Source organism: Notamacropus eugenii, chromosome 6 (assembly GCF_028372415.1).
Source record: "Notamacropus eugenii isolate mMacEug1 chromosome 6, mMacEug1.pri_v2, whole genome shotgun sequence".
NCBI lineage: Eukaryota > Metazoa > Chordata > Mammalia > Diprotodontia > Macropodidae > Notamacropus > Notamacropus eugenii.
This window is the reverse complement of record NC_092877.1, coordinates 23,769,132-23,979,580: the sequence shown is the minus strand read 5'-3', so window position 1 is coordinate 23,979,580 and position 210,449 is coordinate 23,769,132. Positions and strand designations below refer to the sequence as shown.

At 39.7% G+C, this 210,449-nt stretch overlaps 1 protein-coding gene and 1 long non-coding RNA gene across 7 annotated transcripts; one reads left to right on the top strand and one right to left on the bottom strand.

Moving 5' to 3' along the window:
* Positions 1 to 28,264: 28,264 nt before the first annotated feature.
* Positions 28,265 to 42,227, bottom strand: LIN7C (lin-7 homolog C, crumbs cell polarity complex component). The gene is made up of 5 exons (XM_072619291.1): positions 42,057 to 42,227; positions 36,124 to 36,242; positions 35,767 to 35,838; positions 32,327 to 32,536; positions 28,265 to 31,810 (listed from the first exon to the last, which is right to left on the bottom strand). The coding sequence occupies exons 1-5, from the start codon at positions 42,091 to 42,093 to the stop codon at positions 31,655 to 31,657; spliced, it is 594 nt and encodes a 197-aa protein (XP_072475392.1). The 5' UTR covers positions 42,094 to 42,227; the 3' UTR covers positions 28,265 to 31,654.
* LOC140510549 (uncharacterized) lies at positions 41,565 to 173,547 on the top strand. Of its 6 annotated transcripts, XR_011969284.1 has the most exons (9): positions 41,573 to 41,706; positions 56,442 to 56,503; positions 112,318 to 112,589; positions 114,157 to 115,489; positions 132,651 to 132,806; positions 133,766 to 133,842; positions 145,650 to 145,769; positions 154,712 to 154,762; positions 171,897 to 173,547. It is a non-coding gene; the product is annotated as an uncharacterized lncRNA (long non-coding RNA). The 6 variants fall into 6 exon arrangements; XR_011969279.1 differs by lacking the exon at positions 56,442 to 56,503 and having other exon boundaries at positions 41,565 to 41,706; XR_011969282.1 differs by lacking the exon at positions 41,573 to 41,706 and having other exon boundaries at positions 55,183 to 56,503.
* Positions 173,548 to 210,449: the final 36,902 nt, after the last annotated feature.

The following is a 210,449-nucleotide window of genomic DNA, read 5'->3' as shown; positions in this document are numbered from 1 at the left end:
TGCGCCGAGCAGGAGGAGGCGGGCGGGGGCTTGAGGGGCGTGCCTCTTGGGTGTGAGTGACAAGGTAGTGGCGGGGGGCGGGGGGCGGGGAGGAGGCAAAAATCCCTGACTTGGCTGGATTTGTGGGGCAGGTTGAGGGACGAGGCTTTTAAAGATCTCCCTTCGCTGCCCCGACCCTCTCCACTGAGGTTGGAGCTGGCTGAATGGAGTGATTGAAAAGTAAAAAAGCCTGTCTCTTCTGCCCTCAGGTTGGAAGTGTCTCCTATCCCGATATAAAAAAACGGTTTAAAGGGACCCGGGTGACTGGGACTTGACAAAGAGATTCCCAAGTGGCTAAAAAGTCTACTTTTTTGCCTTTTTAGTCGACTACAAGAAGTCCCGAAGTCACATTTCATCTTGAATGTCACAGCGACATAACCAAGATCTCCCTTCACCTGGTATGCTTTTGGAACCCGAGGAGCTTGGTTGGAATTCCACTTCCCCTGCAGCCCACCTGGGTGACCTTGGGCAGATAGGGGAGGGTGGATTAGAACACGTCTAAAACTTCTTCCAGCCCTTAATCTATGTTCCTGAAATCTAGCTGCATTACATCATCATATACTATCTCGATATTTAAACTGCAGAGCAACCAATCAAGAAGCATTTATTAAGTACCTACTATGCACCAAATTATAACATGATGGAATTACCCCCATTTCCTTTTCACAGTCTTCTGATATACAGGAACCTTGAGGGCAAGGGACACTGGGAGAGTAAATGTTAGTGGGAGAGGAGGAAAAGCTACAAAACCATTCAACAAGCATTTATGAAGCAAGCCCCTACTATGTGCCAAGCATTATGCTAGGGGCTGCCAAAGGGGGAAAAAAATGAAGCAGCCCTGTCTTGGTGTCACTTAAATTCTACATAAATTCCCAGGATTCCAGTTTAGTTACCTCAGTTTTATAGTACTTTGTTTATTCTTCTTAAGTCTAAATTCAATATATTCCTTACCTTTAATTGGAGCTGAGGAAGAGAGAGGCAATTTCAGTTTAATTGCAGTGCCTGTCTTGGAGCTGTCTTCTCCCAGGGACGCTAACCTCTAACAGGAAAAGATACTGAAATCCAAAGTGACCTTATTCCTAATAACTCTGACCCTTTGCGAAACCAGGACATTATTAAAATCAGAGTACAAATATTTCTGCAAAATATTTCCTTTCTTCTTGCCTGTGGCCACACCCACCTATTAACACTGTTCCCTGAACACATCCCACCTTTCCTGAGTACTACACTTTTGCTCAAGGCCTCTCTAACCTAGAATGCCCTCTCCCCAGTCAATGACTATTAAAATCCTGCCCATCTTTCCAAGTCCAGTTCAAATGTAACTTGGTAGGTACTTATGGAAATTATTATATTCAAAATTTGTCCAAAGAGTAAGATTCCTAGAGGCAGGGACTTATTTCTTGTCTTTGAATCCAAGGGCCCAGAAGAGTGACAGGCACATAATGTGCACTCAGTTAAACGCTTGGAGAACTAAGTATTTTTCATAGTAGACTAATAGAATCTTAGGAAAACATTAAACCAGTCAGGAGAATGGATAAAGATGTGGTGGCCTCAAGTGAACATTTGCTCTTCAATCTTGTATCCAAATGTCTTATTCAAAAATAGTAAACAAAGGCTAGGAATATTTTCATATGGTACAAAACTGAGGTTCTGGATGTTAAGGACTTTCATTTTTGCCTTTGCATCCTCAGCACCTAGAACAGTTCCTGGCATATAGTAGGTGTTTTAATAGATGCATATTGATTACTCAAACAATTTTCAACATTTCATCTTTTATCTACAGTTGACAGAATCTCCTGACCAATCTAGTTTATATAGTATTGTCCAAGCCTCCCAGTGGAAGAAGGATACTATCCCATCCCTCCCCAACCCCCAAGAGGTTTAGTGGTACATATGGAGGGCACTGCATTTGGATCAAGAACACCAGGGCTGAAAACCTAGCTCTTGTTATTTACTATGTGTGTGACACTGAGCAAGTTTCTTAACCTCTCTGTGGCTCAGTTTCCTCATTTATAAAGAAAAGAGTGTTGAACTAGACATCTAAAGTCCTCCCTTCTACTAAATCCTACTTTGTCATTCTTTAAAGAAATGATTGTTTAGACTTCCTAAATTGACTGGTTATGGAGTAGGGGTTCTAAACTCTGGGTTTGTGAATTTTTAAAAATTTTTTGATAACTATTTAGATATAATTGATCTTCTTTGCATCCTATGTATTTCATTTTATGCCTTCAAAACATTATTCTGAGAAGGAATCCATAGGCTCCATTAGACTACCAAAGGGAACCACCACACACACAAAAAAAGGTTAAGAACTCCTGGCATAAGAAGTTTCTAAAATAGATTTAGAAAAGTTCAGAAGAATATAAATGATAAAAAGGATTCACACTTGCAACTAGGCCTTCAAAAAGTTGCTGCACTCAAATGTGACCCAAAAACCACCAAGCCCAAGAGATCAAGCCAAATCCTTTGTCATCACAGCAGTCCAATTAAGGACTACAAACGTGTTTCAGAGCACAAAGCCACAAGTCATTCTCTGAGCTAAATTGGTACTATTTCTTATAATTGTTCCATTGTTTATGTGTCTTTACTCTTCCCTCGAATTAAAGGTCGATTTGACAAATGGGATACCAGTTTTGGTTAAGGTGCCCTACAAACAGTGAGAATTACAGAGTTCTGATTATCAGGGTTCAGCCAAGAAAATAAGCACCAGGCCTGAAAGAAATCACTGACTGAAATAAATCAGGGTGGGTCTTTAAAAAGCAAAACCAACCAACAAAAACCAGGTAGCTAGCTGCCTTTATGGTCTCTTCTTATTAAATTTTCATGGAAGTCTGGAATGGGAAAGAGAATCTACACTCAGTTGCTTATGTTCTGGTAATATCCTTTAAGAGCCCTACATTAAAAAAAAAAATTACTCTGAAAGAGAGAGAAGGTTGAGGATTAGATTTACACGAAGATTAGAATAATGTGCCTTTTTTTTTAAGCTGGAGGAAATTTTGATAAGGCCTAGTGACTTTTGAAAATCATTTGAAGCATTATTGGAACAATTTAAAATTCTGCTCACTGTGGTAAGAACCAAAAACCTAGGGAAAACAGATGGGGGAAAGTGAAGAAGTATGGCAAGCAAAATGCTGAGGCTGGGTCAGTGAGAAGCTGTCTTGGGTGGGGTGCAAGGGAAGGCAAGAGGAAATTCAGGGCCCTTAGCTGTCTATCTTACTTGATTAGTCCTTCTGACTTAGGTACTAAATCCATTTGCTTCTAACCTTTGAAAGAGAGAGCACCTGGGCAGTACTCTCTAAATTTTAGTACCCTGAGGCTAGGTACAAACAGTTAATACTAAGCTACCTCAAAGACTAGAAGAGGACTTCTTTATGTGTAAGGTGGACAGAAGTGACAAGCAACAGGTGACCTGAGTACCACCTGAACCACAGTAAAATGTATGTGGGAGATGTTTAACAAAATAAATAAAAATACAATAGAACATAGATAATGTCAGTATGTGGTTTTCTAAATCAATATACAGGCTGCAGAATCCTTATGCATGATTTTGTGTCCCAATCACATTTCTATTTAAGTGTTAGAGGGTCTCATTCTAAGGGTTTTATTCTCAGATAGTCTAAGAAGCTATTATAGTCTTTAAGGAGATTCCTTATTCCTGGCTGGATGGTACAGTTAGGGTGGTGCAGTGGATAGAGCACCAGTGCAGGAGTCAGGAGGACCTGAGTTCAAATCTCACCTCAGATACTTGACACTCACTAGCTGTGTGACCTTGGGCAAGTCACTTAACCCCAATTGCCTCATCCTGGGTCATCTCCAGTCATCCTGATGAATATCTGGTCACTGGATTCAGATGGCTCTGGAGAAGTGAGGCTGGTGACTTGCACAGCCCTCCCTCACTCAAAACAAAGTCAAGCACAAGTTGTATCATAATTCCTCTGATGGCATGGTCTTCTTCAGCAACAAAGGACGAACACACACACACACACACACACACACACACACACACACACACACACACACACGTGAAAACAATGAAAACATCAACTGTTTAAGAGCAGACCTGGGCCTCCTTAGGTGATTGGACTTCACTCTTTGCACACTAGAACTATTTCTATGCTTGTTGCTTCCATAGAGACTATGAGAAATGGGGATTGAAGTTAGTCAAGCATTAGTCCCCAGACCTGTTACCTGAAGATGTAATCAGCATTAAAATGATGATGTTGAGAATGAAATTGAGCAGGATCTAGAGGAAGTGAATATCAGCAGGGATTCACACACCCACAGACTTTTCATTGGTAACCACATACAGTTAACTTTGATGATTATCTGGCCTCCCAAAGTTAGAGCTTCTACAGACACCAACAAACAATGAATATAGTCTTTTGTGATGCCCCCAGACTTGGAAACTTCCATTCAGTGAAGCAATAAGAACCTTGATTTAGGAAATCTGAGACATCTGTCTCCAAAGACTTGTTTTTAAAAAATCTGTATGCTGGTTCTTTCAAGTCAAATCAACAAGCATTTATTAAGCACCAACTATGTGACAGCCACTGTACAAAGCTCTGTGTGATCCTGGGCAAGTCTTAGTGATCACTCTTAGTGATCTAGAAGCTCTCTAAGACTGTGTTGCAGAGAAGGTGCCAGCCTACACTGGTAGAAGGAATTTTCTTACCTCTATCACTGAAATCACAAATCTAATCCTTAAAACTATAAAATTCACTAAGCAATGATTATTTCCAACACCCAAATCACAAAATTACAGACAAATTACAATGAAAATATCATTTCACCTTAAAATACACATTACAACCTGTCCCAGGCTTCTCACTTCCCTTTTCCCCATGAATATGGGCAGAATGTGGAAATGGAGTCAGCAGTATGCTGCTCCTCAGAACCAGTTTATAATATAATAATATAATATAATAATTTATAATATTTTATTTATTGCTGGTAGGAGGAAGTATGACCCCAATGTCACTGCTGTGTCAAGTCTAACAAAAAAAAAAACAGAAAAGGCTCCCTGGCCCCCACCAGCTCCATGTTTCAGGAGGAGATTGGGAAACTTGCACTTTTCTGTAGATCTTTTACAACCTTCAGTGACCCTAACTTGGGTTATGACCAGAGGTTGAGACTCACCTGGGACAAAACTATGTTCAGAAGGGGTTTCCTTTTGATCTCTCTTTCTAAGCTTACATTCTTATTATCATCATTATTAATTCTCTTGTTATTTCTTTTCATTGCTTAACAAAAACTAAGCCTTCCCATTCTAGGTAACCCAGGATGTATGAAACCATGGTAAATGCAAACTATATGTCTCTACTAAGAACCCACTTTAAAAACTCCACATTAGGAACTAGGTAAGGTGTGTAACTAAAAAAAAAAAAATGTGTTTGGAAAGCTAGAGGTCATTTCAGATGGAAACAGGTTATAATCAAGAGTCAAGAAAAAATAGGGGACAGGGCCCCAGGAGCGAAGTCTGGGCCTCTTTGAATTCACTTGAACTAAAATATCGAAGAAAACATTGGCCTTGTGAAAAATGGTAAATACTAGAGGTGCTGTGGAAAGACAGGCATAGTGTTGCACTGTTGGCAAAGCTAGGAATTGGTGCAACTCTTCTGGGAAACAGTTTAGAATTAGGTGTTTTGTTTTTTTTAAAAAACAGCTACTAAACCATATATACTCTTTCAGTAATGTCACTGCTGTTGTTTAATTTTTTTCATGTTAGTCTTGTCTAACTCTTTAGTTAGACTCTTTGTGATCCCATTTTGTTATGTTCTGGGTTTTGTTTTCTTTTTTGGCAAAAATACTGGAGTAGTTTTATATTTCCTTCTCTGGCTTATTTTACAGATGAGGTAAACAGGGTTAAATGACTTGGCCAGGGACAAACAGCTAACTAGCATCTTAGATCAGATTTGATATCGTTACTAAACATTAACTCTCAAAGAGATCAAAAACAATGGAAAATGTCCCACAGGAATAAAAACAAGCAAAAATTTATGGCAGTATTTTTTTTTCAGTAATAGAAAAGACCTGGAAGAAAAATGAATCCCCACCAACAGGAAAATGGCTTAGCAAGTCATGATATATAAATAAAAGGGAATATTCTCGCACTGCAAGAAACAACAAATAGGAAGAATTCAGAGAAACTCGAGGAAGGCTTGTGTGAATTTATGCAGACCAAAGCAAGCAGAACCAAGAAAACAATTTACAGAATGACCATTACAGAAAGGAAAACAGTGCTACACAACTTCATAATTGATCAGTGTAAGCACCAGTCATGACTTCTGATGACTCCTTGTGAAATATCTTTCCTGCCTCTGGGCAGAGACAAGTCATGGGCTATGAGTGTAGAATTAGGCATATATTTTTAGACATGACTAATATGTTCATTTGTTTTACCTGACTACATTTTGTTAGATAGTTGGGGCTAATGGTTGGGGCTGTGGAGGTGTCACTGGGAAATGACTGTAAACAAAAGAAATGAACATTCAATAAAACAATTTTTTCAACCAGAGGAACGTCTTGAAATTTCCTTTTGAATTGTGTCAGTCTTCAATAAATTTTAGAGTCAGAATCCTGAGCCCCAAAAAAATGGGGGAGAGGAGTAAGAAGAATGTGAGTTATCAATCAGTCCTGGAGTATGTTAGCACTATAACCCAAAGTGCTGAACATTTGTATTGATGAATTATATTCATTTAAAAGCAGAGCCAACCGTAAGGCTACAATTTGTCTAGCCAAGAATTTGGCATGGCCTACAGAGCTTCTCTGGGCATTGCTTTCCTGAAAATCCTAGAAACAAGTCTAGGAGGAAAGATCCAAGGAGAAACAGTAGAGGCTTTAAGATAGACTGCATAGAAGGAGTCCATGCTATTTCTTCTATTTGTTTAGACCAAGAGCTCCTTGGGAACAGGGACTGTCTTTTGTCTCTTTGTATCATAGTGCCTGACACATAGTAGGAGCTTAATAAATGTTTCTTTCCTTGGCCTAGCTTCCTAATACTTTCACAGAAAGAACAAACAAACCTACCTACCACCTTTTGAGATATTCCAAAACTGGTACAGTGGTCTGCTGAGTACTGCCGTAGCGTATTTCAACGTAGGAATAACTTTCAGCAAGCAATATATGACACCTAATGGCTACTGCATTAAAGTAATGCCCTGTGGATATGTAATATATTTTGAAGGTAATACTAATAGCCAACATTTACATAGTACCTTAGAGTTTGCAAAGTGGTGGATACATGTTATCTCATGTGATCCTCCCTGCAATGCCTCTGTGCTATTCTTATCCCCATTTTACAGATGAAGGGGCAAAGGCAAATGAGGGTTAACAGCTTGACAGGGGTCACACAGCTAGCGTCTGAGGCCAGATTTGATTGACACCACACATCTGTCTCACCCTCTAAGGTTCTGGGGGAATGGCTTTAGGTTTAACCATTCTGAGATATTTAAGATTGTATGATGCATCTTTAAAAAGTAGTGATGGTCACCAATGCATCTGAAAATTCCAAGATCACTTTCGAAGATAGGCAAAGAAAAAAATCAAGCATAGAGTTAGAGAATCTCAGAATTAAAAGGGCTTTCCTACTAGACAAAGGATCCCCTCCAATAATATACCTGATAAGCCATCATTCAGCCTTCGCTCAAATCCCTTCACCGAGGCACTGACTCAGAATCTCTGGAGGGAGTCTATTCTACTTTGGGATAACTCATTCAAGGAATCAACAACAAACATTTATTTAGGGCCTACAATGTTCTTAGCACTAAGGTAAATGCTGGGAATAAAAATTCAAAAAGGAACACCGTCCCTGCCCTCAAGGAACTTAATTCTAATAATAATTTTTCTAATAAAAGGAAGCTGCAAGGGGTAGGGAGTGGGGGGACCTAGTGGTAGAGCTGGGAGAAGAGGAAAGGACGGCTGGCCTGGGGACTTTTTTAAGTGAGGGGGAGGGTGGGAATTTGTTCAGTCACACAGCTAATTAGCATCAGAGGTCAGGTGTAAACCTAGGGCCTCTGACTCCGGAGCTTCTACCAACAGCAAGGTGACGCTCTTGTTTGTCTTTCATTTTCCAAACAGAATCAATGACATCAAAAGGTGAAGTCTTGACTTGGGTTTAAGTGAGGCAGAGTTGCACAAAGTCATCATCCTCACTCTCTCTTTCAGTCATTAAAGTCCATTGACAAGACAAAAGTCAGGATAATTGGGGATGGCCCAGGATGAAGTGGATGATCTTAGCATATTCTATGCCTGACCAAGCTCTAAGTTTTCCACAGTGCCTGCTCCACTTGCCTTGATGGCCCTTGGAACATGTTCTCATCTGCACTCCACTGGGGGAAGTTTTCACATGCTTGGAGCAGACACTCCCCGAACTTACCAATAGGTTTGAGGCCTGTTGGTTACCCTCAACCTCAGAGTTTAGCCCATCTGCCCAGGTGATTTACCAATGTGTGGTGCTGGGCATGCTACAGCTTTTTGGTCCACAGACGAGAGGTGAGTGCCTGATGGACACCAAAGGTGGATGGGCAGCCCTGAAAAGGGCTCACACCAGAGGTGCTAGTCCTTTTTGAACACCCCATATATTGAGTTCAGGGGGAGACACTAGCAACTGAGGGAAATCAGGGAAGATTTCATATGGAAGAGAAAGTTCATATTTGGTGCTAAGGGGCAAAACTATGAACAATTATATAGAAGGTCCAGAGAAGCAAATTCAGTTTTGACATAAGAAAAACTTTCTGACAAGTTTTCATACTTCCTCCCTCAGCTCTGTTCATGACTGCAGACCCTACCACTATCCCTCATGTACCTTCTCACCCTGGAAGAGCCCTCCAGCCCTGCAGCCTACTCCTTCCACTGGTACTTTCTCTTACCCTACTCCCCTCCCCTCCTTCAGCTCCCTTTTATGGTAGTGTAAGTTCCATGAGGGCAGGGACTATCTATTTTTACCTTTCTGGGACTCAGTCAGATACAAGGCCTTGGAGTCACTTCCAGATCTGGTTCTATGGTGCTGTGAAGGCTTTATGATTTACAAGGTACTTTCCTCACAATCATCCAGGTTACATGGAAGTAGATAAGAATATTTTTATTTATAAAGTATTTATATTTTAAACATTAAGTTATAGCCTTCATTAAATCATAAGTCACTTTTCAATCACATCTGACTCTCTGTGAACCACATTTGGGGTTTTCTTGGCAAAGACACTGGAATAGCTTGCCATCTTCTTCTCCAGTTCATTTTACAGAAGAAGAAACTGAGGTAAAGAGAGTTAAGTGACTTGCCCAGGGTCACACAGCTATACATATCTGAGCCCAGAATGAACTCATTTTCCTGACTAAAGGCACAGTGGAGAGACCACTGTGCCACCTAGCTCCCCTCACATATATTTATAAAGTATTTTTATTTTTGGGTTTTACCAATGAGTCTATCAGTGCAGCAACTTTCATCATCCATACAGATCAACACCCTTTCTGTGGCTTTTAATCTTAGAAAATGTCCTGGGGTCACTGAGAGGTTTAAATGACTTGCTTGCAGATGTGTCAAAGGCTAGACTTAAACCCAGGTCTTCCTGAGTCCCAAAGCTGGCTCTCTGTCCTCTATGAAAAGCTTTTCCTTCAATTATTTTTATCCCTTATTTGCAGATGAGGAAACTGAGACTTGGAGAAACACATGATTTGCCTCCTCAATCTGTACAGCAAGGCAGCTGGACCATGTGATTTCTGAATTCCTTTTCAGCTCTCAAATTATATGAATTCGGCAAGTCTATAGATTCGAGTCATGTACTCTTGGGCTTCTGGTTGTTCTGCCAAACAAGACACTCCTTTCCGCTCCTGCTATTTTTTCTGGCTTTCCCTCATTGCCTGCAGTGATCTCCCTCTTCTGCTCCAGTTACTGACCTCGATGGCTTCCTTTAAGTCCCAGCTAAAATTCCACTTTCTATAGGAAGCCCCCCCCAACCCCTCCTTCTTCTAGTGCCATCTCTTATTTCCTGTTTATCTTGTATATGGCTTGTTTGTATATATTTATGTGCTTGTCATCTCCCTCATTTTTTATCTCTAACACTTAGCACTTGTGCTAGGCACACAGTAGGCACTATTAAGTTGCCATCAAGCAAGCCAACACAATTCTCTGAGTCTGTCCTTACCTCAAACAAGGCACTATATGCTAGATATCAACATATATACGTACGTACCCACATATATACATATATAGTTTTCATATACACACACATATTCACAGAAAGATGTTATGGGTTCCTGTTTCCTGTCCTCATTGGGCATTCAATTTAATTTTCTGGTATTTGTAAAATAGTGGTTAATCACCCGACTCAGTCATGTGTTGTTTCATTATCACAGGTACTTCCTGCCACCAATTCAGGACTCCTCTACATCTGAGTACAAAGTTGGATGAGTGGCAATGGCCAAAGAACCCCTGCTCATCACCCACCCAATAGCTGATCCTCAGGTTGGAAAAGGGAACAAAACACAATATGGTAATAGTCACAGTTTAACTAGCTCTTTAAGACTTCCAAAGCTCTTCACATATACTTTTTACTTGTGCCATTATTATCCCCACTTTACGGATGAAGAAACTGAGACTGAGAAAGATTCAGTAACTTGCCCACAGTTAACAACTTCCAAGTATCTGAAGCAGGATTTGAACTCAGGCCTTTCTGAGTTCAAATGCAGCACTCTTTCTACTCCACCACCTGGCTCCCTGTACATCAGTACAACTAAGCATGTCCATGGAGAATTCAGATCATAAGCTATAGATTCTAAATTCTATCTTATTTTCACATTCTCAGAATCAAGCACAGTATGTTCCATATAACTGGTGTTTAATAAACGCTTAGTGAAATGAAAAACCAAAAGAATAGAAAATTTATCTTAGGAAAGTATACAATATATTGATAGGATGAAGTGGGGAGGGGTAAGGAAAGAAAATTTCCTGATTTTTAGTCAATTTAAAATTCTTAAAATAGAGTTAGAATTTGTAAAAACAAAGGATTTTAAAATGAGACACGTGTTGGCAGAAACAACTAGAAGACTCTGGAAAATGCAGCGCTTTAGCAACACCTAGCGGTAATATGTGCAAAGGTAAAGAAAAGGGTCAGGCACTTTTAACACAAATTGTCCAATAAACAGGAGAGCAGTGAGTATTTTCATTTAAGGGTGTTAGGTAAAGAAGGACTTTTGTTTTACCAATGCTCTTCCTTACTAAGTAGCTTCTTTTAGAATACCATTATCAAAAGGCAATCAAATGTCCATGAATTATAAGGAACAACCTTGCTCCTACAGCAATAGTCATCATTTGATGAAGAAACACACAGCTCTCTTCACTCAGTAGGGAGGTAGGAGACTGGTCCCTTAGATGGGAAATATCTGAAATGTAAAAACAAAAGACCACAAGATTATTTTTTTCCTTTTTTTAAAAGTTTTGCCTGTGACAAAAACCCATAATTTCTTCTTTGGCAGGAGTTGAGAGGGAAGACAAAATAAATAGATATTTTTATTTCACTGAGGTTCTGGTCACAAACTCCTGGAGGGCTGTGAATGTTTCTTATTGTTAGGCTGAAATGCTGTTGCAGGCTTGTTTTATGTCTTGCTACTTACTGAAGCTATTGCCTCATTTACTTTCTTTGCTGCTGTTCTAGGATTTTCTAAGTAAAGAATCATGACACCTGCAAATAGGGATAGTTCTGTCTTCTCTTAGTGTATATTTATGCCTTTGGTTTCTTTCTCTTATAATCTCAAGCTTTTTGAAGTGTATGCCAAATAAAAACGGGGAAGAGGGCATCCTTGCTTTACTCCTGAATCTATTAGGAAAGGTTCTAGTGTTTCTCCATGGACTATCGATATTTCAGTTTTTCAGTTTCTTGCTCAGTGAACTCAAAATTCATTTCACTAAGTCAGTTAACTTCAATAAATCCAACTTTTCTTTTGTTCCAATTGTAGCTATAAGGGGAATGTGAGCCTATGCCATTGGCAATGGCCAACAGCTTTGGTCTACCCTATCAGATGTCCTTCATGCTTTTGAGTAGAAAGAGGTGGTATGTCTCCTTCCCTGCACACACCCACCCCTAGCCCCCTAAAAGACTCTATGTTGACACTGGAGATTGTAGAAAAGCATTGCCTGCCCTCTGAGAAAGAAAAGCAAAGAAATGAAAGGAATTACAGTTAATCCAACTCAGTAATGGGGGTAAAGGCTGATGACTGTCTGGTGAGGACAAATCGAGACTTTCCAGCTGCCTTTTGTGTAACCAACTAAAGAAGCTGGAGATGTAGTGACACTTTCCTGAAAAGGGGGGAGAAAACAGCAAGGAGTGGACACAGTTTCAGGGCAGTAGTAAGGTGAAGCTGCCAACTCTCAGGTGGAAAGGGTGGAACTTGAGGCAGCAGAGACAGGGCACCTGATGAGCACAGAGAAGGCAGAGAGATCAATGCAAAAGGGAACTCTAGACCCAAAGACCGCGAAAGCAACTGGAACTAAGAAGCAAGGAGGAGCAGAGCCACAGTATGAGGATGCAGATCTAGAGCTAGTATCTTGGTAGCTTGTAAAATGTTCAGGTTCAGGGAAGGCATGGGGTGGTGTGGTGGAATGCCAGCCAATCCTGAGTTTCTTTGCATTTAGGCGCAATGAGGAGAAGAACCTCAACCCTAGGGTGGTGCTCATAAGTAGGGAGTGACAGTTCACAGCCCTAGAGAAGTGGGATCCCATAACTGGAAGGGAGGTAGGGTGGGAAATTTTGTTGACTTCTTTATGGGCTCAGGTACAAGTATTCTTTGAATTCTTTGTTGCATTTTAATTTAAATTGTGTCTGATTAGGAGGATTTTTAAACAGTCCAAATTCATAATAATTTTGCCCTTGGCGGTGTTATAAAATGGCTATGATTATTCCTCTGGTGAGAGAGCAAGAACTCTCTATTAGACTGGGGAAGGAGGGAAAGGATTTGAGGGTCCAGTTCTGTGCTACCATATCCCATCCTTTCCTACTCATTCCCATAGCTGTTTTATACTGTAAACAAAAGGACACCAGGAAATATTAAGGAAATGGTCAGTCTCAGAGCTTTATGAAAAATAAGATTAGATCTATCAAATGTAGTCTTTAAAACAATGATATTTAAAAGGATTTAATTAGAAGTGGGTAACCATCACAATGAGCTGAAGTAAGGCATGGGTAAGAGTAATTTTTGTCAATTCTGAAAAAGATAACAAAAGAAAAACATGACAAATGTTGGAGGGGCTGTACAGTAATGAATTATTGCTGGAGCTACGAATTAGTCCAGCCATTCTGGAAAACAATTTGGAATTTTTCTCAGAAAAGTGCATACTGATTGACCCAGCTATACCATTACTAGGCCTCTACCCCCAAAGAAAAGAAAGAAGAAAACAATCTATATGTTTAAAAAAATTATACTAGTTATTTTCATGGTAGCCCAAAATTGGAGACTAAAGCACTGTCCTCGTATTGACGAAAACTAAACAAATTATGATATATGAATGTAATGTTATTATGCAATGAAAAATGATGTAATTTTTAGAGAAAACTGATACAGAGCAAACAGAAATAAGGACAATGTATACCATGTAACATTATAAGAAAAAAAGCTTTAAAAGGCTTTAGGATTCTTATCAATAAGCCATGAGTCTGAAAGAATGAAAATGAAATATACCATTCACTTGGTAAAAGAAATGTGATGAATTCAAGACGCAGAAAGAGACATATCCATGTCAGGATATGGCTAATGAGGAAAATTGTTTTGCTGGTTTGATAAATATTTATTGAGCAATTTCTTTTTGGGCTTTATTTTAAAAAACTGCTCAATAAGAATAGTGGGGATTGGGGATTGGGAGCAGGGAACACCTAAGTGGTACAGTGAATACAGCACTGGCTCTGGAATTAGGAAGATCTGAGTTCAAATCTAGCCTCAAACACTCAATACTTACTAGCCATGTGATCCAATCCTGATTGCCTTGCCAAATAAATAAATAAAGAAGAATAGTGGGAAGGACAGTTAAATTTAAAAAAAAAACAAACCTTGAAAAATAAAATTTTATGCATAAAATAAAATATACATGATTTTTTGTTTTAGTAAAAAAGACTGCCAATTTCTCTCTCAGAGATTCAGCCACCAGAGTAAGAGCCCATGATATAAAAAGAAAGAAAACTACCTATACACATAAACTTCTCTGCTTGTCTGCTTAGAGAGGGCCCATGAAGGCTTAGGTTTGAGGAAGAGAATTGCAGTTATTGCTACAACTGTGCTGTTGCTCCAGTGTCAAGAGAAGCCTGGCCACTTCTTTTCTTTTTCAGCTCTTGAGACCTTCTCAAAATTCCTGAGATCATGCCAGGAGAAGTAACTAACCCTGCCCTCCGGTCCTGATGTCACAGTAGATGTCCTCTCTTCTTAAAATGAGAAGAAATACAATTCCCAGGGTCTTTGCTGCAATCCTGATCCTAAGGGTTATCACATCTCAATTACCTATCTCTAGAAGAGAACTGGAAATGAGCCAAATTCACATTTTCCCAGGGCCTGAATCCTGGGGTGGGTCAAACACTAGCCACACAAATTATTTTCTAGTTGAATCTGGTCTATCAGTGGCAAGAGAAAAACTTATTTACACAAAAAGGATATACTTTTGAACACATAATCTACAAATGTTTTAAAAAAGGCTATTTCATGATTTTTAAAAAATTTTGATTTTACTATTTCTTTTAGTTAGTTTTTTGGTCAAGTTTCATTTTTAAACCTTTAAACCAGGGGTATCAAACTCACTTCTCAGCAGCCCAACCCACAATAAAATGTAATTAGGAAATATTTAACAAAATAAAAATTCAACATAATGTTAATTAATATCTGGTTTTCTAAGTCAATATGTAGACAGCAGGGCTCTTTATGTATGGTTTGTTATTCTTAGGCCATGTCTGATTCTTTGTGACCCCATTTAGGATTTTCTTGGCAAAGATACTGGAGTGGTTTGCCATTTCATTCTCCAGCTCACTTCACAGATAAGGAAACTGAGGCAAACAGGGTTAAGTGACTTGCCAGGGTCACACAGCTAGTTAAGTGTCAGAGCCTGGATTTGAACTATGAAACTTCCTAAACTCATGAAATCTTCCTAATTTCAGTCCTACTGCTGTATCTACTGTGCCACCTAGCTGCCCCCATTTCTATCTGAGTTTGACATCACTACTTTAATATAATAATTAATATATTTAATATATGTGTATATATGTATATGTATACATGTATAATATATATAATATAATAATATAACTTGCTTATTCTTTGTAATTTAAGGGATATGGAAGGCAGAACCCCTGCCCCCCACTTTAATACATATTTTAAAACATTTAAAAATTATCCTAGTCCGAAATTTTTGGGTTAATCTGAAATAAAACCTTTGTTAGCATTTCTTTTACTACTAATTCTGAAACAATATCCTGCTCTCCTCTTTCTGATCAGTCCCAGAAGGATTCCTTCCTTGAAGTGATTAGGGAAGTGACCAGACTACCACAAGAGACCCTTGAATGATCCACCTAACTTTCCCCAGAACCTCAAAAGGATTAGGGCAACAGCCACCTAAGAGAAAAATTAGTCTCTTTGATTACTTCTGTTAATGCAAGTTAAGGAGGTATTAGACTAGGTGGGAAAAAAAGAACCCTTGAAAGGAATGGTAAAAGAGATTGAATGGTTTCAGGCATCCTCTACACAAGATAAATTTTACAACCTTGATATAAAAAAGTATAGATGACTCAGCAGATTTCAGAACTATATTTCCCACTGAAACCCTTTTGATTATGAAATTTTAAAGGTTACCAAAATATCGGAACATTCTATTGCATTTCACTGTGGTATCATCTCAGTAGTACAAGCCTACACAAATTAAATCATCTTATGTGCATTTGATGCAGCTAATATCGACACTTTGATACTGATACTGATTTTTGTGTACCTGAACTGTGATTTCACACAGTTGTTAAGTGCCTAAAGCTGACCAAAAAAGGTCTTTCTGCATGGGAATCCACTATATTATGCACTATATATAATAACACTGTCTTCTGTCTCCAAAGCCAATTCTATTATACCACCACCTTGCATGTTTAGGAAACACTCCCTGTGAGCTGGGCTTTGGGGAAAGAGGGATGAAAAGGACAATCTCTGGCTTCAGGGAGGTTATGATCTAAATTAAAAGAGGTGTGGGGGGGTCATATCATATCTCTCTGAAACTTGCTATTGGAACAAGATGGACTCACAAGGGTGAAGAGTGAGGCCATTTGTTTTGTTATCAAGAACAAAGGATGGTAACTAGTACCTAAAATGGAAATAAATCACTTAAAATTTCAAGAACTTGTGATTATTGAATTTCACCAATACAGGCCCTCTCCTCATTGAAAAGGATCATAACTCCTATATGTCTTAGTGATGAGGTTTAGGGGTGCTGGGGACCCCAAAATACTCACACGCCAGGTCCTGCTAGAATGAATTCGACTCAAGAAAACAAAGTTTATTAAAGATTCGCCATCTTGGGTTGGTTCTTAAGGAGCCTAAGCTTGTGATGCTTGTATTCACAAGCGAACCAGACAGAATCTCAGCTAGACAGAGTCTGAGCTGGATTGAATCTGAGCACCTTCATGGAGGTGAGATGGAACTAAATACAGAAAAGACTATAGGAAGGATCTGGGGGTGGTCTGGTAGTCTAGGATTGGGAGGCGGGGTTTAGGGAGGGTCTTGAGGAGAAGTCCAAGGAGGGAATGACTGGTCAAAGGTTGGAAAGAGCTGGAGGCAATCAGGAGATATCAGACAATGGAGGGCTTGAGAGGGAAGACAGTGGGGCAATCCAGAGATCTTGACAGGGGCAGTATGGGAATGAGTACAGATCTTGATGGGAGTGGTCAGTAGCTTGGGGACCGGGGTTTTGATGAGATCAAGGGTGGATCAGAGACAGGAGCACAGTGATAATGAAAAGCCCATGGGCTTCCTGAGACCCCGGAACAAATGGGAAGATTTCATTTGAGTAAGAAAGACCAGATTAAGTGGGAAGATTCAAGGAACTCAAGGAGGCTCCCAGAGTCTGAACCCCATCATTAGTGCATCTCTGTAAATGACCGAGAAAACAATCACTTTTGCGATGAATCAGACTGCACTTTTTGAGGACAGTTCTTGGAAAATAGATATACTTTTCTCTGGTCATACTTTTCTCTGGGATCATAGATTCAGAGCTGGAAGGGTCCTCAGACATCTTTGAATTCAAACCCCTTAATCAACTTGATCAGGGTCAAACAGCTAGCAAGGGTCTGAGGCAGGATTCCTATCTGGGGCTTCCTGGTCTAGTATGCCAGGCATTCCACCTGAAGCCTTTCCAGTAGGGAAAAGTGTCTTGGCTTTTGAGACAAAGGACCTGAATTCAAGCTCCTTCTCTATTACTACTTGTGTAACCTTGGGGAAGTTACTTAACCTCTGGGCCTCAGTTTTCCCCTCTGTAAAGTGGAAGAAGACTTGATAACCTTTAAGGTCCCTGAAAGCTAAATATAGGAACTTGGGTCTAGCATTCATAGGCCTGTGAGCCTTATTTTCATCATTTATGTTCCTAATGACCTGCCGGTGGATTCCTTTAAAGTATTGTGAGAAATGATTATTTTTCTCTTGTATTTAATAACTAATCATTGTATTAGGACCAAAGTTTTTCTCCTTTTCTACTTCCTCATCCAGAAATTAACCAGTGTGGGAAATCTTTCTAGAAGACTTCCCCAGTCAGGATGGCTGAGATCTATCAAAGACAGTAAAAAAAATTCTAAGTTTAGGCTAATGGGCATATTCCTGCTTATTGTGTTTGTTCAGACAGGTCAGGGAAAATGTAGGTTCTCCCTTTTGTCAGGTGAGGGATGGGGCATTTGATTAATCACTTTGACAGAGATTTGGGTGACCCGAGTCATGTACTCTGAGACCCTCATTGTAATACAGCCCAGACTCTCATTTGACATTCATTTTCTCCTTAACTGTTAACCAATCACAGTTGATAGCCACCCTCAGGAACACCTACTGTTGGAAAAGCATATAAACTCTAAGCCCATCACCATTAGGGGACTTTGCTCTTTCCACCCCAATGTTATCCTTAGGTACTCTAGAGGGGTCCTTATTTGAATTCCTACTTCAACTCATGAGTTGGATCCCTAAAGGTACATTAGCTGTAACTTCTCCTTAGGGTTTTGAGGGTACTCCAGAGGGGATGGAATGTCTTTCTTTCTTATTAATTAATTGATTTGCAACATTCACTTTCACAAGATTTTCAGCTCCAAATTTTCTCCCCATGTCTCCCCTCTGCCCACCCCTACACAGTATGTGTTCTGATTACCTCTTCCCCCAATCTGTCCTCCCTTCTATCACACCTCTCCCTTCTCTTATCCCCTTCCCCTCTATTGTCTTATAGGACAAGATAGATTTCTATATCCCATTGCCTGTATGTTTTATTTCCAAGTTGCATGTAAAACAATTATTAGCATTCATTTTTAAAACTTGAGGTCCAACTGGAATGTCTTTCTAATACTATATGCTAGAGGCCCATTCTGGTGTGATTTCCTTAATATATACTCATTACAGTTTGCATCTCTCTTACATCATTGATACCCTCCAGTGATGAACACCCCCAGTATCATTTAACTTATCAGTGTCAATTTGCTTTTACAAAAGGATATTTATTGATTAGAAACAACAGTATAAAACATTCCCTTAAACCAGGGATACACTCTCCCCATACCACCCTCAGTCTCTAGGGTCAGTGGTCTCAACCTTAAAAGCTGTTGCTACATACAATTCATTCTATCAAATTCATTTCCAATTTTGACAAAGCCAAATGAACAGTTGCTCCCTTGTTTGTTAGATCCAGCATCTTTGACTTCAGGATAAATCTACTGCTTTGGACTATGCTGGTGGCCTGGGTTTAGCTGCCCCAAAACTCTGGCACAGACTCTAGCTCCCAGACTGATATTTCAAAGCTTACAAGGCTGTAGCCTAGTCCATTCCAACTACAATAATCCTTCAACTAACAACAAAAGAATAGATGCAACAGGGACAGAAGAACAGGGCCATATGGCCCTGGTTTCATGGTGGCCAGAGTGGGGAGATAGGCCATTAGTGCTCTTTCCACATGGAGGATTAGCACAGTTATTTCTTCCTCACTCAGTCACCCAAAAAAGAAAAAAGACCAAGGTCAAGGGCACATCATTAGAATCCTTTGAGGAAATTTGGTCTCAGCAGCCAATCAAAAAGTCTTTCTTCAGCACACATCAAATGGACAGGAAATAGCCATGGGATGACTGGCATGGCTCTGAAATCGAGAGCTAGGCCCCTTCCTTTCATGTCATCAGACAGTTCCAGAGGTATGCTCATTTAACCCATAGTCCTCATAGGTCAGTCCTCTATTACATAATCTATCGACACGAATTTATTAAATGCTATGTATTCCCCATTATGTGGTAAGTGCTGGAGGGTGGGGACTGTCTTGTGCCTCTTTTCCTAAATCCAGCACAGCACCTGGCACATAGTAGGGGTTTAATACTTATTGACGGTTTGATTGTGTCAGGCACTGTTAGGTGCTGGAGATACAAAGACAAAAAAATTAAAACTTTGTATTGTAGAAATAGAGACTGGACCTGTGATATAGGAAGGGGGAAATTTCTTCTACCAATGGAGATCTCTGTAACTTACGGTCCTAGAGAGTTGACGAGCACTGAGTAAGTGACTTTATTAACTAAGGGTGATAGATAGCTATCTCTACAAATCTCCCACTGAATGTATTTTTCAGCTCTCTTACACACTTTTGCATTATTTTTATACTTTAGAGTAACTTATTATATGTCACAAAACAATGTCACACAGTATGAGTGAATAAATAGTCTTATGTGTTATAATCAGGCTTGAACTCGGGTCTTCCTGGCTCTAAGGTCACCTCTGGATCCCTGGGCTTCTCAACTAGACACATAGACTAACCCCATACTTTTGTGTCTTAACCGTACTTTTTGCCATGAGGTATATTGTATAAATTACTTCAAAATATTTCTTAAAGTACTAAAAATCACAACAAACTTTTAACATAAATGAAGGTTTTTGAAACACAGAATGTTCTGCACTTAAAAATTCATGTCAAATAACAGATGTAGCCGTAGGCTCAAAGATAATTATGGAGCTTTTTTGCTAGCCATTAAATTATCTTAGGATATGTTTATTTACCAAAGTTTAAATAATCAAAATTAAAGGGTACCCTACCCCCACACTGTACCTTCTACTGAAGTGAGGGCCAAAGATAAATGCCAAAGATAAGGAGCATCTAAAGATTGTCATCTTAACTTGGGCAGAATTATATTATATTTCTCCTATTGGGCAGGAGAGTAGTCCTTTGTAGACTGAACAAACTGGAATTAAAAAAAAAAAACCCACAAAAAGCCAACCTCACTCCTGAAGATACGGGGGAATAGTTCTGGCAAGATTGTGAGCAATTTTAAGGTTGTTTCTAAAGTTAGGTAGTTTTCAAAATACACCCCTGAAGTTGATAAGAATTAAGAGCCCTGCTCTAGTTACCCAGACTTTGGCTTGGAACACTTAAGCTGTTTCTAAAAACACCTGCAGCGAAATCATAATACCAAAGAGACAAAAGACACAATGGGGACCTTTCTGAATTTCCCTTTGTTCTACATTAGCTGTAAGTTAAGCCACGAAGAGATTGCAAATGCTTCTCTGGCTGTATTTTCCTCTCCCTTCTACAGAAAGCATTAATAACATAACAAGGAATAGTTTATAATAGCGTAGTTGAACAACTGAGGTCAGGAAAGTCTTACCATGAAATGTATACTTTAAAAGATTATATAACCAAACAGTAGCTGTGCGTGTCTATTGGCTCAGGACTTGTAAGGTGAGAACGGTTGGGCTCCTTTCTCAGTGGAGCCCAGTAAATGACCATATCCTTTCCATTTTTATGGCTTCTCATGACGGTTTTAAACCAGAACCCAGAGAAGCTCATAGGACTGTAGATTCTTAGAGGCTGTTGGCTCTTAACACTTTTATTGCAAAGATGAAGAAACTGAGGCAGAGAGACAGCTAGTAATTGTCTCAGGAATAAAATATGGAATTCCTAACTATAAGTTCAACACTCTCATACCAGAAGGTATAACTCTAATAAAACATTTCTATAAACTTGTTACTCTTCTATCAATCCAGCCTTACGTGATACTGCTTGTCTCTGGTACTCTGTCTACCAGCCCAAGGTAATGACTCATTGCTTTCCATACTTGTTCAACACTTCCCTGTCTCTGAGGCCCTGGCCACCTTATTCACCTGGAATGCCCCCTGTTATCTAAAGATCAATTTGACTCCTAGGTCATCTCTTCCAGCTAACCTCCTGGCCCTGCTGGTCAGAAGAGAAATCTGCCTCCACGTACTGGTGCATGGGGTTCTTGGCTCTCTTGTAAACTGTCATACTATTCTGAAGTTTTAAAATAACTTATTATAAATGTAACTGTCACAAAATATGATTAAACAAAATGAAATATAAGATACCAAAATAAAATTTATTCACACTTCCATAAAAGAAAAAAGTTAAAGAATTTTTTTTGCTTTGTGCCCTTCTGACTTTTCTTCTATGTACTTACAAAGTTTTGTTATTTTTTATAGAGTTGTAGAGGAGGTCAATGCCTCCGTTTTCTTTGCTCTGTGTCTATGGTGTCAAATTCAAATGGAAATGGGCCACTGAACGATACATGATTCCTGCAGCAGCTGACTAATTTAATTTTATTATGTAACATTATGTACATCTTGTTGTACTTTTATTTATCGTGTTAAATATTTCCCAATCACATTTTAATCTGGGCACTTTGCATGTTTGCATGCAATTGAATTGTTTGTGAATTGCGTGTTTGACACTTCTGTCCTCTATCGCAGTGGGTCAAGATTTCAATATTTTTTGTATATATTTTTTTTCAGAGCAGTATTTCATTACTTGGAAAATTAGCAGCTCTTTTGGTGGTGACAAAAAATTGGAAATTGAGAGGATGCCCATCAATTGGAGAATGGCTGAACAAGTTGCGGTATGTGATTGTGATGGAATACTACTGTGCCATAAGAAATGAGCAGGATGATTTCATAAAAACTTGGGGCTTACATGAACTGATGCAAAGTGAAGTTAGAAGGACCAGGAAAACAGTGTATACAGTAAGAGCAATTTTATATGATGGTTAATTATGAATGACTTAGCTCTTCTCAGCAATACAATGATCCAAGACAATTCCAAAGGACTCATGATGAAAATACTATCCACCTCCAGATAAAGAATTGGAAAGGAATCTGAATGCAGATTGAAGCATACTATTTTTCACTTTTTTGTTTTTTTTTCCCCTTTGGGTCTGTGTCTCCTTTCACGACATGACTAATATGGTAATATTTTGTATGACTGAACATGTATAAATACCATCTCAGGAAGGGCAGAGGGATAGAAGCAAGAAAATTTGGAACTCAAAATTTAAAAAAAATGAATGTTAAAAATTATCTTTACATGTCATTGGGGAAAATAAAATATGATTCAAAAAAGAAAAATTACAATTTATCTAGATTTTTCCCAACCATTAGGATAGACTTTTCTAATTTTTGTTGTCACAAGTGAACCACCTATCAAGATTTTTGTTCTCATGGGTCTTTCTTTACAAAACATGTTAAGGTTATTGTTGTTAGATATTAGAATTGTTGTCCATCATATGCTCTGTAAAATATATGAAGTGTAGAGAACCCTTGTACCTTTGGGGGAATAGGGGAAGGTGCTGTTTCTGTGTGTGTGTTCATCCTTCGTTGCTGAAGAAGACCATGATATCAGAGAAATAATGACATGACTTGCACTTGACTTTGTTTTGAGCAAGGGAGGGCTGTGCAAGTCACCAGCCTCACTTCTCCTCCAGAGCCATCTGAATCCAGTGACCCAGTGTGCCACTGGGTTAGATACCATTTCTCCTAATAACACACTGTAAGTCATGTGATATTTTCCTGGGCCAGGGACGTGATTACCTGATTAGTCTATGCTCACACATGAAGCCACTGAGAAGTTAGTTACCACACAGCAGCTCAGAATTGAAAGAAATCTCCAAGATTATGGATTCTAACCCATCCTCAAGCAAAAATCCATCCTACACTATTCCCAACAAGTAGTTCCTTCTAGCTTTGGTTTGATAATCTTCCAGTGAAGAGGAATCCACTACCTTTCAAAGCAGCCCATTCTACTTTGGAATAGCTCTGTGACAGGTAAGAAATTTCTTCTTTAAGTCAAGCCTAAATTTATTCCTTTGCAACTTTCACCCATTGCTTCAAGTTTTTCTTTCTGGGGTCAAGCAATTTCAGTTTTCACTGAACAGTACTTCAAATAACCTGAAAAAAACTACCATGCCCCACCTAGGTCTTTTCCAGGCTAAATATCACCATTCTTCAAATTAGTGGTTAAGGTGAAGAGGTAGAGTTGCAACAACAAAAGCCCACAATAAAACAGGTTTACTGACTAGCTAAGAGACAGGCCTTTGCCACCAACCCCAAAGGATAAACTTCATTAAGGGCACATGGCCAGGGCAATTCTGCCTTGCCCAGACACCATTTTCTTTTCTAGGTAAAGCGGGAATAAAATGCTACTGGGCACTTGCAGGCAATTTTGGCAGCTCAGTTCAGCCTTGAGAAATGTCAGACTGGTAGGACAGGTTAGGAAATGGGGATGACATTCCTTATGGATTGGTAATTCTTTCAGGTGTACTGTTGATTACTGATGTTCCATAAAATATATGCAGGTTAGCACCTTCTCTGAAACTTACAGCCATAAAAAAGTTGCCTAGAACACTGAGAGAATAAGTGACTTGTGTAGATTGCCTACATATCAGAGGCAAGATCTGAACAGTTTCTCTTGAGCTAAGGTCAATTTTCTCTATTCCTTGAGCCATACTGTCTCTAGGGAGGAGGATGTATAATGTGGAATGTAAGGTAAAGGGGGACAAAGAAGGACAATAAGGAATACTTAAAAGTTTATCTTAAACCCTTTCTATTTTAAAACATGTTGCTAAGTATATTTCCCAGACTTTTAAAGTAAAATATCCTGAATTCAACAATTTTATAAATTTTGAGTTAAGTGGACCTTAGATATTATCTAGCTCGACCCATACCTGAGCTGGAAGCTTTTCTACATCCTTCACGAACTACTTACCCAAGTTCTGCTTGAAGAGGAAGTCATGGTCCCTCCTGAAGCAACCCATCATTCAGCTTTTGGACAGCTCTAATTGTTAAGTTCTTTCTTGTATAGAACTGAAATCTACCTCCCTTAACTTGTAGGCACTGCTCCTAGTTCTAATCCCCATGGTCAAGCAAAAACAAATCTAATTGCTCTCTCTATAACTGTATTCAAGCACGGGAAGGATTACAGTATAGTCCTCTAGGTCCTCAAATGCAGCTCTTTGACTGAATCCAAACTTCACAGAACAACTCCCCTTAATAACAGGGTTTGTTCTGTAAAACTTGGACTCAGTCAAAAGGCTACAACCAAGGAACTAGAAGGCCAAAGGTACCCCACCCCTGGACTGTACTGTTCCTCCTCCAACCACCCAATGAATTCCCTAAAATATGGTATCCAGAACTGTGATGTCAGATCTCATTGTGCCTTAGTCTGACCACTGAACAAACTGGATTCAATAAACACTGGATTTCCTGCAAAGTGAGGTATTGTACAGGTGCTCCCTACCAATTTGATGATCAGTACTCGTTGGTGAGTACTATAGATGTGGAAGACTGTACTCTTAACATTCAGAAATCATTTTGACTAAAATCCCTGTTTGACTTTTAACCAATAACTCTGAATTCTAAACTTTCATTTAACTAAGCACTAAAGATACTGTACAATTAGGAATTTAAATGTAGAAATCAACCTCAAATATGGGAGTAACCAATTTTAAGCAAAACCTGTATGAAATTAAAACTTACAAAACAAATCTAAGGCTATTATTTTGTTTTAAAATTTTACCAAAGGTTTCCTTTAAAGAGCAAACTTCTGATTACATGTAAAATCTTCATCTGATGTAAAAACTTCCAGGGACATATCTAATTCATCAATCAATAAACATTTACCATGTACCTACTCAGCACTGTATTAAGTATACTAAGTGCTGGGAATATGAAGACTTCCTTCAAGAGATTATAGCTCTCTTTACAAAAATAAAGATTGAGGACACATCTTACTTATTCAACTTGAACTCCTTAGTTTTAGAAATTAGGTTCATAAAAATAAAATGCCTAATTTTAGAAGAATGTCTCTATTAACTAAATTTTTACTTGCCTAAATGTGGGTTTGTTCCTTTTTATGGAGGAACAAGTGTTCTTGAGGACGGAATGCTGTATTTGAAGTCAAGAAAATATGGGTTCAAATCTTGCCTCAGACACTTATTAGCTGGGACCACAGGCAAATCACTTGTGTCTTGGTTTCCTCATTTCTAAAATGATGGATTTGGTCTCAGTGACTTCTTAAGGTCTTTTCAGTTTCAAATCTGACTCTGTGAAACTCTAAACCAAACCTCAAGAACTCAAATAGATGCTTATTAGCAAATATTTCAACAATCCAGGAATCTCTGGCTTCACCTTTACAGGAACTCCTGTCACTGATAAGGATTATGAGAACTCTAAGCCCTAGGAGTTAGCGTCTGTGAGATGTTTTACCTAAAAAAATTCACTAGCTGGTGGCTAACATTCTGGTGATAAGCCTTTTATCTGAATGAGCCTCATTTTGGAGAACAGACCATTTCTAAGTTTGAATCTGAAATTTTGCTGGTTTGGCAGGAAGCACCTATTAAGTGCCTACTGTGTGCTATGTACGGTACTAAGCACTTTACAAGTTTTATCTCATTTGAGCCTTGCAACCACCCAGCATGGCAGGTGCTATTACAATTCTCATTTTTACAGTTGAGGGAACTGAGGTAGACAGAGGTTAAAATGACTTGTCCAGGATCACACAGTTAACATCTGACTCAGGTTTAGAACCCAGGTCTTTCCAATATAAGGCCCAGCATGCCATCCACCATGCCACCTAGCTGCTTCAAGAACTTAGAGGTCATTCTACGTAATAATAAGCATAAGTGGGACTTTAGTGAGGGATTTAGAGCTAAAGGTATTAAAATCAAAACAAACAATGTCCTCACATGAAAAAGGTGAATTTAAATTTCTTTCAATTAATGGATCGTATTAAAATGTTCATGGTTGTTAAATTCATAATAAAAAACTTAAAAGATTCTGGGACTTGATTTGTAAATGTTTACAAATAAGTACTATTTGCGGGGAATCTAAAAGGAATTCAAGGATCTGATTTTAGAGTGAGATGTACTCCTTTCACTTAGAAAGACCGCAGCCCCTCTCACTGAATGACCATCAGCATTACCATTATCACCTGCTTTGTGGTTACCATTCCATTTAGCCTCCCTTTTGTGTTGTTCCCCCCCCCCCCCCCAGGATGTGAGCATCTTAAGAACAGTGGCATCTTGCTTTTTTATTTGTATCCCACATGCTAAGAATAGTGCTTTGCACAAAGCAAGCATTTATAAATTCTTTTACATTTATTCATTCACTGAATGGTTTTCAGGGGCTGCTGTGCCAGAAAAATTCATCTCCCCACAGCTGAACCCAGTGTCATTAGGTGGCTCCAACTTTTGCTAGACCAGGCCTCAGACAATAGTTTGTACCTGGGCCCGCACCTGAAACTTTTCAAACTTGGTAGGACCTACAAAACCTATGCTTGGTTAGCAGTCAGCTTCCTATAACAATCCCAGGATCAGGGCGGCAGAAGCTGAATTGGGAGAGCTATCAGAAGCCTTCCAGTTCAACCCATACCTGAAAAAGGAACCCTCATTACAGCACACCAGACAAGATCTCCAAGGAGAAAGAGCACACCACCTCCCAAGGCTGCCCATTCCTACCTTCCCTATTACTGAAGAGGGCAACACCATCCTGCCAGTCACTCAGGCTCACAACTTCGGAGTCATCCTGGATTCCTCTTTATCTCCTCTCCCATAGCCAAGCTGGTGCCAAGACTTGCCAATTTCACCTTTGCAACATCTCTCAGATTTGCCCCCTTCTCTCCTCTGACAGTGCCACCCCCTGCTTTGGTCCCTCAGCACCACACACCTGGACTACTGCATAACTACTGCTTCAAGTTTCTCTCCACTCAAATCCATTCTACATTCAGTCAATAAAGCTAAATAAAGCACAGGCTTGATCATGTCATCCCCCTACTCAATAAACTTCTGTGGTTCCTATCACCCTTAGGATCAAATATAACATGCTGTTTGGCATTTCAAGTCCTTTCCTACCTTTCCAGTCTTCTTAAACCTTATTCCCCCAACATCTATTCTTCAATCTTGTGACACTGCCCCCCTGCCCCCCCAGGTGTTTCAGAAGCAAGACACTCCATTTTTCAACTCCCAGCATTTTCTCTGGCTGTCTCTTCTCTCTCCCCCCCTCCACTCCCTAGCCATGTCTGGAATGCTTTCCCTCCTCTGCTCCAACTAAAGACCTCCCTGGCTTCCTTTAAGTCCTAACTAGAATCTCACCTTCTACAGGAAGCTTTCCCCAACCCCTCGTAATTCTGGTATCTTCCCTCTCTTATTTCCTACTTATCTTGTGTACAGCTTACTCTGCATAGATTTGTTCACACTTCATTTCCCCCATTAGATTGTAAGCTCCTTAAGAACTATCTTTTGCTTCTTTTTACAACCATAGTGCCTGGCAAACAGCAGGTGCTTAATACATGTTTACTGATTATCCTCAAGTCTTTTTTTCTCCAGGTTAGACATTTCCACTTATGCATCTATATATGTCCAGTAACCATCTCCTCACCAATCAGTTCCAGAATTTCTCTATGACTGGAATTTAAACTTATTGGCTTATAGTTTGCAGATTTTATTACATTTTTTAAAAATAATATAAAACCCTTTTCTTATCCTTCAGGATCGTTCAGCATCATTGCTGAGTGATTCTTTCAATATTTGAGGATGTAGTTCCTCTAGGACAGATGACCTGAGTACTCTTACTACCTTTATTTATCGTGAATATCAGCTTCCTGTCAGCCACTTCTGTTGTGTCCTTTCCAATGAAGCATTCTTCCCTTGATGGCTTTGGTGACGGGGAAGTGCAATCTGCCAAACTTTTTTGGCAGAATAAAAGACAACATAAAAAGTTTAAGTTAGAAAAGTCATAAACATACATTTATTCAGGAAATACAATTATTAAAGAGTAGCTGATGTTTCAAATGATTTTCCCACATTATAAAATATTCACAACATGTATTCTTTTTAAATCCATACCAAGTCATGCTCATATTCTAGTTAGTTAAGTCATCATCACCATCTTTTCTATTAAATGCTGCAATATCAATGTTAAATGTAAACAAAATACTTTGACAAAGCTGATCTGAAAAGATAGCAGAACAAAATAAAACCATGACGGGATCTTTTACACACATCTGGATCTTCAGGTTGCACACAACCAGACTACCATAATTTAGTGCTTATACTAATGATGAAAGACTCAAGTCATATAAAATTGTTTTGAAATTGTCAAAAAACATATTTCTCACTTGCATTCTTTTTGCTCTCCTAAACAATGAGCACTTTTTTTTTTTAAATATAAAGCTATTATTGGAATTTATGTTGAGAGAAAAAACACCCCTGGGTATATTTAAAATTTTAATATAGCCACTGGCAAGCTTTAGTAAAAAAGAAGGTAGGTCCTATTCACTTTCAGTTAAAGAATGGCTGCTAAATAACTTGAACAATCCCTAATCACTAATGATTTTTAAAAAATAAATGGCAAGTTGAAGAAGATAAATAATCACATTTACTATCAACTGTATTATTCTGAAATTCCAGTTACTAAGAATCCTCTGTACTTAGGGCCCTGAAACAAAGCAAAAAAAAAAAACCCTGCCTGCTCCTACTCCTTCACTCCTGCACACCCTCCATTAATGCCTCTGAAGAGTAAAAAGGAAATAAATTAAAAACTTTAGAGAAAAGCATCATCCTCCTTATTCATGAAGCCTACCCCGATTCCTCCAGTCATTGGGGATCTGTCCTTCCCTAAGTTACCTTTTATTTACTTTTCTGTGTAGATGCCCTATGCCCTATTAGAAGATCATGCTTTTGAAAGCTTGGACTATCTTACCTAGTGCCTGGCATTATACCTTGCACACAAATGGTAGGGAATTAATAAGCATTTTTTGAATTAAAATCAATCATGCTTTCATTGTGACACTGTGTTAAGTTTATTTAATTTATGGAGGAGTTCAAAGACTGAAGCTCCCTTTTGTTAATGTTCATATTAGATACCTTTGTACTTGATGTTACCTATGACTAACCACTGAGAGACCTAGGTTACACTGAGAAGACTGAATTTAATGAGAACAAAATGCTACTACTACTCATGCTTAGCAGCAACTCAAGTGAAACTACTGTACTTGGCTCCCTTTAAGCTATCTTTATTTTAAGAGTTACAAAAAGGTGCCAACCCATACAAAGAACAGATTGTGGATTATTGTAGAAGAAAAAAATAGCTTCCCCAACTTACTGAACTTCAACACCAAAAAAGATTAGACTTGGCTCTCAGAGTCGAAGCAGCTGAGCTGCTGAGCCAGGGAGCCATGATTGATAATGAAATGCTAACACCCCCTTAAAAACGACTGCAGCTGTAGCGGCACTGAACTAAGATTTCTCTAGGGTGTGCTTACCCTGCAATGCAAGGTACACAAGTTTAACGATAACATTATTGTTTTATTTGCACCAATACCTCTCCTTAATATATAAAACTCTACAACAAATATTCCTAATACTTTTCACTTAAATTAAAATACGTCCATAATTCTATACTATTTTGGTCTCAACATTTTAAAACATCAATTAATCCTGAAAAATATACAGTTTAACAACATGATCTTACCAATACAAGAAACATTTTGTAGTGGACTAGAGACATATTTAACCATGCAATCCAGTGCTCAATACCTAAATGATAAATAACAATGTTGTGATTTACTTCTTACTATAAAAACCACTGAAAACTGGAATAAGCTTTAAAGACTCACAGTGCTAACAAACATGCAGAAAAAGATATACATATATATGTATATATATTTTTAATTGTCCTTTAGAAATATTACAAAATGCCAACTTTTTACAATGGGTCAGATAATTATGCAAAGTTTTCTCACCTTAGTTCAACATAAATCTTCCTTTTAAAATTTGTCATTTATTAGATTAAGGGAAAAACCCTCCACATTATTTAATATAATCTTTGACTAAAGAGGAATATGTCTCCATTCTAATTTCAGCCTTTGAAAATTACATTACTGTCAAAGGTGTACTTATAGCTGCCTTTCAGAGAAACAGTGACATCCAGTGGACAAACGAATGAGGTATCCCCTAAAGTTTTCATCATTATATCTGAATCATGATCAGTGTTACATACATAATTCCATTTTGAAATTCTCTGCCAGAGCAAAGAATCTGCCACTTGGACACATTCTTGTGAATGAATTAATTAAAAATTAACTAACACTGTGAATACATACTCCTATCTTCCTTTCAATTAAAATCTTTATTCAAAACTATGTCAATAAAAGGTGTAACTCATCAGGCTAGTACGGCATTACTATTTTTCCTGTGTCTACTACTCCCTTCCCCTAAGAACACTGGCTCATCTCTACAAATGACAGGATTGCAACGTAATGAATTAACCTAAATAAAAATGAATGTTACTGTAAGGTAAGTGTGAACAAGATGAAGCTTGAAATAGCTTTTGTATTCTGAGATTTAAGAGATTTTGTTGAAAACAAATTAGGTAGAAAGAGATGTAAACAGGGATAGCACAATCAAATTACATCCTCTTGTCTCACTATTCAAACATAATCAAAGAATAACATTTCTTAGGAATGATTGCTTCAGTTTAAAAAATTAGCTTTTATAAATCACTATAAATAAATATTCATTGCATGTCTCAAATAATGGTAAAAAACCTCAAATGTCAGACTGAGTTAAAATCGCATAAATTATATATGTATTCATCAAATAGAGTGCTAATGTTAATATTCACTATGTAATATAGATTGTAATGAACTGTGATTTCTGATGGTATGCTTCATTTCTTGTAAAACTACAAAGAAATTTCACAGGTTAAAAAAATAGCAAAAAAGAGTCAAAGACTTGTTACCTTTAAATAAGCAAACAAAGCTTTTAAAAATTATGAATGTAAAAGTACATTTTAATATTTAAAAAGCATTTTAAAAGTCTATAACAACTTTATGACAAAAACTGCATTTGAAAAAGGTTTGTAAAAAGAGCTGGACAGAATTGCCCTCATTGCTTTTTACTTTTTCTTGTCAGAAAAAAAGGGAAAGCTTCTCTGTAACCATGAATGATGTTAAAACAGATGTTTATAAAATGGTAAATAGTATCTTATGAGAATTTTTTTATACAATCCCGGTCAGTGCAGCCCTCAGTAAGTCCTAAGTAAAAGTGTTTTAGCTAAATGCAAAATGGAATACCAAGTTTATTAATAATGGGGTGTGTCCAGTACATTATGTCTGTTGTCTGCGTTTTGCTGACCTCATTTTTTCAAACCTTGACTCCATCTCTTCTAAGACCTTAGGTGTATATCGCACGACTAATTTAACTTTTCCTTGTGCTGCTTTTAGCAGTTCCACAGCTTTTTCATGGTGCTCTCCTTCAACACTCTAAAAAAAAAAAAAAGAATAAAGCCATTAGCAGGAAATTCCAAAACAATTTTTTTAAAAGCCTAAAACATTTAATAGCTTCAATGCCATTATTTTACCCACGATTTTCATCAGGGTGAAATATTTTGCTCAACAACATTCTCAATCTTGGTATGCACATTTAATTCCCAATAACAATGGTTAAGTACCTTATTATCTTCCCAAGTCAGAGATCAAACATGCAATCTGTTTCATAATTTCTGTTTCTGTATCTGGCTAGGACATACTGTTCAGTTTAATGTTTCTCCTACGCATTCAAAAATAAAATCAGACCTGACAGAATTATACTTACCACTGCTAATTTACACTGCTAAAAAAGTGTTTTCACTTATGGACCACTAGTTTTCTAATCTTCAAATTATATTGTGAAATTTCTTTGCATTTTCCTCAAAATTAATCCTAAATTTCAATGAACAACCACACACCCTCATGTGGTCACAACCCATCATTGCAACTATAAAGAAAGCTCATTCCTACCACTCCATTAACAGACAGGAGTTGATCTCCACGTTTTAGTCCCCCGTGTCTATCAGCTATACCACCAGGAATGATCCGAGAAATGTAGATAGGAGAGTTTTGTTCTTTGCCTCCCATAATATTGAATCCAAGTCCCTCTTCGGTTTTGGGTAATTCAACAACTCGAGGATGAGAATGTCCTTCACTGGCAGCAAAGGCAGCAACAGTAGCCTGCAAAAAGGATACTTTGACTCTTAACCATACATATGTATAAAAGTCTAATATTAGCTTGGTTAGACACAGACCCATGAGGGGCATCTTCTTTGATGCTAAATGGACTACTTTTTTTTTTTGCTATTCTGTAACAAAGTTTAAAATCAACCAGCACATGCCAGCTAGCAGTTTAGTGATCAAAGCTCTAGGGATAGTAGATACCTGCTAAAGAGGAAGGCTACTGGAAAGAGTGTGCTGCTGGATGGGACAATCACTGTTGAATTTTAACCACCCTCCCCCCCATAAGTATACTTGTGTGGCAGTTTAGAGTACTAGATTTTAAGTCAGGAAGATCTGGGTTTGAATTTTATTGCTGACATGTACTAGCTATGATAAATGACCATGAGCAAGTCATTTAACTTCTGTCAACCTCAGTTTCCTTACTTGTCATGGGATGAGGGTAGACATGTGATTTCATCAATGTAAGGAACTTTCAGGTGAGGAAGCTCTTACCAATGCTGGTTAACACCTTCACTGCAACTTACAGTCTTAAGAGTGTTGCAAGAAAGTGTTGTAAGAAAGGGCACTGAGAGTGTTAAAGACTCGTCCAGGGTCAGAAGTAGACCTTGAACTCAGGTTTTCTTGACTTACGGGTTGTCTAACTACTACCACACACTGCCTTTCAATGGGGAAAATCCCTGTAGCACTCATCTACCTCATTTTTCTAGGCTCAAATGAAACAAAATGCTCTGCAAATCTTAGAAGTGACACCTAGAAGTTTATCATTTACGAAGTACTTTCCTCTAGATAGTCATGAGCTCAAAGATGAGGTCACCTGCCCAAGCTTATGAGTTTCAGAGCTGAGACCTGAAACAGGTTTTCCAGTTCCAGTTATGTTATTTCCACTATGCTATATGATCTTTTTGGAATATTTGATGCAGTCCCCCCCAAGGGTAGGAGTTTCTTTATGTTGTCTATCTCCAATATATACCAAATACATGATAATTAAAGTGAATATTATCAGGTACTTCCTTACTGTGTTTGTTATTGGACTACTACACAGCCATTAATCCCTGAGCTACCACTGGAATTGAAAGAAGGGATTTTATCAGTAAGATGATGGTTAATATATGTCTCTAAACATTAAAGCTAAAATTATAGACTCTACTGTCCTTTTATATATTACTCTAATAGTTTTTCAAGTGAACATGAAAAGGCAGAACTGTACTATTTGAGGGAGAATGAAATCTAACTATAGACACACACAAGCATCTGCATATACAAACGTATGAAACGGCAGCAATGAGAGTCAAGAGAGATGCTATGGCCAATTAAACAACAATTATTTAATTGTAGGGAAGCTAGGTGCTACAGTGGATAGAATGTGGGGTTTGGGGGTAGAAGACTCATCTTCCTCAAATCTGGCCTTGACACGCACTAGCTGTGTGACCCTGGGCAAGTCACTTAACCCAGTTTACCATGACAATAAATACATATAAAATATATGCAGGGTAAGTTTAAATACAAGGTGGTTTGTGAGTAGGATGCAAGGAGTTGGACGGATCAGATAATGGCTCCATGAAGATGGTGCTTGAGCTGAATCTTCAAGAACAACGACTCTGAGGGGGACCTCTGAGAGAGAAGTAAGAAGGAAATTGTTTCCATGCACACATTACAGCTAGTTGTACTGTTTGTGGATTGAAAAATGTGGGAGGGAAAGTAATATACAACACAGTTAGATAAATAGTTTGGGGCTAGGTTGTATAGGGCTTTAAAAGCTAAACAGAGCTGAAATATGATCCTAGAGGAAGCAGCCACAAGAACTGACTGAGTAGGGAAAAAAATGTGGTTAGATCTGATCTTAAGGAAAATTATTTTGGAAGCTGTGTATATGAGGCACTGAAGACGTGGAAGATTTGGGGAGACTCAAGGGGAGGGAGGGGGAGATGAAAAGGCTTGCTGCAATAATCTAGGTGAGGTGATAGGGCCCTGATCATAGGCGTTGGCTGTGTGGGTGAAGAGAAGGGAGTCAGACAGAAGGAGAAGTTGTCAAAGTAGAAACAGCAAGATTTGGTATAGGATATGTGGGGTCAGGAATATTGAGTACAGGATGATGCTGAAAAAATGAATCTGAAACACAAGAAGGATGGTGCTATCTTTGAAAGAAACAGGAAAGTTTTAGAAGAGGGGAGGATTTAGGAGGGGAAAGTAATGACTTCAGTTTTAGGTAGACTGAATGTAAGATTGTTTCTAGGATATCTAATGTGAAATGTCAAAGAGAAACAACTGGTGATCCAAGACTGAAACCACTGGGAGGGACTGGGGCTGAAAAACTAACTTTATAGTTAGCGGTAGAGATATAAACCTATCTCTCTGTCTATATAGCTACACACATATACATATACATATACACACATACACATACACACACACACCCAAACACACATATCTGGGAGTCACTACATAGAGATGAGAGTTAAATACATGAGATCTTCTGCAATGTTACAAAGAGACTATAGAATTGGAAGATTCTGTAACCTTACAGAAGAGACTAAAGGGGGAGAAGAAGGTCCCTAACAGAAAACTGGGAAACACAATTAGGGGATATTAAAGGGATTGATGAGTCAGCAAAGAAGACTGAGGAGTGGCTTAGTCAGACAGGAGACAAACCAGAAGAGAGTAGGGTCATGAAAATCCACAGAGGAGAGGGTACCCAGCAGAAAAAGGTGATCAATAGTGTCTATTACAGATCACTGGTAACTTTAGACAGAACAGTTTCAGTTAAATGATGAGGATGGAAGTGAAACTGGAAAGGGCTAAGGAATGGAGAGAAGTAGAGGCAGCAAAGGTAGAAAATTTTTTTCAAGGAATTTGGTTGAGAAAGGGAAGAGTTACAGGACAAATGCTTGAGGGGATGATGGGGTGTAAAAGAAGTTTTGTTTTTTTCAGGATAGAAAACGTTGGCATGCATGTTTGAAGAGAATATGGAAGAAAAAAATTAAAAGGAAGATATTCAAAAGAGAGAAAGCTGATTGAAGTTGTAATTTTCTGGAGAGAATGAGATCAAATGCAAATGTAGAGGTTTTGGTCAGGAGAAATGTAGAGGTTTTGCTATGTCACCTGCCCTCTCCCACTCTGAAAAAAATGTTTCAATATATCCCCTTTTTATTACAGTTGTATCATTTCCTTATTTTAAACTCTAGTTTTTGTGACATAATATAGCACTTTTGGTAACTAAAACCTTTTACCTTGGCAGTAGCATTAGCTCTCACTTCAGGACTACTGCTGATATCCACAGTTTCATAAACGTGTTCATATACCTGAAAACCAAAAGTCATTGGGGGTAATTTTTACTTAATTTTAGAACATTTTAAACACTTACATTTAATTATACATGTTAATCTAGTTTTGTGTATAGTCAGGCATCTTTATCAAATTATTTTACATTGCAATTTTTCATAAATCAAATTCCTTGTTGTTGTTTCACTTTATTTAGAAAGTTAAATATATGATGAAAATATTGTCTTACAAGAGTAACTAATTAGTTCATGCTTTCAATCACAATAAATTATCACTGACAAGGTATTTTAGTCAAATGTTCTCACCTCTCTTACAGCATTGCAGAACTCACTTTGAAGGACTCTTTGCAAAGCCTGAAGTTTTTGTGGTGGTACTTCCCCACTCCTTTGTAGTTTTTCTAATAATTCAATAGCTCTACAAATATCTGCAGGTAAAAACAAATATAAACACATATTCCTTGAATAATTTCTCTAAATGTATACTTAACAATTTTATGAATTAAGATACTAGGGTGTATCAACAGAAATCAACTAATAACTGATATCTATAGAGCACTTTAATAACATTTGCAAAGCATTTTAGATACATTAACTCATTTGAGGCTCACAACAACCCTGTGAGGTAGATATCATTATGCCTATTTTACAGATATGGACATCAAGGTTCAGAAATGTTAAAGGAGTTGCCCACAGTTACAAGAGATAGTAAACAGGGGAGATAGAATTTGGATTCCAGTATTTCTGATTCCAAATCTAGCACCATATCCAACATGCTACACTGTCTCTTGTTAGATTGAGAAGATAAAAAGTGGGAAGGGATGCTACTGAAAAGATTAGGAAAAAATGTTGATTTTTTAAAAATCCACCTGATAACACAAGTATATCATCTGGAAATATAGCACCTGTGAGACAAGATAAAATGAACAATTCTGATTATATCAAATGCAGCTAAGATTAGAAGAGTAGTGGTAACCAGGGAAAAAAGGCTTTGTAATAAGTTTCTCTGATAAAGGTTATAGTTTCCATATATAGAAATAACCAATTCAAATTTATAGTAAGAACCATTCCCCAGCTGATAAATGGTCAAATGATACAAAGGCAATAATCAAGGGAAGAAATCCAAGCTATCTAGTCATATGAAAATATGCTTCAAATCACTACTAATTCGAGAAATGTAAATTAAGGTAACTCACTTTATACCCATCATATTGGCCAAGTTGTTGAAAAAGAAAAATGACACATGTTGGAAGGGCTGTGGGAAAAGCAATACCCTGACACATTATTGATAGAGCTATAAAAATTGTTAGTCATCTTGGAAAGCAATTTTGAATTATGCCTTAAAAGTTAACAAACTGTGCAAACTCTTTGCCCTGTGGTTACAACCACTAGACCTAAACCCCAAAGAGAATGAAGGTAGAAGAAAATATCTTTCATACACACACACACACACACACACACTTATAGCTGCTCTACTATGGTGGCAAAGAATTGAAAACTAAGGGAGTTATCCATCAATGGAGGAATGCTGAACTGAAAAAATTACAGTATATGAATGTGATGGAATATTATTATGCTGTAGGACGATAAAAAGGACAGTTTCAGAGGAACCTGGGAAGACTTATATGAACATCATAATGTAGAATAAATGGAACAGTGCCAGAACAACTTATACAAAACCAGCACTGCTAAAGCAAACAATTTTAAAGACTTAAGAACTCTCAACACAATGGATCAACCATGATTCCAGAAGACTCATGAAGGATTGTACCCACTTCCTGACACATAGGTGATGGACTAAACATACAGAATGAGACACATTTTTAGATAATGTTTTGCATAACTATACATATTTGTTAAAAAGTATTTTTCCCCCCTTAGAGGTTGGGTTGGGGAAAGTGAAGGTGGGAGAAAAAATAAATGCTTTTTAATTAGGAAAATAGCTTTTTCCTAGGAAAATCTCTCATAGGGATTTAGCATAGGTATATGACAATAGTGTTTCAAAGAACTTTACAGCATATCAAGAACAAATTTCTTTTTTGAACAATGAAATTAGTCAACAGAGACCTGTACGGTATAACAAGTTGGAGAATTAGAAAGGAAGCATAAATTACTTTCCTTTCCCCAGGAAATAAGAGAATTAAGTGAGGAAATTCAATTAAAACACATTCTCAGGTGAATATATGTGCTGCACTTGCTTTACAAAATGAATACATCAACAGGACACGTTTTCTGAGTTATTTTGACAATTATAGTGGTAAATTTGCATTGACTGACCAATTTCACTTACAAACCGTTTATAAGATGGCTACTTGAGGCAAATGGAAAAGGATTATGGGGCTGCTTACATAAACATATTGTTTGGCATAAATGGAGGTGGCCCCTATGGAAATGTGTTTAAGTGCATCATAACATTTTAAATGTTTAATAATCTAAACAAGAAATATTTTGGATACTTTCCTCTCTACTTGGATAGTTCTCCATCTAAATTTCATCAAGTAGGGATGAATAATGTCCATTGAACCTAATGTGCCTTCTGCTGGTAGTAGGAGACGGAAGGTCCAAAGGCATTTCCCCCTCTCAGTTGAGGGACTAGGGCAGAGGGCACAGAGAAAAGAGTGCTGAGTTTGGAGTTAAAAGGTTTCAACATGAATCCTGACTTGGCTATTTATCGCCTGTGTGACAATGGGCAACACCTCTTGAGTCCTCAGTAACTGGTTTCTATAATGAAGGGTTGGATTACAAGGCCTCTAAGGTTTGTTGCAGCTCTGCATCTACAATCCCATGATTCTAAGTCATGAATTTGCTATTACTCCTTTCACTTCACTACTGGGGGATTTCCTTTGTAGGGTTAGCAAGGATTTCTTTGTGTTTCCAGCTGGAATGCAGCCATGTATGCACTGTATGCGAATGTTAGAGACAAAAAGACAGATCAAAATTTTATACCTAAACTTTAGAGGATTAAAAACTGAATTTGGGCTAATCAAATTTAATGGCAGTAAGACCCCTTTCATCCCAGTTTTCTTAGCAATAAACTATTATCCAGGATGGCTGATAAATGGGGATTTCTGATTATTCAAGTATTGTAGTTAAGAGTTTAATATTTGGTGCATATATTAACCAAGTATTAGAATACAATAAAATATACTACACTAAAACTACAGTGAACATGACTTGAGCATGCATTATTTGCAGAACTGAATCTGTTTTGATGATTGAGAATGCACTTCAGACTACTGAAGGGCTCAAGTCATCATTATGAACATCAGTTATCTTTGTACTTTACATGGGCAGAAAATCAGCTAAAAGAATTATGTTTAACAAAACGCCAAATAACAGTTTATTGTCATGTGATTTTCTTGTCATGATAAATTGCTATCACTAATAATTCATTCAGTTATAGCTTTTATCATTCTACTATCATTTGAAACAAAGAAACAGAGAAAAAATTGAAATAGGAGAAAGTCATCACTACCAAAAACAGATGCTAGAGGTGATGCTGCATGCAATTATTCTGTCCAGTACTTAAAAATACAAAAGAACACTCATTGTCAACATGTAAGAATTCTAAAACTAGCTTTTAAGAAAAAAAAAACCTACTCCTATTTGACACCAAACAGATTTGTTTCCTAGCATAAAGCATAGTAGTTTGGTACTAAGGAGAGGGATGTTACAGCCTTGTGGTTTAAAAGTCTCCTGGAAAAATCGATATTTTAATTAATAGGCTGGTGATGTGTGAAGGGATAGATCTCTCTTTAGCCTCTAATGAAGCACACAGAATGCACTAAAAAGTATCTAAGTCATGAACACAAGAAGAATTAGAGATTAGGTGTTTGTCAGGAAGGGGAAGAGCAAAATATTTTTATATAGTATGGTGGGAACCAACAACTTCATTTATGTAGAAAACTCCTGAAACTCTTTACATCAAATTAGTTTGAGACCTTCTCTGCAACTGGTATTCTTAGAATTTTCTGGGGCAATGACTTGCTCAGGGTCACAAAGCCGGTATATATCAGAAGTGGGACTTGAATCCAGGTCTTCTGTGACACCTCTACTTTTTAAGCTATTAAACAACACCATAAAAATTTTACATGCTCATGGTGAATAAAGCTACTTAAAATTTTGGAAGTATAATTATAATCTGGAAGATAATTTTAATTCCTATTCTATTTTTATTACAAAAAAATGTTAATTTCTGTATTTTTGATGTTAATCATGTACTCCAACAACAGATAATCTAAACCAGAATTTTGACTAAATGTATTAAGAAAATTATGCTGAATGTAACAATATATAAGAATATTTTTAGGGTAGAAAAGAATTTTAAAATCCTCTCACACTATACAAGCAAGGGAAAATTCAATTTATTCACATAATCTCATTTCGTCTACACTCCTGAGCAACAATTTTTTCCTGTTGAGTCTGAAATCCTTAACCAACTCTGGTTTGGTGGTATGGGAGAAATAAGGCTACATAACAAGGAAGCTGGTCTTTGTTCTTTGAGAACTTAAACTCTACCCAAAGCTCAGATGAGTCATGTGGCCTCATTCACTCCTCAATAGTTCTTCAATCTTAAGAACACTCAAAGACTTTGAGAAAGTAACACCCGACTTTTCCTGTAATCCTGTGACTCTAACCTTTCCAGGCCAGGCAATCACTGACCCTTCACATAAAAGCTACTCTTTGTGAAGTACGTGGTTTGAGTAGCTGTAACATGTGAATTTTTAGGCCTGAGGGTGATTTATGTGGTTGGGTAAATCAGGTCATGTCTACCTGCTATGTATGATTTAACAGAGGTGTGATATGGTGCATATACCTTGACTGTGTAAAAATAGACAATATATTTAGTATGTATGTGTGGTTGAAAGAAAGGTAATCTGTTCTTTGCCTTCAGACTCTCTGTGCGTGTTTCAGGGCATCTGGGGGGGGTGTAAAGAGGGTAGTTCATATTTAGCAGTTATTAACAGAGCAGTGAGTGTGTGTGAGTTGGGAAGGGGACCGAGTGCAAGTGTATGCATATACACACAGATATAAACACACACATATGCAAACATACATTTAGATATGTGTATACTGGTAGAGAATATGTGCCTGTGTGTGTGTAATTAAGCTTGGGGGGAGGGTATAAGGAAAGGTAACTGCAGGTTCACCTAGACAATTTACCTGTTATATCTAAGGTGTGTAAGTCTGCTAAGTGTAACTGAGAAGTCTGTGTTTCAAGTCTCCAAACCCTGTCACTGGAAATAATATGTAGCATTTACAGAACACTTTTAAGGTTTGCAAAACACTTTACAAATATCTTGTGAGTCTTACAATAAGTATGGGAGGTAGGTGCTATTTCACAGATAAGGAAACTGAAGCAAACAGAGGTTAAATAACTGGACCAGGGTCACACAGCTACTAAGGATGAGACAGGATCTGAACTCGACTCCAAGTCCAGGGCTCTGTCTAGCTGGCTCACTGCAAAATGTGGGAGACCCTGGAACCCTTACTCAGGTGGCCAACAGCCCTGTCCTCAGCAAATACCCCGAGTGACTCTGGTCAAGTCACTTAACCTCAAGAGGTGGCCCAGATGACCTACAATGCTGCAGACAGAAATACAGATCAAAATTTTACACCCCAACTTTAGAGGATTAAAAGCTGAATTTATGCTAATGAAATTGAACGGGCGAAAGGGTTAGAAAGGGCAGCAGCAGCGTACAACACCCCAGCCTCTAGCCACGTGCTCGCACGTACGGGGGCGCACATGCGCACAGGGCGTGAGCGCGCTTGGGGAGGGGAGGGCACAGGTGGAGTGTAAAAAAGGCCGGCGGTCCTCCAGGCCGCGGCGCTCACTGCAGCGCCTGGTATACAGTAAGAGCTTAATGCATGCCCGCCGAAGGACCAGACCAGGTGACTTCGCGGTCGGACGAGTGCGCGGACCGGGCAGGGCAGGTCGGGCCGGGGGTGGGGGTGGGGGCTGGGTCGGGGTCGCGCGGGTCAGGGCAGTGCGTGCCTCGGGGTGCAGCGTCAGCGCGGCGGGCCGGCCCCGGCCCCGGGAGGGCCTCGCTCCAGGCCGGTCGTGGGTGGGCGTGCCCGAGTCCCGCCCTGGCTCCCCGGCGCCCCGGGCTGGGACGTCCCGGAAGGGCCTCCCCTCCCTCCCGGATCCTGCCCTCGCCCCTCCTCGGGGTGGGGGCCCTGCCCTCCCCTCGCCCGCCGTCTCCTGCTCCTCCTCCGACCCCGTGTCGGGCCCCAAAGCTCACCCCGCTCCAGCCTCACAGGCTCCCCCAACGCCGCCATCTTCTCCCCCCGCGCGCGGCCCGACGGGAAATGATGACAAACGACGGCTTCGCTGCGTGCCTCACAAGCGTCTCCGAGGGAGGGGGCCTAGCGAGCGGAGGGGGAGGAAATACCGCGAGATCTCGAGGGAAGGCGGGGGCGGGGCTGCGGGCTTGGCTAAGCATGCGCCGGGAGGCGCCTGCGCGTGCGCGTGCGCGTGCGCGTTCCAGCGCCAGCTTTTCGAGTTTCCCAGAGGCTGGTGCTGTCTCACTCTGCACCGGCATAGGTTCCCGCACTCTTTCCCCCTCTTCCGTCTAGTTGGTAAGGTGGGAATGGAGACAGATTAGGAGGCGTGTACCTGGCAAGGGAGGGGTCGGCGACAGAAAGCCAGCCGGGAAGACGTGGATTCAAATCCTGAGCTCTGCGACCCTGGGCCTCAGTTTCCTCACCTGTAAAATGGAAATGCTACGTGCTGCCCACCTCCACTGCACCAAGACTTTTGGGCCGTCCTGTCTATCTAGATAGAGACGGAAAACTTTGTAAACTTCTCTATAAACAGGCTTACGTACACTCGTGGTAAATATATTCCATGTAACATGTAATATGTGCAAGTGACTTATCCAGGTTACATGTCCAAGTGTGGGAGGCAGGATTGGCACTCGGCTCTTTCGGACTCTCAGTCACCGAACACCCCTAGCTGCCTCTGCAAAAACCTTTCTTTTTCGAGCCTGCGGATAGTGCTTTTGTCTCAAACCCGTTAAATCCAGGCACTTCATCACAGGAGAATTCAGGAAATTTTATTAAACATCAGAGCTGCAGTTAGGAGTTTTGGCACCCGGCCAACACACGCACACCCCACTCAGGACAAGTGGCACCTTCAGTGGAGAGGGTGAGGAGGAGAATGCCCCCTTTGGTGGGGACAACCTGAGCTGACTGTGTAGGGTGGCTTCCTTCTTCGCACACCGCTGAAACACCCTAGGTGACGTCAGCGTCCTGTGTATTCAGTGCCCTGGAACACTGCCACAATGTATCAGGCTCCTGATACAGTCGCAGTTCTGTTAATGTAGACTGCGTATGGGATATTTTCTTCGATTCCCAGTCTCCTAGCATCCTTGGTATATATTATTATCACGGTCAAAATCACACAGTAGAAATTTTCTCAAAAAAGCGAGACTTTCATCTTCACCTTGCACTTACAATGTTAGATTGTAATCAGGGAATGGCCCCTTTAAGTGAATAGGCCAAGGTTTCCCTTTGCATCCTGGGCAGTGTCTAGGCATCCTGATGAATATCTGGTCACTGGATCCAGATGGCTCAGTAGGGGAAAGTGAGACTGGTGACCTGCACAGCCCTCCCTCACTCAAAACAAAGTCCAATCCAAGTCATGTCATCATTTCTCTGATGGCATGGTCTTCTTTGAAATAGGGACTGACTTTTGTCTCTTTTTGTGTCCCCAGTTCTTAGCACTTTGCTTGAAACATAGGTGCTTGATGGACTATCTGATTTATTGAATCCAGTAGCCTCAGGGTTCTGATTCAGAGTAGGGAAATAGGGATACTTCATTCAAATCATCATGAATAAATGAAATTAAGATATAGAATCAAGTGGATAATGTGGCAGAGACTTAGGTCATAGATTAAGAAGCATAAATTTAAGCCTGGAAGGGGTGCTAAAAGTCAGCGAGGACAATGTTATTTTCTACCTCAGTAAGAAGACTGTAGTAATATGGTAGGTCAAGGGGGGAAAGCTTGGAGAAGGAATCGAAAGATTTGGGTTTTAGTTAGCCAGTTTAGTGATTGATTACTTTATGCTTGCTGCTAGCTCACCTAAGGTCTAAAGTCTCAGCTATCAAGGTCTTATGATGAAAAATGCTATCCATCCCCAGAGAAAGAACTAATGATGTTTGAATACAGACTGAAACATAACTTTTTTAATTTTATTTTTCTTGAGGGCTTTTTTTGAGGGGAGAGTCCATGTTTTCTTTCACAACATAACTATTATGGAAATGTTTTGCATGACTATACATGTATAACCTAGATTTAATTGCCTGCCTTCTCAGTGGGAGCAGAAGAGGGGAGGGAAGAAGGGAGAGAATTTGGAACTCCAAGTTTTTCAAATGAATGGTAAAAATTGTTTTTACATGTAACTGGGGAAAAATAAAATACTAAATGAAAAAAAGTCTGAAGTCTTACAGTTAGCAGGTAGAAGAGTCTAGACCCAGGTCTCCTGGAAGTTAGTATACTTTCCATTATGAACCAGGTAATCAAAGGGTGTCATTATTTACCCAGGCAAAAGTTTGAGGAAACGTTGTTGTTGTGATTGTGTTAATTTTATTTTTGATGTTGACCAGTGAGGTAGGTGATAAAGATCCATGAACCTTTCTGACTGGCTGTAGGTCTGAAAGGAGTTACCTTATTTTGTGTTTTTAGTGTCACAGTATCAAGTGAGGGTGGAAGTGACAAGCTCACTAGTGTTACTAGAAATTTATTGCAGATTTTGCAATAAATCTTTTGCAATAAAATTCAATAAGATTACGATTTCTATGGTCTGCCCACTAGCATTTCCTGATCTTCTAGGATGTATCATTCTGATAAATCTTAGATGGAGAGCTTACTGTTGATCTGAGTGCCTTGGTGTGCCACCAGCTCTTCTTCCTCCAGTGTATAATGGGAGATCGCCTGGTATTGTAGAAAAGTGACTGGGATGAGTTTCATGAGACAGACTCTCGTCCTGCTTCTGCCACGAACTAGCTGTATAACCTCTGTCTGGGGATTGGTTTTCTCATCTGTAAAATTAAAAGGTTAGGATAGATCAAGAGTTCTTAACCTGGGGTCTGCAGATAGATTTCAGGAGTCTGTGAACTTGGTTGGCTGAGAAAATGGCTTCATTTCAAAATAATTGTCTTTCTTTGTATCCTGTATATTTTATTTTATGTATTTAAAAACACTCTTCTGAGTAGTCAAGTGTAACACGAGTTTATTCCAAACTCATTCACACAGGGCCAGTTCCTTACATTTTACACCTGCCCTCCCAGGGTTCTCTGGTACCCTGAGAGGGTGAGGGAGTCTATGTTCTTTGTCATTGGTTGGAGCCCCTATTATATTCCCTTCACTTTTAGGTGCCAAGTGACTAACACCTCAGTTTCATTTCACTACTTGATACTAAATTAACTTTTACAAAGCTGGTACAGTGGATAGAGTGCTGATTCTGGAGTAAGGAAGACCTGAATTCAAATCTAGCCTCAGATACCCACTAGCTGTTTGACCTTGGGCAAGTCACTTAACCCTGTTTGCTTCAGTTTTCTCATCTGTAAAATGGGAATGAAGACTATTGTAAGAATCAGATTAGATAACAATTACAAAGTGCTTAGCACAGTCTGACATCTAGTAAACATTATATAAATGTTACCTATGATTATTATTATTATTTACTTAAGAGATACAGCAAGAATAAACATACCAACATTTCCCCTAATACCTCAGAAGCATAATTTCCCACATAGACATCACCTCAGTCTTTGGACAAGGGAGGGGGACTAGGCTCACAATTTAGCCAGATCCTATATAACATTAATCTCACCAAGTTCAAGGCCAAAGCAGTCAGTCCATCTTCTGCTAGGCTTTACACCCAGGACCTGCGCTTCCCAGGCTATCTCTGGTGGGCTGGTTGGCCGGCTGCAATATCCAGCCTGGGTTCCTGGACTCTTGCCTTCCCATGGCTTTACTCCCTGCACTTATGAGGGAAGATCACAAACCAAAAGGTCAAGGCCCCAGCCTTATTTCTCAGGGTTCTGTGGTCTAAAGAGGGATGAGGAACAGAAGGTGTTCTTCAGACCCTTTGCCTTATCCCATTGGTGTGAGTGAAGGAGTGCTTTACCCTTAAAATTAAATGCAGCAGAAAGCCCTCTGCATTGTTGAATAAGTCTGTTTTAAAGACACTAACATTTTTTTTAAAAAATATATTTTATTTTCCCTAATTACATATTAAAATTTTTTTAACATATTTTTAAAAAATATAGTTCCAAATTCTGTCCTTCTATCCTTCCTCTTCCCTCTGCCTGGGATGATAAGCAATCAGATATAGGTTACGCATATGCAGTCATGTAAAACATTTCCATATTAGTCATTTTATACAAAAAGACTCAAATAAAAGAAGGAAAGAAAGTGAAAAATAGCTTGCTTCAGTCTGTATTCAAACAATATTAGTTCTCTCTCTGGAGGAGGATAATATACTCCATCATTAGTCCTTTGGAATTGCCTTGGATCTTTGTATTGCTGGGAATAGCTAAGTCATTCACAATTTCTCATTGTATAATATTGCTGATGCTGTGTACAACATTCTCCTGGATCTGTTCACTTCACTTTGTATCAGTTCATGTAAGTCTTTCCAGGTTTTTCTGAAACCATCCTGCTTGTCATTTCTTATAACACAATAATATTCCATCACAATCATATACCACAGCTTGTTTGGCCGTTCCCCAACTAAGGGATATCACGTTGATTTCTAATTCTTAACCACCATAGAAAGAGTGACTATAAATATTTTTGTATGTAAAGGTTCTTTTCCCTTTTTCTTTCTCATTTCTTTTTTTGATGTTCTTGGGATATAGACCTAATAGTGGTATTGCTGGATCAGAGGGTATACACAATTTTATAGCCCTTTGGGCATAGTTCCAAATTGCTTTCTAGAATGAATTGAGAAAGGAGGAAGGTGATAGAGTTACCAAGGTTTGGGGAAAGCTTCCTGTAGAAGATAGAGTTTTACTTGGAATTTGAATTGAGAAAGGAGTTCATTCCAGATGTGTGGGACAGCCAGAAAAAATGTCTGGAGCTGACAGATGAAGTATGTTGGTAATGGAAAAAAAAGGAGGTGGGTACCACTGGATCAGAGTACATGGGGAATGTAAGGTATAAGAAGACTAGAAAGGGGGCAGGGAAGGAGAGCGGCTTAGTTATGAAGGGCTTTGAAAAAGAGAGGAGTTGATATTTGATCCTGGAGGTGATAGGGAGCCTTTGGAATTTATGGAGTAGAGTGGGGTGATGTGGTCAGGGACTGAGGCCTTAGGAAAATCACTTTAGTGGCTGAATGGAGGAGAGGCAGAATGGGTGGATGAGGACAGTTTACTCCAACAGCCATGAAGGTGGCTGAAGCAGGTGCTGCAAAGCCTGGTCACTCACTACATCCTGGGCCATTGCCAGTCATCTTGACTTTTGTCCGGCCACTAGAATTCGATGACTCGGGAAGAGAGAGCAAGGCTGACAACTTCATGCAACTCATGAACTAGTCAAGAGATCATCCTGTAAGGTCATCGGACCTCTTTGAAAACAAAGGACAAACAATAACAATGGCAGTCAATAAACATTTATTAAATGCCTACTGTGTGCCAGTTATGGTGCCAAGTTGGGGATACAAATAAGAAAAAGAGCTCCTGCCTTCATGACGCTTACAATATAATGGAGCAAGGTACAAAAGGAATCTGCAAAGGCGTGGAGGTGGATTGGGATAGAGAGGAAGGGAGAGGGGAAGGGGCAGGTTGGGGAAATCCTAAGGAATATAACTGGGTGGGTGGGAAAAGAAAAGGCTGGCCTGGGTACTGTTCTTAAATGGACACTATAGGAGGAAGTGTTCTCTCAGCCCTCCAAGTCAGAGGGACTTCAAAAGTAGGGAGTATTGATGAGGTATGAATTTCCAGGGCTGATATGATGGCACAGAATAGGCATTTAATAAATGTTTATTGATTGACTAAGTGTAGGTTGTGAGATAATAGTAAAGAAATAGCAGATTCTAGAAATAATATTCTGGTCTATGGGTGTAAGATCCTGAGCACTTGAATAGTAAAGGGGTTAAAACATGAACACTATTGCCAAGGGGATCAGTAGATAAGATTGTTTTTATTGGTGAGCAGTTGACCTCTATCTGTAGAAAGGTTAGCCATTTCATTGCTGGCAGGAATTCAGAACAGAAATTTGCCAAAACCTTTCAGTCTTGTTAAGTGAAGCTCCCAGGGTGATATGTATGGCTGATGAGAGACATATGAGGGTGGAAAGGCATTGAAAAGAATTTTCTCATCTCAAATCAAGTCGTAGGTGTCAGGGAGTGGCTGCTGGAGGCATAAGCAAAAGAATTCAAAAAAGCAACCTTAATCTAAGCCTCAGGGGTTTTGCTTGCTTTTGCTGGCTGGCTGACTATGACTGTGGTTCTGGACTCACAAAAGAAGCAGAGTAGTCTTAGGATCTAGCTGTTAGAATTATTCTAGCTAAAAGTTGAGAATCCTCCCTATGGGAGAGGCAACATTGAATTGTGATTCAGTAGAAGACCAGGAGATGTCAGCAGAGAGTAGATGTGGATGGGCACAAGAGTGACTCAGAGCACCTTAGACCAAAAGCTCATGTCATCAGATGATATCTGTGGCTCTGAGAGCGGGAGAGGCAGAGACGGAGTTCAGTGGAATTCTTACCTGGAAGTATAAGGTGCCTTGGCTATATATTCACGTTTGCTCCTTGGTCCCACGTCCCCTCTCATCCATTGGGTTTTACCTGGGAAAGGGGAGGACAGTTGGGGGAAGATTTTGCTTATTTATTTTTCTTTAATTAAATGTCTTTTGATATCTTCTGGTTTGTCTGGCAAAAAAATATTGGTGGGGGCTCACGAACAGCATTTTTTTTCCTTTTGAGTAGAGGCTTACCCAGAATGGGCCTTGAATTTGGGATATCTTCCAGAGGGCACCTGTGTGAGAGCAACTCTGAACTATATGACCTTGGGTTTTTATACTAGCTGCTGAAAATTTTGACTATAAAAAAATCCAGCCTTTATGGAGAAAGAAAAGAATGAAGCAGTAGGCTGCCTTTTTATTTATTGTCTATACATAATATGGTCAGTCACTATTCATGTCGGTCTACTTTATTTTTTTAATTTTTTTGTATATATTTATTTTTAGATTTTGACATTCATTGCCACAAAATTTTGAGTTCCAATTTTTCTCCTCATCTCTCCCCTCCATCACCCCATAATACCTTGCATTCTGATTACCCCTTCCCTCAATGTACCCTCCCTTCTGTCACACCCCACCCTTCCCTTATCCCCATCTTCTCTCTTTTCTTGTAGGGCAAGATAAATATCTAGACTCCATTACCTATGTTTCTTATTTCCCAGTTATATGCAATAATAATTCTCAACATTCATTTCTAATACTTTGAATTCCAACTTCTCTCTCTCCCTACCCATCCGCACTGAGAAGGCAAGCAATTCAATACAGGATATATATGTGTTGTTTTGCAAAAGACTTCCATAATAATCATATTGTGTAATACTAACTATATTGCCCTCTATTCTACCCTGTCGTCCCTTTTTTTATTCTCTCATTTGACTTTGTCCCTTCCCAAAAGTGTTTACTTCTAGTTACTCCCTTCTCCCATGTGCCCTTCCTTCTATCATCCCTCTCACCCCACTTGTCTCCTCCTCCCCTGCTTTCCTGTCGTGTAAGATAGATTTTCATACCAAATTTAGTGAGCTTGTTATTCCTTCAAGTCATATGTGAAGAGGGTAAGCTTCACTTTTCCCCTCTCCCCTTCTCTCTTTTCTCCTCCATTGAACAAGATTTTTCTTATCTCTTTTATGAGTTATAGCCTGTCCCATTCCGTTTCTTCCTTTCTCCTCCCAGTATTTTCCTCCCTCACCCCTTAATTTTTATTTTATTTTATTTTTTTGTGGATATGTATCATCTCCTCTGATTGTTTCTTTCTAGCTACTTACAGTATTTTCTCCTTGACCTGGGAACTCTGGAATTTGGCCACAATATTCCTAGGAGTTTCCCTTTTTGGGTCTCTTTCAGGAGGTGATCGGTGGATTCTTTCAATATTTATTTTGCCCTCTGGTTCTAGAATATCAGGGCAGTTTTCCTTGATAATTTCATGGAAGATAATGTCTAGGCTTTTTTTTGATCATGGCTTTCAGGTAGTCCCATAATTTTTAAATTGTCTCTCCTGGATCTATTTTCCAGGTCAGTTGTTTTTCCAATGAGATGTTTCACATTGTCTTCTATTTTTTTAAACTTTTGGTTTTGTTTTCTAACTTCTTGGTTTATCTCATAGTCATTAGCTTCCCTGAACTTGATCCTCTCTTTTAAAGAACTATTTTGTTCAGTGAGCTTTTGAACCTTCTTTTCCATTTGGCTAATTCTGCTTTTTAAAGCCTCCTTCTCCTCATTGGCTTTTTGGACTTCTTTTTCCAATTGGGTTAGCCTCTTTTTAAAGGTGTTATTTTCCTCAGCATTTTTTTGGTTCTCCTTTAGCAGGCTGCTGACACTCTTTTCAAGCTCTTCTATGGCCTGAGACCATTTCATATTCATTTTGGGGGTACTGGAGGCAGAGGCCTTGACTTCGTCTGACAGTATGCCTTGTTCTTCCTTATCCCAAAGGATGGAAGGAGACACCTATTTACCAAGAAAGTAACCTTCTGTGGTCTTATTTTTTTCCCTTTTTTGGGCATTTTCCCAGCCAGTTACTTGGCTTCTGAATCCTTTATCAAGAGGAGGATCCTAGAGCTCCTCCCCTCCCCAGTACTGTGCTTAAGGCTGAGATTCAGATTAGTTGCTCAACTCCCCCAGGGGTTTTGGGTGGGGGTGGGGCTGTCACTGAGGACTGAGGTTCAGATCAGTTGCTCAGTTCCACCAGAGACTTTAAGCTGAGCTGCCTGGACAATGGACCCAGGCTTCTTCAGCTTAGTTGCCCCTGCTCCTGCTGCTACACCACCTGGGGCCAGTGCTGGGGGAAGCCCATTCCCCTCTCTCCCATCTGGGAAAGCCTTCCCACACTGACCTTTGGAGCTTTCTTTGTTGCTTGTGGGTTGAGGGATCTGGGACCCTCCCTGCTGGGAATTCTGCACCCGAAGTCTGTTCATGTCCTGTTTCTCCCAGTGCCACATGGCCAGGGCTGGGCTCCACTCCACTCAGCGGTCCATGAGATAGACATTTCCTTTCTGCCTTCCAGGTTGCCTTTAGCTGGAAACCTCTTTCACTCTGTTGTTCTGTGGCTTCTGCTGCTCTAGAATTTGTTGAGAGTCATTTTTTACAGGTATTTTGTGGGCTGTGGGGGAAGCGCTAGAGTATATGCATCTTTCTACTCTACTATCTTGGCTTCGCCCCATCAGTCTACTTTAAGAAAAGACCATGATCAAGGCAGTATTGTATAGTAGAAAGGCAGTAGACTAGAAGATGAGACCTGGATTCTCTTATTAACTCTTCTGCTAATAGGAAGGAAGGAAATAAGCATTTATCACACTCTTACTTGTAAAGTGCTAAGCACTTTACACATATTATTTCATTTGATCCTCACAACCACCCTGGGAGATAGGTGCCATTATAATCCCCATTTTACAGGTAAGGAAATTGAGTTTAAATTGCTCAGGACACCTAGCTCTTAAGTATCTGAGGTTGGATTTGAATTGAAGTCTCCCCAGCTCCAGGCCTAGCAATATGTCTTCTATAGAATTACAGCTGGAAGGGATGTTGGTGGTCATCATCTAGATCAACCTCCTTATTTTCTAGATGAGGGAATCGAGAAGTTAGGTGACTAGCCCACAGTCACACAGGGGTTAAGTGGCAGAGACCAAATTCCAGCTCATGTCCTCTGATACCAGATTGAGAATTCTTTCTACTCTACCATTCTGGTCCTCATGGCAAGTTACTCCTACCTTGGTTAAACTCCCAACCTTGCCCCTGGCTACCTATGTGATCTGCGTTGTCATCTCACCCTCTTCACCTGGAAAATGAAGGAGGTGAAGTAGATAGGCTTCTGGGTCTCTTTTAGCAATAAATCTATGATTCTTTGATTCCTTGAGATATCAGCCTTTTGTCAAATGAAGAGGTTATGCCTTCCATTTCTGATATTTTATATGAAAATGGACATTTAGGGAACAGACAAATTATAGGAATCCCTGAAATGGTACCTGCCATTGTGGACTGAAATACCTTACAGCTTGACTCAGAAGAAGAGAGGAAATAGAGAAATTGATAGTCTTGGGAATCACTTTATAGTAATGAAAAATCCTCGACAAAGATAAAACTCAAATGGAAGAGGCAGCCGAGTAGAAGGCTGATTCACAGGGTCTTGTCAGAGAGGCAAACAAGGAGTTGCCCCATCCTACTCCCCAAGGACTAAGAAGACAATTGTAGAGCCATCTCTTCTTACAGCAATGAGCAGAAGGAAACTGACCGCCTTAAAGATGATGGCAGCTTACCTACTAACCTCTGTTACAGAGTCTGAAGAGAGAAGAATTGGTCCCTCCAAAGCAAGGTGACTCTGGCTTTGGTTCTTGGTGAATTCATTAGAGGATGATGGAGAAAATGTGTTGGAAAACCTGGCTCAGTTTGAGAAATAAGAAGACCCTATGGGGTGGTATATCACCAACTCACATCTTCCCCCCTTGGGCTCCTGTCCATCAGCCCCCTCTCCCATACAAGGTCACCTTGTGCTTTCTCACAGCCCTTTCCTCTGCTTCTGCCCAACCCAGAGCTAGGAGAAGTTCAGAAAGCCCACAGCTAAGATATTACATGAGACAGAAGCTAATTCTTTAGCTTTTCATCATCACTGGCGCACAGTATCTCACTGCAGGGACAGCAGTAGGACCTGAGCCAGAGCCATTCTGGCATACCTCACACTGTCCCTCGCTAAGTCCTTTCTCACATTCTTTAAATTACTCTATTGCTAATTCAAATTCACCTTCCCTCCTTCAGTCCAGGTTCTGATTACTCCCTTGACCTAAAGGTACTGGCGACTGCATCCTGGTGGTCTTAAAGAAGCCTGAGAGTAGGGGGGTTTTCATTCATGTTGTGTGTCTCCAATGTCTGTTAGTCTATGGATCAGCATGTAGTAAGTGCTCCTTATGTGCATTTAATTGTATACTGGGCTAAGCACTGGGCAAAGAGAGGCAAAAGGCAGCCCCTGCTCTCAGAGAGCATGTAGTCTAATAAGGAAGGAAATAGTAGGTGCTTAATACATGTTGATTGATTGATTGATCCCTGTCATCCCCTTGAAGTCCTGCAATATTTCCAGCTCTTCAGTATCCTCCCCCTGAGATGAGACTTGAACTTATAGTTCTTGTCCACCAGGGGGTTCTCCTCACCTTTGTAAACTCTCACCTTTGTAAACTAGTTTCATTGGACCATCAGAAAAGAAAGTCAGACCTGGACAGGTGTAATGGAATGGAACGACTGAAGGGGCTGGGGCAAGGTCAAATAACAGGTTTAGGAGTGGGGCAGTAGGGTTAGTAGCAGGCCAGGGAGAGGCATTTCCAAATTCAGCGTCACAGAGATGGTGGTGAGGTGTGACCACCCCTTGTGAGGCTAGGCTGGGCTGGAGGGAGATGTCATGGAATTAGAGAAGCCAAAACGTCAAGGGTTTGTCGCTGTCAATATTAAAGTCACCACGGATGAGAGTAGGGGTTTGTGGCAGAGAGGAGGCCTGTGAGCTTCCTCAATTCACTGAGAAAGAAGGGACAGTGACTGAGAGATCAGGAAGGAGCATGGCCAAGATCTAAGAAGGGTCAATAGTTGGAGTGATCTTCAGCAGAGGAGAATTTGCTTAGCAACATGGTAGGGGCACAAAAGTAACAGTGGGGATCAAAGAATATGCTGACCTTTTATCTTCTCTGGTGAGCTGAGAGGGGGCATGAATAAAGGGGTGATCAGAAGTGAAGAAGATTAGCGAGGGGTGATGGGGCTTCCAGGAAAAGCCAGGTGACAGTGCTGAGAGATGGCAGTGAGATGAGCAGGGGTTCTAAAGGGTACAGTGGGGGCAGAGGAGAAAAGAGTGGGAAATGATAGGGCTGAACTAGATAGAGGTAAGAAAGTTAGGAGCAGTAGAAAAGAAAGGGGTCTTTAACACAAGGACTCAGTATAGATCGTTAGGATAAGTGAGCCAGAAATTGGAATTTAGCAATTTAATTTAATATTAATTAATTTAATATTCACAAATATTTAGCTATAGAGCACAGTCAATACCAAGTATGGGAGGGCCGGTGTTCACAGTGGAGACAGAGGTGAGGAAGGTCACAGTGTCTAGTGTGTCCAGTCTGGCCCACTTGTTCAGCGCCCCAGTTAACACTACTTCCACCTCCCGGAAACAACAATCTACTCACTCACAATTGTGTACTTGGTCCTGAATCCCTTAGGAGTTTTTTCTAATCACAGTGAAGGAAGGCAAGAAAAAGGGAGTGACAAGTCCCAGGTCTCAGTGCTGGTAAAAGAAACAAATAGGACTAGAACCCTGCTTTACTAATTCTGGTCTATCTAATTCCTCCATCCCTTCCTTCCTTCCTTCCTTCCTCCTCCTTCCTTCCTTCCTTCCTTCCTTCCTTCCTTCCTTCCTTCCTTCCTCCTTCCTTCCTTCCTCCCTCCCTTCCTTCCTTCCTTCCTTCCTTCCTTCCTTCCTTCCTTCCTTCCTTCCTCCCTCCCTCCCTCCCTCCCTCCCTCCCTCCTTCCTTCCTTCCTTCCTTCCTTCCTTCCTTCCTTCCTCCCTTCCTCCCTTCCTTCCTTCTTTCCTTCTTTCCTTCCTTCTTTCTTCTCTCTCTCCTTCCCTCCCTCCCTCCTTCCCTCCTAAGAGGCAGCTTTGGAAATAGCTTTCAAGTTCCTCTAGCTACACATTGGCCCATTGGATACAGCTATTTTCATGAGCCACCATAGAACAGGGGTATTTAAAAATGCTTACTGAATGAGCAACAGCAGGCAAGAGTGAAGAGACAATATGGTAAAGTGGAAAGGTGGCGGGCTTGTCTTCAGAAGGAACTCAGTTCCAGTGCTCCCTCTCACACATCCTTGTGTGACTGTGGAAAGTCAGTTCATCTCTCTGAGGCTCAGTTTCTTCATCAGTGAAGTGGGAACAAAACCTATCTCGGTAATTCTGAGACTCCTGAAATCCTATTCACAAGACAATGTAAAGTGCTGGATAAATGTCAGCTGTGAAGTTAATTTGAGGTTTATAAATACTCAAGTAAACTACAAAGCAAGATACTATCCACCTCCAGAAAAAGAACTGATAAACAGAAGTATGCTTAGCATGATTTTACACATGTATACATGTATATTTTTACGTCCACCCACCCACCCACCCACCCATCCATCCATATATTTTACCTGCATACATATATATTTGTCAAATGACCTTCTTTGGTGTGGGTTGGGAGGGAGACAGTTCAGAACTTAAAATGGAACAAAAAATTGAATTAAATTTTAAGAATGTCAGTTATTATTGCTGGTTTTGTGACTTTAGTCAAGCTGTTTAACTTCTGTGAACCTCAGCTTTCTCATCTACGTATAAAATACGTACAATAATAGACTACCTACTGTATTGAGTTCACATTAGGAAAGTCTTCTATAAGCCTTTAAGGGATGGGGGCTAGTTTTGTAGTTTCCTTGGTTTAGGGGATTCCCAGATCAGGAAACTTCCTTTATCTATGTAAGCCAGCACCTCCTATATACACACCTTCCAGGTTTAGAGAGCCACTGAGAGCAGCAGTTCTCAAACTGTTTGGTCTCATGACTCCTTTACGCTCTTAAAAGTCATCGAGGATCCAAGGACCTTTTGTTTATGTGGGCTATCTGAATCAATATTTACTGAGTAAGAAATTAAAACTGATAGATTTTTAAAATGTTTATCAATTCCTCAAAAATAACAATAAACCCACTGCATATAAACATAAATAATACGTATTTATGAAAAGTAACAGTGAAAAATTAGTGAGAAGAGTGGTATTTTTTTACATATTTTTGCAGATCTCTTTAATGTCTGCTTTCACAGAAGACAGCTGGATTCTCAACTGCTTCTGCATTCAATCTGTTGATATATATTGTTTTGGTTGAAGTATATGAGGAAAATCTGGCTTCACACAAACGTGTAGTTGGAAAAAGGAGGAGTGTTTAAATAGGCAAATAATGTCAGTATAATTATGAAAATAGTTTTGGCCTCATGGACCCATTGAAAGGGTCTCAGGGACCCTCAGGGGTTCACCCACCACACTTTGAAAACTTCTGGCTTAGTATACTAAGGAGTTAAGTGACTTGCCCTAGGGTCGTAGAGCCAGTATGTGACTTGAATTCAACCCAGTCCAGGTCTGAGGCAGCTGGTGGTACAATATATAGAGCATAGGGCCTGGAGTCAAGAACATCTGAGTTCAGATCCAGCCTCAGGCACTTACCAGGTGTGTGACCCTGGGTAAGTCACTTAACCTATTTGTCTCCATTTCCTTAACTGTAAAATGGGGATAATACTAGTTCCTGCCTCCCAAGGTTGATGTGAGGATTAAATGAGATAATATTTGTAAAGCACTTAGCACATCGCTGCTTAATAAATGCTTATTTCTTTCCCATCCGCAAGGTCATGCTGTCGCTCATCAGACTTAAAGAACTCTATAAATGTGGCTTCAGAGAACTAAAGCGGTAAGGGACCCCAGAAGTCATCTGCTTCAACCCTTTCTTAATTTACAGGTGTGGTAACTGAGTCCCAGGAAAGGTAAATGACTTGCTCAATGTTACAGGAGATGTGAGATTTGGACCTGTCTTCTGACCCCAAGAGCCTCTGCTGTATAGACCTTGCAGCACTATCTCCAAGCTATTATAAATTCAGAGATCTCTATGACCTAAACATTTCTTAGACGTATTTCAGGACTGGGTCTGATCACTCTAACAATCTCTAATATGCATGGGCTAGACATTTTTCTGGCCACAAAAAAACCATCAAGGATGTATCCCCCATACACTCAGTCGGTGATCGGCACAATCTCCTTTCCTGGACTGGGAGTTCTGAAAGTTGCTATCATACTTCAGAGACTCTGTTCCGTGATTCATTTTGCAGACACAGATTGGTTTTTGCGTATATTCCACAATCTGGGCTGTGTCATGTCCCATGCATCATGAGGGACTAAACGACACAATGAATGAGGAATTTGTTTTTGTGAGTGTGGGAGCAGACCAGCAGATGGGCTCTGTTCCATTTCTGCTGCTCAGAATTCTCATTATGGAATGATGGGGCCTGTCATATGGGCTGGGTGAGAATGCTATTCTGGGGAGTTATAGGAGTCCAAGAAATGGACAGATGAAGGAAGTTACAAGGTTTGTAGAGGCTCAAGCACTGGGACTGTCCACAGCCCAAAGACCTGTACTCAGACTCGATTTAGGCTGAAGACTGGGCCAGACTCCAAAAGTCTAATACTCAAGTGTATCTTATGTGGGTGTTCCTTTCAACAATACAGATTGCAACCTCTCCATGACTCTCCATCCCATGTCACTCTCATCCATGACCTCCTCTAGGTTTGCTATGGAAAGAAAGGATTCAGTCATTGATTGGGAAATGGTCTGGGGTGAGGGTGGGGTCTTCCTTGTGTTCTCTAGATATCATAAAGATATACAATTACACAGTCCCAGGAGAAGTTTAGAGAATTTATATTTTCTAAGCTTACAGAAGACAAAAATCCTTAAATAGCTTTCCATGTGCTATTGAATATTGTTTAAATTCTTCAGCTTGGCATTCAAGGCCCTATGAAATCTGGCTCTAATTCAACCTTCTCATCTCATCTCATCTCATACTGCTCTCTTAGACATGTAGCTGAACTGGACTACCTGCTATTTCCTGGCGTGTCCCTTATTTTTATTTTTTTTGCCCCGTGTCTTTATTCACTTTTTCCTATTCTTGGAATATCCTTCTGTGCATTACCAGATCTCCAGTTTTTGACATCCTATCTATTGGCCCATGGTTGACATTAGATGTTACCTCTTTCATGAAACTTGCCTTGATTTATTCAGCTGGAAGTGATTTCTTCTTCATTTGATATAAAAATTATAATAGCCATAATCACAAAACCCATAATGACCTGTGTATGATATGTAAAAGTCTGCTAAATACTTTAGCATATTTTTACTACATTTGAACTTCACAGCAACCTTAGGCAACAGCTACTGCTGGTATTTTGTAGTTATTATTATCAATATTTTAAAAAATTTGTATTGGTATTTTTATTTTAACATTGCCATTATTTTCAAATATAGCCATCCTCCTTCCCTCTCCAGTCTTCCCTTAAAATAAAGTGTTAAAAAAAAATGAGAAAAGATCAGTTCAGCAAAACTAACCAGAAAACCCTTGAGTATGACAGTATATTTAACGTTCTGTACTCATAGTACCCCCACTTCTGCAAAAAAAAATTAAAAATAGCAGGGAGTTGTCTTTTTTCATTTCTTTTCTGGGGCCAGGTTTAGTCATTATAATTACATAGTAATTAGTTTGCATTTCACATGTCACCTCAGTTCCACATGCTCCAAGCAGTTCCATGTAAGGTCATGTCTCTTGGTAAGCCAGACCTAGGGTTGGGCTCATCCTTTGGTAAGAAGTCATTTCCAAAAAGTCAAAGTACAATTGGTATCAACTGAGGATCCAGTATTTTCCAGCTTCACATGTTCATGATGGTGCCTCCAGGGCTAGGCATATTCATCTTGTAATGACCTTATGGTCACCTACAATCAATAAAAGAAACACAAAGCAGAAGAGGTTCCCCCCTGTTTAAAGGAGATAGTCAGGAACCAAGATTATGCAGTGAATTATGGAATATGTAATAAATAGGTAATAAAGGCTGCCTGAGCCTTTGCTCTAGATACCATGTGAGACTAGTAGTCATGCTGTTGGCTTGATGGAAGGCACCAGCCCTGTCCTTATCCCTCCAAGAAGACACTGAATAATACTTGTTCAATGTAACTCAGGTGTGTATGGGAAAGCTACCCATGCTGGAATACTTCATACCTCTCGCAGAGGTGTGGTCTCTTGTTCACTGTCTCAGCTGGCTTGTTCATTCTAACCTACTCTCATACTGGCAGGTATAGGTTCCTAGGAAAGGACCACCACCATGAGTTTATACTCAAACTTTCCCAAGGTTCTAGGGTCATACTATTGTGGAGGAATATACTCTTTTGTCCACCACTTTAGCTTTCAAGTCCCCACTGGTGCATTTCCATTTACACAGCCAGCCATACACAATGATGACACATTTAGATCTTAAACATAACTATTTACTTAGTAATAAGGGAAAGAAGTAATAATATTATAGGTACTCATATAAAAAATAAATGCATGAATAATTAATAATTAAAACATATATAAACTTAGGTCATTCTCTCCTATCAGAGCAATCAGTGTCTATGGGGAGGAATAGGTACACACTCAAAGAAATCTAACAAAGAACCACATGAGGGAGGAAAACCCATTTGCTCAGGGAAACTCACAGCTCTGGACTTTGGGCTTGAATGTGACTGTTTTGTTCAAGGATATCAGCACCACATGAAGCTACTAATTATTTGTTAATATTAATAAATGTTAACTATTTGTTTTACTACTCTCCAGCTGGGCAAATCTCTTTCTATTTAAACTAACCACATATTTACAAGTTCTTTTAACTTACAGTCATCCTTAGAAAAGCATTAGAAAAGTGTTAATTCAACTATTAATTCAGCTAGGGGCCCGCAGAGAACTACAAAACTCACCAGACTGTCTGTCTGGGCAATACAAGCTCAGCTAGCTATTTACCACTAGGATGTTGCATTATCCTAGCAGATCATAGCAGAAAGAGCTCACAGGAAAACGGCTCAGATTGATTTTCTGGACACCAGTTTAGCCAGCTTTTTAATCACTATGACTCTGTATAACTGAGTTAGATCTGAGTGTCTCTTCCTACGCAGCAAAGCAGCAACAAAACCTGTCTTTCCTCCTTCTTAGCAGAGAGGGAAACCAAGAGCAGAAGGAACTTCTGAGAGGCTTCACCTCTCTTAAGCTCTAGATGGCCTTAAAGGGCAATATCTTCCAATGAGCTTAAACCTGTATTCCATCAATGGGGAACTAGCACTTGATGCCTTCTTCGCAGTTGATTGCATCTGTTGCTGGTTTCTTTCTGTTGATTTCTTCAAACAGCTCTGGCAGGGCTGCTTTTTGACTGCCCTCTTGAGTCTTTCCTCTCTTATCAGGCATCTTTTCACTCTTTTTAGTAAAACGCAGAGCCTTTAAGTAACTCAGTAACTTGTCTTACATTTATGAGATGAAAACTCACCTGATTTCCTTCATGAAATCAATTGCCCTTATTTAATCACATTATTTTTCATTAATTTTTTTTTTTTACTTTCATACAGATAAGCAAGGAAACAATGTACTACAGGGCTAGTTTTTAATCAGTTTTCAAAACAGTCCTTTATTTGTGTCTGTGTCTTTGAAAGCTATGTTTCTTCATATTCACATTTTATCATTTTTTAATGAAGAGAAGTTCAATAAAAGTTCTTTCTCTGTCCTCCTGAACCATAAAACTATTTGTTTATAAATGAGGAATCACCCTACATCTTTTAAAAGCTGATTTAAGCCTTTGTATTTATGCCACAGTTCATTTTCTGTCCCAAACTGCTCAAATCCTATATGATAACTATGTTTCTTTACATACACATTTTAGCAGTTTTTACTAAACCAAAGTTCCTTTTTTGTTCCTTTTAGGAATTAAACAGTTGATCTATAAAAAAGGCAATACCTTATATTCTTTTCCAGTTGATTTAATTATTTTTCTTTACACAAAAGTGCTTTCTTCCTGTCCCTTTCAGCACTAAGCTGCTTTATATGAGAGGTCAGTATCTAGCACAGTGTTTTGCAAATAGTAGGAGTTTGATAAATGCTTATTAAATGTAATCAAACTGAACAAACAGCATTTCTTCTGCCTCTGCCTTCCCCATTCTAGGTAAGGATAATAACTGTCCCCTTAAGAGCAGTAGAAAATATACCTCGTTACTTTATGCAAATTATTCAGTAAGATATAGAGAAGGCTGACATCTATATGAATGTCAGATCTCCATGTATGGGGATGATAGATTTGTAGATTTAAAACTGGGAACGGATCTTATACATAATCTCATTTTGTAGATGAGGAAACATAGGTAAAGAGGCTTGCCCAAACTCACACAGCTAGTTTGTAGCAGAGCAGGGCTTTGAACCCAGGTTCTCTGACATGAGATTTTGTATTCTTTCCACATCACAAGACCTCTCTTTTGAGCATGTAAACCCCTTTTGGGCGAAGTTGTTAAATATGTATTTTTCCCTTGCTGTTTAAATTTGGCAAGTTCTGTGCTCTGGCTTAATGATTTCCTTCCGACAGATGATATTCTATTAGGAAACAGAATGCAAATCAGAGTGCAACTTTAAGCCTGGAGTGGGTGGGATACTATTATGTTACATTATACTTTTGAAAATGCTTCCATGATATTAATTTAGCATCGACCTGCTTATTAGGATTCCATTATTAAAGGAAACAAGTAGTAAAAATCATTAAGAGCATTTTTACAGATTTTTGGTACTGACTTAACTCATTCCTTCCCCATTAAACTGGAGCTGAAGATGTCTCATTCAGAAGTATCAAGTACAATACTATTTCCTAACTGTTGCTAAACATAGAATTTTTTCCCAGTATATTTTTTCTGATAAGACTCATAGGTTTGTCACTGTTGGTATCTAAACTAAGGGATGTATGAGCCAGGGCTGGATGATTTCCCAGCCCACAATCTGAGAAGCATTTTATAAGTGCCTGCTATGTGTCAGGAACTCTGCTAGGTGCTGGTGGTAATAATAATATTGATGGTGATGATGGTGATAATATCTAGCATTTCAAGAACGCTTGGAAGTGTGCAGAGCTCTTTACAAATATTATCTTATTTTCTTCTATTATCCCCATTTTACTGTTGAAGAAACTGAGGCAGATACCAGTTAAATGACCAGTCCCTAATCACACAACTAGTATGTATCTAAAGCTAGCTTTGAATTCAGTTTGAATTAAAGGAGTCTTCCTGACTTCAGGCCTGTGCTCCATCCATCTGCGGCTTTCAAAGACAGAACAAACAAAAAACAGTCCTTTCTCTCAAGGAGGTATATAACATGTAAATAAATTTGCCAGTTCTTGATGAAAGATTACCTTCCTAATATGTCTTCCTCATCAGCTTCTCAAAAGTTCCTGAAATTTCACAGGAGTCAATGTGTTACAGTGGGAAGTGGATTCAGAGCTGGAGGACCTGAGTTTAAATATCAACTCTTCTCTTTACTTCCTATGAATTAAGTACACATGTAGACCTTGGGCAAATCAGTCAACTTTTGTGGACCTCAGTTTCCTCATATGTAAGGTGAGGGTGTTGATTTAAATTCCTTGTAGCTCTCAGTCTAAGATCTTGTAACCTCCAGAGCCTTCAGTCAAAGAATTTCAAGGCATGTTAATACCTCCAGAAATGGGAACCATATCAAGGCATTATCAGCCATTAATACTTTGTTTCCATTTAGTTAATTAGACTATTTGTAGATATGGAAGGAATTTTAGAGGTCATTAGGCTAACCCCTTATACTGAGGCTTGGAAAAATTAATGGCTCGCCCAAGGGACTAGGGGTCTTTTCCACTTTTATCTTTTTATCTCTTTTCTTAGGTAATTGTTTAGTTTATTTTAACCAGTCCTTTTGAAAATTTAGACTATCTAATCAATACCCCTCCTCCCTTCCACAATCCACTGTTATTCTCAATTAGAAAGGATTTTCTGGACTGGATACTTTTTGATCATAGAATCCCAGAACTTAATGGCCAAGGAAAAGAGGGAAGGACTGCCATCAGTCTATCTGGAGTCATGGTGAGGTATAGGTTAGACTGGGAGGTAGGAGGCCCAAGTTCATATGCTTGCTCTGTGCTTTTTAACCATGTGACTACGGGCAAGCTACTTAGCAGAATTCTGTTAAGTCTGTTTTTTATATATAAAATGGAAATAATACTTGTCCTGTCTTTCTGATGGAGTTGTTTTGAGGAAAGTGCTTTGTAAATTTTGAAATTTGTTATGTAAATATAGGCATACCTCAGAGGTATTGTGGGTTCAGTTCCAGACCACCCCAATAAAGTGAGTCACATGAAGATTTTGGTTTCCCAATGCATATGAAAGTTATGTTTACACTATACTATAGTCTGTCAAGTGTGAAATAGTATTATGTCTGAAAACAATGTATATCCCCTTAATTAAAAGATACTTTAATGCCAAAAATGCTAACCATTATCAGCCTTCAGCGAGTCAGAATCTTTTTTGCTAGTGGAGGGTCTTGCCTTGATACTGATGGCTGCTGACTGCTCAGGGTGGTGGTTGCTGAAGGGTGGGGTGGCTGTGGCAATTTCTTAAAATAAGACAGAGATGGAAGTTTGCCACCTCAATGGACTCTTCCTTTTTCTTGAACACTTAGAGGCCATTGTAGGGTTATTAACTGGCCTAATTTCTATATTGTTGGGTCTCAGGGAATAGTGAGGCCAGAGAAGAGGGAAAGAGCTAAGGAACCATGCCAGTGGAGTAGTCAGAGCACATACAACATTTATCGATCTTATGTGGGTACAGTTTGTGGTGCCCCAAACCAATTACAATAGTGACATTGAAGATCACTGATCACAGATCTCCATAACAGATATAATGATAATAAAAAAGCTTGGAATATTGCAAGAATTACCAAAATGTGACCCAGAGCCACCATGTGAGCACATGCTGTTGGAAAAATGGCACTTGTTCCACATAGGGTTCCCACAAACCTTCAGTTTGTAAAAAATGGAATAACTACTAAGCACAATAAAATGAAGTATGCCTGTGTCAGTTATTGTTTGGGACACAGTGAAATGGCCACACTGGGATCTGAAGGACAAGAAAGAGTCTGGACTGGCTAAGTTGAGTTTATGGAAAAGGGAAGTCACCAAGGTCCAGTGGAAAGAGGGCTAGGTTTGGAGTTAGTGTAGCAGAGTTTAAATTCTCTCTCTCTTGCTCATTGTCTGTGTGACCCTGAAGAAGTTGCTTAAACTCCCTAGACTTCTCTCTCCTCACCTGTGGATGGGGGAGTGTTGGCCTTATTAACTTTGGGCATTCCTTCCAGCTCTAAATTTATGCTTCTGTGATATATGAACTAGGCCTTTGCCATGTTACCCATTAGATGTTAAATCTTGGCTTCATCTATCAATGGTCTAAATAAAATACCTCTGTTTCTCATTCAGGAAGAGTCAGTCAGCAAGCATTTATTAAGCACCTACTATGTGCCGTACCCTATACTGAGAGCCAGGGATACAAAGAAAGGCAAAAAAAAAAAAGTCCCTGCTCTCAAGGAGCTCATAGTCTAATGGGTGAGACATCATATCAGCAACAACGTACAAACTATGTACAGAATGAATTGGAAATAACTAGCAGAGGGAAGGCACTAGATTTATGGGGAATGGGAAAGGCTTCCTGTAGAAAGCGGGATTTTAGCTGGAACTTGAAGGAATCCAGGGAAGTCAGGAAGTGAAAATGAGGTAGGAGAGAGTTCCAGGCATGGGAAACAACCAATGAAAAGGTTGGAGTTAGGAGATGAAGGGCCCTGTTCAAGGAACACCAAGGACACCATGTGCAGTTTTAAGAAGAAAAAAGATAGGAGAAGGTTACGTTAGGAAGGACTTTAAAAGCTAGAGGATTTTCTGTTTTATTCCGGGGATAATTGGAAGCCATTGGAGTTTATTGAATGATGGTGCTATATGACTTAGTTAGACCTGTCAATAAGGAAAATCACCTTGACAGCTTAGTGGAGGATGGACTGGAATGAGGAGAGACTTGAGGCAAACTGACACACCAGCAGGCTATTGTAGTAGTGAAGGTGTGAGGTGATGAGAGTCTGGTGACGGAATCAAAGGAAAGAAGGGGATATAGAAACAATAGAACTTGGCAACAGATTGGATATGGGGATTGAGAGAGAATGAGGAGTCAAGGATAACATCTAAGTGTTGCATTTAAGTGTCTAGGAGAATGGTGCTATCTTCTTCAATAATAGGGAAATTAGGAAAAGAAGGAGGTTTTGGGGGAAAAGATAATGAATTCAGTTCTAGACATGTTGAGTTTAAGATTTCTTTGGGGTATCTAGTATGAAATGTCCAATTGACAACTGCAGATGCAAGAATGGAGGGCAAGAAAGATATTAGGATTAGAAAAATAGTTCTGAGAATTATGTGCATTCAGATGATAATCAAATTAATGGGAGCTTATGAGATTACCAGGCAGATAGCATAGAGGAGAAAGAGAAGAAGGCTCAGGTGGACTCCCATGATTAGTAGGCATGACATGGTTGAGGATCTAGCACAGGACACTGAGACAGAGTGCTCTGACAGGTAGAAGAAGAGCCAAGAGAAAACACTGTCAGAAAAAACCTAGTGAGAAAAGAGTATCAAGGAGAAAAGGAATTTTGGGAATTAAGGAGAAGGATTGGTGCAGTTATCAACAAGTATTTATTAAAACCTGCTTACCACATGCTAGGCACTGGGGATACAGAGACAAAAATGAAACAGCCTCTACCCTCTGGATCTTACATTCAACCAGAGCATAGGATGGTGTCTAAGGAAGATCAAGGTGAGGACTAGTTGCTGGCCCTGGACAGGCACAGGATGATATGAATATGCTAGGCAACTGGGAGGGGGCAGGGCATCCTCATGGGGCAAGGAAGGAGGAGGTTGTAGAGAGGTTGGTACTGCTTCATAACCCTCTCCTGCTTATTCTGCTAGTGACGGTGCTTGCCCATCCTCAATCATCCACAGGCTTTATTACATCAGGTAATAAAGTATATAGATCAAGCATGTGCCACCCTAGGGAAAACATGCAGCCGATTTAAGGTGAATCAAGCATTCCCATCAAGGCCCCCTCTCCTGGCTAAGATCGATATTGTCAGGCATCTTTTCAGATGTGGAGTGGGTTCAGCAGAGCGGGCACACCTTTGTGCGCATCATCTTGATGCTGCCCACATGTGTGTATGTGTATGTATCTGTGTGTATATGTGTATGTTGTTCAGTTGTTTTAGTCATGTCTGACTCTTTTATGAGCCCATTTGGGGTTTTCTTGGCAAAGATACTGGAGTGATTTGCCATTTCCTTCTCCAGCTCATTTTATAAATGAGGAACTGAAGCAAACCAGGTTTGTTAATTGATTTGCCCAGGGTCACACCACTAGTAAATGTCTGAGGTCAGACTTGAACGCGTGAAGATGAGTCTTCCTTACTTCAGACCTGGCACTCTATTCCCTTTGCGCATACATACATGTGTACATATAACACATACATATATGCATATAAAATTCAGCTTCTTTATTTTTATCTACCTCATCCTTCCCTTACACAAAGAAACAGATGATAACATATGGCCTTATGCTATAGATTAACAAATGACTTCCATCTGTAATGCCTCCTTGTTTTTCCTCTGGCCTATGCTGATCTGGACAGTTTCTCTCTCTCTTTCTGCCTGTCATTTCTATCCTTTAGCCCCACTTGTGTCTCTCTCCCCCCTTTCCCCTCTTTCTTCTCTGTCTCTTTCCATACCCCTCTCTCCCCCTTTCATCTCCCTCTCTCCCTTTCCCTCCTTCTCTCTCTCTCTAAGTATGTTTTTCTGAATACTTTTATCTTTATATTACGATCATTTCACCCACCCTCTCCCTTCCAGACAGAACTTTCCCTTGTGACAAAGAAAAAGAATAAGCAAAAACAACCTGTACAAGGACCCCATCTGACAATGCATACGTTAATGTGTGTCAGTGGCCGCTCCACCTCTATGCCATGACATGGGAGGAGGTATGTCTCTTCTACTGTTCTCAAAAATCTTCTTTGTTTTTTTTTAATTGCTCACAAACGCATGTTCAGCATTCTCTTCATTTATAAAACTGATTGTTGTGTGTATCATTTTTTATTTCATGCTGAACCCAGATCACTGGATCACAAGTTTAGATTTAAAAGTGACCTCAGAGGTCATCTAGTTTAATCCTCTCAACTTCCAGATAAGGAAACAGAAGTCTAGGGGTTAAATAACTTTCTCAATTCACATTGGTAATAAATGAATAAATGACAGAACTGCATGGAAACTCTGATTCCAAATCCATCACTTTTTCCACTGGGTCACACCCAAATCTCTCTGAATTCCTGAGGTTTTTTTTTTTTTTAAGCTACAGCCTGATTGATCTGTACCTACTGTATTTACAATTCTTTGCTATAGCAATGAGGGCTGCAACTGAGTATTTTGTTATATATTGGACTTCTGTTTCTCTTTGACCTTCTTGGAGTATATGCCTAATAGTAGTGGGATTTCTAGGTCAAAAGGTAAGGATGCTTAGGTCACTTTTCTTGGCATAATTCCAAATTGATATTCAGAGTGTGCTATGTTCCCATAGCTTCTCCAGCATCTGATATTCCCATTTTCTGTTATCTTTGACAGTTTACATATGTGAAGTGAAATCTCAGCCTCTCACATTTCTCTGCTAGTGATTTGTTTCATGTTTTCATATGGTAATTAATAGTTCCCATTTCTTTATTTAAAAACTATGTGTTTTATATCCTTTGAATACTTACCCTATTGTGGAATGGCTCTTGGCATTCTATGTTTATGTCAATTCTCTTTTTGAATATTTTGAATATCAGACTTTTATTAATGATTTTTGATGCAAATATTTTTTTCCTACTCAGCTGTTTCTCTTCTTAGTCTATCTCCCTTGATTTGTGAAAACTTTTACAAAATTTTATGTCATTAAAATTGTCCTTGTTATCTTTTTTATCCCTTATTTGGTTCAGCATTCTCCCCATAGCCATGACTATCAAAGGTTGACCCGGATTTCTTTATGAATCACTGAGACAAGATGAAGACACTTTTCCAACCAATTAATCTCTAAGTCATAGTGAATGACAAAGTTGTAACTAGGACATCTTGTACCTGGAGCAAGTGCTGATCCTGGAAGGGTCCCTAGGCGCGCTGTGGGGAAGGGACCCTGGAGCAACTTTCAAGTTTTTATACTGCTAAAAGATGAGCTACTCTAGCTGGAGGTGTGTATATGTGTGGTGGGGGTGGGGGCAGCTTAATATTATCCTAGTTATAGTTCTGGTTAACAGTCTTTCTGTAAGACTACTGCTCTTGGCACCTGCATAGTTCAGAAAGACCAGTTACAACTCTGGTGTTCATTAGTGGTGTTTACTCATGTTAGAACTAAGAGGCTGGCTGCTACCTACTTCTCTTTTTAAAAGCTTGGGTCTTGGATGCTTTCAAAAACTATTGTCACTTATACATCCTTAATTAGGGTTTTCAGAGGGGGTGGCTGAGTTGCTGCGATTTTGCCTTCTCTCCCTGGGGGAATGGGGGAGGGGAGATACTTTCCTTTTTCTATCAACAGTTGGTCTCATTTCTGCATTAAGAGGGTGGAAACTTGGTTCATCCCTGCCTTTCCTCGAGGCAACCCATTCAGTGGCTCACCCATCCACCAGGCCGTGTGATCTTAACTCGGGAGGCAGTGTCCTGGCTCCTTTCTTCTCTTCTAAATTGCCGAGCAAAAATCCCGAAGAGTCCTTTTGTGCCAATGCCCTACTTTCCCAACACTCCCTCTGGAAAACCAGGTGGGGCAGAGAGATGATGGCCTCTTGTTTGGGTTAAGTTCTTAGCTTGAGGTTAACTGTTGAAAGATCCACAGAAAGAAGCCAGGTTAGGGAGATGTTTTGCTTAATACACAGTGCCTGAACTGAATTTACGATTAAAGTGGTGGTTATAATGACACATGCGTTGTACGTATTCTGGCAACGAACTACAGAACTCCTCTGCTGTGGTACAGGGTCTGATTGAAGTGGCATGGGCTCTTCTCACCAGTTCCCAGTTCCCACTGCTTGGGAAAATTGTCATGACTGTGAGGAATGTTCTGAGTTGGAGAACTAATAAAGAAGAAGGAATAATTTCATGTGGACTCTAGAGGTAGATGCAGTATAAACACTGTGTCAACTGACTATTTAAAGGATGTTTGCTCTTTATTGTTTGATTTGTTACAAGGAAGGAATCAATAGGAAAGGAACGGTTGGGGGAAATGACTGTGCTACAAAAACAAAAGGCAGAAATAAAACTGAAAATGAAGTCAAGTGAGAGGAAAAAGATAAAATTATAGTCCACTGTGATCTTCCCTCTCATGAATGTAGGTACCCCTCCCTTGTCAATCTCCTAATGGCTCTATCCCCCTTTGTTATGTAATCTCTCTCTCTCTCTCTCTCTCTCTCTCTCTCTCTCTCTCTCTCTCTCTCTCTCTCTCTCTCTCTCTACCCTCCTCCTCCCTTGCTGTCCTGTCCTGTCTTGTCCTGTCCTGTCCTGTCCTGTCCTGTCCTCTCCTCTCTTCTGTCTTTACCTTTACTTTTACCTATAGCATCCTTCCCCCACAGCTATCAACAGTCCTTGGAAATATTAGAAGAGTAATCAGTAAAATGTTTCCCACGAGACTGGACATATGCTTTGGCTTTTGGCTGAGTCAACATATACCTACTGGGATAATACAGCAATTCCTAGTTTTCTTCTCAGTGCTCATGAGTAGGAGGTTGTGTTGAAGATGACTGGCAGCTGAGTCAGAAGGAGGCACCTGCTCTGAGGCCTATCAAGGAAATAAGGAAAAAGGTTCTCCTTTCTCTTTTGTACCTTTCTCTGGTTTCACACACTTTTTTAGACTTACAGGAAGGAGAAGAAGATTTCCCTTCTCGCTCCCCCCGCAGAGGCAGTGGCAGCTTACAACCACATGACTCTCTCTTGCCTAGGTGAACTCAAGTCTCTGGATAGCACTTTCCATCCTCCTCCTCTTCCTCCTTCCTGGAGCACAGGCCTGTAGTTATAGATCCTGATAAATGGCCTTGTTGTCTTGTTGAAAGTCCCAAAGTTCTGAAGTCAGGTGGATGCCAATCAAAGGGAGGTTCTTAGAAAAGAAATCACTTCTGTCAGGCTATACTGTAGCTTATTGGCTAATGAAAATCCAAGACACACACTGGCTGGCCAGGAGACTGGACCTTGTGTGTTCCTTAGATGGTACAAGTTTGTGGTGAAACTGATCAATAATTTTTATCTTTTATTTTTTTGGTGATGGGCCAGTCCTATAACGAGTGTATTGGCTTATTTGAGATGTTCATCATGAGTACCTTTTGGTCCTTTGATGTCTTAAGTATTTATTGTAGTAGAGGTCATAAATGCCTGATAATCACTTGGTATGTTGAGTATATTTTCTCTAAGGGACCCTGTTACACACATTTTAGAATGGGGGGACCCTAGACATAAATTATATCTAAGCTTTGTTTTATGAGCCAGAAAAAGAGGGAAATCTGACTCCCTTTTGGGGGGTTTTCCTTGAATGAATTCAGGTCCATAAGAGTTTTGACAGCCCCTTCTCTATTAGCTGCTCAGCATGGTTTCTTCCATCCTCCTGCTCCAGGAAAAGCTTATCACCAGGAATCTTTTCATCTTGGAGACTGTTTCAACTTTGGTACTCATATCTAATTGTACCCCCTATTTCCTCTTTCCCATTGACTGAAGGGCAGAACAAAACACTCCTCCCAAAGTCTTCCTTTAAAGCTTTTAAATCTAGGCTCTCTTTAAAGGAAGGTTTTGGGAGGAGTGGGCTGGAGAACCTTCTGCCTGAAGGCCACATGTGGTCCTCAAGTGTGGCCTTTTGATTGACTCCAAACTTACAGAACAAATCCCCTTAATAAAAGGATTTCTTCCATAAAACTTGGACTCAGTCAAGTTCAGAAGGCCACATGTGGCCTCCAGGCTGCATGTTCCCCACCCCTTATCCCAATTCATTTCCTGCCAGCTTCTTGGCTTGGTTGTAGCTCCATCAGCATTGTTCTCTGCACCCAGATCCTTCTGGCTCCCTTCTACTCCTCCCATTTCCAGCTTCCTTCTGTCTGTTATCTTCATTCCTCAGATTATAAACTCCTTGAGGACAGAGACTACATTTCTTTTTCTTACTTGTATCCCAGCATTTGGAACAATGCCTGGCATGTGGTAGGATGCTTAATAAATGCCCATTATATTGTATTGTTGGGCCCCCTGGATTGGGAATCACACAAGCATCATTTAGGAAACAGTTTACCTGTTAAGATTTTTAAAAAGGTAATAAAATGTTAACAATAAACATGTCTATCTCAGAAGGGACAATCATTTCAATTTCTTCCAACTCTACAGGATAGAACCTTACTTTCATTGTCTCTTCCTTTTTCAGGGGTTAAAAAAAAAGTTCAAGTGCCTAATGTTGACCTCCAAATTTTTGCCATGATCAGTAGAAGAAAACATTAGTCATTCATATGACGTCTTCCACAAAGGGACACTGGCATGCCTTGTCGTTGCATTAATGTCTCTGGGAACTTGATACCTACTTGTCTTTTTTCTCTTAGCATTACTCCTTCTCAGTTTGGCTGGGAGGGATGCTGGTCACTGCTGCTCACACTTACTGACTTCTCTGCTAGTGGAATGGGAAGCTTTGTCACTGAGCACAGATTTAAGGCGCGTCACACACACAGACACTACAGCTATATCTCTTCATCTCTGATGGTTTCTTATTTGCATCTCGAAGGTCTCACATTCAGTAATGTTTGTGTATTTTGTGTGGGACCCTGAAAAAAACTGCTTTCGTATAATCTTAAGCCCAAAGTCTCTTGGGAGGTGAAGTCTTTGGGGTGAAAACACTCCAGCACTATCTGCACATACCCACTATTATATAGCAATGATACAATGAATGGGGACTAGCTAAAATAGAGGATGACTGCGATCATTTCCACTTCTTGAAGAAGTTAAAGTAATATAAAAAGAATTCCCATAATAAGAAGTTAAATTAATATAAAAGCAATCCTCCCTAAAGGGCCCAGAATCTGCCTCTGCCAAGTAGAGAGACATGGCAACTGAGGGCATCACCAATTTAAGATAGAAAATTTATAAAACATTACAGGAGAGAATGACAGTTGTTACAAAAACTACTGACTCATAAAATGGGGAAAAAGGAATGGAGGGGGAAATGGGCCTATGAAAAGCTTAGTATCTCAAGCCATAGAGATGCAGTTACAAAATACTCTATTGAAATAAAGGAAAATGGATAATTGGAGGGATAATCATTGCTCATGATCAACTACATCAATATAATATCAAAATAATGATACTACTTAAATTCATTTATAGATTTACTGCTATGTCAAACTTCCAAGGGCTTATCTTGTAGAACTAGGAAAAACAGTTGAAAAATTCATATGGAGGAACAAAAAAAGATCTAGAATCTCAAGGGAAATAATGACAACAAAAATAAATAATAGGGGACTATCACTTTCAGGCCTCCAACTTTATTATAAAACAGCAATCATCAAAATTATTTTATGCTAGTTAAAGAAAAGATCAGTGGAACAAACTATATAAACAAGGAGTGTTTGATAAACTCAATAACATAGGACTTCCTGTCCTATAAGAATTTCTAGGGAAGTAGGTTGGCAGAAAATAAAGTGCTAGCTATGATGATGATGAAGATAATGACGATGATTATTATATACCTATATCACAGTAAATTCCACATGAATATATAATCTAAATGCAAAGGGCCACATGTTTTTTTGGTGCGGGGAGGTGGTTCAAGTGACTTGGCCAGTGTACTAAGTGTCTGAGGATGGATTTGAAGTCAAGCCTCTTTAACTCCAGAGTGGATGCTTTCTCTACTATGCCTCCTAGTTGCCCCCACTTTTTTTTAAAGAAGAGAATGAAAGGTAATACCTTCACAACTATGTTTAGGGGAGAATTCATCAAATAAGGGATAAAAGTAATCATAAAAGAGATGTTAGACTACATAAAATTCAAAAAGCCTTTGCACCAACAAAATCATTTGCATCTAGGATAAGAAGGGAAATTGTCAATTATGACAAATTTACATTGACTATCCTTGATCAAAATCTGATATCCAAAATATACAGAGAATTAACACAATTATATGATCATTCTCCAATAGATATGTGATAAATGGAAGTTTTCAAAAGAAAAATAATGCATGCTTTTAACAACTATATGAAAGATTTATATCTCTGAATCACTAATAAGTAGAGAAATGCAGATTGAAATAGCTCTGAGGTTTTTACTTTATACTCAGTAAGTGGGATGAGATGACAGAAGCCCAAAAGGGCTGTGGGAAGGCAAACAAACCAGTATGTTGTGGATGGAACTGGGAATTTGTTCAACAATTCTGGAAAACAATTTGGAATTATGTAAGAAAAATTGTTAACTTGTTTATACAGCTTGGCCTAGAAATCCCATTACTGGCCCATACTCCAAGGAGGTCAAAAATGGAAAGGTCCCACATATTTATCAATAAGTTACACTATTTTTAGTAGCAAAACAAAGTAGATGCCCATCAATCAGGGAATGATTGAACAAATTCGGGCATAGGCACCTAATGGAACATCATTTTGCTGTAAGAAATGACAAATGAGGAAGAAGGAGAATGGAAAACACTGGAATTGATGCAGAGTGAAGAACTAGAAAAGCGGTGTATACAAAGACTATATTAATGTAAACAAAACAATACTAAAGTGAAGCTGAAAATTGAGTAATTATAATAATGTGTCTGGAGATGAGGGATGGTGAAGAGATGGGGGATAGTACAGTCCTTCTTTCCTTGGAGATGTGAAGAGTTTGGTGGCAAAATTATACACTGTCAGACTGTCAGATGTAGTCACTGTGGACTGATTTCGCTATTTTTAAAATTTTATTTTTCATTTGGTCACAAGAGAAGGCTTGCTTGGTGTAGGTAGGTATACCTAAAAAGATCGTACTGTCAAAACAAAAGGCACAAGTAAACTTTTGTCAAAAGAAAGTTAAGCATGAGTCACAATTAAAGGTTATCCTGAGAACCTTTGTAGATAAAGCTGGACCTAAGACAACAGTTAGATGTGAAATGGAACAGATCTGCCAGCTTTTCTCTAGTGATCTGTTCATATCAATGATGGTAGAGCCCTCACATTTGGATGAACTCCTGAATATCTGATACTGTTTTTGTTGTGTTTGTCTTTGGTTGCTGAAGAAGACCACGCCATCAGAGAAGTGATGACATGACTTGCATTTGACTTTGTTTTGAGTGAGGGAGGGCTGTGCAGGGTCAACAGCCTCACTTCTCCTCTAGAGCCATCTGGACCAGATATTCATCAGGATGACTGGAGATGACCAGGATGCAATGGGAGCCCTTGGCCCCTTTAGACCAAGGTCTATGCAGGTACTCACTTAGGATGAGGTAACACCCGTTCATTGAATAGGCCTGGGAAGGGAAGGGAAGCAAAGGGAAACTAGCCAGTAAAACCCAAGTCAACTGGGCATCTTTTGGCCATCCAAATTTACCTTCCTTTGTTATATAAGGAAGTAAGATGACATTCAAGAAAATGAAATTTTGTAATTGGCTAGTCATGGAAAAATACATATGAAAAATTTAATACTTGAGATGGAAGAAGTCTTAATGGTCTTCAGGTACTGATTTTTAAGATATCTCAAGATGAAAAGTTTCCAAAAGAATGGAAAATATTGTGGGTGGTATTGATACCAAAGAAAAAAGGGAGGTGAATGAGAAGACATTGATAATTAACAACCTATATACTTCTTTGTTAAATTTTCGTGAGAAGAATCTGTGAATTTATCAGGGAAATTCATGTTAAGAATATGAGAAAGGCAAAGGGAGATTTTTGTGAAGGATTCTCTAAAGTAGATCACCTCTACTGTATGCAATTGAATGAGAAGTAGAAAATAGATGCTCCAGATCTCCCTCTGTGTGTGTGTGTGTGTGTGTGTGTGTGTTTCTCTCTCTATACACATATGTGTATATATACACATATATGCATGTATCTGTGTGTATGTATGTATATATGCATATGCATATATGTATGTAACAAAAAATCACTGAGTAGTATAAAACACAACTTTACGGGCCTTACTTCAACAGGGGCTCCTCTTGGCCTGTGCCAAGATCATGCAGGATTCCTTGATAGGTATGACGTTGTCCTACAGACCTCTGATTGTCAAGTGAGGAGACACAAGGAGACAATCTTGTCAAAAGTGTTAGCTACTGTTATGAATGCGTGAATGAATCAAGCAATTTTAAATATTTATTGTGTGCTAAGTGCTGGGGATTCAAATAGAAAAGTAAGACTGTCCCTGCTGTCAAAGAAATCACATTGTAATAAGCAAGGGGTGGGAGATAGCAACTAGGGAAAGTTTCAACTTTAAGTCAGACTGAAAGGTCTCCTGGTCCCTAGGGTGCAGCAACAGAATAGATTTCTTGAAAGTCATTTCCACTGATAAAAGCCTATCAGTTCTTGATTTGAGTGTGCCAAGAACTTTCTTTTTTGGGTCCTCAGTAGCTATGTCTGTAGCACCTGTAGGAGTAGTTGCCAGGCTGCATCTCTCCAGGGCTTGTTTCCCAGGATGATGAGTATGGGCCCTGAGCCAGAAGTATTTCCCTTCCCAAAGCTCTTGAGTTCAGAGGCCTGGGCAGCTGATGGAGGGCTGTAGGTCAGAGAGACTAGAATCAAACATACAATAGCTGTACAAAATAGAATATAATAGGACTTTAAGGGAGGTGCAACACTTGAAGAAAAGAAAGATAGCTTCTGATTGGCAGGATCAAACCCAACATATTTATCTCCCCCAGGCCTGTAGGTTGGAAACTTGGGATGCAACTTTTGAAATATGGCCAACCCATTTTCCAAAAAAATTCTGCTTTCAAGAATTTAAAGCTAAAGGTGGGAATGTATGGGGAGCAGGGAGAGGGAGCTTATTCTGAAGCTTGCTTATATCTAAAACAAAATGGAATGAAGAGTAACAGCTGTTTTTCAGTTTCTTTAGAACAGGAGATTCCAAAATTATGGAATGAATTAGTATCATCTATTTATCACTTTTTATTTATGTACAAAAAGCAGCCTAATAAATTGTTGTTTCAAATGGGGATTTGTTCAGTCAGGTACTCATTCCTAGAATGTGATACATGGTAGTTAACATAAAAATATTTTCTTGTAAGGTATTCCATTGCATTGTTATGTATTTTTTTCATTCTTTCCACCTAAAAATAATGACCACCTTATAAGGTCCCATGGCAATCAACTCATTTTCATTTAAATAGACACCACTCCAAATCTAATTTCCCTTTGATTTTCAATAACCTGAGGCCAATGGGATTTGATTCATTCTGATGATACTGAACACTGCTTTGCTCATGACTGCTTAGGCTTCATCATCATATCATCCATTATTTATCACATTTTGGATTTTTTTGGGGGGAGAGTGCGCAAAGTCTTTTGCATAGGCTAGCCTCATCATCACATCCCCAGGAAACAAGCAAAAACCTTTTCACTCTGCAAGTGGGGACACTGAAGTATAAAAAGGGAAATAAATATGCCTGAAACCAGGGAACCAATAAGGGCTGTTTGATCGCAGGATTAGGATCCTAAACTCTCAATCTAATATCTGTCATTCCTATGCTAATAAAAGTTTTAAAAAATTTCATTTTTATGGATGGTTTTTAAAAAAATATCATATCATAGTGATTTCTGTATATCCCCATTCTACCCCACCCTCCTTGAACTCTTTCCTTGGAACCATAAAAAACAGCTAAGCAAAAACCACCTGCTACAGAGACATTTGACAGCATCTAGAATATTCTGCCACGAGGAAGGAGAAATCTTTTATTATCTCTTTTAAGAGACCATCATTGTTTTTCAGTTATTTAGTTTTGTGATCTTTTCATGTACGTTGTTGTATGAGTAGTGAATGTTCTGCTTTTACCTTTGCTACTTCCATTCAGACAAATCTTTTCAAGTATTTCCAGATTCTTAGTAGTGGTCATTTTTTAAAATTTCCCAATAATATTCCTTTGTATTCTATGACAATTTTTCCAGCCATTCCCCAGTTGGCGGACTCCCATTTCATTTCTAACCAAGAGAATTTTAAGAATATAATATAATATTTGAAAAGTTTTTGATACTCTCATGGAATTGTTAACATTTCTTTTTAATTTAATTTATTTTATCTCAATTACATGTTAAAAAAAATTTCTAAACTTTTTTTTTAAAGTTTTGGGTTCCAAGTTCTATCCTTCCCTTCCCTCCTCTCTGAGATGGTAAGCAATCCAATATATATTTCTTTAAAAAAAAAATGCATTGCATTTACATAACATACTTCATTCCTCTGCCATACTCTTCCATCCTCCCAGACTTCCCTTGGTAACAAAAATTTTAAAAGAAAAAGAAAATAAACCAGTCTAAGAAGACTAACTAATATATTGACTTCACCTAACAGTACATGCAACATTCCACACCCACAGTACCCCACCTCTGCAGTGAAGGACAGGAAATGAATTTTCTTACACCAATACTCTAGGACCATTATTGGTTTTTTCCCCCGTTTACATTGTTGTCATTGTGCATATATTTTCCAACTTTTGCTTATTTCATTGAATTTTAGAGTTATAGATTTAGATCTGGGAGGGACATTAAGGGCCATTTAGCCAACCCCCTCTCCCCATTTTACAGATGAGGAAATTGAGGCCCACAGAAGTTAATAAGGTAATAAGTCATAGAGGTGGACTCTGAAGCCAGGTCTTAGACCCTAACTCTAATGCACTTTCCCATTGTGCTATATTATCTCTGCACCATACCTCATTCTTTGTCAGTTCATTCATCTAGGTCTTTCCGTGTTTCTCTGACTCCTTCACATTCATCATTATGACACACTAATATTCTATGACATTCATGTATCAAAATTTGTTTAGCCATTTCCCATCCAGTGGGCACTGACTGTTTCTAGCTCTTTGCTACCATGAAAAGTGTTACAGTGAATATTCTGGCATGCTTGGGACCAACAAATGTATCAGCAAATAATCGTTAGGTTATGATCACTGCACAGCAACGTAGTAACACTCCCATCTTTTCAACATCGTTTGCAGTGTTTTGTTATTATTTGTTCTTTCCAGGTGTTGAATAAGATGCCCTTCCTTTTCCCCAAGGGGGGAGCCACACAAATGGGAGGGAAGAGAGGAAAAGAAGTGGGCAACATTGACAACATCCACATTTTACCCAGGTGTGCCCAGTTGCCAGGTGTTCTGTCCTGATACCTGAACATTCCTCAGACACTGAATCTGCCCCAAATCTCATTCCTGTTCAAAATTCCATCCTGAACACAACTCGATCACCACCTAGTGGAAACTTTCAAACAGTACCTGAATGAACAAGTTAATGGACAGAAGAGTATCCCCCTCCCCCCGCCTTTTTTCCTTGGTATTACATGCAACTAACACAACTGCAGATTTTTCCCCCAGAAGAGAAGTTGCTCTCTTTTGTTTGTGGAAGGCCACATAATCCCTTTGGAATGTTACTGCAATTTAAAAAAATTCTGCAAATTAACTAGAATATATTTGCCTTTGCAGTAAGACTAGGTGCATTAATCCTTGTGATTTCTGACTCTTAAAAGCAGATAATTTTTAAAATGGAGAGAGATAAAGTCTAGTTTCTTTTGGGGTGGGTGAGAATGTGGAGAGGAGGAAACAATAATTTCTGTCAGATGAAAATTGAAAATCTAATCTAATTAAGCAGGTATATGCTGACTACTGGGGATGCAATAGCAAAATGAAAAACAGCTCCTAACCTCAAGAAGCTTACCTTCTGCTGGAGGGGTATAATATACACAATAATTTGAGGCAGATGACTAAGTCTAACAACTAAAGAAAATGGAGAAGCCTTTTGTAAGAGAAGGCACATGAGTTAAGCCTTGAAGGAGTTCTAAAGGGTGGAGGTAAAGAGGAAATTCATTCTAATCATGTTGTTTAGTCATTTCAGTCAAGTCTGGATTTTTGTGACCTCATTTGGGGTTTTCTTGGCAAAGATATTGGAGTGGTTTGCCATTTCCTTCTCCAGGTCATTTTACAGATGAGGAAACTGAGGCAAACAGGTTTAGTTAAGTGAGTTGTCCAGGGTCACATAGCTAGTGTCTGGGGCCAGATTTCAACTTAGGAAGATGAGTCTTCCTGACTGTAGGACCTGCACTCTATTCACCACACTACCCAGCTACCAGCTTTTGTAATGACAAGGGGTTGCCTATACAAAGGCATGATGGTAGGAGATGAAAGGCTAGAGAAGAGTAAGTGTGCTAGTTTGTCTAGAACATAAAGTGCTTGAAAGAAAGTAATGTGCAGAAAGTCTGCTGAGGTTGGCTAAAGCCCAATTTTGAAGGTTTGTAAACGCCAAGCTCAAGGCTTTGTATTTTATCTTTGAGGCAATAGGGAACCACTATAAGTTTTCGAGGGAGGGTAACATGATGGGATCTGTGCTTTTATAACGAGGTGATGTAGTAGATAGAGCACTAGACTTGGAGTCAGGAAGATCTGAGCTCAAATTCTGCCTTGGATACTTAACCAGCTGTGGGAACCTTGGGCAAGTCTTTCAGCCTCAGTGACCTTATTCATAAAAGGGGGGTGATAACAGCACACACCATGCCGATGAAATGAGATAGTATATGTAAAGTGCTTTATAAATCCTAGTGAATACTAATTATTATTCTCATTATTATTTTTAGCTCATATGAAAGAGGATGGATTGGTGGGGGAGAGAAACTGGAATCCAGGAGTCCAAGCTTTTGCAGTTGTCTAGGTGAGAGGCAGCAAGGGCCTGACTCATATGAATGAAGAGAAGGGAATGTATCTGTGACATACAGTGGGGTCAGTCAGTTAATAAACATTTATTAAATGCTTTTTATGTGCCAAAGACACAAAGGAAAAATGAAAGACAGTCTCTGCTCTCAAACAACTCACAGGGAGAGGCAACATGCAAATGATTATGTGCAAATGAGCCATATACAGGATAAATTGGAAGTAATAAACTGAGGGGAAGCTTTAGCATTAAAGGGATTAGGAAAGGCTTCCCGTAGAAAGTGGTTTTTAGCTGAATCTTGAAGGGAACCAGGGATGATTAAATAAGGGGACAGAGAAGGAGGGAAAAGTCAAAGATGACTCCTAGGTGACTTGAACATTGGTGGTGCCTTCATCGGAAAAGGGGAAGGTTGGAGGATATGGGGGGGGGGTGGGAAGATGAAGATTCTATTTTGAACATGTTGGGTTTGAGCTTTCTATATGACATAGAGTTGGTGATATCCAGGAGGCAGCTGAGGATATGGGACTAGAGATCTATGGCTCCTGTCAGATCTTTAGCCTTTCAGAAGTGCTATTGAATTGGGGAGATGTGGTATGCACCATTTGCAGATTCATTTCTGTAGCCTATTTCCACAAGCAGTGACTTCTATGTCAAAGCCATTCGGTGGTTCCTCAAAGTGTGGCTTGACCCTGGACAGCGCATCTGAAAAAATAGGGAAAAAGCAGTGACCTTGCTGCAAACTAAGTGTGAGCCTATGGGTATATACTTTCTACTTGCCCCAAATGGAAGAAAAAAGTCATTTCTAATAGTCTCATTATAGAGTTAGACATGAAAGCTCAGAGATGGCCCCAGTGGGCAGATCATACGAGCACTCAATGAGAAAGGATGTTATTGATAATGGTCAGCCTAATTTCTTAATTGAATTTGAGTGCTTACGTAACATCTGGCTAATGTTTCACTTCTGATTCTGTTGAATTTTTATCTTTTAAAACAGATCCATGTGAGTGGGGCTATGCAGTACGCTGACCCCTCTCCACTCTTCATTTCCCATCAGCTTAACTGGTCTCCTGTCTGTGTCATTTCCCTGGGAGGCAGGGCTGGAACAAAGAGACGCTCTTAGACCATCTGCTATTTAATGAAAAGATATTGACTGAACGATAGCTCTGGTTCTGGTGCAGGCAACTTCCTTCATCTTCATATAGAAGCTTGAACAGTCATCAGGGGGAGGTTGGGTCAGATGAGCATGAAGACTTGCAGGCAGTGGGGCATGTGGGTAATGTCAGAGAGGTGCTGATTGCATAAAAGGGCAGACTTTTATGCTCTAAGCTGTCAAGAAGTCAAACGAACTGTTTGAGCTCTGTCTGGTGGATCAATCGAGTCTTAGGGGCAACTGCCTTGCTGCTTTTTAGGGAGAAATTAGCACAGCCTCCATGGTAGGACCTTAGGAAATACTTCTTCTCATACTTTTTTTTTAACTTTCTTTATTTCTTTTTCTTTTGCAACATGGTTGATATGGAAAAATGTTTTGCATGATTTCACATGTATAATTGATATATTGTTTGCCTTCTCAAGGAGTGAGGGAGGGGCAGGAGGGAGGAAAAGAATTTGGAAATAAAAAAAATGAATCTTAACACTTTTTACGTGTAATTGGGAAATGTTTAATGAAATAAAAATGTCTTAAAAAACATAATGCTTCTACCACAGTAGGTCAGCAACAGATTGTTTTCTGATTGGGTAGAGTCCTTAGAGAAAATCAGAAAAGTTGGGAAAGGTTGAAAAAAGAAGTAGCATATGGAGAAGTGCTCTTCAGTTTTTGTGGTTGTGGTAGTGAAGGGATGAGGGCTATTTCCATGAGGCAGCAAGGTTTGATCTCAGATTAGAAGTAGTTTAGGTGGCCCAGTGGATAGATGACTAGGGCTGAAATCCGGAAAAACTTAAGTTCAAATCTAGCCTCAGACATTTAGTAGCTGTGTGACCTTGGGCAAGTCATTTAACCTCAGTTTCCTCAGCTGTAAAATAATAATAAAACTCTCTGGCTTGTTGTGAGGATCAAGTGAGATATTTATAAAGCACTCAGCACAGTGTTTTTCCCATAGTAGGTATTTAATACATACTTATTTCCTCCCCAATAAATGGTTAATAAGTTAACTCCTTAGTGGCAGCTAACTACAATATTGTGAAGTAGATTAAAATGGTTCTCTGCTGTCACATGCAGGTTCCTGGAACCTGTTTAGACTCACCCCAAATTCAGCTACTGTTCACAAGACCCCATACTTTTCTTTGAAGCTTCTATCCAAGCTAGATCTAATCACAAGTCAGGCATTGCGGCATTGACAAAGGACATTTATTTAAAATAGAATATGGGTTAAGTGTGTGGATATTTCAGTAGGTCTCTGAGCTCAGTGATGTGGGTATTTGCTCTACCAATGCAGCCATAGACTGCTCACCCATCATTGATTCAAGAATGACCTCCATATCAGTCATAGGATCAATTCCATCCTGTCAAAAGTTTCATTTCAGGGCTTTTCATATTGGATATACCATATCTAGTGCCTCCAGATTCTTTTCTTGAGGAAAGAATTTAAGATGCATAGGTGGAGAGGCTTCTCTGTGTGCTTTTGTCTCTTTCATTCCTTACATCTGAATCATGTTTTCCAATATGTTAAAAAAATCATCTCATCTGCCCACTTTTGCATTGAAGTCATAAAGAATATGTAGACTTAATTTGGAGGGTCTAACCCTGGCTATATTTTCAATTGACCTCTTAGATGACTCAGACAATTTTATACCAGCCAACCCACTCAACACCCCACCATGTATCAAACCAGAATCTTATTTTCTACTGGCATAAACTATTTCCCCAACAAACTGGGAGGCATCCTAGTTCTTATAAGCTCCTTCCTTATTATTTTAATTATGTCTATACTTTAAACCAATAAATCCTAATTTTCTGCCCCATCACAAAATGCTTCTTAGGACCCCTAATCAACAAACAACCCCCTTAACCTCACATGGATCTCAGGTCAGCCTGTAGAGGAGACATTTATTATTATGAGACGAATTATCTCAGGTCTCTACTTCCTCTTTCTGACTATATAGACAACAAACTACTAAATTAAAGGATCTTAGGAATTAAATAACACAAACAATGAAATTAAGCAATTAGAGTAAAACTTACCCCAAAGTCATTTACTTGGTGCTATAACTGAGAGTGGGAGGGAGGAAAGGGGAACAAAGAGAAAATGGACTTTTCTTCCTCTATCTTTTTTTTTTGAATCATGTGAGTAAAGGCAGTAAGTGCAGAATTGGTTGGTAAATAAGAAAAGAAGAAAGAAAAGACTTTTTTTTACTGGAGGGATAGAGGATGCAAAGAAATGTATTATTAAAGGTAGGAACAGCATCCTGAGGTTCTTCCTGTACCATTCAGGTTAGGCTAGATTTTTACTTAAAAGATTTACTTAAAAGATTTTGCTTTAAAGATTTACTCAACAGAGACTTAATTGGACTAGGGGACTAAAGCCTAGACCTGCCAGTATAGCTTCCTGGTAGTCTGAGTACAAAAAGGCCAATTTATGACCTGTAGACCACCATGGGCAACCACGGAGATAAGGTACTTAACCAAATGGAGGCTACATTCTTATTGAACAGCCTTCCCCTGCTCTGGCCAAGTAAAGTTCCTTTTGTCAACCTTTAAGTGCTTCATAGGTAACTCATTTAACATCAGTCCCAACCCTTAAGTAGTTGACTTGGTCAGGCAGGCCTAACATAGCTGGTTGGTGTTCCTCATTAATCTCAAGGTCTATTAGTCACCACCTCACTCCTTCCAGCTTGTGATTCTATCTGATCTATTCCTTTTCCTTCTTTGCTCCCCTACATGCCCCAACCTCCTCTAAAAGCTCAGGTGATGGACATCAACTCTCTGATCAGACAGTTCTGGGTACAGTCCTGACTGGGGCTCTCTCCAGATTCCCAGAATGGCTACCCTACCTTCCTTGGCCATGCTCTTGGAGTTCAAATTTAGCCTCAGTCACTTACTAGCTGTGCCACCCTGAGCAGGTCATTTAACTTCTATTTGAGTTTCTCCCTTTAATAGAAAATGGGGATCATAATAGTACCTACCTCCTAGGGCTGTTGTGAGGGTCAAGGGAGATAATAATTATAAAGGACTAACCTAGCACAGTGTCTGGAACATAGTAAGCATTATATAAATGTTAGCTATTATTATTAGTCAGAAGGTAATTGAATTTATATCTAAAATGGACTTCAGAGGTCATCTAATCTAGTAATTCTTAAATTTTTAGTTTTAGGACCTCTTTGCAATCTTAAAAACTAAGGACCTCAGAGCTTTTGTTTATGTTTACAAATATCTATAGATATTTATCACATTAAAATCAAGACTGTCATTATTATGAAAATAGCTTTGATCCTGAGGACCCATTGAAAGGGTCTTGGGGACCTCCAGGGGCGCTTGTACATACCTGGAGAATTGTTGATCTAATCTCATGCCTACATTTTGCAGATGAAGGGACTGAGGTGGAAGGGGTTTAAGCGTCTTGCCCAATGGTAGGTAGTAAGTATCAGAACTGTAATTTAAAGGGATTCTAGATAATACACATGGTCATTATTGTTGATGTTTGCCTTTTGTTCTCCAAGAGGACCTTGACATGCACATGAATTGGGTTTAAGTGAGGGAGGGCTGTGCAAGGTCACCAGCCTCCCTTTCTCCTCCAGAACCATCTGGATCCAGTGGCAAGATATCAGTCAGGATGACTGGAGATGGCCCTGGATGCAGCCCAAGACTTTAGCCCGTTTTAGGCTAAGGTTTTTAACAGGTCTCAGTTTGACTGAGGCAATGCCCATTCAGTGATTAAAGCTAGGTAAGATATGAGGCAGAGAATGCCTTCTTACCTAGTCTTCCCCTCCCCCCTAAAAAATCAGTCTGAGAGGGGAAGACCCTCAGGATTTCTGGCCAAAACAGAAAAAATAGCTATTTACATTCATTCTGAGCCAGTCTGGGCCCCAACAATGACCAAGAGGGACTTGGCCTGGGACCTCTTGTTGGCCAATCAGTGAGAGCCAGGGTGATTTGGGTTTAAGGCATGGTCCTTGCAAAGCACTCTACAAATGTCTCATTTTATCCTCACAACCACTCTGGGAAGTAGGTGCTATTATAATTTCTATTTTACAAATGAGAAGACTGAAGCAGACAGAGGTTAAGTGACTTGCCCAGGTTCACACAGCTATTAAGAGTACGAGGCAGGATGTAAAGTCAGCTCTCTGTGACTCTAGTTCTGTCTCTCTATTCAGTGTTCCACCTAGCTGCCTCAGTGTCCTTTCTGCTGTCAGGGCTTTATTAGCTGTTCCTTTCAGACCCTGAGCCTTCCTTTAAGGGGACCATGGAAGGAAGTTTGGTTTGCCCAACTGTGTTTCATTTGGACCTTCTCCCTTCCTGCCCTCCCTTCAACACTCTCCAAGACTGGAATTTCCGGGTATGAACAAGAATGAAACAGGGTTCCACCCCCTCAGTCAGATTTGGAAACTTGACTGCAAGTCCTCAAAACTCTCGGGCTGTTTGCTGTTGGCAATGTCCCATCTCTCAATGCTGGATCACGAATTTTTCAGTCTGTTCAATGTTTATTCAGAATGGAGGGTGTTGTTGTTTGATGTGGAAGTCCAATGGAAAGAGCCCCAAGCTAGGGATCAGGAAAATTGGGTGAATTGGGTTTGTCCTTCCTCTGCCCTTAACTCACCTTGATATGCAGGGGGGAAGAAACGACACAGCTTATTCACTTGAAAAATTATGAGACTGGACTTGAAGATCTCCCAGTGCCTTTCCAGTCCTCTTACTCCATGACCTGTTTGATCATGAGTCAAAGTTTGACTTCTCCGCTGTCACCCTATTAACTGGTTGACTTTGGATAAGTCATTTAGTTTCTCCAGGTCTTGGTTTCTCCATCTGTAAGATGGATTAGATGACCTATAAGGTTGCTGCCAGCTTTTTATTTCATCCAGACCTGTGATTTAATCAGGTGTGGCAAACTCCCAGTGCAGAAAATTTCTCCACTGATAGCAGGTTGCCAATTTATCTGTGACTTTCCATCTTAAGGGCACTGAGTGGCTAAGTGTTTTGTCCATTGTCACAGAGCTAATATACATCAGAGGCTGAGGTTGAATTGGAATCTTCTTGACCCCAAGGCTTAGCTCTTGTTGTCAATTCAATGGGTGTGTATGTATGTCTCTCATTTCATAGACACATAGGCAGTGTCAGCAAGCTAAAATCAGAAAACAAGACCATACTCCTTCTCCAAAGTCCTTCTAAGCTTTCAAAATCTAAAAATCTCACTTTCCCTCCAAACTTCAAACAGACCCTTCACATGAGCTTCACACATTCTACTGGAATGTTTATGTTATCTCCTTGAGGTCAGAGATTATTTTAATGTTTTCCTTGTGTCTTCAATAATTTGAACATTGCCTGATAGGTGGAAGGCGCTTAATAAATGGTCTATATTTGATGGAATTGGATATTGAGTTCAGTCCATCAATGAGCATTTATTAAACACCTATAATGTGCCAGATGCCTACTATGGGTCAGGCCAGGCAATGGGAATGTAGATACAAAAGTGAGGCAATGCCAAATTGAAATGAATTTAAATCAGGACATCTAGATGATTCTATTTACCAATTTCATTTTAAAATATTCTAACTATTGTATTTTTCTCTTTCTTCCCCATAAGAGTCTCTTGTTTAGCCCCATTTAGCAAATCACAGGGTGTATGTGTGCATGAGTGCGTGCGTATGTGTATGTGTGTGTGTGTTTCTTAGCTCCATAGACATATAACCAGTGTCAACTAGAGCTAAAAGAGGAAAACAAGCCCGTACTATAAACACCCACTCCCTTCCCTAACAATTTGTACTGGTTAGAACTGAGCCTTCTAATATTAGGAATAATGTGTGAGGATAATTTCTCATCATCAAAAACAAGCAAGAAAGGATGCTGAAATGATGGGTGACTCATTGCCAAAGGAACAGTTGAGTCATCTAGATCAGCCCCCTAGGCTGATCAAATGGGAGAAGTTTCTAATGCAAGATACTTGTGCTAGGCAACTCCTATCTCTTCTCACTAGATTGTCTTTGCTGGATTTGCCCCTTCAGGCAATATTTTACACTGATTATAGTTCTTGCCTTCCTCATAAAACACTCTACTGAGCTTCTGATCCCTAATCTGACACCCAATCTTCCAGCCTTTTCTAATGCAAGAATTCTAATTTTGTCCAACCTAAGGCCATTGCCCCAGCACATCTCGGATGATTTTGTGGTGTAGCAGAATGAGTACCTTGCTTGGAGAGAGAAGAATTGGGTTCAATGGCAAGCTCTGCCACTAGTTGGTTGGTTACTTTCAGAAAATCATTTAACCATTAGGAACCTCTCTGTGGCTCACTGCTTTTGCTCAATAGCCAATGTAGTTCACTGGAAAGAGTGCTAGATCTGATGTCAGAGGAAAGGGTTGGAATCCCAGTTTTCCCGCTTACTGTGTGACCTTGGGCAAGATACTTACCCTTTGTCTGCCTCAGTTTCCTCATCTGTAAAGTGGGGATAATAATACCACCTACCTCCCAGGGTGGATGTGAGGATAAAATGAGATGACTTTGTTAAGAGACTTGTAAACTACACTATATACATCTCCAATTCAACATAAAAACAGAAGTCATTATGTTTTTTCAAAAAAACTATAAAATGAGAGGATTGGAGTAAATTACTTTCAAGGTCATTTCTAGCTCTAAATCTATGATGCTATGAACCTATTGTCAGCAAGAAAATATACACTGGGCCTTTATGATTTTATTGATGTGGGAACCCTCTCCACCAAAGTGGATCACAATCTTTTTAAAACTTAGTGCATAGGTCTTAAAGAGTTTCCTGAGTCTCAGAAAGTGGAAGTGATTTATGCATGACCTCACAGCTAGTAGGTTTCAGTTGGGATAGACTTTTCCAATTTCAGGATTCTATCCCCTACCAATCTATCCCTTATCCAGGATTCTGTCTGCTACCCCAAGCTGTCTCTTTATAAAGCATGGATGATAGTAATACTTTCACTATTTAGCCTCTTCAGGGTTGTGATGAGGACCAAATGAGATAAAGCATGTAAAATACTTTGTAAACTGTAAGCTATTTTTATTTAGGCTTCCCACAGACAAAAGAATTCATGCAACAAATGCATACACTTATAGAGCAAATGATTTGTAATTTTTACCCTCATGTATTCTATTTATGCTCACTTTGCTTATTAGAAATGTAAGATTGCAGTAATATCTAACATGCCCTAGAAACAGTCTATCTTAAATCTCCAACAAAATGATAAATTTTAATCAATGATCCACAGTCCTGCTGAATTTCTCCCTGACCTCCAGTGAATTAATACAGTCTCTCGAAGACCACAGCCAAACAGAAAACAAAAATTATTATGAATTTCCTGTCTAGTCAGGGGCTGGGTGCTGGGGGGAAGAAGGCGATTTTGGGATAGCCGCCCAAACAACTGTGACGTTGATCGCTGTGATAAGCCCAAACCAAGACTGGCATAACAAATAGTTTTTGACAATGGTGAGGGCTGTTTAGCCATCCATCCCCTGAATCCATTTGACAAGTAAAACAACTATGGAAAACAGAATGTAATCCATTCCAGAATAGTAACTTGAATCCTTTTAAAAAATCTATTAGCTATTGTTTGAAACTCAAATGGAACTGTGATCCCAGTATGTGGATGTTGCCTCTACAGATTCAGATGCAGATCTCAACCTACTCTGACCTTCCCATCTTGTGTGACTCTCATCTATGTTCTTCCATCGGGTCACCCTAGAGGACCCATCCAACACGTCGAGTGACTTCTTCACTCCCTCTTGATATTCCAAGAATACCAGTGGAGCACATGAACTTTTCATTGGTTCTCCCTTACTTTCACATTTTATTTTGACTGTTTATTCTTTTGATTGCATCCTTTGTATTGTTTGTACTTTGTGCTTGTTTTTGATGATGAGAAATTGTCCTCACACGATTATTCCTAATATTAGAAGGCCCAGTACTCCTTCAGAGTTCCATATTTCCTATGAATTCTAGGCTCTACACCATATTCAAACCAAGAGACACAGATTCTAGTCCTGGTTCTGCCACCAGCTAGCTATGTGAATTTAAATAAATTGCTTCATCTCTCTTTTCATCCATAAAGGAAGGGAGGGAGGTGGACTAGATTATTGCCAATGCACCTTTCCATATCTGTTATTTACATTCCTCAGTGAAGTGTCTCGGTTTTTGTCTTTTTATCCCCAACACCACGGATAGAGCCTGACACAAAGCTAATTAATAAATGCTTGTTTATTGATTGATTGACCCATGACCTCCGCAAGGTGACCATTCCCTTCACTGGTAAAAGTTAGAACCCACCTCCAATTTCTAATCTTATGTGATTCCTTTTTATGTTATTAAATAGATCGTCTATGGAGGAGATAGTCAATGTACTGGTGCTATGATTATTGGTATAATTGTAATTATTAGAGAATCATGTGGTACTTAATTCATGATTTCAGTAGATCTGTGATGTCACTAATGTAGGTATACTTTCCATCAGTGAGAAGTGTAAACCCGTCCATGTCCCCTTCTCCTATATGAATCATGCACATGTTGTTTTGTAGCTCTTCCCTAGAGCATTTACTCTATGAGTGGCCCCACCTTTTCATAGGGTCCTATGAAGCAGTCAAGCTATTCATCTGCTATTTATCACTATTGCCATATGACCAATCCATTTCCCTTTTTGATTCTACATTCTCTCACTCATATCCCTTACCTTACTTCCTGCATTCAGATTATCTTTCATGCCTACATATATGTATTATGAAGTTCTCTTTTACTTTTTGGATGCTCTGGGAATTTGATTCTTTTGGACATTGTGGTATCCAAGGATTCATGTAGGGGGACACTGGTGTCAACAAGAGGCAATTTTGTCAGAGAGTAGCTTGGGACTGTTAAAAACATTGAACTATTCCCCAAATGAAATCTCAGTAGTATAATTCCAGTGTAGTTTCCCAAGTAGAATTTCTGTTTTATGACATTTTAAATGAGTAAAAAAGCACTGGCAATTTAACAAAACAAATTAACAGCAATTGAAATGTATGACAGAAAACCAAGAAATCCAGATTACATGTTAAAAAATATTTAAAATGCCAACATCATTGAAAACAAGAACAATGATCTTTTTGGCAGCCTAGCTTTTAAAAAAAATCATGCTTTTTGTTTTTACATCACATTTATTTCTTATGTATTCCTTCCCTTGTACAAAGGTTTAATATGAGATACTTTTTTTTTTAAAGTAAAACCAACATATCTTTTGAGACTGTAAGTATATATACTCTTCTCAACCCATAGTCTCCCACCTCTTTAATGAAGGAAGGAAATTATATTTTCTCAACTTTTTTCCAGGAAAAAAGTTTGATCATTCTAATAAACAGCATTCAATTTCATTTTATGGTTCTTTCAGTTTATATTGTTGTATTTATGTATATTGGTTTCCTGGTTTTGCTTACTTAACTTTGTATCAGTTCTTATAAGTCTTTCTATGCTTCTCTGAATTTTTTCCTACTCATTTTTTTCTTATAGTTAAGTAACATTTAATTATATTAATATACCACAATTTGTTTAGCCATTTCCCATTCGATTATGGAATTCTATCTTAATCAGTGGTGTCTAGTAGTCTTCAGTTATAAAGGGTATAGGTTGTCAAGGTATCACATGTGGTGACATGTATCTATCCCTGAAAGGAGCTCCTTTCTTCTCTCAGTCAATTCCCCAACCCAGTCCAGAAGAAAGTGATAGTTTCTGTGCTTCTGTTAAGACAGAGCTGGAAAGAAAAGTTTGTCTGGAAGACTGAGGTCTCAAAGGAAAGGGCAAGACTTTCCCTTATTCAATCCTTTATGGCTTAGGAGAAGAATGGAAAAATGAAGCAGCCAATACAGAACTCATAGGATGAGATATTTTGAGTTACAAGAGGGCATTTAGTCTAAACCCTAAGAAACTGAAGCCAACAGAAGTTGTGACTTTCCTAATGTCAACTAGTATGTAATCAACCTGAAATTTGAACCCAGGACTCTGATTCCAGATCATCACTCTTGAAACATTTTTTTAAAAAAAAATTATGAACTTATCATCAACAAACACAAATATTTCAACATACAAAGAACATAAAGGATTATATATGAAATCATGACCATCTGGTCTGCATAGGTTTTTAAAGCGCAGACTCAATACCATAGTAACAAAGTTGTCATGTTTGTTTATGTTCCTTTCAAACTTCTTTTTGCTTTCTTCTGTGTATTATATAAATATTTTATTGATGTTCTTTGGTTTCTTTTTAAAACTTTGACTACTCCTTCCCTCCTTCCCAGAAGCCTTTACTGTTGTTGAGTTATTTCTGTCATATCCAACTCTCTGTGGCCCCATTTGGAATTTTCATGGCAAAGATACTGGAGTGGTTTGCCATTTCCTTCTCCAGTTCATTTTATAGATGAAGAAGTGGAGGCAAAAAGATTTAAGTGACTTGCCTAGGGTCACACAGCTGATAAGTGTCTGAGGCCAGATTAGAACTCATGAAGATGAGTCTTCCTGACTCCAAGTCTGCTGCTTTATCCACTGCACCACCTAACTGCCCTTGCTTGAAGTAAATAAGTTCAGTCAAGTAGAAAAAAAGATCAATACATTGTCCATGTCTGAAACTGCATGTTTCACTCTGCACTTCTAATCCATCACCCCACAAAAGATAGGGCTAAGTTTTCTTCATCGTCATTGATTACAAGTCATGATGGGTTGTTGTACTGGTTGGATTTCTGTGCTGTAGCCTTTCAAAGTCATTTTCCACTGCCTTCTTGTGGTCCTTGTTTTGGTTTCTTTTCTTTTTTTTATTATTCTCATTTCATTCTATATCACTTCATAGCAGTTTTCCCAGGTTCCTTTGAATCTGCCATTTTCATCATTTCTTATGGCACAGTGACATTTGATCACATCAATACATTGCACCTCACTTGATTCATCTATTCCTTGACCAAGGGCTACCCATTCTCTACTGAGATCTTTTACTTGCTACACTGAAAAATTCCAGTTTTCTTTGCACCATTCCTCTTTTTCGGAGTAGAAGCTAGCAGGCCAAGGGGGTCAATGATAGGGAAATACTACTGCATTTTAAAAATATAGCTTACAATTTAGAAAGAATTTGGTTGTTGTTCTAAGTTCTGGAAATTTGATTAGGTTTTCTGGATTCCTATAGTGAAAATCTTTACGTGGTTCAATTCAAGGCATTCTATGAATGTGCTCACAAGGTTGAGAGAGAAAAGAAATTCTGATGGGGCTAGAGTGAGAGAAGGCATTATGTACACAACGCTGTCTATGTTGATTTATAGATGATCGTATAGTTTTAGCTGGAAGGGACATTGGAGGACATTGGGTCAGCTTCACCTTACAGATGAGGAAAATGAGGCTTCAAGAGGTTAAGAAAATTGTCCGAAGCAACTAAATCCATCAATCACTTCTTCCTGCCGTGGTATAACTCAAGATATGAGGCATACAGATGGGCAGTGTGGGAATGAACAGGCTGTAACACATTGCATGTAAGGAATCACTTAGGAGAAGAGATAGTAGAAAATGTCGTAAAAGACATGTTGGGTAAAAAAAAAAAAAGGATGGGCTGGTCACATCAGGAGAGCATGGGATGATCAGCTGAAGCCCATGTGCTTCACTGGTTTCCTTATGATGACAAGAGAACCTGAAGAAGGCCCCTAGCCCATTGGGTGGACTTCCTATGGCAACCTTATGGGAGGAAATGCATAAGAAATATGCAGAGGATGGACAGGGGGGAGGGGATGCAAACTGTATAATTGGAGGGGTTATCTATATAAATGAGATCACAAATCCATTAGGGGTTGGAGATATTCTGACAGACCTTCCCAAGATGTTGGAAACACAGTGCTCTAGTATGGACAGCTCTATATGAACTTGATTCTTGGCAAGGTTTTCTGGTACATTAAAAATAATAGCTTACATTTATATAAGGCTTATAATGTACCTAACTGGTTACAATTATCATCTCGGTTGATCCTTTTAACAATGATATGAAGTAGGTGCTATTTTACACATTTTTACATTTTACAGATGAGGAAATTGAGGCCCAGAAAAATTTGTGACTTGCCCAGGGTAACTGCTAGTAAATATCTGAGCCCATATTTGAGCTCAGATCTTTCTGACTCCAGACCCAGAGCTTTGTCCATTGTATCACCTAGCTACTTGGTTCCCTAATTAGAGAGAGGTGTGGAACAACGCCATCTCAGAAACCTCTTTCCCAATGACAAGACTCAAATAGATCTATGCATTCTTTCACCCACAACCCTCCTGATCTTCTGAATGAAGAAAGCTAAAGTCAGTTAAAAAAAAAAGTTCTAGTTAATGATGATTTCCCCAGAAGATTAAGTATTCTTTTCTCTTTCAACTTACATATGCTACCCAGAAGCCTCTGAGTTTCCTGCAAAGTCCATTGAGAATTCCAGATGTTCTGGGAATAATGTTCAAATGCCATAGCTTTATCTAACAATAACAGATGCTGTCCTATCCTCAGAACTGTCTCTGCGGTATGGCAAATTAGAGCTATTGCCAGGTTGGACCAGGAAGATAGGCAATGACTAAGGGAGGCAGCTGGTGGAGGAGATACAAGGAGGTGGTTCAAGCAACTGGTGCTCCAAAGTATCTGAGGCTTATTTACATGCAATCAACCCAGAAATTATCTTACTGTTAGTAGGGCAAATGGCTAAGGGAACTGTGCCCTACTTTCACACAAGCCCTTTAGGCTGTATTTTGTTTTTCAGTGTGGAAAGGGGTGTGATGGAAAGAATGGGTCTGGTATTGGAGGGCCCGAAGTGTCTATAGCACCCTGTAGTGCTCAGCTTATCATACATAGGCTTTCAATAAATTCCTGTTGAATAAAATAGAATCTGATTGAATATATTATAAGCAGTTATGGATTTCCTTGCATCACCAACTCTCATTCTCTCTGCTTTAAACATATGTCCCTTTTCATGTTAAAACTCCTCCCTATTCTGGAATCTTCTATGCCTGGAAACTTCCCTGCTGGAAACTTTAATGTTCCACATCCTGGAATGAGGGGTCCGGGGAGGAAGAGGAAAAAAGGTCTAAGTTCTGTTTGCTAGTGACATCAGAAATCTGGAACCAGTGAGAGCTCACCCCTTCCTATAAAGCCTGTGGCACTCACCTCTGTCAATGAGCCATGTTGGTGGATGGGTGATGAAATACCCAGGTCATCAATCAATCAACAAGTATTTATTAAGTGTGCAAGGTACTGTGCTAAGCATTGGGGAGTCACAGATAAAAATAAAATTGCCCTGACCTCTTGGAGCTTATACTTTACTGAGGATCATAGATTTAGAGCTAGAAGTGATCTCTGAGGCCAGTGAATCTAACCCCCTCATTTTATAGAGGAGAAAAATGAGTCTGAGAGAGGTCAGGTGACAAACCAAGGACCCAGGTGTTGTACCCAGGTATTGAGAAGTGCAGAGTTGGCTGTGACCTGGGTGTGTCAAGCCTGAGGGTGGTCATTCTCAGTACCATTGCTAATTCCCATGCCCAAAGCTCAGTGGACCCTGTCTGGAACAACCAAGACAAAGCTGTGGCCTTCTCCCTTTGGGGACTGAGACCTGGCAAAAGCTTTAATCCAGAAGCCCTCTTCTCATCTCTGCTCTTTGACTCATCTGCCTCTAGTGTCTCAAGTCAGGCTTGATGGCTTTCATCCTTGTCCTTTGCCCTTTGTTCTCCGAGAGGATCGTAATATCAGGGAGGTGATGCCATGACATGCAAGTGAATTGGATTTAAGTCAGGGAGGGCTGTGCAAGGTCACCAGCCTCACTTTTTCCTCCGGCACCATCTGGGTCCCACTGCATCCAGGGACATCTCCAATCATCCTGATGTCTTTCATTGTGGGCATGAAAATATGCCTGTAATCAAGGCCTATTGCTTTCAGCACTGCTGACCTGCCTGACTCTTTTGTGAAAGTCTCTAAAGCCCAGGACTGCTGAAATGGACCTAGGTAGCAACAATATTCTGGCCTGAATTGATCCTTCGCTTTAGCTTAGATTTGAAAGGAGGGAATATCAGGAAATGAATGGGCCAGAGAGGTGACTTCCTACGCAGAGCTTTGGAGCCTTTTAGAAGGGCCACCAGCGGATACAGAGACATCTTCCAGTTGTCTTCTTTCTCAGGGCATCCATCAGTCCTTGCTTCCTGGTAAATCGCTTACCTATTATCACTTGATGAATAATTCTGCTTCCCTAAGCTCTCCTGGGTTTTCACATTTGCAATTATTCTCTCCCTCTCCCTCCCTCCTCTCTCTTTCTCTCCGTGTCTCTCTCTCTCTCTCTCTCTCTCTCTCTCTCTCTCTCTCTCTCTCTCTCTCTCTCTCTCTCTCTCTCTCCTCTTTCTTTTTCTGTCTCTCTCTGTCTCTCTCTTTCTGTCTCTTTCTCTTTCTCCCTCTCTCTGTCTCTCTTTCTCTTTCTCTCTCTCTTCCTGTCTCTGCCTTTCTCTTTCCTTCCCTCTCCATCTCTTCCCTTCCTTTCCCTCCCCCTCCTTCCCTCTCTCTCGTCTTCCGTCATCTCCCTCTTTCTTTTTCCTTTCCTCCTCCTGTTTCTCTCCCTCTCTCTTTCCTTCCCTCTCTCTCCTTCCCTTCTCTCATTGTTTCCCTTATAAAATGTGATTGATACAATGTCATTGCTTACCCTATTACCTTGTCTAATTATCTTGTTAAATTTAATGTTTCCCAGCTTAAGCAGCATCTTCTCAAGCACCTTTTGCATCCCCCAGCAAATGACCTCACGTTTATTTTATTTACGGTGTACCTATATGTGCATTTTTTTCTCCTCCATTGGAATGGAAGTCCCTCGCAGAGCAGAAGATTGTCTCATCTCTGTGTTGGTATCCCCAGAGCCTCGAACATAGTGGGATGTTAATAAGAGGTTGTTAATTAAATTGATTCCCTGCTGTCTGGTGAGCGTGTTCACGCTGACGATTAGGTTATGTTGCATATGAATAGGCAATAGAATTTGAAGAGTCTTGGCTACAGGATAATTTGAGCCTCTGAGCTGTAGAATAGGGTCTTCTAAACTTGGTGATAACAGTATTTCCCATTTTAATAGTGCTTAAAATTTACAAAATGCTTTCGTTCAAATATCTTCAGGAGGTAGGAAACAAAAGCATGTTTTACACACACACACACACACACACACACACACACAAAATGAGGTAAAAGAGTTCATTGATTTAGAGCTAGAAGGAAATTCAGAGGTCTGCTCGTCCCTTGTCTTACAGATGAAGAAACTAAAATCTAGAAACTAGAAAGTGAGTTGTCTATGGCAGGACCTGGGTTTGGAAGTGAAGTCCACTGGTTTTTCAATTCAGTTTAATTCTGAATTGGTAACAGACATGTATTAAGTAGCAGGGACCTCTGAAAGTTACTATTAATTCCTATACTTCGGAGAAATTCCAAATATAAGTAAGACAGGTTTCCTGAACTTGAGGAACTCATCAGTTTGTTTCCCAGTTTCCAGGACTGTCATTATGTTTGGGTAGTTAATATATATGCCAAACGGTGCTAAGTTTACAGCTGACCACAGCACTGTGGTCCTGCTTCTGTCATTGGCTGCCTGTGTGACAATAGGGAGGTCTCAGTTAAGATCAGATTTAGAGTTGGAAGGGATCTTAGAGATCATTGAGTCAAACCCTCTTATTTTCCAGATGAGGGAACAAGGAAGAGAGACACTAAGTGGCTTGCTCAGTGTTGCATAGCTAATAAGTGTGAGCCAATTCTTGAATCCAGGTCCTCTTGATTCCAATTCCGGTGACCTATGCTCTATGGAATGCTTCTTCTAGTTTCCTGCTATCAAATGAGGGGCTGGGGAGGTGACCAGCAAGGTCCTTTCTAATTCAAAATCCTGTGGTTTTAGGAGTGATTAAAGCATTTTATGTTACATATATATAATATTAATGTATTCATTTATATGTTATTTTGTATATTATAGAATAGTTGTAATAAATATGTATATTTGTTTATATATTTTATATTATATATATGTAGACACATCTATACATATATGTGTGCGTATATATATATATATATATATATATATATATATATGTACACACATACACAATAGGTGTGCAAAGGAGGATGAGATGACATCTTATTGGAGTAATCAGAGATGGTTTCATGAGACAGTTACAAGCTGAGCCTAGAAGAATGGGTAACTTTGCATGAATAAAATAAATATTACCAAAAAAAATCAGGAGGAGAAAAGTACAAGGCACACTTGAGGGGCATCGAGTGGAACAGCCTGGTTGGAGTTCAGAGTCCCCCAGGGAGAAGTTAAGTCCTCCAATTTTGTCTTGTGCCCCCAAGCCCCAGTACAGAGCCTTGCGCACAATATAACTGCGTTGCATCTCAGAGTTGGAAGGCAAATCAGAAATCATCTAGACCAACTTCTCTCTATTACAGGAATTATCTCTATAATATCCACACCAAGTGATCCACACCATCTCTGCTTAAACATTTCTACTGATGGGCAGCTATCGTGAGATGGCTCTAATCAGAACTGTAACTTTCTTTCACCTGGGGCAGAAACAGCAGAGGGGCAGCAGGAGGGTATAGAGGGAACTTTGGTTGGGGCAGGGGTGTGTCTGTGTAGGGGTGATGCAGAAAGCAGTATAAACTAGAGGCAAGCAGAGGCAGAAGCACTCTTTCCCTTTCCCTTTGCTTGCCTTCCTTCCTCTCCTCACCTTCCTTCCTTCCTTCCTTCCTTCCTTCCTTCCTTCCTTCCTTCCTTCCTTCCTTCCTTCCTTCCTTCCTTTTTCCCCTTTCCTTTCCTTTTCCTCTGCTCCTGTCCCCTCCTCTCCTTTCTACTTCCTTCTCTTTCCCTTTCCCCTTTCCTTTCTTTAAAATAAAAATCAAGTATTTTGTTATACTGAACTTGACAAACACCGACAAACATTTCCATATACAAAGAGCAGAAAAAGCAGATTTCTAAATGATGCTGCAAGGACATCCTCACTGAAGGCAGCATGGTGAAGAGAAAAGTTTCACTCCCTCAGCCTCCCAACATGCCTCTACAGAGACTGTGCTCCAGGAGCAGGCATCCATAATGACAAGATCCTGGGTGTGGCAGGGTTGGAACTCTGCAAAGTTCAAGGATCAGGGACCTTTAGAGGACTCTGGGGAAGAAGCATCTTCCCACTCACCTGTCCCAGAGGTAAATCCCCTGGATTGTGCTCTGACTCTAAGGGTTAAGAAAGATAAAGTTAGAAAGGTAAGCTGGAGCCAGAGAATTTAGAACCTCAAATTCCAGGCAGTGGAATTTGGATTTTACCCATAGGAAATAGGAAGCCACTAGAGACAACCGAGCTAACTTTTTCAGATCTAAGCAGTTCCCATCTTTTGTAAATCAAGCTTTACATGACTCAGGATAGCATGGGCAGGTCTTCCAGTGAGAGCTGCAGAAGTATTCAGAAATGAAAGCCATGAAGTGGGATAAGGAAGTCGAAGATGCTAAAGATAGACTGAGATAGACAGGTTCTAATAGGGAGCTGGATGGCATTATTAATCAAGTGGACACTTGATGTCCATCAGAGATAGGGCTGGCTGGTCAGAGAGGAGACTGGATGGCAGCCACTGCTGGAAAGAGGGTGGGGCCACCTGAGGCAGGAGTGAGGAAGCTGGCAATCAGCTTTCCCTCAAACTGATTAGGGGATTAGGATGTTTGGATGAGCCAATTCAGGTTTAGGAAAAGGATGCCAGGGATGAAAACTTATTCCCCCACACCTGTGCCTTTAGTACTTTGGCGACCATCTTCCCTTCCTTTTCTTTCCCATCCCTTCTCTTTCCCTTTCCTCTTCTTCTCTTTCTCTTCCCTTCCTTCCTCTCCTCTTGTTGCCCCTCCCCTCCCTTTTGCTCCCTTGCCTTTCCCTTTCTCCTTTCCTTCTTTTCTTTTTAAATATTAAGTATTTCGTTATACTAAACTTGACAAACACCAACAAACATTTCCATATAGAAAGAAAAGAAAAAGATTTTTTTAAATATATGACACTGCAAATCTCATTTTGTACTATATACTCCCCTGTTTTAAAGTATGTTGTATGTTCTATGTTCTCTATGCAAGCCAAAGGGTATTCACAATTTAGAGACTTTTGAGGCAGAGTTTCAAATTGCTTTTCAGAATGTTTAGACAGTTGAACCAACATTAGTGTGCATTAGTATGTCTGTCCTCCAGGCTCTCTGCACCATTCCCAACCAGGGTCATTTCCCCTTTTTGTTGTCTTTGTCTATATGATGGGTGTGATATGGGACTTTGGAGTTGTCAGTTTATACATTTCTCTTATTATTAGTTGATTGGGAATGTTTTTACATGTTTTTGCTAGTTTTCTTCTTTCTTTCCTTCTCTCTCTCTTTCTCTCTCTCTTTTCTTTCCTTCCTTCCTTCCTTCCTTCCTTCCTTCCTTTCTTTCTTTCTTTCTTTCTCTCTCTCTCTTTTCTTTCTTTCTTTCTTTCTTTCTTTCTTTCTTTCTTTCTTTCTTTCTTTCTTTCTTTCTTTCTTTCTTCCTTCCTTCCTTCCTTCCTTCCTTCCTTCCTTCCTTCCTTCCTTCCTTCCTTCCTTCCTTCCTTCCTTCCTTCCTTCCTTCCTTCCTTCCTTCCTTCCTTCCTTCCTTTCTTTCTTTCTTTCTTTCTTTCTTTCTTTCTTTCTTTCTTTCTTTCTTTCTTTCTTTCTTTCTTTCTTTCTTTCTTTCTTTCTTTCTTTCTTTCTTTCTTTCTTTCTTTTTCTTTCCTTCTTTCTCTTCCTAAGTTCAAATCTGGCCTCAAACTCTGACTATGTGTGTGACCCTGGGCAAATCACTTCACCCTGTATGCCTCAGTTTCCTCCTCTGTAAAATGAGCTGAAGAAGGAAATGGCAAACCACTCCAGTATCTTTGCTAACAAAACCCTAAATAGGGTCATGAAAAGTTGGACACAACTTGAACAATAACATTTTTATGTAGTGCCTATGTGTTTCTGTTTAGGTGGACTCCCAAAGAGTTCAAATAATTTATAGTTATTCTGAATGAAATTTATTCTCTACCTCTTCCTGTTAGGTTTTGTTAGGAAAATACAGAAAGGCTTGTGATCTGTGTGGATTTATTTTATATCTTTTAGCTAGGTGGAGTCAAGAAGAGTTACATTCAAATCTAGCCTTAAGACATTTATTAGTTGTGCAAGTCACTTACTTTTTCCATCTGTAAAATAGGAACGAATATAGTACCTACCTCTCGGGGTTGTTGTGACAATAAAATGAGATAATATTTGTAAAGGGCTTAGCAAAATATCTTAAAGCACTATGTAATGCCAGCTATTATCATTATTACTATTATTATTTTGTTGAAGTTGTTATTTTAATTCATTTTGTAGATAAATATCTGGGATATGCTGATCTTTTTGTAGATGAAAATGTGCAAAAAGCAATGATTTTGCTTCTTTGCCTTTTCTAAATCCTGCCTTTTCTAAATCTAAACTTCTGCCTCAGTTTCCTCATTTGTAAAATGGAGATAATAATAGCACCTATATCCCAGGGTTGTTATGAGATCATATTTTTAAAGCAGTTTGCAAACCTAAAAATGTTATATAAACCCTAGCTATATTAAAATTGTCATTCTTATCCCTTGTTATTAAAGTAATCTACTGTGTTTACAATTTTCCCAATATTAAATGTTATTTTCCTCCTACCTGATTTTTGATTCTTAAGATTTCAAAATCATGCCTCCTGCCCTCTCACCCTGAAAATTCCCTCAGAGCCCATGGCCTTCTCACATTGAAACATTCTTCTGCCTCATCACAATCCTTTCATTGGTGAGTTTCCCCAGGGTCTTCATTTGGGTGTTGGGCCAAGGTTGGTCATACTCCATTCCCCTCTTTCTTCTGATTCTTGGGACTTCATTACCATTTCCCCTAGTGGGTATCTCCAATTTGTCTCAGAAAGGAGTTCAGCTCCCTTTTGTGTGTTTTTTCCTCCATCTGAATGTAAACTTGCTAGTAAGGACTGTTTGTCTTTTGCCCTGCAGTGGTGACCCCAGCGCTTAGCACAGTGCTTGACATATAGTAGACACTTAATAAACTCCTTGCCTTCTTAATATTGAATTAGCTCTTCATTTCTTGTATATATCTAAGCTGGTCATAGTACATATGTTGCTTTTAATAAGTTTCTTTGTTAAAGTTGCATTTTTTGTCAAAATTCATTAGGAATGTTGACCCATAGTTTTCTTTCTCTCTTATATCTCTTTCTGGTTTAGGTACTGAGACCACACTTGTGTCATGAAAGGAATTTGGTGTAATGTCATCTTTTATTTTTTCAAACAGTCTATGTAATATTGGAGTTAATTGTTCTTTGAATGTTTGATAGAATTCACTTGTAAACGCACTTGATCCTGGAATGGTTTTCCTCTGACAATTCATTTATAGTTTGTTTAATTTCTTTTTTTATGACTTTAGGATATAAATTGTCTATTTTTTTGTTCTATTAATCTGAGGATTTTTATCCATCAATTTCACTTAAAATATCACTTTTTGACATATAATTGGGCAAAATAGTGTCTAATTATTTTATTTACTGTTCAGTTGTGAATTCTCGTTTTTCATTATTAATGTTGATAATTTGGTTTTCTTCTCTCTTTTTAAGTCAGATTAGTTAAAAGATTATATATTTTATTAGGCTCCCCCCCCATCTCCTAGTTATATTTATCATTTCATCAGGATGAGATTGATTGAGTCAAGTTGTCAACTCATACTTCCCTATTTAAAGTAAATGACAAGAGGCTACCTTTTATACCTTTGGTAGGTGAGGATAATCAGAGGTATGAAGTAGGAGCGAATAGCAACTATATGTTTATCAATTCATAGGCTTTAGACCAAATATGAAACAATCTTAATTTAGAAGTTCTTGAAAAACATTGGATGAATGAGATGATGGCACGTAAAGTGTTTTCAGATTGGTTGAGGAACTTGGTTATGATACCTTATGGGCTTGTGTAGGATTGTTAAGGTAATTTTGAATCAGTAATCTAGCTGTTTAAGGTGAAAGCCTTCCAAACAACTCCTTGAGAAGTGGTGAAAGAGAAGAGCTCTGATCTCAGCCTCTGTCTCCTTTATACTCTCAACCTTGACACTCTCAACCTTGACTGGAGGGGCATTTTGTAAGCTTTGAAAGTTATGGAGGATTTTAAACTTCCTGTCAGCATACAAGCAGCATCCTCAAATCAGCTGATGGCAGTTTTTGCAGAGGGAGGTAGGGACAAATTGTATATAATAAGAAAAGGCAGATTCAAAGTTCTACAAGAATCCCAGAAGAAAAACTACAATGCTAAGGGGAATATTTGGCGACTCTAGCAAAAAGACTTCCAGGAGCTGGGTGACACCTGTGCCACATGTTATTAACCTCTGTTTGCCTCAGTTTCCACTTTTGTAAAATGGAAATTATAAATAGCCTCTACCTCTGAAGGTTGTTCTGAGGATCAAATGAGATAACATTTATCAAGTGATTAGCATAAATCCTGGTACATAGTAGGCTATATACATTATTATTATTATCACAGCAAACTTTGGATGTGTGTATATGTGTAAGTGCATATTCAACAACTTTATTTTCATGTAAGATGAGTGAGGTTTCTATGCTAGTTGCTCCCCCTTCTGTATATTCTTCTTAAGTTCTACTTCCCTTTCTCTAATTTCTTCCCTAGTATATTGCTTCTCCTTCCCTTTTCTTTCCTTGTCTAAGACCATCAACAAAATCATCTCCTGTCCCTCTGTTTGTCTTAATTCTATGATCATTGAAAAGTAGGATTTTGTGGAGACCCTTTCTCTTCTCCCTCATTAGAATATAAGTACTTCATCACTGTTTATTCCCTTTTAAATGCTCAAATGTATTTACTTTTCTATGTTTCTCTTGATTCCTGCATTTGCAATTCAGACTTTCTACTCAACTGTGATATTTTTCAACCACAATGCTTAAAAGTCTTCTATTCCATTAAAGATCCATTTGCTTTCTGTACTCAATCATGAGTGTTAAGTTGGTTGAAAGCCTTACTCTTTTATAATTTTATATTCTAAGATTTTTCTCTTCTTTTTGGTAGTTGCCGCCAAATCTTGCATGATTCTGACTATAGTTCCATGGTACTTGCATTTTTTCTTTCTCCACAATTGCAGTATTTTTTACTTTTTTCTTAAAAGTTCTGGATTTTGGGCTATAACATTCCTTTGAACTTATGTTTTAGAGTTTCTTTCAGGAGATGACCAGTAGACTTTATTTCTGTTTGTCCTTTGGTTCTGATAAATCTGTACAGTTTTCACTTATGTTTTCTTGAAATAGGGTATCCACAGATACTTTGGTTATTGGTCTTTGTTTTTAGAGAATCTAATGAATCTCTGCTTGATCTGTTTTCTAGGTCAGTTATTTTAAGATGAAATACCTTACATTTTCTTCTGCTTTTTTCAATCTTTTGATTTTTGTCCTGATATTTTTAGTTTATATATATATATATGTATACATATATTTATATTTTTCAGAGAGTCATGAGGGCTATTGTAGTTTTCAGGTAGTTCATTATATGGATAAGCCTTTTTTCCACCTTCTGCTCTATGCTACTTCTCTTTTTCCAGTTTCTTTCCCTCAAGGCTCTTATTTCACATAAAATTCCAGTTCTTAATCTATTGTTTCATTTCTTCTACTACTACTTCTAGTAGTCTTTAAGACCAAGTCATTTTCCTCCTCTGGACTATGCTGTAGTTCTCTTTTCTGAATTTGCCTGTTGGGCATTTTTTGAACCATGACATTTCTTCATGGAGATTAATATCTTCTCCTGTTTACTTAAATCTTCCACTTCAATTCTTGATTTGGACTTTTGTGCTAGGGTTTCTTCTTCACAATCTGTGATGGTATGGTAAGATCCTGATTACTCCCGGCCTCTGTTTTCTGGGCTCCTATCATTGTCTTCCACCCTCCTATGGGCTGACAAGTTTCAGTGCCCTGGCTAGAGCTCTGTGATCTGCTGTCTTTGGCCAGGGTGTCTCCATCCCATGCCTGTTTCAGGCTTCCCCATTCTAGAATATGGTGTCAGTTTCTAGCCCATTTACCTGAGTTCATGCTGGCTATACTAGTGGGATGCCCCCTCTGGAGATCTTAGTGTTCGGTCATCTTTTTATATAGTTCTGGGATGGATGAAGGAATTTAGTTGTGTTTCATTTTGTATCTCTTGATTATTATTTGTTCTGGTGCCCTCAAAGCATTGCTGGAGTATATAAAGAAGAGATGGGGTCCCCTTTCACACCATTATCTTAAACAGAAGTCTAAGACCATATTTTCAGGGGCTCTTCTATTTTTGTTTCTAATGAAAGGAGGCACAGTAGGGAAGTTAGAAAATCCCACCTGGTTTGTCTATTCTAGATTTACACTTTGGCTCTCTGAGTAGCTACCCACAGGGCTGTTGGTGTCACTTACATTTCTTTCATGCATCATTCATAGAGCTTCAGGAATTTAATGTATGCATGACCCACAGAGAGATAGGATATTCTGCAAGAATAGTTTACGAGGAACTACTAGCAGCATCCAAATAAAGTGTAATCCCATTTCTTTCTATTTATTCCATAGCAACCCAATATTTTAAAAATCTAGTTGATACTAAATTTCTTAATCTCCTATTATCAAGAAGCTGCTGGTTTGATCAACATTCTATAAAAGCTGCTTACATTTGCAGTAATCTCTCATATTTAAAGTTTTTTATGGTTTAAAAAGATGCCCTAGTAAGCTGGGTTGTACAAGAGTTATTACTCTAATTTTATAGCTTCAATCCAATGTTTTACCACTTATTTTTCACTTCCTGCGTGACCACCTTGGCATAAAAACCATTGACTCTAAAAGTATATGTTGATTGACTTTGGAATTTCTTACATGTCCTTCATGGAATTTCTGAGCCCAACCATCAGTGACTGTAAAGTTTGACTCCAGAAACATGGGTTGAGAGTTTGAAAGGACCTCAAAGGTCATGTAGTCCAACATCCCATTTTTCAGATGAGGAAGGTGAGGTACAGAGATTTAACTTGTTCGTGATCACCCACACAGTAAATTTCAGTGGTGGGATTTGAATCCAGGTCTTCTGATTTGAAGAGCAGTTATATTTCCACTCACTATATTGACTCTGCCCCTTTACAACAACATGATCCATATGCAGCAATTATTGTCATGGCAGTTTTCTCGTAAATGTTTATCTTGATCACTGCAAAACTAGTTGTCTAAATGTTCCATGAAATCATGCTTCCTGTTATCTTTGGTGGTACATTCAATATGATATATATATATCTGTGTGTGTGTATATATATATATATGGTAAAATCAACTTTAAAATTTTACTTCTTCAAGAACAAGTCAAATGTCTTCCTACTTATCTGCAACTTCATCTTATTTTCTACTTTCTTTTACAGCATGATTGTCAAGAATAACATGATTCAGTTGCTCCAATATTATACCTGCTTGTTGGTTAGTAAACAAGGGTCTCACATTTCGAATCCAACTTAATGTTTATAAATGATCTTAAATCTGTGGTTCTGAGTGCTCGGTGATATGTTTTCTTCTACAGTCCTTGTCACTATAGAAGTAGGTGAGGTCCCTTCTATACCCCCCGCTTTATTGTATGGATTGATATAGCCAAAAAATTAAAAATAATATGGCCAGACGGCTGCTGCTGAGTTTCTTTTTATTAATTCTTCACTCCCTGGGCCTCACTTCTATTTCTTTGCTAACATCATTAATGTTGAACTTGGATTCATAGAATCTGAGTCCAAATTAAGTATTCTTTGTACTGCATGATGTTAACTAGTATTGTTTCCAATCTACTTACCATGTGAAAAAGAGGGTTCCATTGGTTATTGAGTCTCAGCTAAGAATGCTTACAAAAGGCACTAACTGAACTATATATTCTCTTTCCTCCCTGGCAGCAATTGAGGGGAAGACATGCCTCTGGATGTTGAGAAAGGCCTCAAACCTTAATCTCCCCACCTGGTCCTTACATGGTCTGTGCCCTTTGTTTCTTATCATTTATTTTTTCCTGGTCTTAGCTGAAGGAGAATAGGACTAGGTTGTGTTCCTGCTGACCTATGGGATCCAGCATAGTGGCAGATCTAAGACAGACAAAAGGGAACATCAGCCACCCAGCCATTGGCCATGCCAGTTTCAGAAATGAATTTGTTGGGGCAAATGCTTGATAGTAACTTCTTTAAGGCTGAACCCATTCTCCTCAGAGACTAAGATGGTATAGAAAAGAATGTGCCTCCCAGATGTTGGGAGGAAATGCTTTGTAACTTTTGTTTTTTGCTGCAACTTCTCAGTAAAAATAGGTTGTGCAGTAGATAGAGTGCAGAGCCTGGAGTAAGGAAGACTCATCTTCTTGAGTTCAAATCTGGCCTTTGATACTTGCTATCTGTGTGACCCTGGGCAAGTCATTTAACCCTGTTTGCCTCAGGTCCTCAGCTGTAAAATGAGTTGTAGAAGAAAATGGCAGACCACTTTAGTATCCTTGCCTAAAAAAAATCCCCAAATGGGATCATGAAGAGTCAGACATGATTGAATACTCAGTAAATATTCTATTTGTAAAATCTAATTAATGCTAATTGGTTAGATGATCCTGGGACACATCACTGCAAGGTTATCTAATATAAGAGAGACCTTTGGGTGGCATACACCTAAATGGGGACTCTAGTCAATAGCATTAGAGAGACAACCTCAGTGTTCTTCAGGGATACCTCTAGAGCCCCTGAGAGAAGAGGAGATGTAGTTCCCCTTGCTGTAGGGGACTGACTCATAAATGGGAGTAGGAGTTGGTTAAGAATCCTCAGACCCTATAAAGGTTTCACATTGATCCTCCAAAAATAGAACATGTTGCTAGGATGATATTTGACACTCTTCCAGCATGGCAGAACCTGTTAGAATTTGTGCTTTGCTAAAATAACCTTCCAGAACCTTGTCATGGCCATACCACAATGCAGTACCAGAGGAGGGCTTTGTGGAAAAAACATACACAACTATTTATTTACAGAAGGCCCAAAGCCAGTCAGAAGGGCTAACACTGGATCACAGAGTTGCTTGAACCTTGGGCTAAACGTGAGATATACCTTAGTAGGAATAAATACAAAGGTTTAAAAATTCAACTTCACAATGGCTAGACAGCAATTCATCTGAAAAAGATTTGTGAGTTTTAGTGGACTGCAAGCTCGATATGAATCAACAATGTGATATAATGGCTAAAAATCTTAGTGCTATCTTAGGCCTCATTAAACCCTCCTAGATCACTGCCTTTCATGGCAAAGGGGCTTTTGTAGCTCCATGAAACTATGAGCTATGCTGTGTAGGGTTACCCAAGACAGACAGATAGGCTGTAGTAGACAGTTCTGACAAAAGGAGATCCATTGGAAAATGAAATGGCACACCATTCCAGTATCTTTGCCAAGAAAACCTCATGGACAGTATTAAAATGAGAAAAGAGATGACATTGGAAGGTGAGTCCCTCAGGTCAGAAGGAGTCCAACATATTACTGGAGAAGAGCAGAGGACAACTACAAGTAGCTCCAGTACTAATGAGGCAGAGGGGCCAAAGCTGAAAAGAAACCCAGCTGTGTCTGGTAACAAAAGGAAAGTCCTGTCAATATGGTATAGGAAGCTGGAATTTAAGATCTATGAACCAAGGCAAGGTAGATGTGCTCAAACAGGAGACGGAAAGATTAAACATTGACAACTTGGGTGTCAGTGAATTGAAATGGATGGGAATGGGTGAATTTAATCACTGCATATAATGCTGTGGACAAGAATCCCTTAGAAGAAATGGAGTTGACTCGATAAGGTGAGTCAATAAAAGGGTGAGAAAAGCAGTACTGGGGAATAATCTCAAAAATGACAGATTGATATCTGCTTGAATCCTGGGCAAACTGTTAAACATCACAGTAATACAGGCCTATGCTCCAACCACAGATGCTGGAGAGGCCAAAGTTGATCAGTTCCATGAAGACGTACAATATCTTTTAGAAACAACACCAAAAAGGGTCACATTCATCATAGGGAATTAGAATACAAAAGTGGGAAATCAAAAGATAATTGGAATAACAGGCAAGTTTGTACAAAATGAAGCAGGGTGGAGACTAATAGAGTTTTGTCAAGATAACTTGCTGGTCATAGCAAGCACACTTTTTCAACAACCCAAAAGGTGACTCTACATACACATGGATATCACGAGACATCAACCTAGAAATCAGACTGACTATAGACTTTGCAGCCAAAGGTAGAGAAGCTCTATCTATGCAGTTAGTTAAAATAAGACCCAGAGCTGACTATGATTCAGATCAAAAGCTTCTTCTTCCAAAATTCAGACTTAAATTGAAGTGAGTGGGGAAAACCATCAGACCATAAAAGTATGACCTAAATAACATCCTTTATGAATATGAAGTGGAAATGATGCATAGATTTAAGGAATTAGGAATGGTAGACAGAGTGCCTGAAGAGTTATAGACAAAGGTTTGCAGTGTTATACAGGAGGCAGCAACAAAAAACATCCCAAAGAAAGAAGCAAAATGGCTGTCTAATGAGATTTTACAAATAGCTGAGGAAAGAAGGAAAGTGAAATGGAATGGAGAAAGGGAAAGATATACCCAACTGAATGCAGAATTCCAGAAAACAGCAAGGAGGGATAGGAAGGTTTTCTTAAATGAACAATGCAAAGAAATAGAAGAAAACAACAGAATGGGAAAGACAAGCAATCTCTTCAAGAAAATTAGAATGGAATTTGGAAACAAATGGAATGTTTCATGCAAAAATGGGCATGATAAAAGACAAAAATGGTAGGGACTTAACAGAAGTAGAAGAAGAGGTAGTAGGAATATGTAGAAGAATTATACAAGAAAGATCCTAACATCACCAATAACCACAATGGTATGGTTATTGATCTGGAGAATGAAGTCACATGGGCCTTAGGAAGCATTGCTAATAATAAGGCAAGTAGAGGTGATGAAATTTTAGCTGAGCTATTTAAAATTCTAAAAGATGATGCTGTTAAAGTGCTGCACTCAATGTGCCAGCAAATTTGGAAAACACAACAGTGGCCTTGGTGTAGAAAAGATCAATTTGTGTCCCAGTGCCAAAGAAGGGCAATACCAAATAATGTTCAAACTATTAAACAGTTGTACTAATTTTACATTCTGCTAAGGTTATGCTTAAGATTCTGTAAGCTAGGCTTCAGTAATATGTGAACCAAGAATTACCAGAAGAAAAAGTTGGCTTTTGAAGAGATAGAGGAACTAGAGACCAAATTGCCAGCATTCTCTGGATTATGGAGAAAACAGGGGAGTTCCAGAGAAATATCTGCTTCTGCTTCATTGACTAAACTAAAATCTTTGACTGTGTGGATTACAACAAAATGTGGCAAGTCCTCAAAGAGATAGAATACCAGATCATCTTACTTGTATTTTGAGGAACCTGTATGTGGGCCAAGAAACAATTGGAAACAGATATAGAATATCTGATTGGTTTAAGATTGGAAAATGAGTACAACAAAGCTTATTTATTTAACATATAAAGAGCACATAATATGAAATGCCTGGCTGGGTGAATCAAAAGCTGGAATTAAAGTTTCTGAGAGAAATATCAACAATCTCAGATATGCAGATGATACCACTCTCATGGCAGAAAGTGAAGAAGAATTAGAAGCCTCTTGATGAGGGTAAAAGAGGAAAACACAAAAGCTGGCTTGAAGCTTAACATGAAAAGAAAAGCTAAGATCATGGCAACTGATCTCATCACTTCCTGGCAAATAGAAGGAGAAGAAATGGAAGTGGTATCAGATTTTGTATTCTTGGACTCAAAGATCACTACAGACAGTGACTGCAGCCAGGAAATTAAAAGATGCTTGCTCCTTGGAAGGAAAATTATGGCAAATCTGGACAGCATACTAAAAAAGCAGAGACATCACCTTGCTGATAAAGATCCGTATAGGAAAAGTTGTGGTTTTTCCAGTAGTAAAGTATGGCTATGAGAGTTGGACTATAAGGAAAGCTGAGTGCTGCAGAATTGATGCTTTTGGATTGTGGTTCTGGAGAAGACTTGAAAGTCCCTTGGATAGCAAGGAGATCCAATCAGCTAATACTTAAAGAAATTAATTCAGACTAGTCAAATACTGAGGTTGAAGCTTAAATATTTTGCCCACATAATGAGAAGACAGAACTTATTGGAAAAGACACTGATATTGGGAAAGATTGAAGGCAAAAGGAGAAGGGGATGACAGAGGATGAGATGGATAGATAGTGTCATGGAAGTAATGATCATGAGCCTCAACAGACTTCAGGGGATAGTGGGTAATAGAAGGGTCTGGTGTGCTACTCTCTATGGGATTGTGAAGAGTCATACATGACTGAACAGTGCAACAACAACAGCAGAGGTCCCATTAAAAGAAGTATAATGTCTAGGGAAATGATAGTCCCATCACACTCTAGCCTAGTCCAGACCATATTGAGAGTATTGTGTTCAGTTCTGAGTGACACATTTTAGGATTGACATTGATAAGTTGAGAAGGTGTCCAGAGGAGAGCAACCAGGATCTTAGAGAGTCTCAGGGTCATGTTATGTGAAGATCTATTGAGAGAACAAGGTAGGTATCAAAGTGTGAAACAATTAAGATCTGATTAGGGGAGTGGCAGTGGGAGGAGAGGGGCAGAATTTGAAAGATGTTAGGAAGGAACACGTAATGATCGAAACAATGTAAGGGAAATGTTTGACTGGGAGTCCTTGCCTTTGCACAACTATTCCACTGTTCCTGCAGTGATCTGTTGCTAGACACCTCATCCCCTGCTTGGCTACCAATTGGGTGGCACTATAAATTTTTAAAGGTATATGAGACTGTCTCTGTATACTACCCACCACCGACTTTCTGACTGTCCATAGGAGTTGTTTGTGTTTAGTATTTTGTGACCAGTGTGAGAAGGAGAGGTTGTTTTTTGTATTACTTTAAATTATATTCAGCTACTATTCTTTAGCTATAAGTACCATGACTAAAAATGTTGCCATTTTGCATAATGCTTTTAAAATGCAGTTATAGCAAATGAACCTGAAAAAAAGTGAGCTAGATTCCAAAATAAGTCCTATAAAGAAAGTTCATTAGAAATAGGGTAATTTTGCCTAGAGGAGAGAGACATCAGTTAACAGCAGCCCCAGCGGAGATAGCAAAGACATTTCCATGGGAGGCAGGACCAGAGGGCAAGGATCATAGGAAGTAGAGCTGAAGGAAATCTTTGAGGTCATCTAGTTCAGCACCATCTTTTTACAGATGAGCAAACTGGGAACCCCACTAGACTTTAGAACTTGCCCAAGTTCTGAAGTCCAAGTTCTTTGCTTTCAAATCCAGTTTTTGTTATACCACATCATACCTCCTCTTGATTAGGTTATATAGTAGAATGACCTTGATGACTGGAAGAATTAGAAGAGAAGAGATTGCGTATCCTGGAATGTGCTTTGTCTTGGTCAGAAGACTTAAGCTCATTTAAAGCAGCTAGAAGGTACTTTATGTTCTCTTTGAAGATTCATGCTCAAGTCAAGATATCACCCTGGTGATATCATTGGTCTCCTTCCAGAATGGTGATCAATAACAACAACAACTTCTAGCTGTGATCTTTCCTCCTAGTTTTTTTTTTAACTCTGTTCTCCTGGTCAGTATTACTAACCAAAGCAGATTCCAAAGAGTGAAGTGCAAGTAGATGAGAGGAAGGAAATGTTGCAGGAGAGGGAGGATCTAGGACTAATAGTTTGCTGATACCTGGAATATCTGAAGAATACCAAAAGACCCTTTCATTCAAAAATATTTTCCCTACTTTTTCAACAAGAGGAGATTAAAAAAATAAACTCCTTGTACTGTTCCTAGTGAACCAAGGACCGCAAGGCTGGTTCAGTGATGGAAACCTAGCATGTGATTAGCACACCTGTATAAAAGAACTCAGCCTTGGATGGAAAAGTCATATGAGAGAAACTCATTTTGCTGACACCGTCTGAACTTCTTTTAGTGTGTTCTTCCTAACTCTATCCTTTGAGATGCTGAAATAAACTTTTTTTACATTTGGAAAAAAAAAAACAAATGTTTTGTTAAAAATTACTCATTGAACATCAATACACCAACAAAATTTGCTTTGTGACTACATTATTTCATTGTATTTGTAGCCTGTCAGAAGGAGCTTCTCTTTTTTTCTTCTCCTCCTCCTTTCTTCTTCTTCTCTTCCTCCTTTCTTCTTCTTCTTCTTCTTCTTCTTCTTCTTCTTCTTCTTTTCTCTCTCTCTCTCTCTCTCTCTCTCTCTCTCTCTCTCTCTCTCTCTCTCTTTCCCCTCCCTCCCCCCCTGCAGTGAAGATCCTCAGAGCTGAGGGAAATGATTCATGAGAGAGGCTCAATTTGGGATTGTACTATGGGAAAAGGTTGGTCTCTCCTCACTCCATGGAATCCTGAAATCCTCCTTTGAGGCAGGTTGGATAAAAAGAATACTACCTGTACTTTTTCTTTCTATTTGAATTTCATGAGGTGTCTGCCATATAGTAAGTACCTCATAAATGCATGTTTCCTTCTTTCCTTAGGTCAGATGGCAATGCCAGGGGTTGAGAGAAAAGCAACAGCTGTGTAGCAGTGGACATGACTGGAGATTTGGGGGCCATTTCAGGCTACAGGGAGAGGATGTTCTTTTTTCCATGCATACCAAGAACCAGACTTTGATGAGGCTCTCTTTTTGCTCTTTTAATTGATGAGCCTGAGAAGAGGGAGTGAATACTTCTCTCTTTATTCCTCTTTATGAGCTATGAATGTGCATGCTCAGGAACTATTTCTCTTCTCACTGAGGATCCAAGAAGGAGTGAGTATGAATGAGAGAGTTTATATTTTCTTTTGCGTATTCATTCCATTCTGTTCAAACGATATGATCACATACTGAGTGTGGGAACTGTTATGTGCCAAGGGAAAAGACTAGAGAGAGGGAACTATTTCATTGAACAATGAGCTGCAAATATTAATAGTAAATTTCATATGATAATATCTTATCAATATTTCTTCTCTGGGGTCAAGAGAGAAAGTCACACAACTGGATATCATGTTTGGGACAGGGAAAGCTTCCTAGTCTTATTCAAGATTTTATCTTGATGTAAAGAAAAACTTTCTAGTAAGTAGAGTTATCCCAAAGTAGAATGGATCACATTTTGTTTCCCCTCACTGTAGGTCACCCTCATTTTTTTAGGTAATTCTTGTTCAGGCGTTGTTTGGAATAGATAGCTCCTGATGACTCTCACACTTAAAAGGCTTTGTAATCTGGGGTTCAAAGGTAGCTTGGCTTTCTCCTCCCCAAGCAAGCTTCTTAACTTTTCTAAGCCTTGGTTTATTCCTTTGTAAAATGAGGTTTTGCAGGATACTCTCTGAGATCCCTTCCACCTCTAAGTCCTATAAATGGCATTGAGTCATTGGCAGGGGTCATGGTTTGCTTTTCTACTAAAAATGCCCAACGTCCAACACCAACCTCCTTCTTCTGATGGTACTGCTCCTACCTCTGAAATGGTTAAAAGCTTAAACATCATGAGATTTTAAAACTTCATGCATCTGAAGTTCTGAGGCTCTCAGAAGTATCTGGGAAGTCCATAAAACAACACTATTTGTCGGGGTTAAGGTCATGGGAAAGACATCTGTTCACATTTGTGGAACATACTGTCATAGAAAACTACTCCGCAAGAAGTGATGGAGTTGAAAAATCCAGCAACAAGACACACTTACATCACCCACCAAACATGTCTATCGAAAATTACTTGAAAATCATCATCATCATCATATCTTGAGTCCCACCAAAACATTGTGATTAACTGGCCAGAACAAAGGCTCCCTGCTTTTGTTTTGGGCCATGGTCCGTTTGAAGCAGATGGAATGTGACTGTAATAAGAGGCTTAAGCTTGATCAGCCGCTTCGACCTCATTAGGCTGCCATCTTATGAAAGAGCTGGGAGGGTGGGAGAAGCCCACAACTTTTCACACAACACCCTAGGGCCCAAAAAGGAAGGAAGGCTGACAGGTGCAGAGGAAATCAATGGAGCCCGCAGTAAGCTAACTCCATTGCGGCAATAACTCCTTGAGGGCACAGACTCCGGAGGGTGCTCTATATTACTGAGTCAAGAAATTCCAGTGATACATTGTTCATGAGAAAAATCCAACAAAGCAATTACAGGAAAGGGCAGGAAGGCGCTGCTATCTTCCAATCAGATTTTCAATATTTAACTATTGCTTCCGAAGTAGGCTATACTCCAGGGAATTATGCAACATCTAGGGAGATTTGCTGGTAATAATGGATTTTGCATTACATATGAAGGGAGTTCTTTGTCTGTATATTTTTTCTGGGTGCCTCCTCCGTGGTTACTTCTGTCTTATTTTCATTTCTGCTTGCAGATTTGCCTCAATTATGAACAAAGAAATAATCAGGATGAAGTCTTTTTTACTGCCAGGCCCTGCTCACAGCACAACCACTTGACCCTGTACTAATTAACTGTACTGGGCTGTATTCCATTCTCATTTGCACATGGAGGAATCCCAGGGATTCCAGTGAGAATGAGTGGCAGAAGCCAGATCTGGCCAAGAATGGAAGTGTAAGATTCATAAAGTGTTTTGTTAATCTGAGAGTCCTGTATCATTGTGGTCTTCTCCTTTTCACTGCCACTCTCTAAATGGGCAAAAATAAAAGTTAGATTGTCCACAGTAACAAAATAGGCTGCTGAAGCAGCTTGGTAGACTCCCTCAAGAGATGAGTGCCCAAGGTCATCATTTCCTTTAACATATCTTGCATATTTTATCTGGTAAATATCCATGGCCTCGACTTTGATCAAGCTGCATTTGAATGTGATTGTAGTGTGAGACATGAAACCATCCCATCCCAAAACCAAAATGAGTTCGTATCCTTCAAATACCAACACCTTGGCATGTTAGATGAGATTTTTCTTTACTTTTCCCCCTCTAACACTTCAGTTAAAAGATATAAAGTTAGGGTTCTATGATCTGACTTGGTATCTCTTAGCAAAACCACCTTCAGGTATGAAGTTTCATAACCTTAACATGAAATGATAATCCAGGAACATTGTATTCATCCATTCAACAATAGGATATTAAATGCCTACCACATGTAAGATATCCTACATAATGCTGGAGTACATATAAAGAGAAGTAAGTCATGATTTCTGCTCTGGGGTTTAATGTTTAGTAAGAAAAAAATGTCACACACAAAAATTAGTCTTACCAGATGAATCTTGGTAGTAATTTGTATGGACTCATTGTTACTAGTCAGGGCATGATGGAGATGGAGAGGTATTTTTTCTCACCATTTCAGACTGCTTAAGTCTGAGGCAGAGTTGACTAAGGGTTTTTGCCGACTGACTGGATATGGCTGTGTGGCTGACTCACAAGAGAGCTGATGTAGCCCTGAGGTTATTAGTTAGAAGCCCGGAAGGATCTGTTAAGCATTCCACTTTGGGAGAAAAGGCCACATAACACTTCAATTCAGCAGATCAAACTGATTAAAAAAAGTTCAACATAGAACCAGAAGATGGCAGCACAGCAGAGAAAATGGTTCAGCCGTTGATTTCAACAAATTGGAACCCAGTGGAGCCAAGGAGCTCATGCAACCTAGCATGTTATTAGACTAGTGGATGATGTCACCAATTCTGTGGAAAAAGCAGCAAGTAGAAGATTCCAAAGCAGAAAGTTTCCCCTTGGACACAGCCCTAGGAAGGTGAGTTGCTGTAGCTATGCATTTTTTCCATATACATTCCCTAACTATATGTGTTCCCTACCTATATTACCTCTCTCATTCATGGCCCCTGGCTACCTGTGTTCCCAATTCATGTTTCCTCCTTCCTTTCCCCCACTAAGCCATGTGAATCTGTGGGAGAGTGTATCTCTGTGTGTACAGGGGAACTTCCATGTTTTTTATATTACAGTGCTAAAATCAATGCCTTTTACTTTCAATAAGTGTCCTCTGATTTGTCTGATAAAAGAGAAACATCAGTGGGGGACTCATGAGTTGTGATTTTAATAGGTTTTTCAAGAGTTCAAAACATACTTTAAATTTATGTTATCTTTTAGGAATTTATGTTGGAGGATGGGCTGGGTTATATGTTATAAAATGAGAAGTAGAAGGAAGTAGAGAAAAATCACAGCTGGCTGGGGAGAGGAAATCAGATAAGGCTTCACTGACAAAAGTGGAATTTGATCTGGGCCTTGAAGAATTTAAGCAGGTAGAAAGGGATGTTGGGAGGTGGTGGCATGGGAGCACTTAAACATTTTAATTTACACATCTAAATGAATATTGTTCTTCCAAGTAGTTGCAATGAATACAGTCTACTGAGTTTCTACACTCCTTTGGACACTTTTTTTCACATTATCTAAGTGGAATGTACCAAATACCATTATGTATATTCAGTGCAGTGTAAGGTCTTTGAGACTGTTTAATTTTTTTCTTTGTATCTATAGCATCCAACACAGGGTTTTAAACACAGCAGGCACTTATAAAATACTCGTTGACTCAAAGTCTATTGAACGTATTCCAGAACATAATTTCCCCCCCAGTATAACCAGATTCATGGGTCTGCGAGGCCCTTTATAATGGTGGTTTATGGCACGAAATCATTTATTCTAATTGTTTTGAGAGCTGACTCTAATTTTTCTTGGCTTGTTTGAGTACTGCCCTTATATATTTGCTCTCCTCATTTAGCTAATACTGGATGCATTTTTAAGATAAACATTCATGGAAGAAAAGATATGCTTGGATATTTCTCAGGAATAACAGAGTCCTGACAGAAGATTTATCAACACAGCTTATTTCAAAAACATGTCTCTTTTTAACTGCCTGCTTAGATAAAAAAGAGAGGAAAAAACTATGACCCTAAGCCATGCTCAATTTCTCATTATTCCCCCACTTCTTGGTCCTTTTATATATTTTTAATGATGTACTTCAATCTCCAAGCATAGGACACTCGAATTCATAGCCAGATCTAGCCCTATTTGCATTACCCTAACCATGACTTACTTCTCTTTGTATGTATTCCAGCATTATGTAGTAGGCATATAGTAGGTATTAAATACAGTATTGTTGAATGAATGAATGTAGTGTTCTTGGATTATCATTCCATGTTTAAAGATCTGAAACTTCCATAGCTGAAGGTGACTTGGGTAAGAGATAACAAGCCAGGTCACAGAAACCCTAACTTTATCTCTTTTAGCTGATATATTAAAAAGAGGAAGAAAGTAAAGAAAAATCTCATCTAGATCCAGTCCTTCTGCATTCCCTGATTTCCACCTGAATTTCAAATTCACTGTGTCCAAAACAAAACTCATTACATTTCCCCCAATTCATCCCTCCTTAAACTTCTCTATATTTTTTAGAAGATATCACCACCTTTCCATTCATCCAGGTTTTCACCCTTGGAGTGAATCATTCTTGAATCATCTTCCTTCTCCCACCCCGCTGTCGCTGTCTGCCAACATACTAGAAACCTGTTGGCCATGTCCTGTGCTGATCATGATATCACTTTGGGGTTTTTCTATGGGTGGTCACCATATTTGAATGCCTTCTATTCTCACTTCCTTCTCTTAGAATTCCTAGCCTCTTTCAAAGAGCAATTCAGGTATCATCTCCCACACGAGGACTTACCTGATCCACTTAATTGTCACCTCCCTCAAAAAGTGCTGCTACTAGTTTTTTGGCATATGTGAGGTCTTTCTGTCTTTGACCACTTGGGGAATATATGCACACTAATAGAATCTCTGGGTCAAAGGGCATGAGGAGTTTAGTAACTTGTCTGGCATAATTACAAATGGCTTTACAGAAAAGTTGAACCAATTTCATAGCTCCACCAACAACAGAGTATTACTGTGATTATCTTCCCATAGCTCCCCCCCTCAACATTGACTATTTCTGCCTTTTCTAATCTCAGCCAATTTGCAAGGGTGAGAGATAAAACCATGAAGTTGCTTTAATTTGCATTTCTCTTATTATTAGTGATTTGGAACAACCTTTCATATGTTTTGTTGAACAATTCAATTCCTTTTAAAAGCCATTCATGTTTTGTTCATATATATTTTTTGACCTCTTAACTGCTGGCAGAGAGGTTCTCTCTTTCTTGAAATTACTTAATATCATGCCAAGGATAATTTTGTATATGTGTATCTGCATATATATGCATATAGGCATATGTTTGTATATATACATATATGTGTGGGTATGTATATACACATCCCCACACATCCTGAGGGCAGCTAGGTGATGCAGTGGATAAAGTACCAGGTCTGGGGTCAAGAAAACTTGAGTTCAAATCTGACCTCAGACTCTTAGCTGGGTGGTCCTGGGCAAGTCATTTAACCCTGTTTGCCCGATTTTCTCATCTCTAAAATGAACTGGAAAAGGATACGGCAAATCACTGCAGTATCTTTGCCAAGAAAATCCCCAAAGGGGGTCATGAAGACTCAGACATAACTGAAAATGACTAAACAACAACATATCTCTTCAGTAGATGTGCCTACTATGTGCCAAAGACTGGGGAGATAAAGAAAGGCAAAAGATAGATCCTGCCCTCAAAGAACGTACAATTTAATAGGAGAAGACAATACAAAAAAGGAAGCTGAAAAGGTGGGTCAGGGTGTGTGGAGGTGGCATGATGGGGAAGTCCAGATGAGTGCATCTGTATGGGGAAGTGAGATATCTGGCCTGGGTGACCTCCTTAAATGGAACTTCTGGGAGAGCTTTCCACTGTCCATGGTTCTTGAGGCTATAGATTATTTAATCTTTTTCTCTTGTTACTCATAGTGCCCAGAAGAGTGCCTTGACCATAGGAAACACGTAATAAATGTTTGCTGAATTGAATGATCAAATCTTTTAGGAGAATATGAAGTCCACTTGCAAGAATTTGAAATTATTTATGTATAAAAGTAATACATGTATACATATAGATATATTTGAGGCACTTTGTTTTGCTCAACTATGCACATTTGAGACAAAAACTTATTTTTCTTGTCTTTTTTATTGAGGTGGGAGGGAGAGAAAATAGATTCCTGTTAATTTAAAAAATAGAGAGGAATTGCTACAGATGTGAAATGTTACATGCACTTTCAGATGACGTTATTGTATTATTAGTTTTGCTTAACTATTTTACTTTGTTACAAGAGACCTTTCATGAAGTGAGAATAATCTGAAAATATTTATCATATAAAAAACCACATCAATAAAACTTTATAAATTAGGTGTTGCTCAAGGTGACCAACCCAGTATTTTTATTTTGGATTATGCTGTGCAATGTGTTGTCACCTGAGTCATTATTAAACCCACTTAGGTAAAGGCAAATGGGTTTCAATTGAGCAAGAGGCTAGTCACTCAAGGTGACCAATTCAATATTTTGATTTCTTTTCTTTCAAATACATTTTGTGGATGCTGTTGCTATTCATTGCACAGTTAGTTGGACATTTTTTTATAAAAAAATAAAAGCAAAGGAGCACCATTAGCTGATACAATGACTATCTCACAATATATATGGTATTCTATTCTAGATTCCCCTCCTAGCCCTGCCTGCTGTGGGGTTGTGGGTAGGATGGAGCATGCTGTTTTGTCTCTTCCCCGCAACTGAATAGTTATAGAAGAAGAATTTGTTCTTGAACTACTCTGGTTCTTGACCTGCTTTTCAGAGCTCTGACGCAAATTCCTATAATGGACAGCGCCTATTGACCCTCTTTAGCAATATCTCATTTTGCTTAAATAATTAAAATATCATCCATAAGGATGCATCAAAGTAAACTATGTATGATTTATAAAGCCCAATAAAATCTACGAAGAACTGAATGGCCAGTTTAGTCAAATGAGGATGTCTTTACTTCTGGCAACATTTCTTTGCAATGACAATAAAGGAGAATCTGAAATATTTTGACCAAGAAGATGCTTTCGTAGAATCAAACAAGGGAAGGATCTTGAAAAGTCAAAGATTTAGTGCTCGAAGGGACCTCAAAGGCTATTGGGTACAATTCTTTCATTTTACAGGTGAGGCAACTGAGGCTCAGGCAAAATGATTTCCCTAAGGTTACATAGTGTCAAAGGCAGATGTGAAGCCAGGTCCCCACATCCAGGGCCAGTGTTCTTTACCCTCTTATGGCACTGCATCTTTACCTGAGAAGCAGGTCCCTCCTGACTTCAGTAACACATAGGGTCTTTCCCTTCAGATGAAGATATAGTTTATTTTTAAAGAACTCCAGAGAGGATGCTTTCACAGCTTTACCTGGGCAGCCCTATCCAACAGAGAACTGTCCATTAGTGTTAGGAAGTTTTTCCTTCTTCTTATAGTTGAAATCCATTTGCCTTTATCTGAGGGGAGATAATAATAACTCAAGTGGCAACATGTTCCACATTACAAATAGGAATCATCAAAGAGAAATAGAATAAAAGACATCATTAAAGAAGTGTACAATTGGGGAAAAAATACATAGGCTCTTATATTTTGAGAGGAAGGGATACCTAATAGACGCCTTTATGTTTCCCTGGTATCGTCATGATATCAAAAGAAAGGAAAGGAAAGAGGCGAATGAGCATTTATCAGATGCCTACTATATTCCAGGTACTGTGCTAAACACTTCACAATTATTATCTCATTTGATCCTCACAAGAACCCTGAGAGGTAGGTGCTGCTATTATCCTCATTTTACAGATGAGAAAACTGAAGCAGACAGTTGATTTACCCACATTGGATCACATAACTAATAAGGAACTGAGGCTGAATTTGAACTCAGGTCTTTCTGACTCCAGGCCCAGCACTTTCTCTGCTGTGCAATCTAGCTGTGGCCTCTGACACATTTGGGTGCATTCCCTGAGGTGAACTTGGAGGACACGGACAAGGGGAGCATAGAGTGAGCAAGCAGCCAGCATCAGAGGGAATATCCATATCAGTAAAAATTGTAGATGCATTAGAATAGCCTTTAAGGTTTGCTAAGAATTTTTCTCCAAAATAACCCTGTGGACAATGCAAGTATTTTTCTCCCCTTTTTACAGAGGGGGAAAATGAGGCTTAGAAAAGTTCATTGACTTGTCAGGTTGGGGAATAGATAACTGAGCTATAGACTATGGCCATTGTAAATATTGGTTCACAATTCCTGTATGATGTGCTTCTCTTTTTTTAGCTCAGTACTAGGCTTGATCTAATATTCACAAACTCATTCAACTTTTAAGGCTAGTTTTGCCCCTTGATATTTTTCTACTGTATTTATATACAGCCAGAGAACCCTCAGGTTGAAGAAGTACAACTTTTTCCCCTTGTATGTACTATGTTAGCATGTTAGCACAGCATAGAAGACATTGCAACAGAACTGTGGAGCCTCCTATGCCCTTGAGTCAGTTTTGCTTTTAGAGTCTCTGGCCATAGAGACTATTTCTTCTTTAGTCTTTCTTAAGATTACTTTCCTAGTCTATGAAGCCTTCTGCCATACTTGGAACACACTTCCTCCCTCCTTATCTTGACTTTTCAGAATCTTCTCCCTTTTTTTATGACATCTTAGGAGTCACCTCCTCTTTGAAGCCTTCTTACATCCCTTTATAGAAAGTATTAAATTAATTAAGCTTGCTTATTCCTTTTGGGGGAAAACTAAATGCATTTTAATATATAAGAACAAACTCCATTCCCCAACAGATATATGATCAGAAGATATGAATAGACAGTTCCCAAAGAAAGAAATCCAAGGTATCAACATCCATATGAAAAAAATATTCTAAATGACTAATTATTAGAGGAATGCATTTCACCTTATACCCTTAAGGTTAGCAGAGGTGATAAAAAAAAGGAAAATTAAAATTGTTAGATTGGCTTCAGGAAAATGGACTATTGGTAGAACTATGAATTAATCATGCCATTCTGAAAAGCAGTTTGGAACTATGTCCCCAAAGTCACCAAATTGTGCATTCCATATAATATAACAATACCACTCTAGGCCTATATTTTATCTAGAGATAAAAGACAAAGGGGAAAGACTCATGGATGCAATGGAAGTTTATAGCAGCTTTTTTGTTACAACAAAGAACTAGAAATGAAGGAGCTGCCCATCAGCTGGAGAATGGGTGAATGACTTATGGCATAATAATATAATGGAATATTTTTGAGCTATGAGAAATCATGAAGGGGATGATTTCACAGAAACATGGAAGACTTGTATATACTGAGGAAGAGTGAAATGAGCAGAACCAGTAAAACAAATTATTCATAACAACATTGTAAAGACAAAAACCTTTGAAAGATGTAAAAACTCTGATCAGTGTAATAATGATGAATCACAATTCCAGAGGACCAATGATGAAGGATGTTACTTTCTTCCTAATGAAGTGGTGATGGACTAATACACAGAATGGCCATGGCTAATGTGAGCATTTGTTTTCCTTGACAGTACATACTTGTTATAAGAGTTTTGTTTTTGTTTTAATTTTGGGAATGGTAGTGGGAGGAAGAATGGGGCTAATGATAAGGTTATCCTCCAAAAAGGAAAAAGAGGGTCCTTGAAGCATTTTTTGAAAAGAATGTAAACAAGATAATGGAAAGAAAGCTGGAAGGAATCACAGACAAAGAGAGCAGTTTTGGAAGTCACATGTTGAATTTATTACTAATAGGTCATGACATTTAACTATTCTATTGTTGGACACAGGATTTTTCCATTTTTGTTGCGATTGCATATAATATTGTTATGAAAATCTTTGACCAGATAGCTCTTTTTGATTGGTGTTTGATGATGCTGCTTTGAAGACATAATCTAGAAATAGAATAATCAGGGTAAGAGGTATGAGTATTTTAGTAACTTTTCATTTGTACTGTCAGATTGCTTTTACAAATTTGTAATTCCATTACCAAGGGATGAGTGTACCTGTTTCTCCTCAGCCTCATTGAGGCTGAATTTAATTTTTTCCCCTAATTATTTTTGAAATTCAATGGGTGTAAATTGATAGTTCAAAGTTGTTTTTAATTCCCATGAGTTTGATAATTAGTGAAGTTGATTCAAGTGATTACTAGCCATTTTTGTTTCCTCTTTTGAAAATTATCTTTTTGGGGTGCAGAGCCAAGATGGCAGAGTAGAAAGACACACATACTCTAGCTCTTCCCCCGCAGCCCATAAAATACCTGTGAAGATAGACTCTCAGTGGATTCTGGAGCAGCAGAGGCCACAGAGTGATGGAGTGGAGGAGGTTTCTAGCCCACAGTTACCTGGAGGGCCTGCAGGAGGGGTCTGCCTTGCTGGACGCTAGCAGAGCACAGCCCAGCCTGGGCCATGTGGCGCCAGGAGGAACAGGCCTTGGAGTAGAATACCCAGCAGCAGCAGCAGCAGTGGAGGTTTGCAGATCCCTCAGCCCACAGGTGCCAAAGGCAGCTTCAGAGGTCAGTGAGAGGACTTTTTCACCTTGTGACAAGGGAGAAGGGTTCTCCACTAGCACTGGCCCCAGGCAGAGGCAGGGGTAGCTGCAGTAGCAGCAGCAGCACCATTGGTTTTGGTGGCTGCCTGTGGCCCTGGCAGGCAGCAGCAAGCGTCCATTGTCCCATGGTTGGAACGCTCAGCATAAAGCCCCTGGGGGAACTGAGCAGCTGATCTAAACCTCAGTCACCAGCCTGGCCAGGGAGTAAACTCCTTTCCCTTGATTGTGCCATGTTGGAGGAACTGAGAACTTACAGGTCCCCAGTGTATACCCTACTCTTGACAAAGGACCCAAAAGTCAAGTAACTGGTTGGGAAAATGCCCCAAAAAAGGGAAAAGAAATAAGACTATAGAAGGTTACTTTCTTGGTGAACAGAACTCTCCCATCCTTCCAGATGAGGAAGAACAATGTTTACCATCAGGAGAAGACATAAAAGTCAAGAGTTCTGCATCTAAAACCTCCAATATAAATACGCAACAGTCCCAGGCCATGGAAGAGCTCAAAAAGGACTTTGAAAATCAGATAAGAGAGGTGGAGGAAAAATTGGGAAGAGAAATGAGAGCAATGCAAGAAAATCATGAAAAGTGAGTCAACAGTTTGTTAAAGGAGACCCAAAAAAATGCTGAAGAAAATAACACCTTTAAAAATAGGCTAACTCAAATGGCAAAAGAAGTCCATAAAGTCAATGAGAAGAATGCTTTAAAAAGCAAAATTAGGAAAAGAAGGTTCAAAAGCTCACTGATGAAAATGCTTCTTTAAAAATTAGAATGGAACAGATGGAAGCTAATGACTTTATGAGAAGCCAAGAAATTACAAAAAAACCCCAAAAGAATGAAAAAATGGAAGATAATGTGAAATATCTCATTGGAAAAACAACTGATCTGGAAAATAGATCCAGGAGAAAGAATTTAAAAATTATGTGATTACCTGAAAGCCATGATCAAAAAAGAGCCTAGACATCATCTTTCATGAAATTATCAAGGAAAACTACCCTGATATTCTAGAACTAGAGGGCAAAATAAATATTGAAAGAATCTACCAATCACCTCCTGAAAGAGGTACAAAAAGAGAAACTCCTAGGAATATTGTAGCCAAATTCCACAGTTCCCAGGTCAAGGAGAATATATTGCAAGCAGCTAGAAAAAAACAATTTGAGTATTGTGGAAATACAATCAGGATAATACAACATCTAGAAGCTTCTACATTAAAGTATCAAAGGTCTTGGAATATGATATTTCAGAAGTCAAAGGAACTAGGATTAAAACCAATAATCACTCACCCAGCAAAATACTTGAGTATAATACTTCAGGGGAAAAAATGGTTATTCAATGAAATAGAGAACTTTCAGGCATTTTTGATGGAAAGACCAGAACTGAATAGAAAATTTGACTTTCAAACATAAAAATCAAGAGAAACATGAAAAGGTAAACAGGAAAGAGAAATCATAAAGGACTTTGTAAAGCTGAACTGTTTGCATTCCTACATGGAAAGATAATATTTGTAACTCTTGAAACTTTTCTCAGTATCTGGGTAGTTGGAGGGATTATACACAGACACACAGACACATACACAGAGAGAGAGAGAGAGAGAGAGAGAGAGAGAGAGAGAGAGAGAGAGAGAGAGAGAGAGAGAGAGAGAGAGAAAGCACAGGGTGAGTTGAATAGGAAGGGATCATACCTAAAAAAATAAAATTAAGGAGTGAGAGAAAGGAATATATTGGGAGGAGAAAGGGAGAAATGGAATAGGGCAAATCATTCCTCATAGAAGAGGAGGGGAAAAGGGGGAGGGAAAAAGTGAAGCTTACTCTCATCACATTTGGCTCAAGGAAGGAATAACATGCATACTCAGTTTGATATGAAAATCTGTCTTACACTACAGGAAAGTAGGGGAGAAGGGGATAAGCAGGGTGGGGGATGATGGAAGGGAGGGCAAATGGGAGGAGGGAATAATTAGAAATAAACATTCTTGGGGAGGGACAAGGTCAAAAGAGAGAATAGAAGAAATGGGGGGCAGGATAGGATGGAGGGAAATATAGTTAGTCCTACACAACATGACTATTATGGAAGTCATTTGCAAAACTACACATATATAGCCTATATTGAATTGCTTCCCTTCTCAGTGGGGATGGGTAGGGAGGGAGGAAGGAGGAGAAGTTGGAACTCAAAGTTTTAGGAACAAATGTTGAAAATTGTTTTTGTTTACAACTGGGCAATAAGAAATACAGGTAATGGTGTATAGAAATTTATCTTGCCCTACAGGACAAGAGAGAAGATGAGGATAAGGAAAGGGAGAGGTGTTAGTAGGGAGGGCACATTGGTGGAAGGGACAATCAGAATGCAAAGCATTTTGGGGTGGGGGGAAGGGAGAGATGGGGAGAAAATTTGGAACTCAAAATTTTGTGGAAATGAATGTTGAAAACTTAAGTGGACTGGCAATTATCCCTGTGACTTTTTAAAAGTTTCTCTTATATTTTTATATTGAGTTTTTAGATGCCATTTTTGCTGACAATGTTTCCCAATTTTTAAAAAAAATTTAGTTACGTTGTTTTTCATTTTACCAATTAAAAAATTTTTAGTCAGGTCAAGCATATGTATCTTTCCTTCAATAGTTCTTTCTATTTATAAAATAAAAGACAATTAATCTCCTTTGCTCAACTGAGATAAGTATTTTGTTTCATTTTCTTCCGTCCCCCTCACCTTCCCACCGTCTGCTTGAAGTTTATTTCTCGTTCAGTAGGAATTCATTGAGATGTGTTATAAGCTGTGGATGAAGCTTGTATTTTATCCAGTGGTGAGCCACTGAAGGATTCTGAGCAGGAGTGACCTGGTTTATCTGTATTTTAGAAAGATTATTTGTAGGACTGCTGCTGTTTCATGGCAGGCCTAGACCTTTTCAAGACTCAGAGACTTCAAGGAGGAAGAAAAGATCCCAGATACTTCATTGTCTGAGTGTCCATTACTCAGCCTTTCCTAAGCCATCCAAGAAGTATTATTTTCTCATGTACCAAAAGAAACACTGAATTGAAAATCTGAAGAACCAGAGAACCATTGAAGGAAGAGCTGAAGGAAAGTCTGCAGGACAGGTATCTCCCAAGGTGCTTTCCTAGGCATTTTTTTTCTTCTCTCTTTACTTTCTTCCTTGTTGATTTATCCATTCCCATGGGCTTGAATATTCATCACTAGGAGTGTTCTAGTTCTAACCCCTTGTTTTACAGAAAGAGAAACTGAGACTCAGATTGTGCTATTTTCTATTTTTTCATCAAAAAAGAAAATGCCTTAAATGGATATTTGAAATGACCTAAAGTCACAAAGAGTTAATGAATGATAGAATCCTATACAGGAACACAGATCTCGTGTTCAATCCCAGAGTTCTTTCTACTGCTCTTGGTTCTGAGAGTTTTGGCTTTGCCACTACTTAGCTGTAAGACCTTTGGTAAGTCACCAAAACCAACTCACTTCAATTCATTCCAACTGAACAAACACGTATTGATGCCTAATGTGTACCAGGCACTGTAACATTGGAGGCTGGGACAGATGATTTTCAAATTCTAGCCTTCTATGATTAGACTATAACCCCTGTCCTGAGATATTGAATATGGAAGGACCAAGACCTAGCAGCACAGAGAGGCACATCAGAAAAGTTTTCATGGCTCTGAGAGAAGCTTCCACAGAGGAGCCGCACAGAGACAAAGAAGGACGATGGCTTTTAGAGGCTGTGGTCTCTGTGTTTCTTCCAAGCCAGAGGGGAAATGGGGGACTGGGTGCTGCCTTGGTTACAGAACTCAAGATAAGTCACATGGAGCTAGGACTCCATGGTATTTTGGTGATGCATGAGAGTGAGAACAGATACAAAAGGAGTGTTAGGATCACCATGATTGGTGGGACCCCCAGAATCCAGGCCACAAGGCCCATCTCCCTACCTCCCTGAAATGTTGGTTGGGGAGAAAAAAAGACTCATCTTCTTTTAACCCTTCCATTGTCTTTTTTTCTCCTTTGACCAATGGAAATGTTGGTGGTGATGAGAGAAGTGTCCGTAGAGAGGTTTAATCCCCTATCCCCCCACTCTCATCCCTGACTGCAAGCATTGTGGCCTTCAAGTGGAAGGCTGTGTCTTTGAATGGTTATTTATGTTACTCAAAGATGCTATTAAAGTGGGTGGCCTTTTGAAATGATTTATGTCCAAGTCTATAAATGCACTGCTTGGGATTGAAGGAAAGAAAGTTAACCTAAAATGCAGAGGAGATTTTTCTGAGATCAGGCTGAAATGAGATTGAAGATCTTATTAGAGAAATATTTATTTTGCAACATTAGTGATTGCTGAGATAGTCTTTGCTAGATTGCTTGTCTATGTGGGGGGTGGGGTGCAGAGAAAGGGAGACAGAGAAAGAGAGAAAAGGATGGAGAGAGGGACACATACAGACATACATACACAGAGACAGACAGACAGACTGAAATGAGGCATTAGCAGTGAGAGGTGGAAATTGGTGTGTTTTTGTTCAGGTAGCCAGCCTTTGTATAACACCCAGTCTATATACCCTTCACCTAATTATGTGTGGGACCTTGGCCTTCAGGATTTTGGGGGTTTTTTCCTGTGTTGGGATGGTATTTTCCCTTTTGTCTCTGGTTCTTGCTATTTATGCCTTCTTCTGAGCAGGTTTACCTTGCACTGCTGTCACCTTGAAGGCATTTGCTCTGGAAAATTTTTTCTCCCAATGCTTTTGAGTTAAATTTTCTTGCTGCTTGTTGGAGTATTTTGTTGGCCTTTTTTGTCTTGTATGTGTTAATTTTTAAAATATATATGTGTGTGTGTGTGTATACACATATATACATGGGGGCTGTAGTTCTACAATGAAAAATCCCCCAGATGGAAGAAGAGGCAGCATTATCTTATGGCAGTTTAGAGTGATGAGAATCCAAGAGCCAGCTGCAACCCATTCCAAACAAGGAACGAGGCAGGGGAAGTGGTGAAAATATTGTTGAAGGAATTTACAATCATGAAAGAAAAACTGTGCCAGTCACACATTGGAGTGAGGAAAAATGGATGGATTGTTTGTGTGTTCATCGTATCCATTTGATGTCAAGAGAATGCAGTCATGCCCCTTGGTCTTACAGGCAGGTCTCTTCTGATGACCTGAGGAGAAGACACAGATGAGATCCTCATGTACAGAGTGGGTAGATAGGATGAGTTTCTGCATCACCAGAGGAATTCCCTAGTTGATAATGTCACAAACACACTAGAGCAAAGGTGTCAGACATGCGCCCCACAGTGCTCAAGTGTGGCCTGAATTGGATTAAAATGTAATTGGGAAATGTTTAATAAAAGAAATAAAAATATAATGAAACATATTATATTGCTTTTTAAAACTAAGTCAGTATACAGCCTGCATATTGTACAGACTAGTGGTCCCCATTTCTGTTTGAGTTTGATGCTGTGCTACATATTGGAATTTGGTGCAATTCTGTAAGATCCTTCACATCACACATGCTTTCATACTACCCTTTGTCAGCAGGGAAGGCAGATGGAAGAGTTGACATTATCACTCATCACCAGGGAATAAAATTTAAATGAATGAAATGAGTAAATTGAATAAAGATCTTTTAAATTCTACCCACAGCTCACGTTTATATATCAACGTAGTGCTTTACAAATATTATCTTAATCCTCACAGCAATGATAGGAGACATGTTATTATTGTACACATTTTACAGATGAGGAAACTGAGATTGAGAGAGGTGAGTAGGGGCAACTAAGTGACTCCGTGGATAGACTGCAGTCCCTGGAGTCAGGAAGATTTCTCTTTTCAAGTTCAAATCTGACCTCAGATACTTTCTACCTGCGTGACCATGGGCAAGTCACTTAACTATGATTGCCTATTTCCTCATCTGTAAAAAAAATAATCCTGGAGAAGGAAATGGCAAACCGTTCCAATATCTTTGTCAAAAAACCCTCAAATGGGGTCATGAAGAGTCAGACACAACTGAAACGACTGAACAGTGACAAATGACTTGCTCAGAGGCTAGATTTGAGCACAGTTCTTTTTGACTCCAGGTCCAGTGTTTCATCCATTGTATGATGTAGTTACTAGGAATGTAGCCTTGAGAACATGTTGGCTCCCAGAGTTGGGATGAGACATTGTTATACTTTGACAAGGTCTGAAAATTATACACCAACTTTCTTTCTCCCCTACCTCCCTGTTTGAAAACTGTCCACTATGTGTTATTGTCCACTAGACGTTCGGAAGTCTTCACTGTTAAAACATGTAACTGTTGTTGTTCAGTCTTTTCAGTTATATTCAACTCTTTGTGACCCCATTTGTGGGTTTTTTTGGCAAAGATACTGGAGTGGTTGACCATTTCCTTCCTCATTGGATGCATTTTGTCAGCCAATCAGAGGTTAAGTGACTTGCCCAGGATCACACAGTTAGAAAGTGTTGGTGCCAGATTTGAACTCAGGTCTTCCTGACTTCAGGTTCAGTGCTGTATCCCCTGAGCCACCAGCTGCCTCTCCACATATAATTTAGCATATCACAAAATAAATTCTTCTATACTGTGGAATTTTCTGTCATTAAGATACATCCATATGTAAAAACTCATATTAAAAACTGTCTCTTGTTGATCATGCACTGCACCCTGGGCAATTGCCTCCTTTGCCTATCCCTGGATCCTGCTTTGTGAACTGCTGGCATTTAATGGACTGTGGGACTCTCTGATGCCCTGCAAATCCTCAGGAATTTTATATTGATTATAGTTGCATACAGAGAGGAGCATGGGGTGTGGCATGTGTTGTCTGTCATCAGGCAGAGCAGGGAGTAGTTCTATAGACCATGAAAAATGTGTATCAAGTAGTCAGGGTGTTAAGGATGGGACTAAAATGGGTTGTCAAGAATTCATGAATGATTAATCAGCGAGTGCAGTGATGTGGAGCAGAATGTGTTACACACTGGATGGAGAGGAGAGGTGGTGGGGAGAAAACCTACTTTCTCTGAATGTCAATGAAACTCCTTGCATAGCAATGATTCTCATTTCTAGGCAGCTTTAAGGCTTACCAAACAGTTTCCCCTCAAAGAACTTGAGGTTGGTAGGATAAGAATTATTTTCTCTGTTTGATGAATGAAGAAAACTGAGGGCCAGAGTGGTTAAGTGACTTTCCTAAGGTCAGCTAGACACAGCTGGAAAGTGTCAATACTAGAGCTTGAACCCAAGCCTTTGAATTCTAAGACTAGTGCACATTCTGTGCTTTCTGCACAATGCTGCTTCCCTACACGACACATGCATGGACACGATGTCCCTAGAGAGATTGGTCAGTTTTCTCTTGTGATGTTTCCCTTGTCTGTGGCCGCTTTTTCATTTTCATGGCCACCAATCCATTCTGCTTGGGAGTGGCCTGTAGTTTCCCCCTTCAAGCTTCTCCCCCTCAAATCCATGATATACATCGATGATCACCAGATTCATCTTCCTAAACCATAGCTTTCGCTATGGCTGTCCTCCTTCCCAAAATCTTCAGTAGGTCCCCAATGCCCATGGTACAAAGTCCAGATTCTTCAGCTAGGTATTCAAGACCATCCATGGTCTCACTCCAATGGACTTTCCCAGGCTTATCTCCTACCACCTCTTAACACTAATCCTCTGCTCCAGTAAGTTCTTAGTCTGCTCACCGTATCTTGAATACTCTTGCATGCTTGCTTCTACCCCAGTGGGCATGCCGAAATCCCACCTTCTCTACCTCATCTGACCTTTCATCCTCTAAGACCCATTTCTCACACCAGCCCACAGTGAACTCTCCTCTGAACTCTTGATGCTCTTTTTGTGTACGCTAATCCTGTGGTATTGATCACACAGTTCAGTGGAAAAAACACTGGCTCTGAAGTCAGAAGGCCTGGGGTCAAATCCTGTGTCACTTAGTAATCAGAATAATAATATCCAGCATTGATATGACACCTTAAAGTTTGCAAAAGCACTTTACATATAAAATCTCATTTGATCCTCATAACTTTGGGAGGTAGATACTTTTGCTATCCCCATTTTACAAATGAGGAAACCGAGGCCAACAGGGTGACTTGCCCAGGATCACACAGCTAGTAAGTGTCTGAGGACAGATCTGGACTAAGGTCTTCCTGACTCCAGACCTGGTACTCTATCTACTGTCCTATCTACCTGCCTTATGCTTACTAAACATTTGTTGATTGACTGGTTGAATGGTGTTTGATTGATTTTAATTGATTGAATGGTGTGAATGATCTTTTCCTTACCTCATCTGTGTATAACGCATTTACGATTTAAAACAGTTCCATATGCACCATATCACTTCATCTGAGGTAAGTTATACAGTATTGTACCCATTTGACAGATGAAGTAATGAAGACCTAGAGAGGTATAGTGACTTTCCCATAGTCATGCAACTACCAAGCGTAATAGTGAAAACTGGAGCCATATCTTCAGATAAGTTCAGTGCTGTTTTTAGTATGTCATAATGCCTACCACATTTAGCTCTCAGGGGTCAGTGTGTTAGGGTCCCATTCCCCACCTCTAGTACACCAAGAAAGGGGTCATAATCTTGACATTGAGAAGTGTAAAGGTTATTTTTTCATATCCCAATGGCTGTGATGAACAGAGTTTGGGTTCAAATCACAGGTTGCAAGAAATGTTTTGCACATCAATCAACCAGCAAGCATTTATTTAATGCTGATTAGAGTTCCAGAGGGAGACAAGGTTGATTGGAAAGATACACAGAAACAGGTGTCAAGCACAGCCTTGGGCTAGTGGATGCTGCCACAGCAGGTCCCCTAACTGGAAGTAGCTCAAGCAGCCATGTGTCTTCCAAATACCAGATTCCTGAGTACTCTGGACAGGGTAGGCCCTGTCAGTGACTAACCAGGAATGCCCAGTGGCAGTGGAGAAGTGTAACCCAAGAGTCGAATGACCTGAGACCTTCTTCTCTCTCTCTCTCTCTCTCTCTCTCTCTCTCTCTCTCTCTCTCTCTCTCTCTCTCTCTCTCTCTCCCTCCTTCCCACCCTCCCTCCTCTAGTTCTCTCTCTCAATATCTGTGTCTCTCTCTCATTTTCTCTCTCTCCATATATAGAGAAAGAGAGAGACAAATGGATAGATAAATGGATGCTTCTCCCCCTTAAAGAGCTGGATAGAAAACTACTGCGATGTCTTTCAGAAATCTCTGAGGACAATCGTGTGTCGGGTACACTGAGGACAAACTTTGGTCTGGGAGAAACTTGTGACATGAGGGATGTGAATTATCTCTGCAGAAACCAAGGGAAGTGAATTCATGCTGAGCAAAATCTTCAGCAGAAAAGGAAGACTTAAGGCAGATGGTCTTGATATAGGCATTTAATGGAGTTAACCCAATAATATCCCGTAGCTTCCCACCTGGAGAAGCTACACACTCTTTCTATAGAATCACACAGCTTTTGAGCTAGATGAGACCTTAGAATACATGAAGTTCAACCCTTCCCTTACAGATGGAGAAAATGAGGCCCCCAAAAGTGACATGAATTGCTGAAGATCATGCAAACATTGAGTGGTGGGGTGGAGTCCAGCCTTGAACCCAAGCCTTCTGACTGCATGCTTAGGATTCCTTCCATTGCACCATTGCTGCTTCTGCTCTTACAACACAGGTATCATCACCATTATCTTTGTTATTATTATTGCCATATTTTAGATTACGATTAGATTAGACTCCAAGAAGTGACATGGCTTGTTCGAGATCACACAGTAGGCAACAAGTTCAGTGCTCTTTCCATTGTGCCACGTTGCCTGTAACTGTATTTCAGTGATTGAAAATGTATTCATATTTAAGGTTATTGGGACATGTCTTCACATTTTATAAAAGCGTAAATCAAATAAACATGCATATTTGTGTTTAAATGTTTTTTCAATGAACAGATAACTATTTTCTCTCCCACCTACCTCCCCTTCCACTGGAAAACAAAGAAAAGACAAACCAGACCCTTGTAATCAATGTACGTAGTCCTACATTGGTCATGTCCAGAAATATCTATATTTCTGTCATCTCTATCTCTACATCTTCCATTCTTGCACTGAGTCCATCATCTCTCTAACTGCAGAGGCTTCATCCTCACTTCTGTGGAACTGTGATTGGTCATTGCTTTCACCAGCGTTCTTAAATTAAAGATATGTTTTAGATACTATTGGTCCTCTACAAGAATAAAGCACAAGCATCAAGAAGAAAGCATTGATCAAATGACTTTAAGAACATTTTTAAACTCTAGCTTTAACTCCCCTCCCCCAAATAAGTCATTTCCCCCCAAGAGCACAGGTAGAGGTATGCTCAAGCATCTTGGGGCAAGAATGTTTAGGAATCCAAGCATAAGCCAAGTAGAAAGCCACCCATGGGTTGTGATTTAAGGAGCATTGAAATGTCCCCCTACTCTTAGTGCTATAGAGCACTGGATTTCTAGTCAAGAGGACCTGGATTGAAACCCTACCTTGATATAGGCACTTAATGGAGTTAACCCAAAAATATCCCATGGCTTTCCATACTCTATATAGAATCACACAACTTTTGAGCTAGATGAGACTTTAGAATACAAGTAGTTCAACCCTCGCTTTACAGATGGAGACAATGAGGACCAAAGAAGTGACATGAATTACTGAAGATCATGTAACCATGGACAAGTCACTTTCAATGAGGTAAGTGAAGATATGTCAAATTAGAGAGTTATCTTAGATGACCTTAACGTTCCTTCCAGTTCTAAATCTAAGACCTCATGATCTTCTCCCCCTTCCATCAAATCAACCTGAAAATTCACCATTAGAGTCACTCCTTTTATCAAAGGTATCTCTTATATAAGCTGCCTGTCAAAATGCACATTTGCTGGGCAGAGTTAGTAATGCATTACTATATTAACACCTATTAGCCCATCTGCAGAGGCTGATTTATCAGCTTATGTGGCTATTTCCTAGCAGAGACCAGGGTCCTGCGGGAGCTGAGAAAGGATGGGGAAGTTTTGATGAGGCAATTGGCTTAGGAAAAAGTCATACTGTCCATGAGAAAATGCAAAAAAGAGGGCAGCGGAACAGACATAATCAAAGTTGACATTTATATAGCATTTTGTCTCATTTGATTCTCGCAATAACCCAGTGAGAAGGATTGAGGTGGCCATATGTCAACCTGATAGAAACAATAAGGATGTCTGCTGTCTTCCCAGGGTGTGTATCCAAGATGTGATGACAAGCCTCCCGAGACTCCTGCTGACCACTGGCTGTGCCTAGTGATTTGCGTGTGTGTGCATGACATTGCCAGAAGAAGCCTAGAAAGTACTGAGAGAGAGTAAAAAAATGGGGGGCAAGAAATGGAAGGCATTAGAGTTGTGGGTTATGGTTTTATCATTATTGATAGCTGGACCTTCAGATAAGAAAGGTGGGTTTAGGACAGGAATAGCCAGCTGGTTAATAAGAGAGCGTCTGAGAACAAGATAAAGGAGTGATGGCCAGGAATGGAATGCATTTAATGAGAGCCAGGAAAAATACATTTGACTAAAGAGTTGAAAATCTGATGAAGGGGACTTCTGGTTCTTGGGAGAAAACTGTCCGTGTACACCCATCAGGTCAGAAACTATAGACACAACAGGAAGAAGAGTATGGATAAAGAGGAGCCTTGACCAAAATTTTTGCAGTTAGTAACAATAGCTACCGTGTATGTAGTCCTTTAAGGTTTATAAAGCATTTGCATTTATTAGTAATAACTAATGATAGCTAACATTTATGAATGTACTTTAAGGTCTGCAAAGCTTTTGCAAATATCTCATTTTTATCCTCACAATAACCCTAGGAGATATTATTATTCCCATTTTACAGTTGAGGAAACTGAGGCAGACAGAGATTAAGTGACTTGATTAGAGTCACACAGCTAGTAAGTGTCTGAGACTGGAATTTGAACTGAAGTTTTTCTGAATCTAAGTCCTGTCCACTATGCACTTATGATCTAGCTGACTTATAATGACTCCATCATGACCCTCTGAAATAGATGCTTTGATTATCCCTGTTTTACAGATTAGAAAATTTGTTGTGTCACTTTAGTCATGTCTCACTCTCCATGACGCCATTTTTGGGAATTTTCTTGGCAAAGATACTGGAGTGATTTGCCACTTTCTTCTCCAGCTCATTTTATAGAAGAGAAAATTGAGGCAGAAATAGAATGAGGTGACTTGCCCAGGGTCACAGCTAGCAAGTGTCTGAGTTAAGATCAGAACACTGGTCTTCCTGACCATAAGTCTAACACACTAACCACTGGGCTACCAAATTACAGCAGTTCATTAACGCGTGCCTAGGCCATGTTACTTTGACAACTTCTGTTTTGCTTTTTTACACCTTGAACCCACATCCATTACCTTCAAGTGATCTCTGGATGTTATGGAAACATTCTCTGCTTTTACTACTTAATTCTCTATTTTCCACTCCCAAGTAATATAGAGTGAGTCAGTTTGATGACCACTTCTGCCTTTTGGTCTCTGATCAATGTGCCTCCCTCTTCTGCCATCACTAACTACTTAGTTTTGGGGTTCAAATGGAAACGCTTTTTATCTTTTTTGGTATTTTTACCCTATATTATCCTGTAGGGAATCTGGGTCAGGTTGTTCAAATTATCCTGGAGTGCCTTCTCCAAAGATTTCTTTCATGTTTCTGGAACAAGAGGGAGTGGCAGAACCAGAAGGTCATGGTATGAGTGCTTGCCCTGAGAATGAAGACTCAGCCCTCTTATATTCTCTTACCTAGTAAAAATTTTTAAGTCCCTACAAATTCCAAAAGCTGCAGATGCACACTTTACATGGGTCATGTAGTTACCTACTGAACAACATCCATGGTATGATTATCTACAGACAGCAAACCTTATTTTCTGCATGTCATTTTCTCCTGTATAGTCAGTAGGTATCTGGAGACTACCTGGTCACTGAGGACCATTTCTCCCTTGTATGTATATCAACCTGGTACCTGGCCAAAGATTGCTGCCACTTCCAAATGTTTGGTCAGCTTATTCATTGTGGTGGCTCAGCTGTTCTTGGGCATACTGTCCTACATTCCCAGTTCTCAGCCCATGGATGACTGAGAGCAAAACGGGGCTGACTCTTGTTCTTAAGAACTTAAGTTAATGTGGTCTTTGTCCCTTTTGAGGACTATAGGAATAGAGCTGACAAAGTGCTAACTCTGGATTTAGTTCTGCTTCTTTAACTACAAAATAATTCCTAGAAGATAATATCGAAAAAGAAGGGTAATGATCGCCATGACTTCCGACATTACATATACAAATGCATGAAGTATGGGTAATAAACATGGTGCATTAGAAATCTTAATCATATAAATTCAGCTTTATGGATTTCACTAAGGCTTGATGAAATCTGACCTCATAAAGGCAATATAACCATGAGAGAGTTAGGTGGCTCAGTAGTTAGAATGCTGGGCCTGCAGGCAGGAACCTTAAGAGTATGAGGTAATTTGAACTCAGGTCTTCCTAACGTCATATGTCCACTGTGCCACTTAGCTGGGAAGTTAGCCCTGAAAAGAATGGAAAGTGTTGAAGAATGAAAGTATAATAATAGAAAAATAAAGGGAGGAAAAAGGAGAAGTTATCTAGAATGCCCAATGAGGATACACAGGGAACTCATTGACCCACTTAGATTTCATAAATGGAAGATGGAAGCAAAGACAGATAAGGATGAGGGGGATGCCAATACATGGTCACATAAAAGCAACATCGGTGGTGACAAAACTCAAGAGAGATCTGAGGCTTCTGAAGAAGGTTAACCACCACCAAAGGAACTTCTGAAAGCTTAATTGGGACCAAGAGAATGATGAAAGAAAGGCTAGGATTGGCTCTGGGATGTATTGGTAAGTGATAATGGCTTACAGAAAGAACACACAGCTGCAATTCTTATTGATTCTGTTTCCTCTACTAAGGGAACTGGGAAGGCCAGAACAAAATCATCAAAGGGGAATTGAAACCCAATGATTTCAAGTTCTAAGACCCAAGTGAACAACATCCCAGGGGAATGGAAGGGCTGGTCAATGTGAATGCCCTGTTCTTTAAGGTGCCCTTTAAAACATGGTGGAGAATGCTGACAGGTGACAGGTCTGGAAAGAAACAGATGTTGACTTGATTTTCAGAAGCCAGAAGAGCCTAGATTCTACAAACTATAGGGCAGTCAGTTTGAATTTAATTCCTGTCAAAATTCTATTAGCAGCACCTAAGATCAAATTAGCTATTTTGGCTGATGTGTCACACTGTTGATGGATTGAGATTGTGGCCCACTAACACTATTTTCTACCTACTTCTTCTTCCTCCTGTACTTGCGCATATGCTTTTTAAAAAACTTTTAATAAGCCTTTGTAAAGGCAACCTGGCATAGTACATAAAATTCTGGGCTTAGTAATAATAATGATAGTTAGCCTTAAGGCTTGCAAAACTCTTTATAATATTATTTTATGCTGATAACAATCCTGTCGGGTAGGTGCTGTTACCTCCATTTTAGAGATGAAGAAACTGAGTCAAATTTAGGTTAAATGATTTTCCCAGGATCACACAGCAAATGGGTGTCTGAAGCAGGATTTGTACTCAGATCTTTCAGACTCTAGGTCCAGGACTGTATCCATTATGCCACCTAGCTAACTAGAGTTATAAAAGACCTGACTGCAAATTCTACCTTTGATATTTATCAACTATATGATCCTGGACAAGTCACTTAACCTTTGTGAGTCTCCCTAAGACTTCCCTACTAAGTCATAGATGGGCTTCAGTCTTCCTAGGTGGAAAATACAGACCAGGAGTTCTCTCTGCTTGTAAAATCACAGATCTTTCATGCATTCACATGTAGAACTTATACTGGGCAGGTGTGATTGCTGAACCAATGTCAATCATTTTTTAAGATGGTGGAGAAAAAGGAGACACTTCAGGACTAGAAAAGGGTAAATGTGTCAGTTTTCAAAAAAGGGAAAACAATAAACTTTGCCAACTATATTCCAATAATCTGGGCTTCGATTCCTGGCAAAACCTGAGAATGGATTATGAGAGATGACCAGTGAGACATCAGGAGGTTGTGATCACAAAAAGCTAGCATGGTTTCACTAGGAGCTAGTCATGCCATGCAAATCTGATTTCCTTTTCTGATAGGATTACTCAACTGGTAGATGAGAAGAATGCTTTAAGTACTGTTTACCTAGTTTTGTCCAGCAATAGACCAAGTACTTATCTCATATTTATCTCTGAAAAGGATGGAGAGATGAGGGTTTGATGTTGGTTAATAGCTGAACTCAGGCATTAATGGCTTCATGTGAACTGAGAAAAACATCTCTAGTGGAATGCCCCAGGGATCTGTGATGGTCCCTCTATGGTGTAATATATATATATATTTTATCATTGACTTAGATAAAAGCTCATCAAAATTAAAAATGATACAAAGGTGGGAGAGATAGCCAACACATTAGAAGAAACTCAGAATCCAAAAAAATCTTTGCAGGCTAGTACAATGGGCTGAATCCAATAAAATGAAATAGAATAGGGGTACATTTGGGTTTATTTCACAAGCAAGAGTTAGAGTCATAATTTGAAGAGGCATATTTGGAGATATGAAACACATGAACTGTGCAAGATGGATGGAAAGGGGATTAACTTTTACCTATTCAGGGGAACCTCATCCACAGGGTGGTGCTCTAAGTCTGAAGGTCCAGAGGAGAGGGGGGAATCATGAGAAGGAAGACTTGTTTTGACCATGGTTCCAGACTTGGGTGCAAATCCTTAATGCTCTACATTTTCTGTGAAGTAAAATAATGGCTGTCCTATATTCAGTATATATTGCCAATCTAAGTGCTTGCATGATGGAATTGGGGGTGGGGGAGAGGAAAGAGGAGCTGGGTTCACTTTTACCATTTACATAGACAATTAGATATGAGCCAAATTCTGAGGTTCTCAAGGGAAAAGAGGGGGGCTAGATGCTAAAGAGTGATTTATATGGGAAATTCTCCAAGATTGAATCTATTAAGTGTTAGACCAGAGCTGGGGCTATGGGACATAGGTTACAGTCTTGTTGTCTTTCTTCTCCCAGTAGATTGTTAGTTTTTTAAGAGTAAGGGAATTTTGAAGGCAAAGGAAGTTTTAAATTTTTATATCCACAATTCCTACCATATAACCTGGTACATAGTTCAATGAATTGAATTGAGATAAATTCATATCCAAAGGTTTTTATTTTCTTCTGATTTTATTTCTGTATGTAGCCTATGGTAAAATTTACCCTTCGTTTTCTTCTAATTCTTACATTAGAATGTCCCAATAGGTTAATAGATGACTAGAAGTGTCGGAAATCTGAAGGATTTTTTTGGTGGTTCTTTCTTTATTAATGCCTTGAAATAAATGTTAGTTCTTAAATTATCCTTCCCGGGTTCTATTTAAAGTTTCTATTAGCTTCACCATACGGGAGCATAGCCTGTTACCATGCAGTGAAAGAGCAGAAAATAACCTGGTGAATACTAAGTCCCTCTCAACTGATGTCAGCCAACCTGCCAACGTCTTTTATTGACGTTCCCCAACCTGACATTCGCCTTTCATTGATGTCACCCGAGCAGGGAAACTGGAAAGCTGTTGCAAAAGTTAATGCTTCTCCTGCAAAGGTTTAGAACTTTAAAGATTGAAAGGTTAAAGTTAAAAATATGTATTTTAATTTGAACAACAGATGGCCTTGGAGTGACTGCAAGGCTGAATTAACTCTAGCAGCTCTACCCCTGTTTGAGGGAGGGGGGAAAATCACTATCCAACCCTTAAAAAACACACACACACTGGAACACACAGCTCAAGTACTCTGTGACATCAGCAGAATCTCTCTGTTGAATTAATGTTCTGAATTTCACTGTAACGCCATCTGTCCCTCTAAGGCCGGTCTAATCCACTATGTAATTATGCAGTACAACCCAGCTAATGGACATTCCTAACAGTCTAGGTCTATTCACACAGCTGTCCCATCTTTTAGAGATTTTACTGCTTCCTGGGCCAGAGCAGAGTGCCCTTGAGAGCTCCACAGAGGGACATACTGCCACTGGCTGGGTCCCACCAGATAATGGCATTTCTGTGCCCTCCCTAGTGTGTCCTGAGCAGAGGGACCATGGGCAGCTTAAACAAGGGAGTGGACTGACATCACTGATCACTCCTCCTGCTTGTTACTGCTGCTTTGCCATTTGTCTAGGTTTTTGTGTGTGAGTTGTAACGAACTCAGCTGGGATGGTGGGAAGTGCATGACCTGGGGTCACATCTTGCTTCTGACACCCACTACCTATGTGACCTTGGTCGAGTCATATATCTTCTTTTGGCCTTTTTCCTCTGTAAAATGAAATGGCTGGATTAGATGGCTTCTGAGATCCCATTCTGGCTTGGAATCTGGGGTCCTACGCGCTGGAATCTCCCAAGAGCAGTATATGTTTCTTTGCTTTCTTAAACAAAACATATTGGACATATTTTTAACCTTTTCTTCCATTAGTCAATAAAAAAATTATTAAGCACCGGCTATGTGCTAGGCAGTCTGTGAGGTGCTGGCGGTTCACAGATAAAAGTGAAAACAGTCTCTTTTCCCAAGGAGCTTCTTTGTTGTTTTTCATCAATGACATAACGAGGGTGATGTCTTGACTTGTGGGTGGATTGGATTCAAATGAGGCAGAGCTACACAAAGTCAGCAGCCTCATTCTCTCCTCCCCCAAGGACCTTACAATCTCTTTGGAGAGAAATTTACATATATATGCATATGTAATATATACTACACACATATATGCGTGTATAATATATTCTACATATATGCATACTACTGTATTTACTACTGTTACTATAGAATATACACTACCATATAAGTATACACTATATTATATATGTATATAACAGGCATATTTTACATGGCTATGCACATACATGTCCAACATGCATACATACATATATAGTGTATATGTGTATATAGACATATACACAAACATATATAATATATATACATATATATACAGATATTTTATTTAGATGTATGTATATATATATATACATATATATATATATACATACATCTAAATAAAATATCTGTAAAACCCAGAAAGTGATAAGGCTGTCAGGTAGTGCAGGTGATAGAATCAGGAAGATTTGAATTCAAATTCGACTTCAGAGACTTACTGGCTGTATGACCCTGGGCAAGTCACTTCACCTCAGTTTCCTCATCTGTAAAATGGAGATAATAATAGCCCATACCTCCCAGGGTTGTTATTAGGATCAAATGAGATGGGAATTATAATACATTTAGCATGGAGCCTGGCTTGTAGAAAGTTTATGTGAATGTTAGTTATAATTAGCAATTTAACTAGAGGAAAGGCATTAGTAATTGGGGGCATCAAGAAAGACCTCATGTTGATGATGTCACTTTGCTGGACTTTGAAGGAAATGAGGGATTCCAAGAGGTCCGTGTGAGGAGGGTGTGCCTTCTAGGCTGGAGGAGAGCCAGTACAAAGTCATGGAGGTGGGATGTGGAGGGTTATGTGAGGGCAATTTGGTTGGACTGTGGGATGAAATGGAGGGAATGTGTAGTAGAATTGGAAAGGTAGATTGGAGTCAGGATCTGAAGGACTTTAAATGCCCAATAAAAGAATTTCTATTTGATCCTAGAGGTAAGTGGGAGCCAGTGGAATTTATCAAGTGGGGGTGAGGGGAGGCTGGGTGACACGGTCAGACATGCTTAAGGTCATTTGGCAGCTATCTGAAGGATGGATTGGAAAGGGGAGAGACGTAAAGGAGGCCCATTTAGGAGGCTGGGTGATCAACTCATGACATTGGGTGATCCACCAACAATTTCGGTAGCTATGGCAAGCTTCAAAAAATACTCATTTGGGGTAAGTCACCTGGTAGTTTTCAATTTTGACTAACTTTATTCTTGCTAAGTAGGTGCTAAGCTCCCTTGTTGCTAAATGGCTGGTAGAGTGTGAGTCCCGCCAGTCCCCCCAAATATTGGTGATCTGGAGCAAAGCACTGGTTGCCCCACCCTAGTTACAGTTCTGATGATCCTCACAGATGTGCATTATTGTAACTGCACAAATCCAGTGATGTGCTCAGTTGCTTCCAAGGGCTCTTTCTCCCTAAGATGGTCCTTGAACACTGGGCGTTTGTAGTCTTGGTGCTAATTTTTCATACTTCTCTCCACTCCATCCTTGCTGTCAGGCTGTTGCTTTTCTCTGTTGCCAAGGTGCCCATTTGTAGGCGTCCCCCTCTTCTTTTCCAATTTGTGGCTTTTAATCTGTCACAAACATTTAGCTCAGGAGAGCACAAGGAATCCTTGAAGCTTCCGCTCGCATGTATTTGAAGATCATATAAGATTCTCTGGGAGATGCAACCTTGGCATCTTAACAGGGTATCGCTCAACGGTCTGATTGTTAATATCAAGCATTTATTAAGTGTCTGATATGTGCAGGGCACACTGTCCTGGGCACTACTGATACAAAGAAAATGCAAAACTGTTCCTGCCTGTGGGGAGCTTACACTCTGTGGAGGAGACAATATGTACATGTATAGGTATATGCAAAATATTTAATAATAGCTAACATTTTATGGCTTGCAAAGCACTTTACACACACTAACTTCCCAACAGCCTTGGGAAATAGGCACTATTAATTATTGCAACAAGGTGCTATTAATTATCCCCATTTTATAGCTAAAGAAATGGAGGTAGAGAGAGGTTAAGTAATTTGCTCAGTCATACAGCTAGTAAATGTCTGAGACAGGATTTGAACTCAGGTCTTTGTAACTTCAGGCCCATGGCTGAGTTTTACAGGAAACTATGGATCTGAAGAGGCAGCAGTGAGGAGGTTGTATATTATAGCCACCACAGAATGGGAAGGGGACAGCCAGTGCAGAGGCACATTAAATAGGTAAATGCACTCACCAAAGATGGCCATGACTGTTGTGAAGGCTGTCCCAGGCAGGGTCCTAATGAAAGGGGGATTTCCTAGAGATGGTGTAGTTCTAGAACACCCATAAAGGCTCCTCAGTGAGACCCCTGATCTTTCCAAAAAGAACCTATCGGAAGAGACAGCTATGAGGGGTCACGGTGGATAAATTGGAAATCAGAGTTAAAGTCTGGCCTCAAACACATATCAGCTAAGTCACCCTGGGCAAGTCGCTTAACTTCTGTTTCCTCATCTACAAAATAAGGATTAATAATAGTATCTACCTCGCAGGGTGATTGTGAGGATCCAGTGAATTAGTACATGTTAAGTGCTTTGTAAACCTCAAAACACTTTATAAATACTAGTTATTATTATTGTTAATCCACACAGGAAAAAGCAAATGGACAGAATGCCTCTAGCACCACTTATGAGATGTAGCTGGATGCCCACTGAGGGAGTCCATCAGTGCAGCCTGGGGTAGCAGGGGCAGAGTCTAAAGTTCAAGTAGGAGAGGGACGAGAATAAGAAAAATGACTGGAAGGCAGCTGATATCATTTGGAAAAAGCTGACAAGTGTCATTTTTATTCATCTATAAATGAGAAATAACTTGCATTCCTTAGAGGCAGCAAGGTGGTACATAAAACACTGACCTAGAGTTAGGAAGGCCTGAGTTCAAATCTGGCTTCCATCACGTCCTAACTGTGTGAACCTGGCCAAGTCACTTAACTTCTGCTTCAGTTCTTTCGATGTAAAATGGGGATAATAATAGCACTTACCTCTCAGGGTTGTTCTGAGGATTAAATGAGATAACACGTGCAAATTGCTTAGCACAGGCCTGACTTAATAAAGGCTTGTTGCCTTATCTTCCTCACAAAGTTGTTGTTGTTGTTGGTGTGCGTGTGTTTGTGTGTGTGTGTGTGTGTGTGTGTGTGTGTGTGTGTGTGTGTGTAAGGGGGGTATGTCAAAGCAACTGGGGTTAAGTGATAGGGTTGTTCTGAAGAGTAAATAAAGTGCTGTATGTAAATCTATCTGTAAACTTTAAAGCTTTATAGTTTACCTTTAAATGTTATTATCTACATGGGTTTTGCTGTATACTCTGGGATCCCCAATTTCTCCTTTTAGTTAACTGTAAAGGATCTAGGGATCACAGGATCATTGAATCTTAGCCTTGGAAGGAAACTTGGAAGACATCTGTTCCAATCTGTACCTGCAAAAGAATCCATTCTCCAACGTACTTGGCAAGTGTTCATCCAACCTGTACTTGAAGATTTCAAGGACAAATTGGTGACCTCCCAGAGCAGACCATTCCATGTTTGGAGCTAAGAAGTTTCTCCTGACATCTGGCTTAAATCTGGCTCTTTGCAACTTATGCTGACTGCTTCTAGCTCTGCCCTTTGGGGTCAAGTAGAATGAGGCCAATCCCTCTTCTGCAGCCCTTTAAATACTTGAAGGCACCAGTCACCAGTCCTGCCTTGTGCCATAGTGACTTGTTCTTCCACGAGAGCATCTCCAGCAGAGGCAGTCGCTGGTCATGGTTCTCAGCAGTTGTCTGGTTCCTTTTCATGCAGAGCATTATCTGGGTTGGATTACATGACTGTAATCCTATCACTGCATATGCATGTGCCATCAGGTTTTGGGAGCACAGACAATTGGAACATTCTAATGGGATTAGTGCCTTGGCTGATTTCTCTCATTCTCACCATGGGATCCCAGTTGGTTCCATAGGCAAAAGAATTAAAACAAAGTGATGGAGCTGGAGGGGCTGTGCCCCTTGATTGGCCCCAAACTGCTCCCTCTCTCCTTTGCCAGTCTCCTGCGGCGTCAGTGAGGTGCCACAAAGAGCCCAGAACTGAGAAAATAATAGGTCTGAGAGGGTGACTTTGGAAAAAAGAAAATACATACAGCTGCGATGCTAGAGAAAATCACCGGATTTGGCTCACAAGGGGCTTTACTATTGGCTCGGCCAAATCCTGGATTTTCACTGTTGACTTGGCCATTTTCTGGTTACATGAGTTTAAACAAATCATTTAAATGATCTGAGCTTCAGTTTCCTTATCTAAGACTAAGAGTACCCAGTGTTAGACTTTGAGTGTCTAGGATATGGGTAGCATGGTTTGGAAATGTCTGGGAAGTGATGCTAAGGCTTGGACCCTCTGAACCTCATTATCTTCATTTATATAAATTGAAAATAATAATATTTGACTGCTTACCTGTGAGGAGTAGATAAGATGATATATGTAAAGCTATTTGTAAAATGTAAAGCTTTGTAGTTTATATTTTATTTACATATATTATATGTGTTTGATATATTGATATTAGTTTATATTGTTATTCTAACAATCAATAAATATTTATTAATAAACTCAATAAAAATTTATTACATGTCTACTAAGTTTCATACACCATACTAAGTGATGGAGATACAAAAAAAGGGTAAAAGACAGTGCTTGTCCTCAAGGGGCTTATAATCTAATTATTATTCTTATTATCTAAAACGGTTCTGCTGTATACTTTATGGCTCCTAATTTCTTATTGTAAATGACTTTAAGGAATCTGGAAACCATATCATCCTCGACTTGGAAGGGAATTACAAACCACTACAGGGACCAAGGACTTCAGTCTTGATCTGTTTCACTCCTCTCTCCACCCTGGTGCATTGGAAATCTAAGGTATAGTAAATTACATGTAGGACCTCTCCAAAATAGAGGGGGATAAAGAAGGTAATGTGATGCTAAAATAATATTTGCAAAATACTATAAAAGTGTGAAACCATCTTATTATATTTTACATAGATTCTTAATCTTCAAACATTCTCCATTTGATCAATTAACCAGTCCACAAGCATTTGATCCATGAATTCTGCTGGGTGATTGGGAAAAATAAAATAAATAGTCCCTCTCCTCAAAGAGCTTACATTGTATCCTGGGAAAGAAACAATGTAAACACATTTAAGTAAATAACACTCCCCTCCCCCAATACATACATATATGTATAATTCCCAGAGTAGGTGCTTTCTAAAGTTCCTTCCAGCTCCAAATCTGTGCTCCTCTGATTTTACACAGATACACTGTATATTGTAAGTACTTGATAAATATTTTGATTAAGAGAGGCATTGAGGCATAGTAGTTAGAAATGTCATAAAACCCTGGATTCAAATCTTCCCTCTCACCCTTACTGGCAGTATCACTGTGGAAAAGTCACAACTTCTCAGAGACCTCAGGTAAGTCCCCAAGACAGATATTTGGGCACAGGGAGTTTCCATACTGGGAATTCCCTATAGCAAAAATATAGGATATCAATTTCCTGCTCTCCACCAAAAAAAAAAAAAGAATTCTCAGATTGTGGGTTTATGAAGCAAAGGAACACTTTGTATTGTGAATACATTTTCTGCAAGAAAAAACGAAAAATTGCTGGAGGACAAGACAAAATCAAAGCCATGTGCATCCTTCTCAATTGTGTGATAGTTGGAGTTAAAGAAAGGATGTCTCTTAGGAGGCGTTTTCATGAGTCAACTTTGCCTACCCCTAAAGGACGTCAATAGCCACGTTTCTAAGGACCTTTTCTCTAAGCTAATTTCTGTGTTTTTTGTGTATTGGTGCCAAATGGCATTTTAAAAGCACACGTTTCACACAAGGAACGTGCCGTCTTGCCCGTGGCACAGATGGAGGTTTTGACGACTAACGACATCTTGTCTGAGGACACAAGGAAACTCTTTTTTGGGGGGGAGCAGGGAGAGGGAGGAGGTGAGGACCATTCACTACACTCTGACATTTCTGCTTAGTGATCCCTGGGGAAGGAGGAAAACCCACTCCCATGCCTTATGACGCATTTGTTTGAATGACCCATAACCTAAATGCTTCGTGAAATATCCTGTCCACATGATAAGCCAATACTTCCAAACTTCAGAAAATCCAGGATCTCATTGGTGGGGGAATTAACTCCCTTAACAGCTGTAGCTCACAAGCCCTTTGAGGCGTAGCACATGGTGTTTGTGAGTTACAGCTGAAATAACTCATCAAAAGATTGAGGGATGGTACTGGGAACTACATCGAAGGGATGATAAGAAAAGCAACAGTTGAAGGTTTGCAAAGTGCTTAACATATTTCCCCATTGATGGTCAAAGGATGTGAATAGGTTAGTTTTCAGAAGAAGAAATCCAAGTTATCAATAGATGTATAAAAAAGTTTTAATCTAAATCACTAATAATTATAGAAATGAAAATTAAAACAATTCTGGTGTGGTACCGCCTCACACCCATCAGATTGGCTAAATTCTCAAGAAAGGAAAATGACAAATGCTGGAGGGGCTGTGGGAAAAGAAGTACTTTAGTCCACTGCTGGTGGAGCTGTTAACTGGCTTGACATCTGGAAAAATAATTTGGAACTATATCTCAAAACTCATTAACTTATCATTATACCCTTTTACCCAGCAATACCCCTACTAGGTTTTTACCCCAAAGAGATAAAAGAATATAAAAAATACTTATGGCAACTCTTTATGGTATAAAAGAAATAGAAACTGGAGGAATGCCTATTAACTGGGGAATTGCTGAACAAGTTGGGGCATATGGTTGTGATGGAATGCAATTGTGCTTGCTGAAAGAAGTTAGAAAGGAGATGGCTTCAGAAAAAGCCATCTAGGAAGACTTATATGACCAAATACAAAATGAATTGTGCAGGACCAGGAGAACGATTTTTACCGTAACAACAATATTGAGAAGATAATCAATTTTGAAAGACTTAGGAACTCTGAGTAACACAGTGAGCAACCACAATCCCAAAGCACTCATGATGAACCATGTTGCCCACGTCCAGATGGAAAGCTTATGGGCTCAGAGTGCAAACTGAAGAAAATTTCTTTTTTGGGGGTGAATGTAGCTAATATGGGGATTTCTTTTTCAATACTACACATATTTGTAATGGATTTTGTTCTTCTTGCCTTCTCAATGGGTGGAAGAGGGGGAGGGGAGGGAGAGAAAAAGAGACAGAATTCAGAATTGAAAATAAAATTGAATTAAAAAAAAAATTCCAAAGTGTTTTACATAGATGATCTCATTTGATCCTCATAACAATCTTGAGGAGATAGGTGCTATTATTATCCCTATTTTGCAGCTGAGAAAACTGAGGTTGCAATCATAGGAACACAGATTTAGAGATGGAAGGGATCTTAGTTGTCACTGAGTTCAGTCCTCTCATTTTACAGATAAGGAGACCCATAGAGGTAAGCGATTAACCACATAGCTAGTAAGTGTGACAAAAGGTATGAACTTAGGTCTCAGTCCTCTACTATCTCATTCATTCATTCATTCATTCATTCATTCATTCATTCATTCATTCATTCAATAAACAAGCATTTATTAGATTTCTTCTGGAGCTCTGTTGCAACAGCTGATAGCAATGGTGGGGGCACATTCCACAACAAAATCTTTTTAGCCCACCTGGTAATGAACTCTTCTAAATTTGGCTGGCCTGTTCCTTGGAAAACAGATGCACAGTTTATAACTGGGCCAATAATCCAAGCTTTTCTGGGAGAAACAGTAAAGAAAACTGCTCCAATGGTCTATAGTTTGAGATGCTTATTAAGCACTATCTATCTGCTAAACGCTGGGGATACAGATACTCTAGAGTCACCTTCATGTCATGCTCAGGCATTTGGGGATAAATGTAAGGTAGGATCAAAGATTCAGGGGGTGGAAGGCGTTTCCATACTGGGAATTCCCTAACCTGATACTATACAGATCAAGACCTCTCCCTTCCCCTAAAAAAGGTAATGGATCTAGAAGTGACTTTCATGACCATCTGGTCATTTTTACAGATGAAGAAACTGAGGCCCATGGAGGTAAAAGAGACTTGTCCTAGGTCGCACAAGTAATTAGCATTGGAGATGGGATTGCAGCTCTGATCCCCTCACTCCAAAGTCAATGCTTTTTCTCTGTGCCACACTTCTCAAACATTCATACTGTAGATAAACAAAAATGGCAATGGGGGAAGGTATTTTGATCCTAAAGAAGAAAAAAAACAAACTTCAGAAAAAGAATCAAGGGTGAGATATTTTTTGTCCTGGCACGTGTGGACCTATTGTGAAGGGATGTTCTATTCCTTGGCATGATGGCTACAAAACAGCTTCTCTTTTCTTTCAATTCCATCCCTGCATCATGCATTGGAAAGGTCACTGGATTTGGAATCAGATGTAGTGAGGTTGTCTGCCCTCATGGGGTAGAGGACCATTGTGTGGCTCAAAGGGAAGCCTCCTCCTCCAAGGAAGACTTTAATTTCTGTCAGGAGGTTGGGGCCAGAAGTTTGACTGCTCTACTCTCCTCAGAGCAAGGAGCAGGGGGAGAGGAGGTACCAGATTCAAATTATGTCTAGCTGGTCCCTTAAATGTCATCGGTCTGGGGGATGTGGTTTTAAGGTTCATGCTAAACTTCTGATCTCTATTCTTTAATGGCAAAAAGAGGATCCCAATCTTTATATCCAAAGCTTGACCATTTCCCACCAATACCACAGGAAATAACAAAGAAACTCATTTATCTAAGTTGATAGCAAAACACAAACCATACATCAGGTAATATATACCAGACAATACAGAGGGAAGGAGCTTTCATTGTGAGTGGGGTAACTCAACCCAACCAAGAGAGTCTTAGATCTCATCCAAGGAGACTCACCTGAAGGCTCTAAGTGTAGCAAGTTGGGGATAAGGACATGAGGAAGACTGTCAGCACCTCCCATGTTGACTTCTTAGAGTTTTATTCAACAACCTGAAGTGGGTTTGGCTCATTCATCTGAGCCAGGAGTACTGGAAGTGACATAGGACCCAAGAGACTCAAGAGAAGTTAAGTAAAAGAAGAGCCTGCAGCTCTGGGAGAGAACTTCTCCTCTCTCCTCCCCCACCTCTCCTGAAGGTTCAGGGCATTGATTTCTACCAATAAAGGCTTTGGAACTTAGGTTACTCAGAGGGGCTGGGTTCAAATTCTGACTGCCACTTAACTAGCTGTTGCCTTTCTGGGCTACAGTCTTCCCACCCATCCCACAATAAAATGGGAGTGTTGAATGAGTAGGATCTCTTCCAGCTGTAATTTGTACTGATTCCCAGTCAGTCAATCCATCAATCACTACATTAGGTAGTGTACTAAGTACTGGGCATACAAAAAAAGGTAAAAACTGAGTCTGCCCACAAGGAGCTCACATTCTAATAGGGAGATAATGTGAAAATAGTAAAGTGTATACAAGATATAGCCAGAGTAAATGGAAGATAATCTTGGAGGGTATAGCACAGAATATATGCCAACCAAGCCACCAAAGGATTACTTTATAGAACTAAGAAAAATAATCATGAAAATCATATGGGGGCCCAAAAGATCAAGAATCTCAAGGGAAATAATGAAAAGAAGAGGGAATGAAGAGAGCCTAGCCAGCAACAAGAGATCTCAAACTATACTACAAAGTATTTACTCTTTCTTTTTTTATGTTTAATTTTTAAAAAATTACATGTAAACAAAAACAAAGTATTAATTCTCCAAACAAATTAGTTCTGGCTAAAAAAAAAAAACCATAAAGCAGCAGCTAGGTGGCACAGTAGAGAAAGTGCCAGGTCTGCAGTAAGAAAAACTTTTGTCTTCCTGGGTTCAAATCTGGCCTCAGGCACTTACTAGCTGTGAGACCCTGGGCAAATCATTTAACCCTGTTTGCCCCAGTTTCCTCATCTGTAAAATGACTTAGAGAAGGAAATGGCAAACCACTCCAGTATCTTTGCCAAGAAAACCCCAATGGGGCCATGAAAAGTTGGACGTGACTAAAACAACTGAAGAACAAGAACAAAATAGAGAGATTAAATATAGTACATAGAGAAGCAAATGTAGCTAGTGCTCAAGTATTTAACAGATCCAAAGACTCAGCTACTTTTGACAAAAACTGCTGAGAAAATTGGGGAGTACTGTGGAAGAAATTAGATCTAGAATAACACTTTACACTTTAAACCAATATAGCCTCTAAATGAATATGTGACATAAATACAAAAGGTCACAGCGTAAGTAAGTTAGAGAAACATGGAAAAAATTACCTATAAAATCTGCAGATAAAGGAAAAGTTCACAACCAAACAAGAGATGAAGATGATCCCTGCATAATTTTGATTACATAAAACTTAAAAGGTTTTACAGAAATAAGTCCAATAAAACCAACATTAAAGGGGAAGTAATTTATTCATCAGAAAAAAAGTCTTTGCAGCAAGTTTCTTTGATGAAGGTTTCATTTCCAAGACATATGAGTAACTGATTCAAATTTCTAAAGATAAGGGTCATTTCCCAGTTGATAATGTTTTCAAGGGAAGAAATCCAGGCTTTATGAAATCCAACCATATGAAAAAATGCTCCAAATCACTACTGTTTAGAGAATGGAAAATTACAGCCACCCTCAGACTCTACTTCACACCCATCAAATTGGCAATGGTGACCAAAAAAAAGGAAAATGGTAAATGTTGGAGGTATAGAGAAAGCGGATGCATTGGTATACTGTTGGCAGATCTGTGAATGGGTACAATCTTTGTAGAAAACAATTTGTAATTATACACAAAAGTTACTAAACAGTACATGAACTTTGACCCAGCTATGCCACCGCTGTACCCCCAAAAAGATCAAAGAAAGACTATGTAAAAAACACATACACACATCTGTATGTATATATGTACACATATATCATATACACACATATAAGTGTGTATATATGTATACACACATATATGTATACATACAGGCATATATATGTGTGTGTATATATATATACATATACATATGTGTATATATATATATATATATATATATATATATATATATAGCTAAGGGGTGGCTCATGAATGTGACATAATACTATTGTGCTGTAAGAAATGAGGAACTGGATGAAAGACTTGTTGAACTGATGCAAGTGAAGTGTGCAGAACCAGGAGAACAACTTATATCATAATATTCACATCATAAAAATGAACAGTTTTAAAAGAATTTTATAATTTAATAAAGAATGAAATAGAGCAGAATCAGGAAAACAATTAGATAATAACAACATTGTGAAGATAAACTTTGAAAGCTAGAAGAGCTATAATAGCTGCAATGACCATCTAGGAACATATGTATGTATGTAGGTGTGTCTTTGTACATATATGTATGTATGTGTATGTGCATATGTATATATGTAAAACATGTGCATGTATATCCAGTGACAAAATGTTTTGATTCATGATGCATATTTGTTACAAGAAATTTGTTTTTCTTTTTTTCATGGGGACAGGGTAAGAGGAAGAGAAAATAAATTTCTATTAGTTGAAACATTTAAAAAAATAGAACATTTGAGGGGAGGGATACTACAGATGTGAGATGTTGTGTGTACTTTCAGGTGAGGTCACTGTATTTTAATTTTGCTATATTGTCTTACTTTATTACCTCTCATGTAGTATTTGTTATGTAAAAGCAAAAACAAAAAAATCAAATACTCAAAGACCAGGAAAGACCTCATGTAGAAGGTTAAGATTTTGAGCTGAGTCTTGAAGGAAACTAGGAGGCAGAAGTAATGAGCTAAACATCTTAGGTATGGGAGAAAGCCAGTGAACAGGCAGGGAAATTAGAGATGGGGTGCCATGATCAAGGACAAAGACCAGTGTTGCTGGGTAAAAATGTTGGCCTGTGCCCCGATTCTTCTTGGTCACATGTTTCACTTGCTGATTCCCCAGGCTGGACCCATAGCATCATTCTGTGTCCCTGTTACTAGCTAATGGGGAGCCTAGAGAAACTGTGGGGAACAGGTGAGCCAGGAGATGAGTCACTGTCACCTTTGCAGGGTGCAAAGGCAGCAGTGAGCTGGGGTTATTTCAGGAGAAAGATGGATCATGACTGTGAGGCCAGCGAATGCAAGCCTGGCCTCAACCCTGCTGATTTTGAACAGAAACAAGCTTCTCAGTGGAGAGAGAGATGACCTATGTGCAGGGGAGCCAGCTAGAGCTGGCTGTTGAGAGTGAATTATTAAATTTTCAGCCTGAGCATTTACACTTCAGAAACTGGCAAATGCTACAAATCAGGGCTTGATATATTGTTTTGTTGATTGTCTGGATTAAGAAAGCAATGGAGAAAATGTTAATAATAATGCAGATTTCCACTGAAATCACTTGGTTACAAAGATGATTTTACTATTTACTTCTTGCTTTTAAAATGTAAGATTTATGTAAAATTCATGTTATTGTGCTGTATTATTCTACTTTGATTACAATATTGATGCTATGTTATCCTTCTGGCCCCATTTTAATAAACTCATTGGAGTTCATTGTACTAATGGAATGAATAGAGCTGGTTATTGTTTTTGTAGGTAAGAGTTAAATAAATATTACCCTTATTCTAAAAATAACACATTAAAATAAAAAATGTGTTGTTTGTACCTTATTATTATTTTTTGGACAGCCAGTTGTCTAGGGAGTTTTCCTTTACATAGGCATTTAGGGCATTCTGCCAGTGTTCTGATTCATCAGGAAGGCAGCCATGTTGGGGAGCATATGCCTATACCTCCGTGCCCCACCCCTGTGCCCTTGGGGGTTTAATAGTAGTCAACATTTCTGTACAGTGCTTTAAGGTTCACAGAGCTTTGTACAAAGATTATCTGTAACCCACAGTACAACCTTGGAGATATCATAGAGGGGAGACCTTTGGTTTCCCCTCAGCATGATTATTGTCAGTTTTAGCACCTGGGACAAGGGCATAGATGAAAAGCTTTTTGAAATGTAAACCACCAGAGGTAGGTCCAGATGGAGAGAAGTGGCCAAACTGAAGAGCAGTTGAGATGGGGTCTGGCCCCTGGAGGGGATGGAGATGGGATGGGGGGAGCTCTGTCTTGTAGCTTCCTATTTTAACTCAAGTTCCATTGTTTTCGGATCCTGAAGGACTGTGACTACCCCCTAAAATTTAGCACCATAAACCATAAGTCTCTTTAGTTACAACTGTGGTCCCCCTCCTCAAATATCCCTGGAGAACTTTGCCAGGCTCTGTTCTTTATGCCCAGAATCTTGTACCTTGTATTAGGATCATAAATCCAGAAGGAGAAGAGACCACAGAAGTCATCACATTCAACTTCCTCATTTTACAGATGGGGAAACTAAGGACCCAAAAGTGAAGAGACTTGCTCAAGTCTCATTAATTAGTTGGTGGTTGAATTTGGACTATATTCTGCTCATCAGTGAATGACTGAATAGGAAGAGCATTGGTTTGAGAGTCTTAGGAACTGAGTTCAAATCCTATATCTAACACTACCTGTGTGGCCTTGGGCAAAACACTTAACTTTCCCTGGCCTCAGTTTCTTCATTTATAAAATGAATTAGATGGCCTCTGAAGTCTAGATAGCTAGGTGGTGCAGTGGATAGAGAGATGTGCCTAGAGTCTGCAAAACCTGAGTTCAAATCTAGCTGTGTGATCCTGGGCAAGACATGTAATCTCTATTTGTCTCAGTATCCCCAACTATAAAATAATGATGAAAATAATAGCACCTACTTGCAAGGTTGTTGCGGGGGCCAAATGTAATAACATTGGCAAAGTGGCTGACACATAGTAGGCACTTAGTAAATACTTATTTTCTTCTTTCTAGATCTATGATCTATGTGTACATCTCACTTAAAAGAAGATAAACTCCTTGAGGGTAAGACATGAACCAGTTTCTACTCTCAAGAAATTTTAAGAGGTGGAGGAGGGGAGATATATCATATACACCTATTAGTAAACAGAGAGTATTCACAAGGGGAAGAGAGTGCTAGAGATGGGAGAAAGACCTGGGTAGAGGATGAAAGGAAGTTAGGGATGTGAAGAGGCAGATGGCATGTGCCAGGGGAAGGAGAGGAATTCCAAGAAGAAGGAAAAGCTAGCTGGCTGGTTTGGTGGAACAAAAATGAGTGTAATATGTGATATTACTGGAAAGGTGGATGGGAGCCCTATTGTGAAATGCTGTAAATATCAGGCTGATGATCTTGAATTTCATCCTAGCAGCAAATCGAGTCTCAATAAAACCACCATTCTAATTCCGATCCCAGTTATCTTCATTTGAATTACTGGAACAGCCATGTGGTTGGTCTTGCTGCTTCATAATAATAGCTGAAATTTATATATTTGTTCAATCCTTGCAATAACCCTGTGAGGTAGGTGCTATTCATTTCCCTTTTACAGAGGAGGACACTGAGACTGAGAGAGGTCATGCCGTTAGTAAGAGTCTGAGTCAGGATTTGAACTCAAGTCTTCCTGACTCCAAGTACAGTAATCTCGCTATTATACCACCCAGCTGCTGTTTTTCCCTAAAGGCAGCTCTGACCATGTCACTGCCAGTAATAGCTGACTTTTTATAGCACTTTGCAGATCTCAAAGAGTTATACATATACTGTCTCACTCAAGCTTCATAATAACCCACAAAAGCAGGGCTCAAAGGTATTATGATTCTTATTTGACAGATGGACAAACTAAGACTTAGAAAGCTTTAGTGACTTGTCTATGATTGCCCAGTTTTGGAACCAAGTCTTCCTGATTCTTGAATCCAGCCCTCTGTCTGCTACTCCACACTGCTGCTCTTTATCTTCTCACCTCATCTAATTCATCCTCAAGACATTTGTCAGCGTGAGCACTGGAGAGGTCACAGACTGCTCTGCTTACTTCACGGCTGGGAAAGTGAAAAGTGAGCCTCTGACTTCTCTTTACACACATACACACACACACACACACACACACACACACTCTCTCTCTCTCTCTCTTTTCTCTCTCTCTCTCTTTCTCTCTCTCTCTGTCTCTGTCTCTCTCTGTCTCTCTGTCTGTCTCTGTCTGTCTCTGTCTCTCTGTCTGTCTCTGTCTCTCTTTCTGTTTCCATATGTCCTTTCCCTTCTCTCTCTCTCCTCCACTCTCATTCTCCTGAAAGTGATTGATGGTCAGATTTAGAAATCTAATGAAATTACCTCCCTGCTCATCTTTTATCCAGAGAAGGAAGTAATCACAACTGGAAATCCCCTGGTGGGTTTCTCAAAGGAATACTCAGGTGACTTGAGAGTTTTATGTTTTAAATATAACATGTGACATAGTTGAAATCCCTTTCATTACACTGGACCATATAGAAATACAGGTATTCATAAATATCTTACCTTAAGCATGTTGAAACAGGTAGACATATCCCATTTCTCCCTGCTCACAAGCTCCTGGTATTGGTATGTGTAAAGGGTTCAAAATAGTGCCAGCCATCTGAGAACTTATTGTTTCTGAATGGTAATGGAAACATCATGCATCCACCCAAATCATCACCTGTTAGGTCACATCTTTGCCTAATTTTCAGGAATGGATGACTCATCGTCATTTCATTTATGGAAAGTGGAGCCAAATAGTTTCTTCCATGTTTGGTTCCCATGAGTTAATCTATTCTGTTATATATGGGCTGTCTGCAAGACTTTCCAATAGCTCAGGATATCATGAACAGATTCATTGATTGATAATTAGAGCCTCAGAGACTCTCATTTTGCAGAGGAGGAAGCTGAGTCCACAAAAGGGAAGTAACTTGCCCAAGGTTACTCAGGTAGCTCATGTGTGTAGAGACTTAAGCTGTCTTCATGTATTTAAAGGGCTTTCATTTGGAGGTGGAAAGATTTCGCAAAATCATAGGCCCAGAGCTGGAAGGGACCTTAGAGGTTTTCTATCCAGTCCTCTAATTTTGAAGTAGAAGAAACTGAGGCCAAAATGGGGGAAGTGTGTCCAAAAATTGAAAATAGTAATAGATGTGACCTGACCAAAACAGTATACACAAAGACTATTATATCCCTAGCCCTGAACAATATGCCTTTTTAATGTAGCCTAAAAGTTGCATTGATTTTTAGACTACCTTATCACTCTGTTGATTCATATAGAGGTTGTGACCCACTAAAACAGTCAAATCCTTTTAAAATAAATAGTGGAATGGCCATGTTTTCCCTACCTTGTATTTATGAAATTGATTTTTTTAATCTGAGTGTAAGATGTTGGATTTATCAGATTTTATCTGATTAGCATCAACCCAACAGTTTAAACAGTCAAGATCTCTCTGACACCTATTATCCAGCATTTTAGCTCTCTTTCCCAGTTCTGTGTCATCTGAAAATTGGAAAAGCATTCCATGTAAGTCTTAATTCAAGTTACTGATAAAAATTTTAAATAGCCCAGGGCTAAGGACTTCTTCTATAGACCCCCTTGCAACTTGGTAGTGAAAACTCTTTGGGTCTATCTAGGCAACTGGTTCCAAATCCACCTAAATGTATTATATTCTAGCCACTATTTCTTCATCTTATTTACAATATTAGCATGGGCAACTTTGTCAGACGCTTTAGTGGGACACCAATAAATGCTACATTTACAGAATTCTGCTCTTCCAACTTATTTTAACTTATTAAAAAAGTGACTTCAGTTATGCATGTCTTGTTCATGATGAAGCCATGTTGCCTCCTTGTGATTGCTGCTTCCTTGTCTAGCTGCTCACTAGACACTCCTTTAATACTACTTTTTAGAATCTTGCTCAAAATCAAAGTCAAGTTCATTGGCATATAGTTGCAGATTCCTCTCCTCCTCCCCTGTCTGGTTTGGTTTTTTTTTTTGGAATTCAAGACTGTTATCCTTTTTTAATCTTGCATTTCCTACTTATTTTGGGTATCCATTCTTTAGTAAACATTTTTATTCTTTCCATTCTAATCCAAATATTCTCCTTGAAAGAGAAAACATGCAAAATAAAAATTGAACAACTGTGTATTTCTTCATTATCAGGTGTCATAATCCCAGGCACCCCCTAACAATGACCCTATCCTTTATTTGATCTTTCTCTTTTCCTCAATATGCCTACCACTCCCCTACTTTCTGGTTGTTCTTAGCTCTCCTCAGGAACATGAACACATTCAAGGTTTCATGCCTCTGGACACTATTGCTACAGGACCATGGTTTAAAATTCATTGGGCTATCTGTTCTTGCCTCCATCTTCTGTTTGTAACTCTCCCTATTCCTCCTCATCATAAGTTCAATGATCATCTCTTTGCAAGTGACTTCAAAATCTAAATATCAGCCCTACTGAATCTCTTATGCTCTAGTCTGGTCTATCTCTATTTGTCTGCTGGACAGCTCCACCAAGATCTCTTATAAGCACCTCAAACTTAGCATATCCAAAACAGAACTCATATCTTCTCTCACCCTGCAAATTTACTCCTTCTCTAAACATCCCTATATTGGTTGAAGGTAGCTCCATAGTGCCAATCATTCCGTCACATAACACCATAGTCACCATCCTTAATTCTTTACTTTCTCTCACCCCATACCTCTCTTCAGAATAGTTATTTCATCTCTCCACTTCTCTCCCTCCACACTGTTCAGGCTCTTATTGTCTCTCAGCAAGACTGTTGGCTGACCTCACTGAATAGTTTTCTATCTGATCATACCTGTGAAGTTGTATCATCATTCCTAAAGTCTAAGTAATTGCTTCATCTACAGAGCTTTTGGCCCTTTTCCCTTTGGGAAAAGCCTACCATCTATTTCTTAACTTTAAGTGTCCCCTTTTTTCCCCCTTTTTTATCCCTTTTTACTCTGTGTGACATTTTGACACAGGTCACAATTTCCTTTTGCCTTTCTAGATACTTTTCCTGCTTTGTTTATGCATTAAAATCCTTTGTTTTTTATTACTTCATTCTCCCTTTAGGAAAGAGATCAGTTTGAACTTTGAGCATAGGTAGCAGTCACTTGGCCATGGTAGAGAGACAAACATTGATCCAGGCAGGTCATAGTAACCTGGTCCTGTTCTCCCTACTTTTTAGAAGTGATATCCTAAAAATTAATTGTTCTTGCTAGGAGCTGCCCTGGAGAATATTTTTGCAGACAACTTGTGGAGGTCTTCAAGTCCTGAGTTGTTAGTCTCCATCTCATCTTAATGACACCTTAGCACCGACACCTGACTTTCTTTTCTTCCTTGGGTGTATGGGATGTTCAAGGAGGATTAGTATCTCTGGCATGAGGATTTTCTGAGTCCTTCTCAGGGCTGCTCATCCACCTTCAGTGTCTTTCTATCAGTGGCCAGTTGGTAGAGGGACTACATCAGGTTGAGGATAACTGACAGGCCTGAAACCTGTCAGTGAGTTAGGAGGATGTCTACCCCAACCAAGCATGTGAAGACTTCCTCTGGTGGAATGTGCAGATGAGAACATTTGTTTCAATGACCATGAAGGTGGCTGAAGTAGGTGTTTAGAGGTTGGTCATACATGTAAGATGCCAATGTCATCCAGTGCATCCTGGGCCATCACCAGTCATCTTCACTTTTGTATTGCCATTGGACTTTGATGACTCTAGAAGAGGGAGTGAGGCTGATGACTTTGTGCATCTCTGACTTAAATCCAAGACAACACCCCGGGAAGGACAAAATAGCACACACTTTCCCCTTGAGTCTCCCTTCTCCTTGAACCTTCTTTTCTCCTTTTCCTTATCATTTCTTCTGTCTGAGTCCTCTATCATCATATCATTTTGCTCCTTCTGGCCCTTCAACATCTCCAATGCTCTAGAATTTCTCTTCTGCAAACTCAGTCTTTGAACTTCACAGTTCCAAATTACCCTCACCATTCCTGTTCCTTATTCTCTTTCTTATTCTTCAGTTTAAGTCTTTCTCCTCTTTCTCTCACAGAAGTTGGGTCTGGCAAATTGCCTATGCCAAAGTCAGAAGTAAAAATCTAGGGTGACTTGAAACCTGCTTATAAAAGCCAGGACAAGCAGGGATTCTACTGTAGGGGTTGACCTTTAAACTGTCCCCCATGGTTATTTTTGTCTGACAGTGAGTGTAAGGAATGTCTTCTGAGTAATTATGATGAGAATCTACAGCCATTCTCAAATAAAAGATGATCCAACATGGGTCAGGAGAAAAAAAAGATGAGTGGTGTTGGTTGGTGACTCCCTGCTGAATGTTACTGAGGCAACTATTTGTTGACCTGAGGACAATAGAGGGGCGAGCTGTCTTCCCAGGGTGTGTATGGAGGCAGGATGTGGTAGAAAAACCTCCCAAGATTTGAAAATCCTGTTGACTACTACCTACTTCTATTGATTGAAATGGGTACAAAAATACTGCCAGAAGGAATATTCTAAACATTGCTAAAGAGAAAAAAAGTCTTGTGTAAGAAAACTGAAGTAAATTTGTTGATCTTTTCATCACTACTATCCATCAGAGACAAGGACTTTAGAAGAAAAAATATGTTTAAAAGTGAATAACTGATCAAGAAGATGGTGTCTGAGAATGGGATTCGGAATTCTACACTACTTCAATAAGTGTTGCCAGCGTATAGAGCTCTGGGTCTGAAGTCAGGAAGAACCAAGTTCAAATCTAGCCTTAGACACTTAATAGCTGGGTAACTTTTGGCATCTCAGCTTCTGTTGGCCTCAATTTCCTCAACTGTAAAATGGGGATCATAATAGCACCTATCTTTCAGAGTTGTTTTGAGGATCAAATGAAAAAATATTTGTAAAGTGCTTAACATAATTCTTGGTATATAGTAGAGGTTTAATAAGTGCTTGCCACCTTCTCTTCCTTTCTGCCTTCTGGCCAGAGAAGGATGAAGAAAAATGCTTTTGTACATCCACCAAGCTGGATACAAGAGAATGAAGTAATAGGAACACTAGCACTAGAAGGATGAAACATAGCAATGGGAATTCAGATGAAGATCCATGGAGGCAGAAACAGATGCCATTAACTTATACTACAGACCACCTGGCCAGAAAGAAGCAATAGATGAGGAATTCAGAAAATAGATCATAAGTTTATCATTAGGGTATAATATAGTAGTTTTGGGGGACATTGCTTAGCTGGGGTTTCTTCTGGACCTCTTTCTGTTTGTCTAAACCAGAGCAGCTAAAATGTTTTTCCTTGCCTTAATGATAATTTTTCTCCTTTACAAAGCTGACTAACTGATAAGAGGAAATTCTCATCTGGATCTAATTCTCATTGATGGAGGAAATAGTTGCTAGAGTGAAAATTAAGAGAACAAGAGGAGGAAGAGACTATTCCATCTTAGAATCTGTGATAAAGAAGGATGGAAAAGCTCAACAGAGCTACAGGCTCTAGATTTTACTACAGATTTCAAAGGATTCAGAGAAAAGAGGAGTTGTTGGACTTTTAATCAGGGAGATGCCAGGATTTGAAACTTGTCTCACAAAGACCAGCTGTGTGATCATGGACAAATCACTAAATCACTCTCAGCCTCTGCCTTTTCATCCATTAAGTGCAGATAATCATAGCACTTAGCTCACAAGGTTATTGGGAGGATAAAGTGAGACAAAATGAAAAGTACTTTGGAAATCTTAAAGCCCTACTAGAATGTTAGCTCTCCTATGCACTAAAATTCTATAGAGTGAGTAAGCCCACGTGGGTGGGAGCATTTAAAACATGAAATTCTGCAGGTACAAAGAGAATAAATTTCAATGAGGAGGAAAAAGGAAAGTTGTCTAAAGAGATCTATGTAGATGCACTAACAAGGATCTCACTAAGGCTGGGCACAGAAGGAGAAAGCAAAGACAGAGAGCAGAGGATGACTGGAAAAGCATGCCATGGTTCTATAAGTGTCTGAAGTGAGAGGTCTCAATAAGAAAGCAAAAGACAGTGAAAAGGATACTTTTGGAGTATCATACTGAATTTGCCCTGGATTGCTCCCTCTCTTTGTTTTGGGAAACATGGCCTTGGATGGGTGAGAGCAATTGAGATTGTCAAGTATTAGCTCCCCAGGCTTCTGAAGTAGTAGAGGCCAAGCTGAGAGGTGGCCACCTTCCCTGTCCAGTCATAGGACCAACTCTGTCCACAGGAAACCTTGGATGTTCACTTTGGAGTGCAAGTTCCTTTCCTTGTCAATGATATTTGAGGCAACTGCTCATCTTCTAGGCATGAGGCATGTATAGGCAGTGTCCTGCATACCTTCTCCCAATGCTACATCTGGGCAAACACCCCAGATTCTCAGCCTGGCAGCAAAGTCAGACGTTTTCCTTTTGGTGTTGAAGAGAAAGGTTGGCACAACTTTGTTTTGACCTTTGACTGTCTCTGGCTCAGTCTTCCCTGCCAAAAGTAAGGAGGCTTACAAACCTTTTTTTCTTCTAGATTATTTTGACCAAAAGATGCACTTCTTTCTGGCTATTTCATCTTGTCTATTGGTTCATTTAGGAAGACATGTCCTTTCTGAGGGTAGTAGGGCTGGGTACATTGGCATGGTTAGTTTAATGTAAATTTAATTAAAAGTCAATTCTCCATACTGCCTAACAGGCCCCTATTGAAAATAATTACCATTCACTCTTATATCTTCTGAATTTCCACTGATGGAGCCTGATATGCTCCTAAGAAAAATATTGTGCTTTTAATTGCATTTTGGCAGCTTCTGAGAATTTTTCACACTGTTTAACATCTGCAGTCAACAGATGTTTAAACACAGCTCCTTGAATGATGAAAATTTGGCAAAAAGTGGAATAGCTGGAAAGGCTTAGAATTCTAAATTTATTTTTAGGAACATGATACAGGCAGATGTAGTAGTATGTGCTTTTTAATTAAATATTAAAAATATTATGTCTGCTGTTTGCCTGTGAGAAGATGGATCTGAGCTGTAGACCCAGCAGATCCAAGCAAACTTTCAGTCCCAATACACCAAAGAAATTTCACTAATAGTATATGTAACTGTAGAGAAGCTAAAACGAAATGATTACAGCAGAATCCGTGAATTATGTTGATGAGGAGAGACAGATCTAACACCCCAGGGTCTGCCCTGAGCAAAACTGTGAAGCCATAACAACTCATACTTGTATGAAGATTGCATACGTTATTATATTTGATGCTCACAATAAATCTGTGAGGTTGATAGGCCTAGTCTTATTATCTTCATTTTACTGAGGTGGAAACTGAAGGTTAGGGTGGTGGCAGCTTACCTAAGATTACACAGCTAGTCTCAGCACCATGGCCAGCAGTAGCAGCAAAGTTGGTAACAATATTCAACTGTCAAAAGTGTCATAATTGTAGTGTTTTAAAATTTAAAACAACTTTAAATGATACCTGCTGTTTGTCACATTCATTTCCACTGAGAGCAAGTTCTTGTGGCAAAGAATAAAATAGACAAAAAAAGGCAGTTTAACAAAACTGACCAATATATCAAAAGTTTCACCATATAAGAGTTTTCACTCCCGTAGTCCTCCAGTTCTACAAAGAGCTCCCTCAGTCTTCCTCAAGGACATGCTTAGAATTACATTAGGCTCAGTTTCCTTTTTCCTGTAGCTATTGTTTCCATTTGCATCATTGTAGTCTTTGTGTATACATTTTCTTTTGCTTCTGCTTTATTTCACTTTATGTCACTTCATATAAATCCTCTCAGATTCTCCAGTCTTCAGATTCTTCAGATTACTATACTTGTGGTATAGTAATAGCCCATCTCCTTCATGTACTAAAATTCATTAGCCATTTCCCAATTGACAGGCATCTGCCTTGTTGACAAGCTCTTTGTTACCACCCCAAAGTCCAGCCAAAAGCTTTTACAACTGGAAGGGGAGGTGCTCTGAGCATGTGAAGCCCTCCCAGGACCCCCACACTTGTCATCTCTTCCTTGTCTATCCTGAAAATTCATTCATTTCTAGAACCTGTCCAGTCCTCTTTCCATTACTTACCTTGCTTCTCCAACAAAAGTGAGAAGTAAGATTGAACTCAGTACATCTACAATTGACTCCTCAGCCTAAGTTAGGGCATCCTCCACGTAGCTGCCAAAATGGTCTGACTGTGTTACTCTTCTGCTCAATAATCTCCAATGGTTCTCAGTAGCCTCTAGAATAAAATGTAAACAAACTTCTTTGTTTGAAAGTCTTTCTCTGTCTGTTCCCAAAATACCTTTCCATGCTGACTGTACCCCTTAGCATACTGTCTATTCCAGCCAAACTACTCTACTTGCTGTTGCCCATATATATTTTATCTCCCATCTCTATGCCTTTGCACTGACCATCCCTAATGCCTAAAATGCATTCTCCCTCTCCTCTACCCCATAGAATATCTCTTCCTTTAAAAAGCTTAAACATCCCTTTTTTATGTGAACCCTTTACAAATCCTGCAAATGCTAATACCTTCCCTTCTTATTTTGAATTTATTTCCCTTGTATTTATTCTGTATACACTTTATGTTGTCTCCTTAACAAGACTCATTGAGAATAGGGATTTACCTCTATAGGAAGCCTTTCCCAGCTCCTCTTAATTCCAATGCCTTCCCTCTGTTAATTATTTCCTATTTATCCTGTATATAGATCGCTATGTTTTTTTCATGTAGTCTTCCCCATTAGACTGTAAGTTTCTTGAGAGTAGGGATTGCCTTTTGCCTCTTTTTGTATCTCCAGTGCTTAGCATGGTGTCTGACTATTACACAGTAGGCATTTAATGTTGAGAGAGAGAGAGAGAGAGAGAGAGAGAGAGAGAGAGAGAGAGAGAGAGAGAGAGAGAGAGAGAGAAAGAGAGGATTGTTTCATTCTTGGTCTAGTGTCCAGCACAGAGTAAGCACTTTATAAACATTTGTTGATTGATGAATTGATTGAATGCACTCCTTCCTCACCTAGTGTTGCATTGCTAGTATTACCTCTGTGGAAATTACTGAACATCCTAGATTTAGGATGGGAAGGGGAAATCGAGACCATCAAGCCCAACCTGCCATTTTAAAGATAAGGAAACTAAGAGCCAGAGGAGTTAAATAACTTGTCCTGGGTCACACAGCTTGTCATCTTCTGAATTAGAATTTGCTCATGTCTTTGGGTTCTTAGTCCAGTGCTCTGTCCACTATGCCATACGCCATGCTATGTACAGATTTTTTAAGTAAGGGAAGTTGATCTTTCATAGACCTCATTACAGAGTTGCCAAGTGTTCCCACTTCACATTGGAAACGTCATTATCTGGTCCCTTTTTTGTGATTAGGTCTGCCAAAGACCTGATTTGCTCATCTGTTATATGTTATATGTTGTTTCCACACAAGGGAATATAAGTTCTTTGAGTCAGGCAGCCAGATAATAAACAATTATGAAGTTAGGCACTGTTCCAAGCACTGGAGATACAAAAAATGGGGGGGGGGGGGAATAGAGTCCCTAACTTCAAGGAACTCACCTTCTAATGAGAGAGACAGCATTTAAATAACTAGGCACATGTATCTACATATATACATAAACACACAAAGTATATGGAAGGAAATCTCAGTGTTGAAGTCAAGTAGCAGCTGGAGAGGGTGGGAAAGGCCTCCTTCAGAAAGTGGGATTTGAACTGAGCTTTGAAAGAAGTCAGAGAAATTACGATGAGGGAGCAGAGCATTCTGGGATAGGAGATGAGTATTTTGTTGAAGGAATAGCAGGTAGGCCAATGTTGATGATGAAACTTAGACCCAGGACGTTGTCTGGAACGTGGTTGGCAGTAAAGAAGTGTTCATTCGATGACTGAATAAATGAATGGATGTACATGGAAGCAGCAAGAAGGGAAGGTTTATGTAAAGTGGTAGTGGGGGCTAAGGTTGGTGACATAGGTGTGGGGGGTTCCACATTATGGCTACTGTGCCAACAAAGCAGCTGTCCTAGTGCTAGACTAGGTCATGAAAGAGCCCCTTTCCCCCTAAAGGAGAAGCCTTCAGAAGCACTGATTGTCTTTCTCTTGATTTATCCTACTGTCCCCCAGGGGAGAATGCTTGCCCCTCCGTTGTCCCCCAACCTCCTTCCTTCTCACAGGCATCCAAAAGCATTTCTCTTCATTACAATGATGCCATGGGAGAACATAAAAATCCAAGCATTGTCTTAGAATCAATGAGAAGGTGAATTCCCACAAGGAACTGGGATGTGTCGCAGATTATATTTCTGACACACAGAGTCAAGGCCCCTGAGGAAATCTCGGGAGTATCCCTACCCTCCTACCTCCTGGAGCTCAGAGGCAGAGGGGGTGACAAACACCTACTAAACAGCAACGCCAACTTAAGTTATTATTACTCTTTTTTTTCAAGGAGAAAGGAAGACTTTGTGAAGAATTAGCCTGGAATATAAATTACGTCTGTCTGGGGATGCTCTTTCCTTAAATCCCAGCTCCTCTGGTGAAGCTTTCCGAGGGATGTTTAGTTGAATAAATACGGCCTGCTGTAGATGAGTCAGAAATGCCTCTTTTGCAGCCGACCCTGTCCCGCTGGAGAAGATGTCACTGCAGTGACTGAGAGAACGGAAGTGCTTAATGAGTTTGAAAAGCTAAAATTTCTTTGGGAGGCTGCAGGCTCCCCTCCCCCAAGGCCCAGCCAAGCTCTGGCCAAGCCTACTGCTCTCTGCAGCCCTAAGCAAACATCCTCTGGGCAGTGGATTTCTGAAGGCCTTAGTTCTTGGGAGGTTGATAAATCTGATAGGGCCCCTGCGGAGCTCATGCAAAACAAGTCCTTTGTCTGCCTGTCTACGCAGGGAGTTAGCCATCTACTTTGCTAAACCAGGTGTGGGAGGCATCCTGGGGGCGGTTGTTAGAATACTGGTCTTGGAATCACCTCTCTAACCCTCAGTTTCCTCATTTGTAAAATGAATGATCATAGCTTGAGGGCTGGGAAAAATCTCAAAGGGTTTCTGGTCTGGCCTCCCTTCCACTTTACAGATAGGGAAGTGAGCCCTGAGGATGTTAAGTGATTTGTCCATGGTAACTTAAATACAAGAGCTGAGATTCATACTTAGGTCCTTGGACTCTAAATCCAGGTGTTTTCCAATATTCGATGTTACTTCCTCATGGAGCTGTGGAGAGGACAGATACTTAAAAACTATATCAATAAGTCACTAGCAACAGCTGACGTTTAGTGTAATATTTTAAGGTTTTCAAAGCACTTTACGTACCTTATCTCATTTGAGGCTCCCCAAAACCTCATCAATTAAGTGCCACAAGATTACTGTCCCCTTGTACAGATGGAGAAACCAAGGTTTCCTCAGTATTCCTTCCTGCTCTAGGGAAACGAAGTGACTTACTCATGATTCCAGTTAATAGGTATCACAGACAGGATTCAAACCCAGCTTTATTCCCTGCCTCCAGGTGCCATGTACCTTCCACTGTACCCCACGCCTCTATAGACCAAGCAGCTGAGAAATGGTATGCTCTACCTGCCTACCAAATAGCTCTGGAGGATGGCCAGGGTCCTACAAAGATCTAGAAATCACGGATCTAGAGCTCAAGACCTGGAGAGGCCATATAGTTCAGCCTTTTCATAGAGATTAAAAGTCCCATGGGTAGCACGTAAGCATCGGAGGTAGGGTTTGAACCTGAGTCCTGAGATGTTATATTGCAGCTGTCTATAATCTCCATAGTGAACTGGAGAACAGGAATACAGGAGAGTCAAGGTAACAGACTCACTGGTTGCAGCTGGATGGCTAGAATGAGGGGTGGTCCAAGCCACAATCCAGATGACTAGGAATTTGGGTCTAGGTCTACCAACTGAGTGGTGTTGGAGGCTGCCTCACACGAGAGGATCTTGGACAAGGGAGAAGGGATGAATGTACACTCATACTTTCATTCAGTCTGGAGAATTTCATAAATAAAACTCCATCTTTGGGGATCCTAAGGAGTATGAGTGCCACCACTGCTTAGGGGCAAGGGAAGCCAACTTGACATCTACTCCCTCAAAGATGATGAGGAAACTGAGGGCACAGATTTGGCCCCAAATTCCAGCACAGATTCCCAAACTACCTGACAGGTGACCAAGACCAGGTACCATCTATATGATGAATGAGCATGCCGCCATTCTTTACTAGCTCAGGGCATCCTCTCATGAAGGGAGAACAATTCAGATAAAGGAGGGCCTGACATAAAAGTTACAGGATCATGGCTCAGGAAGGGACCTTAGAGGCTATCAGATCATAGATTTCTTGTGAGGAGGAACTTTATGGTGTTTAACCCTCTCATTTCTGAGATGAGGAAACCAGGGCTAAGAGAGGATCATCTCTCTTGTCACACAGTTTGTAAGTGAGGAGAATTTGAACTCATGGCTTCCTGATTCTTAAGCCTAGCACTCTATCCCCTGCACCATCTAGTTGCCAACATTTAGGGGTTTATTAAATTTCTTTCAAAAAGTGCTTTAACACTCTGTTGGGGGAGGGAGGGGAGAGGTAAGAGAAAAGTAACAGAAGTAAAAAAAAAAAAAAAGGTATAGAGGCAAAGAAAACAAATTCTGTGACGTTCGCAGTTTTGTCAAGGATCAGACCTCCTGGTGACTTTTCTTCCTAGAAGAGTCTCATCTTTCATCATATTTTCATCTTCTCTAAAATAATCTCACCTCAGCTTCTTCAGTCCCCAGTAGGTTTATGTGGGCGCCTTGGATCTCCATCCTGCCTTTTATCCAGAGAGATCAAGACATCTTCCTGTCTCTTAGCTCACTGATCCTCACAGCATCCCTGTCCAGTAGACCAAAGTGTAGCAGCAAGGGATGCAATCATCTGGTCAATTTGGGGATGCCCCCCTAGCCAGCTAGGATGAGTCAGTCTTGGAGATGAATAGCTTTCCAGCGCCTAAGACTTAGTTCATTCATTCATTTATTTTCATTTATTCATTCATCAAATCTTTACCAGCCACCTGCCATGTTCAAGGCCCCATGAAAGACCCAAAGAACCTAGCAAAGTCACTGCCCTCATGGAACTGGCAGGGAACCAGCATGGAGCTGGGGAAAGAATGCTGGACTTGGAGTTAGGAGACCAGAAGTCGAATGGCTGGATGTGGGATCATAAGCAAGTCACTCCGCATTTCTAATCCATTTCCTCATCTATAAAATGAGAATATAGATGCTTCACTATCTACCTCAGAGTTATTTTGAGAACTTTGAAAATTTTAAAGTTCTATAGAAATGTAAGTTATTATCATAGCCTGTTGTAGTGAATAGATCTGGTTTCAAAGCCAAGATGATCTGGATGTAGACGTCACCTCTCAGTATTCTTCCCTTCCCTCCTTCCTTCGTTCCTTCGTTCTTTCATTCTTTCCTTCCTTCCTTCCTTCCTTCCTTCCTTCCTTCCTTCCTTCCTTCCTTCCTTCCTTCCTTCCTTCCTTCCTTCCTTTCTTTCCTCCTCTTCTTCTTGTTCTCTTTCATGATGATGATGGTGATGATGAACACAACCAGGCAAGTGGCCAACAGCGACCCTGTTGGTTAAATACTATCATTCTCATTTTACAGTTGGGAAAACTGAGTCCTAGACCACAATTTATCCTTGGTCACACAAAAGTGTGTAGAGACAGGATTTGAACCCAGTTTTGACCAGAAGTCCAATATTGTTCACTTCTCTATATTGTCTCTCTATAGGAAGAGAAATATACCTGATATGAATTTTTTCTGATAACAATGGTAAAGTCTGTTAGCTCTCCAAATGTTTTTATTTTTGCTTTTTTAGCAGTAACGCAATAGTGATACAAAAACCATTGTAATCAACTTTATTACTCTAGTAGTCCCTCGTTTCAGGCTCTGGATCAGTTCCAAGAGTATAGATCCCCTAAAGTATGGAATGGGGGTTACCTTAAAAAGAGAGGGTCTGGGAGAAAGTGTTGATGAAGACAGTTGTATTTACAAGAGGAATCTCTTCTTTTGTGTTTAGTCACGATCTATCCATACCAAGGTTTACATCATTGACACTGGCTCTTAGCTTTGACTTGAGCCCTCTGATGACAAAGAGTAGACTTTCACAGAGCCAGCTGCATCCAAACATTACTCAGGGTTTGGGCATGTAGCCAGAGATTTCAGGTGGTTAGAGCCTACTGGCCTATAAGTTCATGTGTGCTGGCTAATTAGGTAAAAATATTTTCTGCTAGGAACATGTCAGGCAGCCTGCCAGGCCCTTGCCCCGGAGTTAGGCAGGACCAGATGTGGCAGTATATTGAGAGCCTGCCTGATCAATACATGATGCCGCCTTTGGAAATAATACAAATAAGGCAATCTGGCATACATTCTAATACTATCACCAAGCCAGAAAAATGAATTCTCTTATGGGCTAGAAGACTAGAAAGATTTACATTTTGCCACCCTGTGTTTAATTTTGAGAGGCAGTGTAGTGTAGTGGAAAGAGGGTCCTCTTACCTTGAAGTCAAAGAGACCTGGGTTCAAGTCCTGCCCTTTACATGAACTGAAGGTTCTGAAGTAGGTCTTCGTTGCTCTAGGCAACTTTAGATTTTAGATCCCTACACAGTAGGATTTTAATTTTTCCAAGCATGGAACATGATATAAACTCATTTAAGGTTCATGGCATGCAATGAACACACTGGATGACCTAGGATCATGCTAGAGAACTAGGATGAATCACAGAATGGGAAATTCAGTAGGGATAACTGCCTTCTCTTATATTTGGGTACAAAAATTAACTTCACAAAGACCACAGCATGAATAGACAGCAGCTGTTCTGAAAAGAAAAATAATACACATATACACATACATATACATGCACATGCATATACATATACATACATACATATGTGTGTGCACATGTGTGTATATACATATACACAGACACATACATAGAAGACTGCAAACTCAATATGCATCAGTAATGTGATAAAGCCATTACCAAAATCTAATGCAATCTTGGACTTAATTAAGAGGGGTTATAGTTTAGGGGGGAAATAGTCCCATCCTATTTCAGACTTCATGTGGAGCACTGCGGCCAGTTCTAAGGATCATGGGTTAAAAGAAATATGGATAAACTGAAGAGTGTCCAGAGGCAAAGGTCCTTCAGTCCATGCCATAAGAGGATCTATTGAAGGAACTGGGCAGGTTTGGCTTGAACAAGAGACAACTCAGGCAGGATAGGCTAGCTGACTTCAAGTACTGGAAGGGCTGCTATATGTAGAAGAGGGATTGGCTTTTCTTTGGTCAGAGAGCAGGACCAGGAGCAGAAAGGGGAAATGATGGGGGTGAATTTAGGCTTGATTTTAGGAAGAATTTCCTAACAATTAGAACTGTCTGTAAGTTGAAAGGGCTGCCTTGCAAGGTAGTAGGTTTCCTTCTCCCTAAAAGTCTTCAAGGAAAGGCTGACTGCTTATCTTGTGTGTTCTAGCAGGGATGCATTTTGTGTATGGGTTGGATTAGAGGGATACTGGGATCCTTTCAATTTCTCCAATTCAGGCAATATTATCTCACTTCAACCCATCACATAGATTTTATGATGAGTAAACTGAGTCTCAGAGAAGTTAAGTGACTCTTATGAAATCACACGCTAAGTACAAGAGACAGACTTGAACCCAGATCTTTCTAGTATCTCTACCAGGGCTGGAGAACCTGTGGTCTCGAGGCCATATGAGGCCCTCTAGGTCCCCAAGTGTGGCCTTTTGATTGAATCCAAACTTCACAGAACAAATCCCTTTAATAAAACGATTTGTTCTGTAAAAACAGTTCCCCACACCTCTAGAGTCCATCTACATGATTCTGCTTCTCATGAGAAGATGGCTGTCACCTGTTCTTTGTGATCCTGTGGTTTTTTCATCCGCTGAGTCCATAGCCCTGGTGTTGGAGTCATCTCCAGTCATCTTGACCTGTGTCTTGGCACTGGACTGCAATGACTCTGGAGGAAAGAGTGAGGCTGATGACTTTGCACAGCCTTGCCTCACTCAAATTCAGTTCACTTGCAAGTCAAGAAATTACCCTCAGGATGTCACTGCTCCTCTTTGAGGCTGAATAGCAATAGCCTTTGTGTAAGGGGTTGACTCCTCTCCATCTCCATCTCTCTTCACAAGCGTCATTTGTTTAGAATTACCTCCCTCAAGCCACATTTCTTCCTCACCCCATGTTTTTCTCTCCTCACCAGTCCCCCTTTCTGATGCCCAAGAAGATGTGTTGCCAGTTTGGACTTTTACAGCCTGGGAGATAACGTCAAGCTCAATCAATCCCCAAACCAGCTTTGTAAGTACAATCTGGCTGCTTTGTATATAAAGGATCATCTCTGCTGTCCAAGTTGCTGCTCAGTGTATATGAAACAGCCAGCAGAGATAGATGAGGAGCAAGAAGCTGTTCTGGAATGTGGAATTGGATGTGGGAGGGAACCCCATCCCCATCCAGACGGAGCTCTGTTGGGAGGAGGGGGGCAGAAATCTTCAGACTTTTCCATGCCAGGGCAGGGGTCTTAACCTTGTTTGTGTCATGGACTCCCTTGGTAAACTGCCAAAGCCTATAGAGAGACCCTTTCTCAGAAGAAGCAAAAAAAATTCTATTAAAAACACTTGAAAGTATAGTTTTAAATGGATTTTTCCTTGTGGAAATGTTTGTTTAAATTCATAAATTAAGAATAAAATAAATAATTTTTTAAAAAAAGTTAAAAAATAATGGAAGAAAATGCTAAATTTTAGTTAGAGGTTAGTAAAAGCAAAGGTGCAATTTTTTTCCCATCCATATTCATGGACCCTCTAAAATCTCTCCGTAGATGTCAGCACTTCAGGTTAAGACCCCTTGTCCTACTGTTTCTGATAGACTAAGCCCTTCATGGCAATGCAAGGACCTAAAACATTCCCAAAGCACTCGAGACAAAATGCCATCAACATCCAGAGAAAGAACTATGGAATCGGGTTTTGGTTTGATTTTTCTCATGGTTTCTCCCATTCATTTTAATTCTTCTATGCAACATGATTAATGTGAAAATGTGTTTAATAAGAATGTATGTGTAGAACCCATATAAGATTGCAGGGGGAGGAGAGGGAGAAAATTTAAGACTTACGGAAGTGATTGTTGAAAACTGAAAACAAATAAATTAATTAAATTTTTAATAAAAGATCGCTTGTCCTAGGATCATAGATGTAGTGTTTAGAGGAATCTAAAAATTAATTCAATCCAAGTCTCTTTTACTGATAAGAGAAGCCTGTAGTCTTGCCCAGTGTCACACAGATAATTAGTGGCATACTCAGGATTCAATTCTAGGGCCTCTAACTCCAAATCCAACATCTTTTCCCACTGTACCACACCAGGGGAAACTCTTGGAGTTGCAAGGATCCATGGTAGGCCCTGGTCCAGTTTAAATAACCTATAGGCCCTCAGAGAACCTTAGCTGTCATTCCCTATTATCTCATCTTATCTCATTCTGTCCCATATTATGATTTCTGATTCTCTCATTTTATCCTAATCTTATCTCATCCTATCCTAACCTCTCCCATCTTCCCTTCCTTTTCCCTTCTCTTCTTTCTCCTTTTCTCTTCTTTCCCCTTACCTTTTCTTTCCCTTAACCATACAATCTCCTCTCCTCCCTATTCTACCTGACTTCTACAGCACCTCCAGAGACCTTGGGATATCTGTGAGGAGTTGCGTGAATCATACTAGTTTCTTAAAATTGGCGGAAGAGGAAAGGGGTTAGGCCTCCTGCGCTCACTATTTCTTTCAAATTAGGACTTGGAGAGTAGCAAATGGCTGGGACTCAGTTGCCAAAGTTGAGCTCATTCCGTGTGTAGGCCCCTTTTCTAAGTTTAGGAGGTGGAGAGAGCACTAATGATTGGTGAAGGGGTGGGTGGTGGGCAACAAAGGCCTCATTTAGAAGGTTGCACTGGAACTGGGTTGTAAAGAAAGCAGGACATTTCAGAATGGAAAAATGAGGAGCAAGAGTATTCCAGACATGGAGACAGTTTATTCAAAGCCTTGGAATATGCCAGTAATACTAAATAGGCCTGTAATGCTTCCTTTCTTACTGATTCTGCTGGGTCAGGTGTGACCTGAAGGGAGTGGATATGAGCTGGAATTCAAAATGGGACTTGAGAAAAATCCTTTGCATATCACCAAGGTTACTATTTGCATGAAGGGAAAGAAGATTGAATAATTTTTCCAGTGACATTAATCTAGGAGACATTGAGTCGTGCTGAATTTCATCTCTGTGGCTGAATCCTATTCCAAGATAATCAAGTATTCTTCCTTAGAGGTGCATTAACTCATTTAGAACATTACGACTGTGATCTTTTACACTCTGACTACGTGCCTGGTCTGACCTGGAGTTGTCACCCTTTTAAGTTTTTGTTTTTTAATTTTTATTCTTTCACATTAAAGCCAAAATCACCTGAAATATATCTGCTCCATTCTCATCTCATCTGTCTCTATGACCCATCCCTGGTCACAGAGCTGCCACCCAGGCAGGGCAATGGTCAAGGGCTATTTTAGGGTGTTGATTCAGGTCCTTAATGAGTAACTAAGTTGTCTATTAAGAAAAATGACAATCTAGTCTTAAAGAAGAGCTAAGACAACAGCCAATTGTATGATGATATGTAACGATTGGTTGGGGAAAAGATTTACTTAAGACACATTTAACATTTTGTCTATCACTTTCTTAAGTTTAGATAATCAAATAGATCAAGTCCTGATTCCTAGCATTTGTAGCTGCTAATTTCTGAATTGTAAAGGGCAGCTAGATGGCCCAGTGGAGACAGTGCTGGGCCTTGGGTAAGGAAGACCTAATTCAAATGTGATCTCAGATACTTACTGGCTGTGTGACCCTGGGCAAGTCACTTAACCCTGTTTGCCTCAGTTACTCATCTGTAAAATGAGCTGGAGAAGGAAATGGCCAACCACTCCAGTATCTTTCCCACAAAAACCCCAAATAGGATCATGAAGAGTCAGTCAGAGACACCAAACAACAACAAATGACAATTATTAGCGATTTGTAGCATTTTTCTTAAGGCTATAGATAGACATTGCTTTATTTTTATAAATAGGGGAATTGAGTCTTAAAATAACTTTCTGAAAATCATAGAATATTAAATGTCATAGCCAAGAGGATTGCTATCTTCAAGTATTTCAAGGCAGTGCATACAAAGGGCACTGAATTTGACTTGAGGAAAACCTAAGTTCAAATCCTACCTCAGTCACTTACAAGCTATGTGACTCTGGGGAAGGTGCTTAAACTCTCTGGGCCTCAGTTTCATCACCTGTAAAAAGGGCTATTTGGATTCTGTGGCCTCTGCGGTCTTTTATCCTATGATAAGTGCCATCACAGAGGACAGGACCAGGAACAATGGGTCAAGGTTGCAAAGATATCAGTTGAGGCTTGAACACCCGAACAAGGAGGACTCTCCCTAAGTGGAATGTGCTACCCTTCCTCCCTGAAAGTCTCTAAGTAAGCAAAGGCTGAGTGACCACTTGCAATGTATGTGGTAGAGGGATTCATTCTAAGGTGAGATAGTTTCTAAAGTCCCAGGTAGAGAGTGCCATAGTGCACACAGCGCTGGGCCCGGAGTCAGGAAGACCTGAGTTCAAACCTGGCCTCAAACACTTATTAGCTGTGTGACCCTGGATAAGTCACTTAATCTGTCTGCCAAAGTTTCTTTATCTATAAAATGGGGATGATAATAATAGCACCTACCTCTCCCAGGGATATTGTGAGGATCAAACGAGATATTTGTAATGTCTTTATGCTTAGTATAGAGTAGGTGTTTAATAAGCATTATGCTTAGCACATAGTAGGTGCTTAATAAATCCTTCCTTTCAGCTCTAACATTCTGTGGTCAATGCCATACCAAAATTATCATCAGAAGAGTACTTTAATGGAAGGAAAGGATAAGAGAAATTAGAATAGAAGGAAGCTTAAAGGGGAGGGGTCATGGGATCATTGATTTAGAGCTAAAAGGGATTGTAAAGGCCACAGAGTATCATTCCTTCATTTTTGTAAATGAGGAAACTGAGGTTCAGAGAGGTTTAGTGACTTGTCCAGGGTCACACAGCTAGTAAGTGTCTGAGGCTGGATTTGATCCCAGGTCTTCTTGACTCTAAATCCAGATCTTTCTCCACTACTTCCTGCTGAAGGGTTTGGCAAGGGAGGACAGTGAGACCACAAGCACAGTTACCTCAGGAAAGAAGACAGCCTGATTCTGTTCCTTCAAGGGTTTGATGGGGGAAGGTAGCCTCTAGAAAGAGGCACAGGGTCTACACCACAGCATGCCTGGTGAAGGAGCACTCAGTCAGGAACAGGGACCCCCTCTGGATCTCACTGCCCCAGGACAAAGCCCCAAGAGCCAGCTCCCTATTTTTTTTCCTTCATCCAAAAGAAATTTCCTATCTTTCGGCTCCTTTATTTCCTTCTCTCTTACTTGTCTCTTGCCTTTATTTTAACACACTTGGAGCAATCTTCTGCTCTCCTTTGAAATAAGTTTTATTCATCACTTGCTTTGTTTGCCCTCCCAAGCATGTGTGAGACCTCGACCGCTTCTATAACCCAAGGTGACCCCAAACGAATGTTCACTAACATTTCAGTCACAGTGATAAGCTGATCAGCTGGTATTTGTTAAACCCTTCTATGTGCCATGTACTGTGTTAAGCTTAGGAGGAACGAAGAAAGGTAAAAAACAGTCCCTTTCCTCAGGGAGCTTATAGTCTAATAGGTGAGATAGCAGCAAACAACGATATACCAATGAACTCTACACAGGATAAATGGGAAAGAATCAAGAAAAGGAAGGTGCTAGAATTAAGGGGGATTAGGAAAGCTGGCTTGTAGAAGGTAAGGAGTTAGCTGAGACTTGGAAGGAAATCAGGGAAGCCACAAGACCGAGATGAGAAGGGAAAACATTCCAGGGAGGGAGGACAGACAAAGAAAAGCCTGGGAGCCGTGACATGGACCAGGAGTCCAAAAAATGATTCTTCTGGGGCTTAGAAAAGATTTAAGGGGACGATTAATCCTCTCTTAGCACGGGACAAAGGAACAGGGGATTCAGTGTAGAGGACAGCAAGTCTAGGACCCAATTAAAAAAAAGAAAAAAGAAACATAACTTGATTATATCTTTAAAATGCATAGCCAAGTTGCACAGAATAAATTTACAGCTTCATGTACCATCATTTTCTTATACTGTTATGGAAATGCTTGTTTTATTCCATAAATTAAATAAAAATTAAACAAAAATCCTGGCTCTGCCAAAAATATATTCTGTGAACTAGGAAGTCACTTACCCTTCCCAGCCTCATTTCTGGATCTATAAAACAGATCTGGAGCCCATTCAGGTAGATCATGGCATGAGATATCAGCAATAGCCCCAGAGAAAGGAAGATCTCAGTTTTAAGAAGAATTGGGGTGAGGGGGAAGGGACAGACCAAGGGAACATTCCAGGGACCTTTGTGGGTTACTCTATGTCTTCTAAAATGTGTGTATGTATGTATGTTAAATACATTCTATATATTTACTGTTAAAGAAAGTGAACCGTTCAAAAAGGTCTCTCTGCTCTCCAAAAATGGAAGAAAATCTTCAAGAAGTAAAGAAAAAATATAGACGGGAATCCAAACCTGAGTCAAAATTTTGGTTGACAGAAGAAGTTAATGCAAAGAAAAAAGACAAGGACCCTGGGATCGCTGGTGCTACAATATAAGTTAGTGTTTTGTCTTTTTTTATTTTTATTTTTTTCTGAGAGAGGATGGGTTCAGACCCTCTCAGGAGGAAGCAATTTTCTGTACTCTGGATTGTGATCACAGAATGAAGATGAGAATTTTCAAGAGAAAGGTTATCCATCTCCTAGCGGCCACAAAGAGAGGACATGAGTCCTGGTGGCTGGCAACTCCCTGCTGAGGTGTACTGAGATTGTCATGTTTCAACATGACCTGAACAGCTGGGAGGTCTTCTGTCTTCTGCATCTATCTGGGATGTGATGGCAAGACTCCCAGACTTGTCAAACCTGATGAATAGCAATCATTTTACTGTGATTCACATGGAGATAAAAGATACCTTGAGGAGAAAAGTGGAAGCTTGGACATTGAGTCAAATAAGTAAAAAAAAGATGTGGATTTGAATTCCATCCCTGGTATTTACTAGCTGCATGACTATGAGTGCATATTAAATCTTTCTCAGCCTCAGTTTTCTCATCTGATTCTTGGGGATAACACCTGCAATCACCCCCACACAGAGCTGTGATGCTCAGAACAGATACTCTTTATACATACTTTATAATTCTTAAAGCATGATATGAATGACATCTATTATCATGATGTTGGTGATACTAAGACTGGATTGGGTTTTCTAGTTTAGGGCTTAGTATATGGAACTTAGAAGGGCAGCTAGGTGGTACAGTAGATATAGCACTAGGGCGGGAGCCAGGAAAACTCATCTCCCTGAGTTCAAATCTGGCCTTAAACACTTACTAGCTGTAATTCTGGGCAAGTCACTTTAGCCTGTTTGCCTTAGTTTCTTTATCTGTAAAATGATCTGGAGAAAGAAGTGGCTCCAGTATCTTTGCCAAGAACACTCCAAATAGGGTCACAAAGAGTTGTGAATGACTGAAAATGATTGAAAAATAGACTTATTGAAATAGACAATATATCATAACATATTTTGACTCATTGTCAAGATGGAGTGCATTTAATGAGGGTCTAGAAAGAATATATTTGCCTGAGAACTTGTGGATCTGATCAAGAGGGCTTTAAACTGAAAATGAATCAATTTTCATATCATTCAATAAGCATTTATTCTGTCCTTATTATATGTAACTCATTGTGCTAAGTGTTAAAGATTCAAAGACAAAACCAGAATGGTCCCTGCCCTCAAGCACCTTATATTCTACCAAAATAATTAACACAGAGCACAGCAGGTATGGTATAGGGAATAAAATAGCCATGGATATGGTCAGCATCATGAAATAGTATCCTGGGGAAGGGAAAGTAAAAATATTTAGGACCTTAGATGTCCATGAACAAATGTGACAAGTATGTAAAAAATGTAGTCAATTATAAATCTTAATGCAAGAAGGAAAATATGATCTTAAAATTGCAGTTGATGCATAGTAAGATGTAACTCATGAGAAGAATACAGTAATGAATGAATTTACTTTATTCAAGAATAGGTTACATAATCAGCATCAGAATAGCATTGAAAAGGAAGGAGGGAAAGAACATTTATCAAATGTCTTTTAGGTACTGGAGGATATAAATACAAAAGTGAGGCAGACCTTGTCTTCAAAAAACTAACATTCCAAAGAGGGCAGACATCATTATATTATCTCATTTTTCTCATAGAAGGAAGTGATGGCCAAGGAAGAAAGTTTTGGTTTGAAACGTCACATTGATGGCGATTGGAGCCATTGTAAAATGGCCTTTCCCAGAAGAAACAACACTATTGGCTGATTCCCAGAACAAGAGATGCAGATTAGGTTTGGTTGTGGGGGTGGTATGTGTGTGATAGCAGGGTAGCTGTTAAGATGTGTGGAGTGGATAACTGTGAACAGGATGTGAAACATGGTCTTGGCACCTGTTAGAGTGAATTAAATGGGTTTATATTCAACTCAGTTCAGCAGAATTCAAAAGCCTAATGAACTGATTTTCCTAGGAAAGGATGGAGTGGGGTATGGTCTCTGAAGGTGTGATCAGGGAAGTCCTATTTTAAGCGAGTAAAGATAAATTAAGAAGATATACTTCTGTGTGGAACTCCAGAAAATGGAGGGAAGAAGCATGGTAGAGAGAACTTTGGTGAGAATTAATGGAAGGAAAAACAATGTCACTATGCTCACATAGTTATGTATAGATACAAAGATCTATCTATCTATCTCTCATCTCATCTCTCTCTCTCTCTCTCTCTCTCTCTCTCTCTCTCTCTCTATATATATATATATATATATATATATATATATATATATATATATATATATATGTTATGGACCACTTGGACAGAAGGAGGAATTGAATGATGAGTTCCAGAAGCCGACTGTGAAACTAGTACAGAGGTAGGATAGATAGTAATGGGGGACTTCAACTAGCCAGATGTCTACTGGGATTTTCTTGCTAAAAGCAAAGCAGCTAAGAAAATCTTGACTTGTGTTAATGAAAATGCCTTCCTTTGAAATGTGAAGAGTGCAGTAAGGGGAACTGCCATTCTGAACCTGATTCTCAATAATAAGGAACAGCTGGTCGCAGTAGTGGAAATGATTAGAAATTGGGAGATGGCGGTCATGACATCTTAGAGTTCAAGACAGACAGAAAGGGAAATGTTAGACACATACTTGGATGTGTACTCTAGATTTAAAAAAATGTTCCAAACACATTTTATTGTTAATTTGTCATTTGATTTGTTGATTTACATGTTATACAAAAATGCTAATTGAAATAAAAGTCATATTTTTTAAAAAGAAAAAGCTATATCTATAGGCTCAAAGCAGTTAAATTTAATTCAGCTAAAGGTAGGCTTTATAGTATTGTAATACCATGATTTAAAGGGAAGGGACTTCTTAAGATTGGTCAAGTATTCAATGACTTTGAAAGTCTTCATGGTAAAGCAAAATTGAAACCTTTTCAATTATATTCAGGAAACCTCATGTGCTGAGTTTTCGTGAGTGTTGGCCAGTCTAATTGCTTAGCTTTATTGACTGTTCCCTCTTTCTTTTTGTGGAATTGATTTAAGTTTATGTACTAAACTCTTCTTCTTGCTTCTCTGTCCATGGTCCCCAGATAGGAAAAAATTGATAACTTTATTTCTTTTTAATTTCTCCATATGTCTTGATTGCTCCTTGAGTATTCTTTGGAGTTTTAAATCTAGCATGGTACTCTCTTTCTAGCAAGCACATCAAAGTTTTCTTCTCAGAAAACACATGTAACCTCAAGGAAATTTAATAGTTTTTAGGCAATTCTATTAGCATTATAAAAATCAGAAAGGAAAAAAAGACTTTCAAATATCTTGAGATCTAATGTTCTGATAGATGTGTGTTTTGTGGACACATGATCTCCAGTTTCTCACAAGTTTCTATCAAAATCCTCAAATAAACTCTTTTATACATCTGGGACTCATAGTTTCAATCATCAACATTGAAAAGATTTACCTTGTATGTTAGATTTTGGAAGAACTGCTTTCAAAGTTCAAAAAAAAAGGTATTGGCACATTCCATGGACTAAGGTTCTACTAGAAAAGTCAGTTGGTGGTACAGAGGACACAACACTAGGCTTGGTGTCAGGAAGACCTGTGTTCACATCTGGTCTTAGATATCTACTAGCTCTGTGACCCTAAGCAAGTCACTTAATCTATTTGGCTGTTTCCTCAAATGTAAAATGAGGATCAGAATAGCATCTATCTCCCAGGATTGCTGGTTCAAATGAATACCTTGCATATAGTAGGTGCTTGATAAATGCTTATTTTCTTCCTCCCTCCCTCTTTTACCTTCTTCTTTCCTTCCTTCCTTCTTTCCTCCCTCCTTTCCTTCCTTCCCTATCTCCTTCCTTTCCTTTCTTTCTTCCTTCTTTCCTGTGTGTTGTGATATTCTCAAGAATAATCAAGAAAACTGAGCTGCTCAATTCTTATTTTACTTCTGCTCTATCTGCCAAGGATAATGATTTGGGGATTATTGTCTCCCTAAAAAAGGGAGAAAAAAATGGCTAATAGAAAGTTGATACATAAAATAAATAGGGAAGTAGTAAGGGAGAATCTAGTTACCCTCAATCAATTCAAGTTACTTGACCCAGAAGAACCACATCCCTTGGAACTGAAAAAAATAGATAGATGCGATTAGAAAATAAGGAGAGAAACTTTGGGACTAGGAAAAGGGTGAAAAAATTGTTTTTTAAAAAAGAGGGGGCAGAGCCCTGGCCGAAGGAGCGGCGTGAGAGGTGAAGGCCCCCTCCATTCCCCTCGGCCGGACGGAGCTCCCCTGCCCAGGCCTCGCCGGCCAGGTCAGAGCTCAAGGCTCCGGGAGGTCGGCTTTGCGTTAGAACGGGGGTGGGAGGTGGGGAAGGGAGAGCCGAGTGAGCCCCCGCCCCAGTCTCTCCCTTCGGGACTCGGCCCGAGCGCGGCAGGCCCCCGGCCCTCTTTACACTCCTTGAGAGCAGGCCCTTCTGTCTTCGCCCGCTCGGGGCCTGGCACGTGGCGGGCGCTTTCTCGGTGCTGCTTGGTTGGCTTGCGAAGGCGACCCAGCGGGCCAGCCCGCTCCCCGCCCCAGGGGCCACGCGCACCCTCTCCGCACCAGATTACTGTCGGTTTACTTTGGGGATTCGGTCCTAACTATGGGAGAGAGGGATGGCAGGGGAAAGTCCCCAGGGAAGCGCGGGAGCAGAAAAGATGACGGGGCTTCCCGGAACGGGATCTCCAGCTTAGGGGGCAGGGAGATCCCTGGTGGTCCCTTCTAGAACAGGGCAGGTGAAGTGACTTGCCCAGGGTCGGCCAGGAGGACGTGCCTGAGTTAAATTTGACCTGGGCTCTTCCTGACTCCAGGCCCAACCACAGGATGTTTTCTTCCAGTGACATTCAAGCTACTGGAAGACAGGGCTGTTTGCTTTTCGTCTACATCCCCAGCGTCTGTCGGGTCGCTTTGTGAGCAGCAGGCACTCGTTGGCAGTCAGAAAGATGGCTTTATCGAATGATTGCTATCCATGAGATTGCACTTCCCTTGGCCTCCTTTCTCAGCTGCAAGATAGTTGTTCTTGTAGTCTCTGCCTCATAGGGTTATTAAGAGACTGAAATAAGGTTTATCAGGAATATTATGACTAAAAAGTTCACAGACACCTTTTAATGCAGACTTTTCTGAAAGCTTACCCACCCCAGGGCAGTACCCTGCCAGGGTACTTATGGCAGCTCCGGCTTGCCGTTGAAGACTTTACCTTATTAGAGATCCAGAACCTCTGCGGTGTTCAGGTTCCCTTGTCAGAAGCTGAACCTATGCCTAGTCAGCCCCATGGCAGGTGACTGGCAAGCTCTGCTTGCCCATGTGGATTACAGGTGGATAACCTGACCCTATCTTAACCCTGGCGTCAGCTGGTCACTCCTCTCTGGAGTGTGCTGTGAACTTTGTAGTCATAACATTCCTGACTGAAGAGTTGTGCTATCAAGGGTTAAGTTCTAGGGGAAGATACTGAAAGCAGGAAACATTCCAGAACAAGCAAGCAGGGCTGCCACGTATCTCGGGCATGGAGTAGGATTAATTTGGAAACAGGTCCCATTGGGAAAGGGGAACCAGAGAGAAAAGTGTATTCAGGGAATTGAGGGATGTTGACCCTGTAAGTGGACAATTTAAGCATTAAGTGCTTACCCTGTGCAAGAGGCTGTGGACACAGACATAAAAAGGAAATGTGGCTTGAGGAATACCACTGTAGAGAAGTCAATAGTAGATAATCAGAGGTAATTGAAGAGTTTATAATACTAACAACGAAGAGAATCAGGAAGGTTTCCCACAGGAAAAAAAAAAGTACTTGAGTTGAACCTTGAAAGGCGGTAGGGTGAGGAGAGTATTCCAGACAGGCAAACGTGCAGGTAGATGGACTACTGAGTTTGGGGAACAACAGGCTGGTTGGGCTGTAACTGAGTGAATGAATAAGAAATGCCTGAGGCAGATGCAATGCTAAAAAAGTAGTTTTATCTTCGAGGCACAGGAAGCCATTGACCTCTAGCGCGGGAAACACAGGCTTTAGTAATATCTTGGCAGCTTTGTGAAGGATGGATTGTAGGAGAGCATGGTGTAGGAAAGCTAATTAGGTTTTCACAACAGTCAGAGAAGTGATAAAGGCCTCACATTGTGGTGGTTGTGGGTATAGATAGAATCAATAAAACTTAGTGACTAATTGGATATAGGGATGAGAGAAAAGGAGAAGTCACAAATAGTTGGGACAATGCTCCTGCCCTCAGCAGAAATGGGGAAATTTGGAGGAAAGGAAGGTAATGGTTTTATTATGGACATGTTAAAGGACCTTCAGGGAAGGGGTCATTTTTTTCATTTTGTCTGGATATCCCCAGAACATGGCACACAGTAAGTGTTTAATCAAGGCCTGTTGAGTTCCTTTTAAAGCATAGTGAGGGAGAGAAAATATGAATCTGAAGCCTAGGCTAAAGTACAGGCCCAGTGGGGGAGACTGAATTGACATCTGAGAAAACTGGAACTTGAGAGGGAATTAACAATTAACATGCCACTTAGTCCTTAAATCTTATAATCTCAGTTCCTTCCTTTGTAAAATGGAGTTAATATGTGTACTATTACTACCTACCTCACAGGGTTGTTGTAAGGAAAGTGCTTTGCAAACCTTAAAATCATCAATTAAATCTGTTCTCCCCTTCTTTGAAAAAAAAAAAAAGAGGAAAAAATGGAGTCTGAAAACTGTAGACCCAGCAAAATTAATTCTTGGCAAAAATCTATAATGTATTATTAAAGGGATGATTAGTGAACACCCAGAAAAGGAAGCAGTAATCATAAAAAGCCAGCATGACTTTATCAAGAACAGATAGTACCTGACTAATTTCATTTCCTTTATTAACAGTCTTACTACAGTGGTGGATAGTGGAATCATGCAGACATAGCTTCCCTAGATTTTATTTTGTCTTTTATTTATGATAAAGTTTTATCAATCCTTCCATTTTTTATACCAAAACAGTATTCCATTATTATTACACCAAAGCAATATTGCCAATATTCACCTCTCTCTTTATTCTAATCCTATCCTTTAACAAAGAAAAAAAATTAAGTAAAATTTACCAGTAAAAACATTTGACAATTCCCCACCCCTCCACCAAGAGAAAGGAAGTATATTTCTTCAACTGTTCTTTGGAACCAAAGTTGGTCACTGTAATTAATCTTAGTTTGGCTGCCTATTAGCATTTTTTAAAAAAAATTTAGATTGTTTTAGTAATTTTGTATATTTTTCTGGTCCTGCTTACTTCACTCTGCATCAGTTTATACAAATCTTCCCATATTTCCTTGAATTTTTCATGTTTTTTTCATTCACATAACTTAATTCCTTCTGACATTCCCCAATTGATGGGACAAATACTTTGCTTCCACCCTTGCTATTGAATGTTTTGATAAATGGAGAACTTTTCTTTCTATCTTTGATGCCAGTGGTAGAAATGGTATCAACAGTCTAGCAACTTTTTTTATGTAATCACAATTTTTTTCAGAATGGTTAGAACATCTTGCTACTTTACATATATATATATATATAACATATAGTTATTGTTATTATTACCACTATTGACAGTCTTACTAAGATTGTTACTAAGATAATAGGTCTTCCTACAGCTCTTCCAATATAATCAATGGTTTGGATAAAGGCCTAGAAATCATACTTATTAAACTAGCAGGTGACACAATGCTATTGATAGCTAACAAAATGGGTGGAAGAGTCTGGTTAAACAAAGATCTCGTTGACGTAGTCTCTAATATTGGGTTAAGACTATGCAGGTGAAGAGAAATAGGATTCAGTGTATAGTTTAGCCCATGAGTTCAAAAAGTCAGTTTCACAGACGCAAGAAGGAGGAGACTTGGCTAGACAGCAGTTTGTCTGAAAAAAGAGGTGTTTTCGTGACTTGATATGAGTCAACAGTAGGATACATCAGCCAAGAAAGCCAACAAGAATTCAGCCTGCATTGAGAAAAGTAGAGCTTCCAGATATATGAAGATGAAAATCCAACCCCAATCAGACTTCATTTGAAGTGTTGTTCTGGGCACCACATTTTAGGGGGAATGTTGAAGCCAAAGAGAGGCAATGAGCATGGTGAGGGGCCTTGAGTTAATGTCAACGCCTTGAAGTCAGGAACTATTTCATTTTTTTGTCTTTTTGTCCCCAGCACCTAGCCTCACACATGATAGGCCCTTAATAAATACTTGTTAATTAACTAATACTTTGAAAGAACTGGGGATATGCCTTAGGAGGTAGTGGGTTTCCTTTCCTTAAAGGCCCTTTTCTTCTTCTCCTTCTTTTGTTTAGTCTGGAAGTGCAGTGGCTACACTGGTCCAACCTCATTGCTGATGGATATGGGAGGTCTGAACTGTTCCATTTCTGACTTCATTCTGTTTACCCCTCCTTAGGCAGCTTGACTATCCCTCTACTCCCAGGGGCTCACTGTACTGATGCTGGAACTGATTGTGTTTACCCTTACTTCAGCTCAGAACTCCCAAACTCAAGCAATCCAATAGCCTCAGTTTCCTCTGCTTATAGGGATTACAGGCATGGGTCACCATACTTGGCCTGTCCTCGGAGGCCGGACAACCACTTGTCAAGTCGGTTATAGAAGGGCTTCTTCATCAGGTATAGTTGGTCTGGATGGTCCCTGAGGTCCCTTCTGACTCTGAGATTCTGTGAGTCTGTGATATTCTAATGACAAAAACAAATGATTCTGATGAAGAGGGAAAGGGAGAGCTGTCTGGTAGCTCATTGATGACTCAGATTTTAAAAAAAGACATGGAAGCTAGGACAGAGAACAAAGGATGAATATAAAAGAGTGGAGAGGCCTATAAGAAATGTCAGGAGAGCTGAAGTCCATAATGATCAATGGTTTCCCATGAATGCTAAAGAGAACAAGGAAAGCATTTTTTAGCTGTGCTGGAGACAAGAGGAAGGTCAAAGAAGGCATGGGACTGCTGCCTGGAGGGCATGAGATCATGAGGATGAGGATGGTGATGATGATGATGATGATGATGATGATGATGATGATGATGATGATGATAGCTGATGGACAGAATGCATAATTGCCTCCTTCACCCTTGTGGAAGGTACTCCCTCTTCACCTAAGTCTCTAGGAATCCTTCACTCCCTATAAGGCTCAATGTGCATGGCATCCAAGACAAGATCCCTCTACTTGTTAATATTTTCTTCCTCCTCAACTAATCTTTAATTTACTTATCTGGGCAGATGGTATACTCTTGCCCATTCCCAAGTGAATGTAAGTTCCTTGAGAGTAGGACAATTTTTAAATTGTGTTTAGGCATTCCTGTTGCCTTATACATGGCAGACATTTAGTTTTTGCTGCCGGGATTGAATTGGAACCTGTGTGGTAAAAAGGAAAACCTGTCATCATCCCAGGAAACAACTCTCATGGAGATACAGCTTGACAATGACTTTTTCTGCTGATATTGCAGCCATGGCTACTCAAGACCCAGAAATGCCATTTCTTGTCACCCAAGTTCTTGGCACTATCAAATGGTTTGACACAAAAAGCTGCTATTGTTCTATCAGTGAGAATGACATTGAAGAAGATGCATTCCTATTGGCTTTGCCACCATACCCTAAGGACCATGGGACCTTTTGATCCAACTTGATCTGTGTTGTCTCATCCATTCAAATGAGAATTTATTGAGAGTAGAAATTGTCTTTTCTATTTTTAACCCCAGGTTTACAAGTGGTAAGCACTTAATAAATGCTTTTTTGCCCCATCCATCCATCCATCCATCCATCCATCCATCCATCCATTCTCTAATTACCACCAATCTGTCCCTGGCCTCCAAAGAAATCCAAATTTTAAATCTGTACTTAGGAATTCAAGGGGGAAAGTAAAATGAAAAAATGTACACATGCAGAAACATAGACATGCTGACTTACAAAGGGGTTACAATATCTTTAATTTAATCCTAATTGGTTTTATCTCTCAAGCTCCCTTCATACTCTCTCCCTGGGTGAGTAGGCTGGCATCCTGCCCAAGTTTCCAAGATATAGAGCTATAAGGGATGCTGGGAGATTATCTATCCTAACCCTTTCATTTTACTGATCAGGAAACTGAGATTTACTAAGGTTTATTGATTTTCCCAGGGTCACTCAGCAAGTAAGGGATAGAGCCAAGATTTTTACAAAGGCTTTCTTGGCTCCACATATGGCACTCTATCCACTGAGCCACACTACCTCTCATGATATAAATGGCTATGCCACTTTAAAGTTAGTAGACAGCCAATTGCTAATCCTCCCCCAAGTAGAGGGGCCATGGCAAGGTCCATTGGTCTAGAGAGTATGGAAGGAAGGCAGACGTTCAAGCTCAGGGATTCTTAGAACACAGCAGCAGGGCAAAGATATCACATCGAGAATCTCCAAGTGCTAGTCTCATGATAATTCTATGCGAGAAGCTACACAAACATTTTTAGAAAAGGATCCTGAAGTTCAGAAAGGAGAAATAAGTTGGTCAGGGTCATAGGATGTGTGTATCACCCTGTTAGTAAGTAGAAGAGAATATTATTATCATTATCATGAACATCATTTCCATAGCCTTTTCAAGGTTGCAAAATACTTTATATACATTTTCTCACGAGATCTTAATCCCAGGTCTTTGGATGCCAAGACAATTCCTGCTCCTCTTCTTCTACCACTGCCTTTCTATGATTGCCTTGAAATCCTGACAAAAAGAGGGCAGATAAAACAAGGGAAAGACTTATTTGTTGGCCTGCTGCCCGACTTGCTGGTTGGTGCTTTCCTCCCCTTTATTTAGGGGTTTTGTTTTACCCTCTAGGAGATGGGCACCTTCCCAACAAGGTGTGTCTTTGCTTCTTTTGAAGCACCTGGAAATGGTGCTGTGCTTAGTCTGCTTGTGCTGTGCAAACAGAGACAGGGGCTTTCTGCTTGTCAGTCTTGCACGACCTCCCTGCAAGTGTCTTTGACTTAGCCTAGTAACCTCCCGACAGGAGAGGTGAAAACCTTTGAAGAGCTGGAGAAGAGGCATCTTTAATTATGTGCATGGCATTATTTCTGCTCATGCCTCAAAAATTGTATTAATAGCAATGAGAAATGAGCCTGTTTTTATTTCTCCTTTCGTTTTCTTTCTGTTGAGCAAACAGGGCGTATGCAATAACTATTATTATAATAATAACAATTAAAACATTTTGGTAGCTTGGCGCCCTAAGGCAACCAGTTGAAAAATAAAAGGAAACAGGAAAAAAATCATAAGACCTCAGAACTGTGCCATGTTGTTAAGGCTGGAGGTCATCTACTTTAATACTACCTCCTCCTTGGCCCATATTTTTAGTAAGGAAGAGTGGAAAGGACACTGGTTTTGGAGTCAGAGGATCCAGGTTTTTTCCCTTTGTAAAAGCATCCCACCTCTAACACCACCTGTAAGGCCATAGGTGAGCCATGCCCTTTGGGGACCACTAACGTCCCTTCCAGCCATAGATCTAGGATCTGATGCTTTGGTGGCAGTAAGGGGAAGGGACTTGCTTAAGATCCTGCAGTCAATTAAGGGGATAGCCAGGACTAAAGTCCAGGCTTCCGGGTTCTCTCTACTAGGAACTCTAACAGACCTCAGAGATCATCTGGTTCAATGCTCTTATTTTGTAGCTCTGGAAATGGGCTTAGGGGGAAGAAGGCATTTCTCCAAGGCCACACAGGAGTGAGGAATCCCATTCTCATTATGCCTTGGCTCTGAAGACCCTAGTGTTGTTAACAGAATTTCCCTGGGAAGGGTAGAGTAAGCCTTTTCTTTGAGTGAATTTTAATCCAAAGAGGTCAACCTCACTTCCACTGTAGAGATGAAGAAACTGAGGCTGGCAGATGGGGCAAGTGCAAGGGGAAAACCTCCAAGTCATCAGACAGAGGATTATAGACCTAAGACTACAGGACATTGCAGATGCCATGTAGAGAGTCCAACCTCCCTCATTGTCCAATTTCCTCATTTTATACTCAAGATTGAGGAAGTTGCACAATTTTTATCAGAGGCAGGATTTAAACCCAGATCCTCTCTCCCCAGAGCCAGTGCTCCCTCCTTCCCCCCATAGATTACTATTTCCTGTTTTCCTGCTCTAATCAGTAAAGAACATTATTGTTGTTCAAATCAATCATTTTAATGTAGAAATGCCTTCAACCAGGTTCTTCTTGGAGGAAACTCAGATAGACTTTTGGCAGCTCCCACATGCACAGCGGTTCCTTCTCCCTAAATGCTGGCAAGAAGAAGCCTTGAACAGCTGGACTGCCCTGCCAATGTGCTGTTTTGCTCAGTCGGGGTCCAGGGACATTTTTCACCTGAAGGGAGGGGGCTGATGTTGCAAACTCCTCAGATGCTCATTTTCTTCCAAGATTAGGAAACAGGAGGACAAACATTTGTAGCTGGAATGTGGAATGGATTAAAATATTTAAATTAAAATGTAAACATGTATTTTTTTTTCCACTCTGAGTGGTCAAGTTCACCTAGAATCCCAATTTCATTCATGAATTTTGGGAAGTGAGGTTTGAGATTCACTTATTCTGTTACAAAGTTATCAGATTCAGATTCAGAGCTTCATCAAAAGTTGGCATGGAAAAGGGATTTTAGTAAGTGAATTTAGCTTAACTCATCCTTTCCTTCCCCACCTGCTATCATGGCTCTTCTTCATGATGGGATGCAAATGGAGACTCTTATGAGTGGTATGAGATTGAATGGCTTTTATCCCGCGTGAGATACAGCAGAATCAGAGGAGGGAGACAGTTTTTTAAAAAATATATATATTTGTTTTTCGATTCTTAACTTGCACTTCCACAAGAATTTGAATTCAAAATTTTTCTCCCCATCTCTCCCCACCTCCCGGCCCAGGACAGCATGCACCCCATCCACCCCTTTCTCCAGTCTTTCTTCCCTTCTGTTAACCACCCTTCTTCCATCCCCCTTCCCCTCTATTTTCCTGTAGGGAAAAATAGATTTCTATATTCCATTGCCTGGATAGCTTAATTTCCAGTTGCATGCTTAAAAAAATTTTAACATTCATTCTTAAAGCTTTGAGTTCCATATTCTCTCCCTTCCTCTCCACCTACCCTCATTGAGAAAACAAGCAATTCAACAGAGGTCATACATGTGTAACAATGCAAAGCACTTCCGTAATAGTCATGTTGTAAAAGACTAACCACATTTCCCTCTGTCCTATCCTGTCCTTCATTTACTCCATTCTCTCCCTTGACCTGTCCTCCCACAATAGTGTTTGCTTCTGATTATCCCTTTCCCCAATTTTCTGTCCCTTCTATTATCTTCCCTCTCCTATCCCTTCCCCCCTTGCCTTCCTGCAGGGTGAAATAGATTTCCATATCCAATGGAGTGTGTATTATTCCCTCCTTAAGCAAAATGCCATGAAAGTAAGGCTCAATTATTTCCTTTCATCTCCCCCTCTTCCCCTCCATTGTGAAAACTCTTTCTTTCCTCTTTTATGTGAGATGATTTGCTACATTCTATCTCTCCCTTTCTCTTATTTTTAGTACATTTCATTCAACAGCAAATTTTATTTTGTATTTTTAGGTGTTCTCCCTTCATATTCAGTTTACCCTGTGCCCTTTGTCTATGTATGTATGTATGTATGTATACATGCACGTGTGCATACACACCTGTATGCATACACCCATGTAATACATGTGTACACATGCATGTGTACATATACATGTGTGCATATGTACATATACATGCATGCATGTATATAATATACACATACATGCATACCCATACACACCTACATACACACACACACACACACACACACACACACACACACACACACACACATATATATATATATTCCCTCTAACTACCCTAATCCTGAAAAAGGTCTCATGAGTTACAAATAACATTTTTTCATATAGGAATGTAAACAGTTCAACTTCAATGAGTTCCTTAAGGCTTTTCTTTCCTGTTTACCTTTTCATGGTTCTCTTGATTCTTGTATTTGAAAGTCAAATTTTCTATTCAGCGCTGGCCTTTTCAACAAGAATGTTTGAAAGTTGTCTATTTCATTGAAATTCCATTTTTTTCCCTTGAAGTATTATTTTCAGTTTTGCTGGGTAGGTGATTCTTGGTTTAAATCCTATCTTCTTTGACCTCTGGAATATCATATTCCAAGCCCTTCATTCCTTTAGTGTAGAAGCTGCTAAATCCTGTGTAATCCTGATTGTATTTCCACCATACTTGAATTGTTTCTTTCTGGCTGCTTGCAATATTTTCTGCTTGACCTGGGAACTCTGAAATTTGGCAATATTCTTAGGAGTTTTCCTTTTGGGCTCTCTTTCAGGAGGTTATCAGTGAATTCTTTCCATTTATATTTTACCCTCTGGGTCTAGAATATCAGGGCAGTTTTCTTGATAATTTCTTGGAAGATGATACCTGGGCTCTTTTTTTGATCATGGTTTTCAGGTAGTCCAATAGTTTTAAAATTATCTCTCCTGGATCTATTTTCCAGGTCAGTTGTTTTTCCAATGAGATTTTTCACATTGTCTTCTATTTTTTCATTCTTTTGGTTTTGTTTTGTAATTTCTTGGGTTCTCATAAAGTCATTTGCTTCCATCTTCTCCATTCTAATTTTTAAAGAACTATTTTCTTCAGTGAACTTTTGAACCGCCTTTTCCATTTGGCTAATTCTGCTTTTTAAAGCATTCTTCTCCTCATTGGCTTTTTGGACCTCTTTTGCCATTTGGGTTAGTCTATTTTTAAAAGTGTTATTTTCTTCAGCATTTTTTTTGGGTGTCCTTTAGAAATCTGTTGACTTGTTTTTCATGATTTTCTTGCATTACTCTCATTTTTCTTCCCAATTTTCCTTCCACCTCTCTTTCTTGATTGTCAAAATCCCTTTTGAGCTCTTCCATGGCCTGAGACCATTGCATATTTTTTTTTGGAGGCTTTGGATGTAGAAGCCTTGACTTTTATGTCTTCCTCTGATGATGTGCTTTGTTCTTCCTCATCTGAAAGTTACTTTCACCAAGAAAATAACCTTCTATAGTCTTATTTTTTCCCTTTTTGGGGCATTTTCCCAGCCATTTGCTTGACTTTTGAGTCCTTTGTCAAGTGGAGGGTATACTCTAGGGACCTGTAAGTTCTGAGTTCCTCCAAGGTGGCACAATCAAGGGAAAGGAGTTTACTCCTCTGTTGGCCTGCACTCTGGTTTGTGAGCAACCATGAGCACTGTTTTCTGTCCAGGATCTGTGAGTACGATTCCCTCACCAGAGCCTCCACCAGCTCCACCAGTATTCCTTCTTACCCCAGGACCACCACTCAAGACCCAGATTAGGTGCTTGATTCCCCCAGGGTCTTTAGGCCCAGGGCTCCAAAAGTGGATGATGGGCTGGGGCTGGGGCCAGACCATGTTCCCCTCTCATTCAGGTGAAAGAGCTTTTTTACTGACCTTTGAAGTTGTCTTTGGCTTTTGTGGGTTGAGAAATCTGGGGATCACAGCTGCTACCTGTGATTCCATACCTTGAAGCCTGATCCAGTTCTCTCTGTGCCATGTGGCCAAGGCTGGGCTGTGCTCAGCTCCAAGTCCAGTGTGATAGACCTTTCCTATCAGCCTTCCAGGCTGTATGGGGCTGGAAATCTCTTTCACTCTGTCATTTTGTGACTTCTGCTGCTCTAGAATTTGTTTAGAGACATTTTTACAGGTATTTTATGGGCTATGGGAGTAGAGCTAGAGCAGGTCTGTCTTTCTACTCTGTCACCTTGGCTCTAGAGAGACAGTCTTGGAGACAGGAAGAGCTAGGTTCAAGTCTTGCCACTGGCATGTATTGACCCCAAGAAGTTTACTTAATCTTGGTGCCCTAGGCAACTCTCCAAGGTTGTAAATTAGACAAGAGACAGAGCTACATCAGTGAAGGAAGTTTCTACACCAGAGAGTTCTCTACCTAGAGGAAATCACATGTCTGGAGTCTATCTCATGCATCTGTCCATGTATCTGGGTATCATCTCTCTCTCTCTCTCTCTCTCCCTCCTCTCTGCTACCATTTCTGTTTCTCTCCTTTCTCCCCCCTTCCCTTTCTCCTCTGCTCTCTTTCCCTTCTTCTTCTCCTCCTCCTCCTCCTCTTCATCTTCCTCTCCTTCTTCTCCTCCTCCTCCTCTTCATCTTCCTTCTCCTTCTCCTCCTCTTCCTCCTCTTCTTTCTTCCCCCTCTCTCAGGTCACTCACCACCAATGTCTGGTGGTGAACATTTCTCCCTTCTCTGACTCCTGGGAACCATGAGGCTATAAACATATTTGAAAACACAGTGTCTTTCTCCTCTCCTCTGAAAACAAGAGGAAGACTTGAATTTCAAATGAGGAGGGAGGTGACCAACTGTCACCTCTGTTTGGGGTAAACCAAAACTTCCCCAGGACAGTATGGTACATAGGAAGGGGAGAGGACAGGAGAGCCAGGGGTCTTACAGACTAGATAGTCACTGATACAGCCATGACTACGACATGTCAGAAAAGAAAGACAAGTGTCAGAGGGTAGGAAATGAAGCTGCTTTGTCTCCTGAGACTCTCCTAAGAGTCTCAATAGCAAAGCTTCCATCTGTCCTTGGGAGACTCTGGTCTCCTCTCAGGTCTCCTCTCTCCCTGAACCTGTTTGCCATTCCTTGTTTCTTTTAAAGAATCTGTTCACTTTGTGTAATGGCCAACTATTTGCCAAAAAAGGTCATTTCTCAGTTAGAAACTTCAGCAAAGTTGAAGGATATAAAATTAATCTACACAAGTCATTAGCATTTCTGTATATTATCAGCAAGCCCCAGCCAGAATAGAGAGAAAAAGAAATTCCATTAACATCAGAATGTATAAAACACCTGAGAGTCCACCTACCAAGACATGCACAGGAACTATAAAACAACAATTGCAAAACGTTCTTTGTGGACATAGAAACCTAAATTGGAGAATTGTTGAAGGGTAGGCAATACTACCTAAATTAGTTTACATATCCAAGGCCTTCTCAATCAAATTACCAAATCATTCCTTTATGGACTTAGGAAAAATAATAATGAAATTTATCTGGAGGAACAAAAGACCAAGAGTTTCAAAGGATATAATGAAAAAAAAAAAAAAAGACAGACAGGAAGAGAACCTAGTGGGACCACATCTTAAACTATACTACAAAGCAGTAATCATCAAAATAACTTGGTATGGGTTAAGAAATAGATAAACCAGTGGAACAGATCAGGTATAAAACATATGAAAAATGTATAAAAAATAACAAATAAGCACAATAACCTAGTGTTCCATGAACCCAAAGACCCCTGCCACTGCAGTAAGAACTAGCTGTTTAAAAGATTGGCATGGCAGAAATTAGAGGTGTATATTAACGTCTCACACCATTAAGCTCCAAATGGATACATGACTTAGACATTAAAGGTGATAGCATGAGCAAAATAGAGTAGCAAGGAAGAAATTACCTTTCAGATCTATGAACAGGGGAACAATTCATGACCAGACAAGGGCAAGAGAGAACTGAAAATAAAATAAAATTGAATTTTCATAAAGATTCAAAGGAGAATTTTTTTTGTCTTGTGTGAGGGAATCTTGTAGATACCAGTGAGATCATATGTAGAAGGTGCTTTGCAAACTTTAAAGTGCTATGTAGATGTGAGTTATTATTATATAGAAGTATCAGACAATTAAAAATAGAAAGCAATGTGGCACAGTTGAGAAAACCCTAGACCTGAGAGCTCAGGAAGACCTTGATTCCCATCCTACCTCAGATCAGACCCCTATTATCTGTTTGGCCTTAGACAAGTTATGTGATTTCTCTGAGCTTGAAATTCTTTAACTGTAAAATGGGGATAATAATAGCACCAACTCTGCAAGGTTGTGATAAGGATCAAATGAGATAGTCTCTATAAAGTTTATAAATGCTAATGTTCTATATAAGTGTCAGTTATGTTAACTGTATGTAGCCCAGGTATGACATGGCCATGACTTCTGCTCTCACTCTCTGGGCTGGCTTGCTCACCCTAACCTGCCTTAATGCTGACAACTCTGAGGTTCCTACTTACCATCACAGAGCTGCTACTTGCTTCCTCCCTCTCCATCTGTCTCTATGTCCATCATTTCCATTTTTCTCTCTCTCCCTTCTCTTTCTTTTCCCCTTCCTCTTCCCTTTCCATTTCCCTTCTCTTTCCCTTCCCATTCCCTTTCCCTTTCCTTTTCCCTTTCCTTTTTATTTTCCTCTCCTTTTCATTTCCCTTTCCTTTCCCTTTCCTTTTCATTTCATTTTCATCTCCCTTCCCTTTCCTTTTCCTTTTCATTTCTCTTTCCTTTTTCCTTTCCCCTTCCCTCTCTTCCCTATTCCACCTCCCCTCTCCTCCCCTTCCCCATGACATTATAGTCCTGGCTAGTCTAACCTGGGCATGCCCTATAATCTGAGATCCATGTTGCTACACAAAAGAAGTATGCCAGGAAATCGCTATACTCAGGGCCCAGAATTTTACTTAATTTTGCCTCCTTCTCAATAGATGCTCAACTTACCTAGTATTTCATAATTTCAAAGGGCTTTAACTATATTATTTAATAACACACCAGAGGAAGCTGGTGGTACCCTGGATAGAGCATTAGGCTTGGCATCAAGAAGATGGGTCCCAATCTGGACCTCAGACATTTACCAGCTGGGTGACCCTGGGTGCCTTAGTTTCCTCATCTGTAAAATAAGGACAATGATGTCACCTACCATTGCAGAGGTTGTTTTGAGGATCAAATGAGATAATATGTGTAAAAAGTGCTTCACGTAGTGTATAACACATAGTAGGTGCTATGTAAATGCTTACTTCCTTCTCTTCCCTTTATCTTATCCAACCTCTGTAGGTGTAGAGCTAGAATCTATTAAGAAAGCAACAAATATTTATTATCTTTTATGTGCTACTCACTGGGCAAGGCTATGAAAGAAAAGACAAGTGGAATAGTCCCTACCCACAAGGAGTATACATTCTAAAGGAGGAGATACATACACATACATATATGTAGTTATAGGCACACATAAGACATGTGTATCTTCTTTATATCATATAGTATATGTTATATATACACATATATGTATAATATGTGTACATATGTATACATATACATATAATACATATACTTATGAACAGCTCTGTGAGCTGTTCCGAGAGGACTAGCCTCTCTGGTTTTTCAGGGCACCTCATCCACTTTTGGTGTCCCTCCTCACCCAACTCTCACCTGCGGCTCCAAGGAGCTGCAGCATGTGCAGTGGCCACACTCCAGTAAACTGTCTCAGCAGACAGGCTAACCCAGGTGGAGAGTAACCAACAGGCCCCAAGCCCATTGTTGAATTAGGGGGATGCCTATCCCAAGCATATGAAGACTGTCTCCCAAGTAGAATGGTTGGATGACATCAGTATGTTCCGAAGGCCATACAGGTGGCTGGAGTAGGCACTGTGGAGTGCTTAGAGCTAGATCAGGCATCAAGGACTCCAAGGTCACCGGCTGCATCCCAGACCAGAGCCAGTCATCTTCACATCTGTTTTCCCACTGGACTTCTATGACTTTGGAGGAGAGAGTGAGGCTGATGACTTTGCCCAACTCTGCCTCACTTAAGCCAAATTCACTCACACGTCAAGACATCACCCCATGATGTCACTGGTCCTCTCCAAAAATGAAGGCCGAACAGCAACAACAAATACAGCATGAACACAACGTAACTTCTTAGGGGAGAAGCCAGTAGCGAGAAGAAATCTGCAAAGGTCTCTTAGAGGAGGTGGTATTTGCGTTGAGTTTTGTGGATGTCTAGGGAGTCTTAACAAACAAAGAGGAGGAGGGGATGCATTCTAGACATAGGGGATGGTCATTACAAAGGCCTGGAGATAAGAGATGGAAAGTTATGTGTGACAAACAGAAAGAAGACCTGTATGGCTGGAGAGAAGAGTGTATGAGGGGTGTAATATATAGTAAAGATATATAGTATAATACATAGTAAGGATGTAAAGATAGATTGGAGCTAGTTTATGAGGAGTTTTATGCGCCAAACGTGGGAGTTTGCCCTTGATTCTGGATAGAAACTGGGGTTTACTGCATAGGGAGTGACATGGTCAAGCTGTGCTTAGGAGTATCACTTTGGCATCTGAATGGCATGGGATGGCATGAGAAAGGAGGCACCGGTTGGAAGACCAGTTCAGAGGCTGCTGCAAGAGTCCAGGCTGGAGGTGAAGGACAGAATCACAGATTTAGGGTTAGAAGGTTCTTTAGGCGTCCTCTAGTAACACGTTTTATGGGAAACCTTTCTTGATCCCCACAACTTCGAGGCCCTCCCTAAAGAACTTGTCTTTATTCTCTACATATGTTGTACATATTGTCTTATAAGTATAGCTATGTTTATCTTATGCATTTATATGTACGTATTATCTTTTATATATAGATATACCTATTTTCTATGCTTATTTATCAGATATTTACATATGCACACCTTGTCTATACATATAGACATCGTCATCTACTATGCTTCTAGACTATGCATCTTATACATGTACATTTGATCTTATATACGTACATCTACTATACTTAAATGTGCTTATATACTGCATATCTCTATATTTACATATAGATTATACTTAAGCATGCTTTTACTTGTCTGTCATTGTTCAGTCATTTTTCAGTCGTGTCTGACTCCTTGTGACTCCATTTGGGGTTTTCTTGGTAGAGATTCTGGAGTGGTTTGTCATTTTTTTCTCAAGCTCATTTTACAGATGAAGAAACTGAGGCAAACAGGGTGAATTGACTTGTCCAAGATCACACAGCTAGGAAGTGTCCGAGGCTAGGTCCTCCCGACTCCAGGCTTGGTACTCTATTTACTGCATCACCTAGGTACACAAATTTATATCTATATCTATATCTATACACACATATATATGCAACACACATACACATATACTTATACTAACAATACTTATATACTCTATATGCTACATACTTACATATGTTCATATTGTCTTATATATACTATATATTTCCTGTACTATATTTATATAGCATATAAACTTATATGTGCACATATTGTCCAGTAGAGTAGAAGTTCATTGAGGGCAGGGATGGTTTTCCTTTTGTCTTTATATCCTCAGTGCCTGGAATAGTATACCTGGCACAAAATGGTTCTTAGTAAATGCATGTTGATGGACTAATATGCCATGCTACCCATTTACAAGAACCCCATGAAATGCTAGGTAATATGAAGACTTTCCTCCCCATTTTTGTAGATGAGGAAACTAAGATGTTGTGATCAGTCCAGGACCATGTAACTAGTAAGTGAAGGGCAGGGAAAGGCGGATCTCCTTGTCTACAAGTCTGTTGCTTTTCTTACTTCTCCTATCAAATATCAAATCTAGATTAAATTGGACATCCTCAATCTGGCTTTTAGAGCCTCTTGTAAGCTCTCCCCTTCTGAACCAATCCAGTTTTCTCACATTTTGCTCCCCTCCATATACTGTGATCTATGATGCTGGCCTCCATTTCCCAAGTTAGCACCTCTTCACTGGCTGGGTCCCATCCATGGCACACTTTTCTGTTTGCCTCTGCACACGTTTATTAAATGTCTTCTATGCATGAGAAACTGTACTAGACCCTGGAGGAGCAGAAACAAATATTCTGACTGCCTCATTTTACTGAGAGGACAAGGGAGGTTCAAGTGGGCCAAACGTCCAAGGCTACACAGATCATAAAGAGAATTTGAATACCAGTATTCTGTCTCTGCATCCCCTCTTTCCAAAGCATCGTATTGGATATTATCTGGAGATTTTCTAAGTCCACAGGTGTCAAACAATAACTCTCCAAAGCCAAACCAGGTTAAAATGGAATTGGGAAGTATTTAACAAAGTAAGCAAAAATACAATAAAACACAGATAGCATCACATTTAAAAATTAAGACAATATGAACTCCATAGGGATCCTTACGGACAGATTGATCCCTGTTTCTGTTTGAATTGGACACCCCTGATCTAGTCTAATGTACTTAATTTGGGGTGGTAAGAAACTGCTCCTTTCTTGGCATTTTAGTTACTGAAAGGGGGAAAAGGACATTTTTTTCTTTGTACTGAAAGATAGAAACAGCTTGAGGAGAAATAAACTGTTCTTAGAACCTGATAGGAAAGCATCATGTGTATGAGGAGAGAAACACAGCTGGAGTAAAAGCATGCCCCTCCCAGGCAAGTGGACTGATGGATAGTAAGAATGGTTTCAGTGCATTGTTTTTCAGAAGATAATTTACATGGGACTGTTTTTCAGACTTAGAAGTCTCTAAATTAAAAAATTGCTTTGGGACTATGGGACTCTTTGTAAAGTAACTATGTGTGTCATATATGGTACAAATGTGGATTTGTGGTTTTCTAGCCTAAATTAGAAATGACTCACTATGCATGAGGAAACATTGATAGGACACATTAGAACCTCCTTAGGAAGGTAGTTTGAGAAGCCACAGAGAAGCTGATGAAAGAAATTGAAAGGAGTTGCTTCCTGAAGTTAAGGTATCAGAAGGTAGAAGACAGAAGCAGAAGACACAAGGTGAGACCAGTTGACTAGAGACAGATGAACTCTGCGGTTGATGCAGGGAGCTGATCTGATTGGAGGAAAAGAGACAAACAAATATGAAATATTTATTAAGCATCTAGAACTGGGGATGCAAATACAAACAAAAAGAAAAACAGTCCCTGTCCTCAAAGAGCTTACATTTGAATGGGGGAACATGACATATAAAGGGAGCTAAAAGGGGGGAGGAGGGGAGAAGGTACCCATACAGTGACAAGGTGATAAAGTCTGGAGAGTCAGAAGCAGAGCTGGGAGGCTAATGAAGGTTGGGCAGTCTGGGTCTATCCTCCCAAGATAAAAGCACTAGAAGGACTTCACCAATAGGAAGAGGGAATTGGCATGGCAGAAGGCTATTCTAGAGGGAGAAGGTAGTTAGAGAAAGAATCATTCTATGCTGTTTGAAGAGCTGGTTACTCCCTAGAACTATAACTCAGAGGAAGTAAACCCTGCTATAACTTAGTAAACCATTTATAAGTCAGAGAAAGTAAACCCTTTAAAGGGTTATACTGCCCTTTACTGTCCTCTGTAGGTCAAGAGGAAAAACCCCTCAAGACCAAAAACAGATGATTTGAATAACTTTGCAGATCCCAGGCTTAAAGGAGAGTGCTTTCTACAGAATGACATGCTGATTCAGCAGTTAGCCAAGGCAGTCAGACATGGAAAGCTCTGGAGAACCCAGTCTTGATGCCATGGTTAGATAAATGGATTTAACACTGCTTAGTGGCCCCAGAGTATCAGAGAAGCAACTTCATCAAGCAGGAGAGCACAGAGGATCAGAGGAGGAAGGGGAACCAACCAGCAAGTGACATTTGGTGCACACTGTTCCCTAAAGAGACCAAGGACCTCCAGGCCTTCAGTCCAGACTTTGGAGTTGCCTTGGGTGCATGGATTTCTCTACTTATATGTCTTTCTGCTAGGTTTGTGCCTGCTTTCCTCCTCTTCCATGTAAACTATGTGCAGTGGTGGGAAAACATGACCTGTATTTATGGATGGAATGTTACATTTTGGCTTGTCTTGATTTTCCCACCTATTTAGTAACTCATGATTATTCTTGCTTCTGCCTTCTTGTTCAGTAAGTATTTTATGTTTAAGAGTTAATGGCGTCATTGTGGTTGATTTGTGTAAATCAGAAACACATAGTTGGGGGCTCAGAAGTTTACATGAGTGCAGACATATATTTCTCCCATATTGCTGTTATGTTTTGGATCCTGAGACTTGAGTTGTAACTGAATGACCTTTCAACATTGAAGGCAGTTTGAGGGAAAGAAGAGAGAGAGAGAGAGAGAGAGAGAGAGAGAGAGAGAGAGAGAGAGAGAGAGAGAGAGAGGGAGAGAGAGAGAGAGAGAGAGAGAGAAAGAGAGAGAGAGAGAGGCAGAGAGACAGAGACAGAGAGATAGAGACAGAGAGACAGAGACAGACACAAAGAGATGCAGAGAGACACAGAGAGATGCAGAGAGACACAGAGAGAGACACAGAGAGATGGAGAGAGGGAGAGAGAGAGACAGACAGAGGCAGAGACAGAGAGACAGAAACAGAGACAGAGAGAGATGCAGAGAGACACAGAGAGATGGAGAGACAGACAGAGAGAGAGAGAGAGAGAGAGAGAGAGAGAGAGAGAGAGAGAGAGAGTGAGAGAGAGAGAGAGAGAGAGAGAGAGAGAGAGAGAGAGAGAGAGAGAGAATTGGTGGGTGGGTTCTAGTGTCATGTCTTCTCTACCTGTGCTATATAAAGATGATGAGGGTGAAGCAAGAGAAGTCAAATGACTCTCTGAAAATCATACAAATAACTTTTGGAAGACTACTTTAAAGTGCTTTAGAAATGCAAGCCATCAACATTCTTTTCTGTGCAAGCTTGGCCCCAAGAGAAAACTACATTCATGGGTTTTTGCTGATCTCAGTCTATCTTGGAAGGTGACCTTAGGGACCTGAAGAGACAGGCAACCAGGGAACCGAATTCATTATAGACAGGGAATACAAATTAGAACTAGAAAGAACTGTATCCAGGTCAAAGGACCTTGAATGTCAGTGCCAACTGCAACTCATCAGTCCTTTTGGAAAAACAGATATCTATTCCACTGACCTACACTCTATTTCGGCTATCCCTTTGACTCTTTGACTATCCAGTAATAAACCAGTTGATGTTCATAGTTCAGTTTTCTCAGCATGGGGCACCAGTATTCCTCCTACCATAGTACATAGGAAGAGTCCTGGCAAAAAAAACCCTGACTTGAACTTGATATCACGCTGACTATGCTTTTTCTCTAGTATCTCTCATGAATTTCCCTCCCCATGATTCCTGTGGATGAACTTCTTGGTTGGACCATGTCTAGGGCTAGAGATGCTTTAACCAAAACCTTAGTCTAATAGTCAATAGTCAATAATGGTCCGTTAGAACTACTGGGCTTGGCCATGACAATGTACCAGGAAGGACCTAGAGTCAGTGAGGAGAAGAAAGAATGGTGCCCAAGACTGGTGGTATTCAATGCTGGGAGACTATTTCTACCACATATGCTTCTCTGAGAAATCTAAAAAAGGCAGTGTGGATATTAGAATATAAGCTTCTTGAGGATAAGAACTATATTTTTTTACATCCCCAGCAATTAACACACCATGTCTGGCTTATAGTAAATATTTAATAACTGCTTGTTGATTGATTGGATTCCAGTCTGTCCCTGGGTTCATCAATCATTCCAAATACAATTACGTCACTCTTCTGAACATATCCAGTGGTTCCCCACGTGAAATGTATTGTGGTATTACAGAGCAAGTACCAAATATGGAGCTGGAATTGGCTTGAATTCTTCCTTTGACTCTTTGTAGTTAGGAAGACCATTGGCAAGTCACTTAAACTCTCTCTAAGTAAGTTTCCTTATCTATATAATAGAAATAATAACAGCTATCATATCTTCCTCACAGATTGTTGTAAGGTTCAAATGAGATAATATAAAAATGTTTCCTTAAACATTGTTTATATTTGAATCTTTAAAATGCTATGTATTTGTTATTATACAGGTGACCAAACTGGGGCCCACACAGGTGAAGTTAAGGACGTACCCAGGATCGTGTAGTTATGAGTCAGAAGTGTGACCGGGACCCAGCAATATTTCCATTGTGACATACGTTTCTTTTCCAAAAGAGCTGAATCTGATGGCTCCTACTCCAGATACTCCAGGAAATAGCAAGCTTTTCTAAGTGTCAGAATCAGAGCCAGGATTAAGGCGTAAGCAAGATGGACAGTTGCTTGGAGTGCCCATTGAGAGTCCCTTACGGCTTGTGCCCTAGATACAAGGCCTACCCTGTGTCTCCTCCACCTAGCTCTGATCTAATTTTAAAAATGGATATCTTTTGTTTTTACATCACATTTATTTCCTAATATATCTCTCCCTGATCCCTTACCCAGCAAGCTATCCCTTATAACAAAGAATAAAGAGGAAAATGTGGAGGAAGAAACAGTTTAGCAAAACTAACTAGTGCAGCAACTGAGTTTAATGGCTACGCAATGTTCCACACCCCATAGTGTTCCACCTCTGGAAAGGAAAGAGGGAGGAGCCTTTTTTAAAATTTGATCTATTTAAAAAAAAATAAGCTTTATCTGAGCAGACAATTTTAACCTCAGAAAATTCTCTTAGGAATTTATTTTGTGGTCAGTCACGTTTCATGTGACAAATAAAGGCTCTAAAGCTCTGATAAGCTGTAACTTCCCAGGAAGTAGGTTGCAAACCTTGCCTAGGGCACTCTGGTTTCAGCTGTAACACATGCCTTTAGTTGCATCAGAATGGAAAACCTTTCTTCAGAACTCTTCCTCTCATCTAGGAGAGTTGACACCATGGGACTCCTCCCTATTGGAATCTTATATAAATAAGACACCTTGAAAACACAAAGGGCTGAGAGGCATCATGGTGGGTTGGAGAGTTACCGATGAGGCTAAAAATGATCATGTCACTCCCCTACTCAATAAACTCCAGTGGCTCCTTATTGCCTCCAGGACCAAATACAAAATGCTATTTGGCATTGAAAGTCCTTTGTAACCTGGTCCCCTCCTACCTTTCCAGTCAACTTTCCCATTTACTCCCTGACATTTACTCTTCAATCCAGTGACGTAAACAAGATATTCCATCTCTTAGCTCTGTGTATTTTCTGTGGCTGTTCCCCTAGATGGTCTCCTAATATCTGTCTATTGACATCCCTCGCTTCCTTTAAGCCCCAACTAAAATCCCATCTTTTACAGGAAACCTTTCCCAAACCCTCTTAATTCTAGTACCTTCCCTCTGCTACTTCCAATTTTTTTCTGTATGCAGCTTACTTTGTATATATTTGTCTGCCGTTCTCTGCCCCATTAGATTGGAAGCAATTTGAGGGCAGGGTTTGTCTGTTGTCTCTTTTTGTATCCTGAGCACTTAGCACAGTGCCTGACACACATAATAGGTGCTTAATAAGTGTTGATTGATTAATTGGTTTTAGAGCATTCTCTTACCCTCAAAGGATTCTGGAATCCTTTTCAGTTTCCTTAGGCTGCCAAGAGTAAGGTACAAGAGCTGACCCTTGGAAAGAGCAGACTTTTCAGACTTAAGGTCACAAAGCACATTGGTTTGAGTTTCCTATCTCATTGGGAAATAGAAGATCTGTTAGATGCTACATCTTGAATGTAAACACCTACATACACATGGATGGAGGACTAATCTTATCAATCTCCTCATTTTCAGAAACCAGTCTCTGGTTTTGGAAAGAGGCTTATGGAGAGGGTAAGAAAAGCCAGGTTCTATTTTGAGACTCTGGGTACTTTCTGGGCTGGAAACTTCAGACCTCAGCTGGACTTTAATAGCCACTCCTGGGCATTAATTCAGGAAAAGTATTTAATTTGTGACCAATATGATTCCATTTCATAGGTAGAAGAACATAGTTGGCAGGTATAGGGACTATGGAATAATCTCCTTATTAATTTGCTGCATATTACATCCTATTTTTCTAGCCCAGTTCAGGTGTGTTATAAGTGATTACGTTATCCATGCCCTGAATTTACGAAAGCTGTGTAGGAGCTTCGGTAAGAAAAAATAACTTAACTTCACAATTGTACAGTGCTTTTCAGTTCTGACAAAGCCCTCTCTTCTCAGTCTTGCTGATCTGGTGGCATGGGTATTATTTTTCCTATTTTAGAGATTAGGTGAAGTGACTCTTGCGGTTCCAAGTGTCAGATCTGAGAGTTAAACTCCAGTCTTTTGATTCTGGGGTCAGGAGTCTCTCCACTACTGAATGCCATAGTGAATACAGCAAAGAACTTAAGAGTCACAAAGACCCAAGTTCAAATGTGTTTGCTTCAGATGCATTTGTGACCCTGGGAAGGGGCCATCCCTCTCCCAGCCTGGCCTCTCACTGCCACACATTTTCTGAACTTCCTTACTTCTGTTGAGCATCTCTCAATTCTTTTAGTCACCCAGGTTCATAATCTTGGAGAAATCCAGTGACATATCAGCCACTGGGTGGCACAGTGGATAGACTGCTGAACCTGGTGAGAGTCAGGATGACTTGAGTTCAAATTCAGCTTTAGACACTTACTAGCTGTGTGATATTGGGCACACAGCTCTACCTCTCTTCGCCTCAGTTTCCTCACCTATTATGAAGATCATAATAGTACTTACCTTGCAGCGTTGTTGGGAGGATTAAATGACATATTTGTGAATTACCTGGCATGTAGTGGTGCTATATAAATGCATTATTACGTGGTAATATGTTTTGCATGATCAAAGATATATAGCCTCTATCATATTGCTTACTGTCTAAAGGAGGGGGGAAGTGAGGGAGAAAAAAATTTGGAACTCAAAATTTTAAAAAAATTGAATGTCAAAAATTGTCTTTACATGTAATTAGGGAAAAATAAAATATTTTTTAAAATACATTATCATCATCATCATCTTCTTTAGTGGTGGTGGTGGTGGTGGTGGTGGTGGTAGTAGTAGTAGTGGTAGTAGTGGTGGTAGTAGTAGTAGTAGTAGAATACAATGGAAAGACCAAGTAGATTTGGAGTCAGAGACTTAGGCTCAAATCCCAGCTCTGCCTCTTACTATCTATGAGACTTTGGGCACATAATTTACAATTTGAGCCTCAGTTTTGTCATCTGTAAAAGAAGGGGTTTGGAGGTGATGACTTTGAAGGTCTTTCCTCTTCTTGGTCTATGATCCATGATTTTTTCCTCTCCTTCATCTCCAGATCCAAACGGGTAATAAGACTTGTCACCCCTCACATGTATCCCCTTCCCTCCATCACAGTCTCTGCAGAGGTCATCCTCACCTCCATTTTCACCTGGATTATTGTAGTAGTCTTCTAAATGGTGTCTTGACTTTTAGGGTTAGGGTTAGGTTTCTAGTTTTTCCCCTCTGCATTCAGATCTTCACACAGTTACAGAACTGATGCTCCAAAGAACACAGTTCTGACCACATTGTTCTCCTAGTCAGAAATCATTTAATAAAATGCACCATCCTCTTCCTCCTGGCACTGACAGTTCTCCACAGTCTAGCTCCTGACTATCTTGTCAGTCTTGGGTCATATTCTTCACACATTCTCTGTTTCAGTCAAATTGGTCTCCTAGCTACTCCCCACATCTACCCCTGAGGCCTCACAGCTGGAATGGACTCCCTCCTCAACACCAAATCTCTAGTTTCCTTCAAGGTACAGCTGTGGTGCCCTCTCCTTTGTGAGACTTTTCCTGATTAACTGCACACTTCCATTTATCCCCTGCCATGCACCCATCACTAATCTTCTCTCCCTTTTGAAATTACTCTAAGATATTTTGTGTTTATTTACCTATAGGCATGTTGTTGTCCATATCTCCTCTCCCTTAGAGGCAGTTAGGTGGTGCAATGGATGGTTCACTGGGCTGGAGTAAGGAAAACCTGGGTCTAAATCTACCCTCCTAACACTTACCAGCTGTGTTTCTCTGGGCAAGTCACTTGATCACTGTTTGCCTCAATTTTTCATCTGTAAAATGGGATGATAATAATAACATCTCCCTCCCAAGGTTGTTTCAAGGATAAAATGAAATAATATTTGTAAAGCACTTAGTACAGTTCTTGGTGCTTAATCAATACTTCCTTCCTCCCTCCTTCATTCACAGTGCAAAAAGCCAGGACTCTGGCTTGGGCCTTTGCATCCCTGGCCCCTAACAGTGCTTGGCACCAACTAAAGGTTGGTTACTGAACTGAATCCCACATTGCCTTTGCCATAACGAAAAGCCAGGACTAACTGTGCTCCTTTTAGGGATATCCTCTTACATCTTAGTTCCCTTGATGAAAACAAACCTTAATTGGAGGGCAGCTGGGAAGGGGGGAGAAATGCTTTTAGTAGATGGAAAACCAGATATTTTTATCAACAAGTCTGCTAAACACTGGGAATACAAAGAAAGACAAAAACATGAAGGAAGTAACATACAAACCAATGCACATCCAAGGTAGAGACAGGGGAAATGGAAGGTCATCTTAGAGGTAAGGCACAAGCATTGTGGGTGATAGAGAAGGGCTTTTCTGAGAAGAGAGGATCTGAGGTAAGACTTAAAGCCAGGAGGTGAGGATGGAGAGTATTTTTGGCATGGGGGCCAGTCAATGAAAAGTCATGGAGGTGGGGGTGGAGCGTTGTGTTGGCAAACAGGATTTTCTCTTTGATCAAGGGGGTAATAGAGATCCACTGGAGCTTACCGAATCAGGAGGTGGCATGTTCAGACCTGTGTTTTAATGGTTTTCTTAGTGTCTTTAAGATTTTATCTGGACTGAATTCTGAACAAAAGATCTTGGCTTGATGAGGTGGTGACCAAACCAGGATCCAAATTCTCAGTTCCAAAGTTTTAAGTGCTAGTGACTTTCTACTTACTGGAATATAGCAAGGATTGATTTATTTATCCAAGGGCATCTCCTTGTACTAACTGGAGGAGAGTTTGGAACTACAATCATGGAAAAAATGGTTTGGTAATTCCTCAAGGAGTCATGGGTCATTGGCCCTGGAGGAGACCTAATTTGGTCCAATCTATTCGTTTTATCTTTTCCAACCTCTCCAACGAAGACTCAAACTCAAATTTCTAGAAGCCTACACATAGCGATGTGTAGACTGTGGACTAGGTATGCCAGGGCACTCTGGGGAAACATTCTTACACATCCTTTTCCTATGGGAGTGTTCTCTCAGGATACACCAAGTGTGCCCAAGCTCTATGCATACCTATTTTCCCAGTGATCCAACTGTCCTTCATTCTCCTGCGCTGCTGCTTAGTGAAGTTGTCTACAAATAAATTCTTTTTGGTATCTACTGGAGTTGGTTTTTGTAGCATAGTGATTTTTTCCCTCTGTTCTGTAGTGAGTTCCCACTCTGGGACTTATTTAATTCAACTTTGTTCATTGAAAAGTGTAGTTTGACTAAATAGACTTGAACTTGGGTAGGAATGCTTGCCATGGAATTTTTAAAAATTATCCCTTCGATACACCAATATGAAAATCAGATTAAAGTCTCCCATAGATTCTTTAACTCAAGAGTGAGTTTCTCCTCAGTGACTTCTTAGGAATTCATCAAAGTGTGACAGGGTATCAAAAACAGTGCTGAGCAAATCTCTTTGTGCCTTTCTTTAATTGGAGAAAATACATCTCAAGCTCAGCATTTTAACAGGAACTCCTGGGCTTTTATAGGCTTAAGGCATGCCCTATAATTATCTGAACATACATCTGTAGTGGGAAGGAGGGGAGATCCATATAGAAAAGGGCTTATTTTACCAAAAGAAAAATACCTTCCAATTTTAGCCGATGTGAAAAGATTAGCAGCTCACCATTAATGGGTCTATTGAACTGCAAAGCTTCTAGCTTTTATGAGATTTATCCCATTTTGATTAGAAGAATAACCTTTCCAATGCCATGTCACCATACAATATGGCACAGAAGGCATTGTTGGCCTCAGCCATCATGCTGGATATTCTTACCTGCTATTTTACTGTCTCTCTGAGCTTCCCTCAAGACTCAGCTTGGACTGCACCTTCTGCAGGAGGCCTTTCCCAGTTCCACCAGCTGCCTGCCCCTCCCCCTCAAAGATTACCTTCTACCAGGTTTTACACATGTTGTCTGCCCCATTATAATGTAAGTTCCTGAAAAGTAGGGACTTTCACTTTTTAAAATTCTAAATATTTAGCACTGTGCCTCATATACAGGAGGAGCTTAATAAATGTTTTGTGGTTGATTCTATAAATGGAACTGACTCCCTTTACAATCTCAGACTGCTATCTTAAATTCCTTCTTACTGATTTTTTTTAAATGGGAGCTATTACCAAGGGCAAGGGATGAAGATATTCACTAGTGTGCTTTCCTCAAACTTGAAAAATTAGGAGGGTTGAGCTGTAAATAAGCCCAGGATTATTAATAGAACCACTGAGTGTTTCTTGATCTTGGCATTTCATTTGGAAAACTTACAAAACCAATTGCCCCAACACCATCCATATAACTTAACTTCCCTGAGTGCTGCCCAAAGATTTTTTTTTTAAAGCAAATTTTCCTTAAAAAAAATGCTCAAACTAATTTTGTCTAGCATTCCTTTGGAATTTGATCAAATGGATCAAAAGTTTTCAGCTTGAGTTGTTGTTATAACCAACCCTTTCCTCTGGTCTACTAATCATTAACAATGAGTTAGGACACATCACCAACTCTCACTGAATTGAGGGGGAAAAGGACCCACCATTGATGATTTGGCTGCATTTGAGCTAGCACGGGGAAAACTGCTAGTTCTGTCTTTTAAATTGACCAGCTCTGTGGGGCAAATCACCAAAAGTCTCTGGGCCAAATCACCAAGAGTCTCTGGGCCTCAGAGTACTCATTTGAAAAATGAGAGGCTTAGGTTTTATAATTCTAAGGTCCTTTCAGCACTGAGTCAATGTTAATAATAATGTTTCACAGGTACATAGCTTTTCACAATACAGTATGTCAAAATGCTTCTTCCTTCAATAATCCTGTTAAGTAGGTAGTGCTGATAATATTCTACCCATTATACAGATAAAGGAATTACAAGTGAGTGAGGGAGGTTAAATAGCCTGCTCAAGATCAAAGAGATAGTAAATGTTGGAGTGGAGACCTCAACCTGCTTTCTGGTTCTTCTAACTCTAAGCTGAGTGACTTTTCTTATTAAAGGAGCAGCATTAGCATTGTAGAACTAAAAATGGAAGACATTTCCCCCCACCAGCTATGCATTTCAAAGAATGAAAATAAACCCTCACAGACTGTTGCTGTAACTCCAGAGTTTATTGGAAGCATAGAAAGCACTAAGGGACAAGCTCACTCATACAGGAAGGGTACAAGGTGGTATATGCATTCTACCTCATTGCAACTGTCTGGTTTCTTGTTTTTCTCTGGCTTAGGGAAATGAAGCTTTATGTCTAAAGATTCTGAGGAAGTCAGCTTTATCTGATCATCACTGATCCTCTGATGGGCTGATGATGTTAGAGGCTATGAGGTTTTATACTGAGGTAGTCAAAAGAA

Coding starts and splice junctions, on each gene's coding strand:
- LIN7C (XM_072619291.1), bottom strand. CDS start 42,093: ATGGCGGCGTTGGGGGAGCCTGTGAGGCTGGAGCGGG. Junction 36,243..42,056: donor GCCTGTGAGGCTGGAGCGGG/GTGAGCTTTGGG, acceptor TTTTACCTGCAG/ATATTTGTAGAGCTATTGAA. Junction 32,537..35,766: donor GAGCTAATGCTACTGCCAAG/GTAAAAGGTTTT, acceptor TCCTTTTTGCAG/GCTACTGTTGCTGCCTTTGC.